This window comes from Periophthalmus magnuspinnatus, chromosome 16 (genome assembly GCF_009829125.3).
Source record: "Periophthalmus magnuspinnatus isolate fPerMag1 chromosome 16, fPerMag1.2.pri, whole genome shotgun sequence".
Lineage (NCBI taxonomy): Eukaryota > Metazoa > Chordata > Actinopteri > Gobiiformes > Gobiidae > Periophthalmus > Periophthalmus magnuspinnatus.
The window spans coordinates 22,338,389-22,598,663 of record NC_047141.1 but is presented as its reverse complement, the minus strand read 5'-3'; the positions used below and the strand labels follow the sequence as shown (position 1 = coordinate 22,598,663).

The window sequence follows — 260,275 nt, the reverse complement described above, 5'->3', positions numbered from 1 at the left end:
CCAAGTCAAAACTTCAATGCTGTTGCTATTTTAAACAGCATGGACTTTATAGCGTTGTTTTCCCCACACACTTGCACACATGATGACAGTTCATACACTGCCATGCTGTCCCCGCACCGCCCCGTATCCAGGAATAACAATGCATTATTCATATCCCAAAGTCTCGTTCGCAGACAAAAGTCACCACTTGCATTTATTATTTATTGAAAACTGCTCACATGATGAATCCTTTTACAAACAGCTCCCAGTGAGCGCTCTACCTTAATTTTTTTTTTCACTGTTTGTGTTTTGGCATAGATTTAAGTTGCCTCATTAGCTAGGGAAGAGGATGTAAGGACAGAGGAGGAATGGTGGAGGGAGGAGGAAACGGGAAAAGAGGCTAGTTTGCTAAAGGTAGAAATTAATGAGGACTTTTAGGACATTCAGGAAAAGTTACGAAGCAAAGTGTCTGTATTTGTAAAAGTTAGGCGTAATGAATGCGCATCAGCGTATAATCGTCTAATCATTTTTGTTGTCGCCAGAAGGAGAACTTTCCAGGGATCCTTACAAATGAGAAGATTTATACAAACTCTAAAAAGCGAATTTGCATTGGGCATTTTTTAAGGATGCAAACGCTATTTATTGAAAGAGAAAGTCAAATTTGTCATGCTATGCTAATGTAGCCATAATTTATTCCTGCATACTGAAATTATTTCCATCTACTCCTCCCATTACTCATCCATCACTCAAGGTATTATCATTGCAGCCGTTTTTATATGCAAGGGGTGGACTCTTGCGCAGTCATTTTTGTCAAATCAAAAAATCATATCTGATCTACCCAAAGCTGAATAATTGATGTTTTATGTTAAAAAAGGAATGGAATAATGATAGGCTGCTGCGTGTTGGAGGGACATCAAACCAGAGTGGGATCTTGTGCAGACTGAATGGAAAAGTATTATGTACTTGGGATGGCTGTCCAAGTTTTAGGATTATGAGATTTCTGTTCGGCATTGTACCTGACACGTCTTGTATGCCCACCCACGTATTACAGGTGATTTAGGGCACACATGTTTTGGGCAAACCTTCACCAAAATGGGATACTGTATTTCAACTGTTGCCGTGGTTTGAGGCATTCATTCTAATTGATTACTAAAGGGTGCATGTTACACTATTTTCTGATGCTGTTACCCCCTCAAAAACATACCTGGAGTTGTGTTTTGGTTCATTCACACATGTTTAACACACAAACCTTGCATATTTAGGCTTCTCTCAAACAGAAAACACTCTGTTCCACCTTGAGATGTCTTGTGGTAATACAGGAAGTGCTTGTGTTTTTGAACTCCGTACACCTTCACTAGAATCATTTGAATCATTTCAGTCCTGGAATTTCCAATCTCTGCTGTAGGTAAAAGATAGCTTGAAAACGTCTGCTTCATGACATCACAAGGTAGAACAGAGCATTTTGAGCTTTGGAGATGTAGACAGCTTAATAATAAAGAATTACTCAAACATCCTTTTTTTAGATCATGTCATGTCTTTGACACTGGAGATGTCCCCATGAGCTGTCTTTTATTTCATATATTCATGGAAATCAAGTGGCTGCACTAACTAAGTGTTTTAGTAGCGCATATTCTGTCTGTCTTTTGTTCTTGGCTTTTTGTTCTTGGCTGTGTGTATTTGTTTTAAGGTGTATTGTAAACCGTTAATCTCCCATATTAGCCCTGGACACTACACCTTTCTATGTAATCTGTTTTTGTTTTATATACCCTGGAAAATCTTTAAATAAATCATACATAAAAGAATTACTCAAACATGTGTGAATGAAACAAAATACAACTCCAGGTATGTTTTTGAGCAGGTAACAACATTATAACCTGACTTAAAGCTCACAAGAGTCCATTTTGCGTTCTATAGGACCTTTAAGAAATCACATTGACCCATATTCATCTTGGGGCAAACATTACAGCGGATCTGTCTAGTGTCCATTTCCAAATCTGCTTCTGTCAGTAAGCTCTTCTACTAAGCCATACATTTGTTGTTGCAGCAGCTAAGTTAGCATTGAACATATATACAAAACATGAATCTATCAGAGGCATTGAAAGATTTAAGCGTAGCTGCTGAAACCTTTATTGTTTATCTGATCCCCATTTACTTCACAGCCAGTTACTCTTTCCTTAATCTCCTCTTTGATCTCAATTATATGACAGATCACATACATACAAACTATAATTATTCAAATGGCTGCAAAAGAAGGATTAGCTGAGTGTGCACACAAAGTTTTAGGTTGACGGGTTAAAGCATTGCAAAGAGAACCCCTACATGGGCATGAATAGAGCATGAAAACTCTACACAAACAAGCCCAACATACTTCAGTTATCAAACCTAGAATCTTCTGGCTGTGAGGCGCAAGCTTTTAACCACTATGCCATCTGCATTCTAGTCATACCATTATGCATTCATAAAAGAGATGTACTGTGTATCCATTACCCATAATTCTTGCATCACTATACCACCACAGACTACATAAAGCATATACATAATATTTAGTTTGGCCCAATATACTTTACTTGGCAGACAGATTACCCCAAGTCAGCGTGCATGTTTATGGCCCCATAAGCTTACAATGGTTATAGACGCTCATCTCCCAGTGCAAACTAGAGGCTCTTGTTTTCACTGCTGTAAAAATCAGCAATGAAAATCCAGTATATCTCCGTCCAGATCCGCCCACACACACACTACCCTCCATGCATCATCTCCTCAAATGAAGATAAAGCGTTCTCATGTTAGGACCACCTTTTAAGAAGCTCCTCATTTGGGATGCAACAACAGTGCAAAGATGAATCCATTGGTTGGTGTGGCCCAGTGAGAATGGAGCAGCCAAGCATCTCTGGCCGATCCCTTTTCATGATTGCGCTGAAGGCTGTGCTGTATAGATTTTCCAATACTCCAGTACAGGGATATAAATGTTTATTATTATTACTGTTTTGCGATTCCATTTTAGCCCGTCCTTTATTCTCACCAATTCCAATTTGTGCTTAACTAATGATCTCAGGGATTGCATAGCGGTAGGGTCAAGAGGTGCATTTGCTTTTGCTGTGTGGGGGAAAACAGGTCCTATAAATGTTGTGTACATTCAGTGTACAATACAACTCTGTTTACATAAAGGGAGAGGAACAAAGGCTTGAGTCTAAGCAGACTTCTCATGTGGCACTATATGAGAAGAAGAACTAAAGCTTAAAAAGTGTGATATGCAAATGAAACACAATGCTACAATAGTGTGCAAAGCTGAAGGTGTTAGCCTGACAGAATCTGCTAACGCTTCTGGTGCTGTTCTGAATGGAAAACTGCTCATTGTCAAATTCATAGAAATGTATTAATACCACAAAATCTAACTGTTCATTACTGATGTCTCTCCGGTCATTGTGGATTCATGTAAATATATTTTAGTCACATAAAACCTTTAAATTATAAATGGCAGAATTGGGCAACTTGTGACTCTGATTAAGAGCCTCCCACATTAAAAGTGCACTATGTAACTTTTCTGCTGGCTACTTGCTTATCTCTGTGGAAATGTTATTGTCTTGCCTGAAATGTATGTGCTATATAGAGTTGAGCTACCAGAACATGTAGTGCTCATTTTAAGACAACCATAAGTAAGTTCCACTAATTGATCCTATACCCCTCCATCTTAGATATGCAAACTATTGATTTCAATTTTTATTAACTTGACACAGTGCTTGAATATTTCGAGAATGTGCTTTATGTGTAACCCCTACTTTACAGTTAACCTTGTTCCCAACATTGATTTACCAATCTAAATTCATTCTTTTATCCCGTTACTAAGCCTAATTACAAATAGAATGTGGCTTTGGGGGCTTATTCCATTTATTCACAGTTACCTATGCTGCAGGCCTCCCCCTCGGACGTCCACATCTCCAGAAGACCACCACACAGGGATTTTCCCCATGAGCAGGTCACAACAAAGGGCCCGGACAAGCTCATTGGCCACATGTACCAAAAACCTCCCCTCACATAGGCACAATACTGACCAGCGGCACACACAGGGACGCACACACGCACACATCAGCCATATTATCTTCATGAGGTGCCATAGTCCAGTGACCACCAACACAGGGCTCACTGTTCACTAATCCCCACTCAGGATGAATGGAGCAGCCCTACGCATGCATGGATTACACTGTTGGATTAATGGGAGTTTTAATTTGAGTCATTGTAAGCGCCGCTAATAAAAGGAGTAGGTGCGGGGAACAGTGAGGTTGATTCTATATGATATTATACAATGTGTTACAATTCCATTTGAGCTATTTTAAAGGTCCTATATTATGCAGAAAACTGATTCCTGTGAGCTTTAAGCCATGTTAGAATGTTGTTACCTCATCAAAAAACATACCTGGAGTTGTTTTTGTTTCATTCACACATTGGAATAACCCTTTGTTATTAGTCTGTTTACATCTCCAAAGCTCAAAATGCTCTGTTCCCCCTTGTGATGTCATGTAGTGGTAGATTTCAAGTTAACAGATTGGGCTGAAATTATCAAAACGACTCTAATGAAGATGTATGGAGTTTAAAAACACAGTTGAGTACTTCCTGTATTGTCACATGACATCACAAGGTTGATGAATTTAACCTAAATATGCAAGATTTGTGTGTTCAACATGCGTGAATGACACAAAACACAACTCCAAGTATATTTTTGATAAGGAAATAACATTATAACATAGATCAAAAAATTGTATAATATGGGCCTTTTAAATGTCAATGTTATTTAGTGCTATCGTGTGGATGAATAACTGTTGAAGACCTCTATTATATCTCATTTTTGGTGTGTTAAAGTAAATCTGATCATCAAAACCATCTGGTGACATGCTTTTAGGGAAACTTTTGTATTTGGAAGTCAAAGTACACCGTTTTACTCTTTAACATTTTCTCAGATTAGTCACATCAGATGCAACTGTTTACTTGGCATTTCAAATATCTGATTTTTGGCGTGCATGTAAACATAGCCTGTGTGGTACTGTTATCCATCCAGAAGAATATATAGCCAAGTATTAATATTAGTATTTACATATTCAAAAAAGTTAAGTAATGTGCTAATTAGGGCTATCACGATAATTATAATTAAATCTTTCTCTGTTATAATCCTAAAACCACTCCTGCGTGTTACTTATAGTACTACTGCAGATTGGTTAGTTGGAATAACCACTGATTTTCTCCAGTAAATCTGCCACATGTAATTTCAGATCCCATATGAGTGATAACAAACAAAACAGGTACAATCTTTTGAACTCTCACAAAACAAGAAAAATATGAGGAACAGTTGTTTGGATACAGAGCTGCTTACTATTCTGAAAGCAACAATAACACCATGTATTTAGCATAAACAGACATAAACAAAGAGAGAATTACAGACTGACTTCTGCTTAAGTACTCTTCTCCTCCTCTTTGCATTCACTCAAACCCTTTTATATTTGAAAAGAAAGTTAAAATATAAAGAACTGAACGAGTTGCAATAATTATATTTTGCACAAGGTCGGAGTGGTGCATTTTAATTTCACCTCACCGGGAACGAGAATACAACTAAACCTGAAAAATCCCAGAGGCTGTTGATCCATTTTACTTATTAAAACACTGCTTAGCGCGCCCTTCAGAATCGGAATAGCTTTTCATAACCGCTGCTTTGAATTTTAATCAATTCTCTCTGAAGAAAAACACAAAACTTACAAACACACAAGGTAGGATGATGATAATATTGTTCTGCCCTATCTGAAGTCTCATAGGAAAAAGCAGCACCTGTATCCATTTGCTGTTGGCACTAATTCAGCTTGCTTATATGGAAAACAGCTGCTGGGGCACTTGCTTAGTCTAACTATATGCTTACATTAATTGTCTAGTCTCCCTGTCATTCTGGACGTCAAGTGTGTCACATATGCGGAAAAAAACCCCAAAGCGCTCCAGGCAAGAACAGTCTTTTTAGTAAGCGGAATGTGTACCATTAAACCCCCCAATTAAAGATGCAGCTCCTAATGTGCATCCACTTTAATGTACAATGAGATAGAGACAGACAAAATAGGCATCAAGAAGAAATGGGCTGCAAATTAAAATGTGGTTTTCAAAAGCTTGGTATTCAATTAGTCTTGGAAGCCAAAGTACATCCATTAAAAAGCATTTTGAGAGCACCAACCACCAACAAGGCATTGGTACTAACTTGCAACATTCATGAAGCTGAAATGAAAGCGTAGGGCTGTGCTGTTTTGTAGTGCTTGAGAGCAGTGTTGTAGCAGTAATAGTAATAGAAATGTTAGTAGTTAGTGTTAAATTTTGTAGTAAATAGTGATAGCAGTGTAGTGCGTGTACTACATGGTATTAAGTAGTCTTTTTTTTTTATTAATACCATAAACTGTATATATAAATGGACGTATTCGTTCCAAATACAAACTCTCTGGATTGGCTTTTTAGTTGCTATGATACTACCACTTCTTTTACAGTGTGTTTATTGATACATAAGTCGATGTGCAGTTTTAGGTTTGAGTTATTCTGAAGTCACAGTTATTGCATCAGATTTGTTTTATGTTACTTCTGAATATTACTGTACTTCTAAAATTTCCAAAGGTTATTCTTGCGACTCTTAATATACTGTACTGTTTTCAGCCATGGAAGTTATTTAAATACTCGTAAAATCCATGTTTTAAAAGCAATCAATATGTAAGAAGTATTGTAGATAGAAATATAATGTTGCACAACTACTACTTATTTGCCAGTACAATCGTCTGACATATACATGCATTAAATGGACTGTTCTCTGGTTGAAGGTGATGAACTGTAAATAGTTATGTATTCTAAAATATTCAGTCAATAACCCTGGTCTATAGTGTGAAACATTACATATGCAGAACGCCAATCTTAAAGACACTACTCACTAAGCAGAAAGATATACGTGGAAGACGCTAAAATTGCCTAAATTGGAACGCACTCCAAAATGGGTAAATTGGGACACTGCTGGTTGATATGGAGATGTTTTTGGCACAGGAGATGGCATGCCTCATGTATTATGCTAAAAAATACCCGTGTGATAGGACAAGGCCCATGTTGTGAGCAGGGAATTGTGGGTAAATTGGCACATGGCTGCAGCTTTACATTAATTGCTCTTGTGCTATTGTCAGCGCAGGGTGGGGTGACAGACAGCCTGCCGAGGTCTGACACATGTTTTGGGGCTTGAGTTTAAAATTCAAATTGTGCTCATGTGTGGGTACAGACACCTGGGCTAATCAACTGGCAGCGAGTGAGTGGCGGGCCGTGCTGTATTTACCCATAATCCTCTCTGCCGCTGCCTGTACCTCTCCTCCCCCCTCTCTCTTTCCCTCTATCATTCACCACTGCCTTTCATTGTCGTATTTAGTCATTGTGAATCTCTTAAAAAGCACACTTTGATTTAAAAAAAAAAAAAAAAAAATCAGAAAAAGAATCTGTTTTATTTCATTGTCAGTGCATTAACCAACTAGGAATGCGCTCTGGCAATGGCTCTCCAACTTTTTCAACCCAAATACCATGTTAAATATACATCTTTCCAAGTACCACTGGGGTATATAGACCTAAACAAAGGCTAAATAATTTTTATGAGTTAGAAAAGCCAAACCATTTCATTTTCAATAGGATGATGGGTGTTCTGGCTGCAGTCTATTTACCCACTTTGCCCCCCTCTCTCTTTCTCTTTCTGCCTGTCTTTCTTTCTTTCTCATTTCATTTTAGCTCATGCCCATATTTGTTGATTAAGACTCGTCCTCCATAGAAGAAAAAAAAAAAAATCCAAGTTCATGAAAAGAGATTTAAGTGACACACGGTGGGTTTTATTTCTGTTTGAGATATGGGTACGCCTGGTGCTGGGCTGTATTAAAAATTCATTCTGTGCTAATACCCTCCCACTATTCCCTTTGTAACAAGCATATTTCCCTCAGAATTTCACTTTTTATTGGCATGGCTGAATAGTTTTACTGTCATAGTTGTCTCTTTAGTTAAACCAGGATTAAACCAGGACTATATTGAGTTCATACCCAAATATATACGGCCAAACTAGATCTAATTCAGGATTAAACCAGCCCAGACTAAACCTGATCTAAACCAAATCCAAACCATACAGGATTAAATCAGGCTAAATCATCAAAGGTTCACCGTGTAGTTTTTGCAGTAGATACCTACTCGTCTCTGTGGAAATTTTGCTGATCTGCCCGGAATGTTCCACGGTATTGCATTATCCTAGCTTGCATTTATTCAATTGTGCAGGCTTGCCTCTTCTCGGATCTCTGGCGGCGTCACCTGCTCGTCTGTTTGGAAAGATATGTTTAATGTCAAACTGTGTAACATTCCAGGCAAAGCAGCAACATCTCTATGGAGACAAGCAGCTGGTGAATGTGGAAAACGAATGCTGGTTCACCTTTAAGTCTTTTCAATTACTTTTCGACACCTTAATCTTATCATATACATGTTCATAAATAAAATAAGGGACCTATATTACACAAAATTCGCTTTTTGTGAGCTTTGAGTCATGTTATAATGTTGTTACGTCATCAAAAACATACCTGGAGTTGTGTTTTGTTTCATTTACACGTGTTTGAATGACCCTTTATTATTAGTCTGTGTACATCTCCAAAGCTTAAAATGCACCTTGTGATGTCATATAGTGGTAGTTTTCAAGTTACCAACTACATTCTACCTTTAGTTTTGTTAAGATTTGCAATTCTAGGGCTGAAATTACCGAAATAATTCAAATGAAGGTGTATGGAGTTTAAAAACACAGTAGAGCACTTCCTGTATTACCACATGATGACATCACAAGGTGGTTTTCTGTTTGAGAGAAAAACTCAGCCTAAAGATGCAGAGTTTGTGATGAGGAAACAACATTATAACATGGCTAAGCTCAAAACAATATTACGTTTTGCATCGTGACCAAACCAGAAGCCTGGATTTAACGATATAACCAAGACCAAACCAGAACTAAAACGATACTAGACCCTTTCCTTCTAACAAGCTTATTTTCTTCAATGGCATCCGGTCTCTGTTGTATCAGCTCAGTTTATTTCATCGACATGCTTTGTGATTCCCTGTCTTTTGTCTCTCTTTTCATTCTGTATCTACATCCCAAAAACAGGGGAGTGCACCCGCTGCTGCTATGACACTCTCTTCCTTTCATAAATCAAAACCAGCTGAGGCGAAATCAGGTTATTACCTTAGCTGTGTATTTTTCTACCCCCTCTGCTCCTCCATTTTTTCTTTTTTTTTTGCTCAAGGTCTATAAAATTCTTTGAAAAGAAGGAGAGGGCAGTCGGTCAGTGAGGCGAATAGGCAGTGGACAGGATTTGAAAGAGGATTACTGAATAAATAAAAAGAAAAAATATCCAAACGTGTGAGGTTGTAGTGTGTATTTATGTGAATATTTTTGAAAAGTTTACAGACGTTGCCTCCCAAATTCTCTGAGCTATCATAAGCAGTTCAGTTTGATTGACGGGCCCGGTTTGTTGTGGTCAGATTTTGGATATTTGAAGAAATAAGTTGAGCAGCGATCAATAGAGCTGTGACTCTCAAACTTTAAAATACCACTTGAGAAAATATTGGCCTTTCCAGTTAACTTACAGTAATGGACAAAAAACAATGATTAAAAAGGGATTAATGCATTATGGGTAAACTAGGGAAAAGTATAAATAAACATGAACAGTGCCTCAGTCCAATAAGGTTCTTCTGATCATTTATTTGAATAGATTATTTTTTCAGACCAAGCTTTTAGTTTATTTTCATACCTGATTGTTTGGACTGCTCACTAGTGGTGATGTTGCTGTGATGTGTCTAGTCAGCTGATTTAAACAGGTTTTAGTGCTGTTATTTTGGATGTTCCAAAGTTCCGAATAAAACTAGACCTAAATTTAAATCATTTGAAATCTTTGTTGAAAACTCATTTGTTTACACTGGTGTTTAACATGAGCTGAGCAGGACTCTTGTATTGTGTTGTATTGTATTGTTCTATTGTGTTTTTGCATGGTTTTGTTTTGTAAGATTGTACTTTATATTGCATTTGTACAGCACTTTGAGCAGCTGTGGGTGTTTTTAAATGTGCTTTATAAATACATTTGACTTGACTTGACTGTCTTCCTACCGGCGCCATCTGTAGTCTGACCTCTTCAGGACAGTTTTCCAAGTGACAGGACCTTAAACGAGGACAAAGGGGCCTTTTTACTCTCACACACCTGTGCATGTAATTAATCCGGTCTAAACCAATCAAATCTAAACCAGTGACTTAACCAAATCCAAGCCCAGACTCAAACAGATCTAAATTAAATATAATAAAAGCAGGCAGGACTAAAGGAGTTAAATCATTACTCATTTACTGTCATATGAAATGTTGACAGGCCATATAGTAGATTCAGGTGGCTTTTCCTATAAGATTTGTCATGGAACCCTGTTGAAACACCAATTTCTATTATTTAATTTTCATGTTTTGACATTAACTATTTATTTATGTAATATAGTCTTTGTAAAGTGTGTATTTTGTAAATTTTATCATCATATTGTGCTATAATGTTATGATGCAACATTAGCTCAAAGTAAACATTTCCCTATGAGAAAATATGCCTTAAACTTGTACCACTGTATCGCTAGCATACTGAATTCCAAATACAAGATGCAGAAAGGAAACAAACCCACAAGGTGAAACAGTGCTATGATGAAATGATCTCCCAACAACAAGACCAAGGTTGATTTTTTGGTAATATTCGTAAAGTTGGAAGAAGTGGGCTAGTGAATTAGTTGAAGGAGAATGTGTTGAGGAGCAAGGACGCCCGGTAAACAGTGTGTAGCTCATAGTCAAGAGAAGAGACATGATTAAGATGGAGAGATGGTCGTAACTGTGATGGATGATGAGTGGAGTGAATGATGAATGAACGAGTGGACTGTGGGTGGAGGCGCGCTAGAAGAGAAAGGTTGTAAACAATATGAATAACCTCATAAGAGAGGCAGAATCACGGTGGGTGGGAGAGATGGGAGGTGTTCCGGGCCAAAAATAAAAAAAGTCTGAATACCATTAGCACTAACCTTGAGCAGGTGAAGCGATGACGGGGAATGAGTAACTTTTTGATTTGTGACGGCAATATATCTTTTTGAATAAAGCAGGAGGCCGCTTGGAGTGTGAACTGTTCGAAATCATGATAGTCTAATACTGTCATTCTCTTTTCACATCCCTGCAGAAATGTTTAGCCTGTTTAGTTTTAATGCACTGAAATGAACCTTGACCAGGACCGATCTGTAATTATTAACACTATCAAAAGCACTAAACAGGCCAAACACGGAATATTAAACATTAAACTTAACCAAAACAACTCAATACCCCCTGTGAATGTAAAAATCTTGATTTACCCAGTTTTCTCTTGTGAAGAAGGTTGTGGGTTCGACTCCTGGGAAACGCTGGCCTTTCTGTGAGTTTGCATGTTTCTCCTTGTGTCTGGGTGGGTTTAGTCCCCATAATGTACCATAAAATCCTCCAGCTATGGAAGTCCTGACCTTGCTGGTATACCTATTTATACATATCTAGACAGAGGTTCCTTCAGTGGCATTGAATAATGGGTCAAATTCAGAAGACAAATTTCCCAATGGGCACAATAAAGTGTACCATAACCATACCTTAAATTATACATTGTTCATTGAAAGTGAATGCCTGTTTCAGTCTGACCACTATCCATAATGCATATCCTCCCTGGAGTCTCTTTGCTTTTGGGATGGGCTCGAACCACTTGCCACCCATTACAAAAACAAACAAATGAATGAAAAAATAATATATTACCCATGCATGTTGACACAGAGACCCATTTCCATTAAACCAAAATGCACTGACCTTACTCTTCGTACTTAAAACTGGTCAACTCTTTAGCGTCCACCAATAAAACTAATTTATAACCTTTGCCATTAGCTCCCATCTTTTAGCGCTGACTTGTGAACAAGGCTCCCAGTGTTCCTGGCCCTCTCTGGTCCCTCACCTGTGTAAATGACTGTGAGCAAACAGGCTTGTCCACTGCAGCTTCATGTGGTCTGCTGCTCAGGCCCTATGCAGAGAAATAAAGCGTTTCCTGTGCTCTGTGGGAAATAACTGTAACCTACTGTAATACGTTCCAGATGGTGCATGGGCTCAGGATTTGATCTGCCCGGTCACTGAACAGGACATGATCAGACATCAGAGTTCAATGTTTGGAGTTTTAATCTAAAACAAATATGTTTTTACATAAAAATATTAGGTTGCAAGTCCAATAAAACACACTGACAGTTTGTAGACTGTTGCCAAGAAGATTTCCAGCTCATGTCTCAAAGTGTGTACCTTGATTGATCCCACATGATTTGCTGGTACGCCCCCTAAAGGTAAGAAAAATAGGCAAAAACATTTTACAAAGACATGTAAGGTGTTTTCTGAGGTTTATTTTAGCATGCAAAGAAATAACAACATCTAAGATCATGTTTTATTTAGTAATACACTGAGGAGTGTTTCGTTCAGCCCTGGTCAGTTTGGAAATAAAGTGGACTGGATTCATATCACAGAGGACTACCTTTCAGCACAAGATAGACGAGAAAATACAGCTCTTGCTTGTTTATCAGATTGATCCTGTTAGAGATTTGGTGAAGAAAAAGACACTATTCCTAATTGGTTTCTATCATATCTGCAAAAACACACTTTGCGATGATTTTGTCAGATTATTTGATGTCTTTTTAATGAATGAACTCTGGTAAAATCCTGGGAACTGACGATGCCATCTAATCTCTTTGACAGCTTATTTCACAGTCCTTCTGCTACAGTGATAAGTGAGTCTAAATATGCCATGTTTAAATATACATTTAAGCTATAGTGTATTTTTCAGTATGTTACATTTATTTAAGTTGTTTTAATTCATGAAGCTTCTGCAAACACTTCAATAGTTTAAATAGCCACTGTGCTTTTGAGTATGCAGTATGAGTGCATGAAGTTCAGGGGTAAAGGCTTTATCCTTAAAAGTGCGCTATGTACGTTTTTTAATGAGATCCTTCATCTGCTTCACTTTATCTGCAATATCCTACAATATGGCATTAAACATGTAGATCTAGCATTTTTAAATTTTCAAGTATATTGCCTTGAATACCATACAATCTTACTGTGCCTCTCTCTGACCTGTAACTGGTGCGGTCACCTGCTTGTCTCCATAGAGATACATGTGTTTAATGCTATACTATGAAACAAAGTGCGGTGACAAGCATCTAACAACCAACAACAATCACTTAACAGCCCACCTTGATAACAGCATACCGGCACATTCTTTGGCACATTATTAATTTAGATGTTTAGTTATAGTCTGTAACATGACTCAAAATATTAACAGATGTTCCTGAAGGTTCCCCAAGTCAGCACATCTAAGGTTAAAAGTCAACTATATCCAGATGCCTTCTATCTCCTCCTTTGTTGAAAGCAGTTTTTGTGGAAACTACAATTGTCATAGAACACAAGAAATCTCTATAATTGGTTGGAGTTCTCACACAAGGTTACTTCTAATTCTTCCGCCTGACCTTGCCGGAGTCTGTGTATGCGATAAAGAATCCTTAGCTGGAGAGTGCAGGCATGTCCAGGCTAATCCAGGCCAAAACACACACAAGTGCTGGGTTTCCATGACCTCAGCCCGCTGCTGTTCAAACAGAGGCACAGATGCATCAACACTTGCATACACACAGACTTCTTATTGTTCCTTTGTGCCATTGTATTCCCCATTTGAGCCTTTCTTCTCTCTTTCATGTCGGTCTCCTGCCACTGCCGCCTGCCTCCTCTCATTCTGTCTTCAGTGATTTGTCAATTACCATTTAGCTCATTGTTAACACACAGTGGAAAAGTGACTACCGCTGGAGTTCTGTCATCCGCCAAACAATTACATCAATTAGCTCATATTTAAATGCTTTCCCGAGACGATCACCTTAGCTATTAACAGTCCAAATGAAATGACAACCGGCCAATTAATCTCAGTCTAATTGCGCAGCAGGTACAGTCAATCAGATCGGGTTCTTTGCTGGTCTCTGTGCCTGTGTCATACTTGTGCAGTCAGTCAAACATGAGTGCGCCTCGCCTTCCCACTCCTCCAGAGACACAGCTGAATTCCAATGTGTTGACATCAGGCCCCCACCGCGAGTCAGCACTTTAGAGCACAGTACAGTATGAACTCTCAACTGGAATAACTTCAGGGAACGCAAATGAGAGACCAGGGTGACGAAAACAGGGGCATTCAATCGATGTAACTTTATCATTCTTGGAAATGTAAGGGAAAAAAGTTTTATAAGCACATTTGTTTTTGCTGTGAAAGTTCACTTTCAGCAAGAAAAGTACTTGAAGGTAGAAACGGTACTGTTGGCTTGAGTTTTCTTGTCTTCCCATGGGTATCTCCCGGTTACCCCCTTAGTGTATACATTTGCAATAAGAAAAACTGCAAGGGTTTGTGCAATACCATGAGGCCAAAAGCAGTTGAAACTGACTCAGTGAAGTAATCCATTCAGAAAATTGTACAGAAAGTGAATGAGAAAATTGATCTTCAAATATTAAAACAAACAAACATACGGACAACATATAATTATCTGGTATATGCAGTATACCAGTCAGAAGATCAGAGAAGAGCTACTGTATTTGAACACAATACATATGTCTTTGGAAACATTGTTTAAACTAACTCCTGTCATCTCAAAGAAACAATAAAAATGTTACATATTGGCTTTATATGATGTGCAAACCTTTGTAATGTAATGATCTGATATTTTGTGTTTAGTTCAGAGTTGAAACCTTTAGTTCTTGTAACTGTTCATGTGTTGTTGTTAATGTAACTTCTTTTGTATGTGACACTTCGTTTCTACACTGACATGTCGACATGAAGGTTCTATTTGTGAGTTATTGGTCAGTTTTAGGAGACCGGCTCTAGTGAGTTGTGACTGCTGTTTATTGGGTCTTGTTTTGGTGTGGGTTACCAGCTACAGTAGTCTTTGTGTTCAAAATGTAAATAACCAGAAGACATTTCCTGTGTTTCCATATGCCACAACACTACAGTAACATGCAGTACAGCTATACACTATACACGTATTAAAAGCTTATGCTTGTTACTGGTGTCCTGGTGGCATCCATTTTCAACTTACTCATCATTTTCTTTTCCACAAATGGCTTAAAGGCCTTTCAGATGTGGTGTCATTAAAAGTGGAGCAACATTTTACTGTCTGAATGTGCTTTTAATGCAAATGGCATTCCTTGTGAACCATGAAAAATGTAGTGATGAAAAGGAAAGATGTCTGCCACACTAAGTCAGGCTTATGAGACAGCTCCCCATGATATGAAAAACAGTTTGTCAAATGCTCTCTTCCCTTAGTAATGTTCGTAATTGTTCTTCAGCTGATCTGCTCCATATTTGATTCCAATTCCCACCACTAATTAGGAATGAAACTTGGCTGCCATTGACTTGTGTGCAGAATCAGAACACACCCAGCTATTATAAAACCAATGTGGTCTGTGTATAGCCACTTAAACCAGAGGGTGGAGCATCGAAGGAGTTTGCAACTGCTTCTCCCAGTTGCTGTGTGTGAATTCTTGGTCGTGCCACTTTGTGCTTTGGCCTGTCATGAAATCACACTCTCACTATTTTGATGAATAGATATGTGTTTTGTTTCTCAAGCGATTTCACATGCTGTTTGTAAATATCTGCCTTTATGTTTTCTCCTAGCCCCTCCCCTCTCTCACCACAATAAGACCCAGAATGAACTTTTGACAGCTTACTTTATTGCCTGTGTTACTGTGAATGTCTCTGTAAAGCTGATGCTGTAATGCTTGCAGCATTTTACAGTGGGAAGTCACATACACTTTGTAACCATATGATATTTTCAGTTTCTTGTGCTTCTTCAGGAGGTTAGTGATAACATATGCAGTGGTGAACACAGTGCTGATGTGTGAGAATAAGAGAGCGCTTGTTTGTGGTCTATCAGACAAAGCAGCTCCACTGTTTGTTTGCCATTTCCACTGGCTTCAGTCCACTCGCTAAACCCATGGGAATTGTGTGGATCAGCATCTTCTCAAAAAGCTCTTGGGCGTCAAAGCATATGTAAGGGGGGCAATGGGTGCATTAAGGTCATTATTTTTATGTAGCTGTTCTTATTTGTTTTTGTGAGTCTGAGTCTGGTTTGGGAATTTACAAGTAAGTGTGGCAAGACGAGCTGTAAAGATGTTGGTCAGAACAGGTCTGAGCCATTTTTTCAATATACAGCCAGTGATGTGCTGCTCTTATCAGGTGTTTTATATTAATCCTATTTTGGATTCCTTCTTCTTTTTTTTTTCTTTTTTTTTTTTTAGGATTTTTAGGATTAAGATTAAGGCCATGTTAAAACCTGATGGAATGGCTGTATTAAAAAATAAAATAAACATTAAAAAAGAAGACAATAAATTTCATTAATGGGAGAGAAATGCCTGCAAAATATAAAGTAGCCAGTTTTATACTGTTAAAATAGGCTCTGTTACGTTTGAATAGTTTGTTATGGCAATTGTGTTTTATTTTGAAGAGCTACCGGAAGTCAGATGTGACGTTCCATTGTAAACAGGAAGTGAATAAGTTGCTTTCCAACTTGACCAAGATAGAAGAAAGTAAAACATCAACATGTGCTTCTATTTTGATGTAACGTACAGGCCTATATCTGTTTTCTAGGTTCTGACATCAATAATGTAATTTATATAAGTCTAGTTCTACCAGTGGTCATTGTAAATATCAACTCTGTAGAACTAGTTTCTTACAGTAAGAGCACCTTATGCCATTCATTTAGCACATGTTGCTAAGGGGCGTGGGTTATGTGGGCCTTTTCTCCACTGTTAGGCTGTTTAGGATGTCAAGTACCTGGAGTATTGGGATTAATCCACTGTTTTACCTTTCCATAGGTGATCTCAGACTGGACACGCACTGGCACTGCAGAATGGTGCTACAACATCGCCATCTTTGGACACTGTTTGGTCTCATCTCTGATCTGGACCATGGACCAGAATCCAAAAAGGTAAGACACGTGTATTTTTGAATGATAGCTGCTGTCATCTAGGCTTATGTTGTGTGAAAGTTAGTGGTGGTCTGTGGTTGAAACAAAAGGGAAAAAAAAAATGTAGGTGGTATGGTGCTCTTACCTAGCCTATGTGCTCTGGTATTGGTAATAGATTCATGGTACACTGCAGAATGTAAATTTTAGAATTTTATGTTTATACTTACCCCACTTTCTACTTGAACCTTGGAGTTTGTCAATATTTTCATCCCTATACAGTGCTTTTGCCTTTCGGGCTATATTGAAATTCCCAGAGCCTTTATCCAAGCCACTGACAGCCCATTGCTGGTATTGCATACATACTAAATAGTTTTGCATCCACCTGGAATGACAGCTGAACTCGCCAAAATCTACATTTAAATTCAAAAAACACCCAGAGGCATATATTGTCATATCTACTGATTCCAACTGCGCTATGCGATTTGACAGCTTGGTGACCCTAAAACATCATGGCTGACACCCACCAGCCTTACCTCACACAGTCACAAACCAAAAGGGGAGTGAGTTCATTGTCAAACAAGAAAAACTTTCCCGTCAAATAATTTCACTTTTAACATCAACTGCAAGTTATTTACAGATTCACTGTGTTTTTTGACTTTGCATATGGCTGTAATTAACAAAGTAATCGATTACATCACACTTAATTACATAAATAACATAAATGATTAATAATCCATTCGCATTGGCTAATAATCCATTCGAGCTTGATGTAAGATGTCGGGATAGAAGTCGTGGTTTATATTAGTTTCTGTGAGAGAAATGTTTTTGTCTCAGCTATACTGAGCTCTGCATCAGTGCTATTCTTAAGCTGATGTTTTGAATACTGCCTGCAGCTATATTTGTGACTGGCATATTAAGATACAGTGTTGCTTACTGGGAACTTTTAGCTTTTGAGGAATGTTCTCAGTCCTGTCGCGGTCCTGTGAGTCAACTCTGTACAGAGTTTACAAGGTATATGTTCACAATATTGTCACTCATGTGGTAGAAACAAGAGCGTTACAATGGGTAAATATTTAGGTCAGCATTGTTTGACTTTGATTGTCTGTGTTTGGAGAGTGAGAGTTCAGGAAGTGCACAGAGAGCTTTGAGCATCTACATACTATTTTCCCACCAGTTTTAAAGATGACTCAAGTCCTCAGTGGTTTAAGTCAAATGCTTTTATGTTCAGGATCCAAGTCTCTGTAATGTTGACTTATGTTAGGGTAATAAAAAAAATAAATATCCAGACTAATAAATACTAAAACTGGCATTGAAACTAGATTTGAAACAGAAAAAATCACATTATTAGAACAATACTGTTTTATAATATTGTTGACCATTCTCAGAACTAGTATAGTACAATATAATGATGTTTAAGCAACTACTATTCTATGTTGAAAATTGCATTCTGCTGTTTACAGAAATGTATTTTATAATCACGGTATTGAGCCTTTTCCTTGTACTTTGAAGAATATCTAGATTTGTAATATGAGTGTCATGAGCTACCACAACAACCTTTTTTTGCGATGAATATGTTAGCCACATTATTTCTTAGATAATGTCCAAGTGTGTTGTTGCTGCCTTCTGCGTGAGTTCAAGTCAACACAAAGTGACCATTATTACTTTTAAGAGTGCAACTCAGACATCTTAAGTTTATTTTTTGTTCATTTCTAAACAATAAGGTTTGTTTTCCAGAGTACTCCATCTGTGTTTCCACTAAACCTCAATAACATCAACAGCATATCGTATAGCAGAGCGATCCCATCTCCCCGCGCAGCTTCTTTTCTCATCTTATTGTCTGTCTCCCCCACTGTCTCTGCCTCTGTACCTCCACACATGATTACATAAATAATTTACAGCATGTAAATCCTCGGCAGCTGCTGGTTGGTGCCCTGCCTGTTCCTCTCTCTTTTCACTTTCAGGTTAACACAAGAGGATTTTTTCCTTGAACCTTGTCGCGTCGGCTCGCCTCTCTTCCTGTCTGTGTGCCTGGGGTTAAGCTCCCTTTCATTCTTGTGCCTTTCTCTCTAATTACACTGCTCTCAGCTCCAGCCCCATGTCTTCTCATGGACTAGTGTTTTCTTATGTAAGGCTAGATGCGAACAGACCTTGTAGTAATGATAAGCCAGCACCACTATTGTTATGAGGCGTTGCTGTTTGTTCAGTGTGATGTACTCTTCTCTCTACCTCTTTCTTAGAGTTTCATAACAAGTGTAGCAACACACTAAAGCTGTAAGGACATCTTACAAGACAATTCTTAGTAGCACGGTTGTTATTACCTTTATATACTTCTCTTTTTGTGAAAATCCTTCCTATGAAAAGTCATTTTGATTACAGTTCCTAAGGTGCAAATTATCTTTTCTCACAGGAGGCTTGACTTGGCAGAACACATATTCTCCAACCGTCCTGTTAAACTATTTTCTTTTCTTTCCCTGTACCTTCAGTCAGGCTTGATATAAAGCATATTTTCATACAGCAAAAGTAATTTTATGTTGAAAAGCAAGAGAAGAATTAGCACTTCCACACAAAAAATCTTGAAGAATAGAGCTGAGCTAATTCAAAAAGACACATAAAGAGAAACCATTACCTAGTGCTGCTAAATAAAGTTTCGTTTCCCATTCACTTCCCATTGTTGGAAGCCAAGGTTGATCCAATATTACGACTAATCTAACTTCAAAGGGTAGCAGTCATGTTAAAGTACATTTTAATTGTGATAAGAAATATGCTTTCATGCTTAAACTCTTCTTCCCTGTTCGTCTGGACAGAACCCATAAATATTGAGGGCTTTTTCCACTGGCAATTAAAATTAGAATTGGTCACATTTTTCACTGTCAGCAATTTCCGTTGCACGCAGACATGTGTGGGCCACACACACACACAGAAGTGCACAGAGCCATGATACAAGCTCCACCATGTGTGAGGAGAGAGAGACTAACACCACTGCATTATCTTTTTTAAATCTGATGTAATATTTGCAGCAAACACTTTTAGTAAACTAACTACATCGCATTTTTGTGTTTACCTGATCCCAAATCCCTGATGTTGTCGCTGTGTGTCCCTCAGGCTGTCCTTAGTATCCAACCTCCACTGTATAAATACTGTACTGGCTCATTTCCCCTTCCATTTTTCCCTTTCTCTCCATTAAGGAAGTCTGTCTGATTTGATTCATTGTATTACTTTAATTTTGTCACAATTCTCAATGAGATTTTTGTTCAATACAATTTATATATAGTTTACCAGCCAATAGAATGATGTGATGTATTGTTTGGAGACAGTGAAGCAGACACATACATATTTGGATGTAATGAAGCAGAAAAATGTGATTCTGTTGTGAATGGATAGAGATATTGCACTGGGAGAGGGGCAGGAGAATGACCTGGTATCTTCATAGTAAAATATTATTATTTTGTTGTATTTAGGCCTACATGTTACTTTTATTTTTGTCTACGTATTTGCACAAACTATTGCAGCTATGAATGATGAATCTCCCTACTCTGTCTTCTACAACATTTTTTTATGATCTCTACTACCATGTTTTTAAAATGCACAAATGTCGATGTTTAGATGTGCAGATCTGTTTAAGTCTGCTTTGAAATTGTAATTCCCTTAGTGTTCAGTGCAGGGCTTAAATACACTGCCTGGCCAAAAAAAAAGTTGCCACCTGGATTTAACTAAGCACATACATACAAGCCTCCCCCAGTTGGGCAGATCTAGGTTCAGCAACAGTCTGTGCTCAAGGAATGAGGTCAGCTGACTACCTGAATATACTGAAAGACCAAGGTTATTCCATCAATGGATTTTTCCCTCCCTGATGGCACAGGCATATTGCAGGATGACAAGCCAGGATTCATCTGGACTCAAATTGTGACAGAGTGGTTCAGGGAGCATGAGACATCATTTTTACACATGGATAGTCCAGCACAGAGTCCAGACCTTAACCCCGTTGAGAATCTTTGGGATGTGCTGGAGAAGGCTTTGTGCAGCGGTCAGACTCTACCATCATCAATGCAAGATCTTGGTGAAAATGAATGCAACACTGGATGGAAATAAATCTTGTGACGTTGCAGAAGCTTATCGAAACAACTGTGAATGTCTGCTGTAATCAATGCTAAAGGTGATCCAATTAAACATTAGAGTGTGTGACCTATTTTTTGTTGGTGACTTTTTTTTTGGCCAGGCAGTGTATATTGCAATATATTATAACTGCCATTAGATTTGCGATATATGTTTAAAATGTTGGATTATGTTCATTATGCACATTAGAAACTGAGTGTTAACATTTGACAGAAGACAGAAATATGAGCTGTGACAAGAATTACAAGAATCTGGTCAATCTCAGAACATGTTTGTAGAAGTTCTTAATGACAGAAGACATTCTATTATCTAAATAATTGTAGCCATGCAATTTGATAATTGCACAACTGAAATTGGGATTTGACTTATCTCTAACGCTGCTCCTGGACATTCTGCATACCTTCTTTAAACCATTACTCTGCTCAACACTATTGATTTTTTTTGCTATAAGAGTTGCAAAGACTCCCTGGTTATTTTCGATCTCCTTCACCTTAACCTCACCTTACCTGAATGCTTTACCCACTATAGCCAGACTAGATATTGACTATTGGCTGGCGTTGCCTTAAATGCCTGGCACATGTTTACCTGTGTGTGTGTGTTTGTGTACTTATTGTCAGGCTTGGTGAGCAATGGCTGCTTAGAGTGTGAGTGTGAGTAGTACTGCATGTGTTAGCGCGTGTGCAGAGGATGGCCTCATTACCCAGGTGTTTACCCCCAACCACAGGAAGCACTTGTCACTGACGACTGTCTGTAGCAAACTCTGCCTCAGGGAGGGAAAAGCGGGAGACGCATGAATCACCCCACCTATGACCTACCTGCCCTCCTACTGTCCTAGCAGCCTACTTAACAGCCAGCCTACCCAGTCTACTATCTTTAGCTCAGATGTATATTTTTGCCCTCCTCTAATTGTCACTATTTACATGTCTGTGCAGCTGTGCCAGTCAAGCGCTCCCATGCATGGCAGGTCATTGAGTTCCTGCACTCCTTCAGCAGTGCAGTGAGAGAAGGAGGGAGGAGAAGAGAAGAGCAGAAGAGACATACAAGCTGTTGACAGGGATTTATGAGCTGATATTGTCAGACTGCTAGCACAACAACAGTCTCCCTGTCTCGGCCTGTCTGGTCATAGGGAGAGGCACCGACTGACAGAGAAAAAGCAGAGATGAGGGTTAGAAGGAGAAGTGAAGCAGCAAAATAGGCACAGAAGGAAAGGAGCTGAGGGAAAGAGGAACAACTGCTAAGGATTCTGGTCTTTGAAGGCGGCTTATTTTTAACCACCTTGTCATCTATGTAGCAGATGACTTGCATGAATTTCAGACTAGTGACTTTTTGTTTTGATCCCCGTGAGAAGAACACATGCGCCGACCATAAGCTATTGTTGGTCCGACTGAACGACACTGTCAACAACACTTCTCAAATTGCATGAACGCCACTTAGCACTGTACTTTGGAGTTTGTTAAATAAAAAAGTGGGCTATTAATATGTCTCCTAACACTGCTGACAATTGTTCTTTGTAAAATGTGACCAACAGTGAATCATGGCTGGAATTTTCCCTGTCAGATGACACACACTGATAATCTGTCTTACCGTCTGACGCATACAAGGTGGCGTCTGCTTTGCTTTTCTCAGCTCAATTCACGCCATCACTTCCACTTGACTACTTACAACTTTATTTTGTGTACACAGATGCATCCTCCGACAAGTTTTCTGACTTTTTAATATTGCATAATAGCACCTAAAATACCACGGCCTGTAAAATGTTATGCTCGTCATAATAACAGTGATCCAGATGTGAAGTCTGCCAGGCTGAGAGACAGACAGCCTGACAGGGCTCAGCACATATACCCCCTGGGAATAATAGAGACTATAGACCAGACAAGTGATTTATATGTCAGATCCTGTTTAATGATATAGTATTAAAGAGTGCTGATTTACGAGACCTTTCATTTTGCATAGACACTCAATGCTCCGGGCAAAGCTTAACACGCCGAGTATAGATCTAACGGTAACTGGCTTCAGAAATGCTCAAATTATAGTGCAAGGACATTTTTTATGCATTTCCTTAATACGGTTTGGTAAGGTGTTCACGCGGCACTTCAAGTTCACCTTATATCTTACTGGCATAAATGAGTTCCTTGTTCCAGTCAAGTGAACATTGCCAGTTTATTATCAAGTTATAATGAAAGTGGCCCTAAAACAGCCATATGAGCCGGCCTTCATGATCATGAATCATGGACTAGAGCCGCAGCAGTCTCAGCCCAACTCAACACATGAGTGATTTTGGTAGAAGGTGTTGCGTATAGTTTGTGGGCATTTACATTTTAATTTAGATTTTAATGCATAGGTCTTCAAAAGCAAATCAATCAATATAAAGGACATCAACCCAGACACAACACACACTATAAAACACATTCAGAAGCTTATTTTTATAACCCTTTTCAGCTTTGTACTTGATGCCTACAAATATGCATTACTTTCTCTGGTGTGCAAAGTGGATTCACAACTTTACATTTGAAGCAGTTGTATGTGATAAATCCTTAATGATACCCGTCCCTATGTGTTACTGCTGGTACTTTTTGTTATTGGCAATTTTGATCAGTGGCGTCCTCTCTGCTCTTGTGTGAGGAAGGGCATCCAGTGTAAAACTTGTACCAAATTGAAATCAGCCTGAGCACTGCAAATGAGGGAGATGATTTTACTGTGGTGAAGATAAAGTAATAATATAATATTCTGTCAACTATAATGTACAGGACTAGTTGATCGCTGAACAAAATCAATGGAATTAGTGCTAAAACGGATTTGACAATGCATGCAGTCAAATGAATGTGATTCTGGCAACCTGCTGTATCTACCACGTACCACTATAACATATTAATGAATCTAGTCCTCTGTGTCTGATAAGGAGTAATGCATACAACGGTTAACAGCAGAAGAGTAGCAGGACGTGTACTCATACAATATGCAAAGCTCTGCGGAGATATAAGCCCATGTTTTAATGCTCTCATGTGACAACATATGTATTGTGATTCACTTTTATTACTGTAACATGGATTATTAAAGAACACAGCCTGTCTGGTAAAAAATCTAGGCAATATTCTGTAACAGTGGATCTCTAACACTTGTGATGAAGAGTGTCTGGAGAAAACAGGAGGAACTGTGTCTGTGTGTTCTTACTGCAGTTACATTGATGGACCGTGGGGAAAAAAAATATAGATAACCAGTGCATCAAGAAAGCTAGTTTTAAAGCTAATTCGTACCATCTTTTTTTATTATTGCACAAAAGCAAAAAACTTCAACTTCAACTTTATTAAAAACATATTTAAACTATACCACTATAGATGGGAACTCTCAGTAGCTATTAATACTATTAGTAGAGCTGACAAACAGACATCCAGCCAGTATTGTCACATTATATTTAATTGCATTTGCCTGGTAGCCCATAATATGGTCATAAAACCCACAGAGAACACATAACGGTAGACTTGAAGCTATCACCTAAAAAGAGAACGTGATTAAACCCACAACTTCTGTACTGTAGCTCAAATGCAATAACTGCTCTGTCACCTTTATTATTAGCATAGATGTGACCTACAACAAGAAAAAGCAGAAGAAAATGAATAGTCACTGAATAGACTTTTGTGATGTAGCTCACCCATTTCACTGATCGCCTGTTTCCATGTTTTTATTTGAACCTTCTTTGCGTTTTAGCTGTCTTCCAGTGAGCTGTATGTTGAGAATAAAACAGACAGTGGTATAACCCAGAGCAAGGTTAGACTTAACACAGTCCTTTGTGGGCAGTTGTGAGGCAGCGTCTTATCTGCCTTTATCTATCTTTGTTTGTGGTAACCAGCCCTGGCTCTACCATGGTCAGACAGGGCCCCCGAACTTTTCTTTGGACATGTTTATCACACTTCCTCTCCTTACACTTCTGGCCTCTCCTCAGCCCAGCAGACAGGAAAATCAAAGCCTCTGGAAAATACCATTGCCTGCTAAATTGTACATTACAGTATTGCACATGCCCATATGATGTATAACCCGAAAGTCTCACTAGCAAATGCAAAACAGGAAGGAGGGCTAAGCAAGTTCCCATTAGCAGAAACCATAACTGTCTGAATTACACGTCAAGCTGATTGAGTGTTAGTTACCATGACCTTCTGCATTTTAAACTGTGAGCAATCCAATGTATTAGTTCATTAGGATGAGATGGAAGTGAATCCTATTAAATAAAGTATGTAATAAATATTGTGTGATTCAAGTGATTTTCGCTGGCAATGCACGATATGGGTCTAAATGTGCAAGGTAATATGATTAATGTTGTATCATAAAAGTGTTTTGTCTTACTTACCTCCCAAGACATAAAACACATCAACGCCACTGTGGTTCTTGCTCTTTGTTCCACGTTAACTGAGCTGCTCCAACTTGAAAACGTGCGATTCCCTTATAAAACGCTTGTTCATTTAATTGACGTTGGGTTCTTGAAATGCCCAGTCAATAAAGCAATAAGCTACTGCATCACTGGAAAAATCATATAGGGAGAGTGTTACATCTGGATAATGCATCTTATCTGCAGACACTTTTATTTATCTGTCTCATGAAATTATAATGTGGCTCAGTGGTGTTTCTGACCAGCTAGCATTATTGTATTTTAAATCAACTTTCCTACCATTTTCATCCCAGCAATCAATGTCACGAGTATAATGTTCCAATGCTGCTTTTAGTTTTGAGACGGGGTACGCTGTGTTTTTGACAGAGTTACCACATTTGGTTACTTTGAACACTTTTAAAACTAGGACTGTTAGCTCTCAAAACTATGAATTATTTCTATGATCCGACCATTTGATCCAAGTGCTACACCATAATTGGCAACCAGGACTAAACCCAGAACTAAACCTGGACTATATCGGGACTAAACAAGGACAAGAACAGGATCAAACTAAATCCAAGTCAGAACTAAACTGGGATAAATTTAGGACCAAATAACAAGACATCTGAACTGACCCTTGGACTCTGAACTCCTTTAAAATCGACTTACTGACTAATGGCTATTGAACTAACTGGGATATGCAGACCTTTGGCAAAGAATGAAAGGATACATTTATAACCCAGTCCATCCAGTCAACAAAAGTCCTGTCCTCTGATCCACAAATGCATGTAGCACGAAAATCAGAACAAAAAAGCATCCTTGGTCCTTCATAATCAATAAGTCAGTTTTTGAAATGCAATATCTTGATAGCAAAACATTGTCTTGGCAGCATGGTTTGCAAAGCTGTAATCTCACATACTGATACTGTACTAGATGCAATAATCTGACCAAGGTTTAGATAGTTTGAAGCCTCTTAATCACATTATATGTTTGTTGTTGTTTTAAAGAATAACTAGGGCAAATGTAAGGATGGGTCTACTTGTATGCATGCATGTAATTGGCCGAAACTTTGACGATGAACAAAACATTTCCATCTAACTTGAATAATTGATGGTTTATTTAGTTCTGGGCTTTTTACAGATCACTCTCATTACAATAACAGATTAGGTAATTACTCTGTTTTCCACGCGGCGACTTTATGGGCAAACAGAAAGGCTTTTTTGCCATTACAGCTGTTATTATTTGCTTTTACACAGCACAAAATAAGCCTTGTGCGGACACTGTTTTGTTATTTACTACAGTTTAGCACTCTCCAAATTGCTGGAGTGTGCGGTGCAGGTTCATGTGACATTGTGCCGATTAGATAAATCTCCCAAAAGAGGACAAGCACAAGAGCATCTACATGTTACAAGAGGATGTTGATGGCGCAATTAGGGAACGAATATTACGATGATGGCTCTGCTAACGATGTAATCTTTTCTAGAGGTCTTGAAGCAATTACACTATGAAAATGACACGGCACAAGTGTTATGTTCCACTTATTAGTGCCTATAATGGCAAGGGGTACCTATATTGTTTTCCCCCCGCTATGCGCCCGCCTGATGTGTGTATGCTAGCAGCCGTTAGCGCCACAGGAGGAAGTGTGCAGGAAATGAGATCAGGCCTAAAAAAGAGGTAACGCCTGAACCACCGACCCCAGACCAATAACTGTCACTCACTGCACCTGATGATAACATATGAAAAATACAGCCAAAAACAGGAAGGTCAGATGAAAATAGAACAGAATATGGTGATACAGGAAGAGCGCACACAAGAGCAGAGTGGAAGATTTGACAGGGTGAGACCAAAAAGTCTATAGTAGAGAAAAGGTGAAATACTATAAAGCGTTCAAAATGGTCTGTTTTCACATCTCAAAATGTTTGGCTGCATCTTTTGCTAGGGTCGGGTGATGTGCCAAAGGATTTATATCACTATTTTCTTAGAGCTAAATTTTTATTTGTCACAATTCATACATTCTATACTGCCATAATGGGGTAGCCAAAGCCATTTTTGTGAGTTCATACTACTGTCTCATACTTTCTCTCACCTCAGATTAAGGCAAAGCAAGTTTGTTTGTACAATTCATACACAAAGTAATTGCTTTACAGATTTAAAAAGTCATTAAAATCACAATACAACAAATCAAAACATAAATGATCACAAATAATCATCATAAAATTATCATTAAAGCTGCATAAAACTGATTAACAGAGATTTGGGCTTTGTTCATTGATTTTGTAGAAATGATTTTCAGTCCCTGTGATATTTTTTTCCCTTTTTTTTGTAAGCAGTCATATTTGGACCATGCGTGTTCCTGATTGGCTATTCCACCTGTCAACTCAGAGATTCACCGGTGACCACACTCACATCTTTGTAAAGAAATGAAGAAATGTGTTTTCTGGATCCCAGGTACAATGTCGCAGTGGTGAGAACATAATTACATTTTGTCTTACCTTGAGCTGAATTTTATACAGAATTGTCAGTAGCTGTTTAAGTTGTATCACTATTAAGCTTTATTCAAATTCAATTAAAATTCAACAACTTTATCCATAAATTACTAATTATTCCAGTCTAACTTTACACCACTTTTCCTTCATAACCATGAACTAGAGCCTGCCTTGAAAATATTTTGCTATCCAATTAATTTATTTCTGCTTTTTGTCAACAATTTTACTCATTATTTATCTATTATCCCTCTTTATTAATGTCTAAAAATCTTAAAATCTAACTTTTGCCCAGGAGGACTGAAGCTTCAAAAACGTGAGGAATGTATTAAAGCAGTTAAGCAAAGCTGCATTTTTAATTTCTTAACGGTGTAATAGAAAAAAAGAAAGAAAAAAAAACGTGATTAATTAGTGTAGACAAGGAACGCAGACTACCAGAACATAACATCCTTTTTGTCACACAAGAAATGCAGGATACAGGAAGGCGAGATTAAAGACTGTAACAAAGCAGAGGCAGCCAAACTAACTGTTAGACAAATAGAGGGAAAAAAAGACAAGAAAAAACTTAGTGGCTAAATATATCAGCAGGATTGGGCTGGAATTAGCACTTGTGTATTTGAAACTGTCATTTGGCCTGCACATTCTCTTTACCATGATGAAAGACACAGTGAATGACTTCAGTAGAGAAACCAGGCCTGACAGCTGTGTGCGTGCATGTGTGTGAAGTCAATATACATGCGCAATGGCAAACTCTTTTATTTTTTTGCTTTCCAAAAGATTGAAAAGAAGCACATTTTATTTTTTATTTGTTGAGACAGGAGTAACAGAGAATGATGAAACATTTAGAGCGCTAGTGTTCACCTACGCCCAACAACAACAAGGTTTTGATATGTTACACTTGTTTTGGAGCAAAATAGACAGAGTAGTCAATGGAATATTTGTTGTGGGTTTGCGTAAAACTTTGTCAGATGCGTTTCACACTTTATTGCAGACATCCAAGAAATTGAGTGCCGTCCATCCACTGATATTGTTTATCCTCTCTGCAAAGTAAATAAATCATGACTAGTGCAGCTGCCAGTCAAATGTAGTGTTGTGTTTCTCCTGGTGTCTCTTATAGGACTTAATAATCACTCACAACTGCTTATTGCATTTACCATTAACTTAATTTGAATTTGAACATTTTTCAACATTTTTTCACTGCTCTTTACGTTTTCTTCAATCCAAAAATCCTGATTTGATTTTAAAGTACTTCTCCAGCAGTTTCAGTTGTTGCCTCAATGTTATAGTATCATTTTCCTGAGCGTGAGCCATAGATGTGGAATTTTCATCATTCCCATGCCCTTGTAGATAGTCCAATTAATTTCACAACATATTGGTTAGTTCTAGAGATGGGCGATATAATGGCGCTAATATGGGCAAAGCTCCCTGATGTTGGACTGACTATTTTTCATTTTAATTTAGTTTCTATTAATAATGAGCAGTGAATCTATGGTCCTTCAAATAAGTCAAATATCAGTTATTGACCATGAAAGCAAGTGAAATCCTCATCAGTATCAGTATCTGAAAAATCCACATAAGACCATTCCAAGTCAGGTCAACTCATGATGAGTATCTCAAAGAATACTACTTTAAAACAGTTGAACAATCACTTATTAAATAGAGTAATTGAATAATTTAGGAAAAGACGAACAGAAATATAATTTGCCACAACTGTTGTCTTTACTGCTCTAAAGCCTTGTGCATGTGTAATAAGTGTCAACGACTTTGTATCGAATTATGTGATTCAGTGAATGACTGATGACATGAGTAAATATACAGGCAAATGCATGAATAATAATGAGTGTTTTCGTATTTAATTAGTTAAACAAAGCAAGTGACAGTGCTTGAAAGGCTTGATGTGGCATTTGCATAATTTATCTGGTACACTGTTGTTTTTGATAGTTGTCGCTATACCAACCTGAGCAGTACAACCAACGAATAGGAATGTTTTATATGCACTTTGTATATCAATAACAATGCATACTGGGATTTCACACAGCCAGTTCAATAGTTAAAACATTTGTGTAATGATATTCCCAAATTAAGTGTAAAATAACAAATTGCCATCTCTTTAGTCTGAGGTAAATCGCAGCGTATTCTGACTTTAGTGGAAGCTAAATTAGCCTGGCTGCGTGAATTGTAACCAGGGAATATTACAATGGGAAACAAAGACGAAGAAATATAGTAAAAGGGAGCATTACATTTACATACTTTGCTGCATTTTGCATGGCTATTTTTCACTTGGAGTGTCATTTATGCTGCCTACACCGCTGTTTTATTTGTTCGAGGAAACAAGGGCAAACTAATTTAGCAAAAACACAGTTGGTTGGCTGATGCAACACGCTGAAATTTGAGAAGCATTCATGCCCAATAAACCATTTCTGTCAGACCACCTATTGAGCAAAAAGCGAGCGTGTGTGCCTCTCCATGCCTTTGTATGGCAGTGAGGACCAATTTTAATACCGATCCACCGTTGAGAGGAAATGGATGACGGTACACTACAATAGTCCACATTTTTGCAGGTGTGAATTTTAAAAGGTTTTGAGGGCTTAGCTTTGGAGCTTTGATTTGGGTTTGGACATCACCCAATATGGTATCCTTCCATGGTGGCTACGCTGTGTATGCAAATGAATTGGACTTTTTAAGTAGGCTACACGCGAGAATCTGTGGGTGTTTTTACCGCTGATGTACATATGAAATGATGCTTCCTGTGTGCACTCCGACAGCGCAGCCCAAAGGCAATTTTCATCACTGCTTTTGTTGTGTTACATACATCTATTGTGGGGCATCCTTGTTGGCATTCAACACATTCAGCTCTCAAACTTTTAAGCTTTAAACCTTTCCACTTAACTATCGTCATATTGTGCAATTCAAAGTTATAATTTGGAGCATTTTGGCACCGCGGCTGTTCCTTCACTTTTACTGTTTCTTTGCTGAAATGCTCCGTTGCTATTAGATGATTGCTCTGCTTTTTTGGAGGGGGAGATTTGAGCCCATTGGTCACCCAGTGTGTGACAGGAAGATTGGCACTAAAATCACCTGTCTGCCTCCAGAAGATTGCCTTGTCCACTGCGCTCACTAAAACCCAGAATAGTGAATAACAGGGCAATTTTATCTGGGATTTTTGAAATGTCCCATCTGGTGTTCGCTCCGTATTCATCGGCTTCACCTTTCGCTGGAACCAAACTGATGACACACGAGTCCAAGAATCTGACAAGACCGAGATCCTGTCCACTATGAGGGTTCATTCACATAATACTGCAACATTGTTCATTCAGCTTACAGTAGACAAACACTGCTATTAAATTCCAGGAGTAATAGGATTCTTGGAATGCAGCAGCTTATACAACCGCAACAGCAATGCACCAGAAATGTAATGTTTGTAGAAAGAATATAGCAGTGTAAATTGGTACAATGAGAATAACAGGTTAGCTCTCTTGAATACCTCTGCTGCTGCTTTCAAACCTTTGGGTGTACTTTTTGGTCCAACACTGATAACAGATACAGATGCATTGCGTTTTGCTGTTTTGCTGTTTTGCTGTTTTGCTGTTTTGATTCCATGATACAGTTATGTTTTAGTATAGTTTTTGTCATTAAGCTCAGGAGTACAGAGATGTTTTGCTCCGCCAAATCACATCATCAGCACTTTCAAATTTGGGTAGTTAGCTTGCAAATTGTTTCTGTCTCTGCAGGGAGTGAAGAGAGCTATAATGCACACCTGTAATCTTTGCTTTGTTTCTGTGTCTATTTAGAGCGGCATAGGAAGGGTAGAGTTCAAACTGACTTTGAAAAATCCAGGTCTTGTCAGAACCTATTTCCCTGCTGTTCTTGACTTTTGCGTTGAACACTGTCATTTCCCCATTGTGGGACAAATAAAGGTTTATCTTAAAGGTTTACAGTAAAAGTAGAATTATGCTGGCTCTTTAAACCTATGCAGTATAGAGTCGCTTTTACTGGTATGTGCATTAGCATTATGGACTGGTATTACAGTTGTGGAGTATACTTATGTGATGAAGCAAACTCAACTCAGCTCAACCACTCAGATTAATTGGGAGCTATTAAGTCTGTGTACACTGCACAAAGTTTACTTCAAGGATTTGAACTACTTCTCTTTTGTGTATCCACTCCACTTACCTTTAACATTTATTAGTATTTAACTGAAAGAACATGCTGTACTGCTCTCCCATCTGTCCTCCCATTTTTACAAGGATCAGTGTATTTTAACAGTCCTCGTCCAGATTCTCCTGTTACATACTACATTCCTCCAATTAAACCTATGTGAGTGAGCGCACACTGTAAGACAGCACCAGGAAGTAGTAATTAGTTTAAATGTGTTCAGGGTTTCATTGTGTTTGGACAGTGACACATTGCACTAGATTATTACATTCTTCATTCTGTATTTCACAATATAAGCTTTAATTAAAGTGTCTACGTCATTCACTTCATAATTATACTGTCATTTAATTTCAACTAATGTAATATCAGGGGGAGCAAAACATCAAACAATGTGTCAGACCCCATATGGAGCCGAGCAATTTACTTTCCATTGACTTGCATCTCGAAATGAACTGAAAGGTGTCATTAATCGACTTGATAGTAATTTTCCCCTAGATGATTATTTAGCAGGTTGTAAGCTTTAATGAAAGATCACATTAGGGAGTGATTGACACACATGCTCAGTGGTAAGTCAAACATAGTAGATCTTATTATAGGAGTATGAACGTGAACCCACAAACACCATGGATACCATGTTGTTTCCTATTCAAAACACTTGGATTGTTTTTCAGTCTGAGTTTGATAGAGAATAGTGCTCTATGTTTATAGATCACCCGCTACCAGCTTGTCACTATGGAAATGCTGTTGCTTTGCCTACAGTGTTCCACAGTATGGCATTAAACTTATCCATCTCCAGGGAGACAAGAAAGCTGCACCTCCAGGCCAATTTACAGGTGGAGAGGTGACTCTGCTAAGAGAAAGAATGCATGAGTATTCTAGGCAAAACAAGTTGACGTAATCCCACATTCCAGGGGGAAAAAAAAAAAAGGGAAAAAAAAAGCATTTTCATGGAAATAAAACTTTGTAGCTGAAAAGTTACATAGTGGACCTTTAACATATTTGTAGACAAACCTTTAGTCAGAATTTTTCAAACAATCATTACAAACCCCCAAAGGTGAAATTTCCTGCTTGATCTATTTGACAATGTGAACTTCTTGCTGTGTTCCAGTTATAAGCTAAATTGGAGCTCATTTGTGCTTTTAAAAAGTTATTGCAGCTACATAACCTATTGCCTCCTCTGTGTAGCATTGCATCATTACACCTCATAAATCATGCACCATATAAAAATACCTGTTTTGTTACAACAATTCACCAGCTTGTTGAACTTTCAAATTCATTCTATTCTACCTGGCCAAGTGTATCTACAAGAATGCAACCGAGCATGTGATGATTATTGGAAGCTGTGGTCTACAAGCTGTTAAATAAATAGCCCCAGATCGTTGACATGTTGGAAGATGTGCCATCATGCAAGCATTGTTCCACTCATCACCTATTGTCAGCTCATTACAGGGACCTAAGAAACATGAGTGATGCCCCTTAAAAATGTATTGCTGACTTTTAAAATTGAATGATGGACATAGATGGGCCGAAATAGGAAAAAACGCGATCACATCTGTCTGCGTAATATTCCAGATGTTGACTTTTTATAAAGGTCCTTAGGAGGCATTCGCATTCGCATTCGTATACGAGGAACAAGGCAGTTGGCACACACACCCACAGAACACACAAACAACCAGCAAGCACTCAGGGAGATAGACAGATAGACACAGGGAAGCGAGAGGGAAGCGAGAAATAAGCAAACCTAAATAATACTGTAATTGTTGCGGCTGTCTCAGATGTGCTCTGCCTCTATGTCTTTCATAATAAAAGCCTGTCTGACTGTATACGCCACACAGGAGGGGGCCTTCACTGCTGCCGAACACCAAATTGTATTATTGAAGGCCGCAACCACCACCACCACACTGCCTCTCTTTCGTATTCCAACCCCCATCCAATGTCTGTCTTTATATTAGAAATGTTTTCACTTGCCAATAAAAGCATAATGCGCTCTTACACACGCAGCATTTGCAAGTGAATTGCAGTGCTCCATATTGCCTCCGATGGTAATCAGAAAAAAACATTGTGCAACGGGAGAAAGCATGACCAGTCCAATATCGAGTATGATTGTAGTGAATGTTATCTGATAGAAGCCACTGGAAATAGAAGCGTGCTGTATGGAAGGACGCAATGCCATGCTGCTTAGCCATATGGGCACCAATAAGACACAGGCATATGAAACAGCAGGAACAAATTATACTTAAATTATGGCTGCACACTGTTTGTAAGTGGATGGGACAAGCATATGGTGCGGAATAAGTTAAGGTTGGAGGTATGGTTAAGTTGTTTATGAAGGGATCGATGCTTCGTAGGTGCCTTTATGCTGTCAGGGAGCTGCATATCAATTCTCTTTCTCATTTGTGTTGTCTCATTTTCCTCCCAATCAAGGCTTCATTTCACATGTGGCTCTTATCTCACCGATGCCTCAGCCTATTATTATTCCCCCTGTTTGTGTTGCTCACTGTCTGCTCTTCGCTTTATATTTTTACTCTTGATCTCACTCTGTGATTTCTTTGCCTCCTCACAGCGCCTCTCATCAGCATCTTTTATCTGCTTCTCCTGTCATCGCTCAGCCTCCTGTATCTGCAGATGAGATCGTTTCATTGTGTTTTACATAGGGATTTTTATCACATTACCATGTATACATGAAGGAAGCTTATAACATAAATGTTTGAAAATGTCAAAAATCATATAATGCTATTGCAGATAGCACCATCAGTGTTAGTGGGCAGTGAATGTCTGCCAGCTCAACCAATATTGGCCCAAATAAAATAAAATAAAAATAAATAAATGAAATGCTCTATGCTCTTGTAGTAGAAATGATTTACACTTTAACACAATTCACTTAATAATTGAATTTATAACTAAATGTGAGTACATGCATGTAAAAAATAAACAAACAAAAAAAAAAACTTTAGTTAATCACAAGTTGACCTAGACAACAACACTGTCAACACTGATTTATGACTGCCAAAAAAGCTATGTTAATGTAATTAATACAATAAATAAAACAATCGATGTAACTTCACCAGTGCTAGAAGCCTATTGGAAATCCGGGTCGTTTCATCTTCACAACGTCTGTGCATAGAGACAAATCTGAAAAGTTGATATTGAGTTAGAGTGGAATTGATTTACACTCCAGGAAAGTTGTATTGCTGAAAGCCTCCTGGAGTATTTATGAATTTTAATGATCTTCAGCTTTGCTTTAAGGCTACACATCTTAAAGTTTAATTTAACTCACGTTATTTATGCATTCTTAGATTACTGCTTCTGCAATAAAACAGCTATTATAAGTCCACATCATTTGGATTTTGTTTCAGTGAAGCTGGGAGCTAACTGACACTGAGCCAAACTGTCCAGTCATGGGAAGCTGCTCTTTATTTACGGCCCCTTCTTGGACTCCACTATGTTTCCAAGTGCAGCTGGTTTATGCCTTTAGCCCAGCCTCATCGATCCTTTTATTGTAGCCTCTGTGTGACTGCTTCACTGTTTATTTGGAAGATGATGAATTGTTCTTTACTTTGACCATTTCCCATGACATCACATCCAGCTGCAGAAGACCTGTAAATGCCAAAAAGTGGAATAGAGTCATTAACAACTTCATACCTTTGGTCTTGATACATTTTTTTTTCTTTCTGCCTTCCCTTCACTTTATAGCAGCTTGATTTTCTCATGCTTAACCTGTGACAAGAACAGGCTAATATTGGTTAACATGTGTAAAGGATTGATTGTTTTAATTCATTATAGATGACACACAGTACTCTTTTATGTGCATGCTGTTGTTTTGATGCTATCTTTATTTTCCTGTACTTTTCTGCAGTTAAACTGTGGAGCAACACAACTGATGTGGATCTGCTAAATGAGCCTGAACTCCAGCTGCTGACAGGGCCAGACACGTACAACCCCAGAATGGAAAATCCAGGATTTTCAATACTTTTCAATAAAAAGAGGTATGAAAATTGTATTTCACTACAATTCAATGCAGGAAGTAATATTGCACCATATAGTTTAAAGAACTGAACTGAAGAAGCGGCTTGGATGAGCAGCGAAATGTCTTCACTCCTACAGCTTTTTGTCCAGTTGACAGGTTTTATATTTTTCTTTTACCATGAGGGACTGAGGGATTACACAGACAGTATAGTTTTAAGTTTGAAGTTGGATTAGTTTTATGCGGAGAAGAATAAAAAAACAAACTAAAATACTAAATGCATACATTTCAACTTGTTTGGTGGTATAGATTTCAGTTTATTCTGTGTGATGTGTTGATGCTGATATCTATCTATAGCATGTTTTCTACATGGGCCAGGCTAATTTGCAACCTAAAACTTTGATGTAATCTTTGGGAGCAGTGAAAGAGCAGACTCCAGACGATGAATGATAAGATTCAAAAGTGAACATGTGACATGTGTGTTGAAGTTTGACATAAACAAATTACTACAGAATTAAAAAGGAAGCACCTGGTAGTACTAGTGGGCGATGTTGACAAAACCAGCCATCTGTTTCTGAATTTTATCTCATTCCATTGATGATTATAGGACAGTATGATGATAATCCATGCTAAATGTGCTGAAATGTGCCTGTAAATGTCAAGGTGGAAGTGCTCTGTAATATTACACTGTTTTTACGTTTTTTTAATCAGCTTTCTTGCAGCTTTTTCATGTCTTTTTGCCTAATCTCCAAAACAGCATTATCTCCAAAAGTATCTGTCTGGTACATATTTGAATATACACTTCTGCGTATGAATGATTGTGATGCTTGCTGTGGTTCATGTAAGTATTAATTACAATCAAGCAAACCATTCTGCTGATGAGTCCTGCTGGTGTACAGTTTTGACCTTTGACCTTTATGTACAAAAGATAACTGCAAATTTAAATAGAACAGTGCTGCTGAAGGCATCAGAAGCAGCTTATAAAATGAGAGACAGATGCTGCCTTGAAAACAGGCCCTTTCTAACATGATTACAGATAATATACAGTTTATATGAAGATGCACACTCCACTTGGCTCATGTCATTTTTGGATTTGAAAGACGTCTGCTTATGCTAATTACCTTTTTAACAACACTGTGGGCTTTATTATGCTGTTTGAGTGTACACAGTGTATCACATGCTGGGCCTCTCTGGTGTGGGAGTTTGCATTGGCATTCATTATCAAAATCTAATACATGTTTCCGCGTATGCACCTACTTTTCTGCTTGTTAAGACTGAAAATGTTAATTACAAAGTGTCCATGTAGTCATTAGGGAGTAACAGTATGTGGTGCACTCTTAAGATCACAGAGGAGGGATCTAAAGACATTTTTCACTCATCAGCAGTGCAGTCATGTATAATTTTCAAAAGCGGACATCTTATTATTATGGTATAGTATTTGGAAAATGCCCAGTCCTTTGTCTATTCCGTTATATTCAACACATTCTACGCAGTGTTATTTTAGCTGTATTTTGTATTGCTGGCATTCCTAAAGGCCAGACTCACCCGCGCTCACTTTGGGAACTCCACAGTGCGTTGGCTGTAGCAGAGACTGGAGGGGGTTCTGGGAGCAAAAATAATGAGCTCATCAGTTCAGGCTGGAGCGGCCCTTGGCACACACACATCTAATTTTTCTCCTTCAGTCCTCCTTCGCTACTTTTCCCCTTTTTCATCTACAGACATAGGCAATTACCTCAATGCATGTGCGTTTGGGTATTCCTCATCTCTACAGAATAGACTTGTCTCACTGTAAAGAGATTGTGGAAAATCACATCCCTTGCCATGTCCTTCTCCTCCATGTGTGTTTAGTTGGCTTTTACTAGATGTGGTGTTTTGTGTTGTTGCTTATGTGCATATATACAGTGTCTTTTATGTCCCCATGGAGGTTCATTTAAGTCCACTTCATTTTCTGTCCTCAGAGGGGGTTATAGAAGCAGAATGATAAGGCATAACATTATCTTGTCATATAATATATCAACTGTGAAGTAGAGCTGGGTGATATTGCAAATCAAGGAAACACATTTTTTATTGCTTGATCAAAATTTTCTATTTAATTTTTATTTTCTTTCTCTATGGGGTATGAACTGCTAACTCATAACACTTTTAGATCACCATGTTACGTTTTATAGGTTTGCTATATTCACCAAAAACAACGTAATAACATGTTTTATAAGTTTCACTTTTGTTTTTGACTGAGATCTGAGTCTCTCCTCCCTTTGCACTCCCCGTTCAGAGCGCTATCACAACATGCATCCCGCTAACGAAACTACTGCACATTGCATCACGTTTGTCAAGTTTCTGTGTACAGTTTTGTATCATGCTTTTGTATATTTATGGAGAATTGTTGTGTAGGAGCATGGATGACTTAGGCTTGTGGGCGGAGCACTGGACAGAATCTCGCAGCTGACTGTAAGGACGGCTCGAATAGGCCCCGGGAGCGATTGCTAAATTACCAAATCTAAAACTTCTTCTTTTTGATGGGGGAACAACGATCTAACATGGTAGTCAATTTTGTATAATACCCCCTTTTTAAATAAATATGGCTTTTGCATGATATGATATTTTAATATAAATCAATAAATTAATTCACGAACACTCCAGGATCAAATCACTAAAAAGAAATGCCTATTTATTTCTTCAGAATCTGAATTAAAAACTGAAAACTCCTTCCCCTAGTTTGGCTGTGGACCTGTTGATTAAAAATCCTTCATCTTAACACTGGCAATTTAAAACAAGTTCTGTCAGAAAAATTCAAATGAAATAGCAGTTTCTTCCTTGAACAACCTTTGATGCCGCCCACTGCTGGCAAACACTACAGAACTGCAGTTTTAGAGATCATCTTACCCCTTATTGATCACAAATGGTCTCTTTCCAAACTTGCTCAAATCATTGCCATTTTTCAACTTTTAGCCCAGATCGTTCATTTTCTGTTTAAAATCCCACGCACTAATGGATACCATGATGAGAAGATAGTTCTTACTCACTTCATCTGTCAGTGATCATGATGTTATACTATCACATTGTGTCCTTCCCTTTTGTGGGGTTAAACACATTTTCTGAATATTTCCTGATAGTACAGTGTTAGTTTTCTCTTCTGTGCAGTCTTCAGTGGACAATAATGGAGCGTAATTATTTGAATAAAACACTTGAACTTCATGTCTGAAACTGGGGTCATGAACTAGCAGACTGTATAATTTCCTTTGGTTTTGTACTGGGATAAAAATAAAACAGTATATATGTGCACGCTAAATCCCCAGAACTGCAGATAAAATATTCATTGCAGCTGTCTGTTTTTCTCATTAATTGTGGTGTTGTACAGTTTATTGTAAAAGAATGTTTTATAGGGCTAAGGTAGGCTATTCGATTCAGTTTGGAAGAGAGTGCAGAGCTGCTGGGGATTATAGTGATGGTCAAAACAGACTTCTTTCTCTACCTTTTACCAAATGTTCAGTTGTGTGAACTTTCCAGCTCTGCATTAGTAGACTTACCACTTGCAAAGAAGCAGTGCGAGACTGAACTTGTATGCGATTTTTTTCATTACTTCCCAAACATATTAACTAGTTATCCATGAGGCTCAAGCTTAATTACATCCAGGCACTGTGTCACTTCCACAGCTCGGAAGCAGAATATGTAATCAAGGATTTTATATTAAGACCCAACTTTCTTGTTTTGGGTATAATTTTTATGAGCTAATAACTGGATTCTCTGTGATATGAGTCAAGATGAAATGTATTTTCAGTCATCTCCTTTTCATATGGAAGGTTAAGCTCCCCAAATCCAAAGGCGTGAATATTTAGCATGCAAAATGTCACATAGCAATATTGCCTTATTACCTTTAATATCACAGAATTTATTTGTTAGTCTTAGTGCACTGGATTCAAGGATTCGTCAGGAATGTCGCTGTAGTATGATATGATTAGACACAGACACAATGAACTTAAATACAAATAATGTAAGTGTAAATCTAACAATATGAAGATATATAATGGATGTAATGCTTCAAATGGTTGTGATTGCTTCAAACACAACACAATGCAGAGAGAGTTTGATTGCAGTGTGTAATCTTCTAAGCATGGCCTCATAATTATTAATCAACAGCACTATGAAAAACCATTATGTACTTGACCCATTTGTGGGAACTTTTGTTTGTTTCAGTCCAAACATATACAGTATAATATAAATTAGTGGTTTGTATTGGTATAGTGATTTTTATTTTGTTTCAAAATAACTATCTGTCTAGTTAAGTTGAAATATTTACGTAATAAATTGATTTTAGAGGGAAAAGTTAAAGTAGTGCATCAAATGCCGTGATCTCGATTAAGATTTGTGCTGATTTTTGGTCAACCGAAGTAGTTGAATACATTTTCTTGTAACTTTTATTTATATATTTTATATTATATTATACTTTATATATTATATTTTATTTATATTTTTTTCGCCCAAAAGGCAGAATATCATTATGAATATGCTAAAAAATAACCCCTCAGACATTGCAGCAAGTGTCCAACCACAAGGTAACCACAAGGTTTGTCCTTTCCAGTTCAAAAATGTAGTGAAGTAGAAAGTACAGATGCCTTCTTTCAAAATGGCTGAGTGATTAGTGTTCTTCTCTTTTGGAAGAAGGCTGTGCGTTCAACATCAAGTCTGCAAACACTCATGGAGTCTTGTGTGTGTGTGTTTTCATATATATATCTCTTTGAATGTGTGATTTGAAATGACCCATATTTAATGTATAAAAGATTGAATAGTGATTCGTAAGCAGGATACACCCTGCCTCAGGCCCACAGTTGATTGGATGGTCTCCAGTATGCAGAAGAAGATGGATATGTGAATAAAAGTGAATTCAGTGGAATTAGACATGTAGAATGAGAACAATGAAAGACACATTCACATAATTATGCCCTCACTACTTGTCTGATAATGCTGTGTCATTACTAAAAGAATGGTGCAGCAGCCATAATAACACAAGGTTATTAGCCCATAAATCTAAAGATGCTGTGTTTGGGGCAGATAAGTGTATCAATCTAATGCTAAAATGCCAAACAGGGGATATTAAACTAGTCCGCTTTTTATTGTTTTGCTTGATCATTAAATGTTTTATTGGCACCAAATGACATGGTAAATTATAAATGAATCCTAGCCTCCCTGGTCTGTAGCAAGCATTAAGCCAAGATCTTATGCATTTATGCATGTGTGACTACAGGCCCTGATATTTGTGGACAGATAACCTAAATACTTATTGCTATTGTAATATACCATTATGGACTTAATCGAAAGCAGTGGCAGGTGAATGTGTTATGATAATAGGCTTCATTCACAGTGCTGGTGCTGGCCTCATCTGCACTTCATTTGTATGGACAGAGCTGATCTGAGGGCTGTGTATTCATGATAGTATCACAGCAGTATCTCAGCAGCCCATCACACTGGTCTGCAAAGCCATGTTTGTTTGTAAAGAAGAGATTGAAAATGGATTTAACAAGAAACATGCTCGAGATTTAGCTTGTCCTTGTGTCATACAATGTTTGCGAATATAATGTCAGTGGTCAAAAAGGACAATGTGGAATCAAAATGTAACCTTGTAAGCAATAAAAAAGATATATCTTTTAAATTGTGAGAACAGCTCATTCTTCATCAGTCATTTATTTCTAATAGCTAAAGCCTTAACCCTGGTCTTTAAGTAGATGGTGGTGTTAAAGCCAGGGCATAACTCAATCACATGAGGTATTTTTGACTAACCAGGCATGTCTTTGGATGGTGGGTAAAAGATGTATGCAAAAAAACATTTATTTTATTTACCTTTATTAACCTTAGTCTTAGTTATTATAATTTCATGTATCTTTTAAGTATTTGCTCAATACATCTTAGACTTGCGTTAGATTGCAACTAAGAACTCTATAATATAATCTGACATGCAAACTTTTGGGTTTACAGTTTAGATTTTTGTCCAGGTTAAAGCTGCACCTTGATTGAAGCCACAGAACAAGTCTAAAATTGAGCTACAAGCTTTTTACATTACATTGACAAGAAAAATACCAAAAGTCATTCCAAAGCTTACTTTTTCTTTTTTCATGAATACTGATGTGAACTACAATCCATTTGCAGCCACACGTTCGCTCAGTCTGCAATTTATGATTCAAGCTGTAACTACCTCATTTGATCCCATCCTTGTTATGCTAATTTCCCCTCACAATGGTAGCAAATCAGTTTGATTTAACTGTGGAAAGTGTGTGTGTGGCGTTTGGGTGGAGTGGGTGCCAGCAGACTTCGGGTATGTCTCTGTGAGTGATGCATATAGTCTGTGCGTATTGGTGAGCGCCGCATCTGCAGTTGTCACAAGTAAGAGGTGTTTTGTGCTACAAACCAAAGCTCCAATCTGCATTTTGATGTCATTAGCTTTCCACATCAGGCAGCACTACTTACACCCCAAATGTGTTTTCAAGAGCTCTACACCAATTGTCCAATGAAAGGTTTTAAAAGCAACATTAAGTCTCTCATATTAAAATTATGAATTTTTTGTCAGATGGTAGGCTTGACTTGCTGAACTCTGATATGATTAAAATAACACTAAAAATGCAAAACAAATGTTTATCTATGTGCTTTGGCACCATTTACATGATCCAACACACAAGGATGCAGTGTTTTCATCTTTAAAAAGGAATTTCTGTGCCATTCGTAAAATCCTCTGCACATAATATGGCATAACATCAAATATGGACAATCCACATGCATATTCATGAGAATCTTGTAATCAGCTGTTGTGATGCTCATTTTCTCTTTCTTTTTGTGTATCATTCATTTTGTATTTGGAGTTGCAGATGTGTGTATGGTCCTTGATATAGTCAGTTATCTTAGAGACGTACATACGTGTAATGTTAGGGGTACGAGAGTACAGTTTTCTCATAATTTGATGCATATCTTTTATCCATGGGTCATAGGGGCGTGACGATTCTGAAAAAAAGATCCAATCATTCAGTTCTGATGTTTTGATTCAACTTTGTGTTGCGTTTGTTGTCATTTTGGCACAGGCAGGAAATCATCAAGCCAAATGCAATAAACTCTCCACTGATCACATATAGATTACATTAAAGCACTGGGTCAAAAGTGTTATTTTTATGGAATTTTTTTAGCAAATAATTGTAAACATTTTTTGATCTTCTGAGGTCCAACAAAAATCAAAATAAAATCAAACCCACGTGACCCATGTATTGAAATAAGAATCAAATCCTGACAAAACAGAATCGTCCCATGTGATTTTGATACATTTTTGGCCCTTTTATAGTAAATATCATTTAAAATAACTTTTTGTTAATTACAGTATGTCTTCTCTGTTTGAATATAGAAGAGTCAGGCCTTTTTGGAGATGTTTTCCTTCATAGGTCTATCTGTGAAAGTATAGCACAATTAACATGCTGGAATAATGACAGATACATATTGCATCACTTGTGTATATTGCATTACCAGGATTGTATTGAACAGTTCAATATTAGACTGAGTATTGTTGTTTCCCTGTTTGCTGTAACTAGGAGCTGTAATTCACCTGCACTTGGACAGCAAGAATCCAGAGGTTACTATAAGCATGAGGAGGACAAGCAGGATTTAACCCACAACCTTTTGGCTCAAACAAGAAAGAACCTCCTCAACTACTGCTCTAAATTTGTTTATAGCATCCCTTTCTCTAAACCTATATAACGGCATTGTCTGGACATAAGCACTTTTAATGTAACTGTGAGATTCTTGTCTCCTGTCTTATCATCCATCAAAGGATTCGAATAGGACTTAAGCAGTCAAAGGAAAGTACCCTGGACACTAATGTGTGACTTCCTGCTTCACCGTGTGTGTGCTTTGTTATGGCTCTTGATGAGAAAGGGCTTCATGTCGGAAGGCACTAGATGGTCTGTTTACACAATTTTATGGTCTTGGGTTCCCACACTGGGGATGGTAGACTCCGATTGGTAGCACTTAGTCAAGTTGTTGATACAAACTTTTGTAAACTTCAATTCATCCCTCTTTTCGACCTTATTTATTAGCCCCTTTCCGATTCATTATACAGCTGTGAATGTGCAACCTTACCTGACAGGACTGACCTCTGTATTCACTGTTCCTTCTCTTTATATGTGCAAACCATCAAAATGTGTTTTTTTGGTTTATCTTCTAAAAACATCTAACACAAATAGTCTCTGTATTGTCTATAATTCCTCAAAATCATTTAACACTAAAGCTAGATATAGATATTTAATTAACTGCACATAAATAAATGCAAATAATGGCAAAAAAAAAACTTTCATTGAGAGCAGCAGTGACCATTATGTGACAATAAACAGTATAGACTGTATTTATAGATGAGCACTAAAACATGTTGACCTTCCATTTACTTACAAGCCTGTGCACACTATCACTTAAAGACAATTTTGTGGGTGCAATTTTCACTTTTGACATTTTTAGCATGTGAGAAGAAAAATGCCCAGTGATATAGTTAGCAGTCTGCAAACTAAATACAGTTTGTGAAAGCACGCAGCCTGGAGCTGGGTCTGCTGTGGTCAATGTCTGTAGCCAATATTGCTTCACAGTCTGTGTTTTTCCTTGTAATAATATTGTTAGCTTGTATGCACACAAGCAGACTTCAACTTGAACAGTACAAGACTTGGCTGGTACATTTCTCCAGATGAACTACACTTGTTCTGCCCATCGCTTCAACTTGTAGGAATAACATTACTCCCCAAACACACTGTGAAAAAGTTTTATGTCCACACAAAGTACATCTCTTAAGTACTATCTAAATCAATCAAAGGAATGGCCTCTTACTCCTCTTACTCTCTCCCAGCAATTTGCCGTACGAACTGGTGTTGTGTTGGCTAATCCACTGGCTCAGGTTTAAGGTATTTGTCTCACATGGGGACCCAAGCAAGAGTTTTTGTATTGCTCTGCCCGAGATCTAGTCTGACAAATCAAATGGAGAAAAAGAAATCAATGTTTAATCATCTCATGGCATTATCCTTAAGAGATTTTGAAATTAGGTTTTTGAAATTCAAGGTTAAAACGCATATTAACAATGAGCTAAGTTGTACTGTGGAATGTTTAATTCATCAACCTTTTGCACCCTTAAGGAAGATTTCACTTAATAATAAAAAAATATGTTTAACGAGCACTTTAGCTGTGAATATTGTCAATTTGTGTCTATGTATACCTTCTTGTTTCCTCTTTGCGAAATTAAATCCTCTTTTTTCTCTTCCGCACTCCACTTTCTCACTTGCCCTGTAAATCAATTTCAGGCTTTAGGCGGCTCTGCCTCGCAGGCATCTCTGTCTTTGATAGTGTTCCCACCACAGTTCACAGTGGATGTGTGTGTGATGCAGCCCACCACAGCGGAACAGAGGAGCCCAGCCAGATTTTTAACTTCTTTGGAGGATTTCTGCTTCAAACTGAGCCGTGTTGAGGACAAACGTAAAGATTCTCCCATGAACACACACAGTTCTGGGAGACTAGTGGAGAAATTGTGTACTTTACTTGGGCTTATAGGAACAACATGATTGAGCCTTGAGTCCATATAAACACGGGAACGCACAGAAACGCAACACCAGGCTTTGAGGAGTTTGTGGAATTTAGTCTGTTACTTCACATATACAGAAAGTGTACAACATTGGAAAACCAGAAGACATGGCTGTTTGTTCTGGTAACCCTGTTTTTTATAGTCCTCCAGGGGATTGTGCTCTGCATTTGGGCACCAAGGCCAAAAACCTGCCAGGAGTGTAAGGTTAGGTTAGGTTATTGTTGGGTTTGATGTCTGGACCTCGTGCGTTCCACACATCAGGGGACGTCTTACTGTTGGTCCTGAGGTTTCCAACCCTTTGACTCCATGCTGTCATCTTTCTTTGCCTTTTCCATTTTCACTCTTCTCTTTCGGGGGTTGCTACATCTATTGGCCTGGGTGACATTGACAAAATGGTGCTGTGATACATATGCTAAGCTATGCTACACTATGCATTTAAAAAAAAAAAGTTTTTTGATTTAATTATACTTTCCAAGTGGTTACCAAACTGTGGTAGTGACGTAGGGGGTACATGAGGAGATTTTTGGATCTGCAGCCCGATATTTGTGCGGACATAGTCTTTTTACTCTGGACCACGAGTCTGTATTAAAGATATCGATCTGTGTATGTTCTGCATTATAATCATGGGACTGCATGGTCTATACAAGAGGTTTGCTGTATGAAAATCAGACCTCTTCGGTTGTTTTTGCTCTTCAAGGAACCAAGAATGCTAGATCAGGTTCTGATCCTGTGGGTTGTTAAAAGCACAAACACACGTGGATGAAGGAGCTATCCAGAGGGCTCTGGTGTTTCATTTCCCCGTTTCATGTGAGTGTTTATTTTCAATGCAAAAGTCTTTCTTTTTGTGTTTAAGGGCACTGGTCACATAAGTGAGACTGTATCTAAAGATAAGCACAACAATAAGTGCACTGTGGTGGGTTATAATGTGTAACAAATGTGTTTGTATTGTAATTGTAAATTTGCAAAGACTTGCGCTGCCCTAATGTGCCAAATCTATGCCTATACACGTGTTTTGGGTGTTAGAAGTTGTAAGATGAGGCCTCTTGTCCTAATTTGATAAGAATGATGCACATGCTTTGATATAATAACAAATATTCCAACTGTGAAATGTAATATAATGTGTTTAGAGGAAACAGACATTATCTTCAAGTGCATCCCAGTAGGGGGCACGGAACTGCCATCAAAAGTCTCGAGGGGAATGTGACAACAAGTTTGGGAACCACTGTGCTATACGTATATCATATACTTTTAAAAAATATAATATCCTTTTTTTCTCCAATTGCCCCTGGGGGATAAATAAAATGATTTAATTTCACTATACTATACTATACTATACTATACTATACTATACTATACTATACTATACTATACTATACTATACTATACTATACTATACTATACTATACTATACTATACTATACTATACTATACTATACTATACTATACTATACTATACTATACTATACTATACTATACTGATATTATACTGATATTATACTGATATTATACTATACTATACTATGCTAATATTACACTAATATTATACTTTATATACTATACTTTATTCTCTACTTTATACTATAACATGGCAGTATAATCTGTTTTTCAATGCATCTCCACTCCCTTGTTACAGCATTTCATCTGAACTCTCCTATTAACTTCATGTCCACTTTCAAAACAACTTAGCATTTTTTGGCACCTGTTATCTCTAGCCTCAGTTTCCACTGATAATTGTTGCTCGCGGACACAGACAGTCCTGAGATACCCAAGTAAAGTTGTGTACTTCTTTCTGTGATTCTTGACTCCATATAAACAGGGAAAGACATTAGAGCATAACACTGGTTGTTTGAAGAGTGTGAAGTTTGTTGAGTTTGTTCTGCTAGTACACATGTTTAGGATTAGCATTAAAGAGATACAAGGAGCCAAAGTGGAGAGCGCTGGGGATAACGCAGAAAAACGCAGAAAAAAAAATGCAAAGTGTCTTTGAAGACAGATGTACCTAAAGGAAATGTCCTTCAAAGACTGCCGCGCTCAAAGAAGTCTGATGAAAAATATTTACCTGCTCAAACACGGAAAGCAGCCAATTATGAATAAACATACGACATCTTCCATTTGCACATATTAGGAACTTTTTCACACGTTAGACCTTCAGAGTTGAGTCAACATATTAAAAGACAAGAACTTGATAATTGAAAATGAAATTGCTAAAAGTTACATTCACGCATGTATATACCAAACAAATTTTCAAACAACAATTGATCACAAATCTCATTAAACCATATTCTGTTCATATTAATATCAATTTTATTTTAACCCAGAGCTTCAGCGAATCTTCCTTCTTATATGCAGTGATGCACTTTGTTGTGGTATTAGTTTACCATCAGATTTACACCTAGTAACTGATATTTCACAATTTAATAATTACAGTTTTTTTCTCAGTACAACCTACATTTTTGTGTATACCCAAGTTCAACTCTTTTCAAATGTATGACTTCCATCAATCTCAAAATGCCTTTTCATTGTTCATATAATGGTCAAAACACCCATAAATAACTCCATGTTTGTTTACAGTCTGCTTGGTCAGTAATGTACAGCACAGGTGTGAATGAATTGTTGTTTAGCACGTCTTTCAGCACTTCTTGAAGACTTAAGATGAGAATAATTCAAATGTTAATCCCTTACACAGATCACAGTTGTTGTTGTTACCATACATGTCAAAAACAACTGGCTGAAATGTGTTGTACGTTCACCTCTCAAAGCCTGTTTAAAGTCTACGTGCTATTCTAAACCTCGACAGTAAACAAACGTATGGAAATGCGTGCGATAACTGACTGTGATATGTAAGGCATGAGAAGGCAGTGGGCCACCTGTCTCCCCACTGATCTGCAGCTTAAAATCATATTAGCAAAGTGCAGAGCAAAGAGACCTCACAGTAGGTCAATGTGTGAGCTGTCTGAGGCTCATCCCGCAGAGAACAGCACCACCCTTTGACTGGTATGGGTATGGCAGGCGCTCACATGGTCAGGGCAGGGGGGACATGCTTTACTGTACAGCTGTTTGGTGTGGAAAATCAAGGTCTGCTCTCTTGTTTCTGAGGTATGTAACGCAACAGATGCCCAAAAGCAAATGTTGTTTGTCAGTCATTCCGTGGATATAAATTATATAACATTACTTTTCAGGGGCTTGTTCTGTATACTTAGATTACACATACATGATACTTTAGGGTATATGCCTTTAAGTGTTATGTTGAGTAATTTGTTTGGTCCTCCAGAATTTGTATTAGTCAACATTTTGCTCTAGTTGGATTATAAAGGCTTTATGTCCACAACAGCAGAATGAAAATATAGAGTGAGGTAGATTGAGATTTGGAACGTGAAACGCGATATAAATGTACCGGTATGTGTACTTGTGTAAACTACAGAGATCTTGTAAGCGCAGGGTCAGATACATGGTCAGGGAAACTTAATATATAAATAATTCTGACAACTTCTGCTAGCACCACCACCACCATCACTCCCCTTATTCATTTTACTTTTATTCAACACATGTCTTTAGTCAACTAAGAATTTCTGTGGTGAAAATGATCAAATGTGCTGTCGGGGATACACTCTCTCAAACAGATCAACAGTCAAAAAACAAGTCAGGTTTTGTTTTATGAATTACAGTCTCGCAGTGAGTTGCGATAGTAACACTAAAATTAACAAAACAACTTAACCCAGATTCCTGTTTCGTATTAACTGTTCTTATAAGTGAACTAAAACAAGAAAATGAAGATTATTGATGCAATATGAGACTAACTTTTATCTTAAGTCTGAACATAGCATAACAACATCAGGGTTAACGTCGGTCATCAGGACCCACTGGGGGCTGCCTGAACAAACACTGGACAGTTACAATATGATAACACCATTCATCAAAGACACTGTGATGTAGTGGCTTAAGCTGTAGAAGCACATATGTTTCACCTTCTTGACGCGCCGTTTGTCCCATAATGCAACGCAAAAGTGTTTATTTATAGCAGAACTGTTTAGCAATTATCCTCAAGCATTAGTCATTCAAAATAACAGTGGAATCTGATACTTTTCTTGTTATTTAAACTGAAGCGAAATCTAGGTCATGTGCCCTAGTTTGTTTTTACTCCTTTCTAGTAAGAAGAATTTCCTTAAAATATTATACAGCACCCCTCCTACATTTAAACATACCAATTTTTACTTTTCATGCAAATTATATTCAGTTCGTATTGGCGCTAATCAGGGTTGTGTGCTATATAATAGGCCTTTTGTGAAAACCATTTCTAATGAAGTCTTGGAAAATGTGCTCTTGATTGCAGCCTTTCCCAAAGAAGTTAAGACCACTTTACCTCGTGTTCTCCTCTTTTTTTCCTCCGAATCATTAAGCCCCCGCTGCTTTATTGTCTCTAAGTAGTCACAGCTGAGCGTAGAGAGCACTAAACTTAAGCATATACCTTTATAAAGTGTTTTGTATGTGTTGGTGGGGGCATAAAAGGGCCAATATAACATAATAACTATACATTGAGGCAGACTGGAGAGAAAACTGTGTTGATTTAATTGAAGCACATCAGAACTGCAGACAACGTAAATCCACTAACACATAATAAAGGGAATGCAACTGTGTTATCATTAGCAGTAGCATGGAAGATATGCTCGGCTGAGGAAAAAGTGTTACGAGACCGTTTTCCTGTGGTAATTGTGGTGTTCAAAGATATTTTAGAGAACAGACTATCACTAATTCATAATGGATGTGGAGAATAACATACTGTCATGTGCCTAGTCCATTTAGCTGTTGTATCGTGAATCACAAGTGTACATTCGTTGGGAAAAATTAGACTGTAAATGGCTTCAACATTAATTCTTGTTGTACATAATAATTTTTGTAATATATTTTTACTATTGCAGTGTTGTATCAAATTTCATCATCACTATTTTACTAGTTTTTTAGTCAACTGAGCAAAAAAGTTGTAGGAGCAAAGATGTTTTGCTGCTCATCCAAGCTCAGATCACTGGTGGACACTGTCTTATATCTAACTATCGAGTGATCTGACCGGAACTGAAGAAACAACTTGTATTAGCAGAGAAATGTCTTCACTTCTACAACTTTTTCTCCAGCTGACAGATTTAAATCTTTTTTTTTTTTACTGTGGATTATACCTGGATGATTGAGGGATTACGCAGACATCAATTTTGTATCTTAATTTTATTCAGTGTATATTTTAAAAAGTTTAGCTGTTAGATTGAAGGTTTATTTTGTTTTGATTTTTGACTGCACATTTTCATTCTTATGCTGATCTTGTAGTTTGTCTTGTAAAACTGAAATTTCCTTACTGTGGAACAAATAAAGGTTCTCTTATCTTATCAAAATAGCTATCCATGCATGCTAAAGCCTTTTTCATCTTTCTTATATTTAAATATTTCAACACTTTTTAACAGAAGATTGAAGTATTTAAGTTCAGAAACTTTATAAATTAGGTTATGAATCAAACCAAATTTCTAATCAAAGCCCTATTCAAGTTGTTTCAAGTGTTTGAGTGTCCCTAGTAAAAACAAGACTATACAAAAGAACATTTGCTAAAGGCATCAGTGAGAGCTCTAGTTATTTGATCAAGCCAAATTTTAGGGCTCAAAGTGAACTGACAGATGTCCACTGCTAAATAATATAATTCAAGAACAGTTCATGAAGACAAGTTTCAAGTTAACATATGCATGATCTCACCTTGTATGGCTTTGGCGAGTTCATCCAAGAGCTTCCAAAAGTAACAGTTCTGACCACATGGCGGAGTTTGAAGGCTGCTGCGAGCTCCAGATGTGGTGGTCGGCAGCAGCTCTGTGTCCGGTGGGAGCCTCAGGAATGTACAGTTGGCTTCGGACATACAGTAGGGCCTCTGTGCTGCCCTGCCTTTTACTGGGCTCAAGAACATACCTATGCATGACTGTGAGTGCATGCATACTGACACAGACAAAGCCTGTCTTACATGTGTGCCCCAGCAGATGACCCCCAACGACCCCGGCAGGGATTAAACCGCAGCAGGACTCGGTGCCTGTCAACCTGCCTTCGGTCTCTCACACACACGCTCATACACACATACACGCACGCGCACACACAAAACATGGACGGACTGGAGCTGTCAGCCTGTCCTCAGCCTCGGTAACCTCTTCCCCAGCCCTGCAGATGTTTCCTGAGCTCAGCAACATGACTCTGGCTTAGTTTTGCAGAGTTGTTTGAACTTTGCAGTGCACCCATTTACCGGCTATGCACAAAAGCAGAATAAATGGAGTTTTAGAAAAGCAAACCTGGATTCAGATCTCACAAATTTAAGATGAGCTTTAATTACGTTGGGATGTATCAGATTTGAGCAGCACGAAAACATATAAAAATGAAACACTATCAGATGAATTTTTATGGATTTATGTGATGTTTACATTTCCATCTGCACTCTTATATGCAAGCTAGACTCCAAACAGCAAACATAGTATTGAATCAGTCATATGCCTCCAAGCCAACTCCAAACTGCGAATACAGTTACCCCAACCTGGTTTATACTTTGAATCCCTTTTCATTTTACAAGGTATTAATCATTAGGTATAAGTCCTAAAAGTCCTCATTCATACAAACTATTACATGCACATCAATCCTCTTTCAACTACCGTGGGTCAAGAGTAGAAGTAAATCTAAAATATATAAAAGATCCACAGTGAAGTAGCAATAATCTGTATGTACTTTTGTTCATTGTTTTGTTTTTTCTTTCTGTTTCTTGTTCATTTGTGCATATAAATTACACCTTTATTAGATTTAGTGTGGCTAGGTAGTTATAGATATTAATTATAGATCTATTGTAAATCTGGTAATATTGAGTGCACTGCAATACTTTTCATAAAGAAATATAGCCCTAAACAGTTTTCCTATAGCAGTGTATATATAATTACATTAAGAATTCACATATGGACAGTATTAAAACACATAAAGCACCTCTCCATGTTTACTGGTACAGACTGTGATGTAACCAGGCTCAGAGCGCTTCACAAATGAGTATGCTGCCACCTAGAGGCATTTGCATGCTCTTGGTGAATACGCCTCAGCAGATAACAGCATGTTTACTGCACATTTGTCATCACTTGATCAAAAATAAACAATGTAATATAATTTTATGGTGTACTTTTACTACATGGATGATATACTGCATTTTTTCAATTTCATATATTGAGCTGATAAAAAATCTGGTTAAGATTCTTATGTGGAAATATGGCCTGAGCAGAAGTGGGTTATTTTTACACTTAGAAGTGTTTCTCTGGTGATTTCTCTGTTCTTTTGTACCAAAGCAAAAAGGCCTTGTCTGCATGTTCCTGTTGGGCTCCGGAGATGGGCTGACCCTTGTGGTGTGTAACGATGTGTGTTAGCATTAACAGCACCTCAGGGGTAATGGAGAGGTTGCCGTTGCGTGTCTATGTGTGTGATGTATGGAGGAATATATTCAGATGTGTGTGTTTTCATGAATCTCTGGGGGTGCTCTTGCCAAAGCCAGCTGTATATCACAGCAGTCTCCCAAGTGTAACTTCAAAGTCGCAGCCAGCTCAGTTCAGGCTATTTCTGACACAGTCAAAGGAAGGACACATGTGTTTATGTTGGAGTTTGTGCAACAAAACCTGGACATACATAAAATACTTCTCACCTTCCCACAGCGTCGGAGCTGTTTCTTTAAGGATATGGTGTCACTGAGTTTGGATTCTCAACAGGATTATGGAGGAGCCTCTCTGGACAGCACCGGGGCCAGTGGCAGTCACTTCAGAACTTTTTATACACTTTTGCTAGACATGCATGCCTAACCTATATCCCAGCTCTGTGCTGTTGAGATAGCATAAACTTTACTCACCTTACATTTTTGTTTGTGATTGACAGTGGTCAGAAATAGTCAAATAAATTGTATCTGAGTTTTTGTAAACAGTTGTATAGCTTACTTGTGTTTGACAGAAATGTATGTAGTAACTTCAATAATGATATTATTACAACCTGATATTTTTATGGCTAAACCAAAGTATTTGTACTACGTATAATACGTTAATATGATTATATTACACAAGCATACATCAGAATTGGTGTGATGATTGTGAATACTGTGTACCATTGGCCAGAGAGGCCCACTTTGTACGGACTCCTTTACCTATGTCCAGATGTTCCTGCTCCAGCTGCCTTCACACACTTACAGTAGTTTTAACTAATTTCTCCTCTATCCCTTTCATGTTTCCCTTTAATGTTGAGTTTATTTTCCCTATAATTTTCCCTGTCCTACATGTGATCCGCGGCACATTCAGCGGTTGGAGCGTCTGAAAGCCATTACTCTCACACCACTCCCCCTCTCCTATTCCCCCTCTCCTCTCCCCGGCCTCTCCGTCTGTCTGTTCCTGTGCGACAGAGTCAGTAACACCCCAGCAGGAGGTGAACGAGGGAGCGCTGGAGGCAGGAAGGATAGGTGCAGGGCGCAGAAATGCAGCTCAGTGCCTCACATGACGGCAGACGAGCAACTAGATGTGTGACAAGGCAAAAACAAAGAAAAGCTAAGAAATCTCCACTCGTCCGCACATGTAACTCTGGTTGTGTGAGTCATTGTGTCTGTGGACTTTGTTGTGTGTGCATGTGCATAATGAGCATGGTGCCAGGCTGCAGCAGCTGGGAAGACCATCCTCTGTTCTCGTGTCATCAATAAATGATCAGAGTGGGCCATCTGGGGAGAGGGAACCACCAGCCACCACGACCTGGCACTGAACAGCACACTGGAAAAGACACAGAGACGCTGGGGAGAGAGAGAGGAAGAGAGAGGAAGAGAGGGAGGAGAGAGGGAGGAGAGGTGGCAGAGTGAGGGACACACAATGTTAGCGGAAAGAGTCACTGACACAGAAATGAACAGTTCAATATTACCACAGGAAAAAACTCTGATGTTTTGTGTCTCTTTCCAGATTGACTGTTTATTGACTGTTTGTTGATCACATCCAAAAGTCAAAAAAGGGTTATAGTGGTTCCTTTAAAAGACTGGTTAAATTGCTTCATAAGTGAATGGGATGAATAGGTGAGTAAGTAGTATCGGTAGTTGTCTTTTTATGTGTATCAGCCACTAACTTTGTGACAAAGTTCAGTTAGTGAACTTTGCCACTGGGATTCGTCCTCCCTTCATTTCAAATAGTGTACTAAACCAATAAGAACTGAGGTAATGAACTCCAGTATTCTATCGACGATCTGGGTAAACAAATAATTTGCATAGCTAGCATTTAAAGACGTGCTTGTGGCAAACCACTCTGATCTTGAGACTAAAAGATTTGAGTTATCTTCTGTTTCTAATTAAACATTAGAGTCAACAATGGGGGCATCATTATGTGCTGTTTACCATAATATTTTGAATAATAATTACTATTACAACAAACACAGTTGTAAATTGCAAATGAAAATGCAGTGAGAAGAAGAAGTGACAGGAAGGAAGAGTGTGGAGAAGACAGAGGAGGATGTGAGATGAGGGGAATCAGGAAGTGCTGTGGGCGGCTGCTGTTGGGCCTAAGGCTGACACACATGCACATATCTGTAATGTATGCACACAAGACCATTCTTACCTCAAGCCACTCCAACAGCGGTTTAATCACAACCCGGTGCGAGTGTAAAGAGACTCTTGGGATGGTGAAATGTATGTTAAAAAGTATATCAGCTATTTTCTACAGGGACAGGGGACATATTGGTATTAATATATTGGTGATGGTTTCACATAGACCAGGGCAAAATTGTGTCTAGAGATTTAAAAATAAGTTTCTAATGGAAATAGAAGAGCAATGAAAATACCTGACTATATATTTACACCGTCATCCTACAATAAATTATGTTATCTCAATGAATACATTTTGGCCCAACTATTACATTTTTCACCTTAATTGCAACTTGACATCAATTTGTGGGTTTTGTTTTGGATATTAAAATATTGATATTGGCAAGTATCTGTTATTGACCACAACAGCAAGTGAAATATTGGATGTCGACTGACTGAACATTTTTATACTGATATCGCCTTTAGCTAATCAGAAGCAATAGTGCCAGAAAGACACACAATGTCTTCCCACAGATTTTTCACTCGAACAAAAAATAGCAGTAGTGAAAAGGAGAAACCTCAGGGCAAGCTACAGAAAACAGGATTAACTCCCGAGCCCTTATAGAATAGATCTGTCCAGGGCAGCTGAATGAAGTTGAATATAATCATATAAGAAGCAGTGGTATATGCATGGTTCATTCAGACAGACGAGGGCAGCAGGGGTCAGGAGGGGTCCCTGGGTCAGGACAGGACCACAGATGGGGCTAACTAAGGTTCACGCATCACTTGGTGAGTGGCTGAGCGACAACTTGCAAAGAGCCGGCAAAAAAGCTTCAAAGAGCTGAAAAATAATCACAGATAATTTCCCATTTATATTAACTAAACTGTATTGATTGAAACATAGAATATAATGTATTTGTCATTGTCAGGTAAAAAGAACTAATTTGCAGTTTAGCAACTCACAAAAGACAAAGTTAGATTGACGTATGTACATATCTTATGGCAACATTTTTTAACTATTTGGAAAATGAAATGTGAAGTGTGTCAACACTGACCAAATGCTGATTAATAAGACATGTATTAAAACAGCGTATTAATAATAACTTATGGATCAAGCAACATTTAGAAGACAAGAAATTATAGGGACGTTTGTTGCAACTATGGCGATTACAAGTATTCTAGAGCAGGCATGTCCAAACTGCGGCCCGGGGGCCAAATGCGGCCCTCAGACCAATTTTTCTTGGCCCTCAAGCTTCCAGGTGAATTAGCCTGTATTTCTTTAAACAGTACTTTTTACTGTATATTTCTGAAAATCTGCTTTAACAAGCCCTTATCAAATATTTAATGTGTCCCATTGAGGATGTAAGCATGAATAAAGGTCTAGCGGTTCAGTCTAACTTGTAATAATAACACACATTTGAAGTATTCACTATATTGGCGGCCCTCAGTCGGCCCTCGGCTTTGTCTGTGATTTTATATGCGGCACTTCATGAAAAAAGTTTGGACACCCCTGTTCTAGAGAATATGGCGCTGAAGTATGACATTGTCCATGTTCTTTTTATTATAAATGATGATTTGCAATTGTAACACATTTGTCTGTTCAAGGGCATAGCATAGTAAACTGATGAGAGATCAGGGAAACATATTCACCGTCAATTGGACCTGTGGGCCTTATATAATCTGGAGTTCCCCTGATGGCCATGTGCTTAGACTATGTCCGGAAACACCAGGAGGGCACTTTTACATTTGACTTCTTTCCATTTTGGGTCTTTATCATGTTTAGTCCCAAATTATCCCACACTGTAAAAATGATAAACATAATTTCACATGAGGCACCCTATAAATCACAATAAAAGACAAAGGATTGTATGTACTGTACAGTTATTTTAATAATTTAATATGTAATAAAAGTTCCTTCTTAATTTTTCATGGCTATTCTTAAAGTAATGTTTAATACTTATGTAAGCCTCGGATGTAAGCACACAAATTCATGAAAATTACTACATGGCAGTATGTTCATGACATCACTATTTTAGCATAATTACTATACAGTGGGCTTCACTCTATACAAGTTAGTGCACTAAATGAAGACATCCCCCAGCTATCTTTAGAGTGGTACTTGTATGTGAACATGTAAGCTTAAATGCAGTTCTAATTTGAATATGCATGGTCATTTCAGACTTAATTTGCCTCACTGTGTGACTAATTTGTGCTCCAATAAGTAGCATATGCCCAGGGCCATATAACCTAGCCATCCTTAGGTTTTAAAAGAGCTTTTACCATTCGTAGATCCTCTAAAGGTGTACACCGATTAACCAATGTAATTATATTAACCTATTAGAGGTGAGATTAAGCATGCACTACATATAGAGGGGATAACATATATGCAAGCACTGAATAGATTAAGCAGAGACGTAAACAGCAGCAGTTATGTGTTGTTTGTAAAGTCAGCAATCTGGCAGTCTGAACTCTCAAGGTTTAGCTAATGCTGGCTCAGCAGTAAGCTAGAAATGCTAACTTTTCACACTCATACAGATAAAAAATGTACAAATAATGTCTACACATTGTGACTTTGCAGAAGCATATTACCATATTGCCCACTCAATGCAGATGTTATTAGCTGCTTTATATTTACTGTCTGCATATATAGAGCCTTCCAACAATGTCACATAAGCTGTACCCTCATTTTCAAAGAAACTCATTTAGACAATGTTAAAAATTATTTAAAAAAAAAAATCAAAAAAATACTTTTTGACATTAGGCATGATTTTGGATGTAAATACATCACTGAGTGGCTCTGGCCACTTTCTAACCTTTGACTTGGGTATTGGCCTTGATTTCCATTTTTATAATGGAATAAATAAATGCATAACATGCATTTAAGTATGAATTTATTTCTTGGAGAATATTGAAAACCGTAAAATCAGTTGTATAATTTTACTGGAGGAATAAATTTGTGAAAAATCAATATAGGTTTACGTTCAACGGCATCACATGCAATTCTGATTGCATTCTGATATGTCAACATACATATTTACGAGTAAATATGTGTATCCAATGATTTAAGTAATGCCAAGTACCTCTGTAATAGCAGTATCTTCAAAAGTGCACTTCTTCTCATTCATCTTCCAGTAGCCTCCTCAATCTGTCCCTCAAAGACACACCTCGGTACGGCACCATATGCACAGGCACAAGATCCTGCCAAGCTGTGTACAGCCCCTCATTCTTCTCACAGCAGGAGGCCCAACTGTACACTACTGTATATTTATAAGTTACTGCATATAAGCACAATAATAAATGAATTATTTACCTGAGTGCAGTGCCACCAAACAGCGTGATGATTTCTTGGTTTTTGAAAAAGTCTTTGAAAACGGTTCAGTTGTGAAGCTAATGTTTGTTGTTTTGCAGGGTGTTTTTCCGTCCTTTTCTCACACTTGGCTGGTTGTGATCAGTGACAGAACCATCAGCTTTTTGGATATTCAGATGCACAGAAGGGGCCACCTGCTGGGAGAGCTGCTGTCAGCATCCACGTGCACACACCTGCCCACACGCGCACACAAGGTAACACTCGGGTGATGTAACCTTTACTCCTCCTTGTCAAGGAAGCACATTGTAAATACATGTTTATGCAGTGAGTGCCACCTCCACACTCCATGGTACTGCCAATGATAAAAACAAGTTACATGTACACTGCACGGTAAAAGATCATCAAGATCACCAAAGTTTAGCATCTATTTATGTACCTTTATTTAAAGAATTGGGATTCGTAGCACTTTTTTAATGTATTTTGTATATTTTGCAGATGACAAAAGACAAAAATACAATTTAGGTTTAAGACAGAGCCACTGTATGATATGAATACTGATTTGACGTGCTGTTCAAGTGACAGGTTCAAGTCCAAGGTGACACAGAACTGATGGTGACAGGCTGGTGATATGAGTGCTATTTTGTCACAGCTGAATCTGAGAGTTGGATGAAAGCCAGGTCTTGAGGTCATGGAGGCAAATGGAAAGGGAATGAGGTATGGGTTGGACAGACAGCTTGGTGGAAACGTATATATGAGTGCCATCAGCATGTCCATATCTGTGTATTGTGTTTGGTAAAGAGATGTGGTCTGATAACCAGTCCTTGAGGAACAACTTGTTTGGTCTTTTGAAGAGATGTAAATGACACTCTAGTTGTAGGAATTGTTGGCAAGAGAATCAGTATCAAATGCAGAGGAGTCAGTAATGAGTGAATTGCGTGCTTTTTATTGGTGGTATCAAAACATTGTATACTGTTTTTAGTAATTAATCAATAGTCTGTCACTGTAATGCGGACATGTATTAAAACTAAAATAAAGTCAAAGTAAAAAAAAAAAAAGATGACATGCTTATACAGCTTCTCGTGCTTGCAGGTTTTACAAATCAGCATATACAAGTAAATGTAATTTTAATTGCATTAAGGCCAAAAAGGACAGAATTACACAGACTTGGATTTTTAGTAACAACCGTTTATGTGTCCATCATTTTTTGACATTTACCAGTGTGTCAAGTCTGATGGGGCGTGAAGCCAAAGTAACAATCATCTTCCTATTTTTTGCCTCTTCCCCTCCTCCCCCATCTTTCTTTCCTATTCTTTATTTGCTGCATACATTTTCACTGTTAAATGGAATTATGATCAAAGAGTTTGTGGCGGCGTATTGTGTGTCCTAACGTTAGTCACACATCACTGAGTTGAATTTTGATCTGCCTGGAGCGCCGCACACTAAAAAGGCAGACAGGGAGAAAGAGAGAGAGAACGCTGCGAGGAAGTAGAGGAGGGAGGAGAATGGTGTGGGGTGAAGAAAGCGAAAATAGGAAACATGGCAAAGAGTGAAAACAATGTGCGCTAGTGCCAGGATCATTCCCTGAGTCTTTCTACCTCATTCGCTCTCCTCCCCTCCCTTCCCTCTCTCCCTCTCTCTCTTCTTCTCTCTCTCTCCCTTGAAGCCTTTCTGTTGCAGCCCGGCCTGCCACTGAGGGAATTGGAGGATGGATAGAGGATGTGTGGAGTAGAGGGTGGGGGGTGTAGGAGGGAGAGGGTGGGGGGGCTCAGACCAAAAAACAGAGAAAAAGAAAAGGAGAAGGTTGAATAATGAGGAGATGCCATGTCTCGTCTTTGAGATGACAAGCTAATGGGATAATTTCATGTGTACAAAAATAATCGGAAAGTGTGGCAGGGAATGCATACATTATATTCTCCTCAGCCTGCCATGTTTCAATATTGATAAGTTATCAATCTTTTGAAGGTATAAGGTAACAAGCCCTCGCAACCCATTGCCTTGAGATGCCATAATAAATAGTTTTAAAACCTTTGTCATAATAAACATCCTCATTAGTCCACACTAGGAGCCAGAGGACTGGAAAAGAAAAGGAAAAGAAAAAGTAAGTGAAGTAGAAATCCCTATTCAGTCGTTAATATAATGGAAAACTGCTGGGTTACATTTTAGCTGAGTCAAAAATTATTTTGTCTCTTTACCCCCAAGTCTAAAAATAATTAAACTGTGCCTCAGCTCAACACATGATTTATTTATGAATGAGCTATAGGAGGAGGTAATATTGCAAATAGGCTGATGGAAAAAAGGCTGTATAAAATGGGTGTTGCGCTTTTTTTATGCATATTGAAGTAAAAAAAAAAAAAAAAATTATAAATAAAAAGACATGTCTATAGGCACTCTGTGAGGTATGGGAGTATGTGTTTATTATTTTCTTTGTCCACATTGTGCAAAGACCCTGACCCTGCCTAGGACCACTACTCCACCGTTCCTTCTCTGGAGGGTCTTGGTTTGGAAGAAATAACTAGCAGTCCTGACAGGCAGCCTGAAAACAACAGAGTTTACCCAACCTCACCATATGTCCCCATTCTCTTCTCAGCCCTGTGTATCGTGTTCTATCTGATAGAAATACACAGACCTAAATTATGCTATAACCATGTGAAAAATATGTTTTTCTAATTCATTCCCCTGTTTAATAAAGTACAAAAATTCTATCAGAGACTGTGTTTAAAGGTTTATATATTTAATGACAATGTCTATCCCTGTAAAGGAGACCTAATTTTAGACCACTAAATATAATATCTGTATAATATCTAACAATGTATTCTAATATTTGTTTGTACAGTAAAGAATGGTTACAAATATGCAAGTTAATGTGGATGTAGCTGAGGTCTTCTTAAGCATGCCCCTTGAGCAGTGAGCAAGCAGGCATTGCATTCCCAATTGACAGAGGCGTGACTGGGCCAACCTTTAGTGACACGACCATGGCTCACCAGGGATCCACATGTCGGTCCGGGATGAAGGGAGTTCAGGGGTCTTGGCTTGGGGAAAATAATTGGGCAGTGGACATCCTGGCCCTAGACCTAGTCCAGGCCAAATTTATCTAAGTATCAGACAGATAGACATAAACTAGGCAGTTAGTGAGTCCGGAGAGGCCATGGAAGCTCTGACCGGGCCAAGCAGTATGTTGACATGTTTTCACATCCAGAGCACATGGGGGGATAGATGGTTCCGCTGTGAGATGAGGCTGTGCTGATACAGGCTCGCCGCTCTATTAGTGGCCTCTCAGTCCCACATGTCCACAAACCAGGCTGATAAACAAACACACTTCCAAAATCTACACTCTTTCAATTGCCTTTTAGCTACTTGATTTTTTTATTTGTAGTTTTCCACAAGACATTTTCCAAGCTTGCTGTTTAATGAGTGCTACCACTATAACAAAAAATAGCTACAAAATATTGTATTTTTCTTAACATTTCTGATTTTCAATCTAGTGTCTCTACAGGAAAAACAAATTTGTAGCTCTTAACATTATGTAAAGTTGATTTGATGGCATGCTGTTTTGTAATGTAACCTTCTCTCTGACTCTTATTTGGCTTTGGGTCTTGTCGCTCCATGTGGCAGAATCTGTTCCTGACAACAAGCTATTTCTAGATACATTTGTCACATATTGCTTTTCCATCAAAGTGCTAATATCACAGTGCATGTATTCCATTCTAATTAACATGTGGGAAGCCTGATAGAGCCCATACAACAGGCTTAGGTCGCTCTGCTCAAAGTCATTCACTTTTTATGGCCCTGTTTTCTGTCCAGGTGTCTCTATTAAATACAGGCTAAAAAGACCCACAATAAACTCAAAAACGTCTAAAGCTTAATTCATTACCCTTAAAACACAGTTAGCCACTTTCATTTGTAAATAGTGAAGGGGATTAATGAAAGTCATTAGGAGTCTCCTTATTTAGTTAGTATGGCCAACAGCCAGTAAAACCAATGTGCGCCCGCCTGCTCTCGGCCAAAGCTGCAGTGGCTGACCGGGCTGCCAGATGACATGCCCTTACCGAGCCTTCACTTGGGGCACACGGGGGATATATGGGGACAGTTGAGCCAGACAAGGTGAGAGCATCAGTCCTGGACGCTGAGAAGGAGGCAGTAATTGGCCGGCAGACAGGAACAGACCAAGGTACGGTTATAGCTGGAGTCCCCTATCAGCCATTGACAGCGCATCATCTATCCTGTGCTGGACTTCACAGAGACTTTGGGAATCCTCCATAGGAAATATGAGCACCATTTTGGGTGAAGGAGAAACAAGTCACACAGTACTATAACAGTTACTTTTAGTGTAATATTCATCAGAAAGTATTCGCCTTTTAACACAATTGCATTAACTTGACGTGTCTTTCACTGCTTCACCTACTATTTTTGGACCAACTACAAAACACTTGACACTGTTGCGTGGGCTAGTTCCTTCATGTCCTCCTCTCATTGCACAGACCAATATAGTGACTTCTGTGGGGATTTGGAGCAGACCTGAGACAGCGCATGTGATGCAGAGTACATGCAGCAGTGTCGGCCCTGTGTTGGTGGGTTAGTATGGGTATTGCTGGCCCCAGGGAGCCAGGCTCAGACCAAATTACCTGTCAGGGGTTGACATCACCTACCCCCCAGCCAACCAGATACAGAGGACACTGGGCTCCTAGGCTCCTGTGATGTGTCAGCTTCCCTCTACTCTTTAATTCCTATAGTAAATAAAGTGATTTACGTTTCTTGCAGTGTTAGAAATTTGTGTCATTGTAAGTGAGACAAATATACTGATGTTTGCCTAATTTTTAAGTACCATTTCTATCAGTGATTCAAAATTGTTAGTAATGTAGAATAATTTTTTTTGCTTTCTGATTGTTCAGATGATACACAATGGGAACTTTGCATCCCTCCAGATACCCAGGGCAGTTCAGGCTTTACCAAGTAGCTTTACTATCACCAGGTGCAATGTGAAATGTTTTTTAATGTTCAAAAAGTTATATATGCACCAAACGCATACTAATAGTCATTATTATTTATTAAAATGATCAAACAACTGCTTAGCATCACCATTTTTATAACAGTTCTAACCGTAATTGTTGATTTACAGCAATGACTCAAAAGCAATCTTGTACAAACATTGTATATACATAAACCTTACATTTAAAATTACAAAACTTTCTTCTGATCTGGTAATATATATAAATACGAAAACAGAGCACATGTGTCCCTGTGGTGCTAGTTAATGTAGTCTGCTGACAATATACCAGACAAATGCTGCTTATAAATGCCGCGACACACAAACACCTGAAGGCACATGTCAGGTCCATCTCGTATTTATCCTTGGATGCTAGGGCCCAGGCTCCCATATCTGCATGCCCCTCTATCTACACTTGTGAATGAATCTAGCTATGTACACACAGAGGTACCGCGAGACACACCACCACCAAATTGCACCCCTAACAACAACTCCACATACACATAATTGAAAACGAGTGTCACTCATAAGCATGCCCACTACCGGATGATAACCAATTCCCCCGTCCTATCTTGGGTGTTTCTCCAGCATGCGCCCCCCATGACCCCCTACGGTCACCCGAGAGTGAGAAAATGGGAGCCAGAGCCAACATGTCTGATTATGCTGTACTTGTCAAAACAGCAATAGGAGGCATGGAGTGAAGCTGAATGTTCTCAAGACTGTTCTCTCAAGGTCACTCTGTTTTTTCTTTCCACCCAGACCTCCTACCGGGAATAGACATGACTGACTGCTGCCTGCTCCAACAATATGTTATGTGTAGGATATAGTTTGGGAGAAAAATGGGCCAAAGTCAAACATACTGATCATAACTTTCACTTCTAGAACAGGGGCGACGAGGCATGATTATGTGTAGCTTTTACTTCTGCTCAGGCATCCTCAAAACAAGTTCCATCCCCTGCACAATTTGATTCATGCATTTTACATGTATCGTGATTAAATATACATTTCACGTTTCACATAGTTTTAAAATGATTTTCTAGCTCCGAACTGTAAAAAAAGGCACTTAAATATGGACTATAGCTGGTAAACCTACTAAGTCAAATGCTTAGTTGTTTTAAAGATTCTCCTTTTTATACAAGGAACTATAGACAAACTATAATACAATACAATAGGTTGCATTATTTATACCCTCTTCTGTCACACTGCCTCTGTCTGCCCTAAGTAGCCCTGGAGCATTCTGCTTGACATGGCCACCATCCTCAGTCAACACCTACTCCCAACACCACCACTGAATCTGAAATTACATTTATATAATGTGGTAATGTTTCAACAGTAAATTAGGTAATCCTTTTGTAGTTTTTTTTTGTATGTGTATTTGTTGTTTTTTTTGTTATTTTTTTTATAAAATTGCAAAAATAATTTACTTTCTTTTGTAACCTAGATGTTTGTTGACTTTGAAAACACTTTGAGAGAGTAGGTCCGTCATTATGCTCAGTGCCCCATGAGGGTGCATACTGAGATGGAATAAATTCAACTTTCATAATAACAAAAGTAAAAAAGTCAACAGAAAGCTTCCACAAAGCTGGAGAAGGTTAATACCTTGGGCTTAACCAGGATTTTTGCAGCTCCACAGATATTGCCTGATAAAGAAACACCTACATTCACGCATCTGATTTATCCAGGGACCAGAGGACTAAAATTGCTTTTCTTTCATAGTGACAACATTTTTGCTCAAAGCTTAAAAATGCTTCTTCTAAGACTTGGTTTAGCTTTAGCCAGATTTTTGTTGTGTCAGGATTTCTATTTATTCTGAGTCCAGGCATGTGAGTCTCCTGCAGGCTCGGCCAAATGTAAATGCTTCCATTGCAAGTCAACGTAAACCTATTTCCAGTTGGGGCCAGACCGACTTAAAGTTATTTAGTGAGGCTGTAGGGCGATTTATTCCTACATGGTCCAATTTACATGGAGCTTTCTGTGTCTTGGGCTACACAGCTTTCTTGTCAAAATTGAATGTGTGCAAGGAAGATCCGTCCCTTTAAGAGGACCGGAGTTTCAGTATTGAGTCCAAGATTGACTAGCTGTCACCAGATATTGATTTCCTCTCGCCTACTTAGTTCATAGCAATAAGCCAAGGGTAAATCCCAGTGTAGCGCGCAGTTGCACCACAAACAGAAGGCTGCAAATCACCAACACACTGTTTTGACCCTATTTTTATGATGTGATGTAAAATCCATGTTGCTCTAAGTAACTTTGAAATGTTGTCCCAGTAGTCACGGCGCCCATGACATCCATATTCTGCCTCAAATCCACAGTTATGGATTGTAAACGTTGCTTTGGCCTAAGTAAGAGATGACATAGATCCTACTTTCCATGTGTTTTTAATCTCCTCACCCTGAGCATAAGCTTCCTCTATAAAGCATTTTTATAGACCTAAATTGGAACAAAGTGACTTATTGAGATGGTATACAAGCCATTTGAGACAAATAAAGTTTACAAGTCTCTGAATTATGATGTTGTGGTATTCCTTGTCTGATTAGAGACAGTGATAGGTTGGAGAGCAGTGATTAATCAGCTCTCTAAAAGAATAATGAGAGGACGCTTGTTAGCAAGCCAAACACCTGCAAAGGCAGACGCTCTGTCGATGTGTGTAAGTGTGATGTGGGTGACTGCAGACTTGGAAGGGCTCCAAGAGGAGCACTAATACCTGAACTTGTTGCAGCTCTAATAAAAGAATCTGACACTGGAATAACTTAATCACCCAGGCAATTTACATCAGCAGCCAAACAACATAACTCTGCTGTCTGATTGCTCAAACAGCAGCACGTCATGTTTTCATATTTTTCTTGGGACTTGTGCTGTGCTGAGAAGGAGAGATGGATGGATGGACACACTGATTTCACTGATGTGGCTGCTCAGCGGGCTGCCAATATTTTCATGCCAGTATGAAGCCAGATAACTAATAAATGTTACATGCAGTGTATGTTGCGGCGCAGGGGGTATGGGGCAGGATATTTATGCATGCAGGTCCACTAAGTCAGATCAAATAGATCTCCAGCCTCTCACAGTTGTTTGGGTCTTATCCAAACTGATCTGCCCATATTCACTGCCAAATGAGAAACATGGAAAGCTCTGGAATATTTGTCACATTAAAAAGTCAGCTCCGAAGTTTAAAAAGCTGATGCTGAGTTGTATAATTAAAAAAGTATAATTTCAAATGATATTTTTTCCAGTACTCTTAAGCCCTGGCCCATATAGTCGTGTGTACATGCAGTTGGTCAGTGGATGGGTGCATTGTTGGCATATAGTTTCCTTGGGAAAGTCCAGTTTCTAATTTGTTTACCAGCAACTGTCGCTGCACATTAGGGCTAATTCTGAGAGACAGTAGAGGGTGGATGGGCTACATTTGACGTGCATCCCGGGTCAGGGCAGGCAGACCCCCTGCTGGGCGGCTTCGCCTGTCGCAACCTTTAATTACAACAGCACTGACAGCTCTGCAGATGGTCCAGCGAGAACAGGGAATGCACATATCTGTTTGTTTTTTTTCTTCTTGGCATTTTCCATGGGCATGTATTTCACAATTATTTCATTTATATCTATGCTATTTGTGTTTGTATAGCTGCCTGAGTGCATTTGGTGTTTTCAGTCTGTCAGTCTATCATCATATGTCAGTTGTATAAACCAGTCTCTGACAATTGTGATCAGGAGTTATGTTTGCCATTAGTAATGCAAACCACAAATAGGCAATTTGATCTTTGAATGCTTTCTAGAGCATGTCTTACTTGTGTAAAAGCAAACCTTCACATTGAAAACACTGCTCCTAAAAGCCCTTGATGACTCATTCATGCAAACATTAGTTGTTGCTTTTTACTTTTGTGGGAAGCTCTAAGAAAGAGAGCCTCTCAATAATTGATGCCATTACCATGCATCACCTGTCACTAAATGCACGGGGACAAAGATTTACCTAAATGGCAGTGAGGCTCTGGGATGGTGGGAGCAGACAATAAGAGTGCACTTGTATAATTGTATGCATTTGTTGCTTTAAGTCGCATACAGATAGAAATAACGACACAGAGAGAATAGGCCAGGGAAAATACAGGATGAAGAGGACTCAGGAGTAACACAGAAAGAGGCAGCGTTAATGAAAGAGACGAGACCAATCATTTCTTCAAGTGATTGCAAAGATGTGGGATAATTTATTATGAATGTGTGTCGAGCTGCCTTTGACTTGGATGCATTAGCTTGGCCCTGCGAATGTCTCTCAATAGAATCACAATTTATCTGTAGTCCAGTATTATACAAATAGGTGTGTTGACCAGCTCCATATTTATAGATGGCCTTTCCTCAAGCCATTGTGTTATAATTAATGACTCACTCACTGTTTATTCTGTCAGGTGCTGCTTAGAAAAGGGACAGAGATAGATAAGTGGTCATCTGTAAACAAAATAAGACATCAATGTGGTATTATAATGAATGGTGGACAGTAAGATGATGATGAGTGAGTAATGCCTGTCATGTATGGCAATAAGTGTTGACCCCTTAGATTTACCTGTTATTTCCAGTATGTAGAAGTAGAAACTTGTGGCAGCATGTAACTGGTAACATGAGAGAAAATACGTAACATAAGATAAAACTATATGTTATCCAAATTAAAAAGTTATTATTTATATGGACTAACCTATTAATAATTGAAAGGATACAAGTAGGGTACTGGGGTCAATATTTATCGAGTGCACACTTTACACTTTTGGGAAATTTTGGGGTATTTTTTAGCTATATGATAAGGTTTAATGTGTAAAAGGTTTAATCAATAACTTTTATGAGTCCATTACAGATGTAAACTAAGTACTAAAGTGTTTCATTCCCCTGTTTATCCGTTGCACCTCATGACTTTTTAACGATATTGTAGATTTAGAATAGTTTTTTTATGATTTAAATCTGCTCTTGGGTTGTGTTGTCAGTGGCATAATTTAGTTTCAGTATTATCGTTTATCGTCTATATTTACTTCAGCAATATGTCACACTTCAGAATTTGTTATCGACAGGCCTAATCTCTCACATGTTAATGCTGCATTTTTTTAGTTTTATTTTAGACCGTTTAAGATAATCCTGTTTTACTTTGGATTCATTTATATTGATGGACATTTTGGACCACTGGTGATAAAACTAAAAAGTGCTTTGGTTAAAACTTACCGGTACTCAAATAAATAATGTAGATTTGTTGCCCAAAAATGTTTAATGTTTACCTGTGAGTTATTAAGTTGTTTACTGCTTTATCTGTCTTAACTATATTTGGCATCTCGTGCTTGACTCACTTACTTCTCAGTGACACCCTGACTCACATGGACATGTGGAGGCTCTGTGTGTCAGGGTTGAGTGGACACTTTGGTAATGTGAATGAGGAGAGCAGAGATCAGGCTGTCTGCTTCATGGCCAACCAACTCCAGACCCCAGTGGAATGAGTTGAATCTCTCCGAACTGCTTAAACTGTAACTTATACCTCATTATTCAATTCACATGAAGTTCAATTATTATACATCAAATTTTGCAGATTCAGTGTCTAGATATAGAGCAGTTTGCGTTAGGGCAGGCATCAGGTGTAGAACAAGTCCAAAGTAATTCTAGAGACTGATACATTTCGTTGAAAACCCTGAAAGCCAAATCTGAAGAGAAGGAAGCCATTTTTTTAAGACCAGCGACAAATGTTACATTTATTTCTCTGCATCTACAAGTTAACACATTCTCATTTTGTTCTGAAATATGCCAGTAATGTGCACCCAGTCTGGGCCTGGAGCCAGTGCTGTCTCACAGTTTTGCAGAATCTCCCCGGGATTGAACAACTCGGCGCTTATGGTTCGGAAAAGGTCCAGGAACGAATCCGATCTGGCCCTGTGAATAAATATTAGCCAGCCATCTGATGCACATCCGTCCAAGAGAAACCTGCCTGTTAAACACAGCTGCCTGACACACATGGAGCTAAAGATCACTCACACCCACATCTACTGGAGAGTTTGGTGACGACAAGACAGGAATGTAGACAGACAGCCATGTGTAAAAATGCCTAGCCACCCATGCATCCAGTCATCCACTTATCCAGCCATGCATTTGTCCATCCATCCATCTGCTGCCAATTCGTTTATCGCTCCATCGATCCTCCCATCCATCTGCCTGCTCATCCAGCCATCACACTTGGGTTTGAACAAGGGTCTTGGCTTGAGCCAAGGCTAAAGTGGGCCATGTGAGTTTTTGAAAAAACTAATTCAACAGTTAATACATCACAGAAAGGTTTTAGACAGATCATCTAAGTCTAACAAGTGTCAGTGTCCACTGAACTTTTGTGTAGATGTTGGAACCCAGGAAGCTGACAGGGTTGTATTATTACTGCATTATTGCTGATGCAATATTACTTGCCAAATGGAAAATTATTTGCTGAAGAGAAATCATTCTGTAGATTACAGCTGAACAAAGTAGTTCAAATTTATTATGATTACAAATATATCTACTGCTTTGATTTTTCTTGGTACGGCACGGCACATCAAGCCTAGCAAATCACCATTTACAATGTTATTGCAACATTGAGCATATCTATCCATATTTATCTGCTTTTTGATATTATGTGGGCCAAGTCAATACTGATACACAATTGATAAACATATTGATGTATCTGCATCTGATGCATGTTTAATATACAGAGCATGTGACATATTAGTAAATCTTAACATGTTGCCTCCACAGAGCACTGGTGGTGGACACACATGTAGAAGCACTAACCTGCCCAAAGCCAAGGTCAGAAAGCTGCAATATAGATGAGCATATTTGATCACACTGGGAGAGGTTATGCAAATAGGATCCCTGCAATTAAAGCAAATTCATGCATAATACATCAAGCCTCTTGACTGGTCTGTGTGCTGTTTGTGTGAGTGTGTCTACTGGCATCGAGCTTTTCAAACTGGTTGCAAAATAGGTGTGGCCACATCTCATCGCTCTAAGATATTATCTATTTTTAGTGTTCATTTTATCATGTTTTTTATTCGAAGTGTGTTTTATGAAGCCCGGTAGTGATGTGAATGTGTAATTTGTATGCTATGCTAAATGATACCAAATAATTCACTAGAATAATTTAGAATAAATCATTTATCTCTATGATTTCCATTTAGAGCCAAGGGAGACATTTGGGGTGGAACAGCTATAAATATTCATAAAAAGTAAAAACAATTTTCATTGAAAACCCACTCACACCTGCACATTTGTATGTGCCTAACAGCTGCTCCAGATGAGTTTGTGGTTTGACTTGTGAACTTTCACGGCCACAATCTTCACATCAGGATTATTATGCTAATTCTGTTACTCTTTTCATCGGTTACTCTTGTATATTCATAAATTGTGTGCTTGGAAAAAATCATTTGTAAACTGTACCTCATAACCTTTCTCCTCACACTCTGATCCTTCCATCTTCCATTCAGCCTTATAAATTTCACCACATGTTTTATATTATAGACATGTCCTGTAAAATACAGCATATATACTTTTTCAATTTGTTAAATCCGTAATCAAACTGATATTTTACAAGTATTTTTATGTAGTCTATTTTAAGATACATTATTTAGATATCTGAAGATTTAAAGTTCAATTGGGGTCAGTGTGTATAAAAATAAATCAGATGAATAATAATGTGTGACCCAGTTTATGGGAGAATGTTAAAATGTTGAATCAAAGACTGGATTGGCAATTGGATGTTTTTGGATGATCAACTGTGTCACTGTCTATTAATGGCCATATTAAAATTATGGAGAAAATGTTTTAGCAGAAAATTCTGGCAGATTGTGACTGGGACACTGCTCACACAAAGCTCTCTATTCCCTTTGCAGGCTGCCTATCTGGCTGTAATTATGCTTATCCTCTTTTGGGGTGACCCCCCTTTACCCCTCCCTCTCTCACCAAGCCCCATTTGCCCCTGAAATCTTTATGGATCCTGGAGCTGGTTGTCATGGAAACTAGGAGTACGCCAGGCACATGGTTGTTACCCCCCCTTAAATACAATTAATATGCAGGCTGATTTATCCCCTTCTTTCTTAGGAAAAGGGGTGTGGGTGGGCAGAAAAGGGGGGTCTAGTATAATTGGGGTAGGGTCTTTTTGGGATTGGGGGAGGTGTGCAGGTTTTTTGAAAAATGCATCTGACTTTTTTTCCTTTGGAGGATGTTTCGAGCATGGGTGCACTGATGGGTAAGGGATAAAAGAGGATAAGGACGCGGAATGAGATGATTTTAAAGCTAAACCCAAGCTCTGCGAGAAACATTTTTGCCTCCGTTCGTTTTGGCTGCTATAACAGTTGTGACAATGTAACGGCCGGTGGTCTGGAACGGTGAAAGGTCAAATTGAAAGCGCATACATGAATTTGCTGCATCTAAAAGAAATGTTGAGACCTTAGGGATGGTGGAAAACAGGAAATTAAAAAAAGGTCAAATGCGCAGTGACACGGAATACAAGGAATACAGAAATGTTTGTGATTTTTTTATGCATTAAAGTAAAATGTCATGAAAAGTTAATGTCAGAGGGGAGTATCTGTGGGCCCTCGCATTTATATACGCTTATTTGTGTTACTTATACTTAATCCAGCCACTAGGGGTCACTAGGTAGAGTACTTGTGTTCGTCCTAAGCCAGTATATAGGATTGTGTTAGGGCCTCTGGTGTAAAATTGATACCAAGTTAATTCTTTCTTCCTCCACTCATCTCCACTTCACTTGTAAAACAGCAGTGCAAATGACACACCCAGTTTTGTCTTTAGCCTATATAAGTTGTTTGTACACAACAACACAGCCATAATACTGTTCCAATATGCAATATAACTTTAGTATGATTATTTCAGTCTTTTTATTTTTGCATTCATTTTTTGATTGTGCACAATACACACAATACAAGAGTCATATATCCTCAGTGTATTGTCATTAAAGCCTTAGCAAGTGCAACATACTGACTACTAATGTTGTTTAAGTTTTTAAGGCTTATTTCTTTTTGTTCCAGAGTTAATTTAAACCTACAACATTTCAGACATACATGTATTTCCTCTCATAGTAATTGTGATTTTCAACCAAATGCATTGCACCATAATCCATTCCCCTGTTCTTTCTGGTGATTGAACCTTCCTGAAATGTTAAATATTTAGTAAGGCCTTTTTTCTTCCCCCATCTTGTCCATCATTTTTGTCATCCCCCTCGCGTCCCTCAAGTCCAACAGCCAACGCATTATCTACACTCATTAGACACAACACGAGCTGCTTCACTGGGGCCTGATCTTACAAGGGGGCCGGGACCGAAAGGGAAGGAAGACGCTGGAAAGATAAGGGGTGAAAATAGTGAATGAGGGCTTAGGGAGGGAGGGGTGGTAGTGTATAGACTATAGAGCAACACGCAGAGAGGAGACGGCAAAGTGGGGAAGAGCCAGGTGACAGCCGCGCAGAAGCACTCGGGTGGAAAGAGCCAAACGCTAGAGCCAATTAATTCCCTCCACATGTTTTGAGACAAAGCCGGTGCACTTGACCCTCCTGTGTGTGCTGGAAAAAGGGGATGGAGAGAGGGAGAGGGAGGGGAGCAGTCATCAGGGGGAGCAGAGGAGGAGGAGGAGGAGGGGGGGTAGAGGGACGCCAGGATGGTTGACAAGCTGTGGAGGAAAAGACAGGATTAAAATGGGTAGAAGGGAAAAGAGAAATAGAGATAGAGGCAGAATGAAAGAAAGAAAAATAATAATAGTGGTGTTTTGAAGGCTCAAGGTGGAGCAGAAAGACAGAGAGGGAGGGAGAGAGGGTGGAGGTGGGGTGTTAAGTTGGCAGATAAAAAGGTGACAAGTGACAAAAGTTGCAATCAGGTGCAATAGCTGGTAAGATATGGGAAATGGTTGTGTTCAAAGCTGTTCAACATTGTTAGTTTTTCACCATTCACTGACTTGAGTCTATAGGAGAGGCCATAGGAGTAACAGTGGATCTATGGGGTCTTTTGTCCTGTGTAAAACAGCAGACCCCAAGCCAACCAGATCACAGTCATACATAAATAATTAATAGCGATACCCTGAAGAATGCTGCGTTTTATTGATTTAGCATAGCAGTTTTAGCATTTCAGCATAGAAATGATCTGATATGAATATAATGTTAAAATCAGTTGGTCTATAGATTATAACAGAACTTCTTTATGTTTGTTTCATTACAAATGTTATCATGCCCTAGTAGATTATGACACAAATTTCCATGGAAACATTGTTCCTCTAGCTATAATCTTCCACAGTATTGGCAAGGCAAGGCAAGTTTATTGTTTAGCACAATTTGTACACAAAGTAATTCAAAGTGCTTTACAGAATAAGAAAGACATTAAAATCACAATACAACAAATCAAAACATAAATAATCACAAATCATCATAAAATTAACATTAAAGAGCAGAGTGCAGAATAAAAACCTTTCAGTCATATGCATAGCTAAACAGAACCGTTTTGAGCCTGGATTTAAACATTGTCCAAAAAATGCATAACAATGATCTGTCTAGCATAGAGAACGTTCCAAAGTATAGTTTAAACTTTCTTTTTCCAAGGAATCATGCATGTGACATGCCACCTCCACAAAGTGAAAGCTATTGTTATGTTAAACAAATCAGATTAAATTTAAACATATAGAAAACTTTGTAGAATTAAATATTTGATGTGTTTTTTATGATCCCATGCCACCGCTCCATTGTTGAAGTGACTGACTGCTGCCACCAAGCTTGTAACAGTGGAACAGTCACTAGTGCCTAAAGGAGTAGAGATCATAAAACAAGCTTACCTCAAATTTTACCAATAAGTCTGCATTTCATTTTATTTCAGCTCTACACACATTTTTCTGAATTCAAGTGTGCGATGATTGCAAGCAATAGTATCGAAGCAGCAGTACATTGGAGGCATCTTGTGCAGCTCTAATGATATTGGTGTGATGATGTAGTGTTGATAGCTTGACCCTTCCACCTTCTCATACTGAAGAGCCTGTGTTAGCAGAATCTCTCCTGGACAATGGACTTGAAGAAGTACTGGAGACACAAGGGCAGTGGTGCTACAGATGTCATTATGAACTTAAGTGAGAAGCAGAGTGCGCCTCTGCTCAGATCTAGTTCTTCATACACGATGATCTGTCGCTTATTCCATGGATGTGTTTTTATCTTATCTGTGTGATGGCTGATGCAATAGAGGCTCTTGCAGATAATAGAGCATACAGAATTCTATACATGTTGAGAATAAAGCTTTGAATCTGTGGGTTTTTTTCTATATTTGGTGCAACTGAATTTTGGTTGCATAAATATTTATTTGTAATACAGGTTGCTCTCATAACAATCAAGATATCTGCTGTTATATAAATCCAGCGCATTATTATTATTGTATGATTATTGAGTGTTTTTTCAAAGTACTGTCATAAAATTAGCCATGTTATGTAGTGCCCTGTGACTCCCAGTCCTACATTATGCATGTATTCTTTTAATATATTTAGATGCATCTCAGTCATCCTTGTAATGTAATCATTGAGTTGGTTGATTGATAAGTGGATTTGCATTTTTACTGTCAAAGGTCAATGACTGTAGTTTCAGCTCACTTCTGGACTAAAGTTAACATTAATATTTTATGGCAAAAAACCTGGCCTGCCCTACAATAGAAGCCAGGCTGGGATTGCACTGAATGTTAAACTACAGGGCCTGAGCAGGCATTTTCATTTTTTCTTTTCTACAACCTTTCAATTTCTTTATGTAAATGTTAGTGCAAATATAAGCCTATATATATATAACAAATATTGTACTATATAATTATACATGCTCATCTCGATGCAACACGCTAACTTGACTGAACCAAAACGATAACCTCATAACCTAACCTCATTCCACAAGTTTCTGTTTGTTTTTGTACCACCCCAAAAAGGTGTAATCTATCTTCCATGTCAAAGTACTAAGTGATGAAGAGTGGCTGCAGGGGTGGACATATGATGTATTTGCTACATGCTACATAGTATTTGGCTGAAGTAGTCTTCCATCACTTGTCATTTTTGAACCACATTGAGTGGGAGGACAAGGCATCAGGGGAAATCTCCCCCTAACCATTAGTGCTTTTGTGCTCCACCTAGCATTTAATCATACTATGGAAGAGTGAGCACACATTTACATCTCTGTCCAGGGCACGTGTGTGTGGCCAAGCATGGGCCAGAGGTTCAGAGTTGTTTTACAAAAGTCAGAATTAAGGCACATTTATGCAGACTTGAATATCTCGTATGGCACTTAGACACTTAAGAACTTAAGTGCAGTAAATGCAGATGCACCACTGCAGCAAAACAAAAGGGACTTTTGACAATGAGGACACCTGAGAAGAGTCTGGGATTATTTTTGTAGATTGGATAATGTACCAAGTACTTCACTCCGATTATGGTCCATCTTGAGTTTATTTTCTGTATTGGGTCTAAGGTATAATATATAAAGTGTTTCATCCACATGTTTCATCATGTCCAATACTGTATCAGTAAATCACTTATTGTACATAATCATTGTAGCCTTATTGTTTTACTCTTGCACAGTCAATTTTGTTTGATTATCATTACCCCATTTTTCAGTTTATTCAGAGTACATTTTAATAATGTAGTTTATCTTGATATTTGACTGCATATTTTTATACTGAAATGTCCCTGTTTTGGGACCAAGTTCTCTTATCTTGTTAAATATATATGCCTGGAGCGGCCCAACGTTGTGCTGGTTTGCCCCATCATTCTTCTTCATAATTCATTGTAATTCATACAGTCTCAGATCTGGTGGTGCTGACAAAAAAGGCTTAAAGGCCAAGTCATGCAAAGTTTTATGCTTTTTATACAATGTACTTTATAATAATGATGATAATAAAATAATAATAATAATAATCTGTCACTACAAACCCCTTTTTTTTGCCATGTTAATTCTGATATTCAAAAAGTTCTATTGGATTTAGTTGCTACCCAATATACTTACTCAGGTTAAAATTTACAATACAAAATTACTGTCCACATACTCAAGTTGTTTAGAGTTTAGGGATCAATTGAGTAAGCCACACATGTATCTTGCAGCATGAACCATGTGGTGTCAAAGAGTGGTCTATACAGACAATAAAACAGCTTCACCAACGATATTATAAGCCCAGTATTGAATATCATATTTCATAAATAATAACACATCCTCATAGAGTTAATACAGTGCAGCCTTACCAGACCTCCAGCACACAATGCCTGCTCAGACTAAAGCCTTTCTCAGTTCTCAGCGGAGGTACTAGATATTCTGCTGCTCGGAGTTCGATATTGTTGATTCTGCTCCACGGAGCCAGCCTATCACCTTTGAAAACACTGGAGACCCACTGGTTCTGTGCAGATTATAAATATGCATGGAAATCAATACATATTTGGCAGTGGGGGAGAGGAAGAATTGAGAAAAACACTGGACAAGAGCAGAGGTCCTGGAATGTTCATCTTCATTTATTACAGTCATTTATTCTGTATCTGTCTCTTTCCTGGTCTGCACACACACAAGCAGCGAGAGGGAATATGTCCAGATCAGCAAATTATCCATTCTTTTCTGTGCGACTCTCCCTTTGGGCCTGTGCCTGTGAGTGCAGTCCTCTGACGATTAGCCCGACTGTATATTTGTCATTTCGGGTTCATAAGGAAGGCCAGGGAGCAGTCTTCTGGGCACTGCCTTACTCATCCATCTACTTCGATCCTCACGCTTACAGCCCCACTCCATCTCTCAGCACAGTCCAGATTATTTATCAAATTAGGATAAATATCTCACGTTGGGACAAAATAATTTTGTTTGTGCTGACAAATTGGTCTTGAACAAATATTTATGTGAAAACTACACTTCCAATTTCAGCACAGAAGTTAATATTGAGATTTGACTATAATAAATGTAAATATTGACAAATTATACAGGTTGTAGTGTAGTCATGACTCTACACTACCGACCCCAAATTCATACTTGGAAAGATTTTAATTGCATGAATCCTGAGCCAAACAATGCAAAAAGCTGAAGAAAAGACCTATAACTATTTTATTTATTGTTGCATTCAAGCCAAACACAGAACCTCCAATGTTAACATTCAACTTGGCTGTCTTGCCTAGATGAATAAACTGGCTTGAACCCTGGGAGCCGCATATACTTTTTCACATCTAAAATGAAGATAACTCGGTGTATATATATATATATATATATATATATATATATATATATTTTTTTTTTTTTTTTACCTTTATGCTTTGTATAAACAAATATAGGTGTGTTGCTTATGAAATCCATGAAGTGCTACAGAGACTTCTGCTCCTGACCCTCTGCACAGCGTCTGCAAACGGGGGCTGTTTCTTTACGCAGGACTGTAAGGTGTCGTCTGTAAGGCTTTGTCTGTTTTCAACATAGTTCCACGAGTGTGACGCTTATTTTGAGCAACGAAAAATAATAAAATATTACTTAATTTTAATATTTCAAGATCACAATAATCTTTCAATTTAAACTACAATTTAAAAAGAACTAACAAAAATAAAATACACTTCGATTAAATGCTTCAGTTATTTTCCCAAGCCACGCAGAGCCGCAGTATAAGGATGAAAGAGCCACATGCTGCTCCAGAGCCGCGGGTTGCCGACCCCTGGCTTAGAATGTTCCACTGTATACATCACCTGTAACTTGGTCTGATGCCATTACCTGTTTATGCCCATAGAGATAGACAAGTTTAATGCCATATTGCGGAATATTCCAAGCAAAGGACTCACATCTTCATGGAGACAAGCAGGTAGAGGATCCTCCTCCTGAGAAGTTAATGGACCTTTAACATAGACTGTTGATGTATGAATATTGTAACTGTGTCACTAATTATTAATCATAGCCTACATGGATTTTTATTTCAATAATTTCTAATTTTCCCCAGTTGTGCTGTAGAACTTGAGACAAGTTTAACATTTTATCGGTCTGACACGATTTTGCCTGCTGGAATCTAAAAGGCCTTCATGTGACAAATGAGAGTGGCCGTTGTGAGCCCAAAATGATACATCTGAGCTTCTCATCCCTCCTTTATGACTAATCATAATAGCCCCACTTGTCTTGCTTCAACACTTGCGGTTCATTCATTCGGTGGGCAATTTGCCGTGTTTCTGTCCATCAAACGGGCCAGTCCAGATTCAAAGTGTGCCCACATGACCTCTATGCAACATTAACATTTGACAACACACGCTATAAATGCACTTGTGTGATATTACAACTTATCTTTGTTTAGTAATTGGTGACACTGGGTGGTGGTAATACAGCCCTGGGGGTCATTTGGTACAGTAATGATAGCAGGTTGTCATAGTGGGCGGATCATTGTCACGGCTCCCTATAAGTCATACCCTAATAGACCGCATAAGAGTCCATTCTTTCAGGGCGGAATAAAAGAGGATTTTCACCTTGCTGCACTGGTCTTAGGAATGCTTTAATATTTATCCCAAGATGGATGCTGAAACCTTTAAGGGGCCTTCTGTTAATGACACCTGGAGATGAAGGTCCAGTGTTTATTTTCACAGAAACATTTTGCCCAGTAATTCTTTTTAGTTTTAGTCTTTTTTTAGTTTTTATTGTTAAAATACCTACATTTTTCTATAAAATATCTACTTTTTGTGATACTTTTTGTTCTTTTTTAGTTATAGTTAGCAATTATATGACACTGACGAAAGCTACGATATATAGTGTTTTAGTCAACAGTATACTGAAATTATTTTCTTTGAGATCTTTTTTTTTTCTTTTTTAAAACAAACAGAGTTGTGTTTTGTGTCATTTGAGTAACCCTATATATTTAGGCTCTCAGGATTTCAAAATGCATAGTTCTTCAAGTCAATAGTACTTTCTTTCTCTTGTATGCTCCTCTGTGTTTCTAAAGTCCATATGTTATTGCCAAACTCATTTCAAAATATCTTGCTTCTCTTTATTGATTTTGGCAGACACAAACAAGGCTAATTGTTATTTGGGCAAGCTAATCCACCACAGATGATCCACTCAGTTTATTTATTTATACTGCATCAAAGTGATTTTAGCACATCATTTGTATAGGTTTACGTACACTCTGCTTATCCCTTAGTTAACATGGAGGACTTTACTGCATCTGTGTCGTAATGCCAAAGCCCATAATGGCTTCTTATGGGAGATAAATGTTCTCTCATCTTCGTGCTTTTCATTGGACCAACCCATCTCTATAATGGACATTAATTTATAGTAAACCCGAGACAATGGCCAATGCAATAATAATATATGCATAGTGGCATCAGTGTGCACATATCTGATTAATTTAGTGTGGTTTCCGGGAGCACTTGGGACTTTTCCACAGTCTAATGAAGTATTCACGTTCTTCCACTTCATCTATCTCGCTCCAATTTGAGTTCCTTTTGTTGCTAGCCCTGCACTATTTCATATTCTTGTTTATTTACATGTTGTTTCTTGACTCTAATCCTGTCCATTTTTAGTAACACCTTGTTCCCGTGGCTACCTCTGTTCTTCCTGCCTCTGCTCCTTTAATAAGCTGTAATACATGCAGGCCACTGCCTTCTAAAGTGTCCTCTCTATAGACTAAACACCAGCATCATTAATCTAAGGCCTTTGTGGACTACCTCGCTGTAATGGTAACTGGGCAACACATTGTTTCCAGTGTGAGCCAAGGCATCCATATTATCTGCTATCACTCTCTAATAAATTACACCTGGAGATGTATCATTTTGTTTTTGTGTGCCTAAGCACTGTGCAGCCAGTGGATGAATGAATGCAATATAGTGTTCACTAATTAGCCTTTCTTCTCTGTTGTTAACACCCACATAGACTATCTGTCTCTTTATCTCAGAGGCTTTCACAGTGTTAAAAATGCATCATGGATGTTATTAAATGACCTATATGTTATTACCCATGGAGCCAAGCTACTCAAATGATTAAGAAAACATGAACAGTTTATGTAATACTCTGTGATGGTCAGGTTTATTTTGTGAGTTCATAAATGTTTAATAGATACAGAATGTGCATGTGGTGCTTGATTTCAAGCAATATTGTACTCTACCGGTGTTATTTCAAACTAGAGGCACTGACATTGGCCCTATCCCGCAGTGGTAAAGCATCATTATAAAACCTGGAATGTGGACCTTGTAATTTAAGTGGCAGATCGTGCTCATTTATGTGCACAAAATAAAACACAAAACTCCATTTACTGACCCCTCTGTTGTTACTCAGAATTAGTGAATGACCTCGTGCAGATCCCTTAACAGGGAAAGAAGATTCTTCGAACTGACAGTAGTGCTTGCAGCACACTCCCCTCCCTGTCTCTAAAACTATCCCACATGTTCTAACCACCATTGTGCCGACAGTCTGTAAAGAACCTTTTGTCTTTACCACCAAGTGGCACCCTGTGGCTTTATTTATGTGGGGTTTAGTAAAATATAGGCTCGAAAGCCCCACTGTGGTCCCAACTTGGGCTTTGTGCCTATTAATCTCTGTCAAACTCACAGCCAGACGTCCTGACTGTACGCACATACACATATTGTATCATACCACTTAACCTAATCATCCTCAAACTAATGTAGATTTATTGAAGCGCACCTGGACAAAGGGAATCACCAGGGTTCAACAACGCAAAGTAAACTTTAGATATAACTGAGGTCACATGGGACTGTTCATTTAGGTTGTTATAAATTGTGTGTCATGTAAAACTGATTAATTAAAATAGATTTTGATATAAATAAATTACTCTCTTCCAGATACTGATTCAGATTTTTTTTGTGACCTGAAACAAACCTAAAACAGGACTACCAGGTAAGAATATGGAAATGTTGTGTTTAAGTCTCTAAAATTCTATATATAAAAGCATCAACTTAATAGCAAAGCAGCCATTACATACCAGTGCACGACTGACTAATATAAGGACTAAACTATGCCTAAAAGTATGAGAACCTCTAATCTCAATGGCACCATTCATTCTCTCAACTCTCAAAGTTACTGTCTCTTTCCCCAAAACTCTTCTCACTGGGCGGGCGCGTGCATGTGACAATGATACAATTTGCTGTACTTGGGCCAAGAGCGGGGATCGCCTGAGGAGGGGAAACAGTTGGCTGCCACATTTGGCTGGTTCCACACTGTTAGTCAGATATGGGCTCCAAAGCACAGGGGGAACGCTCTTTTGAATGATACCTTTCTCATTGCCTCCCCAGTCCACAGCTGCTGCAGGAGTGGCTCTGCGTATGGGTAGATCCACACATATGCCGATACATGTAAAGAAGTGCATTTGAGTGCGTTGTCATTTGCTTTTTCCCCAGCAAACCCAAGCTGTTTTGCCCAACTGCTCCCTTTTTAATAGCTGCATGCTTAATTTTGTCGCTTTTTTATTTCGCGAGGTGAGATAAAAGAAAAGAAGGAATGTGTATTAATGTTTACTGCTCGCGACCACCATTATGATTACTGAATTCTCTAATGTGTTGTTCAAGCATTTTTAATTTGGCAGCCTGCTCACTGCGGTGCATTATCGGCCCCCTTCATTTGAATATTTCGGTAGTTTACAGAGATGTCTATTGTGTCAGCGCATACCTCAGAGAATTGGTTCAACCTTTTTTTATTCAGGTTTAAACTTCTCACCCTGAACAGCGTCTGCCTGTCTCAGCAGCTTTGGTTCTTTTATTTGAAAGCACTAGGCTATTTATGTTCTGTTATTATGGTAAGTTCATAAGTACTTTCTTTGATGAAATTTTACCTTGGTTTAAGAAAGGACTTTAGAATAACTTGAAAATGAACTTGACATGTTGCAGAAGTTCTTGTTTTACTTTGAGTCCCCACACTTTTAGTTTTATTCACAATTTAATTAACATTTTTTAAAACAGTAGTCTATGTACATGGTGTAGAGCATGATAATAATGCATAAAGACTTCCTTCTTTCCTTCATTTTAGTGTGACTATAGTTAATGAAATCATAACTTAATTAAGGGGTATCAAATATTGTAATTTTTCATTTTTGTTATCACAACACAGCTTAATGCATACTGCATGCTTTCTGTATGGTGCTTCTTAATGTCTCGTGGGAACTATAGAAATGATTATGCTGATGATTTGATAATACAAGTTCAAATGAAAAACACTGGCCACTGTCTTTGTTAGCCTCTGCTGTGCTACACTATATTGTATTATGAGGAAACTACTTAATTGTCCCATTTAGAAAGCTTGACCTTGCTGGAATCTAATTAATTAGTGTGGTATGAAGGTTAATTAGTAACGAAGGATGTCCATGCATCATAAAGCCCCTTGTCTTAACCCAGTGTGGCAGTCGGGCAGAAAAACAGTCATCAGTCATCGCCTCGGTGAGAGAGAGAAAAAGAGTCACAAGTGATACAGCGGCGTTTACATCAAAGTTCATTTCTGTGCAGCTCCTGGTCACTGACCCTGTGCGCCATGAAAGGCAAAGGATCTACCTGCTGGGATCCTGTGTTTGAATAATCAATGTGTTAATGGGACGTTGTGTTGGGCTTGATGGATGAGCGGAGTGATGCCAGAGGTGTCTGGAGCACACAGGAGCAGAGAGGGACCCAGAATCACTGAGAGGCAAAAAAGGCTTTTACTGTAGCCTGCTGCAAACCTTTGGTAATGAAGTCAATTTTTCCCTTTTGTCCACACTGAATAAACAAAACCATTCAGATGCAAATAGGAGTTTTTAATGTTAAATATTTAAAGATATTATATTAGAATTTTTGGGGGAAAAAATAAACAAAATCTAAAATCAACTTGTACATGATATGTGTTTTACAACTGAAAAGGACAGCACAGTCCAGTAAGGCAATGTGGTTTATGTATTAATGTTTCAAGGACAGGTTTGTTACTCAAATTGTACTGAAATAATTGCAAAGGGGCAACCATTAGTTAGTGACAAACACAGAATTTATTTTAAGGTGCTAAGGAGCTGCACTCAGAGCTTTTCACGTGTTTTAACATTAAAAAACATGCAACATTAATTGTCATTATAAGATAAGAAGAAACTAGCTAGTTGCTGTTAGAATTAGTGATTCTTTTAATCAGACAGGAGCGTTTGTTTACCTGCTTTACATGTTCCGGCTACTTCCTGTTGCCTTCCTCAGAAGATAAGGTATACACTTCCTTGTCAGGATTAATGCTTCTTGGACCTCGTTTGTGGATCTCAGTGGCTTCTCTGATCCAGCAGTGGTATTTGTTGTATCCAGAACATATCACCCTGGCATTATTTCAGTCCATGATGTGGTTTTGCCATTTGCAATGGTCAAATATGGCTGATTTCAGATTTCCCTGCTCTGCTTGTTCTTGTATTGCTCTTATTTCTTGGCCGTTTATTTTTCGCACTATTTATATATAATAATATTTTTTCCATGTTATAAATGGTCTTCCTGTTTCCTCTATATATGTTTTGTTGCATGATAGACATGGTATCTTATACATTACATTGCATTTGTGTTCTGGTTGTATTCTGTTCTTTGGTTTCACGAATAACTGAGTTCCATGTGTGGTTATTGATGTTGTGTTGTTGTCACAACATCAATAACACAGTCTACAAGACACGTCACTGCACCGTCACATGATGCTTTCAAGGAAGGCTACAGGAAGCATCCAAAACATGTAAAGCAGCTAAACAAATGCTCCTGTCTGACAAAAAGAATAGCTAATTCTAACTGTAAAACTAAAGACAGAATGAACCTTTACCAAAGGTTGATGTGGTTCTTGTAAATAGAAGGACTTTTCTTCTGGTGGATAGCAACCAAACTAGTCCCCATAATACAAAAATGAAGTGCGGTGATGGCAAATTGTATTTGCTTAAAACAATGCACAGTGTTTTTGCAACATTGCAAAATAGTGTTTTTATGTCTATCAGGCTAATCTTATTTTGTAGATGGTAATATGCTCATGAAACCTTGGAACATTAGCATTATGGGTTTGTGATTTAATAGTCCAGTATCAATGTTATGCATATTGCGTTTTTCTTATCTTCTTCCTAGGGTCCCTGGCCTTCGGTTAAGATATAAATGCAAGCCATTTGTTATTCCTCTGATCCCACAGGAAGCTGTCTTCAAAAGCCACTACCTCCAGCTTTTTATATGACCCATAATCAGAACGCTGGAAATGTTTCGAGGAGAAGTGATCTCAAACTGCTGAGCCGCGCACTTTCCCATATATATCTATGGAGCTGTAATTGACAGCAAAGGTAGCTATGAGGAGGGAAGGAGCAGGCAGCCGAGGCGTTTCTTATTGTTGCAGGTGTAGGATTGCACTGCTGTCGCTGAGTCTGCATAGTGAGCCTGTGATTGGGACGATTCAGCATTGGAAAGAGGAGATTCCCGGGCTGCTCAATTGATTGCCTGCCTGTCATGGCATCTGTACTGTACAAAGTGGAAGCCTGATTGGGCCAAATAACAAAGGATTCAGTGCGCCGTGAAAGGATTGTAGATCACATCTGTGTATTTTATCCTTGCTTTTACTGCAAAGGCATAGTGTAGATTTTGCAATTTGATCGGTTTGTTTTGGATCTAGGAAAAAGGATGCCTCATACTTAATCTGCAGAATCTAGAGAAGATTGACAATGCTCCTGCATTAACACTGTCCAAAATAGTAAACAAAAATGAATGAAGAAAAGAAAAATACTCTATAACACTGGGTAAGATAGGTAGTAATGAGTCTTAATTAACTCTAACTAATCAGTATTGACTGTATTGACAGTCGGAGCCTGGGACAAAACAAGAATCCCCTAGCAATGGATCACCAGGTGTAGCGCTGGATTATCCACGGTGTAGTAGATCTGGTATTGGACTCATCTCACAGTAGTTAAGAAATGGTATGGACACAGAGACTAACACAAAGAATCCTCAAGAGAACTACAAAATCTGTTTATCAAACAATGTAATGTTATTAGTACTGACTGACCCAGAGTGTGACTAGATCTTATAATTGACATTTTTTCAATTCATACCAAAAAGTAACTATGAAAAACAAAGCATCACTGACCTTTTGTGAATATGTGACCATAGCTTGTATGCTGTGTTTGTATTGTTAACAAGCAAAACAAAAAATCTGTATTGCAATTTCATGCACTTTTGCTCATTGCCAGCAATGGCAGTGACCTGGTCATGCCCCATTGCCTGAAATAGAATTTGAATTAGTACTTCTAGGAATATTATGGATCGGAATATTTGTCTTCTAATAATGTAAACAAACTACCAATATCATTGATTTATATTGAATCTTGCACTTTCATATTTTTCACTGACTTACTTTTCCATGTGTAGTTTTACTGTGTGATATCTTGACATATTATAGACTTTTTTTCTTTCTGTTTCATTCCTTTAGATGTGTGTGCTGTGCAACCGTCTGCCAGAAAGAAGAAGAATGCATATAAAAGCTGATGTAAAATGAGGAATTGAAAGGGACTTGCAAGCGTTGCATGGCAATGAGAACAGGGACACTAATTCTTTCATTTGATGTCCTATAATTATGGTGTCCACAGTCCCGGCTGGCACACTATCCAGATTTATGTTCGCTCCTATGTGCGTGTGTGCGTGTGTGTGCACCTGTGTGTGTGAGGCAGATAAAGGCTGATAGACAAGGGAGAGGCAGCAGACAGTGGAGCGCGTGAGAGTAAGAAATTTAAAGAGTGTTATAAAACTGTAGAGGAAGGCGGTGATTACTATGATATAAGGTGTTGGCTGAATACATTTACATGTTCTCAGTGACAGACTCACCTTGTTCCAGCTCATGTCTTTGAGATTACAGCATCAAGATGCACGGTGCACCCCATCTGTTTTCATCCCTTCTCAGCTTCCTATCACACAAAGCCTATTTCTCTTTTTGCTGAAGATGCTGTATACTAACATTGTTCAAATAGAGATTTTATGTATTTATGTTTGAGGTGTTCAGTGGTGTCACTTAGCTAATGGTATTTAACTGTATTGATTTCCTTTAAAAACATGATAAATCACCTCAATCCTGTATGGATTACTGGTTTTGCATTGATATACATGGCAAGTATAAGCAATTGGACTGAGGCTTCATTTTGACTTTATAGGCACTGAAAAAATGCATATATATATATATATATATATATATATATATATATATATATATATATATATATATATATATATATATATATATATATATATATATATATATATATATATATATATATATATGTATGTCCTTGATGTAACAGAATATTATAGCATAACTTTACTACTTCTACTGGCTCTATATACATTTATGTTACATTTTCTTTAGTTTTTTCTCAACTATGAGCATTGCTGCTAATATCCTGGGTAACTGGTTAGTGAATCGTGAATAGACTATACAAACAAACGATCACTCACTCACATTCATAAATAAGAATTCTTATTAATCCATTCTTGTGATCTGTGTCAGGAAGAGTAGGAATTTCTTGTAGAATGTTGGAGGGGTTCATTTTAGAATATTGGCTGGCCTATGGATTTGAACCTACAACCTTGTGAAGACGAGCAGGAGCCCTCTCCACCATAATGATACTAAAATGTATATCAAAATGTAACTACTTATTACAGAGCCTTCATTTGTTATTGTAATTTTGTGACCCACTCCCTGATAGTGAAACACTATGGACTTTCATTATTCTATTATCTTGAGGGTATTGTACACTATCTCTGCCTCATAACAGCTCGGTGCATCCACTTGACATTTGCAATAAGAATCTTCTTTTTAATGAAATTAGATGCACAGCTCTGCTTGGGCTGTGTAGTATTTCTCATTCCGTTCCATTTAGTTGTGTTTTTGTTCCTGGCTGACCAGAACATAGGTGTAACTAACATTTATTACTGCGGAGACACAAATAATTAGTGTACCTTTAAATGCAAAGGTCAGTGTCGCTTTTGACTAAGCAGTGCTTTAATTGTGTTTACATGAAAATTTGATCTTTAAAACAAATGGCTAAAAAGCAATTACAAGCAACGCTTTTTCTAAAATGTTGTAAATTACATTTTGGCTCCTTTTAAAATCCATGTGGCCTAGACTTTATGTCATTTGTATTATGCACTGCCTGATCGATACAGCTCCTCTAATACATCAGTGGTGAGCTTCTAGTCAGAGATGATTCCTCTCCATTCTCTGCACACAAGTCCATTAGGCTCACTTAGGTTGATGTTATATGGTGAAAAATAAAAATGGTAAAAGCTGTCCTTTGGTGTCCTTAATGACTAGGCAGTGTTACTGCTTGTTTGTTGATATTGTAACCCACCTCGGCCATGACCTGAGGACTTTTAACCCTTTTAAAGATGATTTATTGCAAATACGCATTCTTTTTAATTATCCCTGCAGCTAGGTGTCCAACAGATTTGTAAAGCCATTACTGAAAATCAATACTCAGCTTTTAGGTGATGAATTAATTAATGAAGTGTGACGTTGGCTTTGAGTGAGGCCCATTGACGAGGAGCAGGATCCAGAAGAAAGATAGAGACGTGGTTGAGGTGACTCCTAATGATTTCATATCAGTTGGTTTGAAGCATTTTAGCATGGCACTAATTGCACTTAATTTGTGTTGTGATTGGAATAATTTGAGGGCAGAAGAGGGAAACAAACATTTCTCTGCTGGAGACGGCTGAGTAATTTCCCTTTACGCCTTTGGCAACCAATCTCCCATACTGGCTAAATGGATCATTATCACAGAGCCAATCCAACTGCAAGAATGTAGTCTTCTAAGCCCAGCTCCACATTTCAATTGTCCCATTTATCCAAGTCTGGAACTCCACAGTACAACATAATAGTAAGAAGGGATCATTTACTGCAGAGATCGGAACTTTACTTAACGTGTACTATGAAACTTTTCTCAGTGTTTGCAACCATGGAGCTGTTCATGCTTTCCCTAGAATGTTCCAGAGTATAGAATTAAACTCATCTATATCTTCAATTATAGGTTTTTGTATCCACAGAAATAATAAGTAAACAAAACAAAATGTGAAAATGCATTTGAACTGTGAGATCTGAACCGTAACTTGGCCCTGCTCATTTCCATGGATTAGGATTAAGCAGGTGGAAGACCCTCCACCAGAAAAGTTAAATAGTGCACCTTGAATGTAATACAATTTGTCAACAATCCAAAAAATGACACAAATAAAGTCTGTGAAAAAATAACTCTTTCAGAGAACAATGTGTGTCAGTCCTAAGCCTGGTTAAATTGTTAGTTTTGCTATGATATTAGTAGCCTACTATTTTACTAGGATTCTTACTTAAGTATTCTGTATTTGTATAAACATTAAGGACAAAATGAGTGTGTTTCTTTATTTTTGTTGTATTGTAAGATATGTTTTATTGCTTTCTACAATGTTCAATTTTCTTGTAACATATGAATTTGTAGCTTGCATTATCAGAAAATTGCATGTCAGAATATGCTCTTTGCTAAATACTGCCATTACTACTTCCACATGTCTAACTGAAACCAGCCCCGGGTGAAAATGACTACTTTTACTCTGAGTGAAGTACAGTGCAACTAATAGTGGCCATTATTCACGGCCCTACAGCAGAGGTCACTGCCATGGGGTTTACTCTTTTTTTGCCTCTCTAAATTGGAAGTCAGGAGAAAATGAATTGAGACACCCACACGTAGAATGAGCTATAGATTTGACTTTGACTTGTCCTCAAAGCTGCAAAGTGAAAAAATACTTTCATATATGTCATGTGGTCTGTTGGAGATTGCACTGGAGGTCACAGAGAGGTGTTGATGTCACAGGGAATTGTAGATGAAATATTATGATGTTGCGTTTTTTCGGTCCCTCTTGTTGTTGTTGCTTCAGACATGTTATTTTGGGTCCCCATAAAATGTACAGTACAGGGACATATAGTGTTTGACCCTTAAAAAACCAAAACAAAAAAACAAAAAACAAAACCCTGACAAAAAACAACTCCAACCCAGACAGAGGAAAAAAATATGATTTATATATATATATATATATATATATATATATATATATATATATATATATATATATATATATATATATATATATATATATATATATATATATATATAGACATGCATCAAAATTGCATCATCAGTTTATTAATGTTTAAGAGTAGACTGAAATACAATCTACTGCAGTTTAGAACAGTTTGTAGAGATTTAAATTGCACTCAGTTTTATAGATAATAAGGTCAGGACATTTTATTTTTTGCAGAAGAAACTATGTAACTAAATTAGTTTTTCAAATATACACAAATTGAAAATTGGTATATTAAAAAAAAGTGTTACACTTAAAAATAACAGACCTCTACCATGACACTCATCCAGTTACTCGACATAAAGAAAATAAATTGCCAATTAAAATCCAACCCCAAAGGTTCATTGGAAGAGTGAGTTGGCAGATGGAAAATGTCTTCGGACATCTGACTTGCCTTTAAATCTGATACTGCTGAAAACACTTTTTAAGATTTACCCAGAGCAATTCACTAACCAATCCGTCCAGAGCCAGTCTTCAATTTCCCACTACTGCCACCAGCAACTTATCTGTGATAACACACACATCTGATAAATGGCGGGTTTTAATGACCAATGGTTGAATTAAGGCGATGGGTCGGAGCCTGGAACTGTTTGTCACCTTGCAAGTTCAAGGACTGGCTTTTGAAAATTGAGACGTTACTTTGAAAAATCCTCTTTAGCTCAGGTTCACTTGGATGAACTTGACCTTGATTTACCAGACAGGATTGGGTTATCACAAACGCTGTAAAACCAACAGGTTAATTCAACTCAAATAAAACAGGCTGCCCCAACTGATTTTATTTGGGTTCAGGTGTATTCAGCCGGTATTAGTTCATAGACTATACAGACTATTTACTTGTTTATTTGCTCCATTTATTTATGAAAATGTGCTTGCTACATTTAGTAACAATACATTTTTAGATATAGTTTTTACTTATGATCAACAATACACATTTAATTTCATATTTGAACTGTTTTTGTTTGCCAAATGATGAAAAAAATTATCAAAAATTAAATTTCAGATATTGTATGTTGACTATTTACTGCCTTGTTGATCTAATGAAAGCAACGGGGGAAAAAAAAAAAGAAAGGCATTGTAGGAGAGCATTGTTTGACCGTGCACTGATGCTGTATGTGCATGATGTAAACAACCGCAAACAACTAAACTGAACTGGTTTGTTGTGTTATCTGTGACTGTATATAATTATATGGCTCTCCGCACATAATCTTTCATGGCTGTGATTGCCATTACTAATGCATTATTACACATTATATTGTAACATTTCAGACCCTGAGTATCTTGCCTAACTGCATCTTTTTCCACCTTATCTACTGTATATGAATTCCATAGATAGGGCCAACCATCAGTTATCTTCATGGCTCTTGATACCAAATGCATAGCACATATAAAACTATTGAGCATCAATTACAATCTCCTCCAAGTCCGGGCCACACTATTATGCACATCGGTCTGTTTCATTATTTTTTTCTAATTACGGGCGAATGGTGCAGTCTGATAGGATTTTATGTCTTTCAGTGGCTCCATTGTCTGTCGCCCAAGATGGATTTCCCCTTGGGATGAGCAATATATCAGAGATGTAGGGCCATATATTGTTTTAAGCATGAGGTAATGTAGCGCAGATCCATCCAGGTACCTGCTAATATCGGTATGTTAATTTATGAAGCAGTGTGAAATTGCTATACGCTTCAGTCCTGCCTATTTATGGACTTCCCTATAGAGCATTTAATGTTTTTTAAAAGGTTGACCATTATCATTATATTGGCTATATAGTTCATTTCTTTATATATAAAAGTAGTTATTGAAGGACATTTATATTATTGCTACGGCTGCCAGTGATATCCATGTCTAATTTGAGTGTCATTAGATAAAGCTAATATTTTGTGTAATGGCTACACTATAAAAAAAAATACCATAAAAATGCACTAATTTTCAACAGTACTTAACCGTTTCCTTAAAAACTGTAGATTACTGTATATCATCCAGGGCAACACCCCTAAAGTCTGGGCTGGACTCTTAAGTCTGAATTTACCGTATATTGCAATATTTATTCTGTTGGAGCACATGTGTTTGGCCATGTCGTTTTCTCATAACATGAGTTTGAGTTCAGTTCTGATTTCACCAATGCTCACAATCATCTTCACTGGATTTATATTGAGAAAAACAAAAAAACAAAACAAAACAAAGGTCTCTTACTCATCTAGTGTACTCATGGCACTGGTTTTGTCCCTCTTTGTAAAAAGAATAAGAGTAATCTTTTTCGTTAAAGTGAATACTTATTATACTAATGTGAACCATGGGGATGGGTTTGCAATAATATTTGTAAGGCTGGTACAACTATAGCTAATAACCTACCAACACTTTGTTGGCAGCAATGTAATTTGTCAGACGTTGTCAGAGAAATTATTTGCATAATTTTTCCTTTTTTTTTTATTTATTTTTTTTTTACCACAAATTATAACGTTCACTTCCAGATATCTTCTGCATTGTTGGGAGCTTTACTCTCCCATCAACTACACATGGAGACTGGTAAGTAACAAGACTGCAACAACAACAAGACTTGTCAATATATTTAGCTTCAAACAAAAGAGAAACTCCGTCCTCTCTTCCTCTTGTATAATGTGTTTATCTCATGATTATATTTAATATCACTGGTCACGAGTTGGTCATACAGATGACTGAGACAACAATATGGAGGCACCACAACTAGCTCATAACTCCTGTTTGCAGGTTGTTGCTTCATGTTAAACCATATATGGGAGCGTCTGTAAAAGGTAAATTTCTGAAATGAGCTACATTTGACTGTTTTTGTGGGAGCATTTATTTCTGAAATAGGAACAACTGAATTAACATTTGTGTTGGTGCTTTCTGTTTTCATTTGTCCAGAGGCTCTTAGGTGTGCTACAGAGGTCAAATATTGGCCATTTCTTTTTCACACAGTGTTGATTTTGGGGGTAATTATTTCAATTCCTGTATAATACATTGTGTTAACATAAATAGTTTGTTTTTAATGTTGTTTATGTTGTTATGTTTATAACTTCTAACTTGATATAAATGTTGTAATTGAGACTTGAGACAGAAGTGAAACAATCCACTGTATGTGACCTGTAAATGACATAGAGGATTAAACTGACTGTCAAACATATGTTTGAACAGATTTTATTCTGTGTTCAACTATTTACATTTCTGCAATCAAATTGATTAATTGGAGTGAAATGTATTGTATTGTTGTTGGATGGATTTGATTTTTTTAAATAAAAGTAATTGTTTCTAAGCTACTGAGTATAAATGAGTTGTTTTTGTTTTTTTTTGTTTTTTTTTTAAACCACAATAGCTTTTAACGGCAAGCAGTAAAATCACCAACAGTACTGGGTCATAAAAATAACCATGCACATGTATATGGTAAGAGGCAGTTGTTTCATCCACTGTAGGTTTACCCTAAATATATGGCTTGGTACAGGTACATTTTGCTGCCAGCTCTTTGCTCACATTTTTCTTACACTGTATGAATGAACTGAACTGTCATTATTTATTATGGCAAACTGTGCTTTTTACCACATTTCAGTAAAACCCTTTCCTATGAGCTGTATTTTCAATATTAGTGATATTGAGAATTACCTTAACATTTCAAAAAACAGTATTTATTGACAAAACTGAGAAATAGAGGAATTGTTATATGTTTTATTTCCAAGTCTAAATACATTTGTCCTGCAGTTTATGGCTTTATATACATTATAAAGCCATGATCTTTATACACATAAACACACATTTACTGATAATCAATGAGTCTAATGTATTTGGTACCACACAGCACTACTTAGATGTGTTCTTTGTCAAAAGATGTCCAGCCCACAGACAGATGGACAGAGGGATTGGCAGTATCAGGGTTATTCCCCTTTAATATGGGCTCTGACTCTAATATATATTTATGAAGCACTCCTGTGCACAGTTATATCCTAGTTACCAGTGCAGCAGGTGTTCCTATGCTGTATACAGACTGCCTCACTGACCACACAGACACACATCCAGTTGTTTCTTCCTGGAGGTTGACGAGCCTCACTTTTAGCGCTTCCAAGGTCAACCTCGACTCCATGTCTTATTACGATCTACAGGTGCCCACAGAATCCCAATGCAGGAGTGAATGCATTGGTCTGTGTTTGTTGTTGGATGTGGGCTGTGTTTGGTGTGCGCTGGAATGGAAATGAGCCCTCAGAGTATGGCTAAAGGGCTCTCACCCTCTCTCACAAGATAGATAGGATCTTAACAAGCATGAGAGCAGAAGGGAAGTGTGTGCCATGCACTGTGTATGTGTGTGTCCGCTGGCGATAACACTTTTTCACATTTCTGTTGCATCAAATCTCAAAGACAATTCCCTTGATTTCCTGACTTGTGCTCTGGCTGGGGGTGAGCTCTGAACGCTTCTTCAAATATTTACCACAGCAAATCCTCACATCGCTGCATTTTGTGTACATTCTTAAGATTAAATCTTATGCACAAAACTAAAGGCAAGAGTTGCACAGCTATGAGAACACAGTATACACATTTGGTCTTTGCAAAAACAAATTCAGTACTGTATCAGTTTCATTTAAAGAAGATATATTGTGCTTGTGTCTGCTACATAGTTATAATCTATGACATCTGTGAATCATTATTATAATTTGGACATTTTAAATCACAATATTGATCTAAAATGCCTTAATAAAAGAAGAAAAGAAGTCCGCAGACCTTCATGTTAGAAAACTGTGGTGCCCAGTGCGAGCTGAGGTCGCTGTAAACAACACCACAACAAAGAGTCGGCACCTCCCATGGATAGCTGCAGGTTTTTACCAAAATGATCACATGACGCTGCCGCATACGTGTATCACTGATTAAGAACATAAAATTGGAGAACAAAATGCGTATGTCAGTGGGAGTTTGCCTGTGGTGGTGAAGATGGGGATTGATCGTCAATATGGCATCTTGAAAATAAAGGATTAAAGATTACTCAAACATGCACAAATCACTCCAAATACAACTTCAAGAGTAAACTATGAGGGGAAACAACTAAACATGGTTAAAAGATCTGAAATGTCGATTTTGCATAATAGGTCAGCTGTAAATATTCTGAGCATCACAGACACTATAGCCTACTGTCCGAATAAAGGTTCAAATAATGAAATGCATCATCCACCAACTGTCCTTAATACTGTCCAACTTGCCTCATGCCTGAAGGAGCTGCAACCCTCTAACTCCTCTGGAATAGTGTATTGCTTAGAGACATTTTTTGACATGCCTTTGGTTGAAGTTTCTATCGACCAAGTTTAGAAGCTGTTAGTGCCAGTCCCATGCCCAAAAATAAGCATAGCTGTAAAAAAAAAAAAAAGAAAAGAAAAGGGAAATCAATATACAATCACTGTGCCATATTAGAGGCAAAGAACTCCCCTGGTGACCCCTGAAGTGTAGAGCCAAAAGCAAAGAAGTAGTTGTGGGTGCATCATGTAAAATACATTTAGTCTATTTTTGCTGTTGATCTTCAACCAAACACAAACCACTTTTTCTTTACTAAATGTGGTTCTTGGCATGTGTGTTTGGCTGCTTTACTACATTCAGTAAGAGTTGTGAACAAGTGGCATCATTACATTCAAGCATTTGTCGGAAATATTTTTCTCCCAAAAACTGTGATGGGCGACATGCTGAAAGTATTTTACATTCATGCCAAAAACACTACACTGCCTCTGAAATGGAACAGCACAACAGGACTGTAATCCCGTATTCAATTTTGTCAACTAAAGTGAATTTGCACAAGAACACAGCCAAAGCCAGAGTGTGCACCCTGATGTTCGCTGGAGTGGCACCGCACAATGTAGATGGATGAGATGGTGGAGGAGCGAATAGCTGAGGATGGTCGGGAGAGGATATCCAGGATGTATTCACCCTTCATTTAACAGGCAAACTCTCCCACCTTACAAAAAAGCATGAACATACCATATCATTTGACTTGCATGAAGTGATTTCTACATGCACTAAAAAGAAGACGGTATTTTTGGTATTCTGCCTGGTCCTGAAATGTCTTGCTACAGTGCCTGTAGAAATTGTATTATATTTCCCTTGTGCATTAGCTCAATTTCACATTTTTGAAAATTCTCCTGGCTGTGTATGTGAGTGCAAATCCTTGCTAGCATAACACTGGTGGTTCATTGCACAGTGAAATAGCAGGGCCAAATGACAGACTGGATTCCAGCAGCAGTGGAATGTGGAGCTCCTGACGTATCCTCACTATCTTTGGCAAATGGCCCACAATTCAATTCCAATGAACAAGCGCCAGTGCAGTACGTGTTAGCACTTCTGTATAACATGTGTCTCCTGGAGCCGTAGAGTATGTGCAGAGAGTTGATGTTTTTTCAAACAATAGTTGTGTTTGAAACAACAAAGACTATACAAAGTAAATAATTATTAAAAATAAGTAAAAAAAAAAAAAAAAAGAAATCATTTGTTAACCACCAGTGCCTATATTAACACAGAGGTATATGACAGAACTTCATTAAAGCTTGTACAAAACCGGTGACATCACACCCCCAAAATTATTAAAATATGGGCAGTTGCTCAACAGCGACAGTTTCTGCTTTGTCTTGAAGTTATTTTTGTGATAGATATGGTGATTTAATTATTTGTGAATATATTATATTATGTTATGTAGCCAGTAATTAATTTTATTCACACAAAATTAAGATTAAGAAGAGCACCATATTACTACAATGTTTTAGGTTACAATGTGTTAAATATGATATGCTCAATGCATAGAATAAGCTTCACAATAGTTTTCACCTTTCCCCTGCATAGCAGATCAACATACATTTTTAATGTATGATTATGGACTTCTAGGAGTGTTTACATGGTTTGTTAGAAGCCATTAGGACTTCTCTAATGGGTATAAGAGAAATGCCCATTGATTTTTGCATCACACCGCCTGCTTTTGTTTTCCTTTGTCTGTCTTTCTGTTTTAGAATGGGCTCATCAGGAACTACAGTACATATTCCTATTTTCAATTATTCTGGCTGAGGGCAATATGTTTTAATGATGAGCTGACTCTCAGAGTGCAGTGTGCAGCTTTGCCAGCCCGAGCAGTAATGCCTTTTGCACATGTCAGGGTCGGGCCTATAGTTGTAATCTGAGGCTCATTACAGCCGGTGAGGGCCGAGAGCAGCAACGGAACACAACTTCTCCCTGCAGCGCTGAATTACTTTTCCAGCCCCAGCACCATCGGGTTCCCCTCTTCTCGCTCAGTGTTGCTCTCCTTGTCTCCGCTGCTTCACTGTTTGTCTTTGATCTCTCCTCTCTCTTTCCTGTCTTCTTCTCTCCCCCCTTGCCTGTCTCAATCTCAATATCTGCCTCAACCCCCCATCTGTGCTCCTCTGACTCCGGCTCTGCTCACTATATCTTCCACCCTTCGCTCTGTCTCGCCTCTCCTCAGGGGAGCGAGCACGGAGCAGTGGATTTGGAGTTGGAGGCTAGTTTTATTGAGTTTGCTCAGGGTCTTGGAAAGGCCTATTTACCAATAAGGTCATGATGAGGTGCAGCAAGTTTATGAGCAAATCCAAAAAAATCCCCCTCAAAGCAGCTGCAGCCATTCTTTGACTCTTGCATCTCCTCCCCGTGTGCAAAGATGTGTGTTAGATTCTGAGAGCCTTCATCGAGGCTTATCTTGTTTGTTGAAAGATAATGTGGTATTGACAACATTATGAATAACCTTGTAACTAAGATCACCGTGCATTCAAATTTGTTTGGCTTTTGTATAAAACTGAAACACCAATGATTTGCACTGTATCCTTCAACAAGAAAGTTGGGCCACTGATGAATAACAGTAGCTCACTTACATGTCACTGACTAATGGGTCAGAAAACAGCCATTTCCATATCAATCTGCCCCACAGCTATCTTAACTTTGAGTGTGAGGTAGAGACTGACTATCTATCTACTAGAATAGAAGAACGGAGGTTTAAATTATTAGTGATGAGGAGGCTCCGAGATTTTGGACAAAAAAGGAATTGTAATTAAAATATTGTGATTAGATTTTGATTTATGTTCACATTATGGAGCATTAAGTTAAAGGAAAACGGAAATAGTGTACTCACTATGCCTACATCCTACATTTCAGAGCAGGCTTATAGAAGTACAGGATTATAATTAGTTTTTTTTAAGATTTTAAAAATGTGTTTGCACACATATGTTGCAAAGCTTGTTTTGCTTTAAAATAATGAAACCTACCCTCATTCACAAGAGGAGTGGAAATATGTTTATGTTTAGTCGTCCCCTTTGCTTCCTGCCTTTCTCACTCTTCTTTTTCCCTTTGCTTCTAGTTGTGCTGAACCATTCTCTCTTTGAAGGACCTCTGCTGAAATCTTCCCTCTCTCCTCCTCAGTTCTCCCAATGTCCCAGAAAGCTTGCTGATTGGTGGGCTGCATAATGACCCTGTTTTGGCCATCTTGGATTTAAACCCTTATGACCACTTGTTGGTTGTTGGGCTGAGCAGAGCTTGGCTTCTCCTTCTGCTGGGTCCTCTTCAATGGTTTACTTTTGTACTGAACCTAGACCCACTAGGGCAACCTGTTAGAAGCCAGATCTTGAGCTAGACGTGATGGGGTAGATGGGGGGCAACCAGAATTCTCAGAGGAAACTACAGGGAGAAGCATTCAAAGTTCACACAGAAAGGCACGGCCAGGAGCCACTGTAGGCCACTGTACTGCCTTTTTGAGGTGGTTGGATGTGGTATCTCAGCTGCTTCATTATCAACTCTCCCTGGCATCCTCTTTTTCATCAGTTTGTCCAGTGCGACAACAAATGTTGCGAGCTGGAGTTGCATGTGCTCTGTTTGGTACCACTGTCTTTAGTGGGTTAACCTTCTCTGTTCAGGTTTAGTTGGCATCTTGTTCATGTGTTCCATCCTGAAAATGTAGTCTTTGTGCTTTTGAATTTCAGCTCTCATAATTTGTGGCAGTCTCTGTCAAGTGTCTGTCAAGTGTTTGACTACAGTGAAGTACTTCAGCAGACATTGTCCGCTGATTACTTATTGCTTGTGATTGACATCACATTGGAGATGTCTCCTTAAGTCTCTATTGGCAGATTTTGGTGTCATTGTGACAATAGTGGGCATATAATAGTGTTTATCATAGAAAACAGTGTTTATGTGTGTATAAAACAAGGGAAAATAGAATTCTTTAAATAATGCAAAATGCGCTCAACAACTGGTCATGGGCTCAGTGACATCGTATGTTATACTGTGTAGAGATATACCGATATATCGATATCTGGTACTGACAGAGTTAACCCTGCAATCCCTTCCCTGATGCAGGATGAAAACAGTTCAGTGGATAAAGCATGGATTACAGACATGATGAAAGTTTTAGACAATATGTCTGATTAAATAAATGCATCACTAATGACCCACGGCAAATGCAATGTTGTTTTTTTTATTTTTTTTTCCGAGACATTATTTGACTTGTTTCCCTCCTAAATGATTAGTTTAGACATGTTTACTGCCTCTAAGTTAGGTTTTGTTGTTAAATGAATAAGAGAGTGTGGTGCCTGTGAGCAGAGTGCAGGGGGCTGAGGAGGAGGGACTGAACTATCACTACTACTGCTGCTGCAGGGAGGAGGCAGAGCAACATGATGACACACAGAATGTAGAGGTAGAGAGGGAGTCTTTCCTAAATAAAACAAGAAATTCACAAAATGAAAAGCTAACTTTACTCTAATAAAGAATAATTGTATTATAGCTTATAGTCTTTTCTCTAAACATAGTGCTTAATTAATTATAGGCCTATCAGACTTTGTTTGTTTCAAATAACAAAAAATACGTAGAAACAAATATCTGCATGATATCGGTTATCAGCCGAAGCTTTCTTCAAAATATCAGTATTGGCCTAAAATTTCCATATCATTGCACCCTTAAAATTGGGGATACTTGTCATATGACTTCTTCTGCTCAATACCATCCACTGATGATATAATATGACTTTTTTCTATTAGATAAATTAATAAAAAGTGTTTTAGATGGTCTCCTTCAATTGGAATGGAAGAAAGGGTACACCCGACATAGTACAGCTTTATAGTGAGCTGGCCTTTTTGCTTTGTCATTCACTCCATTGAATATGTATGGTAAATGCACTCTATGTGACAGATATAAATGTGGGATTATGTTAAGAAGAGAAAGTTTTCTTTGACTCCTCGGGGTATATATGGATAATTAATCCTTTACAGGGATTTGTGTCCATCAAACAAGAGTGAAATGTTATATAAGAAAAGTATATCTGCAGGAGTTTGTTCAGCTGTAACTGATCCGTTCCTTTCCTCAGTCACTTTGATATAATAGAGGAGGAATCGCGAGGAACTGACTGGCATGAGCAAGTTTTTCAATGTTTGAATGCACAATGCACTGTCGGAATAAAGATAGTAGGCCATGTTCAATATTCATGGATTTGGGACATGATAGAGCATTTGGAAAGTAAGAGCTGTCTGTAAGAAATCATTTTGGACTTACTGAATGGAACTGTAGTAGAGCTGTGTTTCAAGTTATCTTAAATTTAATATTTGATGTTCTGTGTACAGTGCTTAGGTCTTCTGCTTCAGCAATAAAAGGTCGAAAGTTTGATCCTTGAATAGATCCTGATTACAACTAATGGGTTTTGTGTCTCCTTCCGACTTGTACGTACAGTATGGAAATGCATTAGAGAATCTATTGCTCACGTGTAATTTTAGTTGTTTAGAATTGTTGTCAATATTGTGTTTCCCAGTACCAGACTGTATCCATGGGGCTGCGTATAATTAGGGATGTACGATAATGTCAAACATAATTATTGACTGATAATAGCAATTATGACATCACAATAATTCCGAATTTTCACCAATAATCTAATCTGGTAATTAGAAGCCCAAAAAACACTGATTCAGCTGCTTTTCTTCTGAGGTTTTCTCCCTCAGAGCGCTCACTTTGAGCCCCGGGTCAGAGGCAGGGTGCAGAGGACACATGTTTACATATATGCGCTTCTTTTATCTTTGGAGGAAAGATATTTCTGCAAAATTGCTTTGTACCGGCCCCATGACACAGGAGAGGGGATATAGGCTTCTAATAAGTCATGTAAAAATTTTCACTGTGACAACAAGTGAAATTTCTCTGAGGCAGCCCTGATAGGCAACAAGAGTCTGTGCATTAGCGTTGCAGCTTAACATAGATACTATCGGGCTGATGGACTTGGATTATGTGAGGATCTAGTTGTATTTTAGTTCTCAATCAAACGAGAGGACACTTGGCGCAGTGAGAGGAGTTTGCCTGTTTGAGCCGCTGCTGTGACCATGTGACCATCTGCTCCATGTGCAGACGAGTAAACACGTGTCACGCAGACATTCGTTAAATAGCCCAATGCAAATGGACTGTGTACAGGACTGTCTGTGTCTGCCTCTCTCAGCTAACATTATATTCACGTCTATATTCACAGTATACAGTTTCTGCTTTGAGCTTGTGTCACTCAGAAACTATCATGTGTTAAAGAAGCAGCCCTCTGTGTTGCACAAAGCTTGCATGAAACGTACAGATAGAATATAACTTATCTGAAGTATATCGTTAACAATAAGGAAAATAACAAAAAAAATACTACAAGCATTTACGGTGTAGCAAGATGAATTAATGTAGGCCTGTATGAAACATTAGCAGGACAGAGGAAGTTTATAATTAAATAATACTGAGCTCATAAACAGACTACAACCCAATTCTGTTTTTGTAAATGCCATATTTTTAAGTCTTTAAATGTATTATATGATCTGCTTTAGTCACATTTAGGCCTATAAACTAAAACAAACAAAATAAAAAAATGTTTTACGTTTCAAAAATCAGGTTCATTTAAAATGTCTTATCGATTTCACTTTATCAGCCCTCGTATTGGTTGAAAATTCCATTATCTGTCATCACTAATTGTACTTTTGCAGTTCCCTCCATTAATACTTATTTGAAATACATACTACAGAACCATAAAACTGAGCAATACTGTTTATAACTGGCCCACAGACAATTTATTATATATATATATATATATATATATATATATATATATATATATATATATATATATATATATATATATATATATATATATATATATATATATATATATATATATATATATATATACAAACATATATGCTCAGACTCATGTTCTTTGTCCACTAAGCATATAAATTACAATTACATGTACTGTGCCATAGTAACATTCTTCTCCGATACCACCTTTCAACAGTAAGTACCCAGCTCTAGTATCCTGTCTGCAAGTTCCATATTTGCTCATGAAGGAATATTAACTCGATGCGGGGTGCAGGACTTAACTTAAAATATGACTCTAAAACATGTCAAAACAAATTACAAATGGTTACCAAGTGCATAAAGTAGATATATTGGTATAATGTTATTAGCCATCCCCAGACTCCATGTCCACCAAGGAGGTTGTTTTTGTTACAGATAGTTCTTTTCTCTATTCCCACCTTGACCCTTTGATCCTGTTCCTCCATCATTACTGCTGACTCAGTGCTTTGGTCCGGCTATGTCCTAATCTGACACTCAAATTGACATCCCTATGGCTCTGTTGGCACACAGGATTCATGAAAGCAACGCGGGGCTATATGTCAACTCAACAATAATGGTTTTATTATACGATGATGCCTAAGTCCAACAGACAAGACATACAGTATAGAGCACTAAGAGCAGGGCCCAGATAGGAATCCTGCCAGCGTGATGTATTTTGTGGTTGTGCTTGTTGGTAGGGCTCCAATTCCACTGTGTTCCTATTATGCAACCCTGCTGCAAGAGCCAGATATAAGGACAGGAGACAAGAAGACATTTCTTATTGACTTATAGTGATGCTAAATATTTAGACAGGACCAGACGGAGAGGAGAATAACAGAATGGGTCTCCACTGGAGTGTCGGTACAGATAGAGTTGATAAATTCACGTTCACTTCCCAGACTCTGCGACTGGCTTTGCTCTAGGAAGAAAGGTATATATTTGATCTATTGGAGTGACATGTTTAGATTTCAAGTCACTCCCTGTTGCTCAGAAAATGAACAAATCAAATCACAGTTTTTCCTCCATGCTGTTAACGTCATTATGTTTTGAAGGATAATCAAATAATGCTGGATGTTATAGCCGTACCTCCACAAATAATGGACATCTCTGTAATTGTTTCTATAATGTGAGTTTGTAACTACACAACAGCCAACACAAGGATGAGAAAATAACTTTTGCTGCAGGCTCTTCTCCCACTGTTTGTCTATTCATTGGATTGTGGTATTGAACATGGAGTCAATTTGTTTAAATTTTCTACCTACTTACAAATATGGCAATGTAATAATCTTTGGTCATCACGGAAAATAATGACCCAGAAGCTATATTTACAAGAGAATGCAGCGACTGGTTGAGCAAGAGAAATTAAAAACACATACTGTTTTAATGGGTTTTTGATTTGGTTTGCTTCTAGTGGTTCTCCAAGTTGTTTACTACCTGAGGCTAGCGCAGTGTCCTTGGCATAGACACATTGACCATCTTTCCTCTTGTGTCCTGACTCTGATGTAAGAGTGTAGTTTGATTGTCGTGGTGTGTTTAGTGTTTGCGTCTGGGCGGCTGTTGGCTGCTACATCTCCCCCAGAACGCCCCGGGGCAGATGTGGCGAGATAGCCCCCCTGCCTGAGTGCGTCTGTGTGAGTCAATGAATAATGGATTAATGTAAAGAAGCACTATATAAATCTAATCCATTATTATTGTTGCTTCTTTGAACTTCATTGTTGTGCATCAATAAAGCATAGTGAGTTTTATTAATGAAACAAGAGACTGTTTGTGCCTCCTCGGGGAACTTCACTGAAAATTAATAAAACTACCGGCTTGAACTGTGTACTGTGTAATAACATAACAAAAATCACGCAATAGGACTTTAGATTTATTGCAAAAGGTGTGACTACACTAGTGTTCTATCCAGTTCCATTTTCTCTGCATTAGTTCCAATATGTCGCGGTGTCCAGTTCTATAAATACCATTACAATCTCCATGTCAGCAGTGTTTGTGTGATGCGATGTAGATTTATTGAAAGTCACTGTGGGGAGATGACAGGAGCAGGAGGTGACAGGGCCGAGGACTGGCAGGAGTCCAGGTGTCTTGTTGAATGCAAATCACTGATGCTGGGCTTTTTGATCAGCTCAGAACAACACCTAATCCCTTCAGAAAACAGTTCAGTTAGTATTTCCCTCACATCGCCTCCATGTGAAAGGCCAATTTATAGTCTATTTCAGGTGGGCCACTCCCTCAGTGACAGAGAATGGACCAGAACAAAACATGAACGTGATGCTTTGAGCTGCCACCCTGCTCCTCCTGAACCCATATTCCACACAGTGGGCTGTGAAATCATTTTTGGTCTCCCTCGGAACAGAGCCCCCCTCATGCACAAATCCATAAATTCATGAGCATCCACCATCCACATGAAAAGAAAGATGTGGTGAAAAATAAAATGTAAGAGAGAGCAGAAGAGGAAATAGGAGAGGCACAGAAACCTATAGAACGGATGAAGAGAGTGGGAAAGTGGACATACCAAAGAGACAAATGAATGCTGAGCTGCAGTGTAAGTGCTGCGAGGAACCCAGCGTGAGTCTAGTTTGAACCCCGACTGGTTTTCTGCTGGAAGACACAGACATGAGAAAATCTGCTTGCACTCAAACGCACTTTTCACATAAACACAGTAATTTATGCACAACAAAAAAGTGCCTGCCTCGTATCCTCATGTACCTCCTGTGTCCTACCTTCTCAAAGACACTGCTCACTTTCCTCATCCAGTAACTTTAGAAAGAACTGCTGAAATTACACTTTTCCTAACTTCTTTTGAGGAACAACTGAGAGGTGAGACTTGACCAAAAGACGTATTCTAGTAATCAGCAAAAGCATTGTGTTGATTTAATATGGGCTCCAATTGTTATATTTTACTTTTAAATAACAGTTCTTTTTTTTTTTTTTTTTTTTTTTTGCTCAATGGTATGCAGTGTGATGAGATTTTAACACAGTACATCTGATTATAATCACTGATTTCAAATTATCCTAACAATTAAAAACCACAAAGGGATGTATTGTAATGTATGTAATCTTTCTTACATAAAATAGTTGATTTAAACATGAATATACCTGATGGAGGCCATTTATTGGATTTTAATTGAGATATTTTAATAGAGTGAGAGATTCTTTGAACTATAAATGTCATTATTATGATTTGATCTTTTTACTGACAAAGCCAATCCTCCTGTCAGTCAGTAAAACTATGTGGTTTTTGTGGAGTCCAGACTTCAGAGGATCACAATTTATGTTTTTATGGCAGTTATTAAAAGTCTGTGGTATTAAAATGAGATAAAATCAAATCTAATTGAAAATTGTGATCAGTCAATGAGCTCAAAATCATTATTGTTTGTGTAATCCCTCCCTCAGTCGTCCAGGCACGATCCATAGTAAAAAAAACAAACATCAAATCTATCAACTGGACAAAAGTTTCGCTGGTCGGCTTGGATGGGCGGCAAAACTCCTACAAGTTTTTGCCCAGTTCACTAAAAATCATTATTATAATTACTTTTTGTCATATTGCCCAGCCCCACTTTAACTTGGCTGACCCTAAGAAGGTCCAGTATCCTTGTATAAACTTATTATTGAAAGTTACCACCTTGATCATACTGAATGGCCCATATAACACGCCAGCTAATCCTGTTGAACTAATAATAAACTGACGAGCCAGTTGCATCAGAAGTTGTTTATACTGCTGGCTGGTATAAGCCTTGCTCTGCTTGTGTTTGTCATCACGCTGCTCTCTTGGTATGTGTTTTGTTCTATGTATAACATTAATTAGGCCAGTGTGTGCAGCTCTATGGGTGCTCTGCTGACACCTCCCTGCAGCTCAAACTGTGCACATGATTATGCATAAGTGTATTGGTGGCACATGTGGACACCCAGTCACATATACAGCCTTAGACACTGTGGCATTGTGTCATTCATCGACAAAAGGTTAACAGGTCTACACATGTCTACGCACCCGGAAGCATAATCACCGCAATTATTCCACAACAGGTGTCCGCTGGCCACCGAGCGCAATCACACCACATCTTCTTATGCTGTTTGACATTTGATTGGTTAATATGGCTTATTATGTGGCACAGGGCTGACAGATCAATAATTATGGTGAGAAGGGAAAGAGAATATGGACACTTTTGTACTTCAATGGTGTAGGTGTTGAATAGAGCATTAATGGCAGAGTTGGTGAAAATAACCACCATTATGTCCTCTTTATTGAAAAGCGAATAATGTTAAGGGGATGCTTTTCTATGGTGCTGATATATAGGGATCACTTTGAAGTATATAGAAAGTGCTGCATTGTAGAAGTAATGGTAAAGTAATGCCGTCAGTGTATTATGAAATGTATATGAAATGTATTTTAATGTACACATTAATCAGAAAACAAGAAATACAGAATGTACATAGATTCATTCATATTGCATTTATTTTCAACTTCAGGGGAAGCAGGAACATGTTCAGGATCCAAAATATACAAGATATATCCCAAAACTGTGCTAATGGGATTCAGTTTAGGGCGCACCTGCTAACATGGGCCTTGTCTGCCCCCTACAGGGAGTCAAATGCGTGACACCAGTGTAGAGTTATGAGGCCAATCATAACAAGGGGCTGGCCTCCCGCTGCAATGATGTCATTGAAGCAAATGAGTGACATAAGGAGCATTATTGAATTATTCTTGTACCTCAGGCTGTTGTGGTAATGCAGGGCAGCAAACAGGAAAGAGACTGGAGAGAAGATAGAATTATGATAAAAAACAACATGTAACTGGTTTGTATCATGAGAAGTAGTGGCGAGGTTCATTTAAAAATATAGATGGAGTAATATGATCTTTAATTGAGAAATCTTTTACTAACTCGATTCTGGAAAGGTTGAGACAGTGATGCAGTGTTTACAGTGGTGAAACGCTGTTCTTTTAATAAATAAAATCATTGCTATAGTTTTAATAGTTAAGAATAAAGAATAAAATAATAAAAAAAACAACAAATAACAGCTTGTTTTTAGTGCAACATTAAGTAAAAATATTTTACTATTGCAAAAACATGCACTCATTTTTTTTTACTTTTTTGTCATGCACACCTTTTATTATTAGTCTGTTCTGGCGCATCTGTTAAACTCAAAGCTAAATTATTCTTATTCAATAAAGATCTGAATAATTCAGTTAAAATATTACAAAACTACAAATTTTAGTGCCATAATTGCCTTCCTTATTATTTTACAGATTTTTATCTGTAATATCTCCAAATTGGGTTTGCTGATTCAACTATATATAATTTAATTGGTTCAGTCTGTATAGTTGTTTGTATATGTACACTTTGAGTATGGGCAAAATTGAGCATACAGTATTAATTATACCAATTCTCCTCTGTTTGTTTTTCATAGCTCCGGAGAAGACATCCAATTTGACACCCAACATACATGCACACAACAACTGTTCCTTGTGCCAATAGAATCCCTCCACTGGCATGGATCTGGAAATGAATGTCAGTGTTATTTATAATCTATGGTCTGGCTAAAACCCAGAGGTGTAAAAATACTGGAAAAATAATGCTTGCTAATGAGAAGGGGATGCTAAATTATGCAAATCAAGTCTCCAAGCCATTAACAGACTTAGGATTTTCTTAATAAATCGTGGGGCATCTTTCTTTTTTGTCCTCGTTCCTATTAAGTCAATGGCATGAGGCTCGGATCTATAGGGGAGCTGCGTTTAACTCTAATTGCTCTTCTCTCATTTTCATCCAGACTGTTTTGGCCCTAATGAGTGATACATTACGGCAAACTTCTTGGAATTATATTAGCATTTAATGGGGGACAATAAAGTACATCGGGGACGCAGTATTCGACGTGACAGAGCAATTAAGAGTATGTTTTATGAGTGTCCCGCTGTCTTGAAGTGTGGTCCACGCTGTGGAGAGTTGCTAATTTGGAGCAGGGCTGGAGCATTTGACCATCAGGGCTCAGGGTAATCACAGGAGAGTCACTTTGTTCTTGCACTTTGTTGTGAGCGTTTAACACATTCCAACAAGAGACCAGGATAAATGAGCCGGGTTCTGTTATGTTAAATGTTCTTGCTTCACAGTGCTTAGAAATTGGTTGAATTTATGTTATAGTACAAAACGATATTTAATCTTTGATGGCACCAGTTTAATTTTATGCTATAACGATATGATTAATCTTGTGCGGAGGTTTTAAACACTCTTCAGAGTCACCTTCTTTGGGTTTAGTACCACTATTGTACTATATAATTTCAAACTTTTTTTTTTTCTTTTTTTTTTTTTTCTGTTTAACCAATTACTGTTAACTGTTTATTCCCCTGAATGTCTAAGGCTAGTTTTCTTGATGGGCTGATCGATACCAATTATTGATATATCAATACGGAGGTATCAAAAGTATCAAAAAGTATATCTTAAAGTTAAAAAAAATTCAGCTGTTTTGAAAATGTTTTTAGTAATTTGTTGAAATAAATTGTTTGTATTTTAGTTTATTTGAACATAACTTTAATTTTGTAGATCTTTTCCGGCTGAGGTGCAGTAAAAAATATATTTATGGTAGTATCCATACTTCTTAATACAAATCAATATTGGATCAATATCGTAATATAATTCTGTATTACTTCGCATTGGATAAAAAAACAAACAAAACAAAACACTGGTGTTTCCCATCACTACTAGTTGTCCAACTTGTTCTTTGTAACATAATAAGTAGCAAAATCACTATTCTGTCCGGAGCATGGGTTTGTGGTTTGATTGGAGTCTTCACACAGACACTGTTGCTCCATGATATAGACTAATCCATAGCAAGAACAAACAGAATTGACCTGAGAGAGGAAGAACACAGAAAACTGTAATCCCACGGCCAACAAACAGTCAATGCTTATGTGGCCCCAGGATGACACTGAACAACCCCCAATTAATGTACAGTATTGTTCTGGTTTATCACAAGCTTGAATCCATTACGTTCATGTTGACCAATGCAAGTTCCCAAATAGTAATTCTAAGGCCCTATTTACTAATTCATTGTTACACAAATGGAACATAATTAAAAATAATTTGCATTCAGACAAATAAATAAAGTTGATGGACAGCATCAGACCAGACGGCTGTGTATTCCAACCAAAAACAGACCATAGAAGAATTGCTGTTCTGGTTCACAAGAAAGATAATAAATAAATACTCTAACGTCAGCATGGCAATCTTGGGTAACCAAAAGATTAGTCCACACCTGCATTTTTGGCCTAAATATTTGAATGTGTAAACAGCCTCAAAGACCAGTGGCCACTTGTGTAGAAGATTTAAAATAGCTTCCAGAAAACCATTTAAAAGGCAAATATCCATACGGTGCAATGTTTACCCCCTATCTACATTCAATAAGTAGTCATTTAATTATAGATTTGAGAACATCCATTAACTGAAGGTCAACTTTTCACAAAGGAGATGCAAGCAAATTTCAACCTGCCATTTCTCGTCCTGACCACACCTCTAGACGTAATTCTGTTTGCACAATGCACACTGCGACGTGTTCCAAATGATGTCAAAATGCACAGGGGCAATGGTAATCTCTAGTGTGTGCAACCCAAGCAGGCTGGCCATTGTTGGTCCCGTAATCCCGTCCGCTTTGCAACTTTCATACACACGCCTCATAGATGTTGTTGGCAAGCACATCTGGGGGGTCTGCCTGTTCACAAACTGATATTGAAAAGCGCCAAGCGACAACTGGTAGTCCAAGGTGCTGTAGTTTACACAAATGTAAGAAGGTGCTATTTGAAGGGTAGGAAAAGCAAATCAACAAGGAGTTTAAAGTAAAATGTGTTGTTTAATTTGAGATTTAAATTCTGCACTCTGGCACAATGTGATAGGACTTCAAAAGTGTTTATAATAACTCATAAATATTTCAGAGGGTTTAATTCAGCACAAAAGTCTGTGGTGTAAACAGCTAGAGGCTAGGTCAAAACTTTTACTTAAACTTGTGATCAATAGAATACAATAAAAACATAGTTCAGACAGTAAAAAATGATTACCTTCAATGTGTGTCGCAGTATTTTCAGTATTTTATTTTATTTTTCTCAAGAAATTGTGTCCTATGATTTTGTATGGCAAGCAGTAAATTTGATTCTACCATGAAATGTACGTGTTTTCTATGGTGTAAACCAACCAGAAGGGCTGAGGACAACACATACTTCTTATAGACACTAATTCCTGAAAATGCTCTCTTTATTGATCCGGATTAATGCTCAAAAATAAGAATTTCTCCTTCCATTTATGACCTAACCCTTTTGCCACAGTAATTAACATATTTAATGTTAGTAACCTAATTACCTGGCACAGCTTAATGGACTTTAGTTGTACCACAGCATTTTCATATGATTACTTCACATGTTTGTCAGTACTTACAGGTTAAAAGTGCATGCTGCTATACATGCTGTTTGGAAAAGAGCTAAAATTATCTGCAAGAATGTGCCATTGTGACAGTAATAGAAATTAGCCTCCCACAAATGTGATTATACCTGTGTAATTCCACTGCTGCTTAAACCAACAGAGTGACTCAGCCTCACAGGTGCACGGATGTTTATTGCGTTCTGGAAAATAATTGGAATTGTGTTATCTAGCTGCAAGCTCCGAGAAGGAAGATGGTTTCTCGAGTGATTTACACTTCAAAAAACGAGAAGAAAAACATCATGTCTGCATCTTTGATCTGGCTCATTGACAAGACTTTGTCAGGGCAACTCTCCGTCAAAAAAGAAGCTGGGGGTTTCATTAGAAACAAAATTATTTACTCTCATCCAACTTCAAGTTACTTTATTAGTTTCCAGCACAAAATCTATAAATATACAAACATGAAGCGTCATAGAGAGAACATCCACTATCCAAATCCAGGGTGAAGTTGCATTTAAAAGTTTGAAATGCCATAGTCCTTATTTGACTTTGTAGCTCCCAAAACAAGCCATTTGTGCACTCAGTCAATTAAATTGGTTTTTGGTAGGAGCTCATTTATTCAGGACAAAGCATTAAAAAAAAAGAACCCATTACTTGATGTTTTGTTGACAATAATAAAATAGCATTTCAAAGAGTTTAACTAGCCAAAGAGAAAGAGTCAATTAATTGGCAGAGTCTTCCAATCCCCATATAACCTGTTAGCTCGTGCCCCACAGTGTAAGTAAAGACTGCTTTTGTTATTCTCAGAACATCATTGTTTAATGATTTCTTTCCATTTGGATCAAATTAGACCAAGCACTAATTGATTATAATGGAAATGAGTTGACCACACTGTCAAAAGCTGTCATTGCTGTATAGCCCCATTCTAAGTGTCTTTATGCCACTGGCTAATTGTTGGTCTGATTGCACTGGCCTTCCACTGTGCTGGTTTCCATGCTAATGAGCTAATTATTGAACAACAATGTAGTTTGATAATTCAATCGCGCTAGACACTAATGAACACACCATTTTAGTCACAAGTGTGTGGCGTTTCAGTTCCTTCTATGCTCATCTGCTGTCTGGTGCTCAGAGAAAAGAAAAGTTCAAGAATGCACAAAATATATTAAGGATGGGAGTTGGTCTGAGGCTGATTTGCATGGGTTAAACTATGTCTGTCCTTCCAAAAGCCTATAGACATAAATGACTTCACTCTAAAAAGAAATTCTTGCTTCAATCCACAAAGCACATACTAGAATGAAAAGATAAAGATGTGGGATTTGGGGATGTGCTACAAAAAGTAATTCTGATATTAAATAAATATGCTCCCAATTTCCTCCCCCAGAGGCTTCAGTCACAGAAAGGATCATTTTTGCCCTTTGACATGACTGAATCAAACACCGAGGGATTCTTTTGGCATTATCTAATGGTGAGGCAGGATTCACAAGGCTGTGAGCTGATGGCAAAGGCCACCCGACGCGTTATCCTTTATAATGCCTTAATGTCTGCTAGAGTATGAGACACGAGCCGAGCTGAAGAAACTAAAAGTGAGAAAGTTTGAGGCTGGAGAAAAAGGGGGAGAACTTGCGCAAAGAGCGGGCAGAGCCATGGAACAAGACCAATAACATGGCATATTTATAATGAAAAGAGCAAGAGAGATTCCTCTGCCTCAGATGATGCCCCAACACGCTGCGGGGAGCCAAATGAATGTTCTGATTTTTTCAAACCGTAAAATGGACGATTCTGAAGGTTTATTTCTACACAGGGAGAATTAAGCTGGTTTGACTGGGCTCCGGCGCAGTTATCACATCCCCCAGCCGGACACTACACACAGGCAGGGCACACACAGGACTCAGGAAGGGACTTGAAAGCATGTGTTGGATTCCTATGGCAGAGCACGGAGTTGAAAAAGAGCGGCTGTCTGTACTGGGGGCTTTATTGGTCTCTGTCATACAAAGCGCAGCCAGGGGCGGTGTATCAGACGTGGGGTGTGGGTGGGGGGCAGCAGCACGACTTAAGGTAGTCGGGAAGTTGTCTGCAGGAATCATGAAGAGGCCGACTGCAGGCACTTTTCACTCCTCTCTTTCAAGCCTCACCTGTCACAGGCCTGGGCTATCAAACATCTCCTCCCGTGTGCTCCCTACTTTCATCTCAGGAAAACAACTCTACTGTTTCTACCTTTAGCTGTGTCTGTGCCAGTTCATTACATTATAAAACACTTATACGATACATACTATGCTTTTTTGTACTTTAATAAACTATAACATGCGTATTATTTTACATTTAGTTCCTTGTAAACCACAAAATAGATGCAAGCAGTGGATTTTCTTGTATTTTTGCTTATTTATATAAACTGAAAAAAAAAGTTACACAATAGTTTTGAATCCTATGCGTGTGATCCAGAGTCTAAATTATTTTAATAAATTACAGTTAGTATCGGAAAGTGGGCGGGCATAGGGGGTTGGTGAAAACATACATTTTCTCAAGTCTCAAATGCAGAAGAATACAGGAATGAACTGAAATACAACTCTGAGTAAGTTAATGATGAGGAATACTATTTTAAACTCGATAAAACATGAATTAATAAAGGTTGTTTTTGAATAAAATCTCCCCTTTGTAACATTGAAATTACTATGTTCCGTTGATGAAGTTGGTAGAATGAAAGTGTTTAAATTGAAAGAAACTGAAAATCAACAAACGCCATAGGTCAGGCATAGTCCTCCTTGGCACACAGAGACACAGAGAAGCCAAAGCAAGACAAATCTTCAAAAATAACCTTCCCCAAACATGAAACATACACTCATGTAGCGTGTTCAAGTTCTGTTATTCTCACTAGACTTGACTGCTTTGAAATTGAAAATACAGACATATAGAATCAATTAGATTTGGTGGACCTATGATGGTATTTCAAGTACATCAGTCTCTTATAATAGATTGTGTTATTGTTGTGAGACCTTAAAAAGTTTATTATATTCACTCTTTCATAATGCAATTGAGATGTTCATATGAAGGTTCAATGTGGTCAATGTCTTTCTCTATGTAGGTGAAACCCAGTGCATTTCAAGTCCACAGTTGTGCCCAAACACAGCATCTCTCCACTCAGTAAAAATAGGTTTGGAACAGGTTGGTCTAATGTTGTTTTTGGAGTTCTCATCTCACTTACGCTAATGGAGTTATTGGCAAAACGTTACAAGGTTACATTTCAATTGAAATAAATAAATGCTTTTAATTAAACAAGGATAATCCATTTTCTGTTTTTGAGAGGAAATGGTACTAATGATCATCTTGTAATTAAATTAATGTTTTGGTGAAAGTTACTACTATCTTTAAAGTTATTACTATTATTTTGTATTTAAGCATTTTGTAAGCGCTGTCTTTTTGTTGCTTATATTAGAAACGTTTATGTTTGCTTGTCATTATGTAGGGAAATGGGCATGCTTTGGTTTTCAAAGTAATTCAGTTTGAAAAATATTAGTTTTGTGGTAAAGGGTATTGCGATTTGTGTGTTCTGTATTGTACCAGAAGAGCAACACTAATTTCAGTTGACAACACTGAAATAACAGTGTGCAAGAAATCTTCTCATTAGCATACAAGACCGTCAGTTCTAAAGCCATATAATGACATTAATGACAATAATACTACAAATTATGGATTCATAAATTGGATTAGTGTACACTGACCATAATTTCATTTTACTGCTATTGTGTGTTTATATATCGTCTTGGAGTCATGGACATCTGGTGGACGAGTAAATTATCATAACATTATTACTTTTTAGGGAAACAAAGATAATTGCTTGGGCATTGTATAAATTGATTGCTGTTAAAAATGCCACATATTTTTTAGAAGGAAGGCAATGATGAAACTCAAATCTGCAATAATCTAAATGTATTTGCATGCCCTACATTCGTTTAGAGATTAAATACAATTAAGAAGCTCATATACAATTTCAGTTAGTCACTAACACTTAGTCACAAGACATAAATGTTTGAATAATGTCGGAAGTTCAGCTAAAGTTCAAAATATACTGTACTGAAAGAAACATTTTCAGGCTATACGCTAACACGCATTGGCAACACAAATCAGAATGAATTTTTTCTACTGTTCTAGTTATATAGTAGACGGACACTTCCTCATATACAGTAAATTAGTAATACGCTTCCATTTGGGAAAGTCGGGAATTTAAATTAAAGATTTATACCAAATCACTCCAAAGGAATCTATTCAATCTCCTATTACGCTGGATTCAAAGAGGCTAGCTTATAGCTCACTATGCAGGGGTGGCCTATACTTAAAGATAGCCATCCATGTGAATCCTGCCCGTACTTGCCCAACCCCAGAGAGCAGGAGATAGGGGAAAAAATGAAAGGTGGTCTGTGTGTGTGTGTGTGCATGTATGTAAGCATGTGCATGTATGAGGAGAGAGGAAGAGGAGGAGGAGGAAGCCCTCGGATGAAGAGCTTCCGTCCAAATCCATCATGATGAAACTCTCCTTTGCACCAGGAGGCCTCAGCTCCTTTAAGGTCTGCAGCCTTTGATGGCTATCATTTTAAAAATATCTTACTTTCCAAATGTGGCTGGCTGAGAAAAAATCGGAATGGGATTTTTTTTCGACATTTTGATATATCAGATATATATTGGAAAAGTTAATCATTTTCAAGGCTATAGTTGGATTTGCTTGGTGGAAGACATTTGACTTATACAGCTCAATATGATTCATGCTTGTCTCCTCCATCTTGGTCGTTTCATCTCCCGGATTTGTGTTGATTTGTTTGCAGCTGCTTATTGATGGCTTTTATCCCGCTGTGTCTGAACCTGACTTTGACCTTTGACCCTTATTAAAGAGAGCCAGTCAACTCATGGCTCAGAGATCAATGAGATAAAACGGAATGAATATGTGGATGCGATACCGCTGCGTGTGAGGATATGTGTGTCTAAGGATAGCTCCTAAAGTGTGTATGTGCTGTTGTAATTTGACTGAAAAAAATGCAAAAAGCACAATGAACAGCCAGAAGAGACTCAGATTATTGATCGTTATGGCTGGTGAATCAGCTTCCTTATACATGCTATCCATGCATTCCCAGTGCATAATAAGAAAAGATTAACTTTATTGATTGACTGCAGGGAAATTTTCTCATATGACCATCTGTGCTCTGTGCATATTATATGTAGATGGTGAAGGCAGCCTTTAGCTCTCTCTGTGATGTGATGTAAGTGTTGATGCTTATGGCTTAATAACAAAGATTTCATTTGTTTGCATTAATACAAACTAATGCTTTTCATCTGGTGTCTGTACATTCATTGCTACATCAAGTGGCACATCATTTCTACACCATAGCTCAGCGTCAGTGAACATATTGTGTAGATGGTGATGGTGAACACATAATCTGTCCATGTTTTACAGACAGTGGCCTTTCCAGAGAATGATTTAGATCGACTAATTCACCTAACATGTGCATGTCATTGAACAGCAGGAAGAAGTACCTGGTGATGTCCCTTGGTAACACAGACAGGACATGTAGACTTCACACAGAGATTGTAGGTTGCTGGCCTGGGGGCCAAACTGAGAGGTGAGAGAAGCGTGGTACATCACATTAATACCATCATAAATCTTAATCATTCCTAAATGAAGGACAATCACATTTCAACTCACACTATCAATCACCATCACACCAAGAGCCAATTAGAAAATGCATTTTGACTCAGCCTAATATCTTTATACTCATTCAAAATGAGGCTGTGGTCACCCCTCCACACGTCTCCTCAGCAGCTGCTCACCTAGCCCCCAAAAACATCCTGTGACAAAATTTATTCATTCACCCAATCATTTTGGCCCTCTTCACCATTTGAGAGGAGGTGAATAGGCCCATTGTGCTTGCAACCTGTGTACCTCAACCCCTCAAGCACTCTGGCCAATTTCTGCATCCATGCTGTCCCCTTAAGAGGAGAGCGCTGAAATGAAAAGCCTTGTCCTTCTTTTGCTCACCCTCTCTCTCTACTTCCCCCTGCTGCCATCATCCTACCATGCTCATCTCCTCTCCAAAAACAACCCATAATGGTGCGGACTGGAGGCTGTCTGTCTATTTTTTTCTGCCAAAAGAGGGGTGTGTGAGTGTAAGTGAGGGAGGGAGAGAGTGAGAGAAGCGGAGCAGCAGCAGTGAGCTCATCATCCTTGATTACGCCTGTCACCACCAGGTAGGAGGCAGCAATTAGCCTTGGCCAGGCCTGTTCCACCGAGACACTCACACACATACACACGCCCAGCAATAATTATGCAGACATAGCACACATGCATTCACACACAAGCAGCGCGAGGGGCCCATACACTCGGGAGAGGCCAGGCTGAATGAGTGTGGCATCTGTTAGAGAGTGATTTGGCTGGCAAAGTGAAAGAAAGGATGGATGAATGTGTGGAGGAGAGCAGCAGCAGCGGTGAACTGGCATGGAGGGACAGCACAGGAGTCACGCTGAAGGACAGGAGGGGAAATACGGCCAGGGAAAGTTAGTGATTAGGAGCTATAGGTTAGTAGTGTTACAGTGGAGAGGTGGCTGATTGGTCATAACAGTAGGAGAACAGGTTAAATATACAGATGGATAAAAATAGAAGCCATTAAAATGATGTAAAATGTATAGACAGGAAGCTTGCATTGTTAGCAGAAAAGTGTGAGTTTTCTGTTTCAATGTTGAAAAGTTGTGCCATGGAGTAAAATGTACATAAAACTTGTTTCTAGTGCCTCCAAGTTGTCATCTGAATATAATGTAGATACAAGTCTGTCCAATGTTTATATAAAAATGTGATTTTCTCTGCAGCCAAAGTTACATTGAAAACTCAATATAAATCATAAACGAGGCATGTGATAAAATGCTTATTTAAAATGCTTAGAAATTAGTGTTGATTTGCAGGAAACCAATAAAAGGGTAAACAGATGGAGTAAGCAAAGAAAAAGTCAATGAAGAAAAGGGCTGGGGAAGGAGATGCGGGGATGCTGAGATGGACGGGGAGAGAAGATTGGCTGCCTGCTTTTGATAGTGTGTGCCAAATCGATTGTGGCTGACTAATCCAGTTAGCTATGGCAGGAGCATGCAGAAGAGGCGCTTATGGGACTGTTACAGTGCGCTGTCTGCTCTCCGCTTCCTGCCCCGTGTGCGCTTGTGTGTGTGTGTTTACATGTGTGTTTGTGTGAAGCATGTCCAAATCTGACACCAGGCAAAGCCATTCTGTCTGTCAGACTCCCCTCTCGGAGCAGAGAGACAACAGATCCCCAGGCATCACCCAGCTATACAAGATGCTTTCAAATTCAGGATTTTTGCATTGCATTTACCTTTACAATGACAGCAGATAGCCAGATGCACAGTAATATGGTGTCTTAATTCCTTGTCTAAACCTTGTATTAATTAGAGCCTTATAAGCACACATTTTGAGTCGCACACAAATAAGGACAGATGGAGGCTGCTGGCAGTTGTAACCAGTTGCAAAGTTTTTTTTTCTTCTTCTTCCAGTTAGACTAGAGCTGTTTACATTTGTAGTTGCGCTCCAATCCAACTCCACACATGAAATTCAAGTGTAGATTTCTAGAGAAGAAATGATTTTCGTTGTAAAATTTGTGAAGAATGGGGAGAGTCACACATTGTGGCAGGAGGCTATAGGGTGCTTAGCATGCTGTGGCCCCTTAGCCTGCTCTTTACAATCAGCCACTTATGTAGAAAGGGGACGTCGGCATGTTAAATCACTTCATCTATAATTGCCTGCATTTACTTCTCCTTAGAGGGCCAAACATAAGAAAATTCTCTTAGGCCCAATAAATGTTGCTGTGGACCGTATTTGTGATTAGGGGCTGGGGGGCGGAGGATGGGTTTGACGCTCATTTTTCACAAACAATTTTTCCATTTTTCTTCACAGGGAGACAGTTGGCATTAGATTAGGACAGGCCTAACAGAGGCAGGGCCGCTAGCAAATTGTGTGGCTTGAAGGGCAAATGCCCCTCTGAATTTATCAACTTATGGCTCCAGTGAGCTGCGAGGGATGATGATGACCTCAAGATACCCTCCTAAGGATGCCTTTTACCGTCACTATGTGCTACATACAGCCTTACACGGCCATAGGCTACTGGTCTGACAGAGCAGTTTTTTTTGGTTTGTTTGTTTGTTTTGTTTGTTTTTTGTTTTGTTTTTTAGTTTTTTTCCAACTTGTAAGTAAATTGGCCATATGTGGATTTTTAATGCACTTAATCTCCATAAATATGTGCCATCAGTTTCTATAAATAAATAAGGCTCTTACCATTGCACACTCAATTTAAGTCTCTAACCATATGGGGCCACCAATGCATGTGATATGAGTTCATCTTACCACATGGTTACCACATATTAATGCCTGTTGTTCTAGTTGGTAGTATTAGGTGACAAATGGATTTGAAAAATAAGCTTGATTTTGATTGAATTGTGTAATTAAGTTTACAAAATGACCAATGCTTTTTTACATATTCACTTGGAAACACGGGAAAACATTCATCTGTTTTCTGTGCAAAGTGTTTTTTATGTCTTCTGTGTACTTTAATTGTTAATTGGGTGTAGATTTTATGCTAGGTGCCTTTTCTTGCACAACCCTCTTCATTTTAAAGGCTTTAAAGGCTTTGGACTAGCACACAGAATTATAAATTGTTACTCTACTGTACTTCTGTAGTGGCCATGACCTGTATGAGGGACATAATAAATACCACAAACACCTAAATCTGCATGCAGATTTGTTGGCAAACTTGTGAGCTGAAATTTAAAATTATAAACTCCATTCATCAACACTATAAGATTAGCATCTCCAATCATGTCAACCTGGAAACAGGTGATACATGGTTTAGGGCTGGTACATTCTGGGCATGATTTAATGATCACACCACAGTCATTTGTTCTTACTATAATTATCACCCCATTGAGATAATCAAAGCTCCTGTTAATAGAATGGAGTGAAAGGTCACCCTTACTAATGCCTTCCAAGTGAAAGATGAGCTGCTTCAACTCATGCTAAACAACAGACGCTTGCTATGATGCCCAGTATTGTTGTTAAATAATACTTCTGAGCACCACAGTAGTGAAAGAGCAAGAATGTTTGAAACAATATTTATTGTATATAGCTTAATATTTCTTTTGATCAGTTGTGGCTGCCATTTCCAACCCAACTAAAGCCATAAGGTTAAGGAATCGACCCCACAGTGACAGACCCATCGATTAAAGGTGTCAGGACACATCAATACAAATCAATATACATCAATACACATCAATACACATCAATATAGCGTATCTGTCTCTATCTATATAAACCTCTTTGACATAAAAACCTAAATGCTGTTATACATCACACTTGATTTATTATTTTTTTAACTGTTTGTTAGGGATTTTTTTTTCTAGGTCAGATATATGAAATATAAGCTATTGTAAACACCAAGGACAGTTATGAGGAGATGAAAATAAACGAAAGCCTGAACCTGAAGTTCTTATGTTGCCTAACATTGTATTGTGGGTCCTATCAATCAACACAATATCATATCATGACAAAATGCCAGATTTATCACTTGATCTGCTTCAGTCCAACTGAACATATAACATAAAGTAGACATTGATTTGAGTGTGTTTGTAGCAAAGTTTTTCAGATTATTTTTTTTTTTCAATTGAATCCCAAATCATTTGTTTGGTCTTGTTACATCTCAAGCAGAGTCCATCTGTCCATTTCTGCAGTCTTCCTGTGCTAGAGACATTTATCTTTACTGTTGTGGTCTGGCGGACGTTTCTTTCAGCCACATCTCCTCTGAGCAGATCCTGAGGTGCTCCCAGTCTGTTAGGCATACATCATGTCTCCAGTGTCTCCTTGTTCCTCTGGGCTTGGCTCCGGGTAAGCACCATTTGAACTGTTTCCACAAAGTGTGCCAGGCAGGTTTTCCCATCCAGCGCCTGGAGCAGTTCACCTGCTCTTTTTCACTGGGAGGAAATAGAGTTGTGTATCTCTCTGCTACACTATCTGTATCTACTGGAGACAAGACCAGTACTGGGCAATCTTTACTTTTCCCATCAAACATGAGTTTTGATTAATGGTTTTCAGTAGAATACTTTGTCACACCAGTCCTATTAAGTGCAGTGCATCTTCAGTAGTGTCAGTATAATTCATAGTTATTCATAGTTAAGGTGATTACGGAGATGTTACATTAGAGTCTATTTTTAGTTTATTTTTAAGTCTGTTTTAAAAATTATTTTAAGCTATTTATCTATTATCTTGTTTTATTGCATGTACCATTTTCCTTCTGTTCTTTAACTGTGCGGTGCAATCCTGGAATTTCCCCACTGTGGGACTAATAAAGGCATATCTTATCTTATCTTACCTTATCTTATTATATGGTATGACTGGAAAAGTACCATTTGGTTGAAAGCAGGTGTTGCTGGTTCAGCTCTTGGTAAATGAAGAAACAGTACACCTGGATGGTACAATAAAGTGTTAATAACGCTTCATGTGTACAAACCTGTAGACAATAGTTTAACTCTTATTAAAATCCTGGTTTAGATTTGACTGTACTTGGAAGGTCAAATATTTTCTTAGGCAGTACTTGGTGTGAAAAGTTTATGAACCAGTTGTCCATAAATATTTGATTGCAAAAAAGAAATGCATCAATTTGTTTCAGACATACCTGAAAGCACACTTTGTATATAATATATAGCTTGCAGGTCTATGGAATAACATTCTAAACTCTACCAACTAAGCACACCTAAGTCAATAAAAAAAGAAATTAATTTTAAAAAATGACCCTAGCGTGTATGAAACTTATATTTTTTATACTGTGAATGGGATGGATTAATATTGACTTGGAGAATGCTTAATTTTACAATAAAGGGCATGTCTTCTCCTTAATGAGATTATGCAGACAGTAATTGGTTGAGGAAGTGAGCTAATTCAGATTTACTGTTTATAACACAGAGGTGGACTGGATCTCTAAACACACTTTAGCTTGAGGTGACCTTCCCTTCTTGGACGTTCTCCAGTGCTGAGTGCTAATCTGGTGCCTTGTGTGCATCCTTGCCATGTGGCTTTTGGCTCTCGCCCCGAATATCCTAGGAAAAGAGCAATCCAACCTCTGTCCGGACTCATAGAGGGTTTAACTACTGTGTATGTACAGAAGTGACTCCAAATTAGATTTTATGGAAGCAAACATGCCCTGGTTAGTTTATGTTTTGATGGAAAATATAAAGAGAAATGCTTAAATGTGATATACTGCTTCAGAAAATATCAAGATGAAAGAAAATCACTTGAAATCACTTTATGTCACCAATCCCTGTAATTCCTACTCTAAACACACAATAATATTAAAACGACATCACCTGCTGTAAATAAACAGCAAAATGAAACTCACTACACAGTAAAGAGTCAACACAAAATAGTAACTTTTCGACCACCTAAGCAAAAATGTGCTGGCAAATATGGAGCCTCGAAAAATATTGTTCATCTTTCTTTTACTGAACTATAAGATGATATTGTAATGATTGTGACAGGCCTAAGAACGTGTCCTACTTCTTACTTGATAGATTACTATTTCATATGCATTTCAAAGTTATGTTCTAACTGAAAAACAATGGTGCCCAAAGGTTTGATGTTTAGTTGACGGCAGCTTATTGCTCTATATATCACATATCACATCTAATCCTGTAATGTGTAATTATGACACGTGTCAGCTTCAGTTGTTCTCCTTTTAAATCCATTTAAACACATCTGAGGCTGCTAAATATAATAAAGGAAACTCACATCTTTTCTAAATCAATGCAATTACTGTAATCAACAAAATCTAGCTTTCGCTGTGGACCTCTGGGAACTGAGTGGGCCAAATATACGGTGCTCACCCATGATTGCCTTTGCTTTTGCTGTTGAAGCTGTTATGACTGCATTAAATTACCAAGTCTCTCATAACAGCTAGTATTGCCGAGCATAGCAGAGTCTGGACTGATTCAATTGAGGACATATAAAAAGCCGGAACATGGGCCTGTAATCAATGGATAATTTCCATGTTACGTGTCCTGCGGTCTTCTGCCATGTCAAATGCAATCAAAAGTGTCAAAACCTGTAAAATTCTCAGCTGGTGCGGACATGCAGGAGGGCCACTCGGTGTGTGCGGCTGCTTTTATTTAACCACTCAATATAGAAGCTCAGTGCTCTTTGAACAACACATGAACCGACCCACTGTGGTGTAAATCCAATTTTCAACACCCAGTAGGTGTCAAAGTGCACCTTATGTCAATGCCTCTCTTTTTACACTTTTCACTCACATGGTAATAATGAAAACGCTGCGTTCACTCGTATTAATTAAACGAATGTATCAGGTGTACCACGACTAAATACTTCATTTACATACAAGCTGGAGTGAGCATAAGTCTGTAACTGTAAACTGTAAAACACTACTTCAAAACATAACTTCTTACTTCTTTTGTGGCGCTTCTCTAGTTTGTTGTCATGGTAACGTTAACAATTTTAAATTTGGTACAATATTATCACAATATGAATCTCACGGTACAATATTTATTATGATATTTTGGAAAGGGTTAGTTAGTTTTGCATGTCCTTAGAGCCCAGTCAAACTCAAGGCCCACGGGCTAAATGGTGGCCCTCCACACATTTTATGTGGACCACAACAAGATAAATTAAAAGGTATGACTGTCAGTTTATCAGGAGATACGCAGCTATACAGCCATATATATATATATATACATACATACATACATACATACATATATATATATATATATATATATATATATATATATATATATATATATATATATATATATATATATATATATATATATATATATATATATATATATATGGAAATGTACATGCAATATTTGTAACAAATAAGAAATAAGTATAGAGACAATTAATGAATAAGTTAAAAGAAGTAGTTAAATTTATTTTACATTACATGTGGCCCTTTGAAAGTGACCATTTTGTTGATGTGGCCCTTGGTGAAAATGTGTTTGATACCCCTGCCTTAGAGGAGGAGCCTTAACAGTTCTCAATGGAAATAGAGCAAAGAATCATGGTCTATGTAGTTCACTTTTTTTTTTTTTTTCCTGTTGTTGCAGAAGAGTTTGTAATGTGATATAACTGTGATACTTCTGGTATTTCAGTTATTGTTAAATCCCTAATTTTAAGACTGGCTAGTTTACTCATAGTGCCTGTCCAAAGCCCTGATAAATGAAGCGGTTGATAACATTTTTCTCTGGTAACCTGGGATAGTGTGAGTCAAGTAGAAAGCAGAAGCATATTACTTGATTATTAATGTTAACAACAGACAATGAAACCGAGTTGAAGATGGCCTAGATTATAATCATTTACCATAATTACAATTTTGTGTAAAACTTGATTTCTGCAGCTCCAGTGTCTTTAGGCGTGAACTTTTTTTTTTTTTTTTTTTTTTTTTTTTTTTTGCTTGCTAATGGCATTACATCTCTTTGTTATGCCTCAGTGGTGCAGACAGCAGTCCCTCAGTAATTAAGTACAAATGGTAGAGAGAGAAAGAGGGGGAGAACGGGGAAAAAGAGGCAGGCTCAGCTGGTTCCCTGAACATAAAAACAGGTCTAATTAACAGCGCTGACTTCACACATGAGATTGACTCAAAGGGGAGCGAATTGAAGGCAATTACTCATTGAGCAGAATTTCATTTATAGGGGATTCGTATGGAAACTTATGCACATTTATTTGGTTTACTGTGACAAGACAAAAACTTGATTTATTATTGCCAAAGGTGTAAGAGTTTACTTTTGAATAAATTGATGGGAGGAAGTAGGGCTGCACATTTACAATCATTTATCACACTGAAAACTGTTATTCACATGGTTTTCAACTAATTCACAGTAAAACTCCAAATAATCTAGATAATCATAGGTGTATTAGAAGTCCCCAGTATGACTATATTGTTATCTAATCTTTACCACTACTTACTACTAGTACTACAACTGTTTCTTTCTATTTTGTGAAGCTCTAGACATTAACTCATTTAACACAAGCTTGAAGGTCAATATGATACCAAAAACATTTTACACCATACAGTAGTCCGTTTTTAGCTTTGTCTGAAGTTGTTCCAGGTCACCAGCGGGAAAGTTACCTAGTATGTGGCCAGTGCTTTGTCATCAGTTTAGTTTGACAAGGTATTGGAAAAAAAATGTAGCGTCCATGATGAATGGCTGGCCGGGTCCCACTGGAGAATAACGTAACTCCAGCCTCTCTGTCGGTCCTGTCTTTCTCTGCCTGACAGTATTTTTCATTTTTCATCTTTTTTTTTCTACCCCTAACCCGCTGTCTTCATCTCACAAAACCCTTGCAACCTCTCCTTCCTGATCTTAACCCTATCTTTCTCTGCTGTCTGGAAACCCACTTCTCCCCCGTACTATCTGCAGCTTCCCCTATGGAGAGGATAGAGGAGGCAACATTATTCTAGCAGAGGAGCAGGTGAGGGTTAAAAGGCAGCCGCGGCCTAGTCTTCCAGGAATTAGAGGGAAAGAGCTCAGGGAAGCAGAGGGATAAAGAGGGAGTCCTGTTTAAAATTCTGACACCTCTCCACTATAAAGTAGGATTTCTGAGCCACTTGGGGCACGAGGAGGGAGCAAAAGAGACTTAAGCAGATGCGGAGGGTAAACGCGGGCCCTTTGTTATTTCTGACAAGCTCGCAGAATGGAAATGTCATTAACTCACTGTAAATATTCAAAACTCAATCTCTTCATTGTCTCATACTTTTTATTTCTCTGTTTTGTCTTTAGGCATATACATAGCTGAAGACAAAAGTTTATTCTTTTAGATTTAATTTAATAATTTAGGCTGATACTTAGACAAAGAAAGTATGCTGAGAAGTTTGAGGAATAATTCATTTCCATTTACGCTATATGGAACGGTATAGGATGCATTATGCTGAAAGCGTTTCATGAAAATTACATTTACTGTCAAGATAGATAAGGGTTTTGGCTTACTTAATGATTAATATCTGTCAGGGTCAGTTTATTATGTAGTTTGATATGTGTATTTAGTAATTAAGTTTTAAAATTAAACTAGGCAGCCCTTGTTGAGTAACACTGCAGTGCTAAGGCTTTACAATATTTTTGGTTGTGCAGTATCCTGGGATAGGTGGGATTTGTTGTATTTGTCTCTGTCTGTCATGGCCATGTGTAATTACTCCACAATGGTATATGACTGAAGACTTGGTGTAACCCCAAAGAGAGAGATAAAAACTAATAAGACGAGAAGGGATAGCAATAAATAAAGATGGTGTGAATGTGAGTCCCTTGTCCAGTACTGAGCCTGATCCAGTGTAGGTACTGTTCACAAACTAACCCAAGCAGATGACAACATTCCCAGCCAACATCTTCAAGGACAAATGGAAAAGCGCTGCCAGCCACAGAGCACCTTAGGGCAGCCAGCAGAAACGCTCCCCACTACCAACAACATATATTTGTCATTTAGCCCTCAGCCATCCAGTTCCCCAGGGACATTTGGAATGCCTCATCAAATGATGCCGATGTTCCCTTTCACTGGTTTTGTGTTGTGTGCCCAAAAGCTGCGAGGCACATTCATCTTTGGAATAACCCAATCGCGTTCACTCCCGCGGCCCCTTGTGGGTCTGTCGAGAGGCCTGCTGATGTGGGTTATTTGTTCCTTCATGCTGAACACATGAAGTCTTTTAGCTTGATGTTGTTGTCGCATTCTCAAAACAATTTCAAACTGGTATTTCACGATTTAAGCCTGCAACAATTCTGAGCACTGTATGTTCTGCTTTAAAGGTGCAGGGGAAGATGCCAATTGGGTATCAAGTCAAGTCAGTTTTATTTATATAGACTGAAATTACAAACCACCCATTTGCCTCAGGGAGTTTTTACAATCTGTGAAATATATGACACTCTGGAAACCTCTCTTAAAGAGAAAATGGAAGCGGATAATCCAGGATATGAAGAGAGCTTCCAGCTGCTGCTTGGGACATAAACCACATGGGGATCTATATGGGCAAGATCCACAATGAGACTCGGGACACCAACCGTGGGTGGGACAATTGAAGAAATAGCATTTACATTGTGTCTTACTTTTCATAAAACCAATGTAGACTCCAGGTAAATTTGCTGCTATAAGCCCAGTAATAAATATGTTGACATACAAAAATGGGATATTTTGTCAAAGCCTAATACATGGAGAGCACTGATGTAGTGGTGTCTCGTCTCATGGCTCTGGTTAACTGCAGACAGAGCAAAAAACGTTTCATAAATGTTTTTTCATGAAACTTGATCAAATATCAAATATTTTCTGATTTTAAATTCTGAGGGTACACCATGTAACTTTTCCGGTGAAGGGCCTGCGACCTGCTTTGTTTCCTTGGAGACATGTTTTTCCTGATATGGTCCACCATATGGTATTAAACTTATTTGTTTTCCTTTTGTTAAATTATACTAGTTTTTACTGATCTAAAACACAGAAAAACATGCATTCTTACTGTGAGTAGGGTTGCCTCTCCACAGATTTGACCTGTAACTTGGCCTAGTGGTGCCACCTGCTGGTCTCAATCAAAATGAATACGGTACGTTTACTACCGTATTATGAATGGGAAAGCAATAACATCTCCATGAGGACAAACCAGTGCAAATATGGCCCCTTGTATATATATATATATATATATATATATATATATATATATATATATATATATATATATATATATATATATATATATATATATATATATATATATATATATATATATATATATATATATATATATATATATATATATATATATATATATCTTGCCATCCTCACTTTTAGCAATACGCTAGGTGACCTTTGGCCCACTGCAGAAATTGTCAGTACTTTTTTCATTTTCATTTATAGATTATTTATACAGGGAGAGCCCAGTGACAGACCAGACTCTTTTTCATGAGCACCCAGTTGAAATACAGTACAATACAAACACAACAAATAACTACATAGGTACATTTAAAATGTTAAATACAGATAAAGATGTGATTATAAATGTTTATTACCAGATTATTATCCAGTGTATCCAGTTTTGCATGTCCTTGAAATGTATTCCATTTTTGGGAAGTTTTTTTCACTTTAATGTTTTTGTAAAAAACACCAAAAAAGTTTTAAAAGCGCCTGATCAGCAGATGGAGCACTTACAATAAAGCATCATCTGCTTATAAATGTATGAGACTTTTTCTTAAATTGCAACCAACTGAATTAATAAATATAGTTAAATCAGGCCCAAAATTGAGCCTTGGGGCACTCCTTTGCTTACTTGCAGTTGCAATGATTTGTTCATGAACTCACGACATGAACTTGCACTATTAGAATAATTTTAGCAACATTTCAAATATAAAAGTTTTGGCTTATATTACACAAATATTTTAACTGGAGCTTGTTAGACCATTGCCCCACTTACCCAGGTTAAATCCCTCTTTTAGCATTGGTCACTAAAAGTAGTAACAATAACGACCTTATAAAGGAGTCTCCCAAACTTGAGCAATCCCTAATCTTAAACCTAGAGATACACAGCACAAGTATAAGGAAATGGGCGTGCTCATTATCCATCCATTGTGGTGCGAGGTATCCCATCCGCTGCAGCAGTTGTGTGTGTGCAGCTCGTTAGAAAGAATGGAAAGGTACTGAACATCAGTACCATGCATGACTTCTTTTATGAGGCTCGCACACAGTTAAATTGGTGACATTTGGCCTTTAATGGGCTGGCTGAAAACTCATATCCCTTCTAACTACTGAATAAGGACTTCTAATGAACACCCAACCAGCTTAAAGAGTTAGTGGCTGCTACTCACTGGACTGAGAAACCGGGGAAGGCAATTATTAAGGTTCCCAAACATACCACCGTTACTGATTTTGCTTCCCATAGCAATGTTTTTAACCTTGGTTTAGAACCCAATTTTCACAGAATGAATTATTAAATTAAAAGGCACCAAAGCTTCTCATGTATACCTCTCAAACAATTGTAAAGGCAAAGCATACAAAAAACTTAAACAATTTGAGTCTAAAATAACATGCAAGCACTTTTGAGACCTTAATCATAGTCCATAGAAGGCAAACTCCTGGATCAGCTCATTCATAATGATCTGAAACGGCCACACGGCACCGCTCACTGACCCAGCCGGCTGTAAACTTGCTGAGGGGGAACATATACCACATGTTTTATACTTCAGCATCTCTTTCATTTTTAGCACGGTGCCGCTCTATTGATCTATGAGCGAGGTGATTGGACGTTGCGATTAATGACCTCAGATGAAAGAAGTATTCCTCGGAGATCCATTCCCTGAAACACCACTAGATTATACCCTCCACCTTCTGCCTTTTCACCACAGCTTTATCAAAAGTGAGTGAGACAGGTACAGGGGAGCGCACCAGGACCCCGACCCCCCTCCCCTTAGAGAATCGCAGTGTAAAGGTAAGGTAATTTTTGTAAAGACCAAGCATCTCCATCTCACTCATTCTGTCATTTATTCATTCTTTCATAGCTCAACCTGTCCTGTCCCGTTTCCTCGCCCCCCTCTCCCCCCTTTTCAACGCTCAAGTCCTCAATTATTTTCAGACTGCCAGGCAAGGCACTGTGGGGCACAAGGGACCATTTGGACTTAGTACATTAAAGAATTCATGATTTGAAACCACCACAGCCCACCCTGACGACTCTATGATATGACTTTTCAGCGCCTCAAGCTCCTTCCTGGTTCGCCCCTTTTTCCAGCAGAGTGGCTTTCATTCCCCCCGACGACTGACATTGATCTATCCTTGAGTCTTTTAGCTCCAGGACTCACATACCTTAAACTTCTGACTCCTGACCATTAAAAGAAACAGAGCAGCCGATATTTATGAATGTGTCCGTAATGATTTCCTTGTCCGTTTCTCGTGTCGCCATCTGTAAATTGGGCTGTTGGTATCAGGCGCATATAGTGACAGACATGACAGCGCAGAGCAGAAAAAGGAGATGAAATGTCTCCATGTAACACGTGAAATCAATCTGTGGAGAAATGGGCGTGTGGTGTGCAGGAAATGGGGACAAGGACAGAACAGGACTCCCAACTTTACAGACAATCAAACTTGGGAAAGGGCTTAAAACGTTGTGCTCTCATTTCAAGTTAAAGTTTTCGAGAACTTCCAGACAGTATTATACTTGTGTTGAGGATCTATTCAAGTTTCTTCTTCTTCAGATTTGTTCATAATTTTCAGTCTCATCCAATACAAATGGGTTGTTATGATGATAATATTGATCAAATAAGTACTTGGGGTGATGTCGTTCTTTTTTTTACTTTTATGTTGCCCATTAAAAATAACAATCCTGATTTATTAGAGCCGTGTTTCTCAAACTGTGGGCCTTCAGGTGGTAGCTGGACAGCTCATCATGTGGGTATGTGGGTTTGGCCAGTTTAGAGTTCATCATGTCTACTTTTATGTTCTCCTTTGGATAATTTATCGTTTAGAACTTTTAGACCTGGATTAGCCCTAGATTAGACCTGGAATAATCCTGTTATATACTTGATTTGATCTGGTGGTACTTGGAAAAGCAATTTTTTCTTTGGTGGTACTTGAAAACATTTGAGAACCATTGTATAGGATGTATACTTTCCTTATCTTGATCGTTTGTACATTTAAGGACAATATTACTATCAAAATACAAACACATCTTATAGTGATGAGGTACAATTGTACAGACCTGTTACAAAGTGTTGTTAGTTCCCCCTGTTACAGTAAGTACAAACATCTGTCTTTTAGTGAACTTTTCAACCTCTTTAACCCTTATTTAACCGGGAACGTGCTGCTGAGATTAACCAACTAATTTCTGGAAGAATCCTTTCCCAATGGACACTCATGGAACATGTTTTTTGTAGTAGTAAGGAGAACCAGGTGGCCAAGGGTGGGCCTGGAATTGAATTCAAGACTTTTTTGATTTAAGGCAGCAGTTCTAAAAAAAGCAAAAAAAAAAATAAATAAATAAATGCACTTTCTGATATGCTTTATACAAACATGGTTATATTTAAATAAGTCTAAACTAATCATATCAATACCTAGGCCTATATCAAGAACTATATTGAACTATAAGAATGTATTTATTTATGTTATTGTTTTGTTTTGTTTTTTGTCACTAAAAGCACAGACATTTGTATGTATATGCACCAGAAAAGTGACTCACAATACTTTATTTTCATCCTCAGGTCATTATAAACCACAAATCAACTCCACAGCACCAGGGCCTGCATCATCAAAGCCAGCCATGTAGCTAAGCAGAAAATGACAGTTGATTAGCACCAACATGAGGCTGAAAGGCTGTTTGACTGAAGTAAGAGCAATGAACAGTAAGTGCACCATGATAGTGAGAGAGCGCTCCTCCTCAGTCTGCACCTGTTTGCTCTTGACCAGAAACGATGACATCATCCGCTTATCACATCGACAACGACAACAAGGCGGACTAGATATCTGCTGCAGTACAAGGGAATGAACTCACCATACTACTACTACTACTACTACTACTACTATAAACTATAATTATTACTAAGTTTCATTCATAAAATTCTATCAATCAACTGCATTTAACGAACAACAAAAATATTCATGGTGTTAAGTTGTTTTTTTTGTACTTACATGGAGAGCCAGTGTGAATTAAATGTTTTTTAATACATAACTCATCCAGAGCATCTTTTAATAATGGACCACACTATTCCAGGTGGTCAGTCATTCACTCATTCTACCTTTTCATTCACCTTATTCAAAAACCCTTTTCTCCACAAAAAAATACTCCTGTTTCTTGTAGTAGAGGCTGCGTACAATGTAACAGGAGCACACTGCCATCTTCTGACCGCACATGGGACTTCATTGTTGAACAGGGGCTTTCAATCTGAGACATCTGGTAGCAGACATTGCAAATAATGTTGCTCAACCCCTGGAGATTTGGCCGTTCCCTTTGCTTTCAACAGTCTGTCTAGTAGTATTTTTATTTAGTACTTTGTTTGGAAGAAGTAGAGAGATACTATATGTGAGACTACTAGTGGACATTGTCTAGTGGTGTCCCTATGGTAGTTAAGATACTGTCACTCCCTTAACACATGTTTTCTGATAGCAGGGACATAGTTGCACTTCTACAACAGACCGTGCCAAACAAGCCCACCTCTCAGTGGGCGGCATGCTGCTCTCAGTGTGACTTCCCTAATGGCCGTAATGGAGGACAAGACCATTTATTATGACTGGGGGGTGAGGTATGTGTACGGCTACAATTAAGGAGAAAAACATCCTGGTGCTTGTAAAGGGCAGTAATGTGAGTTGGGAGAGGTGATGGATGCGGAGGGAGCGGCACTCGCAGGCTGGTGGGAATATCTTATTATCAGAGGCGGCGCGCAGATCTGTCACTGAGGTAAATTAGAGAGGGAGGAGAGGGAGGAAAGGAAGTGGGGAAAAATGAAGACAGAAAGTCAAGGGAAGATGGAAGAAAGTGCAAATCAGGCAGCCCAGGAGTTTGCTTGGTGATATGTTTAGATAAACCTTGACTCTGTGTTAATATCTAAGTTGTGCTGTAATTTATACAACTGATGCAAATGTCTCCAAAGTATAGTGTGTGTAATGAACTCAAATCAAAGTAAACACCACTGACGTCTTCGCTGGGCACTGGTTAGTTTCAAAGGGTCTAAGGAAAAAACATTGTAAATAGTGGTTAAATGCTATAACCTGGAATAATAACGATGATTTTCAAAAGTGTACCTTAATCAATGCAGTAATAGCTATTAGTAGACTATGACTGGATCTTATGAGTAAGGATGTCAAGATTATTCAGCTACTTCATCATCATGATTATACAGGTCACAGTATAATTGTAAAAACTAAATAATAATCATCATGACAATTCAGTATACAGGAAGTAAGTAGTCCAAAAAGAGTAAGCCTAATTGGGAAGTACTTTTTTTTTTCTTTTTGATTTGAAAAGTCACATTTCATGAAGCTCATAAAGTCACATACTAACAAAATGGGAGTGTATTAGACAACGGTCATGAAAAAAATGGGATAGGACAAAAAAAAAAAAAGTATTTTCTGTCATTAGGAGTAATTGTTCAACTGTGATAATTTATTTATTTATTTTATTTAACTTTTATTTTACCAGGCAAAACATTAAGAACAAATTCTTATTTACAATGATGGCCCGGGATAAAATGTGATATTGTTCTTATAAACACTAAACAGAACACAACAAGCTTTCCATTACGCAATAATATGCTTCATTCAGCCTAATCGGATTCAGCCTGAATAATTTTACACCATTTATTATTAATTACAAGTCAATTTTTTTTAAACATGATCACTTTTCATACTCTATACCAACTTCTTTAGATTTTGCTGCCACCAAATTTTAAACTTGGATTCACACAAAAACTAATGTTCGAATGTTATCTAATGTTTTTTGTACTTGTTTTTATTTACAAACCATTATATTCTGTCATTGTTACCATTTTCCATAAGCATTTGTGAATTCAAGGTTGAGGACTTCAATAACAGTCCATTCACAACTTTTCTCCTGTAACTTTAAAGTATAAGCCATAGGGAGTATGTAAATGCACTTATTATAATGATGAATCTGTTTTACACTGTATATGTTTTAGTATATGGATGTTTTATTATAGCGATTTTGAGAATTTGAATATCAAGATTTAATAAACTAGTTTGTATGTATGCAGAACTCGTCTGTACCCAGGAGCCACCGCCGCTACTGAGCTGGAGACATATTTTGCAGTAATAAGACATGTGCATATAGTATTTTAAAACAGCATCTATTTAAATTTGGTCTTTCTGGCAGCAGCGGCGGTGAGCAGTATACCCCCGGGACCCCAGGCAGACGCACCATCTGGGTGGTCAGTCGCAGGCAAATCTCCATTACACTGACAGGTGACAGTTAACTGAATAAATTATCTTTTTTCACAGAATGATCAAAAGCGCGCGTGTGTTTCTGTCCTATAACAAAATCTGCATTCATTCTCTCGGACAGCAAATGCCAATGAGCCATCTTACACTGCCATTAGAGTCGGAAAAATGAAAATACTAACTTCGTCGAAAATGGAGATTCATAACGTTTTTTTTTCCCTCCCGCCTTCACTCTGAGGTCACTCTTATGATTATGTATGGCTGTGACATTTTGAACTGGAATTGATTCAAATGGGACGTCCGTGCTCATGGATCTCTGTTATTTAGACTGTACATGAGCTGAAATTGTGAAATGTATTAAGGACTGATTTCATTACTACTGGTGATTGGTAAAGTCCAGCTATAATACGGGACACTGGCTACTCACACGAAGCAATCAGACGAGGTTAACTCTGCACTGGCTTGGACTTTTAAATACCAATATTTTGCCAAGCCATAATGAGAAAATTAAATTGAACTAGGCTGCTTTAAATGTCAAATAGGCAAGGACGAAAAAAGGGCTTTATTGCAAATCACATTGTATTTACATGCATTTACATTTATGTGAGTGAAAGTCCAAACAACTTCACAGTCTGCTCTAGTTTGAAATAACTACACACTACACAGTTATTTTCAGTACAGCAGTATCGTCAACTTTAATGTAAGTAAGTGTAGCAGCCAGTCAAACGAGTTATTGATAATTATTTTATTTTTTTTGGTTGAAATTCAATCAGCAAAACAGCAGACATATTTCATAATGTTAACAATCACTATTAGATGCGTTAGCACAGCTTACATATGGTAGCCACTTAGCACACTGTGGGACAGCGAATTACACAGTACATTTACTATGGTGTGTTTTTATTGTTGTTTTTCACCATTTTTATTTCCTTTTTTTCAGTGTAAGTGGAAGAATGTACCAATGTTCTACTTCATGTCTCATAAGCTGTAGGTAAGTACAGTATGGCATAACCTTTCCTGGATTCTGCACATTTTAAAATACTTTAGGTGGGGAAAAAATCGGATTTAATACATGCTGATATACTACTTAAATATCTTGCAGTGTACTCAATCTCATCTTTACCTGGTTTGTCCCAAAAAGTATTGAAATGTCACAGTCCTCTATCACATGTTTGACATTTCTCTCACATTTGGCTTACAACAAATACAGTTTCAACATTTCAGCATCCTGACCTTCAGATTTCACAGTTTACTGGTTTTTAAATGGTATTTTGCTGTTAAAAAAATGTTCTGGATGTTGTTTTACTAATATGTTGTGCATTGAGCGACAGAGTAGTTTAATGCACAAGTAGATAATCCCCAACCATGTGGTGGCTCTAGTATGATAAGGAATTTATTGCTGTGTGAATGTGTTCCATTGATATAATCATCTGCCAAAAGCTGGGAGGCTGAGTTAAAATGTTTTTTTTTTTAAACGGGGGAAATTGAAGAGGAGAGTGAAAAAGATCGAAATACGGTCTGTAAAAGAATTAGTGCTAATGTGAGACAGAATAGGCAAGTATAAAACCTCATTGGGAAAAGCAGACAGGAGCCGTGACAAAGGCAGTCTGACAGCAGGAGATGGAGATAGAGAGTGGCAGATGGGCAATATTAAATCAAAGTTAAGTAACGCTACTCTGTTCTTTATCTCACCCAAATATGCTAATCCAGGGAGAGGCTGCTGATACGACTGATACCGCCTGGCTGCTCTGTCTGTGTTTGTGAATAGTGAAAAGAAAAAAAAATGGGTGCCTCATTTTAACTGCGCATTAAGCTTCATTACCATTAACTCATGACCAAATAGCACAGTTAAAATGCCATAATGGAAAATGAATTGAACTGGGATAGAAATTTAGTGCATGCCAAAAAATACAGGATTTGTGTGTATATGTGCATAAAAAACTTAGTATGACAGGAATTGCTTAATAAACTATCAACTGTCACAACAAAAAACAAGTTTAAAAAATAGGTGGATTTTAAAAAGTCTTTGGCTCAATAAACTTTTACTATGGCTTCAAGATTCCATAAAAATATTAAAATCACAGTTTTCCTCGTGGCATATGGGGTCTGCTTATTATAATTTTCATAGATTACGTACAGACTGGTTGATGGCATACAGAAGGCAGTCAAACATCTTTCTCTATTCCTGTGACCAACCTATTAGCTGGACTTCTTGGTGTGTTTTAACCTACTAACATTATACGGCGCTACTTGCAGCCACAACTTTTTAAGTACATATGTATATGTATACAGTTCATCTCTTGAACATAATTATTTTGAAACATGTGCATGCTCCATGCTGAACTTGCATACTATAAAGATCTAAAACAAAAAGCTATAGTGCTATAATGGCAGGGCTTCACTCCTATGGGCAAATAATTGAATGGGACTCTGCTAAGTCCATTTCTTTCCCTCTGTATCCATCTAAATCTCTCTCCACTTTCCTCCCTGTTTCCTATCCTCTTGTTTTCCTCATTCCCTGTGCTTTTCTATCTATCCAACTCTCCTGCTCAGTCCTGTCTCTAATATCTCCCCTGCAGCCATTTTCAGGGGGACTACATGAAGGGAAGCAATCTTAGATTTATTTTACCTCCAATTTCCAATTTGAGAGACCCCTGCTGCTGGAGGCGAATCTTCAGTGCGCCTGATGTGAGTCATCTTGTTAAATTAAAGCCGCTAAGAAAAAAAGCAAATATTTCAATGGCTCTGTGTATCTAAATAGCGACCAGAACACAATCCTGGCTGGAGCATGGGGCGGCATGCATCACTAACCATCACGACTTTATGGGCTACGATTCATGGTCCATTAGAGCGCCGCTCCCTTATGACACCAGGGCTAACATGATTGAAAAAGACTCAAACTCAGGCTAATACAGAAGTAGGCCCAAAGCTACAAAGTCATGAAAACCATCCACTTGTGTGCCACAGTATAAAGCAAATGGCCTCTATGTGACTAGAATCCCCTTAAATAGAAATCACAAGATATAGACTCTGAGATTATAGCACAAAGGTTTTGTTAACCTATTTTCTATGCCTGGCTTAATAAGAAGAGCCAGTTTAAATGTGTATATAAAGTAAGTAACTCAATTGTCCCCAGAATGTCCCCAGCCTAGTGGCAACCTTTAGTAGTCCAACCACATTCACAATATTGGGCCTGTTCCAAAGCCTGGATAAATGAAATACAAACTTGAATTCAAACGTAAGAAAAGTACTGCTGCGCTTCAGATGAGAACACAACATTCTGTAGGCCAATAATATTTTGCAAATGGCGGCTGCTAAAATTAATATTATTAAAAATTAGATTTTGTTGTTATATAGAAAGTTTTGGATCATGTCAACAATAGAAATTATTAGTTTCAACTTTTATGACATTATATTTTAATACCTCATGGTAAAATACAGTGTAATCATTAGGAAAGTCTGGCTCTTGCTCCCCATCTGGCAATATGACATCATCACACTCTAGACTCTGAAAACCACCACTACCAGGAAAAACTCCAGCAGTATGCCAAATGGCCTCATGGATCCCATAAAATTGAAATCACAAAATACACTCCAAGATTACACTCTTTCTATGCAACTCACACTTTCTCTGGGCCTATTATGACAAATATGATTGCATAATGTGTCGCCTGGCCTTGTGACATATATCTTTTTCACACTGGATCCACTGCCTGTCGCTTTCAGCAGTTACACTGAGAATGGAAAATCCTCTGGGCCTTTTGTGCTGCCCACAAAATAAAGCCACATCTATTCTTCCCAAATGTCCCTTTGATACTCCATTACGGACAAAAAGAATCCTGTCTGCCATGTAGTCTCCATATGTCCATTTTCAAATCCGCACACTATTGCTCTTGATCTGACAAAAAACAGTCTCTCTCTATGCTTCTTATACACTGTACTCGACACGCAGCCCTCTATTCCCCGTCCTAAAGCCCGGAGACAGGTGTTGGATTAGCTTTCTGGAAGAAAAGAGCTCATCTCCTTTGATAGGAGTTGAGCTGGCCTGGAGAGCGAGGGGAGGCAGGTGCACCATGAGACCAGACTGGGAGTGCCATGTGTGTAAGTGTGTGTATGTATACTGTATGTGTGTGTGAGAGGGAGGGAGAAGGAGGCAGCCCGTGGTCTATTGAATTTTAGGGAGAAAAAGGGGCCCTCTTGGCAGCAGTGGCTTGTGTAATTGGAGAGCTTGGAGTGAAGGCCAGGAGTGAAGCATGGCTGCCTGTCGTCATGTGGCGACAGTTGCACTGTTCCTCAGTCAGTCTGTGCTCACTGTATACATGCAAATCCAGCACGCTTCAGTGGGTCAACTTTGAAAAGTGTCCTATCAGATGGAGTGGTGCTTATAGTGGTCCAGTGTGGAAAATAATGTGGTGCACGTCGTATCTATAACCATAATTTACCTTTATGACAGCAATATGTTATCTGAATGTCAAATGTTCAAAGTCCTATATCACATTATTTAGTGAGCACTGAAAAATAAAGTCCCTGTCTTACAGGGTGAGCTAATAGTTGCTGCTATGGGGTTTTGTTAACAACTGGATGAGAGTGAATGAAAAAAATAATGAAGAATAAATATGTTCATTTGGCTCTAGTTACTCAGTTCACTGCTCCAAGCCAGGTAAAAAGGTTACAGCCTTTGGTAGAGAAGAGTTTGGAAGAGTTATGCTAAATCAATATGAAAATTTGAAAATTTGCCACACTAAACACAGAAGAGGAAAAAAATGCTAAACTTTTTTTCTTTGGCTTGTTTTGAGTAATGTAGTTTGTAAACCCAAGCTCCACTCTTTGGCAGGTCTTGTCTTTCTTATCTAATAATAAGACAAGGCTATATTTCCACATTTCCACATTTATTTTCACCCAAAGTAAATACCCAACCCTCACCATTGCCATAGCAGTTGCCTATTGCAGGTGTTTTGTGGAAAGGATCTCCATAATTGTCCCAAATGTGCGTGTTCTTTCCAAAGCCAAGCTGTGTGGCTGTATCCACAGTAACAGCAAAGGCAAAGGAGGCCTCTTCCACATGCTTTTGTTCTTAAGGACTTCCCTTGGAGACCGTCTGCTGGATCACCATGGGACTGTCTCTGCGTCACCCTCCCTCCTCTTTCTGTACATCTAACCCACTCACAAAGAGCAGAGAAAAAGCACTGTGAAAAAGAAAGTGGTTAAGAGCAAGACAAGCGTATTTAATCCTCCAAATGGGCGTCTTTTCATTCAAATTGTTTACACAGAGAATAAAACAAAAGAAGCAGGACGCGGGTGTAGCACAGTGGTGAGGGCTGAAAGAGGCAGTGCTATCAGCCGGCTGCATCTTGTGACTATAGAGTCTATGGAGGAGTCGGATATTAACTCTGGTTTATTTTGAATACACTTAAAGCATATTGTTAAATGATCATTCTCCCTAAAGAATTGTGAATTTGTTTTATAGTTGAATGCGTACTTTCGTAGACATATCCAAAAACTCAATAATCTTCTCCAGTTACATTTGAATTAACTGTTAATTTTGGGCGATTAGCTGCATTTGCATCTATTTTTCACCTCATCTAAACAGGACACACAGAAATGTAAGTAAAAACAGGACTAAACAATGTTACAATAACTTTATAGTTCATTAAGTGTAGTACTTACCCCTCCTTTTGAGAAACACTGCATTAGTTTATACATGACTATTTGTTCCTATTGTAATTACGCAGGACAGTGGCTATTGCTAAACGTCTATTCAGCCCATTCTGAACCAATCTGAAGACTAGACAAAAGTTGCCAAAAGCTAGATTCTGCTGGCAATCATTATCTTACATCAGTAATTTAGGAAACAAAAGCGTTTTTTGGCGAAGCACCTCAACGGTTTCCCCCATGCATCACAAAAGGCTGGTGCATGTGTGTATGTGTGTGCGTAGGTGCGTGTGTGTGTGTGAGTCTGCAGGGTGTGATCCGGCTTGATTAATTGCTGTTAAGTGCGTTGCTCATAAGTGATGTTGTGCCTGGAGAGCTCACAGAGACTATTAGAGCCCGGACCCATACATCAACCCCTATAGACCTGTGACTGATGACCACTCAACCCAAATGTTGGAAATGGCCCCATTCAAATTATTATGGGAGAGTGGAGGATCACACACAGACACACCACAACTGACTGCCCATTGTTTAGCTGCAAATTGTCTGGCCCTTCATCATACACGCAAACTGTACCTCACTGTAACCTAAAGGAGAAACCAGCTAGAAAGCCAATGCATAAGGCAAAAAAAAAAAGTGGAAATCATTAAAGGAGTGGAGGAAAGAAATACCTTTTTTGAAAATTCACAAAAAGTTGGCACATACACTAGGTGAGATATTTTTATTTAAGCAACTGTGATTTAAAAAAAGCTTAAACAACACTTTGAAAACAATACGGTGAACAGCAAAACATCAATTTATATTTTTATGTGATTTTTGTGTATTTATTTCTATACTTTTTGCATCATCCCTATTCTTTTACATGTTAATTTCTTACACAACAATAACAGCAACTCTTGACATGTTAAGCTGTGAATAAAATGTGTTTTTGTATGATGAATAAATATTTTTTCCTCTCTCTTTTCTACCCTATCTCATTCAGAACACCATTGTACGTAGTCTTTGATTGGCATTTACTTGCATGCGTTTCCCTGTAAACAGCAAACATCTTAGTCCACTGTGAAAGCAAATTCGCTCATGTTATGGTGTTTATATTGTTGTAGTAATACATGTAAAGTCCCATTGTACTCTTGTCAGCTTCTCCCGTACCTTGAAATATTAAAGTAGCTAATCTGTTTAGAAGTCCCCAGCTGTGCCTTTACCATGAGAACATAATTGTCTCTATAACCCTGAAGCGCCTTACTTTGTTAATAAATGATTACAGGAGAAATAACCAGTGCTTTCTCATAACTGAATTTGTTGAAGGCCGAATAAAACTGATGGCCCAAAGCTACTGTCTTATTACTCTATATGCATGTCATTAGTTATGGCCAGCATGTGTGGGATTACCATCTCATTTGTTGGGCGAAATGTAAACATGCTGTTGTAATCTAAACAAACAAAAAAAAAAAGTACATGCTATTAGAGGTGAGGTAATAGATAACATTTGTAATGCTTTTTATGCTGTTTCTGTTGTGGCTGATGATGCTGAGTGGCCAGATGGGAAAGTATGAAGTGAGTGTACTCTCAGTGTACTCACTCTCTCTCAATTATTCTGTTTTCTTTTTGAAATTGATCTTTGTTAGTACATTGTTGGTGATTTTTCTTTTGTTAGTCCTTAATACTTTCAAAAAATATGCTATAGTCTTTTGTGCCAGTCCCAAACCTGAATGGAAAAGGTTGCAGTTAGAAAAGCACGTGACCCATCCAGGAATTGAAAAACTGAAATAAAATAAAAAATTAAAATTTTGTTTTATTATTTTAATGTGGGTGCAGGAGCAAGTAGTTTTACTACAGGTTTGACTTTTTTTACGCTAAAATATTATATACATAAATATATATATGTCATATTTTTGTACTTGTATTAGTCTGTAGAATATTTTTGGATTAAATATGTGAACAATTTTTTTTTTTTCAACACAATTTATTGCAGTTTCAATCTAAATATATTTTTTTTAATTCACTTTCCTTTATAAAATAGCGGCAGAGATTTTTGCACTTTTTGTTGTTTGTTTTGTTGTTTATTTCTGACAGCACTGTGGCTGGTAGCAACAGTCAACATATGTTGTTGCCAGGTCGAAGTCAACACAGCTATTACTTCAGCAGCTTTGTCTGTTGCAGAAAGAGCGTTTGCAATGAGGCGACACACAGTCAGTGGTTTATGAAATACAGCATAGCTCAAGTGGAAAGTCCAGGCTTCCAGCTCTATGTGGCACTATGACACATGAATCAATAAGATGAAGAATGGACAACAGCGCCCAGGCAGGGTTCCAGAGATGGATGGATGGTGTGTTCCTCCCTCCCATCTATCATAAAGTAAAAATACTAACGACACATGGGGCTGATTGAGAAAGTAGATTAGGAATAAATTAAGGTGCAAAACCAGTGCTACATCAACAAATTAGAACGTGGAGAGTCAATTTATTTTACTTGTTCTATTCAAGGTAATCCAATATAGATCACTTAGACCAACATGTCAAGGTGAGATTTGTGGTTATTTAAATAGCAAATTAACTAAAAATAGGAACTAAAAATATATATGTTAAATAAAATTAACTTTACATCGCCATCACCTTTTAACATACTTGGAAATACCTCACTGTAAGAACTGTTTACATTTCTCATCTCTGCATTTTTTTAGTTTAGTTTTGTTTTTCTTTTTTCAAAATGGCATAATTTATTGTGTAGATAAATGCTTCAAGTTTAATTGATCTATTTCATATTACAATGTCAATTCACCTGGCAGAACACTTCATTGCCTTGTAGCTGCAGAACTGGTGGTGGCCAGTAGATGTCAGCACAGTAAACATTTACACTGTTATGTGAATGACAGTTGTATAAGAAGTCACTGTTATTGACAACAACTTTAATTATATGTTCTGAGAAAAATCCCTAATAGAATATCAAGCACAGTTTCAGATAAACATTTAAACCAAAAGTTGTCTCTTGTGTCGTGACATTTGTGCACCACATCAAGCTCGTATGGAATAAATAAATAAAAATATGTATGACTCAGATCGCTCTCAGAATAGTGTATGATGTCATTGTAAGCACACCTGAGCAGCAGTATGTCCGTACACTAAAACACTGCTTCGATCAATTCCAGTCACAACGGAGACACTCATTACGTCAGAATATGGCTGCCATGTCAGGGCTAATGTAGGTCACCCTGTCCTGCATATACCTCACTCCAATCCATTTGGACTTTCAATACTGTTTCATTTAAGTGCTTTGTTTTAGTATTGTATCATTGTAAATCTGTCTGAGTTTGTTAAACAACAGCAGTAGTTGGAGGGGCTGATGGCACCTATTGACAGACTTGCTTCTCTTAGTCTACCCCAGGGCGCTGTAGCTTACCACCTCAGTGCATGAAGTGAATGAATAATCCACTGTGAGTACTATTTATTATTAGTAGAAGTATTACGATGGGACTGTATTATTGTGTAGTAGGCTAAATCATCTAGATTATAATTTTGATATAAAAAATGGGACCATAATTTAAATGATCAATCACCCACTAAGTCATTCATCCCCAGTGAAGCATAAAAATGTGACTGCGTGTAGACTGCAATAGAACCAGGAGCATCCTTTTTTATAGTGGGTGTGGCATGCCCTCAGTGCAAATGTCCTATTGTTTCTTTGCTCTCTCACTAATAATGTCCCCTGATCCCCCCCCACCCAATCTCTATTTCCCTCTAATGAGCTGCGGTCTGTTATCAGCCATTACAGGAAGGCTGATTATCCAACTGACATTCTGCACACGCTCACAGAGAACTTCCTGAAGGTGACCTTTTGCTGTTGCCATAGAAACCGCCTCTATCTCGCTCGCTCTCCTTTCTCTCTCTCTGCTCGGAGATATTTAGTTTGTACACAGAGAGGGAAGACAGAGCAATAACAGGGAATTTTCTAGAGAACAAGAATGCATTAGTATGCTGCCAAGTGATGGAGAGATAGCACAAGGGCTTATGATTAGAGAAGCAGGGAAGAAAGACGGTACTATTTGGAAATATGTGTCTGTGTCAATGTTACCAGATGATAGATGATAATACGCACAATAAATTCTATAAAGGTTTGCTACTTTAGGTACTCCTAAGACGAAAATAAATCAATGAATAAAAAAAAAAATCACCTGCTTTAATTAAGCAAATAGATAGGGACCTCCTGGATAATCAGTGTGTTCAGTAATATTGCCCAAAAAATGAGGTCAGTGAACAACCTGTATTCACTGGTTTATTTTTTTATTTTTTTTATTTTTTTCCATCAGGGAATTTTTTTCTTCCCAGATGGAACTGACATATTCCGAGATGACAATGCCAGTATTAATCAGGCAACATGAGAAATGGGTTTCACACATGAATTGGCCTCCACACAGTGCACACACACTTGCTGTGGCATTACTTCAATAAGTCTAAAGTTACAGTTACCTTGTATTGTAAGATATTGTAATAATGAGATTCTGAATACTTCTTTATGGGTTAATTGTGTTGCTTATTTGCTTTATTTTCTATAACTGTTGTTTCTAAACTTTTCACACCGAGTACCACCTGAGAAAATATTTGGCTTTCTGAGTACCACCAGGTCTCAACCAGCTCTAAACTGCACTATACTAGTTATAGTCTCTAAACCAGGTATAAACTAGGGCTACAACATAAATTTATAAGTTCTATACTAATACGAACAAGATAAATATAAACAAACACAGTATCTGCAGGGGCCCTTACATACCACCTGATGCAGCCCAAGCACCACAGCACTATGGTCCATGCTTCCATTCAGTAATGTAGACCAATACCTATCCTATCACATGTGAGTGTATACTGCATGTACATAACTAACCTACTTGACTGTTACTTGAGTCCACAGGGGTTACCTCCTCTCTCCCCATGTGCATCTCATGTTCCTCCCATGTGTGAATGACAGTAATTATGTTGGTTTGTGCTCAAACCAGTTGTTTATCTGTCCCTTTCTCAAATCTGCTTTATTTTTCTTTTTTGCTTCTAACACATATGACTAAAATGCACTAATGCACATGTTTTGGGTGTATATGTATTTTAATGAATGAAGCGTGTATGATATGTATGGTACAACATTAGGTCATAGGCTTCATCGAAAGTCTCAGAGGAGGAGACTGGGCCTAACTGTTTATGTCACTGATTATAAATAGCCTTTGTTTTCTGACTAACAAGAACTTTTGACATACACATTCATTTCATATTTCATTCACTGGGTCCTTTCACCTCTTATGCGTCACTGCCTCTTGAATTGTCTACTTTGGAGTGACAATGCGCTCACCTAATCGTTCCAACTTCCTCCTCATCTCGTTCTTTGGTTATTTATATTCGCCACTGAATCACACGTTGCCAAGGATATCACACATGCGCAGTGGAGACTGAGAGAGGAAATCTGAATCATCGGTGGAAGCGGAGATGGGGAGACAGTGGAAGAGGGGGGTGATCGTAGAGTGATGGGACCCGGCTGAGGAAACAACAGCGAGCGATCACTCTCCAAGCTGGTTATGACAGGTACATTTCATTGTGATTGTTATAATGAATGCTGGATAATTGTGTGCTGTTATAGTAGTCTATATTGCATTTTTGGTGAATCAGTTTTCTCAGTGCGCTCGTTGTCGCTCCGCACATCTGGAGCGCCTTGTGTCCAAACGTTGTGCGTAAAAAACGCTTTGACCTTTCATTTAGTTCGTTTTGCCATTAACTCAGTCATGCTTGTTTGCACTTGCTGTTTCTTTTGTAGGCTATAGCTAAGGCTTGAATCAGATTTGCTCACATTGGTTTACATTTTATAGCCTATAATTTGCAATGTCTCCTCGGGCATCGTATTAAATGCATTAGTCACCATAAATAGGCTCTGCATTCATTTTCTTGAACTGTTTTGTGCGCGGTGGAAGATGCTATACAGAAATATTCAGAATGACGTCACATATTACGTACACTCTGTGTGTTTTCCTGCTGTGTTTGGTTCTACAGAAGTAGATTGTAGTTGCAGAGGTCGCGAAGGTCACAGGCTTAAGAATTACTCGCATATTGTGCGTAAATTGACCGTAGGGAAAATGTACTGTTTCCAAAACACATACAAGATATCCGTTTGTGTGTTTTTGTGAACTGTCTGGACTAAAAACGGTACGCTTGTATTCACGTCACGTGACTCCATGACGCAGGTGGCTTGTGAGTAGGGCCGTTGGTCTCCCCATCCCAATGTGCAATGGTGGATTATAGACTGCCTAGTTGTTAAAGTGGATTACTGGATGTACTTTTATTCTTCACATCATCATATTATTCTATAAGCAGATATTTGTGAACGGTGCCTTTGTTCTTTGAACAACAGTTAAATACAATCTTTACTGTGTTTAAAATTGACAGAGACAAACCTTACGTTATAACTCTGTATAGAGCACAAAGCACACTTTTGACTGAGACTGTTATATCCAAAAGACAGCCAGTGAGTAATGAACAGCTTGTAAACAAAGCTACTTCTTGCACAGTGTGTGTCTGCCAAGAAAGTCCCACTCAACATCTCACCCTGAGCTTTTCCACTATCAGAGACACATAAGACTTACAAGCCAATACTTCCATAAAGGAAACCATATCAAGACAACTGTTCATCCTGAAACATTCTGTTAACTTATCTATTCATATAATTAGCAAATGCACAATTACATTTTTTGAATGTATATTTTCCTGACCTTGAAAAAAGTCAAGTTCTACTTAATCCATGACTCGAGCATGAACATTTCTAGAGAAACAAACAACAGTGTGCCTCCAGCCATAGCTATACTGGCGCTGAAGTGGCAGAAAATGTAATATTCCATGGGTTATTTGATAGAGGCAGACAAAAGGAATGCATCATTAATCTCAATGTACTGAGGCAGCCATCCCCTCAGTACTGTGTTATGTAACAGTCAGCAAGTATCTCAGACTGTGGGACTGGGATTGTTTTCCAGTGGCACCATTCATCATTTCAAAAGGTTGATAAAATGTGCTTCTTTGAAAACAATGTGTACTCTTGTATTGATCTGTTTGTGTCTGCAGCAGATTGACAGATGTGAAGGATGACGTCCTGCACAGAGATCTGTGGATCTGACTACACAGACCCAGCCCAAACCACGGGCCACTACCAGCAGTACGGAGTCCGCTCTTACCTACATCAGGTACAAACAATCAACATGTGCCCTGCAATGTTGAGCTCAAATGTTGTTTTAACATTAGTGTGTCCAATGGTAGTTTTATGAGGAATGCACAGCTTCAATTTGGGAACGTGATGAAGATTTTCAGATTCAGAGATCACCGAGCAGGTGGAGCTCTTTACTCTGGAAGGTAACATTAAAGACATATTTTTAAAATTATGTTTTTATGGCTTTAATTCCATTTACACACTGTTTCTGTCCCAGGTCTGTCTCGCGTTCGGAGCGTTAGTCTTGTTTGCAGGCTTCATAGTGGTCCTGGTGGGTTATGCTACTCCAGCCAGGATCGAGGCTTTTGGTGAAGATGATCTGCTTTTTGTTGACAGGTATAGATGCGTCTCTGAACAAATATGTCTTTGCTTACAGAATTTTAAATATTTGCTTTTTAATCATTTATAATTTTTTTTATTTTTTATTTATTTATTTATTTATTTATGCTGTTTTCAACAGCCAAGCAGTTGGCTTCAATCGAGCACTGGATGTGTGCAAATTGACTGGAGCGATTCTGTTCTGTGTGGGAGGCACGTCTATGGCAGTGGGTCTTCTGTTGTCTGCTTTTGCTAAAGGCTACTCCAAAGAAGAGCTCTATCTGCAGCAGAAGTTTAAGGAGAGGTTGGCAGATCTGCAAGCAACAGTTGGTAAGACTTTGTTCCAACATGAAAAACTAAAAAACAAAAGAAAAGCCTCAAGGTCTTTTACTTGTTTTTTCTCAGGGCCCCCCATCATGAGAGCACCCACCCCAGGAGAAGGCAAAGTACCAGTCACACTGTCCAAAGTCCAGAACATCCAGCCCTCCAATGCTAAAGCAGAGACCTGACACAGACCTCCTGAAGAGGACCAGTGAAGTGTGTGAGGGGATGTTTGTGACTGAGTACATTTCCTTTGAAAAGGTCAGCTTACATGAGTAGTAGTTCTGGGTTCACAAAAAATAGGTTCTTTAAATCATGCTTATGTTTTTATCTTAACCAAACAATATGCCAAGAATACAAAGCACAATACAGCCTCTGAACTTTTTAAAAGACTTTTAGTGACTATTGTTAGTGCTAGATTGTAAAGCATAGAAAACAGGTAGACACATACGTTGCACCCTTTGACTCATACAAAAATGCAATGAAATTAATTTATTATAGACTTTTGCTAAGCTGTAATGTGAGCTCTCTTTTTTGTAATGGTTGTTCAGCCAAACAGCTTAGTTTATTTTAGTTTTGTCTTTATTTTATGAGACAATGTACAAAGACTTTAAGCCCATAACGGAGAAGCTCTGCACCAGATTCTAGCAAAATAGATAGCTTCCATTTGTAGTTGCTGGTTCCTGGCTTCATGAATGTGCGCGTACAACTTGAAATTAAGGGTTTAGCTAGTCTCTATGCGATTCTTGTTATTGGCCAATTGACCTTGTCTCTACCAATAACTCTTCAGACAGGATTAATTGACTTGAACTTTGATGAAAGCAAAACAGACAGGTGTAGAATACAAAGGCCAGTTGCACAAACAAATTAAGTTTGTTCACTCAATGGATATAATCGTGTGCTAATAGTTATAAATCTGTAGTGAGCATGTGGAAAGTGAATGCCCAAGTCTTATCACCTCCACGAATGTGCTACAAAACAAGCAGCTCTGCAAACAACAGCAGGTGTGCTGTATTCATTTTACGAAGCCTTCCTGCATTCATGTAAGACTTGAAGCTATATCATCTGTGATGCTAAACAAAAACACATACAGACTTACCAAATACATTTTGTAAAGGTTTCACGTGTGTGGTGGAAGTCAATTTATTTCATTCTCTCTATATAGGCATTATTTCTTCATTCTTTGTATTTATTATATAGCTAAAGTACATGTGTGTGGTTATCACAGTGCCATATAAAGATACACTGCTCACAAGAAAAATGCTGAGGCAATCTAATTTTCTGGTATGATTATGTAAGTTGACCTTTTAGGGTAGTACCCTACTAATCCAAAATCCAGACCACATGGAAGCCAGTCTTGTGTTTTTAACTAATATGAAACACTGTGTAATTTGGTTGTACCTTGGAAACAGTTAAATTACAGCTGCAGAGGAAACAACAACAACAGTTTGTTCATCCATAATGGTCGGATTAGTAGTTTAGTGTACATGTAGTTTCTTGCTGTCAGATGTGAGCTTTTTTAAATTCCGTATTGGACCAAAGCTGAATCCAATTTTTGTTTCTCTTGAATAACTAAAAATCACTCAATATAACTGAAGTTGTATCCTGCACACAATGAAAGAAAGAAAGATATATGAAGAATAATATATTCATCAAATGCATAATATGAAAACAGTGTCTATTTTTAAATGAACATAAAAAAATAAATGACTAACATCGCAACTTGTGTACATCATGTTTGCAATTTCTGTCTGATTTGTTTGGAGACTCAGAAACACTTTACGTAGCATTTTTCATTAACTCCACAACCGGTGATGGTAAGTTAGCCACAACTGCCCTCAGCGTAGACTGACAGAAATGGGGTTTGCCAATTTGTTGCCTTCAGCATGTCTGACCACCATCAATTACTCACACACACACACACCACATTTATATTAGGCAAGGTGGGTGGAGTGTCTTGCATAAGGACACAACAACAGTACACGCTAGAACCACTACTGGCCCACTATGACACCTGGTTAGTACTGGGATGGAAAATTGCTGAGAGTATCAGACCCAACCCTTCTTATCTTCTAAAATCAGACTGGATCTGGCATTCACAAGGCGCTGTGGCCATGTGCTAGTCCCAAGCCCAAAATGAATATAATCAGGTTACATTTTTTGCTGTTTACAGTTAGAGGGTATTTTGATTCATAATGTTAAAACAATTCTCAAAGTTACTAACAATCCAGATGTTTCTAACTTTCAGCACAACAAACTACACCTTCATTAGGCTGGAAGCACTATAGCAATGTACCAGGGGAGTCATTTAGGAAAAAGGGATGCTGTTATTAACTACATACTCACCCACAGGCGTACTTTGAGGCTTGCAGGGGATCACACTGAATTGATAGTAACTCCACAAATAGCAGCGTACGGATCATCACCTCTATGAGTCACAGCGGATGGCCCTTGCTCCTTATGTCTTTCTCTCTTGCAGCAGCCATGATGTTGCCCCTGTGGGACATTGAGTCATAAAACAGCCGACAGCTCAGATGGTGAGCAGAGAGGCCGTGCATGGAATTAGATCAGACTTCACACTTTGGTTCACAGCCTTTAGTGGTGGGAGGCAGGTTACAGTTTTCTTCAACTCTTCATCATAGGAAAATGCTATTAGGGTGAATGAAAAAAGAGATGGACAAATATGAGGTAATCAGGCAATCGCATTATGGCTACTGACAGATGAATATTACAAAGTCAGTGCAACCATAAAAGGCTAAGAGGAATAGAGAAATACTACAATACACATTAGTTTGTTGCATGTAGTAGTAGTAGTTCAATGTTATAACAACCAACTTTGACCATTTATACACTGACCAGTGTACTAAAATGGTACCTATATAAATCTTGGGTGAGTCATTCAATTTGACTACTTTTTATTTTGAATATTAATATTGAAGCATCGATAGTCCTTTGTTATGTTTAGTCTGGAATAGTTTGACTTAAATGTCAAGTACAAAGAGGTCAGTGAGCCAGCTCCTATACATCTTAGTAAAGTTTTAGAACAGTTTATAGTCTGGGCTGGCCAGGCTAAACTGCCTTTGTTTTGAATGGAGTAAAAGAAAAAAACTTTGTCTTTTTTGTATTATCATTATATGCCACATATGCACTACATATGTGCTACTTTATATACTTTGTTACACTTTTTCTTTTATTTTCAGCACATTTTTTATCATGTACATTTGTTTTTATTCTTTTACGCCAACACATTATAACCAATATATAACAGAAAATATTCTTGAAGGGATGTTTCTTAATTTTATTTTTGTATAAATTAAACAAACATCATGTTTAGCAACTTAACATCCATACATGTAGCATACTTAAGAGTGCAGTGTAATTATTCTTTATCTTTGGTCCATCAATAAATTAACTTTTTCCAAATAATTTGAACCTTCTGATTATGAATGAAAGACAAATAAGTACCTGAAAATAGGAATACACCAGTTTACACTTCTGTCTAATTGTTTTGAGCACCGTATAGTGCAAACAGCAATAATGATTAAATATAAATACTAATTAAACTGTTCCTGTGCTTGTGATATAATATAATCCACAATTCTATTAAAACTTTGGATAATAAGGTAATGTCATGACTATGCTCTACTCAAGAGTACATACATTTGGATGGATGCACACTAATCAGGTAAAAGTGGAGTTCTAAAAACACACACTTTCTTCTTTACAGAACTGCACAGAAGCTTGTCAAAGTTGCCGATATATTTTCCAAGTTGTCTTCTAACACATCAACATTTCTGACACAAGTTCAGCTGCTGCCTAATATTTTCACCCACTAGTACCAGATCCCACAATGAAGCGATAATCTGGGCCATGACCTTAAAGGTGTGTGTGTGTGTATATATAAAATCTCCATGGAGACAAGCAGGTGGAGGATCCCCAATCTGAAAAGTTACATTGTGCACCTTTAAGATTATCATTATGTCTGATCAGTGTGCAGTATGAACAATTATAGAATGGTTATGGTTATGTTTACCCTGTACTTCTGTAAAATATATTTCTGAACTTTGGTATTTGGTATGACTTGTGAGAGAGGTCACCTAAATATATAAAATATACTTCACAGCTTTGTTTTCTATATATTTACTCTGTCACAGTAGTTCTGAGTAGCTTTTAGCACTACTTTTAAAAAATGTAATATCAATTATCTTCTTCTCATTCTTTCTCTTTGTCTGTTTCAGGATTTTTCTTGTCCACGTCTAGCTCCGCTTCACTCTTCACCTCGTCATCTTGTCCGCTGACCTCTCCATTGACCTCTTCTGACTGCTCTGTGTCTTTGTTACCGTCTGCCCCCTCCTCTTCCCTGTTAGCATCGCTACTTTTAGCCTCTTTGGTCTCATTATCTGCCTGGGCCTTATCCACATCGTTGCTGTCTTCTTTCTGTTCTTTCTGCTCCTCCCCTGTGTCTGCATCATTACTTCCATCATGGCTGCCGTTCACCCCCTTCCCACTGTCTACTTCCTCCACTCCTTCTGCACTTCTGTCTTGATCATTTTGTCCACCTTTGCTAGATTCCTCGCCCTCTTTCTCATTACTGTCCAGAGTCTTATCACAAGGTCCCTGCCCCTGGCTCGTGCTTTCCTCTGCAGGGCATTTCTCATCTGTGTCTGCATTATTGACCACGTCTGATGGAGAGTTTTCTTGTTCGTTTGAGTCCTGCTTCTCGTCTCCTACTGTGGGTTCACCAGGGTCATCCTTGGACACATGGGCATCGGTTGGACTGGGAGTCTCATCCGAGGGCAAATCATTTCCTTTTGCAGTTTCTTTATTGTTTGGGGAAGAGTTCTGTAAAGACAAATGCCAGAAAAAAAAAAAGTGTATATTTGCTGAAAATGTGTTATGTTGAAAAGAATGGTTGGTAAATATAAATTGGAGAATACATGGAGATATAGAAAAGTATTATATAGTGCTTTTATATGCTTTTATGTTGAGTTCCACAATTTTGTTTATGAGTTTTAGAAATCACGAGATGGTTCACATTTTAATGATTCTTTTAATAATTATTTTACTAAATTAAAGACAATGACTGTACAGTATAATCAAAGCCCAAACCCCAAGTCCAGCTGTTTTAGTTTTACACTTTGAAATATTTGATTTCTGGATGTTTAATCATTTGCATCAACAGTCAACACCCAAATACATGTGTACAGTACAGTTGTTGCATGTTAATTTTTTATAAAGAGTCTTAAGTGTCAACAAAGGTGCTAAAATGAATTATAATTGGTATGGATACTAAAATATAATGACTAATAATAATTGTGAGAGTACAAAAACTAAATCGATAAATAAAATAACCCACAAAAGCATAACTTTGACAACCATTCAATGCAATGTACATTTCCTTTTCAGTACTACTACAGAGACTACTAACTACTATTAACGGTATTGTTACTCAAACCAGTTTTGTAAATGTAATAAATAAAAACCTATTCCACAAGTTACAGCTTTTCTCAGAATGTGCTTTAGTGAATTAAAATGATGGTTTGCCCTCTTTCAGGCCCAAAGTTGCTGTGGCCGGTGAATGACAGGTGAATATGCAGCAGAGAATGAATAATTGAATGCGTAAAATGTACATGACATACCTGCTGCTCGGTCTGGTTCTGAAGGTCATCCTCCCCCGTGCTTCTCCCCTCGCCTCTCCCCTCCACATCATCTACAAATGACACAGTTATAGAGACTTACAGTTAGCGGGTAATTCTCTCAATCCCATTCAGACGTTTAACTACCACTGTAAAAAGTTTATTTGCTGCTAAACCTGAAAGTTCATCCTACCTCCAGTCCAAATAAAACCAAAAGACATTATTTCCCTTATCAATAAATATCCAGACTTATTACATCATTTCATAAAACCATCTCAGCCTTTCTTCATATAATGATGCTTTTATTTACTCTGGCCTCATTCAAACCATCAACTGTATCATAACAGCACAGGAGTGACATCTAGTGGCGGAAAGGAGCTGCCCTTTCTATAAACGCAGGTAAACAACTTGAGCAGACAATGGAAGTGTGCCAAGGAGTGCTCGTAAACATTTAACAGAGGCACAAGGAACAGGAGACGGCAGAAGTGAAGGTCAGGAGCTCATTTTAAATACACACATGACATTAGCTGCTTTTCATCATCATTAGTTTAACTGTGCTGTGACGCTTTATCGCTGTCTGTATCCTTACTGTTACTATTACATCATTCAGTCTGGGAGAGTGAACTTGTCTAATGTTATCTAATGTACTTTTTCCATTGTACTGTAATATAATTTTGTCACAGAACACTTGGACCATCTGTTTTGTTTTTTATTGTGATTTCATTACAGTAAAAATTGTTCAAAACAATCTGCAACCCCTATCTGTCAAATATTGCTTTCGACTCCATTCTACATCAAAAGTCTGATTACTTTTGTATATAGAGGTTCTGAAGCATAAATATTAATATCAATTGAGGTGCTATATTAAAGTGTTTTGCAGATGAGCTTGTTAAAACCAAACCTTCACAGACCTCACTGTGTTATTTACAGTATGTGAGTGCGACTATGAGTGCTCGTGTTAATGAGGTGCATTATACTGACGCTCGCTACAAACTAAATACTTTTTAATTGAAGCAATCAGCTCTGCATTAGGTATGTGGAAGTGCAACATGAGTATACAGTTTTGGTCTGATATGGGCATGTGCATCAAAGGCCTTACAGTAATTAACCCCAACCATCATTAAAGAAACACAGTATACGCTCTGGTAAACAACATAATTACAGAGTGCTCTAAAACACTATGAGACTGAAAATTCAAGCCTCGACTCAGAGACAAAACAGAAATCATTAACATCTCTAATATTAGGCTCCTCTTTCACACTTTACAGTTGAAGAAGAAAAATGACTTGGCAGAGATTACAAGAGTTTATGGAGACATTTAATGCATTTCAAATGCAAAACTGATTGAAGTTTAGCCATGGTGGGAGATGAAACGTTATGGTAATAATAAGGGACCTCTTTAAGAATATTTTATGGTAATCTTCTGCATTCATTAGCAGAAAGACCAAGTGTCTGTAAGCAGTAAGCAGAGGCTCAGCTAGTACCACAACTCCAAACATCGTAACAGGATTTCAGCTAAACCACATTAAATACAATATTTAGACCAGCTCCTCGGGCTCATCATTAAAATCACTGGGTTCTGTTTTCCCCATTGCAGTGAGCATTCATGTGTGTATGCAACAAAACAACATATTTCTCATTGAAACACATGCAGGGCACACCTGCAATTCAGACATGATGCTGCGTCTCATCAGTCAGCGTGAGCTACAACCAGGATGCATCTCTAAGTGGCTATAATTACTCTTATAAATTGCGCCGGCTGCCACTTTTATGAAAGCTAAGGTTATAAATGACTGTTGATCAAGGAAAGAAAGCAATAAAGCACAGAAGATGAAGTGATTATAAACTACAATAACTTTTCTGGAGAAACTCAGTTCATAAATGTCATTCTCTGCACCACTCTGACACATCCTCTGTGTTACATTTGGGACTTCTATAGTATGCATACAGAGCACTGGCTCCATCTACAGATACATGTTTTAAAACCATGTTCACATTTCAGATACCATGTGTGATTTCTCAACTTCAATTTTGGGTCATGGATGAAGTTGATATATTAAAAAATATAGTAGTAGTAATTAGAGTGTGTCAAAAGTTGTAATTATTGATTTAAGTTTGAATTTATTCACTAAGCAACAATTACTTAAGTATTCACAATCAATTCGCAACATTTAAATTCACTTAGTAAGACGATGAGATAAAAGGCCAAGCGCTTTTGTGAATTAATCTGAGGTCAAATTCACGTGCTGGGAGATGTGCTAACCTCTCTGCTAGTGATATGTTAACTAACTTTAAAATGTTTAGTGTTTTAGTGTTTGAAATATACAGAGTGCATACACTTATTAAACTGCTCACCTCTTTAGAAGTCTAATATGCAAGATCATAAGTGACACACCCTCACAACCGCATAAATATAACCTATATTTTGTATGTCATATCCACTTCTGCAACATGTCACAGCTAAAACATATGTTAACAGATTAATGTGGGAGATTATAGGCCTAGTTTCCTCTTTTATCCTGTAATCCTGCATCAAAGGGTCATGGACAACCTTTTTTTGCAGCTATGAAAAGAGGAAGATGAAAGGAAGGAGAAGAGGAGGGGACCGCCATGTTGTCTGAGATGTTAGTCATGTGACACAAGTATACACACACCCGCGCACACACAGATGTAAAAAGACTTCTAAAGCAAACTATACTTTTCCTGAAGTTGAAGAAAAAAAATATTTAAATGTTGCCATCTTTCATACTTAGCTTCTCCAATGACATGTGATTTAAGACAGTCTACCCTTTATGCATGTTCTCTGGCTCTACATACTGTTTTGAACTGTTTCTTTCTGACAGGCCTAGCAGATACATATGCTAACAGGGCTAATTCCCCAAAGCACCCTCACTTTGCATGACACCAGAAGTCGAGCGATCTGGCTGGATGTGTTAAGGGAACAACACCCCCAGCGTGCTTAAATATGAAGCAATATTTCTAAGACTTAAATCTTTTGAAAGCTAGAAACATCCCTTTAAACATACTTTACTTTTAATCAAACTGCATTGGAAATAAAATGTTGCAGAAATTGAATCAGCTATTGCAACTGTAAATGGAGGAACCCCATATGAACATAAAGCAGTGTTGCTACATGAAAAGAGATTGACATTTTAAGTACATTTCAATATGAAATGCTCCTAACTTTTTTATCCAGCTTAGTAGTTTAAACATAACACAAATCTAAACTGACAGTACCCTCACTTATTCTGCTCTTCCAGATGATAAACCAAAAACTCCATGCCATATATAATAATATCTGCACTGTTCACTGGTTTACTGTCATATATTTGAGTATCACCATTCATAATTAATTACTTTTAATGATATTGTGATGTATAGTATGCTGTATGTTGTTGTCGCGATATAAAAATTGATTTTGATACTTGATATTTGTACTGGTTTCGACCCTAATGATCACTCCTTCTTAAAATAATAGCATTTAGTTTTCAACACAAAATGAGAACCATTTATTTTATATTATCATGTGATCTACATCTCATTCTAGTTTCAGTATTGATTAGAATCTGGGTACCAATCTTTTTGACAGGCCTAACTTACTGTAAATATTTTAGGTCTGAAAATGAGGTCATGTTTGAGCAATGAATTATTCTTGTCCTGTTAGTGTAACTTTAGCAAACTTTTATGCACACAATCTCTATCCAATAATTCTGAAGGTTTACATGGCAAAAACACTGCTGCATGCTAAGTGCAACTATACATCTATACAGCACATTAGGCTATTTTAATTCTCTACTGGACACAAAGACCATGCTTCAGTTCTTACATAAACGTAAGACATGTGAATCAATAAAAAGCAACCTTGAGTTACTGTAGATTGCGTTAATGCACTACATCAAGGCATGTACAAGGGGCGCATATAATCAGTAAACACTCCATGGCCATGTCTGTCAAAAGACCCTCTCTTTCTCTCCCTCTCCGCTCTGTCCACCTCGCCTCCTGGAGTACCCAGCTTCTTTTGTTGATTTCCCGAGCTGTAATTTGGCCTCAGCAAGGGGCAGAGGCAAGTAAAATTCTGCTTTGATGACTCTAAATGGAGAGATTATCCAAATGAAAGGCAATTATGTTGAACCCCCACCTACCCCCTACCCTTCAATATCTTGTGTGCTTTTTATTCCTCCGCCGCTGTGTCTATGGCTTCTAAGGCTGTTTCATTATAGTCGCTGCTCACTTCCACCTGTACTCTGGAAGTCTTTTCTTCGTAATGCCTTGCCTTCATCATCTCAACCTTTTATTCCACATTTGGAAACCATGTCCATTATTTTTTTCAACTTTCTTTTCACATGCCGTGTCCCCTTCGCCTGTCAAAACATCTGTTCCTGTCAGTCCCCCAATTCTCATTTCATTTTCTTCTCCATCCTTCCAGGTTATTAACCAAACCACATAGTCACAAAGGTGCCCTCTGATAAACATCCCCAACTCATTTTGGCAATACAACAACTGCTAATTGGCTTCATACAAACAGGCCATGTTTTTAAATAGGTTGGTCAAGTTGTCCCCAAGTGAATTGAAAGTGCAGTTATGAAGCACCTTGTTGTTTAAGGTTTAGGTCATGTTTAAAGTTGAATTCATTTCGTGACCTTTGCAAAAGTACTTGTGGCTCTTGTCGATCACCACTCTAATGAGCAGAAAAGGCCAGGAGCGGTGCAAGAAGACACAGTATGGACATAGAAAAAAATGTCTATTTTAAAGCAGTGATAGTTAATGCACTAGTCTTTTCTTTGAGCAAAAATAATTGGAAAGCCACAAGATAATCCCACTTCCTTCAGAAAACATACAACCTGAAATATGCCATCCTGCTGCTATGAGTCCTTTGTAATCATTTCAGGTTCCTATACAATTATACAACGACACATTTGTGTAAAAATAAAGCTGTGTGGGGAGGGTCCACCACCTGCTTGTCCATGGAGATGTTTTTCTTTGCTTGAATGTTCCACTGAAAAACTTGAAAAACATCCTTTTTTATGCAAGTGGGTTGGCCTCTTCACAGATCTGATCTGTAACTTGGCCTGTTGGCATCACCTGGTTGTCCCCATGAAGGTAGACGATGCTAATGCTACACTTTCCAGGCAATAACATCTCAAAAGATACAAGTAGGTGGTGGATCCTCTCCCACACAGCTTTATTTTTACACAAATGTGTCGTTGTATAATTGTATAGGAACCTGAAATGATTACTTCACCTTTAATTAATCAAGCAACTAGTCGGTGTAATCTTTGTATTTTATAACGCAAGCAAAAAAAAAAAAAGGGTTTTCTTGTGCTATGTAAAAAATTGATATTCAGTACAGAGGTCTGCATCTAACCAATCAATGGGGATGATGGAAGCAGATGATTTACTGTTGCAACCACAGGAGAAGAAAGGAGCAGTCAAAAGAAAAGAAGAATGAATGTGAGAGTGAAAGGTTGGCTATACAACTGTCCAGGGAGCACACCGCCTGAGGTCCACAGCTGCTAGAACAGGCTCCACTCATCCATAATTGCTAAAAGGAAAAGGCTGAATGTATGAATGTTCTTGGTGTTGTTTTAGCTGTTTTGTTTTTGAGCTGGATTCATGCTGTGATCTTTCTCTAACTTCTACCAGCGAGACAACTTTTTGGCTGCATTTCATCTTGGCAGCCATACCGTGTGTGTTTACTTTATACTCAGTGTGCACACAAAACCACACAACTGCACTGACTGTGAGTCCCCAAACAAACTAACCGACATAAAACAAAGTAGAGCTATGGGGGAGATATACAGAACAGAAAGTGTGGGGATGCATTCAGGACCACGGACAGAGACAGCAGTGCCTGGATCTAACCACAAAGTCAAGCAGATGTCATTAGGGGTCAAACAATCAAGGGTGAACAACCATGTGAAATGTTTTTAAGTATCTCAAGCGCTCTTGTCTCGTGCCTGATCTTGTTTTGTGAGCAGTCACTCTGTTAATTTAATCTTTGCTCAATGTCACCCAAGGGGACCAATAATAAGGCTACAGGGTGGTTCATCTATGCTACTGGTATGCCACATAGATTTGAAGAATTTTGAGGCTGCCATTACAGGGTCCACACATGCATACACCTTCTTTAAACTGCTGTTTGATGCAAAATGCCATCTCCTCTAAAACAATTCTCCATGCTCCTTTAGGCATGTGCTGTCAAGTCTCCCAGCAGAGGAGAAAACAGGCCACATCTATCATTGGCCACAGGGTGACGTCATGTTATCGCACCACACACAACCAGTTACAATAAGCTCACTGGTCTGGAAAGAAAACAAATTTATAACGAAGGAATAAGCAGACATTTTAGCTAACTTACACAATGACTGGCATGAAAAAAATACTATAAAAAGATACTGACATTTAAATCTGTCTTGCTGTTTTACTACATTATAATCTGGGGGTATTGGAGGCTTTGTAAGGAGTCTGAACAGGCTAATCACAAGCCGGGAAAGTGACGTAATGTGTTTCTTGTAAAAGCGATTAATGTCATCATTCTAGGACCACTGGCTTACATATTTGAAAAGAGCAACAGTGCCACTCAGTGGACAATTACAGCAGTAGCAGCTTACATAAGGTTAGAATCAAAACTACATATTGCATACATTTTTAATGCAGTTACATTCATGTTATACATATGACGAGTGGGTAGTTTTAGAAATCTGCAATATCTTCCTTCCAATGCCAATAAATAAGGTAAGATGTAAAGTCAATTAGCAAGTTTGCAATGTAGTGATTATTTTGAAATATGTATTTTATATTGGTAAAGCAAATGTGCATAGTGTCAAATATTGGAAAAGTCATGCTAAATAATTTGATATTTTTCTCTCTGCAAGTTTGTCATGTTCTTCAGATTCTTGTTTTGTAGGTTGTGCTTTAAAGACACTAAAGACATAATGTGTTATGATATTTGTGCTGTAGTGCTGTGTAGGTCCTACCCTGGTCAGTGCTACCCAGTGCCATACTCTGTCCACTCCTCCTCTTCCTCAGTGAGATGAGTCGAGCTTGAGAGATCTCCCTGACGATGGAGGACAGGTGCTCCTTACTGTTGCCGTTCAGACCAGAAGGAGAGGCTTCAGGGTCTGTTTCTCCACTGTCACTGGACTGCACCATGGACTTACCCTAGTATGAGTAAAAATGCTATTACTATAGTATTCAAAGGCATACAGGGCTGACAAAAGAGAAAACTAATCTGAAAATAAATGTTTTTGTTACCATTAAAAACAATAAATTAAATTAAAAAGGATGATGTTTATTTACTAGAAATAGATACATGTGATGATATTTCCAAATGACTACAAGCTAAAAACTTGTTGAGTAAACTACCAGTGTATTTATATAGCAATACTATGCAGTAGTAATAAAACACCATCAGCATATTAAGTAATGTCTGTTTTATTCTTGAGCAAAAACAGACAATAAACAATATACTCAATCCAAAAATATGTATTAAGAAAATAGCGCACACATTTATTATTTTTTTTACAACTTTTAAATCATTACCATATTTGTCCACTTACAGTCCCATTTTGCTTTGACATTCTGTAGATTGGTGGTAGAGAGTAAGCTTTCATTCTGCAAACAAACAAAAAAGGGTAAAATATGGACCCCATGGAGAACATAGAGAGCCTCATGGCACATTAATAATAAACATAAACAATACCTTACTTCTGTTTGGGTTGTTTCATGACATGTTAATTTGAGGACTACCCTATATTTTTCCATAAATTATAATACATATACGATGCATACTGCCTGAGGAAGGCACCTCAGAGTAAACACTAGTCCTGGAGGGGTAATTAGTGCCACATAGCGACAAATGTAAACATACATTTAATGAACACCAACACTTGGGCAAGATTACGCTGTTATGACATCTATTAATGTGGCAGGCAATGTAAACTTAGTTACAAATATTATATTACAGACTTCATTTGGCATTTTTGAGCCAAGAGGTCTTCTGTAACATCCACTCCATATGGAGAATAAACAAATTAGTTGAAATTGTAAAGGTCACTTGTCAGGAATGCAGATATTATACCTTCTCATCCCCCGAGGTTTGGAGAAAAGTAGGTCAATGTAGGGCAGCTTCTTGAACTTGTCCCTCCCCACTGCCACATAGAGCTGACCACTCTCCAGCTGGTTCCCATCAGTCACCTGTTGGCCCTCATAGGTGTACAGACTATATATATACACACACACACACACACACACCCCCACACACACACACATAGAGAGAATATATAGTTAACATCAGTTAGATTGGTAGAAAAAATAAGAAAAGTAAATGATGTATTCATATTAAAATCTGCATTGTTTATTGAACAGTGCAGACTTATTTTATTGTTTTATCAAAAATAAATAAAAATGGTGTTCAATATTAATTTCCTGCACATAGACAATACAGACTTTTTATTGCCAAAAAAAGTTAAATGTATTCCTCCTGAACTCTGCTTCAAATCACATTAAAATTGGATTTATTGCATAACCATAGTTGTACTATTACATTAAGCCAATCATATACTCTCCTAAATAGAGTAATTATGCGATAAAATATTGTACATAAAATATGGAAATGCCATCTTCTTTGAACCTTCAAAACCCAAATGTCACATAACATGAGATACAATATAAAAATACAGCTCTGTTATGGTTAAACCCCTTACTAATGTATAATGTAGTCCTACTGATGTATGCATGTTATGTTTACAAAAAAGAGAAAGACAGTAGACATATAATGGCATTGTAGTACCTGCGCACTCCCCCTAGGACCCTCAAACCCATCTTCTCTGTGACCATCTCCAGGATCTTATCAAACTGTCCCAGCATCCTCTGATGGATCAGCAACCTCATGGCTGGGTTCAAGACATCACCATTGGCAACAACACTTAAGAAAGTAAAGTGAATGTTTAAGTAATTTAATGTTTAGTTAAATACACTATTTGAATGTCAAGTCTCACAATATGGGGCATGGCTCCTTGATTGGCTTCAGAAAACGCGCTGACACCATGATCCTGTTTTGTGGTGGAGGTTTTACCTGTAAAACAAAGTCAGCGGGTGTCGTGTACAGACTGTTTACCTATGTGCCTGTACATTCTGTACTTATTATCACTAATAGTAAAGTGGAGCAGTCTGTCCTGCGGGAGTTTAAGGGCATCTCTTAATAACACAAGTGCCTGAGTACATCTGATGTTTGGGAGCTTTAGGGAAAAGACCTGCAGGGAACAGTCTGTGTGGTCCATAATAACGTCAGCAGTTTGGCAAGAGGAAAACTCATAATTCTGCAAATATACTTTATCAGAATGTTTGCCAATGTGAACAACTGTACAAAGCATCATGTAAGACCTTTGAAAACATGCATTCTTATATTGAGGAGACAGGCCTCTCCACAGATCTGACCTGTAATTTACCTGCTTGTCTCCATGGATCTAGACACATGCTTAATGCCATACTATGGAATATTCTGCCAATATTTGTCATGAAATGGCAAAACAATATTTCAACCTCTGCTATGGCATTTATTCTCTTGAGAATAAAATAATCACACATAATTTTTGAGATCATAACTATTACTCATTATGTTGTGTCCCAACTCTTTTTGAGCTGGGGTTCTGAGTTCATCTCTTGTCTCTTCACTAACCTGGGGCAATAAAAACAGGATATTGTGATATTAAAAGAATTTTGTCCCTGGAGGCCATAAAGAAAGATGCATTGTTAACACACAGGGAATCAATTTTATCCCTATGACAGCAAAAGAATGAGGCCTCCCTAATCCTGGAGGTGGTAAGGGCGAAGAAAAGTAGCGCTGCAGGCCCCATCCCAACAGCCGTAACCCTGTGTGACAACAAGCTGAGATCCTGCCCTCAGAGAGCCTGATAAGAGAGCAGGAAGACTATTAAGAAGTCTTTTGGGGTCTGTGCGTGCACCCCGGCAACAGAGGGCTACAGGGACTACACAAGAATTCAACAAGAAAAAAAGTGCAATGCACGATACAGCAGCACCAAAACACATACCATTTATCAACAAATATAATATACTATACAGGGCTTTATAGGCTTATAGGGTTTTTTCATGGCTGATGCCAGTGCCAATTGTTTGGAATCCAGAGCAACCGATGGCCAATCACCTCCGCTGATGTTTTTGGGCCAATATGTAGGGCCCATTTAGATTATTTTCCCCAAATGTTGTAATTGAAATTTACTATAGATTCAGCCAATAGCTCTTTTTTACCACAAACCTTTAAGAGAGTTAGTAGGTAGTCACATTTTGAACAGTTATCTCTTTGCAATAACGTATTCAAATAAAGCATTATGTGTATTCTTTAGGCAGCAAGTTGACCAAAAGAAAACATCGGCCTGTGCTGGAGATTTAAGGCTGACAGCTGATGCGCTAAAAAGTGTAAATATAGACCTGATCGGCCAACCTATATCTATAACCTATATCAGTGTATCTCCAATTGTGAGTTACCTTTTTTTATTTTCAATTTTTTGCAGATATGTACTCAAACACTTTACCCTCCCACTTCTCCTATTGGTTAGCTTCTGTAAGGTTGATGACTGACAGCTGGATTTAACCAATCACAGTGAAGTGTGACCTTTCAGAAGAAGATGATGACTTTCTTCTTAAAGGCAATAGAACAATAAAATATAATATGACATACCTGACAAATGTTGTATTCTACTCTTACTGCATACAGGTGAGGTGTTTCTGTGTGGACGCATATACCACATTATGATGGATTTTGTCAACTCTTGTCTGCAATGTAAATCTTACGTTATTTTAAAGGTGGAACTGTGTTAGCACAACAGTCTGCATTTTATTTAAAGCTATCAAAATGAAAGAAAAGACAAACAAATGCTGAAGTTACTTGATGGTCCTTGTCCTTAATCCACATAATCAGCTGCACAAGTGGGCCGGTGACGAGGGGCAGGTCCTTGTGAACTAAATTGGCTCGTTTTGCTCAGCAGGTAATCAGAGCAGCCGTACAACAGCACAGCCCTCCAGGTTATCTGTGGTGATTTAGTCTCTCAGTGCCAGCTGATAAGAAAACATTGTGAACCTTAAGGACTGCCGTTCTGATTTGGTTTGTGTGATTTGCATGTGGTAATTTATTTCCTTTCTATTTTTCTTTGTGGGGTTGTGACTGCAAATCACCAGTTCCCTTTGTATAGTAATTTGCACTGGGCTTGTCTTAGAGTTTAATTAGATTTGAATTTGATGCTGTTAAGCAGGGTTGTTGTTGATCATAAATTTGATTTTATCACAACATGTACATTCTGTACATGAAGTTTTTGTTTAACTGTTTTTAAGAAATATCTACATCTATCTGCTTCTGCTCATTTGTAGTTTCCTCTAGAACTTGCGATGCATTAAGGTCAAAAAGTCTTAAGACTTTTAGGTGCTCTCACTCACTTTGACGGTTACATCATAGCAGTGCAGTGTATTAAATTTGCATAAATTAGAAGGGGTGATTATGATCCATAAATGAATAATACATTGTCACTGAGACCGCAACTAAGTGACAGAACAAATGAAAGGACTGCTCAATGCTACACTGCTTAGTTAATCTTTCTTAGGCCCATACAAAGTGGCTGAGTGGCAGAGAGCTGCAAAGTCGTTCCAAGATGCCTCATACATGTTGCATTTAGCAGCAGATTTAGACTCAAATGTAGAAATGGCAGCTATGACCCTATGTCCCCAATACATTCATTAAAAATCAACACATGAGTAATCAGCCCATTCTTGGTTTATTCTTGTGCTAGGTGTGTAGCTGTGGTTATGCTGATGTTGCTACATTTTAACTGCTGTTTACAATGAATCCAGCTCTGTACATCCTCTCCCGTGAATAAGTGTCATCATGCACAGCTACACAAAAGTGTGAGTGGAACCTGAGCATATTCCTCATGCAGACACACCCAGATTAAACAGCTGATTGACACACCTGTGTAAATTATGGATGCTTGTTCCACAGAAAGTATTTATAGGCTGCCAAACACTTAACTGACTCAACTCATGTATGACTGTGATATTAAAACTTCATACAGGCAAAGTAAATAACTAACTCAGTATTATTTTTGCCTATTTTGAATCTATGTTGAATAAATGGCATGGGATTTAACATTCTACTTACCTGTAGAGGAAGAGCCTGCAGCATCCTTCTCTTTCTTGGGCCAATCTCTAAGTAACTATAAATGAAATTTTGAGATGTTATTATGACTTTTACATAACATTGACAAACAATTAATAACCAAAAACATTTTCTACATTTGTCTGTTGAAAATGTGTTTATCTGTGTTGTGTTGGATGCCCTTCCAGGCACAAAGAGTACACTGGCTGGTGACTCCAAATGGCTGAAATAAGTTATTTATGGCCTTGAATACTCCTGAGTGTGTCCATAAACAAAGGTTTCCCTTAGGAATTTCCCTAGGGCCAGGGATACACTCCCTTTGTGCACCAGGTATATGCAAAATAAATATATAAATGAAATTAAAAACAGAAAAAATAGGATTATAACAACATTTACATGACACTTTTATCAGGTCTTACTCGAGTTTTTTGAACCTCTCTCTGCCTGCAGCTACGTACTGCTCTCCACTCTGCAGGCTCTCCAGTCGGTCCACCTTGTGTCCACCTCTGGGCGTGTAGATGTTCCTCACGGCTCCGAAGGGCGCTTGGATCCCGCTAGTCACTTCCCGCAGTAAAGTCTCAAAGTTGCACACTCTCTTCTGGTTAATCACTATCCGCCGGGCCTCGTAATGTTGGTCTCCGTTACGGTACATGAAAACATTCTTAACGACAGGCTGCGACAGAAAGTTTGGCTTTTCGGCATTCATCATTCGATGTCAAGTGCTCTGGTCTGGATAATTGATCACTATTTGCGCGTATTTGTGATGCGCACTGCCCATTATAACACTAACGCATTTTGGTAAAGCATTAGTAGGCTTAACTATTAAAATTAGTCGTCTTAAACTAAATCTGAAGTCTCTAAAATTGCACCAGTGCCGTCTGTGCACAGTTGAAGTGCAGTGCACAGAATGCGCACAGAGCATGTGGTGGCACAATCCAAACGAGACTGTAGTCGGCCCTCGCCGTGGCGCGGGGTATCATGGGATCAAAACTGTTGAGGTGTATCTATGGTAACCCCGTCAAGAGCCGGAACCTACACCTGGAGCGCTCGTGATCAACATGCAGTTAATCAGTAATGCCAGTAGAATGGAAACATTATAACAAATGTGGGACCTGCCTTCCTGTTGACACGGGCACATGCCTGTGAGCACTGAGCACACTTGGACTTCATAAATCCATTCATAAAGTGCATGGACAATTAAAACCCCCGTATCTATGTGAGAGATAATTGGGTATCAAGAGACCAGTTGGAAAGCGGTGTTGCCAGAGACATCCCAAGTAGAACAAAAAACATGTTTGTTTTAGACTACTTTATTTGGGGTTTAGGGGAGATCTGTCCGGACTCCCGAGTAGCTTTTATCAAGTTATTGTAAACAGCACGGATCAGCAATGCAAGCTGCAGCATGGCATGCCTAGTTGTAATGCGTAATGTGCAGCTTGGTCACCTCGTGCTGGTAAGAAAGCCACAGCTGCCATGAGACAGACTGGTGGAAGCTGGGCTGCCAATCTGCGCCTTTGGCACATCTGAACACCTCCAATGACTCATTCCCACTGCACTGCATAGGTTTTAGTATGTTGCTCAAGGACGACACAAAGGTATCGATGACCACATGCGACCAGCGATATTTGAACCGCCCATGAACCCCAGTGGGACTTTAACATAAGGGAAATAGAAGCATAGTAGACCTGTGAAAACCTGCCTATGGTAAAAAAAAAAAAAAAGAATATGTCAGAAAACAAAGTCTTAAAAATAATTCTGTAATATTAGGGGAGCACATGTGTCTTAAAGAATTGGCAATATCTGTTGGAAAAACTTGAACCTGTTATGCACTGATGCCACAAGATGGCGATCTTTGCCCAAAACCTGAAATAGAGGTTTATAATTGATCCCACAGCAACATTTGTTTAGTTTAGATGTCTAATTTTGTTTTGTTCTTAGTACTTTCAGAGATCCTTAAACAATAAAATGATCAACGCATTGAGCATTATATTTGAAAGTTACAGTGAAAACAGTGACGCAAAGAATCCAAAGTGGTGTAGTGGCAACTTTTGTTTGACAGAGGGCACTGTTTGACAGGTTTGCACTAAATGGCCCTAAACCACTGTTAATTAAAAATATACCTTAAGTCTGAGCTGAGAGCATTTTTTATAATTTTCTAACATACCCTATAGATCTACTTTCATATGCACAGCCTTTTCAGCCTCAGTGTCATTGTGAAGAAAAGAAATTATCCATAATTGCTTTGCTTTATTGGATGTGAAAATGGCACCTTTATTTGTACAGCTCAAAGATTGCCTTGTCATAGCTCCACCATGACAACACTTGGAACAGTCAGGCATCACTTTCTTTTTCATTTCAAATTACTCATTGAAATAAATTAAAATGTTCTTAACTATAGTATAAATTGTATTAAATGCATTGTTTATTATCCCATCTGTGCCAGTTCCATTTGAAAAAGTTATGGGCATGTCAGTTCATATTCATTTTTACAGATGGTGTGGGATTTTGTGCTTGGTCAAGGCTGAAATTGTTGGGAGTGAAGGCAGTGACACATTTTGTCCTCAAAATCACAGCATTGATTTGTGTTTATTCAATTAGGTGCATGACATGCAGACAGGTAGAGCTTTTATCACAACGTTTATTCTGAGGGGTGCGTTATGCATTCACAGTATTAATACAAGTATAGACATCACCATAATAACTTGTGAAACTGTAGAGAGGGGAATTGCTCCTAAATGTTATCTGCAGTAATTATTGGTTTTGAGATGGGCTTTGACTCGAGCCTTCCTGTAATAAACATTTGAGATTCAGGGTCATGCTGAACCTTCTTCAAAGGACAAAGTTATTATACTCTTCATTATACCTAGATTAGCCTTTTTCTTTATCATAGATATTTACAAAACCACCCAAATAAGAGACACATTCATATTATTACTATCATTTAATTACCGTATTTGACAGTACAAAACAACAAAATACAGTCAGATTCACAAGGCACAGTACAGCAGCACAGGTATACAATTTGGACAGATTAACCCTTGGAGCACAGGGTAAAGATAGGAAAACCTGTCTGCAACCTCTTTAGACATCATTTTCAACATGGCCCATGAAATGAAACCTTACATGTTTGTCTGAAACTGGTAAGGTTAATATGCATCACTTTCACAGTAACACTTAGAATTGATATATCTCTTTTTACGTTATAGTACAGTACAATACAAGCCCCTCTACAATACGTGTACATACACATACATAGACCATAAATGACTTTATTAATTACAATACTACATTACAGTATTGATCTGCAGTTTAATAAAAAGCTCTCAACAGTCTTAAAATGTATATAATAATATTATGTAAACTGAGAAATTAAAGCTTTATGCTTTCTGGCAACAGGACAGTCTTAGAGTCAAATGGCACCTTCCTCAAACAAAATATCAAAGAGTACAATAAAACAAAAACAAACAAAAAAAAAAAAAAAACAAGTAAAATTGTTTCTTTATGCAATTATAATGCCACAGAGATTTAGAATACTGTCTTTGGCAGAATAAAAAAAAAAAAATTACTGTGACTCAGAGTGCGAAATACTCAAGCTTCCAGTAGCATTTACTGCATTCACAAATAGTATGTAGCTATTTAGCCTATATTTCAGTTCATTTTATATTTAAACAGTTTGATTTGGACCCAAATAGCTAAAATGATTTGGTAAGGCTTTTCATTTCTTCCCCCCAAATTGGTTACAAAGAAAACAGGCAATATCATTGTCTTAAAATAAATTATTTTATAGTTTACTCATATTACAACACACATTATAGATTTTTAATCTTTTTTTCCAAAAATAACAGATTTTGATCAAGTGAATGTTACAGTAAAACTATGATATCAAAATCACTATATGATTTTGAAATAAATATGTATCTAGCAGCAATATTCTCTACTCTCAAGTGTCACACTCACTGGTAACATAACACTCAAAATAATTGGCACTTTAAAACATCCCTAGTTCGTAGTAGATCAGTGAAATGGCTCTTAGTTCTCTGATTTGCTTTGCTGTGCATGCATAACATCACACACATCTGTGTCTTTACTTACACTCGTTTTTGTGATATTCTGACCATTTTTTTCAAAGGTTGTCTTAGATAACCAACCAGTGGTGCAACTGCAGAAATAATAAACAGCCGTTTTGAACAGGAAAACATGCTGTACATTATTTAGATATGTATTTAGAATAGGTAGTGAAACATACCGTAAACCGTCGGACTTCTCCACTGTCTACTAAATGATGCTCTGTCTCAGGGGTGATAGCATAAGCCAGTCTCTGATAGGAAAAAACAACATTACACAAAACATCAATACACACATGAACTATAAACTACACTTTGAATTAACATGGGCAAGTTTAACGTAACACCTTTAGTTATCACTCCTGGGGCTGGCATACCCGAGTGACCCATAGGACACTGTTTACACAGTAATGATAATTGAATAATAATAGATTTGACTTACATTACAAAGTCTTCCAGGCAGTGAGCAAATCTTGTAGATGGCATAGAGCGGCACCATGGCCATTGATGACATAGCCAGGCACCAGCCAACCATATTAGCCCATGGAGGGAATATGTAAGAGCCGTAGCTTGGGGGGTTGAATGTGGCAAAACTCACAACCACCATAAACTATAAGAGCAATTAGGATTATTATGTAATATTGACACAATAGATAGAAATATCCATCTTATAAAATGCTTTTGGTGCTGGATTTTACCAAAAGGAAACAGGGACTGACAAATTTCCAGCACAGCCGCCAGTACCAGCCTGGTCGCTGTCCAATCATCTCCTCAATGTCATCACTAAACCGATCCACTCCTGAAATATATAAGACAACAGCAAGAATCAGAATCAGATTTCTTCAGTAAAACAGATTGTTTAATAACACAAGTTCCACTAAGTTTATACATTTTTCTTTTACAGACTCAACTGAAATATAAATCCTGAATGACAAGCCACCTTAAACCTCAAAAACTGCACAATGGCTGACACTGGAAGCCATGTAAAAGAAAAAAGCTTCACCAAGTTAAGTGTTCTTGTCAGAAGGAAGGAGGATACAAAGGTTGGGTGATGCCTTAGGCTTGATTTATTTGTCTTGCCAGGGGCAGGACCTGGAAAGTGGGACAAAATCTGAGCAGCCAGTTCAAGTCCATGTCAGTATTACGTTCTTTACTGCGGACCAGCACAGCACAGCGTGAATGTAATGTCAGAACTATTGTACATAATGAGCTATAAAAAGCTGCACATCACATAAGGCAAATGTGTAAAACCCTTTCAATCAGGACTACATTTACATTTTACAGTATTTAAAATGCCCCAAGCATAGCAAGTCAAAATATTAATTTTAGGTGACAACACCACAAACACCAGTCCGCCAATTAGACAGGTAACACAGAATGTCCATGTAGTGGCTGATCACAGTTTGGACAACATAGAAGTGACTGAGCCGCATACTTTCCTCCGAGCTCTTGGACTGATTGATTTTTTTGGTATCTAACAACACATTTCACCAGGCACTGGACAGCAGAACAACAGGCAAAACTATTAGTGAGGACAGACCTGCTTAGCTGCAGTATCCTTATGACTAATAGAACTGTGATGCTTTGAGGCACAAGACATCTATACCAACAGATTTCTCATCAGACCCTAATATACCATCAGCTTTTCTGACCATGAAATCATGAATCATCTTCTTTGCCTCACCCTTCTGTCAGTGTTTCTTACCATAGAACCATGCAATGCCAATAGCTTCAATAAGCACTCCAAACAAAATCGATGTCCCTGCTGCAAAATGGTCCAGGAGTGTAAACACATACATGCCACCCTGAAAGACAAATAGACAACATATTTGATGTCAAAACCAAATTAGTAGATATAATTATATGATGTAATATAATTTGCTTTGTATACTTGCATTAGTCACACAGAACAGTGATATTAGGAATGTGCCAACTACAATGAAAAGAGTGAAGAGCTCCCTGTGCTTTTGTAAGCATTTGAATTCATCTATAAGTCCAGTGATTACAGATTCCATACCACCCATCTACAAGGATATACACAGAAATAACATAAATTATCATACTAAATCAAAAAGGGAATATACACATTAGATAAATTACAGATTATAAATCACATTTAAAAATCAGTACACATTGTAATTTCAAGGTCCACCAAATTTGAGTACAGTGATTAATGTGGAGGGCATACTCACGGCACTGTCAATACCGAGCGTTAAGAGCATAATGAAGAATATAACAGCCCAGACAGACGACCCAGGTAAAGTTGCTATGGCTTCAGGATAAATCACAAACACTAACCCAGCGCCTAAAAAGGAAAAAATAAGCACTTCAAAGATTGTGGAGTAATACAATATGTGAGACTGTGACCATACCATCTCGAGCAACATTATCAAGAGACACATTGTGCTTTTTAGACAGGTAGCCAAGGAAGGAGAAGACCACAAAACCGGAGAAGAAACTGGTCAGTGAGTTGATTGAACTGGTGATGATGGCGTCTCTGTAAGGAAAGCAAAATGATATATGATCATATTCCTATAATCAGATGTGACACATTGTAACTTCATCACAGATATTGTGTCAGATGAGTTTGTTATTCACACAAAAGCATGTTAGCTGTGACCCTACTCCTGGTCTGAATGAGTAGTCATACATAACATTAAAAAAAAAAAAAAAGCATCGTTTTGGAAATGAGCATAAAACAGACATATACTCTGTCCACGCACGCGCACACAACTGTGTGTGCACAAATTGCATAACAGGTTTATTTCCAGTGTCTATACCTGTAGCAATTGTTGCTAAATTTGTTGTAGCTGGAAAAGGCAATTAGCACACCAAACCCCACTCCCAGAGAGAAACAGATCTGGGTGGCAGCCTCAATCCAGACCTGAGAAGAAACAGAGCGAGCACACTCGTGTGAAGCGGTAGACAAAAGGCACAGGAGAGGAAAAAGCCATTATTAGGGATAATTGCAGGAAATTCATTCAACCACCATAGATGAAAGACGCTTGTGAATACAGGGGTAATTTTGCAAATTACTGCTCCATGTGTCTATCTAATCCAATTCTCCAATTGGCCTGGTGCATCTAACTGTCTATTTCATCTATCATCTTTCAACTATCAAGATTTTTGCTAAAATCTTTCAATAACCAATTACTAAATATTTTGAGATTATGTAATTTTTTTTTTTTTAAACAATGTTTTGGGTACTATTAGTGACAACTTGATTATTAGTATTTGCAAATTAAACAGTAGAAAAGGGCAGATATTTATATTATAAAAATAAATGTGGGTATGATTTTCATCAGGTACTATTTCATAAAGATTCCTGGCAGCTTACCTGAGGATCACAGAGTCTCAGAAAGTCCACGGAGAGATAGGCCTTAATGCCATCAGTAGCTCCGGGCAGAGTGACTCCTCGGAGCAGCAGCACGGTCAGGACCACATAGGGCATGGTGGCTGTGATCCACACAACCTAATAACACAGGCACAGTCAGAATCACCAAAACATGCGAAGATACTCAATGCAAAATAAACCTCTAAACCAAACAGAACCAAGAGGGATATTTTATTTAATTATGTGCCAATATTAGAATGGTTTCAACGTTCACCTTTCCAGACGTCTTCACTCCTTTCCACAAACTGAAGTAGAGCAGAATAATGACAACAGCTAAACAGGAAGTCAACTGCCATCGTGGACGGCCGAGGTCGTTAATGCCTTGACTGTCCTGGATGTGCAGCACTCCTCGTCTACAAAACAAAGTCATAAAAACTGAATCAAAATCAAAAGAAAGTTAGCAATTATTTAAGGTATTTTAATGTTACTGTGTGGTTAAAAATGAATTCAGTGTGGGACCTTCATGCAGGGCTTGTGACCATGTGACCTATCTAAGTCACAGAGAGTGTGTTTAATGGGGGACAAGTAGCAAGTGCTATATCTAAGTAGCAGTTTTGGACTGGACTGGTGACATGCAACAGTTTTGGTTTGCATTTGTTGGTAACTGTCAAAAAGTGTAAGCATTTCCTATTGGCATAAAAGTAATATTTCAATTACCAAAATCACTCATGCCATGTAAAAAACATTATGAATAATCAATACAAAAACTGTGATGAAAAGCAATACTTGTACAATTCTTGTAAGCTGTATATCAGTATGGTGCTATGGTGCTCATCTGAAAATTGTTCCCAGGTGGTTCTGTAGAAATACTGTGATTTCAACTTGCATAGATTAAATGTTTCAAATGTCACAACAGAGCAACTGTTAGACACAGACACCTGGTTGGTACCAAAGCCAAGATGCTGCAATGCTACGGAAGAACAAACCATCCTTCAAAAGAATACATTTGATCACATACTGTTCTGTAGGCCAAGTACATTTTCAGTGATCATTATTTCAGTGTTGTTGCTTTGTAGTTTAATCTGTGTCACCTGACCTTGTAATTGATTCCCTAAAAGATCAAGGACCTGCTTCAGTCTAATCTTGCTTCTATTTATACAACTACATACAACTTTATACAAACTTTAAAAATCTATAACTACTTATGTGTCTTTCTTCTAAAAAAAAATAAAATAAATAAAATTGATTCTCATGGACTCACTCAAAGTATTCCTGAGCAGGGGTGGATTTGAGGCTGCCGTTGATCGTGGTGTTGTCGGCCCAGTCAGCACAGTTGATGCTATTCCAGCTGTTGTTGCAGTGGACCCAGGGTAGCTCTCCAGTAAAGGAGGAGAAGAGGTAGTACAGCGCCCACGAAATGATCACGTTATAGTAGAAGCCCACATACAAGGAAATCAGGATCACTGTGAATCCAACTCCTGTTTGTGGAAGAATAGAGCACAATTCAGACTTTGACTAGAGTTCTGCAATAAATAACTTTTAATTCTGAAAGTGTATTATGTTAGGAAATGAATATTGAAACCAATTTCTTTTTAATAAAATAACTTTTTATTGGCCATATGTGTCAGCCTCACTGTATATACTGTATTACTGTTTACACAGGAGATGGTAGAAGTCCATGACAAACCCTGCAAAGGGTGATAACACAAATTAATAGACTTAAGTAACTTTTCCAAATGTCCTTTTCATGCCTTAATTATCTATACATCTACCCTTTCCAGACATCCAAACACTGACCACTCTTCTAAGGCTGAATATAATTGTTAACCTTTGCTAAGAGGCATGACACAACTGTGGCTTATCGATCTCTTTGTAATGTGGATGTGATATTTGTGCAACGCCTCATCTCTTCTATTAACACAACATGTGGCCATGCTATCTCTACACGCCTCTCTCCCACGATCTCCCCCTCACTTCTTGTCTTCAGATGCATTGATCCTTGGAGGAACCCAGCTTGTTGATCAGAATAATTACTGTCAATATGAGCATGTGTATGCCTATGTCTCAATAATTACTATTCCCCCAGATTGACAGTGGCACATATGTGATTAGGACATCAGCAGAGGCCTGACAAACACACCAAACCCAGCTGGACCAAACCACAGAACACAATAACTATAGGATGAGAAAGATATGAGACAGTACTGTTAAATATACAAGAAAGATTTCTGAATTTGTCAGATTTGGTGTAAATAGTTAGTAGTTAGTAAAATGCTTGCTACAAGTTTTTCAATTTATATTAAAACCCTCTTTGAAAACAAGGGTCTTAGGAATAAATCCCATTGATGTCATCAAGTTATAATCAATAAGAAAACATAAGTTAAAGATAAAGATAATGCCCTTACAATATACATCTTTACTGGACCTGTCATAACAACAAATTTTGAAGCACTATATATTGCAATAAACAATAAAACTGAAACTACTTTATCCCTCTGATAGAATTAAAATAAAGCAGGATAATCCTAGTAAACCGTTTTTAAATTTACAGTTTATCATTAAAACCCATGAGCTGCAACAAATTAACAGCAGTAATATAATTAGCCATAGAAGATACTTATTCAGTCCAAATAGTTTGTACTTTTGCAAAGAAAATGCACCCATGATAAATATTGAACAATAAGTCAATATAGTAATTATCATGACAAGCCTAACCTTTACTATAATTAGTATTAATGAATTTGCAAAGAACAGCATTCTGTTTTACAAGTACTACCAGAGCTTTCTTTTAAATGTGTTTGTATAGAAAGCTGAATCTTTGCATTAGCTTTCCATTAGGGTTTGTGAGTTTGACATTCTATTAAAGTGCAATTTGTTTATTGAGGTGTTGAAAAGTATGCAGAACCAGTCAGCCAGTGTTACCTGCCATCGTCTGTCTTGAGAAAATGCACAATCAGGACTCTGTGTCTTAAAAGCCCAATTTTCATTTGCTTTTCCATTCCATGCTTTCCATTTGAGTGCCAAGTCAACCTGATGTTCTGGGAGATAAACAATGGCTGTCGCTGCTCAATGCAAAAGACGAGTAGACAAAAGAGACTGGCATGTGGACAGGCGGCATGTGGGCAGACGAGCAGACATGTAGACATTAAAGGGAGGACATTAGCCAGCACGACAGGCCAATAGGCAGAAAGATAAAGCTATCAAAACACCACCATGTTCTTATACAGGACTTTGGAGGAGTTTTAGAGAAATATGAGAAATTATGTTATCTTTTACAGTGTCAAAAAGATTGTTATAGTGTTACAGAAGGTTCTGTACACCTTTTGGAATATAGACACTAAGTTTTTCTTACAAAAAATATATATATTACTTAACAGAACAGATGACAAATGGTTCCATATATTAACTGTAGAAAGAGCAACAATCTCTGAACTATATCAGTTTGATTATAAGGACTTAGGCCTGGGCAGCGGTCTATGTCCCATTTTTGGGGGTGAGAAATCTGTCCACTTCACTCTCCTGTACATGTTGCTTTGAATAAATGTAGCTAAGGTTGGAGTGTGTGGGCACAGCACAGATCACACTATATGATATATGGTGTGTAATTACCTACCTTTAAATATGGGGCAGATTTTCCAGACCCCTGCTGCGCCCTCGCGGTTGTACTGGCCCAATGCCAGCTCCATGTAGAAGAGAGGCATGCCTGCTATCACCATGAAGAACAAATACGGCACAAGGAAAGCACCTGCAGACAATATATTTAATAGACTTTGAAATTTAACATCATATTTAATGACAAAATATAATGTTAAATTTACTGTGCACCCTCCACAGAAGGGAGAACAGTTTGAGAAAGGCCACAGTATCATTTACAGCTCTTAAATGTAGAGGCTGCTCTATGTTAAACAGCCATAATTACTGGCACTAATTCTAAGGGCTAATCTATTCACAGCAGCTGTGGTGGGGTTTTGCGTATTTTTTGATCTTTGAAAGGGTGAGGAAAAATGCAAGCAAAAGCAAGTGTGTCAGATATCCTCACCTGTGCCAAAAACATAAAACATAATTTTATTCCTAATTTTAGAGGCCTTACCTCCTCCATTCTTATAGCAGAGGTAGGGGAATCTCCACACATTGGCAAGATCAACGGCAAATCCAATTACAGAAAGAAGAAAGTCAATTTTCTTTCCCCAAGTCTCCCGTTCCTCTTCCCCACTGGCACTGGTCTGAGGAGGAGCCGCACTGACCAAAGTGCTCGACGTGAACTGAACTCCATTTTGTTCCTTCACTAGTATCAGCTCCACCTGTGGGATGCATGTTAGACATATTACAAACCTATGAATGAAACGCATTAGATTGGCAAAACAACAACCTGTTGATCATTAAATTAAGTGTTTTCAGATCTGAATTTTTGTTTGCCTTGGGTCAAATAGTGAGAGAAGATTTTAAAGTTAAATTTACAATACAGCAATTGTAGTCCACTATATAATGCACAAACCTCTTTGGGTCCCACAAAGTTGGAGGAGGTTTTTTCTGGTGCTACGACAGATGACATTTGGACAAGGTGTGTTCTGCACAGCTGTATGAGTTGTCAAAGAGGGGTGAAGAGCAACTGGAATGCACAGTCTTAACTATAATATAAATCACAAGAAAAATTTAAAAGTACAATTGCAATTCATACATTAGAAAAGGAGCCATGTGTTAGCTTTCATATTTTTCCCAACCTATAAAAGTGACTGCTCTAAATTTGTTGCATGGCTTGGTATACAATACAATCTCAATTATTGCATTTAATTGTTGCAAAGAACTAAAAAGAGACTAAACTGTATTTTAAAGAAAAAAAAAAATCACACTCCTATAAGACCATCAACACAAATAAACCAGTAGCTACAAATATTAGACTTACCTCCCAGAACTTGCAGGGATCACTTTAGAAAAAGTATTTCCTACTGGACTGGCTTTTCCTGGGGTGCTGAGTGTGGATGCCGATCATATTTGTGCAGGTGATTCTTGAGAAGTTACTGAAGAAAAAGCAACTGCAGTAACAGAGGAGACTGGGGTAAAGATGACACACTGTTGTAGTCTATGATGTGAGAAGCCTCCCACCTTCCTTGGCTCCCGGGATGTGTCTGAGGGACCAGTGTTGAAATATGAGCCACAATCAACAACAACACACCCCCTGACACACACATCACTCTCCTCCCTCTCCTCGCTCATCTTTCCTCCCCCTTTACTTCATACACTACATGGAATACCAACATTGTTTCTATAGACTAAGGACAAATGGCACTATCAAGATTTATTTTTATTAGGGACTCATTTACACAAAACATTTATGTTATAAAAGGGTATTAGGCCTATTGTATTATTCAGTTTACAACCAATAACCTGTCCCTCAAAAATCATCTAAAATACTCCTATGGTTAGTATAGAGCTACAAAACACACATTTCTTTAAAAACGGAGTGATCTGCTCTGTATGGCCTTGAGGCTCGGGTAAGACTCTTAAACAACAAAGTTAGACAAATGACATGTGCGAGATGAGAGCAGCCAATTATCCCGTCTGTTTGCCAGTGCAGGCAAACTGTCTCAAGCTTTTCACCGTAAGTGACAAAGCTGTCTTCACATAAGTTTAAGTAACCTAGACACACCATGACAAAAGTTTTAGCTACACCTAAAACTTTAATGTTAGCTGCTTGAACAAGGTTATACAAATAAAGATTCACGTTTCAACATTTGATTTTTAGAACAATAAAATCATTGACTAAGAGGCGAGTCTGTAAACATGAAAATGACCTGGGACTGGCACGAGGAGGGGGGCACGAGGAGGGGGGCACGAGGAGGGGGGCACGAGGAGGGGGGCACGAGGAGGGGGGCACGAGGAGGGGGGCACGAGGAGGGGCCTTTTCCCACCGTTTCCATGTATTCATGCGCCGCGTTTAGTTTATACATGATTGGCTCATGATTGGCAAAAGTTTAAAGTTTAATGACTTGGTCTACTTAATTTTCTCATATTATTTAAAATTGGTTGGCAGATTTACCTTCTTATGTGACTCAACTGAAAAGAGCATATATGCAAACTACAGCTGTAGGCCTAAGTCTGAAACTTACCAACCTACAAATATGTCACGTGGTCAGGGGATCTTTACAAACATAAACGTACTTAAATAACGTGACTCTATGGCTTCAAATTGAATGTAGATTACCATTTCCAACTTAAACGGTTCACTGTGGACACATGAAATCACAGTGCGTAATGTTAGACGTACACAAATACACACTCACGCACACAAACGTACACTAGGGCGCTCCCATTTCAAATCCCACACAAACTACAAATAACTCAATCAGGCGTCTCCCCACGGACACATTTACGCGCCTCACGTCCAGACGTCTCGTTGTTTGCCAATCACAATGATCAATTGAGCATTAATTCTCCGGCCCAGCGCAGTGTCCGCGGCGCGCACACCTAAAGAGCAATCACCGCCGCGCCCTGGGTCACATCAGAAATCGTTGTGTTGGAGTGAGATCAGTTGGAATATGAGGTTTCCGATGGCGTCAAGACAACGATGGGGAAGACATAATCGAGTGTCTTGTTTTCATAAACGCAACAGCTGCGGCCCAGACAGAAACAGTATACCACAAAAAGGAAGACAGCCTTTTGCATGTTGGCACCGGACTAAAGCTTACGCTGGAACATTTTACACATTTCAGGCTTAATAGAGCTCGAGATCGAACATCAAAAACTTTACATTTGTGGCCAGAAGTGTCAAACGTCTACAGATACAGGTCTACACTGGCAAAAATAATGTAAAACAACTAAAGTAAACCACAGTGGGAGAATACTTTTGAATGAATGCTGTTTAGAAGGTCTATCTTAAAATCGCCATTGGTTCAACATCAGGCTACCAAAATAAATACATTTGATTTGAGACAACTCAAGTCTCGGTCCAACAGTCTAATTGGGGGTTGGAGCTTAATTTGACAAATGCACAATGGGTAAGTTTAAGGTCAGGCCATGAATTATAAACATGTGTTTCAAAATGTTTCTTTGAAATTTGACTGTTGAATTAAGAAATGTGGTGTCCTTGTTAATTTAATAAATGTAATATTCTCCATAAATACTGTAGGCCTATGAGCACACAATAGAGACAAGCACATACTGTCACAGAAACCTTTTGATTACAGTTTAATTCTGTTCGAGTCACATTGACAAGTTTTCATAGCAGTCCGTTTTAGACAAAATTCATAGCATCTTGCAGTATTGACTCTTCATCAAAAATGCAATAATAAAATAAAATATATATACCTAAGGTATAGAAAAATAAAGTAAAGCTGCAGAGAGAAAGACACCAGTATGAGGCATAAGCCATCAGAAAGACATCACCCTGGCCGAGTACACAAGTCTCTCATCTTAGGCTCATCACTGGATCAACTGGAATGAGCAGGCAGCAGTATCAATATACAATATAGCTTTGTCTTGTTGCAAAGTTTACATTTTTTCAGAAAAAAAAAGACAAAAAAGGCAGCCTCCCCACCAATGAGGTAGCTGAAACAAAGGTATATAAAACAAAGGTAAAGTAGTAGCCCAACAAATCCCAGCAACCCCAGAGCAGATTATAAGATCTGCAGAGTGTCTAGAGAATTTAACACACATTCTGTAGGTAAAATTCACAGTCAGTTCGCCTCTGGCATGCCCAAATGTTCTCCATCATATGACCTCAGTGCAAACCCACTTCAGTCATCATGCAATTGCAGTCAGTTTAATATTTCTACATTAATCTCAAAAAGAAAGTTGCTACTTTCCTATTGATTCCCATTTTGTAACAAACACTTGATCTTTTCATAGTACTAAAAGATACATGGAAACAATACTGTAACAAATGGTTCTAACATGTTTTACAGTATTAAACATAATCTAAAGTGCAAGCAGAATACAAATACACAAAGGAGTAAAGGGGCAGTTCTCAAAACCGTCGGATGGTGACGTGTGCAGTGTGAACCATCGGGCCTATCATAGCGACTGTCTCCTCAAGGCTCAGCACTCAGGCTCGCCCAGTCCGACCTGCACACAAACTCGTAACAAAGTGGAGGAACATACTGTACAACAGTGTTCTGAGAAGTTTGATTGTGACAAGATTGTCTAGATACATTCTATTTTTTGAATAACAATACCCTAGATTCAAGGCCATCAGCTCCCTAATGAAATTTGCATTTTGATTTACACACTTTGCTCAGCAATAAATTGATTATATAATATCATTTTGCATTATGGAATATAGAAAAACAAAACATGGTTCATTTTAACTATCAATACAATCTAGAGATCATAGATCTTTGACATGGCAGTGAAAACAAAAATCATACAATATATGAACATCAAAAATTCACAAAATGTCCTGCATTTGGAATGTTTGATACACATCAGGAGTTTTCTTAAATGTACACTTGAAAATGCTCAAGAAACTAAGATATTGCTTTGGTGATAGCAAGATTATGCACAAAAAAATAACTTGATGGGAGCAGCCTCATTAAAGTAAAATTCCTGCCATTTTAGAAAAGAGCTTGTGATAGAATGTCTAAGGTTGATTAGTTTGTAAATTCCAACAGAAAACAATTTCCCTTTTACCTATACAATATTGTTTGTGTTCTATGAAAATATACCTATGAGTAAATAACCATTTTTAATGTAGATTTTACGTTTTAGGACACTGTATATTTACATGGCTTAGCATTTTGTTCTATGTAAACATACAGCCATCTGTATTATTTAAATGAATGCTAAAATAAATGGCTAAGAGTAAATTCCTTCATTATAGAAATATTTCACTAAAATCCACTAAAGACCTGGCAATAAGTCCAAAATAACTTAACAAAAGTAAAAGTACATGTACAACTGATGGGTATAAAAAGCACCCAGATTTACTTGAAAACCTTTGGCCAGGCTCACGTAGGTAAATGTTCTCACAGATGAAAAACAAAAGTGGCAGTGTGATGCAGAAACAAAGTCATGAGTTGGTCAAAAATGGATGTGCTTCCCCTTTGAGCTGCTACAGCTTTTGACAAGAAAAGATGATACAAACAGTATGTGGTGACATTCGTTACCACCTAATGTGTTTTTGGTCCACAGGGTGCATTTTAAACAGACAGTTTAAACAGTTTGCTAAAACAGAAAATAAAATTATATGAGGAAAATTTGGGAAGAACTGGAGTATGGAAAAATACACATCCCTGTTACTTTCAAAAGTGATGACATCATATAGGTTATATATCATTTTTTTGTTGCTGAACCCTGAGCTAAATTAATGTGTGTATTTATAAATGCATTAACACGCTCACAGCAATTTTTGATTAAAAAAATTAGACATGAGTCACCTCAAATCTACCAAATGAAACTACCAGCTTCAAGAGGAAAGAATGTCACCGGTGTCTCATTGTATAAATAAAGATTTGTCAAAAACGCTCAGAACAATGAGCTCATGCATTCTGCACTTTTAAGGTCACAAAGGCAGCTAACAGGAGTTTTAGAAATCTTAGAAACACGAGCCAAAAATCAAATACTGAACTGACTAAATGTGTTCACTGTCCAGGGCTGGCATCTAGTATCGTCTCCCTCGAGTTTGCATGCACAATGTATAAGGGCACACATCAAAGATTTCTCCTGTGGGTGTTTTAAGTGCAAAGTCCAACTTTTGTATTTTAAGAACCTCCATTTGGCCTTTAGACAGTCTTTGATTTGACAAAATAAAACCTGTGTATTATAACAAAAATATCTTGTTGAAAATAATTTTTAAAATATACTTACAGAATACGAATAAAACCTCAGGTAAGATAACCGTTGAAAGAAACATCCCTTTCTGCTGTACATGTAACTGACGTGACACTTGACTCTCACCAGGAGAGTATTGCTTGTTTAGGTTCACAGAACAGTTAATTGTGTTTCTTGAGTCCATCGGTTTTTCCATCACTAAAATCTGGGCAGAAGATACCGTTAGCAGTTTTGGTGGTGGCGATGCCAGGCAGGTTAAGACAGGCGAGGGAAGACAGGCTTGGTTTCTTCTGGTGACATGGGCCTCTCTGAAGTTGTGGATTTACTACATACAGGTACTCCTCATCAAACTCTGGGTTTTCCTCCACAAAGCATTTAAACATGTCTGTACAGAAAAGACCACAAGAGGGTGCCAAACCCCAGAACAGTTTTTTTTTAATTAAACATTAAAACAATATTTTGTTATTAAAAGTATTTCCTTACCATATGTGACCTTCCCTGTGTCTTTTGAATCAATAGAGGAGAAGAGGCATGACACACTCAGGTTTGACACACCTAAAGCAGTCTTCAATATTGCTGACAACTCTGCCTCTGTGATAGCTCCATCATTGTCTGACTCAAACATCTATAGACACAAAATCAGACTATCAAATTTGGCAAGGAATCTAACCCTTAAAACTTCTAATGCTACAGCTAATAATACATTTTGGGTGTCTTGAAAGGCACTATGCCTTTACAGTGCTTCTTTAAATTCAAGTTCATTCATATAGCACATTTAAAACAACGGCAGCTGACCAAAGTGTTTCACATAAAAGTCATTCCACACTCTGTAGTGATAAACTATAACTGTAGCCACAGCTGCCCTAGCACAGACTGGTGGAAGCAAGGCTGGTCTCTGACCATCACCAATAACACACCAAATTCATACATTCATTGAACCTGGTCAAAATCTTCATTCCAGCAAAACACACCTTGAAAGCCAGTTTTAATGTCTCCATGGTTTTGGCAGGTTTGCATGCAACAGACAAGGCTATCACGTATTCTCTAATATCGATACGGTTGTCTTCATGCTGAAACGAAAAATAACAAGCAAAACTTTTAAAGCAGGTGAACAGATTATAAGTATTCCTAGTACATATTTCAAATTACCACATTCATAAAATACAATGATATAGTAAAATTAAAGATTTGCTCTTTAAATACACAGTACCTCATCAAAGAGAGCAAACATGTCCCGCAGCATGTCGGAAACGGGAAAATCCAGAAACTGAGCAAAGTCCTCTAGACTTAGTTTTTGACCCTCCAGTTTCCTGGCTTTATTTCCGTATTCCTGCAAATCCTTCTCTGTGTTTTTGGATTTCAGCCTGAAAAAGTAAATAAATAAATAAACAAACAAACAAAAGGTATAAGTAACAGACCTTAAAATCTTTCTCTGGATAATGTGTACACTTTAGAAACATCAGCATTAATTTATTTAGACAATATTTAGACATATTTTATCACTGGGTACATTGTCCAGTAAAAATTCTATCACGACAGAAATCAGATAACACACCCTCTAATTATTGGGTTAAAATTCACATACAAAATCTGATCATGGAAAACAACACGTGTCAGTTGGATTGTTGTAAATTATGCAATGCTTCAAATTCATTGTATTCCATGTCAAAGGTTAAAGGTGTTAATCAAAAAATCTGATTACAGGGGTCCCTCGTTTTTCAAGTTACGTTCTAAATAGTCAGCTTTATTTTTTACAATTATATATGTTTTAAGGCTGTAAAACACACACTTTATACACTTTTCTCAGACAGGCATTAACATTTTCTCATACCTCTCTATTGTTTAAACTCTCTCAAAGTTCAAACCTTTGTAGGTGCCTTTGTCGGTGCAGAAAGTTTCATCAACATTGTGGTTTTTTTCGGGGAGAAAACTTTGCAAACATACAGCACTTCAGAGTCACACTACTAGCGATCGATCATTTATGTAAATGCGATAAGCTGAACGCATTCTGTACTGTACAGGAGACATGGCACGGAGGAGACAGATTGGCTAAGGGACTGTAGACCATTGTCAATCAGGACACAGAACACAATGCATGTTCAGATGCTGTTTAAAAAAAAAAAAAAAAAGCATGCAAAATTGCACAAAAAAAATCTATGAAAGAGCAAAGCCGCAAAAGGTGAACCACGATATAGTGAGGGACAACTGCACTCACATCAGACGTAACAGTTTTCATAATATTTCAACATTATAATTCCTGATTTTTTTAATGATTTTTGGTGTGCATGTAAGCACAACCAGTGTTTGGAAAGATCACTTCATTTCACTTGAAACCCAATGTCATAGACAAAACTCAACAGACGTTTTGAAGAAATGGTGGTGGCCTTTGACTTGAATGATAAGATTTTTGGGTTTTTTTTTTAACCTTTTCCACTGACATCTTAATTGTCTATTCATTTTATTGTAGCGTTCATTTTACCAGTAATTTGTGTCCCTTACCCCAGTCTCCTGACAAGCTTGGCAAACTCCAACAGACAGGTGTCGACGGGCAGTCTGAGCTGGCCCTCTGCCATGGCCAGCTGGCAGTCTTCAAATGAGTAGTCTGTGATCGGGACCCCCAGAGCTCTAAGCAAAGCATAGAGACAACGACACTGGATCAATGTGTGAGTGCACAGATATCTTCCCTGTAGTAATAGTGCAGCAGTTGTATGACTATGCATATATTCTTAAACACAGAAAAACGATAAAAATCAGACTTTAAATTAGTTGATAATTTCTGTGGAGCAAGAATGTTCATAGTCCACGCAGACATTCTCCATTGTATATGGACATACTTGGCCATGATCCGTCTCACATTAACAGCAAAGAGGGCTGGGTTCTTTTTCTCCTCCTCTGATGGCGTATAGATGGGAAGAAACTAAAAACACAAAAGATGGACTATCATAGCAGTATAGCAACGAACATTGGTGAGCAGTCCCTGAAAGAATTCTTGTTTCTGAATATAATCAATTGAAAATATTTAGTGGTGGAAAAAAAAACTTTATGCTAGTGTTAAACTAGCCAATACAATAATAATACAGAATTAATAAACAAACAGTGAAATGCTTACCTCTATTTCAAATTCATTGTGAAGCTGGCAAAGAGTAAGCCAAAGAATTTTAAACCTGTTAAAACATTTTAAGTCAGTAAAATAAATATTTGTAAGCATAGTTTAGTCATTAGTCATTTTGGTGCATTAATAATGAATTCAGTCTAACTAAAACATGCATACAGGGTAGGTGAATGAAGTAACTTGCCATAGGAAATATTCAGTACCATTAGTCTGGATTGAACAGATTTGTGGGTGAAAATCTCTACCAATGACAAAAATAGTCCAGAAAAATACTCACGCCCCAGGTCCTTGCCAAGTCCATGTGATTGTGTCCTGTGAAAAAATAAATATCATGAGCACACTATTGCTCAAAGCATTGCTCAAAGGCAAAAATAACCAGAATAATGCATTACCAGTTTATTTGGATATCGAATAACTACAGGCTGTACTGGTACAGCTGGAATGAATGCACCTATTGGGACAAAAGAAGAAGTAACATAATATATTACATCAGAAAAAGAACACAGTCTGAATCCTCGACCCAAGTTATAATAATTTAGCATACCTGGTTTAAAGGTAATCAGGCAAGATCTGTTTGTGCATGTTCCTTCTGGAAAAATCATTATCTATAAAAATGTATATAATTAGTTCAACCTTTACAGCACATTTCAAAGCAGGATCTGTACTTGTTGAATGACATATGTTTTCATGTACCTGGGGCCAGTCACCTCCGGAGTGGGCTCTACGCTTAATCTCTTCAACTGTCATCTTCCTTGAGTTTTGGTCAGTTCTTGAAACAAATACTGGTCGGATGTATTTTATTAATGCTGAAAGTAAGAACAGACATAGTATAACATTTAGTGTGTGAAAAGATTTTTCAACATTTATTAAATCAACATTTAAAAGAGAAACAAAGTCATGAAATGCACATTCCAAATGCAGTTTGCCTTGGTGGTTACAGGAAAGGATTAAAGCTCTCCTGGACACTCTTCTAACGTCATTGTGGCTGATCAGGTCTAATCTGGATGCATGTGCACATGTAATTGTCAAAGGTACGAGGAAACACATGACATCCTGTCACCAACAACTAATAATTACAATAGAAGGAGCCATTGACAGAAATATCAAGCAGCATAAAGAATCAAGAAGAGAACCAAATCATTGCTTACTTTCACCCAACATATTTAGAACCTCAAGCAAATGACAGGTTTAGGTCAAAACAAGAAAGAGTGTGAAGTAAGTGTTTTCTGATTTTTTATGTGCCGCATAATACTTACTGCCCCAGAGGGGTATGTCCTTGCTTTCTGCCTTCATGACAATAGACGACATTGTCATTGTGACTGGAATGGCATCAAAATATGAAGAATGGGGCGCTAAGGTCAGGATTGATGCTTCAGCCGGCAGCGCCCTTTGACCCTTAACAGAGATCCAATGGAACCCTCCTGCAAACCACATGACCCGCATGATGATCTTCAGAATGATATCCACCAGTCTGAAAACCAAAAAAACACAAGTTAATCACACATGCATCCTAATGTAAGAAATTGCTCTACTACACACAAGATAAAAATAATCATAGGCCAACCTCCGCCAAAAGCACTGAGGTTCCACCACGTCTTCAGAGCGTCCCATTGTGGCCAAAAAGGCAAAAGGCCAGGCCAGCAGCATCATGAATGCAGCCATGAGTAGCCGGACAGGAAACAGTGTGACTGTCATTACTGCAATCTGTAAGAGGAAGACAAGAAATTAGATTTAAGAAAATCTTTCAATGTGACATATGGAGACCATTATGAGTTTTTTCATGGCCACTGCCAATGCCGATTGTTTGGAATCCAGAGTAACCAATGGCTAATCAGCTCTGACAATGTACAGTCAATTTAGATTATTTTCCCCAAATTATGTAATTGAAATTTACTACAGACTCAGCCAACAGCTCTTTTTTTTACCACAATTGTGTAGTCACTTTTGTACAGTTTTCTCTTTGCAATAAAGTGTTCCTCTATGTATATTCTTTAGGCAGGCAAGGATATGACTGGGAAGAGTCAGCTTCACTTCAGCAACACTTCAAACCCCCTTTTAATTTGACACAATATTTTTTGTTTTGTTGAAACGAATATCAAACTAATAATATGGTAGTATAATATGACATACTACACTCCATGGTATTGCCCAGCAGTTGGCGGCAGCATTGACTGTTTATCTTACAGCGTTTTATAGCTCTGTGATAGCAGCACTTATCTTTTGTCAATATTAGTCTTGATAACACACTACAGGGAGCAAAGCCCTAATCTGCAGAGAGCCCTTGTCTTTGGTCTGACACCAATTTCACTGATAATACACACATTTATGGTGTGTTGTATATATTAGCATGGATGCAATCTCATAATTGCTATCCTTTCAGCGTGTCTAAATCATCTTTCCTAAAAATATATGAAATGTCAGCATTATGGCAATGGTATTTATTTTTCCCAAATGGTGAGGGGTATCTTTGGTTTACTTCCTGTTTATGTGATCAATTAAGAGCTTGGACGAATGCAAAATAGAAACAGATCATTCTGGCTTCCCCAGCTTCATCTCACTGACCCCTCCAACCACACGTGCGAGATGCTAGCTGAAAGGAATGAACTCTGACCATCCGCAAAGCAACACGCTTAGAACAGGTAGCCACCACCCCAAATCATGTTTACACCAGGGGAAATGTGGCCCACACGAAATAAATCAAACAATAGTGTCTAGTACTAGCGTTAAGTCCCTTGTTTGTTTCAATGTTACATTCAGTGGGATAGGCCAAACCCATCGCATTCACTCGGCCATTGGAATAAAACTTCATTCAAGATTGGCCGTTTGTAGTTGCTAGCATTAGGTGTGGCTGAAATCTCTTTATAAACGTTGCAATTATCCAAGGGCTATAAAGGATTAAAAGTTTGCATATGGGCAAAAGCTCTTGAAGACAACAGCTTGTGCAGAATCAACATGTATGTGGCTAATATTAGCTTACTTGCTAACTGCTCAGCTGACTGAAGGTAACAGTTAATCAAGAACATTGCAATCATGCACATCTGAGATGATGTAGTCCAAAAATCATGTCCAGTAGTTTTGAGTAACAGAAAATGCATATTATATGATTTACCTTAGCTTTTTCCATAGGGGTGTATTTCAAGATGTGCACAAATGGATTTCTTGTCGGGGGAGCTTGGTCCATCTTCTTTCCGTCTCCTTCCATGTTACGCTTATTTGGCAACCTCATTTTTCTGAAATTATGTTAGTGTATAGACAGCAGTGGTGTTTTTATCTCATAAAATAAAGTATAACTCCAGACCAAGACACGGAAGCCTCTTCACGCCCGACGCAGTTTACTCTCTTGCACGACGGCTAATTTAAGAGGCAGTGTGTGCTATTAGCGTTATCTGCCTTTACGGGACAGCATGGAGGGATAATGGTCGGTCAGGGATTAGCTGGGGATATTCAAGTCGCCGAAATCTTGCTACCTACTGTGCACACGACGCCTTCTTTAGCACGGTGTTTCCCATCCACTTCGTTAGCCCTCAATGCTAGCTGAGCCACGACTCCTCTCCAAGGTCAGTGCGCATGCGCGGCAGTAGCATCCTCAGACGCTGAATGCTCCCTGAGCAACACGCCTTGCAGAACCCCTGGTGGTCGACTCTCAAAACAGATTGCTAAACATATACACTATTCGCACAGTGGAAGTATGCATTTTAGGACACAAATGGTCTCTGTGGAACTAATATGCTCAAATATGATGATTATCTGACTTTTACCTTGTATTTAAGGTAGCTGTAGTAGTCGGCATATCCAGTAGGGGGTGCCAATGGTCCACGCGAATAGGAGTGGGCGGGAGTGTGCTACTGTCTGATTCAGCAACATAGAACCTCACCAATGGACGCAACAGTTTGTGACTTAATTTAGGAGATCGTCGGAAACCTCCAAAAACTTCATCAGCACCACAGAATAACCGCAAATCCGCATTTAAAGGTGAGCCATACATCCACCATAAATTTAAGTGTGTAAGCTAACTAAACGCCTGTGTCACTTCAGTCTTTCTGAGAATCTTAATTATTTTGTTGAAAAGACCGTCAATGAACAAACAAATGAGCTACATCGACATCGAGGTGACTGGGTGTATTTTAATATTGTAACCATACAATCTATGGTGGTTGCAGTTTTAAATACTGCCCTCTAGCGTTTAAGTCCTCGCCATACACCCACAAAATAAAAATGGACCCTCCCAATTGCAAACCCAGTGATACAGGCTATTAGACTGAGTATCGAGTATTTTAGGGAATTCTTGCTGTTTTGTGAAATGCAAGAATAATGTGCACATGTACTCGATGTTGCACCTTTGTATTATTTCACACAAGATGCTTATTTAAAGTTATGATAGCCTGTTTTCTCTAAGATTATTTTCATTCCATAGGTTATTTAGTTTAAGTTCATTTATATAATGAATTTAAAACAACTTCAGTCGACCAAAGTGCTTCACATGAAGTCAGCAAGAAACAAATATACAGATAACAGGACACACAGAAAAAGAACAAAAAAACACAAAGATATCTGTCTAGCTAATATTAAATGCCAGGGAGAAGAAGTGGGTTTTCTGTCTAATCTTAAACTGTTAGAGAGTGAGAGGATCTGACACTCACAAGAGTAAACAGTTAGTTCACCAAAGATACATATACAGGTAGAAATAGTACATAACAAAGGAAATATTTCTTACCTACATTTGTTATATTCTACCACCACTTTTACAATATATCACAAATTACTGTAATCATTTTGCAACCCACAGCAGTTTTCCTCGCTCTATAAGATGTGTTTGCAATCTTACATCAACAAAAACACTGTACTTATTAATGGCTGTATTTCACACTTTAGTTCTCCCTGTCCTATTAGGTTTACCCCCACTTTGTGTAATTTCAAGTGTGTCAAAATGAGACACACACATACACACATTAGGTTTCCATGCATTTTGGGTGCATTACATTGACTTACATTTATTTCCTAACCTTTACCGTAGTTACTTGCCTAAACCTAATCTAAACTCTAACCTTAATCTGTTTTAACCTATATCTGAACTTTTTATGTTGTCTAATATAAAGGATTTACATTATGGGGACCTGTTTTTTGACCCCAAGGGAGATGGGTCCCTATTCCCCACAGTGTGATAAATAGCACACATACAAACCCCCCCCCCCCCCCACACACACATACAGTGCTCATATTTTAATTCCCCTGCATGTATTCACTGCGCCTCATGGGCTGACCATATGGGGTCATGACATTTGCATTTGACAGGAACCACTGCACACAGGGTTAATACTGAGGAGAGAGGGATTGAAAAAGAGCTGGATAAGTTCACCTCCTTCTCCTCATTTTCCCCCTCAAATCCCATCGCCGAGCAGCTTAAATTAAAAAGGAAGAAATGCAATTTACAGACATGGGGTAAACAATCACAAAACACTTGTTCCTGAAGGAGACACAATTTCCTGGTGCCTTGTCCAATTTCTTATGGCCTGAAGGGCTGCCGCATGCGTTTTAACACCTGGTTCTACAACACTGATTAAAATTGTAATATTGCTGTTGAATCAATCCATATGACATTTTGGAAATACACAAGCACAGAGACATTTTATATATACAACTTTCTATTGTTTTCATCTGGGAAAGGAAAGGTGTAAGGTGGCGGTTTGTGTGTCAGTGCTATGCCTGCAAACTGTTTAAGAGAAACAGATTAAAATGTATTTTAGCAGTGTATTTACAGAGCTATTAATCGCCCACATTCACGGATGTTGCCTATAAAATATTTTTCCATTTTAATATTTGTTCATTTATATGTCATTTTCTCTTTATTGTGGATCCAGGGTGACTGGAGCCTTTACCAGTAAATGTATGGGATGAACTATGACTGCAAAGCTGGTAGAAAAAACATGAGTATATCATATTGTTACAGTATTTCCACTAAGAGCCTATAAAGGTTTAGTGAGCTAAATATATTTGAATCTGCTCTGCTGTTTGCATTTTACTTTGATATGGATAGATAAAATAAAAATTAACTTACACAATATCATGTTTTGTTAAAAATAAGATGAACACATGCAATAGAGAATAGAGACTCAATTGTGTTAATGATAAATGTTTTATAGCAGAAGTGGACAGGAAAGCAAATGTCCAGATTTGTGTTCACTATTACAGCAGTTCAGCCCTGAGGCCAAACATCTGAGGCTCGCTGACAGATGGACACCACACTAATGTTTTACCAGCCCCTGCGCCCATGTCAGTCAATGGGCAGCATGTTCCCAAACACAATATTCAACACTACACTTATAACATTTGAACCCCAGGAAATGGATTGTGCACAAGATTGGCAGGATTTTCTCTAGACATGTCCATCATTCCAGCTCTTTTGTTTTTTTTTAATATATATATTGACCATAATATTTGTCATGGTGTGTGAAGATGATATTGTAACTAAATCAATCCAGGTAATATTTGGTAATGTATTATCTTTATTAAACCAAAACGATCCAGATAAACAAATAGTGAAAACATCTAAATTAGTTCCAAACCAGATCAGGCTCTAACTGGTGAAACATGAAACAAAAATAAAATCACTAAAGACATCCTACAATCACCGGAAGATGCTTACGTACATCGTGTAGTCCTTGTACCACAATTTGAGAACCACTTGTCTCAGATACACTGCCCTCTTTGTGGATGAGACTTTTGACCCATCCCAGATCTGCACATTTCATGATATTGTGATGAGTGCAGGTTACACAGAGTAGGCCTGGGAAGCTGGTCACACTGTCAGCTTTTGAAAGCACAATTTCTGACACAACAGACGTTTGAAATCAGAGAGAAGGGCTGGCAACACTACTGAGCATCCTCCTTGTGTTCTCTCCTCTCTCTTGTCCTTTCTTCCTGTCTGGCCTCTGCAGGTGCCGTGCTATCACACCGCTAACACAGGAATCCCTGATCCATGTACATCCACGGCCCTTTGAAAGAGGAAGCTGCAGTTGGAAAGCACCCCTCTCCATGGTTTCTGTTCTCTGGGCAGATGAAGAGAGCTCCTGCAGCACAAGCCGGCTATGAAACCAAAGCCACATGTTGGGCAGGACGGACAGTTGTAAGACAAGTCAGATCTTTGTGGGGAACACAAGTGCTTGGCTGTCCTTTGGCGTGCCTGTCTCTCAGCACCTCTTTGCTGGCTGGACACCTGTAAAATTGTAATTTTACACAGGCAAAAACAACAGCAGGCAGCGCAAAAGACACAGGATAGGCAGTTGTCAGTAAATTTGAAAAATGTGGGAAAGTTGATAAAGTTATGAAAAGTATTACATTAATTTATTTTTTTAATCTTAATTGCAATAATTACAATGCACCCAATGTATGTATACCCAAAGTACCCAAAGTAATAATCCATTCATATAAAATTACATTATACTTAAGTAGCTTTTCATGCTCAATTTAAATGATAATTATAAAAGTTGAGACTTTGCGTTTTAATTTATGTTGCATTTTACAAAACACGTTTAAAAAGTGATTTACATAATCTGGAGACACGGTTTGGTCATGATTTGTCTATGTAATTCCTCAGTTGTCCAGATAACATCCATAGCAAAAGAAAACGCAATTCTGTCAACTGTTCCATAACTTTTCTCCAGCTGACAGAACTGCTGACAGTTAGTTGTTCATGTAAATAAAAATAAATTTAGAGGAAACATGTGCTAACTGCCCATATCATCAGTATTAAATGCGTTTTGTTTTTTTAAATTAATTACACACCCAATATCCCAGTATCTGTCCACTGACCACCCTGCATGTCATTCGGCAAAAACACACAAAAAATATATACATTTAATATAAAATAAAAATCTCACAAATAATAAATGATGATCCCATGTTATTTGGAGTAAACACTGCATTGTGGAGTGGACAGAGCAGTCATGGCGTTGGTATGTGACTGAATGATAGAGAGGCAGAGGAAGTAGATAGTCCAGATACATGTCCCCTTCTGTGCTATCATCAAGGGTCGAGTGTAAGCTGACAGGCTGCACTGATCGGTCTCTGTGCTAAAACCATGATAAGACACAAGGACAACAGTGACCAGAGGCAGTGTTTGTGTGTATTAAAGTGTATTATGTCTGTGCATGTCCTTATTACATTATTCACTTCTTGCTTAACTGCTAGAGCTTATATGAGGAGTGTGGAGTTGGTGAAGTTGAAGAGACATGCACTGACAAACAATCTATGTGTTTATTTTCATTTGTTTTTGTGCAATAAAGGGAATACTCAGAGATGCCAGTTTACACACTTGCAAGTTGTCGGATGATGGAAGGACGATGGTACCCGGAGAAAACCTAGTAACATGAAACTCATTATCTTCATTAAAGGTAGGGCTGCTAACCCCTCTGCTTTTTACACTGAAATTAAAATATATGAAATTATGATCCGCAGATGAATTAAAATGCTATGATATAGTTTACTCTACAGTGCCGAACGTAGTGTGTAGTTTCTTTACATCTGTCAACAAAAAAGAAAAAATAATCACAGCCACTTTTGAAACAGATTTATCATTTAGTCTGGTTGAATAGTTTCATCACTGGAGGTCAAAGTCATAAATTCTACCAATGCACTTGTAGGTTTGTACAAAACATGCGTCAAATACACAATCTGGAAATAAAACAGGCCTTTAACATTTATAACTGTGTATGAATTTAATCTAGTTCTCTGTGCTGTAATACTGTCTGTGAGCAAGTGGGGGAGCTCTAGTGTTGTATTTTTACTAGTTGATGAAGATCACTGAGAAGTGTTAATATTATACCAACCACTATTCAAACAGTGTGGCTGCAATGTGAGGGCATGTGAACATAACAACACCACTTTCTGGAATAATATGTGTATTAAAGCGGCACAGATTTTTAACAACAAAATGACAACATGGATAGTATTTGCATCCATGTATTCAAAGTTTTATTTTGCACATCCCATCCTCCTTCAATCTATAGCTATGTATCATATTAAATAACTAAGTTGGGTGTGGATTGTATATTGCTCTGATTAACTTGACAATACTTTACTACTTTATTATATACTTTACTACTTACTACTTTATTACTTTACAAAACATATTTATGACAGTTATTTAAAACATACAGTGCTAAGTAATTTATAAGATACATTTGAATAAGTCCATGTTTATTGAGCTCTTTTTGCCATTTTACCAAGTTATAATTCCAATATCAAGCCTTATACGAAGAACCAGCAGCACTCAGACAATGAAGTAGTGGCATGGTATAATTAAGGTCAGTGACCACTTGGCCTTATACACTGGGCTGACATGTTCAGTAAATTGTAATTATGACCATATTATTAGTGCAGCTTTGAAACTGTGAGTGATTGTCTTTCCCTGCACAAAGTGACATTCAGCAGCAGACAGATTATCAGGCCAGACCATTCTCTCTCCCCATTTCAAAGCCCGCTGTCCCATAGCCCTTACATGGTGTTAAAAGTGTCCGGATACAATACTTGACATTGGTTTTGCAGCAAAGAAAACAATAGTCCTACATGCTCCTATCAAACTTGTGCTTAAATCCCCCTTTTTACTCTTGCTTTCATTCTATGTCATTGGGCCTTGTATCTGGATCGGACTTACAAGTCTCTGGCTGTGACATAAGGGATTCTGCGTTGTCCACTGCTTACAGATTAAACCAGGAACACAAGACAAAGGGGCAGCGAGACGTTCCGTGCATTTAGAGTTAGGGAAGGAAGCCGAATAAGGATCCTAGCAATGGATACTTGTGCATTCAAGAGCCAAAAGAGGGGGGAAGAGAAAATGAAGAGGAAGGAAGAGAGGAAGCGTTTTATTTCAGTCGCACTGGTTATCGCTAGACCAGGCGCCGCATCTTTATTCTACCAGGAGAAAATGCTAATCATCAATCTCGGGCTGCATGCTACGTCTCTGTTTAATAGCTGATAGGGGAGTCTCCACAGGCTGCTTTGCTTCTTTGTTTAAAATGACATATAATGGGACTAGGCCTTATCAGTGTCCTGGTGCATTCTCTCTCTTTCTCTCCCCCCTGCTCTCGCTCGCCCGCTTGCTCGCCGATTGTGGTGCAGTGTAAAGCAATAGGAAGCCAAGATTGATTTGGAGCCAGGGATAACTTAATCCATCAATTTAACATGAAATGAATATGCAAAAGTGGGGCTGCCGGGTGTTGTGCATGGGGTAGAGACTTTGCAGTGACAAAAGAGGGAGAAGGGGATAAATAAATGAAAGAAAGGAAGAAAAAAGGAGGTATAAAAGATGAGAAGAGCTTACTACCTCCTTTAACCGTAGCAGTATCGTAGAGACAAATTCATTACCAGATGTTTTGTTTTCGACCATATTTCAGACTGACAAATGAGATGTGTCTGAGCCAGAATTACAATCTCGACTCATTGTAGCGAGCATAATGAAAATCCATCATAATTATAACAGGGAAATCATAGAAGACAAGTTAGTGGAATCAGCCGAGCAGCAAATCACCAAGCCTTCTGCGGAGTACAGTACACCTGCTTTCTACTGTACAAAGATGATGAATGGTTTGCTGTAGGACGTACCTAGTGGTGAAAATTTCAATTAAAATTCAGAAATTTACAGTAGAAATTTCACATGTTGACTCGGTAACACACCCTTACCAGTAGGCCTAATAAATAAAGTACAAACTTGAATTATATACAAAATTTCTGGTTGATCAGTGCAGTAAAAGTATCACATCTAATCCAAACATGTCCCAAAGACACTTTCTTCAAATTGCAAGGTGCTATCAGAACTGCCAGATACAATATATAAAGTGGTGGTACAATTAATCTAGCTTCCAGGTAACTTGGCAAAGAAAAAGTATTAATTATGCACAAACATTATATTAGAATTAGAATTCATATGAAAAAAGTAGAAATCATAATGGTTGATGTAGTGACAAATCTAAACAAGCTAAATCTTAACAACAAGTGAAATTTTTTTAATATGAAAATGTGACATGTTCAAGCGTTTAACACGACTTTCCGTTTAAGGCACCGTAATAAATACAAACACATGGCACAAAAGCAAACATTTCAAACTCCTAACCTCTGCTACAAAGTTCGCTTAGTCAGTCATTGGATTTAGAACACCGTTGAAGAAGGAAAATTACAGCCTCATTTCTGTTTTGTTGCAAGATTGATTCCCTAGCTAAGTTCTGTGCTCTGTGACTCAGCTCCTTGTCTTTTACTAAGTTTCCTGTGGTTCGCTGACTCTTACAAACTTCCTTAAAGACTATGTTTAAACCCACCTTTTATAACGGCTCAGAATCACCACTGTAATGGCTCTAAATAATCTCATTTCTCCGGTGTCATGCTCTTTGGCTGGGTTGTGACTGTTTGTGGTGGTTTCGGGTCAGCTGCTTGTCCGTCACATGATCAAGAGGAAGGAAAAACATTAACATTGAACATGGGCAGGAGCAGATGAAAGCTCTGGGCCTCACTGTCAGTGCTGCGAGGTGATGAGAGATGGCATTACTTATTCATGAGGCCTAAATGCAGAGCAGAGGAGATGGGCATGGCTGACCCCGCAACACTGGGGATAGGCAGAGGCACTCACTGTGTGTGGATGCAGCAGAAAAGCAGTTGGATTAAATTAAGTTTAATTTGCCACCTGTGATGAAGTTACTCTAATAAGCCTATAGCTCTAGTCAGGGATATGGTTATAATAAGAGCTTTAGTTTTGGATCTTATCAGTAAATAGTGTGTTAAATAGTGCGCTGTATTGTTTATATGCAAAATAAAATAGCATAAAAAGTTGATTTTACTTTTTTCTGTATTGCCTGTACGAATATCATGTATAAAGATCTCTACAATTAATTTTGCTATTGTTATTGTGCTAGAAGTTCCTAATCTACCCCATATGTCTCTTGCTGGCTACATTATACGTCTATATGAGTAAATGACTATAAAATGTGTTTTTTCAGTCAAATTGGGGCTAGTCTACTAAAATACTGCTACTACTACTAGAAAGAAATTCAAAATAATGTCACTATCACTTATTATCTACCAAGCTAGCTTTGGTTACAGTATGCAAGCTGAACACTGATATGCAAAGGAATTAGTAATGCATTTGATAACTATAGTTTTTCTATTGAGTGAGAATGGAGTCCCAGTGATTTTCTTCCCCAGTCCTTATCTACATTTGCAGAATGCCCTGATCCATCACTGTTTATGAAGCCAAGGCTAGTGTAATTCTATCCAATTTATCTAACTGGAACATCCACCTGGTTGTAGACATATTCATGGAAACATACTGATACAAGTGCACACATTCCATTATCCATTTCTCCTTTCTTAATATCCAGCCCAGACAAAATTATTTTTAAATCCCAAATATTTTATAGTATAGATAAGATAGGGCTAACTTAGGCTGCTGGCTGGGCGTCACCAAAAGATAACTACGTTTTATTAATGACCTGACAGTACAACAGGCTAAAGTAATTAGACTTTTCCCTTGCACCTCCTCATCTGCCCTCCTTCTCTTCACTGCTTCAATAGATGGGCCACAAATGTTGGTGATAGTTTGATAAGCATAAGGACACTGCTATAGTGTGGGATAAAAAGAACAGAATGAATGAGTTGAGGAAAAAAGAAGGATGCTGTTGATGTTATCGAGGTCTATTGGATTTACTGCGCAGAACACAGTGGGCCTATCGCTTACACTCACCTGGGAATGGTTAATTGTCCAGCGCTTGCATATGAGCAAGTCATTAATAACATTTGACTAATGCATTAAGTGGCTATCTTCCTCTTTTCTACTCTCCCGTGGATTTCTGTAATATTTTTACCAACATTGTTTACGTGAGTAAGAAATCCTCCTGTTTGAAAAAAATGAATTAAAATAAAGTATGCAAAATATATGTTAGCAAGTTTTGTCACAATAACAACTAACAGTCCCAAATCTCAATAAAAGGAAATGTCAGAAAGGGATGGCCTATAGAACATAGTCCTGATTAATATAGTTTACTGCAGACTGTGGTAGACCAAATCTGCAGTAAAATAAAGCTTACAATAGCTAAACAGCACTGTATCCCTCAGCCCTGGCCTCTCATCTGCAGGGGCATACATTTATGACATACTTCCTACCAAAAAAAATAAATAAATCCTAAAACATGCAGTACACAGTGTGATACATTACTGCACTGCTGTTGTGGAATATATTTTCACCTGAGCTAATAAAAAGTATAAGATAAGATCTCCAGACCAAGAATATATCATATAATTATCTGTGGGGGACAGAGTGTTGCTGTGGAGCATTCTTCTTCTGATCCATTAGTCCAAACAGCTGCAGTATCCATCTCCCTCCCTGCAGCTGGAGACTGAGGAGCACAGCAGAGATATGTTTAGACAGAAGCCGCTGTGTTTAAGTGTTCAAATGGGAAGCCATACATCTAACATGAGCCTTACATCTAACATGAGCCTTAAGTTTGAGGTGTCGCGTGGCAGTATGGATGGTGAATGCACAGTCACTACTTTCTTACTTTACTTAAGGTATGTTTGAACAAATGACATGACTCAAACGTCTGATTAAAGTTTCTTCTTATGACGAAAAACAGCAACAGTGTTATTGCATTAAGTACGTAAATCAACAAAAGATTCTACTTGAACAATTATATTTTGAAATGGAAGTATTTAACCAACAACCTTTTAACTTCCCTCTTTACTTTTGCTTTTTAAAGTTTTTATATGGTTAATATTACACTTAAACTGAATATTATTTCTTCCATACAGTAAAAATAAATATTATATCTTGCACACCTCTTTTGACCTCTTGCCTTCGGAGTGTATCACGTGTAAACTCCACAAAGCTCTATAATTGCCTCAATCTGCTGTCCTGGTGCTGTAACAAGCCCTGACTAGATGTTCTTCAGCCGGTACACTGATGGACCTGTGATTTCAGATGTACTACAGCAGTTAAAGGCGAGTGTGCTTTAGACAGACACCATGTTGTACAGCCTCTTACAACGACAGAGCTGCGGTTTGGAGCTGGAGCAGGATGGATCAGGCCTGGGTTGACATCATGTCCAACACCAATGTATTACAAGCTCAGAGTAACCGTGTTGCTTTTGGTCTACAAGCTCTGTGCATTTGCTGTGCTAACTAGGTCTCCAGCAAGCTGCAATCTTCTGCTTTTTTCTTCAGTTTTTTATCTGACCTGTTTTTGTCTTAATTAATCAGGCTAGACGAGTCGGTGGAAAGAAAACAACATATTCTTGTAGTGACCCGGTACATCTGCCAGTCATTACAACAGAAAACCCCATAGGAAAGAATCTTCTAGTGTGTTGCAAAGTCCCAGTTGAGCAACACGACAATGGAACGCACACAAAGAGCCATTATAAAATACTAATTTATATTTTATACGCTCCTGTTTGAATCTGTTTGGACCACAAAGTTACAAATGGAGGCGACGTGGTTAAAGTATTTATGCAATGCAACCCACCGCGCTATGTATTAGTAATATGGGGGAGTGAGGAGAAACATATTCTTTGTCTTATAGGCCATTTGTTGTCAGGATGCATCCACTCATTCAGAGGGATGCTGTATGAGGAGATGTCACTTGGGACATGATACTAGCTGGATTCAGCGTGTGTTACAGTGGGAGGCCAAGTCAAAAGTGGATTGTTTTGGCCATGTTTTAAGATGCATTTTTCTTAGTTACACACTCAAGATTCTCATAGTAAATTTTGTTAATATGTCACTATTAAAGGCCAAGAAATTAGTAATACTGCAATTGCAAACAGCCACAAAATATTTTTCCACATATTTCCATCCAACTCAAAGCAAATCTAACAGGAAAAAAAAAAAGTCCTGTCCTGTTTTTCAATAGATCTAAAGCTGGGTCTAGCTGTTTTGTTTTTTACTTTGAATCATCACACTCTTTCCTCTGATCACTTAGACCAGGGGTGTCTAAAAGGGAAACATCTTGAAACATATTCGAAGCGGAGAGCCAAAGACAAGTAGACATCAGTAGGCATTTAGATGGGTGCATTTTGCATAGTTCTGACAGAGCCGCAATACATTTTAATAAGACTTAAAACATACACTTTAGGTTTGTATCATAATGCAATGTGACGTTACTAGGGTTATAGTGGTAGAATTACTTCTATGTGCTGTAAAAATTAAAGCCTGTCAACAAATGGGACAGTTTAGTAGAATGTATGTGGGCCGCATTTTGCTTCTGGACCATAGTTTGGCATCCCTAACTTAAAAAGTCCTGCTATAGTACCCAAAGGTCTTGCCCAAGGACAAAACAACACTGAAATGGGTAGAATTAGACTTGAACCATCTGCTTACCAGTTATAAGAGGGGCACAGTATCATCTGAGCAGTTATTGTAGTCACTGATTGTCCTGCAGAATGTTACCCTCTATTTTTTTGTTTTGGCCACCCACAAAATTAAAGTTATGCTTATTATGTTTTGGCTGAATAACTTCAAATCAGAGGCTATAGTAGTCTTTTTCAAATGTTCTCTTACTATCATCACATAAATAAATACTGCTGTGATCCAGTAACAGTAGATCAATTTGTTTATTGCTGGAGGATACAGACAAACACCTCACCAGAGTAGGAAAAGCCAGAGAAACATCATGTAAACAAGTGGAACTGGATGCTGCATTAGCCTAAATGACAGTTAAATCGGTGGCATGCACTGCTGGTAGCGATTTGCCAAGATGTAGACAGCAAAACAAAAGCTTAGATGTTTACAATATTGTGACAATAAGCCATGCCAGGCAGAAAGGTACAAATTAATAGTTACAAAGTGAAATCCTGCTCTGTGCTTGTTTACCTCTGGTCAAATGCATATTAAATGACTGAAGAGGAAGTTCAAAATAAAAGCAAATCACATTTTCCGAGGACTGGGGCAAGGAGCATAAGTGGCACATAGTAATCACAACATGCAGGAACATAAGTCAAAGTCTTTCAGAATTCATAGGACATAGAAGCTACATTATTTTGCATGTAAGAGAGGACAAGAATTTGCATTGCATATAAATTAGTAATAAATGCACAACACAAGTTTTAGTAGCAGCAGTCACAATCAAAATTAATTATGTCCTGTGTTAATTTTTTATTGTTTGAACACACAAGTGAGAAAATGCACTTGGCGTCTAGTGAATCTTTTATACAGCATCCCGAGGCTGTTGAGAATAAAATGTTGGGTTTATGGGCTTACGTTTGTGTGCTTTAAAACAACATATGATACTACTTTTTGATCCTCATATTTGGTGGCATGATGTTTTTTGTTTTGCTTTTCTTCTTTTGTTTTTGTGGAGGCATTACATATACCTTTTTCCAAATGAGTTGTCATTTTAACTGAAACAAAAAGATATGATATGCATACATACACTTTTTCTGCTTTATTATCTCTCACTATTGCGTATTAAATAACTGCATTCCCATTAATTTGTTTGCTACTCTTTGTGTCAAGCTGTGTACATTTTCTGGTATAGGGCGTCTGCCACCTGCTAACCTCCATGGAGATGCTGCTTTCCCTGGAGTATAAAGTATGACATTGGATCTATCTTTTATTAGTTCAATTACAGCTGTTTTTATTGCTAAGAAAAGCATCTGTTCTTACTTTACACTTAAGAACTGTAACGTGACCTGGTAGCGTCACCTTCTCTTTCCTATGCTACCCACATAAGTCATAAGAACATCCCATAAAGTACTTTACCAGGGCCTCTAGGTACTGGAGTAATGTATAAATAGCCCCCATATTAAATGCACTTGTCAACACGTGCTGATGGTCTGTCTGAAAATACACTCAATTAGCTGTTAATCAAGTGACTCTGTGCAATTACAAGAGGGAACCGGGGAGTAACAGTTTGGCTCCAGCGGTACAGAGGCTTTCAATCTGATCAATAATACAGGCACTAATGAGACATAACCTGCCTCCAACTGTGAAGATTTCATCCAAAATTAATTATTTCCTGTTTTATTCATCTACAAGCACAAGCCGTGATGTTCAAATCTGCAGGAAGGCTCAGACCTGTGGAGAGGTAAAGAGAGGAGCAGGGACAGGTGAGACACATGGGGATTCTGCAAGACTGATTGGCAGCACACGATAAGTAATGAGCTGCAAATACAACTGACTTTAGAGTTTTGCAGAAAGTTATCAATTAATAGTTTGGATGCACCAATTTACTAATGACTTAAAGTAGTACAATATTAATGGTATTGTCTGATATTGTCACAGATTTACGTTTCTTGTGTGTGAAAGACTCAAGCACCACCGCTATGTTAAAGGCGAAAGTTTTCTAGTGGGTTTTCATGGTGTTTCTTTCCCAGAAATAGTCCACAGTATGGCATTAAACATATATCTTTCATTTATTCAGTTACAGGTATTTCTATTGCCAAAAATACTTCCTGGTTTGGTGGAAACATCATGCCTGTCTCCATGGATATAGAAACGTTTTAAGGCATTTTGTAGAACATTCCAGGTAAACAACATCTTGAGAAGGTGCTGAACCCTCCCCCTCAAATCTAAAATGTGCCACTTTAAGAAAAAAAGTAAGAAAATACACATGAAGACCCATAGATGAAGGTCATGAGATTTTATGTGTAGAGAGGCCTAGGTCACGGAGCAATCACTTCAAAGAATTTAAACCGCAGTTAAAGTTTGAAACGAGTAACAACTTGTCTTGAGGAGGTTTTGCACAGTGCTAGCCTTCACACAAAATGTTGAGGTCAATGTGCCAAGTTGAGTACAGTTTAACCATCATTCTTCCAGCTCTTTGCCTTGCGCGCAGTTTCCTTATCCCTCCATCTTCCAACAAATCTTTAAAACTTAATGCAAAACCATTTCAGTTTGCGTACATGTGTCTATCAATTAAAAATATACATGAAACAAACAGGAAATGGTGTTTTTGTTACAATGAAAAATGCTAATAAAAATACGCCCTGTGCATAAACTGAAAAGGACTAAAAACTTCTATTCTGACTGAAGCCCAGCCCCTGAGTTCCAGATCTCTACCTCTGTGCTTTTGGACCTCCCGGGCTCCCCTATGCCTCCATTTGCATTTATTTTCATGATTGCACCATGCCTGTCTCTCCTTCCACGCCTCGCCCTCCTATTACCTGCCTGTCCACACAGCTTTGCGTCAGTCCGTAGACAGAACTCACTATCCTCGCCTCCTTTTCAAAAGCACGGCCATGCTTGAGGGGAGCTGCAGTTGAAACCGTTCAAGTGTTGCTGGTTGACTTTTTGGGGCGCTTGTCATTTGCCCATTCTACCTTTGCCCACGCTGCTGTCGGGCCGACGGGCATTAATAGGCATCACCCCACTGCTCTTTGGAAAGGCTGCCTTCTCTGCCTTTGAAAATATTAACATCAATTTCATTTCTCACTGAATTTATGTATGTTAAAACATCCTGCCTGTCCAAGAGCTTAATGGCATTCAACAATCAAGGCAATGAGACTTGTGGTCTAAGATTTAGAAATGTATCTATAAGGGGCTACTTCAAACTGCCAGAATATCTCACCTGCTTGTTAATCATTGATACTGGAACATTTAATACCAGATCACATGAGTGCATAAGGCTAAGGACGAGCCCCAGCAAAACTGACGGGAAAGAGGGCTTTTAAGTGTTTTGCTTCAAAGAAATAAAATACACTTCAAAGACGAGCAAAACTGGATACTTTGGCACCACAATCGCAATTTAATAATCTGGAAATGAACTTTTATACTCACACCTGCTCCTGTTTTTAATGTTTTATATGAACTTATGTGCTGTTGTTTGTATTGTGTATTTTGAACAGGGCATCCATGAAAAATAGAGTGTGGGTGCTCTCATTGGGTTCCCCTGTATAAATACACATAACGAAAGAAAATGTACCCAGTAGTGTTTTGTAGAAACTTCAATTTTTGCCTATTGTTTAGTTTTTCCTCTGTAAGGCATGTGTTTTAGTTGTTGCATTAAAACCCCTACACATTATTTTCTATGCCCAATATATATTTTGAAACATTTTTGCCGTAATTTTGGAAATGAACAAAAAATCAATGTTTGTATTTCACTTTTCCTCAACATTCCACTTTGCTTATGTTTGCATTTTGATGTACCTATATTTCTCATTCATTTCCCTTAGGCTAAATGTAAAACAAAGGCAAGATTTACAACGTTGACAGAATTCAAACCGTTTTAGCGATTGTCTCCCTCTAATGAGTTCACTGACAGTAATAGTCACTTAAGTTTCCTCTCAAACTGCCTTATGAATAAAGCGAAACCCTTCAGTGAATCGTCAATACTTTTGCATACATATATTTCACTCTTGACATGGCTCTGACAGCTTGGCCTTAATGTAAAGTACCTATGGTATATAAAACACTCCCATTATAATATTTATGAGCTTTAACCTCTGTCCCCTCCTCCTCATTTCCTCTCCTTATTCACTCTCCTTCCCCTCTCATCTGAATGCCAGAGGTGACAGACTTGGCTTGTCTCTTCCACACAGCTCTTAACTGTAGAAAAGGTTAATTTGCCTGATGTGTACAGACCTCGTTTCAACTGCCGCTCTTATATCTGTGCCCCAGTCTTTGGTTTTAATTTTTAACAGCTTTGTGTCCTCACCAATTTAACTCCAGCTGATCAGTCTAAAGCACATCAAATATGTATCACAAGCTATCTTGGTATTATGGTTAGAATAGTGCAACATGGATAAACTCCTCCCTTACTCTCTTAAACGCCTCTTTTTGAGTGTAAACCTGAAACCAATATCCAAAAAATATAGGATTATAGGCCACAGTTAACCACTTGCCTGCCAAGATATTCTTCTGATTTTAAGATGGATGTCTTCCCTCCTTCTTTATCTAGACTTGGGGCATCATTATGAACTTCTGTGAAAACTTGATAAAACTATTTCTGGTTAAAGTTAGCAAATGCAGGGGTGAGATGTTTTCAGTTAGATTTGTTTTCAACCAAACATGAGACATTAGTATTATTTTTTATTATTGTGTCTGTGTAATCAGTACTCTAGGTATGATCCATAGGAAAAGAGAAAATCTGCTAATCCAAGTCATTTCTTCAGTTCTGTTTAGTCCAGAACTGAAGAAACGACTTGGATCATTATTATGATTATGATTATTACCAATGAAAAGGTTTTATAACGTAACCATCTTGTCTTTATTTGATAGAAATATGAAACAGGAGGATGAAATAGAAGAGGAAACTCACCAGAACTTGAAGTCAAACCCAGGGCACTCAGGTATGTGACACGTGCTATGCGATGTGATCCACTGAGGCACCCATATTAATTTTATCTTGAGCAACAAGTAAACCGTACATTACTGTCTTCCTCACGTCTCTCATGTTGTCTCACCAACTTAGCTCCATGTTTTACACAGACACACATAAGTACCTTCCTCTTTTTCATTCTCTCTCCCTCACTGTGGATCTTCTTATCTCACCGTTCCCAACATGAAACAACAAGCCGAAAGCTGCCGGACGTGGACAAACACATGCACTACACATGCACATGCCTTTGGAGGGGCCAGACTGTAGTTGAATCTCCGCACTGCAAACAATCGCTGGGGTTGTTATCGCGCGTTGCCATGCTTGCTGTGCAAAGTTTAAGCTGATCCAATGACAACCCAAACTGAGCCGCCCCAGCATCTCCTCACAGCTCTATAATCTGTCAGACTGGGGAAGAGCAGAGAGAGTGGTCCGCTAGCAAATTCAAACAGTACAATTAAAAAGATACTGTTGTTTCTACACTATGGGCTGTGTGTTACTATACTGCATGGGAGATATAAACCGCTTAGCTCCAGCCAGTGTAAGTGGCCCGGATACCCAAAGAGCTCCTGTATTTTATCACAATGAATTTGACAGGAATTTGCCCACAATAAAACCGTGTGTTGTTTGAAAAGCCGGTCTGAGACAGCAGAAAACTGGCATCGGCAATGGGAAATATTTTGATCTTGTCTAATCTGGCTAAAGGGGAAATATTGTAATCCGTTCTATTCTCTGTGATCGCGTGTGCACGTGAATACAGTTGTGCGAGGGGCAGTATGTTTTTGTTTTGAATCCAGCTTTGAGGCATAATTCTGCCATTGTGTAAAAGTGTGTCCATTGCTTTTCCATTCAAAGTTCCCATAGGTTGTTCACAGGCAGCTGATAGTAACAGGAGGCTTAATTGGGGCCACAAATCCGCACATTGACAAACTATTGTAACAGCCTCTGCTTTGATTAGCATAGCAGATGTAAATCCTTTCGTCTCTCTGATATGGGCCTGGTTTCCATTGTCCCCGTATTTGATCATCTATCTCATAGGAAGTGACGTGAGCCAAAATCTGGCACATATTGCATCGTATTTACAGGCAAACAAAGGATGGTGTTGTGGTGATGGTCGCCTCCAGTGACTCCCCGGACAGGCTTTCTGAAGGCCAAAACAAAAACTTTGTGTTGTGGACAAGCTTGTTCCATATTTTGTTGTTGTACTTTGATTCAGATTTTGGACTCAGAAAATCCAATAGTTGAATGAATGATTTCTTACAGTCTCACAGGGAAAGATGATCTGCTCTCTCTGATTGAGCATATGGATAGTGGAGATAAAAGACTTGCTGTGGACTTTGGTGCAGACGCGTGTTGTTCCGAGCTGATTACTGCTCCTGTTTTCTGGTAAAATATTTCAATTTGTAGTGTGACTCAATTTACATGTCATCCTGTTCTGGGCCATTTACTTTTGACAAGGTAAATGAATGTTCTTATACACAACTCTCTGACAGGGAAGCACTCTGCCTTAGGCACAGAAACTGGGAAAAGCTCAACAACACATGAGAAGAAGTTGAAGTATGTAGTTGAATGAATTATAGCTTTTCAGTTATTCAGTTAGCATTAAATTAGCACTTTACCATATACTTGTTAGAAATTCTATAATAAGGAAGACCATGTTTATTGACGATGTATTTCATAGAAAATGTGTGTATTCAGTGACAAGCATTGTTTTAGATGTTGATGATGCTGAATTACTGAATACATCTCTCTATCAGGGGAACTGAAGTTAGGCTATAATAATAGAATTGTATAAATGTAGAATTGTATAAAATAATGCAGATGAAATCATAAATGAAGATGCAGCAGGGGCATAAAACTCAACCAATCACTTGATTAGCCATGTTTTTGACCTAGAATAATGCACAGGTAAAAGTGTGGTTGCAGACTTTGTAGGCGTTATCTGGCGCATATATTCCACTAGGAAGAGTGGAGCGGTGTGACTTATTTACCCGCCCAGCCTGTGTGTGTATCTGGTTGTCAACAAGATGTTAGCACTCAAAGGGGAAAATAACTGCAAATATAAACATGGTGAGGTACATCTCGGCCCGAAACCAACCTGCTTTTCTGACAGCTTGACAGTCACCTGAGGCTGAAACAGATTCCAAAATCACTGTCCAACTGGTCACATGTTGTCTTGCCTTGTCGGACTCTTGCACACACACACGCACATATCACTGGGTCCTTGGAGGGTCTGGGCAGAAACAGAGGTGGTCTATGGGCTGGGCAGCTGTACGGTCAAGCAGAAATATGTGGATGTTTCCCCTCCAGCAAACTGCTAGTAGTAGCACCAGTGACAGGCAGACAGACTGACAGACCTGCCCTCATAAAGACACATGGGATGATGGACAGATAGATGGACGGTCAAGACTGATTGGCAAAGACACACATTCTGTACATTGTATTGCCTCAAGGCAGCAAGAAAAGTACAAAATACACTGCAACTGATGAAGGCCAAACAATTATTCAACTCTGACCTTTCAGTCAGTAAGAAATATAGCAAAAAAAGACAACAGAGCTGTGCTGATGAATCGTAAAGTTCATAAAATGTATTTTATTGTAAAACGTTATTATAATCAACACATTATTACTAAAAAGTTGTTAATTATTGTATTCTTTCTATGTGAATTAATTATATTTTAACTGTTACGTTCAATCAACATTAATACAATATTTTGACATGATTTTAGTAAATTATTTGCAGCCTACTGGCATCTGCACTTCCGTTTATAGCCCATAGAGGTCACTGTTGCTTTACACTCTATATCTCACAACACGTGTACATGCAACCTCATTCTTTAGGTATGTACTTGTAGGTAATAATACATACATTTTTAACACTGTCTAATCAGTGCCATCTGCATTTTTAAATGACATCTGGCACATAAAACAATGTTGCTGTTAACACATACCTCATAAACTGTGTTCAATATGTGACGGTTCAAATATGTAAAAGGTGACAGGTAAAATTGCAGTGACACAATAAAGCTGTTAAGCTGTGGTTTAAAGAGTTTATAATTTGTTAAAAAGCAAAAACTATTTGTCCTGATATGGCCCAGAGCACTTAATGTGGTCGGACCTGCTTTAGAGAACATCCCCGAAGGTGCACCTGTACTCACAGTGTGTACTGCACCTGTTTCTCTGATCTATTGAGCAAACTGTGAATCATTGTGAGGACAAAGTAGATATTTGACATCTTTGAACTTCTAACCTGTATAACATTGCCAAAATCTGTTGCATTCTTTAAGTGGAATACATATACAAGAGGAATAAGTATAGACTGTATACTGTGCTTTTAAAAAGTATTTCATAAACATTTTAGAATAAATGTTTTAATACAAATGAAAATTATTACAATTCCAACCATATATTTATAGAAAATGTCTCTTCTGCACTTGTTGTAACCAGTGCAAATCAGTTGCCCGATGATCTGTCTTTTAACTAAAAATCAAAATAAAAAAAAATACAAATTAGGAACTTTGAGACCTGATGAGATTGGTTTGGAATGTGAGTTTATGTTTAACAGTTTCCCTCAGGCTGAAACTTTTCTGCTACATTCATTATCATTTTGACTTTATTTAATGATTCAAGAGTTTAGATGGCATAGATTAGAGCAAAAATAATTACATGAAAACGCATTAGTCTCATTCACAGATATACAGTCTATGGCCTTACTCGATCATTTTTATAGATGTAAAAAAATCAAATAAATTGCTGCATGCAAGTACATAACACATCTACTTTCTTTCTTACACATCTGATAAACTTTATTCTCTACTGCAGACACAAATATGATGTGGTTTATGGTTACCAGAGAAAGAAGATACAAAATACCTGTGGCCATGGCTGTAGCTTACGTAGAGAGAAAAACAGAATAAATTTGACACCTGTGCACAGGCAGTCTCTAGAGCAGATCTTCCATGTTTCCACCTGGACATGCAGTGTAAAAGTATACAAAATGTTCAAGTGCTCATGAAACAAGTTAACCAAGCCCAACACAGCTTTAAACAGGCTGACAACCGTGCCCACATTTAACACTTGATCTGCTGGTGCCAACCCTTTCAGCCCAGCTAGCTCCGCAATGCCTCATCAAAGAACTCACTGGAGACTTTTCCACTTGGCATTTGGCCCATCAACCTTCCTCTTCCTCTTGTGAAGTCTAATTTCCATTGCCTGACAAAACAAACCCAGGGATGGTTCTCGCCCTCTGGATCTGTTCAAATAAATAAATAAGTCTTGGGAGTGTGCTACATCAGTTAATTATCTGTTTGGGTGAGTGGCAGCCTGTCGGTAGCAGACTTGCACACTGCACGGAGATAGAGTCAGGGAGAATGACAGAGATGGCACGCTGCCACAGTGGCTTTCACCGCGAACTTGTTTAGTCAAAATAATGAGAGTGAGGATTATGAGAGACTGTAATTAAGTGCTGCTGAATTAAAGGCTGAGCCGGTGTGGAAAGAGAGGCAGACTCCCGACTTACCTTGTTAAAAAGTCTTTAAGGTGAGTTGGCATGTCATTCAAGATGTAATACCTCACACATGGGGGAGTTTTAAGTTATTCTGGCATGTAATTATCAAAGCGAGCTGTTGTGATAGATGGCAGATTTAAGCATGTAGCGATCAGCAGAGGAGAAAGTTAAAGGAACCTCCCCATAATTAGAGCCATTCTCTGACTTTGATCCAGTACTTGGGTTTTAAACAGCAGCTTTTTCAAGTTTAGACATCACAGGTTCACAGTTGAAGTACTGCCAGAGAAAACTTTGAAGAAGAGAATACTTTGGCTTCTTTAAAGTACACATGTGTCTTAAACCCACTGTTACTCAGCTAACAGATTTTTCAACAACTCCATCAGACCTTTGTTACAAAATAATAATAGTAAAGCATGGGCCTAGAGTTACTATATCAACTTATTATTTAATATATGATAGCAGAAACAATATATTTTGGGGCTGAATATTTATCGTGTTTTCAATTTATTTGCAAAAGTGAGGAGATTTTTGCCATTTTTATCTAATAGGGTAAGACTTGAGCTGCAGAGGGTAGAATAAATAATTTCTATGGCTAATTATTGCTTTATTGGGATTATCCTGCTTTATATAAGTAGCATAAAGTAGTTTCAATAATATCTTTTATCGCAATATTTCTCTGTAACCGTATATCATGCTTCACAATGTGTCATCGTGACCAGCCTAGTAAAGCAATATACTAATTAAATGTGTTCCTTTTCAGAATTGTGCAACAGAGTTTAAGCTTAAATCAGAAATCTGACATCCTTTTTAAAATGTGTTTGGTATGTGACTTTTTTCCCATATCCTGTGTGACCTCTTTCTTTTCCCTTTTTTTTTTTTTTTTTGACACTTTTGCACACGGTAAATCCCTGCATTTTGTTCACGTAAACTGCTATTTGTTGTAGAAGAGTTTGGCTCGCTTCTACTGCCAACACACCTTTCTCAAAACAGAAAAAAAACACCAAGTGACATTGAAAACACAATGCATGACACACTGGGAGGACAATGGGCTGGGATAAACACTTTTGTCTTTTTCTTTTATCCCAGTCATATTTATTTTATTACATCTATTCTCCATAGGCTTCATGGTGGCAGGGTATCCTTGCTCTCAGACACTCACACGAGCAGAGCCACCATGTCCAGTGGTGCGTGTCCTGATTCTATCTCTCCCCCATTCAAACAGGGAGGATCCAGAACTGCATCAACCACACATAATTAGTATTGGGGAAGACACAAAGAATAGCCCCTAATTACTACAAACATCAATCTGGTCGACTTTTGTGTATGTAATTGAACTGTGGTACAAATCAATAGCATTCAATAAAATATAATTGTGAGAGGTGCAAGTGGGAGGCTGTGAGGCATCTATTAACACTAGACTCGGCAGCAAACCGCAATGGAGAATCTTCAGTCAGTTAGAAAAGCGCTCTGAGCGGAAATTTGTGTGAAACTGTGCGTGAAACATTGCTGAATAAAATACCCATAATTCTTCTATTATTTAGTAACTGTCAGAGCAAAGGAGAGAAGGGAAGTACAGGCCAGTATCAGTGGAAAAATAAGATAAAAAGTATGCTTGAACAAGGTACTTTTTTCTACTATATCATCAAGAAGGAATCTGAATTTAATTGCCTGAGTTTCCCAGGGTTTCAGGAAAAAAAAAAAATCTGTACAAGTGTGAACCTACTCTTAACATTGTTCACTTTTGTTGCTATTTCATTGGTAACATTCAATCAAAGTGACCCACAAACCTAAACCCCACACATTGACTTAAGTGATTATTCCTATGCAGACTGAATAAACAGGATATCGATGGAGGCAAAGGCAAACAGTCCAGGCCACAGCACAATAGATCCTGGCAGGAGACATCTGCCAAGTTCACCAAGGTGCTTGTTTACACTGGAAGAGTTCAAGCACTAACTAGCTCCATACCATTAGCCTTTATACCCCTATTGTTAAGGTACCTATTCGTTGATGAAAATAATTGTTGTCTTTGGTGTATTCTGGGGAATTCTATGAAAAGCTTTTCTTTTCCTGGCAAGGCCTCACAATAAACATTAGCTAAGGTTTTGCACATATTCGCAGCATTATCCACAGATTATAGGGCCAGAGTCGCACAGATGTCAGTTGGCGGTGGCCGCTGGCAGTGGTCATGTTATAATCTCTCTCTAATTATAGACACAGCCAGGCTTTACTGTTTCACCAGCGAGACCTGAGAAAATACACCCTGCTAATCTTATTTGCACACAATGGCAATAACCTGCACTAGAGGAGAGGATGCTAAACACTATGGACTATTAGCTCTTACAGTTGGCTAAAATATGACCAATACGTTTTTGCTCATTTTAGGCCTGGGCAAATGGATTCACATGATATTGAAAAGTAAGAAAAAAGTTTGACCAGAAGAATAATCCGTTTGCAGTATCACCCATTTCTGTATACTTAAAGAGGGGGGTTACACTTCAGTTGTGTGTTAATTGTAATATGTGGTCATGGTCACATTTTTATATAGCATTTTCCACCTTCAAGGCATCTAAAGCACTTTACATCAAGAAACCATTCACATACACACTCATACACCAATAACCAGATACTGGGGGCAATGTGGGCCCAAGGACACAACAACAGCATTCAACTGTGAGAGCTGGAATTGCTCCGCCAACCTGTGAGTCAGTGCAGCTGACCGCTCAACCAATAATGTTTATGTCGAGAGCGGGATTCAAACCGCCTACCTTCGGATCAGTGGACAATCACTCTACCAACTTATTTATTTTATTTATTTATTTGATTGAGACAGTACATGTTAATGAACAGACTTGATACAACATGAATGTAAACACACCAGATTATAGCCACAGGTCAATTTCCATCCGTTATCCCAAGGACTAGGATTGCAAAAGGGCTAAAATAAAAATTGCACACTACACTCATTGCACAGTTCCCATAATTGCACATTCCACTCATTGCACATTCCACACATTGCACAGTTCCCATAACAGACCTACTGTTGCCCCGCTACTGTCACCTTTTATTGTTTTGAAAATGACATATTTGGCAAAAACATATTAAAATGTTTGTTTTTTTTATTTGTGTGGTTGAAAGTTTCAGTTTGGTTTTGGACTCTTTGACGAGTCCCCCTTCCCCTTGCTCCTCGTGCTAAGTCTCTCTCCCTTCAGACTGCTATCACAACACAATTATACTGATTTGCCACAACACAGCATGCATCCCGCTATTATAACTACTGCACACTGCATCAGGTTTGTGAAGTTGTAGTGTATTTTTTGTATCATTGTTTTGCATATTTATGGAAAATGATTAAGCAGGAGCATGGATGATGTAAATTTGTGGGGTGAGCCTTGTACAGGATCGTACTGCTAACCACAACAAGGGTTCGAGTAGGGCCCGGGAGAGATCACAAGATTACTCACAGTGCAGATCATTTGCCATTAAAAGAAGAACTGTTTAATGAGGTGGTTAACCTTGGTCAAAAGCTAAACAAAGGGCATACGGTCAGTTTAATTTTTTTTTACATTATGTTTACAAGTATTTGTAAAGTGTTTGTGGGAACGGCAAATGCTGGATAACGCTGGCAGTAAGAGCCACTTGGATGTTTTTAAAACATTCCCAAAACACTTGGGTAAAGACATTGGTTAACTGTGCCAATGATTAGTCTTAAATTAATCATAACAAAGATTAAAACATGAATTATTAATAAAGCATTTCCACTTAAATGCTGGCCAAGATAATACAGATAAAATGTATTCTTTGTTCCAACAATGAATAAAGCTAACACACATACTGGGATCCCCACATCCATACACTGTAAATAATACATGTGTCTTAAAGGGCTGCATCCCACCACAGCTGGCCCACTTCAATTAGCACACTTTGAACACCGCACTCTCATTTTTTTTTTTATTCTGAACTCCCTACTCCACTGTCTGTGTCCTGCAATGTAGAAATATATTTGTGTGATATATATAATAGGTCAGTATATCAAATCTGATTTGTAGTTTATGTACATCTTTCCATTCCACAAATCTAGGACTGGTACATCTAGTTGGTGTTGAAATGTTAATGTCGACACCAAATGTGTGATCTATTCTGAGAATCAAACTCACAACCTTTTTTAGAGAAAGGCTCTAAAGCTAACCACTCTGCCACTATGCACCTCTTGCCTAAATGGTTCTGTCTGTGATCTCAGAAATACCACGGCAGCCTTACTTGAACCTGTTAACCCCAGTACTACAGCTCCCCTCTTCTGTCCTCTCATGAGCACTCTCCAAAAGTGAAGGCACTTTTGACTTGGTCTCTTCCTCCTAAACACATCTAATTATCCTGATGCCAAGCTTTTTCCATCCATCATATTATCTTTGAGGAGAGGTATTAGTGCTTCCTGTCCCACTGGCCAATTACCTTGTGCCTGCTCTCTGCTTCCAGTCACCTGCATTGCAAATGTGACCTTTCCCTGGAGGACTGATTGCATGTTTCTTAGAGAATGTGAGAGATGGGTGTTGTGTTAAGAAAATGAAAAGTGAATATATAAGTGCGTGTTTAGGTGTGTGTCTGTAAGTGTACACACACATGTTGTTTCGCACTGTGCATTGTGTTTCTGTGTCAAACTCAGAGTAATGTATGTGAAGAATGCAGATGTACCAGAGCACACGACTGATGTGTACTGCATGTGTGTATGGGCAATGGGCAAACCCAGACCCCCTGACCCCCCTCTCTCCCCTCCCTGTGATGGGCTGTCGTGAATGTTAATGTTCTGTGATGGCTGTGCAGCAAATAAGTGTTTCTGACACAGTACAGAGTCCTATTACAGGAGCAGGCCAATGGGCTCGGCACATGCCTTAATGAGCAGGCAGGTCAGTCAGCCGCAGCACCCACGCTGCTTATGCAGGGACCCACCTCCAAATAAGGGGCCGACACCAGAACACTGAACAGGGTCTTATGTTTTGTGTTATAGCTTCATATTTAACATTATGTGACCAATTTATATGAAAGTATTTTTACATGGATTGGATTCTTTTTGGTTTCATCCAAAGACAATAACTGTATTTTAGTTAGATTTAATCTCCGATTTCAAGGCATGCTTAGGATGTTTTTTTTTACCACATGGCAGTGTTCCTCTAGTGGTAAAAACAACAAACAGTTTTGACAACTGAGAAACAGAATAGAGTCATTAATGAAGGTGGAAAGCAGGTTGAGTTACACCATTACATGTGTTTGATCCCAGATGCAACATGACTTTAAACAGGACTAACAAAGTCAAACAGTGAAAAGGAACACACACTGTGGGCAAAGTGCTCAGTTACAAATGGTATTTCAGTGTTTTACAGTTTATTAGCCTGAAAGTTCTAAAGTTTAAATACAGTGTAAAAGCACATGATTGTTGTTGTGTTTTGTTTTTGTAAAATCTGACTTAGCAATCAACTCATGTTGCATAAGCTTATAGAAGAGTAAAGCGAGCTACCTGTCGACCAGAGAAAAACACCTTCTGCAGACACCTAAATACCTTGAAGGTCTTGGTCAGCCTTTTCCATCTGGCTGGCAATCTCTACCAGCTTTGCACCATTCTGCAGACTGCTGGAGGGAAAACTAAACCAATGGTCTTGTCTATGGTAAAGTCCAGTTAGCCTGACAGCCTGGACACGGTAAACTCCGTCACCGATGCTCTGCGCAGTTACAAGTCTGAGAACAAAGGGCCTGTCTCCCTCACTCTTTGGATTGTCAGGAGAATGTACAGCAGCTTGTACACTGAGTTAAAGCGTTATTTCAAGGAAGAAAGAGTGAAAAGCACATCGCTTGGCTGACTCATCACAATTTGGAGCCAAATGAATCCCCCTTCTCCCACCTGAGGATGGGGTCAGACCTGATCCAGGGAGGGGCGAGGCGAGGGGAGAGGGCAGGTGAAGAGGAGCTGCCTGGACATTAGGGCTGATTGAGACACGTGGCAGACGGAAAATGAGCCGAGGCAGCGGAGCACGACCCCACAGTTGGCCAGCTTGTCTCTCAAAACTCTCCTAAAGTCTAAAGTGGACCTGTTGGAGTTACTGAGTCGTCACAGTACATGGTGTAGCCCAGAAGCAGTGGGCCTCGTGGTGTCTCTGCCCCCATCTCTGAGGGACTTGTTAGAGATGCTATTTTAGACCGTCTTTTTCTTCATTCTCACTGCTGCAGAACACCTGGAAATGGACTGCACACCTTTTACTTGTAGGCAAAGAAGTATATAACCAAGAATATAACCAATTAAAATGCATGTAATTGTATCTGCTAATTGTCTCAAAGAAGTACTATTTCATATGTATGGCATAGAATTAAATCAAGCCAGAAAAGAACTTTCAACTTAAACATGCATGAAGTAGCCCAAACTTTAAAGTCTTTGTTGCTGCAGAAACTCGAGGGCCTCATTTGTATGTTCAGTGGACCCTCCCAAACACAAGTGAAAATGGAAGCAAAGGTCAGTGTTAAGTCTCCCCTGGCTTTTGTTCTTTAAAACTACAATATTGTATTGATTTGTCCTGAATGATAAACACAAATGTGTTGGTAAAACACAATCTCTTTTGACCTTTATCAATTACTTTTACACGACTTCAACAGTTCATGTGGACTACTGTAAAGCAGTGGCACTTGGCTTTGGTCTTCTGGGCTAGAATGCAAGTGTGAATGATTCGATTTATGCAAGTGAGTGTGAATGTAACATTTGGATTTGAAGCTAAGCTAAGTTGTCCCAACAAAGAATCAACAATACTTGGGTCAAATAAGTAAAAATGATCTGAGTGAATTTAAGCCAGTGTATTTAAGAATTGTTGACATCATGTAAAACTTGTATGTGTTTCGTTTTTGAAAAGCAGGGGAAAAAAAACAAACTCATCTATTTTGTGGAACAGGGCTTGAGTTAGACTTAACGTCTAAGTCTAAGAGGCCAGACAGAGTTGAAGTGTGATGTGATGACCCATGATGGATCCCACTTGACCTTTTGTCAAATGAAAAGTGTGGCAGATAATTATTCTGAAGTAATACAGACTTTGAACTTCAAATAGTCCCAATAGTTTATCACCACAGTCTGTGCAAGTCTATATTTATTATGACTCTTTACTACTTATTATTTTCTATTGTTGTTTTAGTTAATGTCTTATGTTCATTCTAGCTAATGCTTAGTGTGGTTTAAAAATGATATCCAGGCCTCCTGACCTGCTGAAGTGCAGTAGAGATGATAGCACACCTGCATCTTCAGCTGTGGTATCTTCCTGTATTTTGTGGTGAAACTAATTCACTCACTAATCTGGCCTGCATCTGGCTTATTACTTTGCATAATATCAATATGTTCATTTTTGTGCTGGCAAATGTTCAAATCAAGTGACATTTAGATGTAATCAAAATATGGTTCTCAAAGTATATTATTACACACCTTCAGGCTGTTTTGTTGTGTGTCTCATAATGTGTTGCATTATAATTTGAATAAAAGGTTATTTCATTGACTCTTGGAACAGTTTGCTTCTGTAAGACTTGAATGCGTGACCAAGCTTGATCACGTAAACACTACATTAATGTTTGCCAATGATATGTTCCATTCTGGTAGTAAGGACCTCTGTATCCTCTATATGTCTTCTGTGTGTGTGTGTGTGTGTCAAGTGTACGTTTGGCTGTGTGTAATGATGTGTAAATATATTTATGGCTCAGGGCCACAGTGGTATTAACCTGACCCAGCCTCTCTCTCTGGGGAGGCCGCGCTCTGCTGATCGCTCTGTTTTGGTCTGGGTTTTGTGTGGGCCTCGTACACCAGTATAAACAATGTTCATGTGTTTGAAGGGACTTTAGGCAAGGGGGCGGATACGGCGCGGTCTCAAAGCATTATACAACACCTGGGATATCTCTGAGTAGGCAAGGTAGTGACTTAAACGTCCCATCAGTCAGCCCAATGCCACCGGCCTACATCTTATTCAACTTTTAAACCTCTAATTGGTATCGTTTAAAAGGCGTTTAAGACTGCCCTTTCTTCTCCCTTTTCTCATTTCCCATTTAATGTGTTGTGTCAAAGTCTATTACCTCAGTTGGACGTTTGTGTCCCTTAAGTTGAAAAAAAAGAAGTGAAGGCAAAGATGGGTGAGAGAGAGAGAAAGAGGGAGAGGGGGAGAGAGGTGAAAAGAGAGAAGCCATCAGCCAAGGTTTGCCAGGTCGATAAAGCTTTTAGATTTGGAGATGTTTTCAGGGGAGCCCATTTCCTGCGGCTAAGAGTTGTTAATGGAGCTTAAGGAATTATCTTATGACTCTCGGCTTGAGGAGCAGTTTATACCAAGCCCCAGACGCCCCTTTTTTACCAGCGCACCCCTCCTGTACTCCACCACTCTCGTGCATGAGGGTGGCTCGGGCTTGAATATGCTGCTGTCAGAGCTGCTTAATGAAAAGTAACGCGTGGCTGATTACAGTTTTATTTGGTCTCTATGTAAAAAGCTCCTGTTAATTTAACATCTCGCTCCCTGTGTGTGTTCGTATTTGTCATGGCTGAATGATTTAGTTATAGCCGGCCTCCTCTCCCCCTTCCCCTCCGACTGCTGTGTGTCCTTTTCTTCTCCCCTCTGTCGCACTCCACGTCTCTCTGGCTCAAATAAAAATCGACTTTGATCCAGGCTCTAATACAATATGTCTTCATGGTAAATTAATTAAATGCCGAGGTTATATTCTATTATCTTCAGGGACTTAAATCCTGTCCTAATTTACTATCAGTGTCTATGAAAAATTAAATAGCCCACTTTGCTCCACGGCTATGAAGAGTTGAAGTGTACCAATACTTTCCCTTTTTAAAGCTCTTTTCAACAAATTTCTTACTTTTTTTTAAAATATACATAAGCTCCATGTTATATTTTAAAGCAACATGTTAAAAAAGCAAACATATATTTTATCTGTGTTGTATCAAATCCCTAAAGTCCACCATTTTCCAGGGGGGAGATCTCAATCGTCTGCGCTTTACCCATTAAAATTCATCACGGCCCCCCTCCTCCTCTCATAGGACAGACAGAGTCCCCCGAGAGCTCCACTTTCGCCATTACTGTCAAGTACCCTTGACTTCTTTTCTTTTTGCCCTTTTATCTACAACAACTAATTCGAGTTCTCTTGCCCTTTTCACTTCTCCACCACGTCAGGGCCTCTCTCTAGTCAAAGAGGAAGGGAAAAACACACCTTTTTCTTGATGTGGGGGGTTAATGTCAAAACTTCCAATGATTTTGCATCAGCCGCGGTTTTGAACCCATTAATAGGCAGCGAATAACTTACCCTTTTGACAGCCGCATCATGGCAGAGTTGAAATGTTTCGATAATATTATCAGAGAGTGCAGAAGGGAAATCAATAGACTGACATGAAATATGACTGTGAACATCCCAATTACAGCCTGTTTAGAGGGAATTAATGAGGCAGATCTTAGATACTGATATTGTTCTGTCTCCAGGCTGGGGCGCCTCATTCTGGGGCTGTCATTGAATCCAAATGACTGCTTTCTGCCTGAGAGGAAGCGGATGGGTTCAATGGACTGACAATTAAGTGTAATTAAACAATGAAAATAATATTGTAATTTACTTGGATAGTTTACATTTCAACAGACTGTGGACATTAAGGGACCAGTGGATCTCCAATGATGGAAAACACACAGGCTTTACCTTAGTGCTTGGAAAAACAGAATCTCATTACTAGAATACTTATACAGAATTCACTTGGGTTTTATTCTTGGTATTTTCTGAAAAAAAAAAATAAAAAATAGGGTAAATAAAAAAGTGTTTGTTTTGTACATGCATTTATCCTGTTTGAAACGTGCCCTGGTTTACTCTATATATAGTCCCTTATTTTTTTATATTTGTATCAACACTAATAATGTTTTTGTAAGCTCTAGGGAAAGGGCTATAAAGTTTGGGAATCGTTGGAAAAGATACAGTACAATTGTATAGGGTTTCAGCAAAATGGTCAGCAACATCAAGGCCATATAATCACAACATTAATTAGAAAGAGACCAGGTTTATTTGCAGTGAACAAAGTTGGATTGCTCTCAGTTTCAGTTTTTGAGAGCTGTGCATTTGTGAAAAGTTTTTCTTCCTTATTTATAGTGATGTTTTATAGGCTGTTGAGACCTAAATAATATGTACTTATTTTGCATGCTCATAGTAAAAAGAACAAACATAGGGGCTTTAATCCAGTGTGTAAAATTCCATTATACATTTGGATAAGTTTGTGCGTGCCTTAAAGCTGAAAAATCCAGTTGTCAATGGTATGTTTTTTCTGCTTCAAAATGAGAATGATGCAGGTACAACATTTAGATGTCCACAGTGTCTATGGCCTATGTTAGGAACAGAATAACTTGTTGATGTTTTTGGGGAACTGATTCATGGCACCGTCTTTAGCCGAGTCCTGGTGCTGTAAGCTCAGTGCACTTCTGTCTGTCTCCAGCAGGGCGGCGCCTTTGGTGTTGCTGCTCCAGGAAACGGTGGTGTGGGTCAGCGCCTGGCTCAAAGTGCTGTGCCTGAAGAGGGGATCGTGGAACACCCCATCCACCCAGTTCCGCAAGGTGGTGACGGGGGAGTCCTGCCGGGTGTCCAGGCCAGAGGAGGGTGAGGTAGTGGTGGGGGAGGGGCTTATTGATGACGGGGGTGGTGGCTGACATCTCAACATACAAGAAGGGAACTCAGTCTGATTCAGAGATGTGGCCGTTTGAGCCAGGGACCAAATTCGCGGCTTTCCGTCAAGAATCTGCTGTTGCTGGGAGTAACAGGTTTTGCTGGGTTGCCTGGAGTCTCCCTGAAAGTCCTCCATCTTGGTCTTAAGACAACTTTTAGCCAAATCCTGCTCCAGTTGTCCTGGGATGGGCAGTTTGAGTGGGGTGTCTTTGATGAGGTGCTCCGTGGGCAGGTCGGTGGTGGTCATGTGGGTATTGAGATGATAACGGTGCTTTAGCTCGCACTCGGAGCTCTCAGACTCCAGAGCGTCAAAATCATCCAAGTCACTAAGCTGGAGGTCCTTATCGTGCCTGCTCCTGGTCTCTGTGAGGGAACATATAGTGCATATTATAGCAGATGAACAAACAAAAGTGTTGTTTTTAGGTTTCGATCTGTTAGATGTACACTACAATCACTCTTTACTCAGACGGGGCCTTGGTTTCAAGAAGTTCAGAAGAATGAAGTCAATGTGTGGCTTGTGACAATGAGGTGTATACTGTCCTCTATATGCTTATGTATAAAATCTATAAAATAAAAGTGAATAAAACAGACCAAATCAGCATCATAGACTACTGCTGGATGGATATAAGCTCTATGTAATTAATTTATCAGTATTAATTGCAAATCATTAATTTTAATAACATAAACGTGGACTATTCACCCATATTGTTGAATTATATTATCACATTAATATATTATTATGTTTACATAATGATTTTTATTATGTAGAGCAAGTTTTTGTCTTTTTATTCACTATTTTAGATTTTTATATATATATTTTTTGCATTTCATATTTATCATATTTACTTATATGCATATTTAAAAGTATAATTGTCAATATTATAAAAATGTAGACTGACCATCCTCGTTGTTCTCGCTCTTGATGTGCTCCTCCTGTGATCCTTCCTCATCTTCGTCATATCTCTTGTCGTCTGAGCCCTTGTTCCTGGGGGGCCATGTCATCTTGTTCTCCTTCTTGAGTCTCCTCCTGGCGTTGGCGAACCACGTGGACACCTGGGTCAGGGTCATTTTGGTGATGATGGCCAGCATGATCTTCTCTCCTTTAGTGGGATAAGGGTTCTTCCTGTGCTCCTGCAGCCAGGCCTTTAGCGTGCTAGTTGTCTCTCGCGTGGCATTCTTCCTCCTGGTCCCGCCATCCATAGACCCATATCTACACAATGCAACACAGCGCAATTTCATTAAACATTCACATTACATTTTCTCAATCACAATGTTACGTCTATCAAATAAATTCAAATATGCATTATGCTGATTTTTAGTCTCATAAGTTAAAGCATTGCATAAAATGTTAAGCCTATTATTGCTCTATATTTTCACCGAACAGCTTGGTTTAACACTTGTACAAAAATCACAAGGCTTCCTCGATATCCCTAGCCCTCTTTTAACCCTGCGCTGTTGCCCTTGCAGATAAAACAGTGTGTAAAATTGCTTTATTGAGTGTAACGATGAGCCCGCAGGTAAAAGGCAGGCTCAGACACAGAGGTGCTGCTGTAGGCCTGATCGCACATCGACAGTACAGTGTAATTCTTGGCGTCTGGTGCTAGATTAGGAGCACAAATTAGGAATTTTGCTGACACTTAAATATGTGATTAGCGATTCTATAGAAACCAGTTTATGGGTTTGGGGAGTCTGTAAAAACATCAATAACACTTTGTAGTCCAATTAGCACAAGTCGTTAAAAGACCTTGAGCGGTTTAAGGGTTTGACGTATGTGACAATTTAAAGCAGTTATGTTTGGACTGTTTTATATTGAATAATTTATATATATTCAAAGTATGTTATCATTTTTGTGTATAGATTTTTTTATGGTATGAACCCAGAGAAGGCCCACAGTCTACAAGGTTTTTTTTTTGTTTGTTTTGTTTTTGTTTTTTGTTTTTTTTTAAGGGCAAGAACAAACCATAAAATAAACTTTAATGTATAGGCCCACAAATCATACATTATAACTAAAAGCTATACAAAGAGCTAAGAACACTGGAGATAGTGAATAATAATTCAGGATTATCATAGAAAACACACTTCACTGATAACTTGCAAAGAAAACAGTATTACCAGACCTTACCTGTCGTACTGATACTGGCCCAGGGTTGGGTCATAGGGGTAATAGGCTGTAGCTTGGGTTATTCCCGCATGTGCAGATGCAGTGGCATCTTTTGTGTCAAATGTACCCTGCAAATTCACAAACAAATGATCAATGAACAGTTTCATGCATTATGGCCTGTGAATGTGTAGGTTTTTTTAGTTTTTCTATTTTTTTGTTATCAATGTCAATAAATATTAATTTTACAAGAATTCAAGATGAACTGTTTATATTTTGAAAAATAATCATAAATCATGATTTAAAATTGGCCTAATATTTCTTTGGAATGTAAAGTCAATAATTTAACACTACGTACAAATAAAATAAAGTTTAATATAACAGGCCTTTTTTCCCTTAAAATATAAATTACACTCGGATTGCATTTACACTAGAGAAATAGAAAAGGGGAAACAGTGTTTGCCTTTTAATTCAAAACATTTTATATGAAACTTCCTTCAAACTTTAGATAAATAAAACTGTCAAAAGATTGTGAGCTGCTCAGAGCATCGTCTCCATTAATCACTGTCAGCTGCTGAGCGACTCTTACCAGAGAATAGAAAGCCGACGCGTCCGTGCCATAGGTAACGTAGTTCCCATAGCCCTGTCCCGTGGCTGTGTACGGGCTGCCGTACACCCCCAGCGCGGCCGCTGAGCTCAGTTCGTGCCTTGCCGTTGCCAGCAGCCGGCTCTCATACACGGGACAATACACCGGGGTCTGTCCGGAGGCAGCTACTCCCGAGTCCGCTATGGACCGGCCAGTGGACTCGCAGCAAGTGGTTAGAGAGTTAGTTGTCATCAGGAACTACAGAAGGAGATTGAAAACTAAGTTAAAAAGTTGGCTTAATACAAAACTTTAGAAATGGCAGCGACTTTACTAACTTCTTTCTATGTCTCGCGATTTGTACAAAAATAAAAATAGAATGAAATAAATACGCAAGTCATAAACAGACAGTAAATGGAGCATGCGGAAGATTGACGACTAGACAACAGTAATATAAAGATCATAAACAGATAAAACATGTTCACACCCCTGTAATACTACAAACATGCCCACATGGTTTTATGGCACCACGCCAGAATAAAACAACAGCTGTGCCATGTATCACATGCAGCACGCGGAACAAGTTGGCATATGCGTCTGAGCGCAGATAAACACATGGTTGACATACAGGGCGCGATTATCTCTCAGAAATCAGTAACAGCGGCTCGGGGTCCTGGTGGTCTCTCTGGTTACAGAGCTCTAAATGTCCTCAGGTACCACCGTTTGTAACGCTACACCGTCGGAAAAAGCGCTCTCACAGCCGTTCTGTATCTGTGCCAAATGCGTAAAAATGACACATCTACGACACAATCAATGATATAAAACATAATAAATGCAAAAGAATCTTACTTGTGGAGCAGACGAGTAGGGATATCCAAATTGTGGATATGACATGGTAGAGAGGTCCCACAATTTCCAGAAATAAAGCGAGACTGAAGGTCTCCAGTGCGCGCGGGCTGCGCTGCTGTTTGACTGGACCAATTGATTGGTAAGCACAGTCTCCTGGATGCTTATAGGGCGAAGCAGAGTAGCATGTTTAATTTGTGTAAAATGCCCCCCCACTCTTACGCCTCAGAAGAGGGAAGTAAAAATAAAGAACCTCCGCCTTTCCTTTCTTTTTGAACCTGTACTTGGAAATAAATAAATAGACGCGCCTAGGTTATGTACTATAATGACTTTGTGTCAGACTCATATTTTGCCTTATAAAAAGTGGTATAAAAGACGTCAGCAGCTGAGGCAGGTAGTTTTAAACGGCAGCCACTATGACGTCAGAAGTTTCCAGCTAAAAAATAAGCAGGCTGTAACTTTATTATTACGCACCGTCTCCGCAGATAATTACGACAAAAGTAAAAAGACAAAACAAAGTGATGTAAACTTGAATACAAATTAGAAAATAAAGGGGCTGCATTGCAACTAAGATCTGTTTTGTTCTTCTACAGTCAAAGTCATTTAAAATGTCAGGAATATGCACCATTATCAGCTATCATTATCTATCCATCATTATCTATCTATCTATCTATCTATCTATCTATCTATCTATCTATCTATCTATCTATCTATCTATCTATCTATCTATCTATCTATCTATCTATCTATCTATCTATCTATCTATCTATCTATCTATCTATCTATTTATCATTATATCTATCATTATATCTATCATTATATCTATCATTATATCTATCTATCTATCTATCTATCTATCTATCTATCTATCTATCTATCTATCTATCTATCTATCTATCTATTTATCATTATATCTATCATTATATCTATCATTATATCTATCATTATATCTATCTATCTATCTATCTATCTATCTATCTATCTATCTACCTACCTATCGATCTATCAATCAATCGATCTATCGATCTCTCTATCTCTGGACAGTGGTGAGATTTGGTGAGTTTGTTTTTTGGAGAACTCCGGGCTGAGACATGTGGGTAGCCCCAGGGGTCACTCCTCAAATTAATGATGATGTACTCCTCCTCCTCTCTCCCGCCTCTCTTTTCCTCTGCGCTCTCTCCAGTTGGATGTTTGCCTGCCGGTGACAGGTCGATTGAGAATGATTGATGACTATCTTGGGGACCAGGGCCAACATAATAATAATATGATACCCGCGCTTTTTGTAATAATTGCACGCTTTCATTTACAGATGAGAGAAAGGGGCTGAACAACGAGCAGCCATTTGGTAACTTTTGTCTTTGGGGTAGAGAAAAGGCGGATTGTATAAAATGTCTCATTCATTTGGACAAATTGAATTATGGGGGGTTAGTTCCTAGAGCAAATGACCGCATTAAGTGCATGAAGAGGGGGTCAAAGGGATCAGCGTGCGCTTTTTAATTTGCATTAACACTAATGCCACCTTAACATTAACAACCCCTCTGACGCGCTCGAGCGTGCACTCTCTCCTCTCAAACAAGAGACGCACGGAGCATTTTGTCTTATTAATTCGGACTTTTTAATTCACTGGGGTTAATGTGACATGTAGCACATTAGGCCAAAGACAATTTATCTTCAACATCACACTGTTCAAAAAAATAATTGGTCTCATAGAGTTCAAACTTACCATATTGGGCCTTTAATTTCACGGCCTTTTCTTGTACGTAGATTTACCCATTTTACGCAATTACTTTATTGGAGTTGTGATAAACTCTCCGCTTTTCCAGCCCGCCTTCTGTCTTTTCATTACCCATCGTGTTGTCGGACGCATTTAATTAAATATTTACGCGCACTAGTATTCGCTTTTAGACGGGAATGAAGGCGACGGCAGGAGTTCATGCTTGTTTGGGCGTTTAAAGATTAAAGAAAAGCTTCTACTCGTTGTTTTTTCTTCTTTCTTTCTTGGACAGATGTTTGGAGGCAAGAGTGCACTGCGGGGCACTCACAGAGACTGCACACTTGGAGACAGTAGCTTAACTCATTATGGTCTGAAAATACAGGATGAGTTCAAATGTTTTATAAATAAACCTATGCCTGCTTGTATATAGCGGTCAAGGCTTATTGTAACTGGAAATTAAAACAAACTGATGGTAAATGAACAGGTTTGAATGGTGCGTTTTTGCCCTGTCACCAGCCAGTGCCCACATTAACAGGAAGTGCTGGTTGACTCTTAAGGGAGCTGCTAATTTGCATCTCCGATCCAACTCCAGTCATATTAAAAAGTTCCCCAGAACCGCTGTAATCACGGAGGTGTCACTTTCCTGATAATCTGTCGTTGATTAATGAGCCACAAGCGGCGTGTTCTGCTCCAGTGTGTTTGCTGTGTGTGCGCACTGGACGTCTGAGGCTGAGAGAATTTTGCAAAAAGGAAGGAACTGAAACTCCACACCTTTTCACTAAATGTCTCAGTTCGTTTATGAAACGAAAAAAAAGCATTGCAGATCAACCACTTCATAAGAAAATTATGCTTGGTGGTGTAACTAACGCAATACGTTTTTGTTTTGTTTTTTGTTTTAATTTATTTATTTTTAATTTTATTTTTTTGTAAAAAAAAAAAAAAAAAAGTATTTTATGTGTGACAAAAAAACAAATAGAAAAAAAGAGAAATATATGACGATAAGTCATGTGTGCAGATCCTTTAATAGATAATTAGACTCATTGTGATGACTTTAACAATGTCCTTCCTGATAGTAATTCATTTATTAATAACAATATTATTATTATTATCATTGTTTGTCCCAAAAAGACAAACGAGAAATGGGGGCAAGCAGTCAAGAGTTATAGACCCTTGGGTCAAGTATATGGATCAAAGTTTATGATGAAAACCAGTTTTCCATAGTAACAATACTATATCTTATTATATTTAATGTTTTATAGTCTGTCCAGTTTGCCAACTGTATGTCCCTCTTGTCATCACTTTTTTGTGGAAGGCAAACCTGATGTGACCTGAATTGCTTTGGACAGTTGCACAGAGCATCTTGTTTTGTGATTCGAACCCTGGAGCAGCTCCCAGGCTCCTCCAATAGGTCTCATGTTTTCTCTTTTCTGCACTGGTAGAAATAATGTCCAAGCATTCTTCCACACACATGCACAAACAATGCTTATCCAGCAAAACATTAGCCTATCTCCTCTCTATAGTCTGTGCTGGGGTCCAAATGGAATATTGATCTGGAACGATCTTCTCACTGTGTTTCTTCTCTTTTCTGTCCAGCAGCCATGTTTTGTTTACTCATCTAGTCTTCTGGGCCTAAAGCGGTAATGGTTTTTGCATGAGCGTAGGGTGGACAGTGAGTGGACCTTCATGGCACACGAGATGAGAATGTGGACTTTTGTTGTTCCAACTAAAACTACAGAGACAAGTGAGAAATACTTCGAAATCAGTGAGATGAAATTTTAAAAAAGTAAACAAACTATGACTTCGGATATTCATATCCTAATACATGGACTCCCCCCTAATTAGGTGCATTATTTATCCATTTCCATGTCACACTGGAGACCATAGCCACAGCTGCCCTGGGTCCGACTGGCATGGCTGAAGTCATGGCTGCTATTCTGCATGTAAAACTATCATCTCCAGATTCAGAGTTCTCCTGTCCAGTCTTTTTGAGATAAGTTGTTGCCCTGAAATCTGAAATGAAAACTTTATTGTCATAATATTTTATTTTATGTGAATGGGGAGAAAATGTATTCTGTTTTTATTCAGGGTTAAAGCATTTTTTTAAATATAAAGAGAAATGTGTCCTCTGCATTTGACCCATCCTTGAAATGCCTCTGGGGCAGCCTGTCAGGCACCAGGGGACACATCTCCAGATTTTGAACTAGGTTTGTTAGGATGATTAGCTGGAAAATCTTAACTATGCTCCATGTTTTGGATTGATGAAACCGGAGTGCCCAGAAGAAACCCACCCAGACACGGGGAGAAGCTCCGCACAGAAAGGCCCAGGCGACCCTGGAATCAAACTCAGAATCTTGCTGTGAGGCGAGAGCTAGCTACTCAGCCACTGTTCAGCAGCAATTCTGTCAGACTGAGAATGAAAGATAATAAAAAGGTAATGCCAGAGTGGACATGTGCATTATGTTAATCAGTGAATCATGTCACACGCAGAGCCTCCTGCTAAAGTATGCCCATTATTCCTCATGCATTATGCCACCAGCCCCGATCAAAGTGGACAGTATCACATTAATGCTGGAGCAGAATCTATCCTAGCATCTTATTCTCACTCTTCTCTCACTCTCTGCTCCGCAGCGCTCTTCCTCTGCCTCAGACGCTCTAAGAGGTTTAACATGTCAAAGTTCTCTCAACTCATCCATAATTGATGAACACTATGGAAGCATCTTCACTGCACTTAGTTAACTAGCTATGTGCAGGTGTTCCCTAAGCAACTGGCCTGGCCTTGGAGGCTGCAGACCAAACCAACATTCAGACCACAATGTTAGCCAGTTGTTCACTAGAATGTAAGGATGGTGTCATGTCTTTTATGAGGGATAACAACAATGAAACAGCTTGTACTAGTTCAACCTCCATCTCATCTCATGGTAAAATGGCAAAAAGACATGGCACAAGATTGTTTTCAAATGGTAAAACAATTCTGTCACATAGAGCTAAAGTTCATATAAGTGTTATCTGCCAAATCGAAATGGTGTGTTGTGGAAACCTGGAAACAAATAACTCTTGGTTCTTTGTAAAACATGGAACCACATAAACATCAGATGATAAAGATTCAAAATAAAACATGGATCATGAGAACATTCATGCAGGGTTATATATTTGAACATTTTGACTTGGATGAGGAGGGGACAGTGTTTTGCTGGTCAACAGGACCTGTCAGTCAGCACTGTGCCTGGAAGTGTCCAGTGCTTTGTGTTTGTGCTACATGTGTTATCAGAGGCAGCCCTAGCATGTCAGACACCAAAATGACACTGATCACCACCTCATACACACACTTCTACACATGCACACACACACACGGGGGAGAGGGGGCGTCAGGTGCTCCCCCCGACAGACCCTCTGAATCCTCTTTCTCCCAGACACCTGCGACCAGCTCCATTGCAGCCAGCCCAGCTGCAGCCATGTGCAGCCAACAGTATTAAGTGCATTTTACAATCCCACATTTAAAATCATGTTTGATATGGATATGAACCAGTGAGGTCTAGACACTGCTGTGCAGTTATAAAAGGTGTAAGAGTTCAACGGTGCAGAGAGGAGGTTTCAGTGTAAACCAATTACTGGAACATGCCATTTAAATGACCATCGATATCAGAATGTTACAGACTGGTGTTTTGCTTTGAATGTGACCTTTCGATGTAAGGCCCATGCTGCCCTGCAGAGAAATCGATAGCAAAAGTGATTTTACTTACTTTTGTGTGCACTTGGCTCTAGTCTGAGGTGTGGATTGGGTATGGAGCAGTCACTGATAAATGTGTGTAGAGTAGATGGACGTTTTACCCTGTTGAGCCAAGGGGTAGTACTACTATTACACAATGATGTTGCAAAATTGCATTATTTTTATAAACAGTCAAGCATATATGTACAAAAGAAATAACAGAAGACATTTTTATTCAGTCGACTGGACAAAATATTTCAGAGTTAATACATTTTGCCACTCATACAAGAGGCAGAACTTCTACAGAATAACATTTCTTTGCTACCTTCCATAGACATTACCAAAGAAAGCTAATGGTGCAGTTCTGGTCATTTTGATGTGTTAACATTAGTATGAAGTATATTGGTATTTATATGTTATAGTTGAATTGCTTTTGTATTACTTGAATTGAATATTTATTTAACTTTTCTTTTCTTTTTTAATATAATAAACATATAATGTTATTGGAGGACCTAAGCAGATAATCTTTGGTTAGTATTAGCACTATAGTGGTGAACTGTATCCTGACTGTATGTATACTGCATGTATTGTGAGGTCTTTGCCAATGTGCATTACCATGATGTACATGCAGTGTCTCATTCATGTCTGTCTATTCCTGATGCATATGGATATTATAAAGTCATGATCCTCCTTCAATATTCACTTACATAATAGCACTGGTACATTTACTGCATTGAGGCCTAGAGAACGTGTTATCTGGGGCTGATTATCCTCCTCACGATGATTCCGCCCAGGCAGGCACTTACAATTATTTATTCATCATGCATCCACTGAAACAAAAATGCACTTTATTGTCTCATTCGGCATCTTATTTTACCCATAAACCAGGAAATGGGCTGCCTTTCTAATGACAGAGCCATGTTAATATCAAGGAGGATAAGGTCTGGCGTGCTCAGATGGGAGCAGAGTGTGGAAACCCAATCACAAGTTCCTTCAATCACTCAACAGCAGAACAAGAGCGAATGGGTGCATTTGAATATTTCTCTCTACCTGAAAGTATTACGACTATACAATTTTAATAGCTAGTTAACATGCAGTTGCTTTTTGCGCGGCTGGTTTTTGCAGTTTGCATAAAAAGCAGGCAGGTAATGCAGGAGTAATCGTGGCAGCTATGGGTCCAACATGGTTTTCCAAGCAGCTAAGTATGCACTGTTCTCTGGTTACAGTCTCTGCATTTACAACTTTGACACACTTACTCAGAGCCAGCAAAGTAAATCTTTATTTATTATGTATATTATTTGGCTTTGTTTGCTTCAGTATATCCAAAAATGTAGGCCATGGCTATACATAAATGAATAGTCAAAACCATAAAGCATTTAAAGTACTTTTTAACATTCACAATTGCATTTAGTGCACTCTGGAATCAAAGAATGCTTCTTCATAATGGCCTGTTGTCTGAGATGTATTTGGAAACAACACTATGGTGAATTCATCTGATGTAATGATATAATTTCATTTGCAGGTAGAGAACTCTTTAGTACATCATGTTAGATGAATATGATTCTTCAACAACACATTACAAACAATTTTATCCAGAACAAGTTTATTTTTGTGTTTTGAGACAATGCAGGAAATGAACACAGCCTTTACATGTGCCGTTTACACAGAAAGGGTAAAATTTCCAACATAACATTGCTTATTTCAAGAAAGAAGACCTATTGTGCTTGTGTCGGCTATATAGCTATAATCTGTGACACCCGTGGATCATTATGTTATAATTTGAACATTATGAATCACAACATTGATTTAAAATGACTTAATAAAAAATAAAAAATAAAGAAAATCTACATTAGAAAATGATGGTGCCCAATGGGAGCCCTGTGGGAGCAGTCAGCACCTCCTATGGATAGCTCCAAATTGAGCAAGCAACCGATTAAAAAAAAATTTGTACCAAAATGACGACTCAACACTGCCGAAAACTGCGTGTATATATGATTAAGAAAATAAAACTGAAGAACGGAGAAAGTAGAGAGCAGTGGGCATTTACCAGTGCTGATGAAAACAGGGATTGATTTGCAACATGGTGTCTTGAAAATAAGCAATTAAAGATTGCTCAAACACGCACAAATCATTCCAAATACAACTTGGGGCGAGTAAATAGTGAGGGAAAACAATTCTTACATGGTTAAAAGTTCTAAAAAGTCAATTTTGCATAATAGGTCTGCTTTAAATTGTTGAAAAAATTCATAATTACAGCATGACAAGAAATAAAACCTCTAATCTTCTGCACTACATGAAATCTCTACTTTACATTCAGACAAAGTAAAGCAAAGGAGATTAATTTGGATAATGGCATAATCAAATTTCTAAACTTATTGTGGAGTTAAAGTACCATCACAGTAAATTGTGAATTTGAGTTAGCTTTCAGTGTCAGGGTCACTTTAAAAACAAAGTATAAAAAAGCAGGGCTATGAATATTATGAAGTAGTGCTGTATGAAGAAGAGGGAGTCATTCCGCTCATCCACGATCCTTTATTTTCCACTCGGCCGACTGCATTTGAATATTTTGAAAGGAGTGTCTATGTTTGCCTTATCATGCATTATTCTAAGACATTACCTGGGCCTTAACACCACCATAAAGATGACTGGAAGAGTCCCGCTCCCCATTTTACATACCATAATAATATTAATTTACTGCGTGACTTTATAAGAAAACATTTAAAGAGGTGCGTGTTAGCAGCTCAGATTTATCCAGTAAAATAATAGCAATGGTGACAATATGAGGACACTGAAAGGAAGGAGATTACACTGCACTGGTGTATATAGTGGGCAACATACATCCATACATCCATCAAATGCAAAAATATGACTGATTTGAAGTTTAAAAATACACGTTGCAAAGTGAGTCTCAGTAATTGACTGTCAGAAGCTACAATTACTTTGACATGGTGTGGTTTGACACTAGACAGGTGTAGTACATTTATCCATTAGGTTCATACAGAGTTTCCTGGCCTATCTCTGTGTAACTGACCAGCTCCTATGCACCCTATAGTGAGTTGGACAGCATGTCACATTACTCCCTTATCGTTAACTTCTTTCGTTAGCGTGCACACTGTCTCCAACATATGTTTTCAGCTCAAATGATAAAAGAGAACATTTTTCAGGTGTCAATGGAACCACGGGGTACACGATAAGTGATGGAGAAGAGGGTTTGGCGTGTTGAAGGTATCTTTTTTTGAGTTAGTAGTTTTTCAGAGACACTACTTTTGATGTGAATGTACAATCTGTGGTTGAACTTGTTTTTTTTTTTTTTAACTTGAGGCCCATTTCTCTGCGCAGTGGATCTAGGCTCGGCGCAGGTCATATCAGGTCATTAGAGTTGGTAGAGTGTTTGCCCACTGATCCGAGGGTTGGCGGTTCAAATCCCCGGTCTGGATATAAACATCATGGGTTGAGGTGACAGGTTGCCGGTGCGATTCCAGCTCCCACAAATGGATACTGCTGTTGTGTACTTGGGCAAGACACTTAACCCACCTTGCCCCCTGCGTATATATAGCACTATATAGAAATGTGACTGATTTACTGACTGACTGATGTGATTTACCATTTACATTTTATTCATACAAAGCAAGACATCCCTTTTTATATGTCCATGCAGTTGGATTTTGTGTTTAATTTGTGAACGTATATTTGGCAATTCTGTAGTGTAGATATATTCAAGTAATTTTAATCCTTGTATCTTTTCTATGGCTTCTTATAATCATTATGTTTTGTTTTGCCTTGTGTGTCGGAAAAGTAAGAGGTGCTCAAACAACAGTGAAGATAGTTGAGGGAAAAGAGGTGGTCCGGTCTCCTCGTGATTTGATTTGTTGCTTGGGGGACTTCCACCTTTCTTATATACCTCGTCTTCCCCAAATAATATATATATAAAAAAACAAAAAAAAAATCCTTGTGTGACATTAGTCTGAGAACAAGCACAGTGCCCCGAATCCATGATTACAAATACAGCTCTCCCTCTTCCATAGGCTGACCCTAAGCCCTATAGCCTGTAGCCATTACTGTCACACACCCACTCAGGGTCAACTCTCCAAACCAATGAATAAAACCTTTTCAGCAGAGGTGAGTGGCAACAGCACTGTGGCAGGTCAGCCAGATTGACAAAAAAACACGCAGGGAAAGATGGTGTCCTATGAGCTGTTGTTTTATCCTTGCCCGGAGCCTTAATGCTTTTTGTCTTGCCTCTAGAAATATTCTTTGGCACTCCCCCACTTACCCTTCGGAGGACTGAGGATTCTGACCATCCCTCTGAGAGCTCTGTGTGAAAATGCACATTGTGGCTCCCCTGGCATTGGCCCTGAGCACAGTGTGAGAAGAGGGCCCTTGCATTTGCTGCCTGACTGACCAAATCCTCCACCAGATAGCCGCGCCGATTCTTTTATTCCCAGCGGTGCAGCGAGAGCATGGCCAGAAGTGGTGCGGAAGGAAGGAGAGGGGAAGGCACAGTAATTGTATCAAGGTCTGTGGAGATTCCCTGCCCACTGCTCCTTCTCAGTTAAAAGGAAAAGGGGTCCCAGGGCAGCACCAGGCAACTTCAGTCCGGGAATAACCAAAAACAGTGTGCACTCATATATGAATAACATTCAATTTATCACATGAAAGCCCATATATTGAATACAACACCTTGCACTAGGCCCACACCCATCTATTTTTCAGCGCTGTCAGAAGATATAAAATAAAAACAAGGTTAATTCCCAAAGTAACTTTTGTTTTCTGTCACAAAAATCTAAGCTTCCCCCATATAACAGATATATCCCCCCCATATAACAGATACAACTATTTATGTTAGTAAAAGTAATTTTCTTCCCTTAACCAAATATTTGAAAAATAGATAACATTTTGTCAATCAAGGTACAATATACACACATTTCAAAATAGGTAAAGTTGTATTTGCATTTGGATTTTCTTCAAAATAATAAAGAAATTGTGAAAATAGTTATGATAGTGTACAGGGCATGTGCAAAAACAAAAGATGCTACTTCTAGCTGACTGCTATTGGCATATTAAATATATGAACAGAGTTTAAGAAAGTAGTTCTCAAGGTCTCAGGGGAAAGTCAACACTGGTGCTTTAGGACAATTTTAGGACACATTTCATCACACACTGAATCTATCACACATACTTATTTCAAAAACTCCAGTGTACTAGAAAGGGATACACTGTGTGTATTGGCCATGACACTGCAAAATACACAAGCAATAAAACCCCAATAATCTGTAATAAAACTGAAACAGAGCAGTATTCTGTCTCATCCATTTGAGAGGGCCATGCACAGCGCTGCACTTTTTCTACATCCTTCCAATTCATTACCCCCCACACACGTATTATTCTGCCTGCTACGCCTTTAGCCTCGGCACGTCTCTGGGGGGAAATTTATTGGGCCAACCATTTTGACTCCATTTACCTTTTAAAAGCTACCGTTTATAGCTTCATAGCTGACTATTCATTCCTCGACAGCCTGGCATCTACGAGAGTACTCTGCATACTCTGATGAGGAGCAGCAATAACAACTGTATAATTAAAAATGCAGGACTTTTCAATATTTTCCCATCAACACTCTTCATTCTTCACATGGATCTCACATCATATCCACCCAAATATAAGTCATTTCAAATGTAGGCTAGTGCTTATACCTCTTGAATGTGATCTCTTCTAGTTGTTACATTCATTGAGCTACAATTAATATGAACTACTAATGCCACATCAGGTCTCTTAGAATTGTGTGTCTATTCCCTTTATTCCGGAGGATGCTGCAGGTGCTGTCATCATCATTGTGGTTGTATTATTTTGCATGGAGCTGCCAATCTTGACAGCAAATAAGTTCTATGAGGACTACAAAGCCATTTTAAAGCCTCCCTGAGAATCAGTGCATTGTTGATTTGTAGATGCACATGAACATTAAACATTTTACACAAATAAACCTAGTTTATATCAGATTTTAGCAGTGACTTTTCTGCATCGAAATAAATAGGATTTATGCTTAACTGCTTCTGCTTTGCCACCACAAAGAAAGTGCAGTTTAAGAGCATTTAGAGGCAAAAGTTGGCAGGGCCAATACCATGACATTTTAAGCCAAAAACAGGGTGTGCGCACTAGCACACACAGCAACCACAATTGGGACTAAACTCAAAACTAAACCTGGATTAGACCCAAACTAAATCATCACTAACACAGGACCAAATCAAACAGGCCCAAGTGTGAATGCTGCCTAGGCCTGTTGGTGTTTCACCAAATTCAAGAGCAATCAGCTTGCTCCATGCTGTTATATAAGGCACGCCTCTCCTCTTAGGCTGCAGTCTGCAGGAGGAGCTCTATGCATATTTCAGATGGGTTTAAAGCAGGTCCTGTGGGTCCTTTAAGAGCCCATCATATTTATGAGTGTGGCATATTATCGCCATCACCAGAGTGTCACAGATGCTCTGGAGAAGATGACTTTAATTGTTGCTGGCGTTTGGAGAACACACCGCAGTGGCCACTCCAGCTCACACTTCCAGATGGGAGGACTTTGTCGCCAAAACAAGTCATGTTCATATTGTTACTTACAATGCTGGTTCCATAGTTTGGACTTATTTAAAATGTTATTCATGATTATTTAGATTTCTTCTGGGTCCTCTTCGTCATCCACACAAATCCTCCAGAGAGGTAATTCTGGCCAAGATCAGGGCTCAAAATCAGGGGAATAGTATTTGAGCATTGCACTGGGATCAGTTACTGCTCTCACATGTTGTAATAACTGAATGGATCAAAGGCAGAGGACAAATTCCCAAATATTAGGACAACATTCCACAAAAAATAATAGTAGTTAGTTCCTATAGGTACTTCTAGCAGAAATTTCTATGCATTTAAACTGGTACTTCCTGAGTACTTAACAGCAGTAGTTATAGGTAATAGGTGCTGCTACTTGCGGTGGTTCCTATTCGGAGCGGCACTGAAGAACTATGTAGATATTGGCCTCAGAGGGATAAGTTTGAACCATTTCAAAAGTTGTTACAACAAGAACACAATCCATACACACAAAGGCAGTTCCCAGACTAGGACAGTGTCCCTGCACAGCTCCAGCGGTTCAGACAGGACAGCACATAAATCTTGGTGCCCTGAGGAGCAGGTGTGGGACAGGTCTAAAGGCCACACACACTGCTTTTGATTTACAGTAATTGTCTCTGTACAGTAACAACAGTGCAGTCAGGGATCCACTGAGGCTCCTGTGGTACATCCTACTGCTGGATACTTATTCAAGATTCCAATGTGATTTGTTTACAGTTAATTTGCTCACAGTTAAATGTTTTTGTACGACTTCAGGATCTACAAGTCATGAATTATGGGTAGTTAAAGATGCTTTATATAACTATTCTGGTGAGTGTCTCTCCACAGACTTGGCCTATTGGAGTAATTTAAGGCAAATATCTCCATGGAGACAAGCAGGTGACAGACCCTCTACCAGAAAAGTTACATAGTCCACCTTTAAGAATGTCTAAGCAACAATGTCTAAGCTTTTTACATACATTTTATTTGATTGTATACACACTTGTGAAGTCCAGTTTCTTTGAGATGAATAAAGCTCTCTCTTAAACATATTTCAACTGATGTTTAATGAGCTAGATTCTGTTACATACCTGTTTTCTATCACACTATTCATTTCCACTTTTATTTTCAACAGTTCCTCAGTTTACAATTTTGTCCATTGTCATTTCCATTGCCATATTTCCCAGAGACCTTGCTATGACTGACACGTGGGAATGCTGGGGTGCCTGTGCAGGTCTCCGTTGCATCAGTCACACCTGGAGACTGCCTTGGGCTTACAGCCTGTAATTTCATGGCTCAAAAGTACAATGTCTCATTCTGTCAACATGCAGCTTTGATGAAGGCGCTTCTCATTTAGTCTGGTATTCAACTCCCCACAACTTTCTATTGAGGAAATACTCCAAAGTGTTATTACTTGACATTATGAAATCAATCAGACAAAAAACAAACAACTATTAAAATTACCAAAAGTACTACTAGTCCTACTATGATTACTGCTACTATTATCATTATTTCTACCATTACTGATAATATTAACTACTGCAACATAGTTTAGTTACAGGATCATATCACAAAAAAATAGTAGAGACAGTAGTGAGAGTTACAACTGTATCAATTGGATCATCTACGCATAAAAAAACTCATTAACAATAAGATACGCCTTCGCTTGTTATGTCTCTGAGTTAATGGTTTTCAGATAATCAATATGCATAGCTGTACATTTAAATTAGGATCAATATACTTAGCTTAAGTGCTACTTTAGGCTAACAAGACATGTCATTTAATGAGCAGTGTTTAAGCATCTCAATTACTTTGCCATTACAGTTTAAAGAGTAATGCATGAGGTGAAGGACTATATTTATCTAGGCGACACAGTTTATAGATCAACAGTTTTGTATTGTCTGTTAATGATAGTGGTGGCATATTATACAAATTAACCAAAATATTGTAATTTAACGACACTGCAAAGTCAGAGCCTGGTTAAAAATTGTGCTAAATGCAATTAGCACATCAGCAGCTATGGTAGATAAAATAGGTTTAGGAATATTTATGCAAAGTTGGACAAGTTCTCAGTAATGTGATTTTCCAAGGATGTAACAATAATACATTTCATTTGTCAGTCAGTCATAAAATCCACTTTCATCTCTGCCCACATCCGTGTCAAGCAGAGTATTAATGGCAAACATGTCTGTCTATAAACACAATTTGCTGTAAAAACCAATAATAGCAATAACCGATACTCAGAAAAGACTTACACTTGACTAGTGACTGCTCCCTATCCCTGGAGATTTCCCCAGTAAACAAAGCTAACCCTTTAAACATATTCAAAAGCACGAGGGGCCTTAAATGCATTTGAATGTCATGTTGAACTTTACCATCCGTGTCGGCTCAGAGAAGAGCCAGGGGCAACAGTGCCAAGAGTTCAAAGGTTAAGGAAAGTGTGACGCTTTATTACGAGAGGAGAAGTCATTTTCTATCAATCGATTTCAAATGATTATAAGCCCTGCGGGGCATCAATGCTTTATTATTGTTGTGTTCAAGCCAATCAAGGAGCACAAGTACTGGCGAAAATAAATGTCTGATTTCAATCCTGCCTCCTTGGGTATTATTAACCTTGATGACTGCAGATAAAATGTGTTTTAAACCAATACCAGCACATCTTCAGAGGCAGGCATAACATCGGCTATATTAATGTTGTAATAAACTATTTTATATGATCTTACAATACAATACAGATGTGTGTGTGACTACATACATACATACTTACTACATTCCACCATAAACTACTGATTAAACACTTAATAAAAGACATAATCATGGTATTCTTTGAGTATGAAAACTTTTTAAAGGTTTAGAGAGTGCTGAAAATGGCACTCTGGAAAAAAAGTTTGTTGGAAGGAGCACAAGGGGCAAAAAGTATGCTTCAAAACTCTTTTAAAGCAGGCCTATCGTGCAAAATCAACTTTTCAGGGCTTTTAACCATTTTATAGTTGTTTCCGATTCACATTAACTCTTTGTTTTAGCAATTATTTGTGCACGTTTGGGCAATCTTTAATAGCTATTGCTGATCAATCCCCATTTTCAACGCCACCGGCATACGAACACTGCTTTGTACTTATTTTGTTCTTCAGTTTTATTTTCTTAATTGATGATACGTTTAAGATTCGATAAAAAAAAAAAAAAATCCTCTATTCGCTAATTTGATCTGCAGCTATCCACAGGAAGGGCCGACAGCTGCACGGCTCTTTGTTGTGATGATGTTTACGGTGATGCCAGCTCCCATCAGGCACCGCAATTTTCTAACATGGAAATCAGCTGACTTGTTTGTTTTATTAAGTAGTTTTAGATGAATATTGCTATTTAAAATGTGCAAATTATATCATAGCGATCCATGGATGTCATAGATTATAACTTTATATCAGACACAAGCACATAAAAGATATAGTTAGATGATATAAAGTCTTCTTAAACTTGAGACCTTACATATTTATCATTGATGAATATGGCCCAGAATACAATGTTAAAATAAATATTGGTACCATATCGTAGCTGTGTAGTGAATATCCAGATCACACCGCGAGGAAGACAATAGTGACAGTAGATTTGGAGGCCTGTGAACTTCTGTTATTCTTGTCAAACCTTTCACATTGTAAGAAAAACAGTCCCAGATTCTTTATTTCATGAATAGGCTATGTGTATCCTTGTTGTCGTTCCTCCCTGTGACAATAGCAGCCCTCCTTTAGATTTGCCTCTGATGGTGTGTCACGCTGAAACAGATCCCCCTTCAGCACTGACAACACGAGTCACACTGTTTGATGGTTCCCAACTTGGGTCGCCTCCGTTTGATTGACAGCTGGTAGATTGCCTGGCGACCACAACAAGCGGGAGTGAGGGAGACACAGCCTATAGTCAATACACCCCCCTCACCACACTCCTCCTCCTGATGTGTTTTAATGTGTGCATAGAAAGTACAGCTACACCTGCTCTCACCCACACGCACTAAACACACAAGCAACAACTTTCTTTGTCCTTTACAGAAGCAAATGAAGCCTTTACTATACCTGACAGTGGTGGAAGAAGTATTCAAAAAAGTATTAAAGTATCTGTTAAAAAAAAAAAAGGAAAAAAAAGAAAAAGAGAGGGATCAAACAGATTTGTGCCGAACAGAACAAAAACAATTGAATTATTTTTTTCCTCAACTGTTTTTCTTTGTATGGTTTTGTTTGCTCAGACTGCAAATATGTTAAAAATAAATCCCTGAGCATTTTCAGCAGGTCTCAGATAATAAAAAAAAACAAAAAAAAACTTTCACTTTTTAGTCCAGTTCAAACATTTAATAGAGTAAAAAGTACAGATACCTGCTCTCAACTGTAGTGAAGTAAAAGTAAAAAGTCTCCACTTTAAAGTCTACTCAAGTAAAGTACAGATACCTAAAAATTACACTAAGGACTTTACTACTTTTACTTCTACATTACATTCCACCACTAGTACCAACTTTCCTTTTCCTACTAAGCCTATATTTTCCTTATTTTTTACTTTTCAGTTCATAATTATTCCTGTTTATTATTATTATTATTATTATTATTATTATTATTATTATTATTATTATTATTATTATTATGTATTTTTTTATTTTTTATTTTTTTTTATTAACAGGACAATTCAGATATTCTAGACATTTGTTTACCATAAAAATTGTTGAGAGATACAATACAACATTTTAGAGATATGCAAAAATACAACTCTGAGTACAATTTTCAGTAAAAAAAAAAATACCTCCAAAAAGACAAAATATTTCGAAAATGCATTAAAAATGAAATGCAAACTAAAATACAACATAATATATCAACATATAGCATTTTATTTTTATTTAAAGAATTTTACAGTAAAAGGTGAACCACAAACCAACCTCAGAAGTGAAGTCGGTGAGCTGAGGCCATCATCAAACCACAATGAGCATTGTAACAGTGGAACAAGAAGTCACTGGACTGTGAAGACCCAGCACTGCACTGCTCCATCAGAGGCACCAGCCGAAATAAAAGCAGTGGCCGTATGACACACAAGTGGGAACATAAACGCCATAAACAAAAGTCTCTCAAAACTATAGAAATAATGTGACTGAAGCTAGAGATTGATCAAAATGAGAATACATGTGAGAAAGTGCTTGTAAAAACTAAATTGTGTTTCTAAAAGTAGCAGGATATGGTAGTAATAAAAGGAGTATTATAGTATCATTAGGTTGTGGCCTGACAGGTTTCTTCATAAAGACACAAATATTATACCAAATGTTTATATTTTTTATCACAGATTCGACTTGATATGACATAAAGGCAGGAAAACACAGATAGGAAAGAAACTCGGAGGCTGTGCTCTATAGTGAAAAAGCTAGTCCTGTGCAGAGCAGAAGAGTGCACTCAGGGGAGGCTGGGAGAAAAGGGTTGAAAAGGTGGGAGGGGAGGAGAAGTGAGGAGAGGAGCAAGATAAAGTCTTAGGGGACTTAGCACACTACAGCAGGTCAGCGATGAATTCAGCTTTCTCTCAAACAGATTTGTCTATATAGGGACAGAGGCTACAGGCAGCAGATACATGGCAGTATATATATGCGTGTGTTTGGAGATGGATTGTATAAATCACATAAAGAGAAGGAAAAAGGTCATTGTGTTGAAAGTTACCAGAGGGGGGTATTTTGTGCAGGGAAATTGGTATGTGACAGAGGAAATGTAAACTGGTCTTGTGAGGGTGCGACCTCTGCACAGTGAAATAAAGAAGGAGACTAAATGGTCAGAAAACAGCCTATGGGAAGGACTTTGTGATGATGGTGGTTTAAAACACATAACGAAAAGATAATGGTGCTCAGGCCTGTTGGAAAGTCACTCCAGGGTTTAGACAGAACTCTATTTATTTTAAGAGAAAACATTGTTACCTTTATTATTATATGAACATAATGCAAAAATAAGAGTTTGGGAATTGCAGAGAGTGTATTTGTAAGAGCAGGCTAATCACCAATAGTAGTGCTGAAGTCCTTTGAAAAGCAGGTGGGCACAGTAATGATAAAAGGAAATGTTTCAATAATAATGATGATAATAACATAGCATAATAATACAGATTTAACACATACCTGTTTTGGAAAATAATAAGCTTGAGTTATGGAGGGGATAGACCTCTAATACAGAACATAAGAGGATGGGGCTTCTAACTGTCCGATGTGGAGACAGGAGTTGAAAGAGTATAAGAGCTGCCACCTGCTGGTCACATGGTAGAATACAGCAGCTGTCCTCAAAAAGAGAGAGAAAAAAAACGTTCACAGCGGCACTCGCGCACCAGAGGAGAGACGCAGGTTATACAAAGAGTAAAATGGCTTTTTTTTAAATATAAGCCTAAAATTCATGTAACAAATAATGCAGTTTAAATCACTTATGTATCTCCAAATCCAAATACCAAAATGATGACATTATGGCTGTGGCCTCGTTGAAGAATAAATCGACAAATGTAAATGTAACATTCTCATGCGCAGCAGCCCATTAACGCAGAACTAAACAGTCCATAAAGCGACAAGCAGAGCCTTAACAGTCCACTGGGCCCAGTCACAGCTTATCAATGCTGCGACATTTAAACACTGGACATTACTCCAGCTCCATGCAAAAGCCACTGCTATTTAATAGCACTTAGGCTCTCCCACCTCACACACGGCCCATTTTGGTCCATTTCAAATACACAGTGTATCACAGTGATATGACCTTTGTTTTATGATATGTCCAAAGCAAATATGTGCAAATTATTATGAAAAAACAATTAAAAAAACAAACAAACTTGAAAATATTGATATTTAATTTATTCATCATTACAAGGTTTCTGCTACAGTTTTTAGGACAGTTATTATTATTATTATTATTATTTTTTTAATTGAATGAAAAAAATAAAAATAACTGACACAGTTTTGCATGTGCACACATCACTGTTTGCCATTTGGACTGATGAAGAACACAACCAGCAGATTTCAGCAGGTTGATCTTGGACAAGTCTAATGTTAATTGTGAAAAAGGAGAGAAGACCTGAACTTTTCCAATACAAACATTGTGCAATCCCTCAAGTTCACTTTCTCAACTTCACGTGAAAGAGCTGAATGTGCAGAATGAACGGTAAAATAAAATCCTTCAGCTGTCAGTGACAGAACACTTTATACACAGTTCTCACAGACACAGGCTGCGGGTCCGACTTGTGTTTTGGTGTTGAATTGATTTTCTCTTCAAAATGGATTATTTAGCTGCTCTTGTTCTCCATTCTGAGCGTTACTATTTCATTTGTTCGGGATACGGTCACTGGGAGAATCCTGATGGGCCAAAAATGTTGGGAATACAAAGAGAGCACATAAATGACAGCAAACTACATACAAAATATATACTTTATGACACTCCATATGATGCAGGTATAGTTTCCTGATTTGCTCTAATTGAATGATGAATATTTAGATACAACACTGATCAAAAACATGACTTATAAGCAGGGCTGATGTGTGTTGCTGTAATCTGTTTGGGCAGACACAGACAGACACTTGTAACCTCATCTGGTCGACTGCTGCTGATTCAAAACAACAAGGCAATGACTAAGTCTCACTGAAAGACTTTATTAGTAAAAATGCCTTGTTATATTAATGTAGTGATTTGTATAAACTACATTCACAATGCATTACTTACCTTTAACCACTAAAATGATATATGCTTCAGTGGAGATACTTTCATTTAGATTTATATTGGTTACTACTTCATTCATTCCCAGATCTTTGCCTAACTCTACCTGGATATAATGTGTTCACTATCAGCAGACCACCCACACAGCCGCGGTATCTCACCCTAACGACTCACCCCTCTTTAAACACTCTTCACTCCTCTCCTCTCAAATATTCCACGATGGCACTCAGCCCTATCCCCTCTCTCCTATCCCCTCTCCCCTATCTGCTGTCCAGCGCAGGACCCCCCACACCAGTGCCAGATTGCCGCGCTGCTATCATCATCCCCTCCTCTCGGCTCCAATCCCCTGGTCACTCTTTAGGTTTCAAACTGCATTTAGCTGATCTATAGGGCAGCCCCTGGTAAATGGCTCTGAAGTGGTTTGGACAGTTGTAGACAGCTTGTTGGAAGGCCAGCTGCCACATATCCCACTTATTTATTCATCTCTACATTGATTAATGGAGAGAGGGGTCGTAGGTCAACCTTTTATTGTAGAAGGAGCTTGACCCAAACGACAAATAAATCCCGTGTTTTTTCTGTGTGCTCTGATATCCAACTCTTGTTTGGTCTCAAGTGTCAATAGTTAAATGGGGCTGAAGTCAGATCAGTCATTTTAGGACTAAAGGTTTAACAGCAGTGAGCTTTGTCCTACAGCTGAGCATGTGTTAGGGATGTTTTTATGGAGCGTTTATGCACACAGCTCGCAAAGAAAATTTACATCTCACAGAATTTAAGCAGCAGTAGATGGAGCGTTTTCTCAATTACAGAAGTTTAATTTAAAAAGTGTAACTCATACATAACAATATACTACTGTTACTAGAGTAATACTGCTGTACTTTGAAATGACAAATAATAAAACATTCACAGTTCATTCACAGTTTCTTCAGCTTATTTCAATTTCCAATAGGTCCTGGGCAGTGGTGGAATGTAACAAAGTAAAACTAGTAGGCAAAAGTAAAAGTACTGCACCTGAGTAATTTTTTTCTTTAGGTATTTGAACTTTACTTATGTACATCTTAAAGGGGATTCTTTTTACTTTTACTTCATTACATTTCAGAGCAGGTATCTGTACTTTATACTTCACTACATTTTTGGACTGAAAAGTTAAAGTATTTTTTTTATTACTAGTTAAGACCTGCTGAAAAGGCTGAGGGGTTTATTTTTATTTCATAATTTGAGTAAAAAAATGTACAATTGAAACCAACCAGATCAATTCAGCACAAATCTGAATCAAAATCAATACATTTATTATAGACCTTAAACTCTGTGAGAAATACTATTACTTTTTACTCTTTAAGTACATTTTTAAACAGGTACTTTCATATTTTTACTTAAGTAGATTTTACTTGAGTATTTTTCTTGCTTTGGTATCTGTACTTTTACTTAAGTAACAAAATTTACTTCTACTTCTTCCATCACTGGCCTTGGGTTGCATCAATAAATACATAAATAAATATTAATCTTGTATGTAGTAAAGAGAGAATTCCAGAAAACTCCAGGATTGAGATTGGCACAAATTGTAGCTGTATTTAACCAACCAAACAAACAAACATAACTCTTCATCATTAACTGGAAAGAAAAGTGTGTGGTACAAGCTTTAACTCATTTGCATGTAACTAACTCACCATAAGAGAACATGAGAACACTGGTGTATAGCTGACCAATGCGATTGTTATTACACTTGATAGCGTGTACGACATGGACATTCTGGACACAAAGAGCAGATGCAGGCCGGTAAATATTTGTATTTGAGCTTACAGTGTGCAGCCTGTCAACACCACGGGAAAGAATCCACAACCCCAGTGACCCCGCGCCCAGCATCACATCGCTCTGATTGGCAGTAATGCTATTTAATCAAATGTCAAACAGCACAGGTTGGTCATACACAAGTGAACCTTTGAATCGCTGCTTCGCTGGAATTTATGTGAACCAAACAAAAATCCTGAACGCCGCACAAAACCACGCGCACGCCCGGCCAATCCACCGAACAAGTCAATAATGTTGATATCACCAACACTTTTCTCTCCATTGTGTGAAGGGGAAACAGGGGGGAAAGTCATAGCTGCTACATCTTGTTTATGTACTTGTCATTGACTGGCGGCCTGCGTTATATCGAGGGAAACGTTCGCACATTTCATAAAACTCCCTTGCCATTTCACAAATAATTGGCCAGTTCTCGCGCTGCTGAGCCAGTTGGTTGATTTTTTCCTGCCAGATCACTCCAGCTCTCTTTACTGCTGACAGAGTGTCAACTTGAGGATGACGGCAACAATAGACAGAATGTTGTGAGAGTGATTGAGATTTCACTTTTACACTGGACACAACAGCAAAATACCAAAGGCTGCTGTTTGCTACAACCATGTCCCAAGACTGACTACGGACCACGTGCAAATATGAGGCCGTTTTGTATAATAATTTATTTTTTTTAATAGTCCATTTGATATAACACAAAGCATATAGGGCACTTTACTCATCAATATATGCTCACAAATAAATAGTACATCACAAAGGTTCACGTAATATGCAAGTCAGTGCATGTAGCGTCTGCACAGCAGCATGGTAGTTAGCTCACTGTGTCTAAACAACCAATTAAAATTAAAATGAATTAATTATTTTTATTTGTAGAATACTTCAGTTTTTGGTGTTGTTTTAATATTTATTATACCTTAAAATTAGCATTAGTGTTAGCATTGAGACACAGACATGTCTCTTTTTTAAACATAGTGAGGTATTCTTTTTATTTGTGTAATATTTAGCATGTTGTCAGTGACATTCACCTGCAGCTCCCTGTCCACTGCCTTATCTTTACATTTATTATTTTTAGTGTGAATTTGTAAAAACCTCATAGAGATACAACTGGACAGGAAGTAGTGATGCTAACAGTGAGGCTGCCAGGAGCAAGTGTGCACAGAGTCAGTTATTACTGGCAGTAGTGACAAATTAATGGTTTAAAATTGTCAAACATTCCAAAATATTGAATCATTTCTCCATTGCTGCTCCATTAGACTTAAATACTATTTTATGCTTGAACCACGCCTGGGTAAATGAAGAATACATTTGGAAGGGCATCTGGACTATGCAAATCACTATAGTTAAATAAATAAGAGATCGAGGATATAGCTGTACTGATCTTAGTGGTTTTTGGTTGACTTCTGTGCTCATGTTGAGTGGAGTCAAAGTCACATGCCACAGAAGTGCTGAGCTCAGAACAAATTAGAACCAAGTGGTTTGGAGCGTGTTTTGCTTTCTTCCCAAGGCCCACTTCTTTCATTATCTACTCATTTGTTCCTGTCCCCAAAGTGGCTCATACAGCGCTGCACACCCATTTTCAATCATTGAAACTGTCACTAAAAATTAATTCAAAACACAGAAAAAAAAAAACTGAAAACTGAAAGGTCTGTCCTCACCTGCGCACTCACTAGAGCTGAGAAAATTAAACTAAAGCCCTGACTTATGATTTTAAAAGTTTGAAATCAAACAGTTTTCTGTAATTGACAAATTAATTTCTATACCACAATCTGACCAAACGTGGTAAAACATCCTCCATCTGTCTTAATGAGTGTGTGATAATCTGCAGGCCGGACGGGCCATGGTGGAAAACTGGCATCCACTCTTCTGTGAGTCTGCCCCAGGGAAGCAGTGGCTACAGTTTATGACGATGTGAATGAATAATACAACATAGTGTAAGACCAGTCGATCATCATTATTTAACACAAGGCAGGAGAGACTTTATTTTACTTTCATATTTGTAACATGTAGTTGAATTCATTTCAAGGGCCTGTATTTGGCGGTTTTATGATCTATGTTATAACGTTGTTTACCTGGAATTATGTTTTGTTTCATTCACACACCCTGTATATTTAGATTGAGTTCGTCTCTCATACCGAAAACACTCTGTTCCACTTTGTGATGTCATGTGGTTATACAGGAAGTGCTCCACTGTGTTTTAAAACTTCACACACCAGCCCTTTTTTTTTTGCCAACCATTGATTACTTTTGCTTATTTTTCATAGTTTTAGAGCAGTCAAATCGTCACGTTACCTCTTTTTATTATTATTATTATTTTTTAAATATATATTTTTTTATTTTAAGAATTCTTCATGCCAGTTTGCGCATCACTGTTGCTATTTCTTTATTAACCTTTACTGGTATTATTTTGGGTTGATTCTACAATGAAACCTAAAAAGCCAGAATCTGCCCATACAGAGCTCACACACACACACACACACACACACACACACACACACCACACACACACACACACACACACACACACACACCCGCAGCCTTACACCCAGTATTTAGTCCCATCTAAAAGCCAAGGAGTTAAATGGCTGTGTCAGTGGCCCTCAACCAGCAGTAATAAAATACCTCCAGTGTGCATTCTGATCAATGGAGGAGAGACGAAGACAAGCTGCCAGGGTTAATGGGCCCCACTCCACTTAAATACCATACCAGAGACTCTGGGGAGAGAAGGGGGGAGAGAGTGGGCAGACGAGACAGGCCAGGCGCAAAAACCTCTACTGGAAGATGGGGAAAAATGGATAGAGGATGATACTAAACACTACAGACTCAATAATTCAAGACGGATTCCAAATGGCAGTGTAAATGATTTGATAAAATGTTTAAATTTTAGTTAAGTCCATGCAATTTCCAACCCAATTATAGCATAAATATACAATTTGTCCGTTAGCTTGCGCGCAACAGTGTGTGCGTGTCAGGGTGCATTACGGTACAGTGCACAATTTCACTGCTCTTAAAGTAAGCCGTGTGTTGCCTTTCTGGAGCTGGAGGCAATTGAGTGTCACTTGAAGGGATTTCTTCTCATTGGATTGCCAATAATATTCACAGTATGAGCGGCGGGACATGGCAGAGGATTTGAGCTGCACGGGGGGCACTGACAACACGAGCTACATTTTAGGGTTTTCGAACGGCAGATGAGATCATAAACCAACTCTGCTCAGAAGATTTATTTTTGTATTTAAGTAACAAAGAATTATTATTATAACCTATCCCGTACCTCACCTGTTGAAAGTTTCGCTACATTACTGATCGAGTCTACAATCTGACTTGATTTGAAGCAGAACTATACTAAAATTTGATAGAAAATACATTTGATTGATATAAAAGGACACAACAAATATATAGCATTTGGTGTATAATATAATGTCCTGGTCCCGTTGTTCATTTTCAACTAAATTTTCGCTGTAGTTCATAAAAAAAATAGGTCATCATAGAAAAAAATGACCAAAGTGAATCATCTTTGAACACTGACAACACTCATCCAACTTGACCCCTTGTAACTTCTTACTGTTCCTCTTACTTCTACTGTTGCTGTAACATCAGTATTATAAGATATGATAGGTAAAAATATTACATAAAAAAGAAAATTCACTCACATTTACTTGAAAATAAAAGCTGGAACATAGCAACCCCACCCTCATCTGAAACATGCGCTGCTGCTCTGTTTGAACTTGGGTTCAATGGTGGATCTGTGTATCTGTGACCTCTCTTTCTATAGGCACAAAGTGGGGCCCGACTGCATCAGGGGTAAAAGCAGCGGGCAAATTAAATCAATGGGATCCCTACTGGCAGATGGCTCACTTTAACACTCAGTTAGCCTTTAGATAATTGAGGCGTTGACTGTGCGTTGGCCGTAAAAAGAAAAAAAAAAGAAAACGCATGGCTTGTTTATATGTTTCAGCAGAACAGTTCAGCAGAGGTTAAATAAATGAAATCCCATTTGTCAGAGAGAGAGAAACCCCCGGTAATAATAAATGCCCTCGCACACCCCTCCCCTCTGCAAACAACGCGCTGTTTGGCCTCATAAATAGGGAAGGAGAGGAGAGATGTTCCCCACTCGCCCCAGACAGCAGCCACAACAGCACCGTGCCACTGATACGCTGGTCCTGGCTAATGGAACGCCCCTGCCTTCACCCGCTCTACGCTTGTTTTTGGGCCCTCCTCCCTCCTGCATGCGCTGTGATAAGTAGCAAACCAGCGAAGCCTGTAATTACAATCTTACCGAGGAACCCTGGCCCAATCTGTGTATAAATCTCGCCATCCAATTACAAGATGTAATAATTTTGCAGTCAAGCTGGTAATGAGGTCTAATACTCATGCATGTGATAATCCCCCCTGGATGCTGACTCTATCAGATGTTAGCTTTGTAATTATACTGGCAGAAAATCATTATTTCATGTTCAGCAGAAAAATGAGCTTGGTGGGGGGAAGTTAATTTTCTCTCTGCTCTGTGAAGCATGGACTAAATTTTAATGATCTAATCATTACCCTGACGATCCGCGCCTGCAATTGACCCATGTTACTAGTGTGAGGCAACGTTTAAAAGTCCCTGATACGCAGTAAAGCCTGCCAGGTAGGAGCCTTTTTATTTAGTAATTATGCCACAATAAAACTATTATGCTAATGATACCCAAATCGATATCTTTATTCCACAGTGCCATTTAACTGTTTCATGCAACATAAATTACAAATTTAACTGTACACTGTTAACATTTCCACGTTATTGGGTAGTCTTCTATTCTATTCTTCTATTAGCCAGTGTGTGTCTCTAGGAGCTTGTCCTTTATAGGGGCGGCTATCAAGAGCAAGAGAAATTTTTGTATACATGTTGTTATTCATGTCTTTCTCCACTTTTATACAGCGGAACATCTTTTTCAATGTGGCAACAAATGTAGTCTTTTCCCTACTACTTTTACTCTAGTCAAACAAGTGACTAAACATTTCATTCAATATAAAACAACAAGCTTCTTTCAGTGCCTGAATCACAGGATTGCTTCTATAAAGAAATCTATTCTGAAATCAACATTAAAAATACATGCAATGCACTTTTACAGAAATAATTTAGCTAAAATCCAATAAGCTAAAATTTAGCTAAAATCCAATAAGCTGATTTGTAATAGTTATTGTTAAATTCATAATACCATCAGATATGTTGCTTTTGGAGAGAGTTGGGGTTATACAGGTGACCACTGGGGCGCCGTAGAGCAGGCGTAGTGCAGTGATAAAACCAGAACAAGACAACAGGATGCTCCGAACACGACAGCGGGCGACAGCAGCCTCAGCAGCAGTGCACTGTCAGTGAGAGGAAGCGGCTGTGTGCTGATAACATCAGAGCTCAGCTGTCCACAGGTCAAGGCTGCTGCAGAGCCAGATATGGGTCTAATACAAATGATTGATTATAGTGCGATGCCCTATGCTGTCTGAAACATAGGGAATTATTAAATACATGATCAGTGTCTTTCAAAAGTTGTTTCGATACATATGAAGGTTTTGTATCCAGGGGGCAAAGGTTAGACTTTCTGATGATGTCTGATTGTGAATGCTGCTAAATGTCGAATTATAAAGTGTTATCTTTACAGGTGTGATTTCAAACAAATACACAGAGCACATAGGAAGTGACAACAGCCTTAGTGCAGTGATACAGACCGCTGATATTGTTTTCTGCTCTCTGTATGTTTCTATACAATGTTTTTGTCGTGACACTTTAAAACTAGTTTTATCTATTTGACAGTGAAACCAGACTATTTAATATTCCACGTTCCACTTTTCCTGTTATCACTTTGTAAATACCAAGTGGATGTGTATGACACTGAATTTATCTCCTCTTAGTAGAAATAGTCTGTGTTTGATACAATCTGTACATGGCCTTTTTTAGTTGTTTTGTATGCAAGTTGATATTAAAGCATCCACAGTCTTATTCCCAATGCATGGCTCGAGACAACAGTGCATAAAATCAGGCTTCTTATCACACATTTGATATGCACAAATGTAAAGAGTGTGGAGCCTGCGCAGTGCCCTTGACACAGTGGCTCTGCACATGCACAGCCGTACAATCTAAGCAGATTATGGTTCTGTATGTGGTCCCAGAGTACTGCTGTCTGAATCAGCATGCACTGTGCACCGGGCTGTGCCTAACCTTTTTCCAACATGATGGATGTGTATTCTAGCACAAAGTGATAAGGGTCATTATTTGATGATCATCCATCCAGTGTATAGCATACAATTATAAGCTCCAGCAAATCAGGTGTATAATAACTGCAGCATGGAACCATATATGCAGGAAAGAGTAAACACTTTTAATATACGCTTACTCATTTTTAATGTTTCACACAAATATTATCAGTGATAAGATAACAACAGCATTAGCATTTTTTCTTCACCAAAAAATTAACATATTTATTGACATACTATTCATTCATTCATCAGGACATCTATATACAAATATCAGATAAGAAATGTAGTAAACTAGTTATGGTTTCTTGTTATGGAGTCATGAAGATAACACAAAGCCCTTATGAATCATTTTTATGGTTGAAGTTGAGTATTATTGACCCTCGCAATGACACAAAATATATAAATACAGATAGTAATTGTGTTCAAAATGCTTGGCTCAAGAAAATATCCTCAAATTTACACAGATGACTTTGATAATAAGTATATATGTAGAGTATGTAGAGTTAAAGTGTTACTGCTTAAGTGTATCAGTATATAGAAGCATAAATGTCATGTGAAATTAATGATTGGCTATTTTGGTTTCAGAAGGTGGCGTCATTGCGGTCCTGTCCTCTCTCCATCCTTCCCTCTGCTGCCATTATATGTATTATCTTTATGCTGGCCCATCTCCGGACACAAACGCTTCTTGTTTCGCCATTTTAAAGCGATCTAATCAGCAGTGTGTTCAACAAGAGTGGATCTTTTATGCATTGGGTGTTAGGACAAGCAAATCACCGCTGTAGATCAAGCGAATAAACAACTCCGCCCTGATTCAATTACAACAGCTGGGCCCTGGCCGCTTTTATCTGCCGTCGACATCGTTTCAATCAAAATGTAAAATAATCCAATCCAAGAGATGCAATAGAGGAGATAGGATACAGACTGCTGAGTTTAGTTGTTTTATTAAAAAAATACATGGCGTCGTTGCATTTTCTCCACTGCTGCTCTCTTTCTTTCTGACAGCTATCAAGAAGTTCCCATTCCCGAACTCTATTACCTTGTGTAATAGCATTCAAAGGCGAAATGAAAGGGAAGGAGAGGATGAGATTGTTCGGGCTATATTTTTATTACTGTTTTCCAGGCTAGTGCACTTTTATTTGTTTAATTAATGCAAGCATCAAATTCTTCTTGTTCTGTCGTCAACCCTGTCGTCCATTGTCAGCCGGTGCAGTTACTGTGTTGAGATCATAGTCTGAAGGGAATGGAGAAGTCGTGCAATCCCATATTAATAGTGGGTTAATGTAAATGTTTTCATACTAAGTTATGGATTTGACGGCAATAGGATACAGGCCACTGCACTTTAGCCCCTTTTAATTAAGCTAGCAGGATGCGCGGCAGTACAGATTTGAAACAATCACCGTAGAAAGGACGAAGGAGAGGAGTGATTTCTCTCAATAATAATGTTGGAGGAAATTGAATGTAGTAGAATGTAGAACAATGTTAATAATGCAGCCTGTTCTATCTACAACAATGTAATCTAATAAAAAGCAATTAATGTAGGACACAGGCCACTGCACTTTTTACTCATTTAATTACCGTATTTGCAAGGAGTAGAAAATAAAGCTCTAATAAAGAATTACACCTCCTCCATTGTTTTTGGGCACATGAATGGGCAATGATGCACAAACTGTTCCATTCTGTATGAAGAAAGGCCATTCTGAAAATTGATTAACTTAATATTTTCTTGTATGAATTTTATGTACAAGTGAAAATAAATAAAATAATAAATAAAAGTAATGGACTTAAAGTGTATATTTGTCCAAACTGACAGTTAATGGTCCCATATTATGCTATTTTCTGATCTATGTTGTAATGCAGCTGGAGTTATGTGCTGTTTCATTCATACCTTTTTAACGCACAAATCCTGTATATTGCTCACACAGAAAACATTCAGTTCCACCTTGTGATGTCATGTGGTAATACAGGAAGTACTCCACTGTGTTCACTACAATTATTTGGATACATTCAGCTCTGGAATTTCTAAACTCTTCAAAAAACCTAATCAGCAGGGCTTTACTTTTACACTCAACATTACGGTACTTTTATTGATAATACCCTTAAAAGATAATAAGACAAAAAAGTATTCTATATTTTGCAAATGAACTAAATCAGTGAAAGATTTAAGCGAAGCCTTTTATTCACTTTCCTTCCTCTTGGAGTTTATTTGCTTGCTTCCTTTTGCTGCATGTAGAATATCATAAAATGTGCAACTTACAAACTTGTGCTACACAGAAAAATCTCTTAACTCTTAATTCCAACATCAGCTCTGGCATATACAATTTGTTGATACTGATTTATGCTTCTTTGAATGAAACAGAAACTCGTGCGACCTCACCCACCCTGTTGACATTTGCGGCTCTGTACCTGCACGTATTGACTAATGGCATATCAGTAATATTATGCATAAAACTCCCCTTTTTATTGAAATGTCCCGCACCTGGTTTCCTCCTCTTTTACACAGTGTTGTAAAGCTTATAGAGGTTTAAGGAGAAAGCAGGGAGGTGTACACTGGCGTTATTCTGGGTCGCTCACACCAAACAAGCATTTTATAATTCATCACTTGGCCATGACAGATGAGACCTGCTGGAGAATATTAGAAAATGTCTCAAATCTCATATATATGCTAATGGTATGCTCAGACTGGGTTGGATAGTATAGGCCACTTTTTGAATCTCGTGCTACTACACTAACACTGAGTAAAAGTGGAGGAGACAAGTCATTGCACTTCAATAATTTATGATCAAACATCTGAGTTTGAGCAGTTGAACGGACATAAGGTAACGGGGAGGAGAGGTTATCTTTTATATCGGTAAAGTGGCAACGTAATGAAGATGTAATTGAACAAATGTAATTCTCACTCAGCCTTCTCGTCAAGTTTGAGTTTGTCAAAGTTCATTCAAGTGAAAACAGGTATAAAACATGTGCTTTTGATTAGGAGGAAGTGTGATTTGATACATCAGATGCTCTTCCTGACATAATTATTCCTTTTATCTGGGCTTGCTTATGTCTGTTGTTGGAAGAAGAGGTATCAGGCTGGAGTTTTAATGCTAGAAACATTTATTTTTTATCAGTAGCCAGAGCCAGCACCCGGAGATGTGAACACTCGTTATAGTATTGTCCATTCCAGTCTAGTCTAGTCCAGTCTGACTTTGTTTCCATTGTTGAGTATTAAAACTCTGGTGACGCAGGTCATTAAAACTCTGGTGACGCAGGTCATTAAAACTCTGGTGATGCAGGTTAAAGACTGAGCTGGCAGTGAGTAGTGTATTTATGTCACGTGAAATGATCTATTGCTATTTGGCATAACCACAGCTGAACAACAAAGACAACTGCCTGATTTCATGTGTTTACCTAATTAAGAATCAGCTTCTCAACATTCATAATATATCCGAGTAATAGTGGTCTAACCAGTCAATACATTTTGCACATTGGGGCATATTTCAAATCCATTAAGACCATTATACCTCTATCATAATTGTACTTTTGTTTTTTGTTTTTTCATTGTTGTTACAAATGATTGTTTGTGTATCCAGTACACCCACATGTTAATCTAGTTTCAGCACATACAGCCCCAGAACGCAGTCACAGACTTTTCCCTCCATATCAACAGACAGTAATTGTTCATTTCACACTGCTGCTCATTGTTTGTTTGTCGTGATTTATTTGGATTGCAGTTTTATTTTTCTCTCTTCCTCCCTTCACTCGTCTCATCCTTCCTGTTGAGAAGACTTGTCTTGTCGTATAACTGACAACACTGACACTAAATTATTACACGTCATTACACTTTGTAAATCACAATTTAGCCGGGCTGAGGGAGCGGCTTCTCCGGTGTGCGCTGGGTAATGAATACTGTCTCCTCCACTTTACATCCAGAGCCTCGCCTCTCCGCACGGGACAGAGAGCTACTACTTCTTTGACGTGTTCTTTCTATGTTGTCAACTCTGTTTTGAAGACATGGTGTTACATTATGGATCACCTTAATATGGCATAGTGATTGATCTCATTTCGTATTTGTTAAGAGCTGAGGTTCGGGAAGTTAAAGTACATGCTATACAACTGCTTTTACCACAATCAAAAATACATTTACTCATTTATACATCTGTGGATTAGAAGCTATTCTCTCAACTGGATTTAGCAAAAGTTTGATTTCGTGACATATGTTTATTGTCACAACCTTCTTTTATTACATTTTATTCAACCCTGCCATGGTAAATTATACCAGTGTGACCTGCTCCATGTTAATTAGTGTTATTAAAGTATGTGTAAATTCTGGTTATAGTCTAGTTTAATGAGCTCACGATTTTATGAGAAAATAACATTAACTCGATAATCCTCCTTTATCTGCCCTCTCTCATCTCGTCTCAATGCTCTTTACTTAACATGCAGGCCTCCCTCTGCCCACTCCAATGTGCCTCTGTAGGGGAATGATGATGAATCGTTTGGCTGCAAGGAAGCAAAATATATCAAGTCCGACTGAGTTTGGGGAATTGGCTAAGTACTCCTGCACCTCATAATCGCTTTGAGCCTGCATGGGAGGACCTCTTCATTTAGAAAGTAGCCATTGATTAATGCTCTTGGACGAGGCAGGGGAAAGATGGAGAGGCAATAGAACCAAAAGGGACTATATTCTGGTGTGGATATGGCAGAAATAGTGGCATTAAAGGGGACTTTCTGCATTATAATTGTTGTGGCAGAGCCGGGAGCATCTCACCAGTCAGATCTTCATGGCTATAAATCATTGCAGTTTGGCCTCTCTTTGACACCAATTGCCGCCTGTCCCTAAAGCCTACATAAGCCCCTGTAGGTCTGAGCAGAGTGCCTTAAATTGGTCTTGTCTGACAAGCAGCTGAGCAGATTCTGAGGTGGATTAGCTACAATAATGAATATAAGGAAACATAAAAATATATAATGTAGCAGATAAAAATGTGGAGATAATATCTGACCATTATGCAAACCTGATTTTTTTTTTTCCACTTTTATGAGCATTTATTTAGAGCACAATTTTGTTTTATTTATTATATGTTCACATTTTTATGATAAAAACTATTCAAATTCAGTATCTGATATTTTAATACGCTCAGTCCCACAATGAAATCACACCACTTTTTCACTCCTTTTTCTTTCCACTCCTGTTTTTCAGTTGCAGTCACATAATCTAGATTAAGAAAATGTTAAAATTAGATTATTTTCATGACTCTTTATGAAAAAAACAACAACAAAAAACAAACAAACCCAACCCCCCCCAAAAAAACAAACAAACAAACAAACAAACAAACAAACAAAAACAAAACATACTTCTAAGTTGTTTTACATAAAATCATGTTCATGGCATATATTGTAGTAAAAGTTCCCCTGAAGTCACTCCTCGGGCTCAGGTCACACTCTGTCACTCTGGGGTCACAAAGGAAGTGTCTTTCTGTTACAGTCTGTGGACTAAGGACCTCTGATCTCATTAGGACTCACTAATTAGACCGTGTCACTTCTCATCACAGGGCCAGGGACTCAAGCACTAACTCTGACTCACAATCTTCTGAAGTCCAGTGCTGTAGAGTTATAATTGAATAGAGGTATAAAAAGATATAGTATAGTTAGAATGGAATAGGTGTAGAGTCAGTTAAAGTTTGAAGGTGAGCAAAAATAATTATACACTTTTTTTCTTAACATATAGGTTATATGTTTCATCTTGTGTATATATTGTATATAGTCATATTTTGCATAATTTATCGCATCATTGGAGAAATAGCTTATTTTGTATAGACAATTTAATCAATTTTAGTGCAGTTAAAATATTTAGTAATTCCTCCTTGATCACTCGCATTTAGTTTAATTTACAATTAAAAAAAAACTGCCCCCATGGGGCCTGGCCAGGCACAGCCCTGAGGAACAATGTGGGGCCGTCCTCCCATGGACCCACCACCTGCAGGAGCATCCATAAGGGACCGATGCAGAGAGATCTGGGTGGCAGTTGAAGGCAGGGGCCTTGATGACATGGAACATCAAGGCAAAGGTCTCGATTTACCGGTCCATCTACGCTCCTACTGTCAGCTATGGTCATGAGCTTTGGATAATGACTGAAAGGACAAGGACATCACAGGAGGACGAGAGGAGCTCGGAGTAGAGCCACTGTTCCTCCATGAGAGGAGGTGAGCTGAGCCATATGAGGTGGCTCAGGCTCTGCTCCAGATGCCTACTGGGCACTGCCCTGAAGAGGTGATCTGAACATGTCCCACCGGGAGGAGGCCCGGACAAGAACAGGACACACTGGAGGGACTATGTCTCTCAGCTGGCTTGGTAACATCTTGGGGTCCCGCCGGATGAACTGGAGGAAGTGTCTAGGGTGAGGGAAGTCTGGGAGTCCCTGCTTAGACTGCTGGCCCCAGGACCTGGACCTAGATAAGTGGAAGAAAATGGAATGGAAAAAAAAAAAAAGGAAACAGGTCCTATGAAAGCTCTTGTCGCTCCACACTGGCAGAACCAGGGCTTTTTTTTGAAAATCTAAACATCAATTTGAATTGTTATTGTCTGTGATGGCGCATGCAGAATAAAAGGCTGTTATTTATTCCAAAAAGATACACAATGTTGACCATGTTCCACTTCAGTAGAGGATGATGCGCTGAGCCAATGAGGTGACATTTTGAAATCTATTTTTCTAAAGGTAAAACTTTCCAGTGCTTGTCTCTTTCACAGTGCGCTGCTCCCAGATTGACAGGTAGCTCTCCGGGTTTGCGACGAGGCTTTGAAAGGAAATTTGCTTGGCCGACTTCTTTCTTTATTTTTTTTTTCACCTGCAGCAGCGAGATGGCCCGGCGAGTGGGAGAGACGCGGGGGACCAGACTTGAAAATGGCAGTGTCAATTAAATATCACTTTCAATTTCCTTGTTTTATGATCCCCGGGCTACTAAGCACCAATAATCCCCCCTCAGCAGGCCCTCCTACCTTGTCTTGAGGAAGATTGATTACACTTGTCGCCTCCTATAAAAAAGACATTTACATGAAAATAAGAAAACAACTTCTTTGTTTGCATGGAAGTGAATCAAGGAAAAAAAAGCAATTCCCAATTTGATTTTCATACAAAGGCGAAGGCAGATAACAATCTCGAGGCGTCTCATCTGAGTGAGTTTTAGAGGTAGAGCAGAGACGGGGGGCATAGGCGTATGTAGATTGAATAAAGCTGGCAAATTATTTTTATGCAACATTGATGGATGTTGTCTTCACTTGCACAATGAAGATGTTTCCGATTGTGAGCCGGAGATTGCTTTGGACATGTGTGTTACATGTGGTGTATTCTGGCTTTTTCTGCCCCTGAATGAACATACACACACAAACAGCTGATGACAGTATTACATACCTCTATTTCTGTGGGCCTAGATTTTAAAATGTAAAAAATATATTTAGTCGTCATTTGTAAAAGTTATTTATATTGGTAATACCTTTCAGTCTCCGTATGGGATATTATATAAATATACTACTTAAAAAAAAAAAAAAGAAGAAGAAAAACACCATCCCGATAGAGTCTAGAAACACTATAATGCATTATTTGACAGTACACATGCTAATTTCCACTAGCCCTTTTTGCAAATAACACTATTGTATTTATTGTTATGAATCACTGTCATTAATCACTGTTGCATATTTACTGTATCTCCAAATGAAAATACTGGTTAGTCTAAATCCAGTCCAATTAAATAGAAATGATATATTTTTAAGTAATAGTAAAATAAACCACATGTACTCTACAATCATTGTGTTAGTCAAAATGAAGAATGTGTAACTTGTGTATTCCAGTGTGTTTTTTTATTTTTCCGACGACACCTCTGAAATGTAAGAGGGTTATTTTCCACACAACACTGCCTTGCTGTGGCCACTCCTGAGGCAGCCGTCTCCACATAACTGATTCCTTTATAACCGATACCAGTACTGTGTATGTAGACAAACTATATGTAGACTGTACTTGACTAGATAAACTTGGATGTCTTCTGGAGATATAAAAGACAGTATAAAAAAACATGTATAGAGGGACAGGGTGAAGTCAGTTTGCCAGCAGGAGGAGCTAGGAGCTGCTGGGTCAGATTGGGTCATAACGGATTACACTGGCCTTTATCAGATAGAAGTAAAGGTATTGCTCACCCCGTATGTCTGTGCATATATGGTAAACAGTGAAGAGAGATTAGCTTGGACCAAATCTCCTCCCTGCACCTTTAGGTCCTTTGTCAGTGCCACAGAGGGTGTGTTTGTGTTCGGAACATGTTTGCACAAGAGTGTCCAAGTCCAGTAATTCGTGTCTCACATGGTCTTTCTGTGCGTTAACAAGGTCAGTGGACAAGTGTGAATAAGCCACACACACACATCCAAAGACATACATCCGCGGAGCCCAACAGTGCCGTATTGTGGTCTCTCTGTGTAGGGAGATAAGCTACAGGCCGCTAATACCGCACATAAGACACTAATAAACAAACAGTGTTTAAATTGGGTGGGTTGAAAGGAATCAGTGATGCATATAGGAAGCACCCAGCAGTTTCAATGACTTAATCTGCCTCTTTGCTATTGTACAATTTCACATTAGCACAAGAGATTAATGGGAAAGGACAGAGGGGAATAGGTTTAACATACAGACGACACATGGATATTCTATTGAAAACCCCCCAAAACAAAACGCAATACACGACAATTTTTCTTCTGATTTTCACCTGATGGCTTTGCTGCAAATAGCTGTAGTTTTTATATGTATGCATTTGTTAAAAAACAAATACAAAAATCAAATATAAAATACATTTGAGAAGTGATCAGTTATTCAGAGTTTGATCCTCAGCGCAGCAGTACAAGAACGCGCAGGCTCAGAGACTTGTGGTGAAAAGTATTAGTCAATATGCCACTGGAGTACACAAGCAGAGTTCTTCC

General features: G+C 38.3%; 5 protein-coding genes across 7 annotated transcripts; 1 reads left to right on the top strand and 4 right to left on the bottom strand.

Annotated features, from left to right (window-relative positions):
- Positions 1–16,688: 16,688 nt before the first annotated feature.
- Positions 16,689–148,265, top strand: nrsn1 (neurensin 1). Of its 3 annotated transcripts, XM_055228049.1 has the most exons (8): positions 16,689–16,712; positions 16,940–17,052; positions 35,999–36,128; positions 145,756–145,874; positions 145,948–146,040; positions 146,115–146,233; positions 146,358–146,545; positions 146,621–148,265. In XM_055228049.1, exons 4-8 carry the CDS (start codon positions 145,776–145,778, stop codon positions 146,722–146,724), a joined length of 603 nt encoding a protein of 200 aa, XP_055084024.1. In that variant the 5' UTR covers positions 16,689–16,712; positions 16,940–17,052; positions 35,999–36,128; positions 145,756–145,775; the 3' UTR covers positions 146,725–148,265. The 3 variants fall into 3 exon arrangements, with proteins under 3 accessions (XP_055084024.1, XP_033837099.1, XP_055084023.1); XM_033981208.2 differs by lacking the exons at positions 16,689–16,712; positions 16,940–17,052; positions 35,999–36,128 and adding an exon at positions 144,081–144,231 and having other exon boundaries at positions 145,759–145,874; XM_055228048.1 differs by lacking the exons at positions 16,689–16,712; positions 16,940–17,052; positions 35,999–36,128 and adding an exon at positions 144,081–144,231.
- A 1,550-nt stretch (positions 148,266–149,815) lies between these two features.
- LOC117384206 (doublecortin domain-containing protein 2-like) lies at positions 149,816–165,285 on the bottom strand. The gene is made up of 9 exons (XM_033981494.2): positions 164,758–165,285; positions 164,342–164,396; positions 161,172–161,248; positions 160,964–161,098; positions 160,253–160,393; positions 159,732–159,786; positions 159,150–159,333; positions 152,176–152,246; positions 149,816–151,378 (listed from the first exon to the last, which is right to left on the bottom strand). Exons 1-9 carry the CDS (start codon positions 165,045–165,047, stop codon positions 150,749–150,751), a joined length of 1,638 nt encoding a protein of 545 aa, XP_033837385.2. The 5' UTR covers positions 165,048–165,285; the 3' UTR covers positions 149,816–150,748.
- Positions 165,286–167,275: 1,990 nt separating this feature from the next.
- On the bottom strand, positions 167,276–176,865 carry slc6a3 (solute carrier family 6 member 3). Its single transcript, XM_033981493.2, has 16 exons — positions 176,640–176,865; positions 176,232–176,364; positions 175,827–176,037; positions 175,350–175,481; positions 172,998–173,214; positions 172,011–172,149; positions 171,740–171,874; positions 171,183–171,286; positions 170,775–170,899; positions 170,595–170,707; positions 170,298–170,426; positions 170,108–170,207; positions 169,101–169,201; positions 168,845–169,012; positions 168,585–168,656; positions 167,276–168,497 (listed from the first exon to the last, which is right to left on the bottom strand). Exons 2-16 carry the CDS (start codon positions 176,286–176,288, stop codon positions 168,474–168,476), a joined length of 1,827 nt encoding a protein of 608 aa, XP_033837384.2. The 5' UTR covers positions 176,289–176,364; positions 176,640–176,865; the 3' UTR covers positions 167,276–168,473.
- A 2,028-nt stretch (positions 176,866–178,893) lies between these two features.
- On the bottom strand, positions 178,894–188,195 carry LOC117383847 (lysophosphatidylcholine acyltransferase 1). The gene is made up of 14 exons (XM_055227772.1): positions 187,723–188,195; positions 186,178–186,317; positions 185,870–186,084; positions 185,307–185,419; positions 185,158–185,218; positions 185,006–185,064; positions 184,891–184,925; positions 184,611–184,665; positions 184,336–184,418; positions 184,001–184,126; positions 182,712–182,865; positions 182,473–182,571; positions 181,985–182,126; positions 178,894–181,886 (listed from the first exon to the last, which is right to left on the bottom strand). Exons 1-14 carry the CDS (start codon positions 187,837–187,839, stop codon positions 181,663–181,665), a joined length of 1,623 nt encoding a protein of 540 aa, XP_055083747.1. The 5' UTR covers positions 187,840–188,195; the 3' UTR covers positions 178,894–181,662.
- Positions 188,196–219,452: 31,257 nt separating this feature from the next.
- irx4a (iroquois homeobox 4a) lies at positions 219,453–223,779 on the bottom strand. Its single transcript, XM_055227792.1, has 5 exons — positions 223,639–223,779; positions 222,796–223,050; positions 222,231–222,337; positions 221,008–221,318; positions 219,453–220,471 (listed from the first exon to the last, which is right to left on the bottom strand). The coding sequence occupies exons 1-5, from the start codon at positions 223,681–223,683 to the stop codon at positions 219,777–219,779; spliced, it is 1,413 nt and encodes a 470-aa protein (XP_055083767.1). The 5' UTR covers positions 223,684–223,779; the 3' UTR covers positions 219,453–219,776.
- Positions 223,780–260,275: the final 36,496 nt, after the last annotated feature.

Coding starts and splice junctions, on each gene's coding strand:
- irx4a (XM_055227792.1), bottom strand. CDS start 223,683: ATGTCATATCCACAATTTGGATATCCCTACTCGTCTGCTCCACAA. Junction 223,051..223,638: donor CCTACTCGTCTGCTCCACAA/GTAAGATTCTTT, acceptor CTCCTTCTGTAG/TTCCTGATGACAACTAACTC. Junction 220,472..221,007: donor GAGCGAGAACAACGAGGATG/GTCAGTCTACAT, acceptor GTTCCCTCACAG/AGACCAGGAGCAGGCACGAT.
- slc6a3 (XM_033981493.2), bottom strand. CDS start 176,288: ATGTCATCTGTCGTAGCACCAGAAAAAACCTCCTCCAACTTTGTGGGA. Junction 169,013..169,100: donor TCAGTCCCTGTTTCCTTTTG/GTAAAATCCAGC, acceptor TTGCTCTTATAG/TTTATGGTGGTTGTGAGTTT. Junction 168,657..168,844: donor TGCCTGGAAGACTTTGTAAT/GTAAGTCAAATC, acceptor TTTTCCTATCAG/AGACTGGCTTATGCTATCAC.
- LOC117384206 (XM_033981494.2), bottom strand. CDS start 165,047: ATGATGAATGCCGAAAAGCCAAACTTTCTGTCGCAGCCTGTCGTTAAG. Junction 161,099..161,171: donor AAGGAGCCATGCCCCATATT/GTGAGACTTGAC, acceptor TACTTTCTTAAG/TGTTGTTGCCAATGGTGATG. Junction 151,379..152,175: donor AGAACCAGACCGAGCAGCAG/GTATGTCATGTA, acceptor TTGTCTTTACAG/AACTCTTCCCCAAACAATAA.
- LOC117383847 (XM_055227772.1), bottom strand. CDS start 187,839: ATGAGGTTGCCAAATAAGCGTAACATGGAAGGAGACGGAAAGAAGATG. Junction 186,085..186,177: donor CCTCAGTGCTTTTGGCGGAG/GTTGGCCTATGA, acceptor TTTGGTTTTCAG/ACTGGTGGATATCATTCTGA. Junction 182,572..182,711: donor TGTTTGCTCTCTTTGATGAG/GTACTGTGTATT, acceptor TTTTCGTTTCAG/CATGAAGACAACCGTATCGA.
- nrsn1 (XM_055228049.1), top strand. CDS start 145,776: ATGACGTCCTGCACAGAGATCTGTGGATCTGACTACACAGACCCAGCC. Junction 145,875..145,947: donor TCCGCTCTTACCTACATCAG/GTACAAACAATC, acceptor GTCCAATGGTAG/TTTTATGAGGAATGCACAGC. Junction 146,546..146,620: donor AGATCTGCAAGCAACAGTTG/GTAAGACTTTGT, acceptor GTTTTTTCTCAG/GGCCCCCCATCATGAGAGCA.